The sequence below is a fragment of the Cyprinodon tularosa genome, unplaced genomic scaffold (assembly GCF_016077235.1).
Source record: "Cyprinodon tularosa strain WSP-4 unplaced genomic scaffold, ASM1607723v1 ctg38, whole genome shotgun sequence".
Classification (NCBI taxonomy): Eukaryota; Metazoa; Chordata; class Actinopteri; order Cyprinodontiformes; family Cyprinodontidae; genus Cyprinodon; species Cyprinodon tularosa.
In genome coordinates, this window is record NW_024039096.1 from 1,582,225 (window position 1) to 1,870,582 (window position 288,358).

Consider the following 288,358-nt stretch of genomic DNA (forward strand, 5'->3'; position numbering starts at 1 on the left):
GTGGTTTAGTTGAGTGACTACAACTTTCCATAGAGCCATTCTTTCCTCGGTCTAGCAAAATAAAACTTACAGCAAAAGCTATGTGTTTATTATTAAAATACCACTTTTTGGATAGATGTGTAGGAAAATATTTTGTTCGTGCTTTTCTTATTTTCTTCTTTCCTTTTAAAGGGCTGCCACATTTTTTTCTTTTTTTTTTTTAAGAATACAGTTTTTTTGTAAATAGAGGACAGCTAACTTTCATCTACGGGATGCTGATATTCTGGGAAGATTCTGTTGCAAAGGAAAAAGTTTCTATGTCAAGTGATAAAAAAAAATAGAAGTATACTGATTTATCTGTCAGCCGATCGATCAACATTGATTTCCTTAATTTTATGAGAAGTGAATAGCTAACACTTATTTATGCAACCAGCCTTATCCACCCATCTTATCTACGTATCTAGAAAAAATGTCAAATTCAGCCACTCTCAATTTGATTAAATTTTCACTTTTATTTGAGACTGTGCATTTAAAACGAGTGTTTATTGTTTCATGGGTAGGCCTATAGTGTCATTTTTTTTTTTTTTTTTTACAAAATATGAATAAAACATCTCAGGTGTATTGTTATCCTATAACAGGTGTGATATTATAAAATCGCTAACAATCAAAATCGGAACCTGCATGTCAAACTTTTCAGAGATTGGTGATCGGTCAGAAAATTGCAATCGCTCTCTCCAGTAATTGAAAACACCTTTAGGGTCAACTCAGCATGCTTAATCATTCTCCTCTAACATTTTTATATCCAAATTAAGTCAAGCAGACTTATATTTGTAGTCTGTGACATACACACACTCCTCCTTACATTAGAAATCACTTTATAAGGTGATTCCTAATTTTGTTATCATTATGTGAAAAAAAGTATTCTGCATTGATACCTTATTATATCCATTTTTGGTACTAAATGGATCCATCTGTGTAAAACCCAGGTTAAGCTGCCAAGTGAATCAATGGTTTTAATTTTATATAACAAGGAGGTCAATAGGAGCATTTATTTTGTCAGTGTCTGCTCATTAATGAAATTGTTGAGCAAACACATGGTACTCTGGTCAGAGAAAACCAAAATCAAATTTTTTGGCAAAAATGTTATACTGATCTTAGATTTGCTCCTGGAATAAAAAATGGCCTCTTCGAAACTTTATTCCTGCCTCAGATTTGGCATCAGAAAGCCTGTTTCCTCTTTTAGTGTCGCCATCTCAAAGAAAATATACATTATGACTTTGTTGGCACCCCAGTTTTTAACTTGTGTTATACAGGAAAAGTTATTCAGTTGTATAACTATTGACAAACAGCCACTCAGACAGTGTTACTAAATTGCTTGAGGAACCAAAATGCAGAGGAGGCAGCAATCACCTGCAATAGGCAACAAAAAAGGCCAAAACAAGACATTCCACAGGACCATTGCTAACAATATTACTTAGAAGGTTTCAGCAAAATTACTGGAAAGTAACTTAACAGGATGTTTTCTCCCAAACTTACCTAAAGAACTATCTGAATATAAGAAATGAATAACAAACTTACACATTACGGCAATATAAAAACTAACAAGGCCTGTTTAAAGTGACCAGCCTTTACCTTTATTATATTATTCTAACAGTGTATTACTTTCCTACAACTTAACATCGTGCACTAGTCCCTTGCACGTCTGCAGTTAGTGCAAAATGGAGCCACACAGCTTTTAACTGAAGTACGTATGGGAGCATATAACATTTGCTGTTTGCATGAAAAATGTGGAAAGATTTAAGGCCTATAAATCATTTTGCAAGCTGTTGCATATTCTAGAAACGTTTTAATGTTAATGACTTATTGACTTGCTTTTAAAACAAGGATGAAAAGAACACCTCTCTTTGTCTAGAACACAATATTTATTGCTTGAACTTCCTTTCCAAATGACAAACATTGGAATTACAAGTATTTACATCAAGTAAACTAAACTACAATAATAAATAAAACTAAATAAATAAATATGCAAAAAAATATAGCAAATATATTAAAAACCTTTCCACATTACTGAAAGCCATAATAGGAAGGAGGACCAACAGATACTGAAGGAGCTAAACAAATAAACATAAGTATAAAAAGATATTGAAAGAAAGTAAAACTGAAAAAAGTACAAAAATATGCTAATAATAATAATAAGAGGTGATAAAATAAGAATAATACTAAATAAAAAGAATAAATAAAATAAATACTATAAAAGGTATGAATACTTTGTAATACACGACAAATGTCAAAATGGCATTATAAATAGATGACTAACTTAGATAATTTCTGTAATATCTCTATGATTTTAGCTGCTGAGTACAGTAGAAACCAGGTGGTCTACTTTCATTAGATGGACTTTGATTTCCCTCCTGATCAGCTCCCAGGCTTCAGCACTGTGACCCTAAAGACACAAACATTTGATCAACATGCAGCTTTAATAAAACTTGATGAGCACAGCAGCGGATCAACAATGGAAACTGACCATTTTCTTCAGGATGTCATGCGATAGTCTCTGGAAATAAATGTGAAGCTTGGTGTTGTGCTTCTTCTTCATGTGGGCGTGGCCTTTAATCTGAAACAATCAGAGAGCCAAGTTTTAAAATAATAATTTCTACATTTTCTGTAAAATTTTTGCAACTGTTATAAATGAAATATAATCATAGGAGAATGAAAGGGAACTTACGCATGATTGAAGTTCATCAGCCTGTTTGTTGACAACATTGAGAAAGTTCTCCACTGTGGTTTCCTGCCATGATGAAGAGCTGTAGTCATCCTCAAACAGGGCAGAAATCTCCCTCAGGATGTGGACTGTGAAGGCGAGTTTACCCTCAGCCTGTAAGAAGAAGAAGAAGAGGAGGACTGTGAGATGCTGACTGCAGAAATCCTTGCTGTTCCATCTATGATCAAATGATTGATTGTTAGCAGAATGCAGCTGAGGAGGACTTACTGATGCTTTGGACACGTGGCTGTACAGATGATGAGGGAAGGCCACAGCGCTCTGCTCTTCATCCTGAGTGCTGTTAGTGCTGTTATTAACCTGCAGCACAGACACATCAGAAATTAAGCATATTTTTACAAATCAGATCAAACATAAACGAGCATTAAAATCTGATCTCTTACCATCCCATCCAGAAGATCTAATGAGTTCTGGCTGTGCTGTCTGAATTTCTGATCCATCCACCTGCAGCTCAGCGGGGAGCATGCGCAGTACAGAGCAAGAAAGACACAAGCCAAGAAAATCCTGTTCAGCATCTTGATTTTGTATTTAAGTCTAAATCTAATAATTCCTCTTTGTATGAGCTCAGATGTGTCTTGGTGTGGTTGTGTTGGAGCAGAGGAGCTTTTATCAGAGCGCGGATTCCACTTTCCGAAGTCCACGCCTTGAAAAATCACAGAGCGGCTTTCGGAGAGAAGCAGAAAACGAAGCAGGAGGTGAGATGCTGTAAATCTGTTTGAAGGAGAGAAATATTAACGCTAAAATAATGTCTTACAGTATAATAAAGATTTTTATCGCTATAAAAATAAAAGCAGCAGCGAAGACAAAAGAAATCGTGGAATCAGATGGAGATGTTTCTCAGGCTGCTGTCAATGTTTATAAAAGGAATAGGCTTAATATCTATTCCAATACGAAATTAAATTTTGTTCTTTAAATACTATAATTAAATAAGAGATTAAACAGAAAGGCGTGTGAATGAAATGGAAATAATTAAAATCTAAGTAAGTTTATTTTTCTTTAAAAAAAGAGCATTTTTTCTTGAATTAAGCAGTTAAGTGATAGGCTACACTTTGTCAATGGAATAAGGCAATTTACATATAAAATAAGAAAAAACAAACGCGTTGTCTTATTCCAAAGTATCTCATTTTAAGAGAAAATATTAATTCAATTGGCAAATCTTCTTATTTATCTGGTTAATTTAAGGTTAAATACAGACATGTTTACTTATATCTAGACTGTATTTGCAGTGTGTGGATTACGGTCATTTTTTAGGCTTTGCCGTCTTAATCAATGTAACGAAAAATTTCTGAAACGATCCTTGTTTTTTCCTAATTGCTCTTCTTTTTGTAATTTTTGGTTAGTGTCTGGGGTAGGCCTGCTAAGTATAAAAAGACGCGCAAATTATTGGAAGGAAATACATATGGTTCGAAATGCACGTTGCAAGGAACTAAATGGAAAGGTGGTTTTATTGGAGAATTTAAAAACGTTTAATTTTCATTGTTAAATAATGACACGAAATTTTATTGAGGCAGATTGCCCATATAGAGAGTATACCATGTGGTATTCGTGTATTATTACAATAATCCAACTTGAAACAATGACAAAAACTCATTATTGCGCAAATTTTCAAAATATCTGCTGAATAAATAAACATGAATTGTAATACAAAATGTGAAATTATGAATGAAGGACAACACGTTTGGGTGTTTTCCAGCTTTTCGTATATTGCATCACTGCCTCACTGTAAATGATTAGTAACTGATTGCAGCATGTTTATAATAGCAGCCAATCAGGGAGAGAAACGGAAAGCGCCTCTGACGACACAACCAATTAGGATTCCCCATGTTACAGTTGCACCAAGACTGTTGTTTTAGTCAATTTGATATTTAAGTTAGAATAAACAATAATTTAAAAAAATAGAAATAAACAACAGGTTATGCCTTCCATCTCGCAGTGATACCATATGTAAAACAATTACCTATAATATAGAAGACTAATACACTTAGATTAAAGGACAGACTCAGCTTTCAGACTTAACAAAAGGACATAGAATAGAGCATTGCTTCGAATAATTTAACACACCTCTTGTTCATTCTTTCATTTATATTTCGGTATAGCTCGAGTATAGGGATATATAACGCACTTAAAATTATTAATAGATATAACCCATTTACGGCTGGTTTTCGGACTAAGACGCTCTAAGAAAAATTAAAACAACTTTATCCAGATATTATCTCTGCTGCTGAATTCTTACTTCTCTGATCTACATTATGTGAGGCGCATTGACCAGGAGGCGCACATCCTGTCCTCACTTGGATTCTTAGGAATGGACGTCAGAGCGGCTTTCATTTTCACTTCAATAACATTATTTATGTTGCACTACTTGTTTGCAATTCTTTTTTTTTTTTTTTTTTTTTGTGGCTTTCTTTCTGTAAATCCCTCCAGGTCACATAGATGATTAATCATAGTCTAGTTTTTAGCATTTTGAAACTCAAGTAAGAGAAAATGTTTTCACGATATTTGTTATGTTATACCGCTTTAAATTCTGTTTATTTACTAAGCTAACTAGGCCTATACAGCGGCATTGAAAACGTTTAAATAATAAAAATAAAGTTGTAAAGGTTTAATTCAAATATTCCGTTGAAAAAACAGCAGTAGCCTAAATTGATGTGTAGGCTTTTATAACTCATCAAATATGGGCCATGTGACTTCTTAGGGAAACAGACAATATCAATTAAAGAATCAATAAGAGGTGTGTTTATTTATCTGAAGCCATTATCCATTTACATTCATGTGTTTAAAAAAACAACAACAATTCTTTAACTTGCAAGCTTAGGATACCTTTATTGTAGACACAATCTAGCCGTTGGTTTAGTTCTATATTTTTCAGCACATTTTGCTCCAAATTGGGACTTGCATACTGCAAAAAAAGTAGATCTAAATAAATAATTTTTTCTTAAAATGAGCGCATTTTTTCTTGAATTGATGACTTAAGTGAGACACTTTGCCAATGGAACAAGACAATTTACATTTAAAATAAGAAAAAACATTTGTATTTTTCTTATTTCAAGTGCATATTATCTAATTATTTTATTTTGAGAGTAAAATATCTCATTCCATTGGCAAATCATATTTACCTCTTCAAAGTGTAAATAGACTAAATTTAAAATAGTTTTATTTATTTATTTATTTATTTTACTTATTTCTAGATCGTTTTGCAGTGTATACCTAAAACTCACAGATGGCCTAAATCATTACCGAATTTATATGATTTTGTTTCTCGGCACGAGGCACACCTCTGATATTTTATTTCATTTTTTTTTATAAAATCCGTTCATATATTTTTAAATTGATCCTGCTTACAAACCAACAACGTTTTATGTCCTTGTATTTTTTTTCTTCAATAAAATACCAACGGTTTGCTTATTCCGCCAAATATCCCTATCTCACCACGTGAGAGAATGTTAAAAAAATAAAAATCCTTTATCCAGATTATGATGTGGATTCTCCCAAAAACATAACCTCCTCTGGCCTTAATTATGATCGATTTTAATTATGATGTAAAATGATTAAATTAAATGCCCAAAACAACAGTCTTGCTCAATGCTGCCTGCTAACAAGACTGTTGTTTTGGGCATTTGATTTAATCAGTTTACATCATAATTAAAATCGATCACAATTAGGATTCCCCATGTTAGAGCTGCACCAAGACTGTTGTGTTAGGCCTAGTTATTTTAATATTTAAGTAAAAAAAAAAAAAAGATGAAAAATACAGAAATAAACATCGGTAATGTTTTCCATCTCACTCTCATACCATTTTTTTTAAATTATTATTTATTCTAACTTAAATATCAAAATGACTAACACAACAGTCTTGGTGCAACACTAACATGGGGAATCCTAATTGGTTGTGTCGTCAGAGGCGCTTTCAGTTTCTCTCCCTCATTGGCTGCTATTATAAACATGCAGCTATCTGTTAATCATTTACAGTGAGGCAGTGATGCAATATACGAAAAGCTGGAAAACACCCAAACGTGTTGTCTTTCATTCATAATTTTACATTTCGTATTACGAAACAGATTTATTTATTCAGCAGATTTTGTAACCTGTTGCTAAATAGCGAGTCCAGTTCTGCTTATTGTTTTAAGTATAGGATTATTGTCATTTAATGTCTCTCTATATGGTCTATTTATAATGACCCACCTGCCAAGGCCCCGTCCTGTCCGTATTTAAACACACACAAACACACACAAAATAAATAATAATAATAATAATAAAAAAATAGAGTTCTTCTGTAAAATCACATTTCCATAGTTCGTTACAACGTGCAATGTGGAACTATGTTTTATTTCCTCCCAATACTTTAACCGCGTTTTTAACTTAAAACACCATATTTAGAAGGCTTAATGCAGACACTAACCAAAACACGTCAGAGCTGCTTTCATTTTCACTTCAATAACTGCACCTTGCTTGGTTTAAAACAACCACAACCAGTTATTTCAGTTTGTTCTGAATCCAATTCATTCATGATGAAATAATATTTAGGTTGCACTAGTTGTGAAAACCACGGTCTTTCAAATATTGAGGAAGCTTTGTCAAAAAAAATTCACACGAATTAGACCATAGATGTGTTTATCTATTTACAGCCATGCTCTATTCTAGATGTGGCATATGTAATTGTTTAAATTATAAGTCTGTAACTTACAAGCTTATTCTTTACCAACTTGAATTATTTGTAAGCGGATCGACTTTTTGTTTATTTCTATATTTCAATTAGGCCTGTGATTATTTATTCTAATTTGAATGTCAAAATAACTAAAACAACAGTCTTGGTGCAGCTCTAACATGGGGAATCCTAATTGGTTGTGTCGTCAGATGCGCTTTCAGTTTCTCTCCCTGATTGGCTGCTATTATAAACATGCTGCTATCAGTTAGTAATCATTTACAGTGATGCAGTGATGCAATATACAAGCTGGAAAACACCCAAACGTGTTGTCCTTCATTCATAATTTCACATTTTGTATTACAAAACAGATTTATTTATTAAGCAGAGTTTAGTTCTGCTTATTGTTTTAAGTAGAATTGTTGTCATTTAAAGTCTCTCTATATGGTCTATTTATAATGACCCACCTGTCAAGGCCACGTCCTTTCCGTATTTAAATAAAAAATAAAAAATATTTAGAGTTCTGTAAATGTAAAATCACATTTCCATCTTGTGCCTTAAAACGTGCAATGTGGAACTATGTTTTATTTCCTCCCAATACTTTAACCGTGTTTTTTAACTTAAAACACCACATTTAGAAGGCTTACTCTAGACACTAAACAAAACTGACAAAAACACGCAACAATTAAAAAACAAAAACAAAAAAAAACATGATCGTTTGAGAAAATGTTCGATATCTTAATTAAGACGACAAAGCCTAAAAAAATGACCATCATCCACATTTCATTCTCAGCTCCTGCTTTGTTTTCTCCTTCTCTCCGAAAGCCGCTCTGTGTTTTTTCCAAGTTTCGATTTCTGATCCGCGCTCTGATAAAAGCTCCTCTGCTCCAACACAACCACACCAAGACACATCTGAGCTCATACAAAGAGGAATTATTAGATTTAGACTTAAATACAAAATCAAGATGCTGAACAGGATTTTCTTGGCTTGTGTCTTTCTTGCTCTGTACTGCGCATGCTCCCCGCTGAGCTGCAGGTGGATGGATCAGAAATTCAGACAGCACAGCCAGAACTCATTAGATCTTCTGGATGGGATGGTAAGAGATCAGATTTTAATGCTCGTTTATGTTTGATCTGATTTGTAAAAATATGCTTAATTTCTGATGTGTCTGTGCTGCAGGTTAATAACAGCACTAACAGCACTAAGGATGAAAAGCAGAGCGCTGTGGCCTTCCCTCATCATCTGTACAGCCACGTGTCCAAAGCATCAGTAAGTCCTCCTCAGCTGCATTCTGCTAACAATCAATCATTTGATCATAGATGGAACAGCAAGGATTTCTGCAGTCAGCATCTCACAGTCCTCCTCTTCTTCTTCTTCTTACAGGCTGAGGGTAAACTCGCCTTCACAGTCCACATCCTGAGGGAGATTTCTGCCCTGTTTGAGGATGACTACAGCTCTTCATCATGGCATGAAACCACAGTGGAGAACTTTCTCAATGTTGTCAACAAACAGGCTGATGAACTTCACTCATGCGTAAGTTCCCTTTCATTCTCCTATGATTATATTTAATTTATAACAGTTGCAAACATTTTACAGAAAATGTAGAAATGATTATTTTGAAACTTGACTCTCTGATTCTTTCAGATTAAAGGCCACGCCCACATGAAGAAGAAGCACAACACCAAGCTTCACATGTATTTCCAGAGATTATCCCATGACATCCTGAAGAAAATGGTCAGTTTCTATTGTTGATCTGCTGCTGTGCTCATCAAGTTTTATTAAAGCTGTATGTTGTAATAATGATGATCAAATGTTTGTGTCTTTAGGGTCACAGTGCTGAAGCCTGGGAGCTGATCAGGAGGGAAATCAAAGTCCATCTAATGAAAGCAGACCACCTGGTTTCTACTGTACTCAGCAGCTAAAATCATAGAGATATTACAGAAATTATCTAGATTATTTATCTATTTATATTGCTGTAACTATTCAAACTTTTTATGGTATTTATTTTATTTATTCAGTTTACCTTTTAATTGTTATTGTTTTTTTTTGGTACTTTTTTCAGCTTTACTTTTTTAAAATATATTTTTATATTTATTTTTATTTGTTTAGCTACCTCAGTATCATTTTTCTCTCTATTATGGATTTCAATAATGTGGAAAGGTTTTTAATATATTTGCTACATTTTTTGCATATTTATTTTTAGTTATTACTGTAGTTTATTTAACTTTGATGTGGAAGTGCAAGCAAAAAATATTGTGTTCTAGACAAAGAGAGGTGTTCTTTTCATCCTTGTTGTAAAAGTTACTCTATAAGTCATTAACATAAAAAAAATATTTCTAGAATATGCAACAGCTTGCAAAATGATTCATAGGCCTTAAATCTTTCCACATTTTTCATGGTACCGCTGCAAGGATATTACAGAAATTATCTAGATTATCTATCTATTTATAATTTTTTTTAAACTTTTGTTGTGTATTAACTAATCATAGTTTTTATATTTATTTTATTTAATCACTTTATTTAGTATTATTCTTATTTTCTCACCCCTTATTATATTTCTATTATTGCCTTTTACTGTGTGTAAAACTATATTTCTATGTGTACTTTTACTGTTTATTCATTGTAACTTATTGCATTCATGGATATTCTGTCAATATTTATATTCTTATATTTGTTATAAAAAAAATAAAGGAAGTTTTTTAAGACAAGGAAATATGTTTGTTTCATTCTGGTTATAAAAACAATTCCAGAAGGAATTAATATGAAAACATTTTTTGGAATATCTAATTTAATTCAGTTTATTTCCATAGCGCCAATTCACAACACATTTAATCTCAAGGCACTTTACAGTTCACTGGACTCATACAGTCAAATTGATTCAAAGTTTTTTTTTTCTATGCATGGACTCATTGACTCTAAGGCAATCCCTCACACTAAGCATGCTTGTAGCGACAGTGGAGAGGAAAAACTCCCTTTTAACAGGAAGGAATCTCCAGCAGAACCAGAATCAACTTGAGCGGCCATCTGCTGAGGCCGACTGGGGTTCAAGGAGACAGAAGCAGAGATCCAAATAGCAGCTGTAAAAGGCGGCTCGGTCCAGGAAACACACAGCCAGGAAGACGAGCACCGAGCCAGCTCCCATATCAGAGGATGAAGAGAGCACATCCAGTTAGTCACAGTCAGAGAAACAGGACTACACTAAAAAACAGGCCCATCTTGAACATCTGTATTCCTAGATTCCTGGCCACTGGCACATTTTAGCATTTGCAGCTGCTGTAATTAACCTGGCTGGTAGTCCAACAGGGAAAAGCTCTCCAGCTTTGTCTGCATAATTTCCTTGTCAGTTTATCCATTTCATATTAGCTTAAATGGCTGCTTCAGTATGTTAATACATATATTATTAAAAAGTAGCAGACTTTAAATCTTTCTTCTTTGCGTCAAAAATAGATTATAGTGTTTTTATTGTTAAAAATAGAAATCAGAATAAGTCAACATGATGATAGCAACCATATATAGTTGCACTAAGTTTGGTCTGCAACAGCCAATGCTTTTTCATTTATTCATCCAACCAGTTATGTATCTCTGGAGCAATTGCTAACTTTATAACCCTTTAAATTATATTTATTTTTATTCTAAATGACAACTGAAATCAAACTAGCTGCCTCCAGTTTCAATCACCATCATTGAGGATTTCTAAAACACAAACGTGTAAGAGACCCAGAAGAAAGCTCCTATAGGCAATAACAGCGGAAATAAAAATACAAAGGAAAAGTAGATAAATGATAGAATTTAATGTACAAATTTGAAGTTATTAATTTCATGGTGAATCATATTCAATATCAGTTTTTAGCCATTTTGTGAATTTCAATAAAACATGATAAATACAGATTCAATACCATGTCTTGCTGGGAGTTAGCCTGGTTTCATCCTTCCTCATACTCCAGCACCTCAGAAAGTGTGTCCAATGGAGGGTTAACATTTTGCATTTCAGCCACTGGCATTTCTGTCTACTTTGGAGCTACAGCAGCAGGAAGTTGCATTTGCTGTATATTCTCCAGTGAGGGTCCAGGTGTGCAGCACAGCAACAACACAGATCAAAAATAATGAAGTAATCTTAACAGCAAAGTTTTAAATTGGGTGATTTTAAACAGGGCCCAACAGGGGCCAGTAGAACTGGTCCAAACACCTGTTATGATCCCTCTTCTGAAGATATAGTACCTAATCAGTTTTGTATGATAATATGTGATGACACAAGATCTGCACCTGATTGGTCTCTTAGATAAATATCATTTTCTAAATTTAGAACTTTACTTTAACGGTAATTGAAAAATAACGTGGTACATCTTTAGCTTCATCCATATTGAGATAAGATGACAATCTTCATCTGCTAAATCGGTGTCTCCAAAGCTTAAATGGCTTTTTGCCTCTCTTGATATATGTAATGATGAACACTTCCACTGTTGCTATCCTTTTTTTTTTTTTTTTATGTTTTATTCTTTTCCCCAATGACCCTATTTAAAAGTAAAAAACAAACAAACCTCTGGCTTTGTTATAAGAACATTGACTGCAGTGTTTTGGATCAGCTGAAGGCTTTTAACTACATTTGGTAAACCTTCTGATATCAAAGAATCTCAATAGTCCCGCCTTGAAATAACAAATGCACTAACAGTTTCTCAGCATCAACCCTGGACAAGATGTTTAGAAATGTTTGAAATATCAAAGACTTGAAAGAAGGAAATTCTAGAAACCATATAAATTGGAATTGAGTTTAATTAGAATGTAACTCACACATTATCAAATATGACACTGAATTTTATGTTATTATCAGAGACAAATTTAATGCCACAATATTAAGTGACTGACTAAGCTTCTTTTTCAAAGATGGAAAATACAGTCATGCACACACACACACTTAGACCCAGTGGCCATTAGAAAGACTACCTGTTTTACAGAATATATATTAGGAAGTCAGAGAATCCAAAAAGATCCAGCATTTCAAGATTGCAGATTTTTTTTTTTCTCAGCTTCTAACTTCTGGCCTATATTTGGTGAGGGGGGCGTGGCCTCATATGATAGGAGGGCTGGAATCATGACTGTCTGCTCTACACAGCAGCTGAACATCAGATTGCCAGCTGTTGCATTTAGGTACCATGGGAAATAGAAAAGTCTTTCAAAAATTATGGGTGTGCTTATGTGATTGGTTTTGAAAAACAAATGTAATTAAGAGAGAGAACGGGCAAAAAGAGAAAGAAAAAAAAATGTGGATAAAAAACGAAATATTGCGCTTTTTGGGATCCAAAATTAACTTGAGATTTTTTGAGGGAAAACACTTGGATTAGAAAATCTAAGAAGTATTAAAAGGCAATAATTACAAACTAATATAAATGGTGGAAAACATGTTTTAAATATATCTGAGTGGTAAGGAAATAAGAAAGAACATGAACATGTTTAGGAAAATAAAACAGCACTTGATTTACTTGAAATAAATGGCTACATAGAAAACACAGCATTTCAGTGATTAAATATTCATTGTTCGAATAAAACATTAGAATAGCAGTCCACAGATAAAATAGAGCAGGTAAAATTAAATATTTTTATTAATATATCAAAAATAACTGATCATTTTTAAAAAAATATATGTAGTTTTTATCAGTTTGTTGTACAATGGCTTGAATTTTAATTTCAAGACTTTCTTTTGCCAATGATTCATATTTATGACTCATTTATTTTTCCTTTATGTATTTTTATCATGAAAGGATTGGTCTACCATGTTGGAGACAATGACTATAGCAAACGACTTAATCCGCTTACATACAATTATAGATTCAGCTTGCAGACTTATTACTTAACATTATTTATCAAATAAATAAATAGGCCTAAACCTCTTGCTTATCCTTTAATTATTATTTCTCTATAGCTTGCATGTCTTTTGTACGAAGTAATACATGATGTATAAACTAGGGATGCACGATATTGGGATTTTGGCCGATATCCGATATGCCGATATTTTAAAACTCATGTAGCCGATAACCGATATCGATACTGATGTGAAAGCTAGACAAAAATAAGTAGTCATTGAAAATAGCAGTTTTGTTCTCCATTTCTGACACTTTGAAAAATAATATGCTCAAATATATTTTCATATGCTGATATCAAATTGATTTTTAAAAACGCGGTATCGATCTATCTTACTTTCAAAATCTCGTGAAATTTCATCATTCTGTTACAAACTCTTTTGCTACCCTCAGCCTGTAAGAAGAAGAAGAGGAGGACTGTGAGATGCTGACTGCAGAAATCCTTGCTGTTCCATCTCTGATCAAATGATTGATTGTGAGCAGAATGCAGCTGAGGAGGACTTACTGATGCTTTGGACACGTGGCTGTACAGATGATGAGGGAAGGCCACAGCGCTCTGCTTTTCATCCTTAGTGCTGTTAGTGCTGTTATTAACCTGCAGCACAGACACATCAGAAATTAAGCATATTTTTACAAATCAGATCAAACATCAACGAGCATTAAAATCTGATCTCTTACCATCCCATCCAGAAGATCTAATGAGTTCTGGCTGTGCTGTCTGAATTTCTGATCCATCCACCTGCAGCTCAGCGGGGAGCATGCGCAGTAGGCTACAGAGCAAGAAAGACACAAGCCAAGAAAATCCTGTTCAGCATCTTGATTTTGTATTTAAGTCTAAATCTAATAATTCCTCTTTGTATGAGCTCAGATGTGTCTTGGTGTGGTTGTGTTGGAGCAGAGCAGCAGAGGAGCTTTTATATCAGAGCGCGGATTTCACTTTCCGAAATCCACACCTAAAAAAAACACAGAGCGGCGGAGAGAAGCAGAAAACTAAGCAGGAGGTGAGATGCTGTAAATCTGTTTGAAGGAGAGAAATATTAACGCTAAAATAATGGCTTACAGTCTAATAAACAGTTTGATCGCTATAAAAATAAAAGCAGCAGCGAAGACAAAAGAAAACTTGGAGATAATCAGATGGAGATGTTTCTCAGGCTGCTGTCAATGTTTATAAAAGGAATAGGCTTAATATTTACTCTAATACGACATTAAATGTTGTTCTTTAAATACTATAATTAAATAAGGGATTAAATGGAAAGACGTGAGAATCAAATGTGGATGATGGTAATTTTTTTAGGCTTTGTCGTCTTAATTAAGATATCGAACATTTTCTGAAACGATCGTGTTTTTTTTGTTTTTTTTTTTTTTATTGTTGCGTGTTTTTGTCAGTTTTGTTTAGTGTCTAGAGTAAGCCTTCTAAATATGGTGTTTTAAGTTAAAAAAAAACACGGTTAAAGTATTGGGAGGAAATAAAACATAGTTCCACATTGCACGTTTTAAGGCACAAGATGGAAATGTGATTTTACAGGAGAACTCTAAATGTTTTTTATTTTTTATTTAAATACGGACAGGACGTGGCCTTGACAGGTGGGTCATTATAAATAGACCATATAGAGAGACTTTAAATGACAATAATCCTACTTAAAACAATAAGCAGAACTAAACTCTGCTGAATAAATAAATCTGTTTTGTAATACGAAATGTAAAATTATGAATGAAGGACAACATGTTTGGGTGTTTTCCAGCTGTTTGTGTATTGCATCACTGCATCACTGTAAATGATTATTAACGAATGTGTTGTACTATCGCATGACATCATGAAGAAAATGGTCAGTTTCTATTGTTGATCTGCTGCTGTGCTCATCAAGTTTTATTAAAGCTGCATGTTGTAATAATGATGATCAAATGTTTGTGTCTTTAGGGTCACAGTGCTGAAGCCTGGGAGCTGATCAGGAGGGAAATCAAAGTCCATCTAATGAAAGCAGACCACCTGGTTTCTACTGTACTCAGCAGCTAAAATCATAGAGATCTTACAGAAATTATCTAGATTATTTATCTATTTATATTGTTGTTTTGACTTTTGGTATGTATTACTAACTATTCATACTTTTTATATTTATTTTATTTATACTGTTTTTTAGTATTATTCTTAAGAAAAGTATATCTTTATATAAATTTTTATTGTTCATTCATTGTTATTTATTGTAATCATGTATGTTCTTTGAATATTTACATTCTTATATTTGTCATTGAAAAAATAAATGAAGGTTTTTTTTAGACAATGAAATTTGTTTGTTTCATCCTGGTTAGAAAAGCAACTCTACAAATCATTAACATGAAAACTTTTCTAGAATATGCAATGGCTATAGGAATATTGTCATAATTTATGAGTTTATTTTCAATGATGTTTGATATTTAGGCCATTCCTTATTCCCTGGGAAATCAACCTACTGAGTTATTTTCCTGTATTCTCTACTTCTTTTAACCATTTTTTCCCAGATAATTAGCTGATTCTTTCCCGTACCGCTTATTGAGCTGATCCGATTCCTTTGATTTTCTTCACTTAGGTATTTATTTCCAGAAATGAATTGACCACACACCAATACAACTGGGCTTATGCAGTGTGTTACTGTGTTTTATTTTTCTCCAACAAGACAAGAAAGATCCCGAACAGCATTTTCCGAATTTATTCCAGGTGTGTTTAACAAAATCATTGATATGAGCAAAAAACACAGAAAAAGACTTCAGCCTCTGACTCTTTCCCTTGCCGCATATTAGATTCCTTTGCTTTTTTTCCCCAAGGTGTTTGTTTCCAGAAATTAAAAGCGAAATTAGTATGCTGCAGTTTAAATGATCTGTTGTTGTTAAAAAAAAAAAAAAAAAAAACTAGATCAAAGTCACTGGTTAAAAAAAATTGGTGGAAAAGACATTTAGCATCAAGGTGAGAAAAACTTTTTTGGTAAAAAAAAAATGCATTTTACAGGTTGATATAAAGAATAATCGCATTTATTGAGAATTTTGTTTAAAAAAAAAACTAAAAAAAGATAAAGGGAAAAGTGTATGTTACAAGTAGCATAGTTGTTTTTTGCTAAAGGTAAGGCAATTTATATATAATAATGAACATTTCAGCGGCAGGACAATTCAAAGTGAAAATGAGAGAAAAAAGAAAACTTTCTAGATTCAATGAGGACATGAGCACCATCAACTGTGATCCACTTTCAGGCAGAACTGTAAAGAAAACTTTGCTGTAATCAATTCTCCTGCTGAACGGTGATCAGCCGATTAGTTCGGATAGTCGGTCCCTGTGACCAGCTTCCATAAGCAAGAGATAATGGATGGAAGGATACATTCTGAGCATGCATAGAATGAATATGGACTTTTTTTTGTTGTTTTTAAAAATTTATCTACAGTTACTAGAAATGTATTTTTATCATTTGGTAATTAGAATTGCAACAAAAAACAGTGATAACTCTGGTTAGTTTAGTTTGACAGCAATTATTTTGAACACATCAGTATCCTGGCTGAATTATTTATTTAGTTTTTAAAAAGACTGCTATATTAGTAAACTATTTGCAAACAATTTTATTCATATTTTTTGTGTTTACTGCAGTTATAGCTAAACTTTTTGGTTGAAAATGATCTTATCAATGAATTGCATCATCCTTGTCTCCCTGCTTCAGTTTCACCTGAGATCAAAAATAAACAAAACTCCTGAAATTTTTTAATTAAAGGCAAGAAACATAACATTCAAATCAATGTTGTGTTGATTTTACGAATATTTTTTACCTCAAATATACAAACTTCAACTGAACAGATTAAGAGTAAAATCGTCTGCTTAAACATACTAATAATATAATTAAATTAACTGTATATTATGTATGTTTTGATTCTTCTTGAGTAAATATTGATAAATTTTTTTAATCTTTATCAGAATAGGGCTTATGTGGAGAGAGCATTGCAAGGAGCAATGCAGAAGTCACTGCTGTGATGAAACACACAAAAAGAAATCTTATTTAGCAAAAGACCTACAGAAAGATCAATCATCCAGTTTTTAAGCCACTTGGCAAAACAGCAGAGATTCAAGTAAATGCAAACCTAAATTGAGTTTCATAATTTATTTAGTTTCAGTTAAAAAGCAAATATTATACCCCTGCTGTGCATTCAAGTGTAACCCTGGAAATATGTCAATTCAATTTTTTTTATTTTCTGTTGTTCTTGAACAATTTTTTTACATAGCTTAGTAGGGAGATATTCTTTTTTAACTTATCCCACGTCTTAATAATGTACCCTTATTGTTCCCTAAGCTTTTTGTTGAATCTATATGGGTCTATATGGGTCCCAATGACCTCTACCCAGTTATGACCTTTAACCATGCAAACCACATCCACAGTAAATTCCACAGTGTTAAATATGCAGTGTCAAAGTACATTGACTCCTTTTGAGTTATTACAACAACAACTGGAGTAAACTATACACTACGTAGAGATCTAATTGAACACTAATTTCGAGTGGGACCAAATGCACTCTTAAAGTGTTACTTTAACTGTCATGATCTGGCCTTTTTGCTCTCCCTTAATTAGTCATTCTTTTCACCTGTCGTTTTCCCTTCCTGCCTCAATTATAGTTTATTCCTCTCACCTGTTTCCTCTTGGTTATATTCAGTTCAGCCTGTGCGTTCAGTGCCAGATCATTACTTCTCTTTCTGTTAGCCTAGTTTTATTTCATGGTTCATGTCCTGGATCCTGGATGTTTGTCTCGTCTCCTGATCGTCCACTGTTCCTCCCCCGCGGAGTCCTTTGGGTTTTTGGTTCTGTATATGGGGAGGTTCAGAGTTTATCTCAGTAAGCCTGGCTCTGGGGAGGAGACCAGTTTAAAGTCCTGCATCAAGTTCTGGTTCCACGTCCTGTCTCGGCTACCCTCTTCCACTGAGCCTGCTCATCTGCACCTGATCCTGTCTGCTCCTGTGCATGACCACCTGCTTCTGGTCCCAGTCAGACTCTGAGCCCTCCTGGGAGCTTGTGGATGCCTGGAAGTCTGGATCTGCCACCTGTTCTGTTCCTGCCTGATCTGGATCCTGTCCCTGTCTGTTCCTGTCTGTTCTGGATCCCTGACCAGGATCGGCTTCCAGCATGACCTCTGGGACTACAGCACTTGGGGACATTCTTGGACTGGACTGTTAAACTAGAGTGTCTGTCATTGGGCAGTGCCCCGCTCCCCATCCTGCAGTATCCACGACCCAAAGCTCCACTTTAGTTTTTGTTAATTTAATAAGCCTTTTTTAACTTTCCTACTGACTGTCTCTCCTTAAAAACTGGGTCCATCTGTCCTCGGTTCTTGACATTAACACTTCAAAAATGTACTGTCTGGGCTTTTTATGGGTCCCACATGTAGCCCATCTGTAACCCAAATGGTGCCTAGCACAGCTCGCTGGCTGGGTAACAGTATTTATCTGTAAGAATGTTTACAAGTAACAACTGCTTTTTGTCATGTTTTACTTGTTACCATTTTAATAAGATCCAATGGAGATTTTTAGATGCAGATAAATCATTGAATATATTTTACTTTACTTTAACAGCAGCTTAATACTAATCTGAGAAGCTTTTAAGCCTTTTTTTTTTACTTTTGATTTAAATTATGCTGAAAATAAACAATATGTAGTACTTTTAACCCTCTGGTGCATAGTGGTCACTGTAGTGGACAGCTACTACAAAGTAAATATCTCTTTAATTCTATGGTTTTATTGTGAAACCTTACCGCCCAGCAAACACATATAGGCTCCCCATTGTAAGACCCTAACTAAGTACACTTCAGGAGACATTCAAGGCAGCAGCAGATCCTGAGAAATTTCAGTCACTTCAGTAAGCTATGAGTGTCACTGGTTTCCTTATTCGGTTCTTAACATTGTGCCTTTATAATGTAAAAAATTAAACAAAACATGTTGAAATATTTTTCAAAGCATAAAATGAATCAATGGTCTGCATTTTTTACAACAGAATACTAGATCATTATTTTTTTTAATAAATTCATAATATTTTAAATTAAGTTCTCATGTGCGCATAGTCCACTCCAGTGGACATATCTGTAACTTCATGAAACAACAATATTTTTGGGGAAAAAAAGTTAAAAAAAAAATTTTCATGTCCTAAGAATAAGAAAAAACCTTGAGAAAAAAATCTTGATCAAGGCTTTCATAATTCATGCATCAGAGGGTTAATCTGAAAGTGGAGGTGAATCAATCTATTCCAGCACTAGGGGGCGCGTGGACTCTGATGGGGTCTTTTCATGTAATTTAGATCAGTTTAGTTTAAAAAAAAAAGATGAATGTTTCATTTTTCATTTTCAAATTAGGCTTAAAGAATAACACCAAAACTAAAAGAAATGAATAAAGTTCAAGTTTTTGCAATGACTTTAAAAATGTCATGGGATCTGATGAATCAAACCAAAATAGCCTATAAGTGAACAAAGACAAACAATGCAATTTTTTTTAAATAAATCCCCGTTGCTATTTGATGTATTCTTAATAAAAAGGAGGAACCATTCCTTGAATTATGGTTTTTGTATTCTCGCTGCATGTTTCAGGAGGGATAACTTGAAATATCGCTGCACGAATTCCAAGGAAGGCGCGTCAGAGCGCATCAGAGACCTCAGTCGCTTTCATTTTCTTTACAGCAAGTTCCCATTTATGGCAACATAAGGGCCAATTATTGAGAATATACACACTTTGCAGTTTATTTCAGCCGCGCTGCATTTAACATGAAAAATGCCCCAAAACGGTTATATATATCAATAATGTGTGAACGTAATTGTACACTATAAAGCCAAATATTTGTTGTTAATAATTAAAAAAATGTTTTTGTGCATAATCTAGCTAAGTTTATTTTACTTTATTGTTTGATATCTGTTGTGAGATTATGTTCTTTGGTTATTTAGTCATGTTCCTTTATTTTTGGTTAGTTATGATTAATTTAGGTTAATTGTTTTTTTTTTTATAAATAGGCAGTCAATGGTATAACCAGCAAGAGAAACATGGAGAAAATGTTTGTCTTTTTCTGTTTGCTTGCCTGAGGAAAAAATAAACTGACAAAACTAAAGGAGTTAACTGGTACCTTTTTTCTTTTGCCTGCGTAAAATAAGTCCACGGTGCATCTTTGGCCTTTGTGGATTTCCACTTTTTTGTGTCACCAAAGCTGGGCCACAAAATACACGTTCAATATAAAATAAAAAATAAACTCACATCAGTGAAGAAACATCATATTTATGATAAAACATATATATATATATAGTTTTTTTTTTAGTTGTCAACATTGTTGTATTTTTAACCCCATTGTAAACCTTATAGAATAACTGCTGTCTGATTCTGCTCATTCTATAAATATATTGAAATTAGTCATCAATAAGCCTTCTTAACTGAATGTGAAATGATCCAAACTGATATGGTGACGCACTGACGTTCCGAGTTTAATTGCACGTACTGGAAAATGAAATATCTGCGCTCTGATTTAAATAGGCCGCATTAGGTCAGCTCCAATAGACCACCAGGAGACACCTGAAGCTGCTTCCTACAGAGAGAAAATTCATTTTTACTCATTTTTAAAATAATAAATCAAGATGTCCAGCAGGATTTTCTTCGCTTGTGTCTTTCTCTCTTTGTGTTGCGCATCCTCCCCGCTGAGCTGCAGGTGGATGGACCATAAGTTCCGACAGTACAGCCAAAGCTCTTTAAATTTGCTGGATATGCTGGTAGTTAAGTTTTATTCTTTCAAACATGGCTGTTGGTTATCTAAGTTGCTATACATTTATTTTTTGTCTTTTTTACGATGCAGACTTACCCTTACACCAACCAGGATGCTCAGGCGAGCATTTGGCCTTTCCCTCATCACCTGTACACCCAGGCCTCTAGAACATCTGTAAGTTATCTGCCCACTACAATTTTATATCAGGTGAACATTAAAGTAAACGGTGTATATATATATATATATATATATATATATATATATATATATATATATATATATATATATATATATATATATATATATATAGAGAGAGAGAGAGAGAGAGAGAGAGAGAGAGAGAGAGAGAGAGAGAGAGACTTTACCGGTTCTAAACATTAAATCAAATGTTATGATGCAACAGTTACTCAGTACTGAAATAGCCATTTTTTGAAATAACCTTTTTTTATTTCTTAAGTAATTAGTTAGACAATTTATTATTTTACTTGAACAAAAAATGTGTGCTGTCTTGATTTAATTAAAGGTCTGACCCAAAATGCAGAAGACCAAAACAGACAGACCAGGGAAAAGTTTAACAGGTTTATTAAGAATATAGTGATGAATCCAGTGCTGCTCAGAACACTGTCAAACAGGAACTGGAAGGTGAGGGGAAGACACTGCGGTTAGTTCAGGCTCAGTGGGAAATTAAATTCTTTGGCTTGAATTGGAGGAATTGGTTGCAGACTAACTTCTCCAGAAAAAGGTGTCCTTTATGGAAACCAGTCTGCGTGGAATGTTCCAGTGATTGTCTTGTTTGGTGCTGGGGGGACGGGGTTTACTCAGACTGCAGTTGTTCCTTGGTGAACGGAGAAGCTGACTGCCACTCAGATTTCCTGCGGTACTTGAACGGGCTGTGGTGCAGATGAAACCTTTGCTCAGTGTGAAGCTCAAACGACCTCTTGGGGGAAAGTGGATCCAAGCCTCCTGTTTGGAACCCCAGTTTAGTTAGAAGCTCAGTTGATCCCTCCAGAGAGAGAAGGTCCGAAAAAATCCAGTTTGCAGGATGACTTCCTGCCGAGAAGCAAAGACAAAAACAAAGTTAAGACTCTGGTTGACAAAAACTCAGTTTGGCTCAGCAAAACTCAGCTTGGCTAGAGAACCCAAAACTGGCAAAACAAAAACTCAGGTTAGACTCTGCTAAACTAAGCATAGCTAGAGTACCCTGTATTGGCAAATACTCTGGCGTCGAGGTAGTAGCAGTCAGCAGCTTAAGAGAACTCCACAGGTAATGAGGCAATGAGCTGCAGGTGTGCAGGGAGACCCAATAAGGACGGGGCACCACCTGGTGGAGGAGGAAAGGAAACACAAAAACAGACCACACAAAGTTGATTCCTGACATGCTCAAGTTGTCTTATTACTTGAGTACATTGTTTCTGTTCTCTACCAACATCTGTTTATTATTTACATGGGCTAATGCTCCTTTTTCTTCCAGGCTGAGGGTAAACTTGCCTTCACAGTTCAGATCCTGAGGGAGGTGTCCGCCCTAATTGTGGAAAACGACAGCTATTCATCATGGGGGGAGATCACAGTGGAGCATTTTCTCAATGTTGTCAACAAACAGGCTGATGAACTCCAATCTTGTGTAAGTACACTTGGTGAGGTTGGTTTATATTGCCACAATATTTACATACCTAGTTATTATATTTTTATACATTTTTTGTCACATTACTACCTCTAAAATTAATGTAAAATAATGGGATTCCATATGACACAGTAGCAAATGACATTATTGTGGAGGGAAAAAAATACAAAACAGTATATATATAAGAGCTGCAAGTCGTTTGAATCTCTATAGAAGAAAATGGCTGTTGGTTTCTCCTAAAAACATAGCCAGGACAGTCAATTTGAACAATTTTCAAGTCTTACCATTGATTCTAATATTATTTCGGTAACTAACTAACATCAGAATATATGTTCTAATTCAATGAATATGACTGTAATTCTTTTTGCTATACGGTTTTAACACATAAAAAACTTTAGATGTAAACCCTCCCATTGTACCAGCCCATTTTTCAGGCCTGTTGTCTGGTGGGAAGAAAATGACATCCAGAAATTGTGACCTCATCATTTTCTTCCAGGATTTTCTTGCATTTAGCTTAATCCATTTCAACACAATTTTACCAGTTGACCAGTTTTGCAAGGCATGCAGAAAAAAAGCACCCTGTGTTTATGGAGCAGAAGAAGCTTTGTTTTCTGTTGTAAATAACCTGTTACACAGGATTTATAGCTTTCTTTTAACAGTGGGTTCCCAGCTAATTGTCCTCCAGCTAAGCTTTGGAAAGTCACAGCTCCTCCAGAGTCACAGGCTTATCTCATATGTTAATTAGTTTACTTTCCAATGTAGCTGGTTCTACTGGATTTTGCTCAGGTAGATCAGAGTAATGGCGGTAAATGTAAATGCCCAACACACCTTTCAGATTTGTATTTTTAGAAAAGTTTGAAAAACATGCATTATTTTTTGCTTCATATTTTTGTGCCACGTTGCTCTATAAAAGAAAGTGTGATCTTAGTGTCATAAAAATCTTTATGAATCCCTGTGTGGTTTGACTTTACGATTAAATGAGCATAAGAAAATAATTATCTTTTTCTCTCAGGTTGGAGGAGAATGGAGACCAAACAGGAGGCTGCACACATACTTTAAGAGGCTTTCACATGGCATATTTAGACAAATGGTGAGCCTCATTCTCTAATTAAAGGGTCCAACTTGGAGCCTGATTTATTTTTTCAAAAATAACTGATATGATTATTTTTTTTATCACCATCAGGGCCACAGCACTGAAGCCTCGGAGCTGATCAGGAGAGAAATCAAAGTCCACCTATTCAGAGTGGACCACTTGGTTTCCTCTCTGTTCACCGCTAACTGAAAACCGCTCAGCTTTTACAAACAACTTAATTTACTTGTTTATTTAATTATTTTTTTATTAATTGATTATTTATTATCTGCATCTGAACACCATAGAATTATTCACCCTGTAAAAGAAACAATGAGATGTTTTCTTTTGTTTTTTACATATTTATTTTAAAACAAAGCAAACAAATAAAAATTACTCTTTACAGCAGCCTTGAATCTGTTTATTGATAAATGGTGAACTATAAGAGGAAGTCAGCCTCTCTGAGGCTGTGGTGAAATACAGATTCATGCTTTTGCAATTCAACAAAATGGTAAAAAACAAAAAAAAACTCAGATACAACACAATTTATACACTAATGCATCAAAGCACATGGAATCAGCTGGTGCACCAACATCAGCCAATGATAAGCAATCTCTAAAAGAGGACAAAAAATACATGATTTAGCACCAAAGTCCTGATACCTGGGACTAGGGGTCTTACTTTGGGTGTTAAAACACAAAGATGGTGGCCTGCAGAGGAACCTGATGAGTACATTTTTTTAAGAACTATTACAAAGGATAAAAAGGTAGTTATAAGTGTATGCGAGTAAAACCAAGCATTGCAAAACAACAAATGTGTAATTCATCAGAATGAGTTTTCTCTTTCCTACTGTCATCCCCAGTCAACAGGCAGAGGGGCATAGCTGGGAATGTGTTCAGAGGGAACACAGAGAAATACGGCTGTACAGCATGGGTTGCTACTGATGCTTATTTCTTTTCTATCTTATCCAAAATCCAAACAACTTTTGCTGATCAAACCTTGACATGATGGTTTAACACTAAAAATATTCCTTAAAAAAACCCTTTTATTCTAAAAACAATGGAGGCTAGCAATCCATGGATGTATGCAACAACCGCCAACGATCTAGGTCTTGTTTTATTATTTTCGTGTCTTTCTAAATTCATTTTCAGTGATGATAATATCCATCAGCAAAGTTTGGGTCCGAGTTGTTAGCTGCTTTTACTTTATGGTCCAAAAACTGGACATTCTAGGGTTAAACTGCTCTAGCAAATAACAAAAGCTGCACCTTTCTGGGCAAAACACAGATATATTCACACCCAAAAGGGGACCAACAAGTACTTGTCTGCCTTTTTCACCACACAGGCGATAATTATGAACATAAACTCCACATTTATGACTGCAGAGGGTGTTGGTTTCACTCCCACGGGGCCTCGGTTTCTTCAGTCCGAGCGTACGCAGAAAGATCTTCATACAGACCTCCCCCACATGTCTCAATGGCCAAGCCCTAAGAAGAAAGCATGGTTAAGTTAATTACCTTGGATTATATGCATATGAATCCAGTATGTCTGAAAAAAATATTTTCTTTATCTTTCATAAAATCTTTTTTTGCATGAATGACTCAGAGATCTCAAACAAAAAGTTGCTGCTGCTTAAAGTCAAATCGGCTTGCTGACATTAAGTACAAATATTTGCATAATTCTTAATCATCTTTCTGTGCCTCTGGGAAATATGAATATTTTTAAAGGGCAGAAAGAAGATAAATTACAGCAAATAAACACTACTTTAGTTGTGACCTTAAATATGCAGATTTTTCAATGGTATCTTATGACAAGAGTTTCTCTATGATTCAACTTCCTCTTAACGGTGAAAAAATAATCATTTACATTGTTAAAAGGTGGATAATAAATAAGATTAAACTAAATGTATTAAAGAAAATTTGCTAGCAAAGTGAAAAATAAAACAGCAGATAAAAAGTGTATGTATTAAAACTTAAATGTTCAGCAGGAAACAACAAAAATAAAAACCAATTGTGATCAAATCTAAAAGAGTGACTGAGGTGATTAAATAAAACACATCAGAAAATAATAGAATTAAATGATCAACAATAATCGAGTTAATTTAGAAAACACAGCAGTCCTTCTTTCTTAAAGCAAGGTGCTTTGCTGTAAATTCAGCGTCTTACAGTAGAAACTGCTCAGACGTGTCAAAAGTACTCACATTCTGTACTTAAGTAAAAGTTAAGAAATGTGCAGGTCCCACAATCTGATTAAGTCCAAATGTAAAATAAAGCATTTGCCTGAATCTATAAAAAATAACTCAAAAAATCTTCTGAAATTCTTATATTTACAAAACGGGGATTATTTTTTCTATTTTGCTCACTGTATTGTAAAAGGGAACCTTAAAATAATACTGACCTGGTCTAAAGGTGTATTAAATTAAACTTTCAGACAGAATGATACACATTTAACTAAACATAAGTTCCATGTAAGCGGTGGAATACTTTTATATCTCTGATATTTAGATCATTAAAGTTGCAAATAGCATTAAAGTAAAGCAGAACCTTAAATATAATAAACATGTGCATTCAAAATCCAATAAAGAGGGAATAAATGTGGATTGTCCTGTCTCAGAATCTGATCAATCATATTTCAATATTTCAAAACCCCCTGTCTTCATGTTTTTCAAAAAATTAACTGTGCTTCAACTGTACGGATTGTCTTTGCACATTTGATCTTCTCTGTTTTAATGTGGATGTTATGCTATGTCATTATCAGCACAAAAAACAGTAAAAACCCAGTTTTGAGAAAGTAAAGCATAAAAACATCTGAAGAATAAAAACTCAAGTAGAGTATATACACTTAAAAAAGCTACTTAAGTACTTTAGCTAAATATTTATACTTAGTTTAGATCTCTGTGAAGCTGCATATTATTCAACAGAAAGTCTGCAGATCACTATTTTTTAGTTTTAAACTAAATCCGTATGGATCCATGCTTATTTAACATACATTTTCCTATAAAATAATATTTTCCACATATCTTTAGATACATGTTGGCAGTGACTTATCTTTATTTTAACAACAATAAAATGCATTGTTCAGTCCGTTTGCTGATTAAGAAAAAAATCGTTTTTGATATTGTGATGAAACAGTTCCTGCAAAAGTGAAAGCATAAAGTAAAAAAAAAAAAGAAACTATATTTGATGCAATTAAAAAACAGCACCAACAAAGGCAGAAGAACAAACAAAACAGTTGTGGCTTAAAGCTCAACGATGCAAGAAGACCTTTCATCCTGTTGACTGGCAGGATTGCGCTTGTCCTTGTTATGTAAAAAGGCACATCTGTGCAGAGTGTTCAACATCCATTTTCTGTCACGCTTTATGCTGGTGCCTATCTCCAGCTGTCTAGGGGCGAGAGGCGGGGTACACCTTGGACAGGTCGCCAGTCCATCGCAGGGCAACACAAAGACAGGACAAACAACCACTCAGGCACACACTCACACCTACGGAGAATTTAGAGCAGCCAATTAACCTAACGGCCATGTTTTTGGACTATGGAAAGAAGCCAGAGTACCCGGAGAGAACCCTCACATGCACAGGGAGAACATGCAAACTCCATGCAGAAAGACCCAGGGGTGGTAATCGAACCTGCAACCTTCATGACATATGAAAATAGGTGAACATAGCAAATATAAAAAGACATGAATAAACTAACCTCATAGATGTGGTCAGCTTCAGGCTCTTCATATACACTGTCATTGTCTTTTATCTGAGTTAGAGAAAAAAAAGAAGCAAAGTTGAATTTTTGGAATGAAATGAATAGATTCATCCATTTGCTATTTTTTATATTCATTTAAATACATATTTCTTGGTTAGACTTAAAATTATCAGTTAAGCATTTTCATTATGTTTTCAAAGTATATTTATAAAACAGAGCAAGACATATGGGGCCTTGTTAAAGTATTTTAAAATCTTGAACTAGTGGCGGTTCTTGACAAAATTCACCAAAGGGGGCATTGAAAAAAAAACATGAAATGATAAGCAGGGAAAACCAAGATGCAGCTCCACAATCATGGAGACATAAACTGAAAAACATAAATTTCCAAGTAAATATCTAATTGCATTACCATGTATTGTCACTTTAATTTATTAGTGAATGTGAGCTCACTAGCTGACCATTTGCTGGTTGATGTAACCAGTAATGCCACATCATGGGCAAAGATACTGTTATGAAATAATAATAATAATAATAATAATAATAATAATAATAATAATAATAATAATAATAATAATAATAATAATAATAATAATAATAATAATAATAGTAATAATAATAATAAATACGATAGCCTGTGAGCTACTGGCTGCAAAAATATCACAAAGAGCAAGATAAAGAACACTAAAGCATTTGCATTTGTTAAAAGACAGTTATACATTATGTGCTACATTACTAAAATTGTAACAGCTAAAGGAAGAGCTAGGTAGAGGTTTTAAGATATAAAGCCTGTCTCTGCTGTAAATAAAGTTGGAACTGAGTGAAATATTCAGTTTTATAAAAGTGTGATGTTTATAGTGTTTTGAATAATAAATCAAGATAAAATAAAGATATTCTTTGGAATATCTTTATGTACATTCATGATTCGAGAACAGCACATGTTTTTGTTACTTATTTTAAATGAAAATGATCAGTTTTACCCAATTCAGAACTAGAACGCAAGTAAATCAGATAAAATCATAGTTAAAACAGAACTGCACTGCAAAAAATAGAAATCTCAATAAGTAATTTTTTCTTAAAATAAGTGTGTTTTTCCTTGAATTGAGGAGGTAAGTAAGACACTTTGCCAATGGAACAAGACAATTTCCTTTTAAAATAAGAAAAAACTATTTTATCGTCTTATTTCAAGTAAATATTATCTAACTATCTTATTTTATGAGTAAAAATACTCATTCCATTGGCAGATCATCTTATTTACCTGCTCAAATTAAGGGTAAATATACTTAATTTAAGAATTTTTTTACTTATTTCTGGATTGTTTTTGCAGTGTGTGAAGGTGAAAAAAACAGTTTTACAGGAATCAGTCTTAAAAGGGTACTGGCCCCTATTGGCCCTAATCTAGAACTGCCCATGCATTAAACTCTTTTTGACATACTATAGTCACAAACTTCAGTATATTTTAATGGTTTTTAATGACACAGACCGATACATGTTTGGTGCAGGGCTGCAAAGAGGGAGGAACTCAACCAAGCTCAACAGAGTCAGGATTTTTCATTCTTTGCTGCCGTTGAACATGTCTCTACTAGCTTTAAATGTCTGGAAACCTTTTTTTTTTTTTTTTTTGCCAATTCTTCTTTGGGAAATAACTGATTTAGTAAGACTGGACAGAGAGCATCGTTACAGAGTTGTTGGTTTGATTACGCCCTCTTCTTGTCCTATTTTACAAGGCATTTAACCCTTAGCTACTTTGGGCTGTGTTCAAAACAAGTAAAAAAAATGCATATTTAGCTAATTATATGCATTAAATTGCTCTTATTAGTGTGCTGGTGATAGTTCTTAGCCCACTTCCAATTAATGGGGTATATAAGTGGATAGGAAATTACTTATAGATAAACATAGAAAAAAGAATCTAAGTAAAAGCGAAAGACAGAAATATCAATTTTGCATAAAAAAAGCTTTTTAGTTGGTAGCTAAGGCTGACTAGCAGAGAGAGAGAAAGCCAGTTTCAGTTTCAAACCAGTTTTGACCAGATCACATAACTTAATTTGCAAGTTTTAGGTAGTGAAGCCTTTCTGGTGTTTTTCGTGTTATTTACTTACATGTCACCTTATTTATTTATTTATTTAACCTTTTTAAAGTATACCAAGACACATCCCTGACTCTATTATTGTGGTTTTGGCAAATATAACACTTGTTCTCCCAAATACGCAACAATGCAACAGTCATGCTGTAAGTCTTTAACGATTGTTTATATGTGTTGAAAGTTGAAATACATTAATTTCATACGTAATGAAGTTGACGTTTTAAATCACAATAAAGTTTGTGTTCCCCTATTACTTAAAGACCAATGCTTGGAGCGTAACCTTGCAGGTCTTTTTCTATACTCAAATGAGCCACAATCTGACCATAAATAAATACGTTTATTTATTTATTTGTTTGGGTATAGACATATTCCTTAAAAGTTTAAAAACAATCCACTGGACTTGGTTTCCAAGGTTTGAAGACGTTTCGCTTCCCTTCCAGGAAGCTTTCTCAATTCAAATTAAATAATTCAATTAATTCAGTAATTAATGCTCAATTCAAATTAATGAATTCAATTAATTTGAATTGAGAAAGCTTCCTGGAGGGGAAGCGAAACGTCTTCAAACCTTGGAAACCAAGTCCAGTGGATTGTTTTTAAACTTTTACAGAATGACTATGACCTGAATGACTGAGGCGCTTCATCAGGATATAGACATGTATATTTACCTGATTCCCAATCATCAGGATAATTGTGGGGAATTAGGTAAGTGTAAGTTTCTTTGAATCTTTTTAAACTCTTTATCCTTTGAGCATCCAATTTATGTCTTGAGGAACCAGACTGGGTTCAAACATACTACGTTCCAAGTCCACCCTACATGCATGTAGGATCCACCGATGCATTTTAAAATGTACCAAAATGTGTTCAACTTTCAGTCTGTCTCATTGGATTTTTTGGCAATTGCCACATTCTGCTCTGTACACTGCAAAAAATTTTAATCTTAATAAGTCAATTTTTCTTAAAATAAGTGTATTTTTTCTTGAACTGAGGAGGTAAGTGAGACACTTTGCCAATGGAACAAGACAATTTACATTTAAAATAAGAAAAAAAACAATTGCATTGTCTTATTTCAAGTGAGTTTTATCTAATTATCTTATTTTAAGAATAAAAATACTCATTCCATTGGCAAATCCTCTTACTTACCTACTCAAATTAAGAGTAAAAACACTTAATTTAAGAAATCTTTACCTATTTCTAGATTGTTTTTGCAGTGAACAAGTCTGTATATCTGACGGATGAGGGAGGGTGAGTTGTCATGGGTCTGGTCCCATACAAGTTAATTATCTAACTGAATTGGTTCTATTTAGTATCCTGCTTCCTTGTCTAAGCTCATTCATTTCTTCCAGGACTATTCAGCTAGCACTTATCATGAAAGCTGCATACACACTTTCACCTTAGCTGAGGTGCGTTTTCTATTTGAGGTATTTGGGTTGATTCAAGGTGTAAAGGGGCTAGGCTCAGGCTAAATGGTTTTATTTAACATTTTTCATTTTGAATAAGAAAGGAAAGTTTAAATAAATTCGAATTCGCCTCATCTAATTCTGACAAAGATGAAATAAATTATTTTAATCAAATATCAACTCATTATTTTGTTTGTTTTAGTTCATTGGAGGGTCCAAAACAGAGTCCAAAACATATATTTAGCTACCTTAAAATTTAGTAGTTATTTTTAAACTCTGCTGTAACTTATCTGAGATGTAAGAATAAATAGTTCTATAAAACAGCATTTGTCTGTGTGTGTTTGTACAAAAAAAAGAAAGAAAAATATTTTCCCATTTGCATATTTAACATTTCTTCTGACACAATCCCAGGAAAAGTTGTCTTTCCCCCAATGGGAAGTTGTTACAGAAAACACATAAATCACATTATTTTTCATCACAATCAACATTTTTCTTACAATACATCAATTTTTGCTGATTCTCACCAGTTTCTGTTTACGTAGCAGGTAGGCGCCGATACAAACAGCCACCAGCAGACCTTGCAGGACAATGAGACCATCCTTCATCTGGGTCCTGTACTGGGCACTGATAAGGTTAACTGGTCCTACGGACAATAAAGTGAAAAGTTACTGGAGTGTTTTTCTGCCATGTATTGTTTTGCATCTTTTAAATAAAGTCTTATTATCTTACTTATTATTTGTACTTCAGTTCCAGGTCCCCAAGTGTCGTTTATTTTGCAGTAATATATTCCGCTATCCTCTACTGTAAGTTCTTTGAAGAAAAGGAAAGCATTTTCAACTGAGCCTTGTTTTTCATACCGAATCCTTTCACTCTCGACAATCTCTTTCTCTGGAGAGTCATATTTCATAGCCTTGTACCACTCCGCAGTTTTTGCCGTATCTTGTTCTGAGGACTGGCAGTAAATAGATACATCCCTACGAGATGTCAATCCGTAAAATCTGGGCCTCTGGCTGATCTGCAGGGCAACTGAGGAGATAAAAAGAAAATAAGTTAAAAGAAATGTACAAGAAAATCTGCCATTCAACTAATTGGATCCTCAAGTTGTAAGCAACGTTTTTAACACAGGTGATTCGGGGAAATTAAAAAACTAATCTTTTTATTAGTGCCCGAACAACTTTTCAGAAAGACTTTTGATTAAAATTATAAACAAAATAGCTATTTACAAACTAATCAAGAGTGCATCTGTTCTTTAATCTTTGGATGCATCCCTGCTGCAAAAAAAAAAAAAAAAAAAACAGAATATAATGAATTTATCAACCAGGCTTTCCAAAATTTGCTAACTAACCAAATGCAAGACAGGGCGAGGCAAGTTTCTCTGTAAAGCAGAGACAATTGAAAGTGCTGTACGTTAGGAAAAAAAACCAAACAAAGGTAAAAACTAAACAGTGGTAATTTAACTTTTTAATTAAGGGAAAGAATGAACAACATTTAAAAAGGAAGCAATTAAAAAAATGTGCATACGAGGAATACAAAGGAGATGAGTTGATAAATTAGTTAGCTTACAATGGCAGGGGACATGACTGGTGAGCTGATAGTGCAGCTGAATGGGAATAGTGAGAACTGGATCCAGTAGTTGAGGGACAGTGACAGTTCGTCATTGTCCCTAAAGAAGGAAGCTTTAAAGGTGGATAAATGTGTCTTTTAAAAGATTGGTTAAAAATAAATAAATAAATAAAACAAATGTTCAGAGGCCAAAGCAGCAGCAAGCTGCAGATATCAGAAAAGTTGACTTGAATTAATAAGCACTTTTCATGTAGACTCTAAACCCCATATTAAAAAAAAAAAACAAACAAAATCTACCTGGTATAATTTATGACAACAGCTAACTATGTTGCTAACCAACAGACTGAGCTGCAGGGATGAGGGTCAACCTGGAAGGAAGGCTAGTTTTCCCCAAGAGTTGGTTTTAAAGCCAAACCAATGGATAATCTTGTTGTGCATTTTCTAAAACATGTATACAGTTTGTAATAATCATTGTCTTCTCTTCAGGATTTTGTGAGTGTCTTAGCAATTGCAGCTGGTCAAAGGGGAGCCTGTGCAAGCCGACCCCTGTGATCTAAGATTTGTCTCAAATACATCAACACAAAGACTAACTTAAAATTAACAAAAGAAAATATAAATTGGTAAATTAAATACATCAAAGTTTGTTTGTCTTTTAAAAACCCAAGAACTTAATATCAGGAATCTAACAAGTGCCCTTAAAAGCCTGTATGGAACACCAGAAGATACTGTATTTTCGCGACTATAAGGCGCATATAAATGTCTTTTTTTCCCCTCAAAATGTGCAGCGCGCCCTATAGTGCGGTGCGCCCTACAGTATGTGTGTTGTTACTGCGGACGTTTGAGACCACCATGAGAACGTTAAAGGGGGAAGTGTGGCCGTGGATTGTGTATAAAAGAACCGATATGTGCTTTATGCAGAACATTGTTGTCTTAACAACCCTGAAAATGGCAAAGAGACACGCCTATGAGTTTAGCCTGCAGTTTAAGCTGAAGGCTATCAGCTACGCAGAGCAACATGGAAATCGAGCAGCCGCAAGAGAATTCAAGATTAATGAATCGATGGTTCGCAAGTGGAGGAAGATGGAAAACGAACTCCGACAGGTGAAGAACACGCAGCTGAGTTTCCGCGGACATAAGGTCCAGCCAATTCACATCACCAACATGGACGAGGTGCCGCATTGTTGATGCTTGGGCTAACGTGTCTGCTGGCACTGTTGTTCGAGCTTTCGCAAAAGCCGGCATCTTTTCCGAGGAGCCGTTCAGCACGGAAAGTGACTCTGACAGCGAAGAAGGGGAAATTAGCATGTCTGATTTAGCGCAGCTGTTTAATTCAGAAACAGAGCATGATGACTTCGATGGGTTTGATTAATACTTTGTAATAAATACATGAATAAAGCACAAACATACACAGTTTTGCTCCCGCTTTATTTTTAAATACGCAGTAGAGGTATTTAAACGTAGTAGAGGATATTTACCGGTATATAAAACCTGCGCCCTATAATCTTGTGTGTATTAAATACAGTAATGGCACACAAAACTGAGACTGCGCTTTTTAGTACGGTGTGCCTTATGGTCATGAAAATACGGTACAAAAGCAAAAGATAATCCCCCATCCAGGGTGCTGGTTTGACCTGACAATGAATACAGAAAATGGAAGTGTTTTCAATTAAAGAGGTTTTGTTTATTCATTTTGTTTCATTTTTGTTCAAATAACAAATATTTAAAACAGTTTGATTGATTCTGTTTAGTTGAGCATTTAAAATAAACATTTGGCACATCTACAAAGGTTCTAAACAGTTACAGATACACCAATTGGTGCAGGACTCTTTAAAGAAGCATTAAAATTAGACATTGTTAGATAAATTGGTAAATCTTAGAGGTATGACCCAATCACTTTGCTGCTTGATACAGATTTATATTTTCCAAACAGACTGACATCAGTTAATAGGAAATAAACAGGTTTTCCATTGCCACCACATTTATTCCAAAGAAAATAGTATTATCATCTTAAAAAAAAACAACAAAAACAAAGAGACTTTTTTCTTTTATTTTCCAAGTCTTATATGTGGCAGAAGATGTAAGTTTTATTGAAGCGGATATAAGTAAGAAATAACAATTTTAAAATGTTAACATCACAGGAAAAATGCATTAGCCAAGTATAAAATTGTTTTATAGTGTTTGCATGTTATTTATTTCATAATTGTTCACTCTCACCTCCAATTACATCAGATGGAAACAAGAGCTGTAATCATGAAATGTTTTTCATAATTCCTGCATACTATAATGCCATTCTATAAGACAAATAATCTACATAACATCTTGCTGAGGTCAAAGACATTTGTCAAAATGTTACAACTGATTTGTAAAAGAAAAAATAAATGGATTAAATAATCTGAAGAATATATCATTTTATGTGAATTAATTTTAAGTGATAATTTCACAAAGAAAAGATAATATTCCAATAATTTTATTGGAAAAAATTCATTTAGTCAGTTTCATGCTTTATTATATTCACTTTTGTTTGATTTTGTGCTAATAATTTATTATTGATTATTATGTGATAACAAACAGAACAGCATAAGAAGTCTGAAATATAAGTGAGATTATTAATTGAAAATTTTTTGCACATTTTTTGTAACATTATTGAGTCACTATAAATGTGTTTGATTCAAAGAACTTCATCAACAAGACAGTAAAATAATAGTCTTTGTCTTAGAGAACTTCCTCTTTTTACCTCCAGATGGCCAGGAAGTAGTGGTAAAAATAACATGCAAAACTCTTGTGTGCAGTGTAGCTGTGGATAAACATACTTTAAACATACAATTAAAGGACATTTTAGCTTTAAAAAAAAACATGTTACTTGAACCCTATCAAGTTTAAACAACTAACTAACATTCATTACAGGTCCAGATATCGTTTGGTGAATATTTATATATCATATAATATATTTTCTGCACGCAAGAAGTAAAATTATCCTCTTGAAAAGAGTAAATATTTATATTTACCTGATAGACTTATCAATGCAAACCCACAGCAGCCAGCTAGAGTCCAATGCATGATGACAAGAAAAAGGAGGAGATCTGCTTTAACAGTTGGCACCGTTAGTGAATGAGAGTCTTTCTGCAGTCTGAAAAAGGTTAGGCTGTTAGTTTGCTTCAGTGGGTGTGCGCTCTGTTGGACAACATGCAGACTTTAACTTCACGCAAATGAGGGGAGGAGAACAGCAAGCAGCAAACTGAAATAACTTTGAGGCGCGCACTGAACTTCAAAGCCTCTGCAGGTTTATTTGAAACGTTATGCCTGTGAATTTAAAGAACATCTAAAAAATAAAGCCATAGCCTACTGAAGCTGACTGAATTTACACTTTTTGTCAGTTTGGCCATTGATTGTACACTTCTTCTTCATCTTTGATCTAAATGAGATAACCTGTATGAATAAAGGTGAAATTAAAAAGAGTATGGTGGAAACAGACTCTTTGCCGATCCAAGCACAAGCAAAATGTCTGGTCCTTACAGAGCTGTAACTTCTTCTTAAAGAAACTTTTATTTCTTTCACTTTTATTAATGGCACCTATTTGAGCTGGTTATCTGTATATAAAAGACACCTGAGCACAGCCTCAAACATTTAGACTTAAACTGAACCATGACCAAGACCATAGAGCTGCAGAAGGACAGCAGGAAGAAGATTGTTGAACCTGCACCAGGGTAGCCTCGTGAGACCATCCTGAACTCGCGAGCTTTCAAGGTTTCACTCGCAGATCAGTCTGGAGACTCTCCGTTAAAGAAAATTCAGAGCCGTTCACCAAACGAACGTCCAATCAGCGTTGGCTTTGAGGCGGGTTGAGGTGTGACGCAACGAGAAGCGCGACAGTTCAGTCTAAAGAACATGGCGGCTTCAGCCGATGAAACTAGAGTTAGCGTGGCTATCGAGCAAGTTTTATCGGAATTACAGAGTATTTCTTCACTGAAAAAAGAGCAAAACACTGCTATGGAGGCTTTTCTCAGAGGAAAATATGTTTCTGCCCTTTTCCCGACTGGTTTCGGCAAGAGTTTGATCTATCAATTGGCTCCTCTTCGTCGTCGCTATGTTGGTACCTCATATGCTTCGTTGATCTGATTGGTTTATTTGGCCCGTCTATCACCAACATAGGCCAATCAGCTAACCAGTATTTTCGCCCCTTCCCAAATTACTTCAATGGAAGGTTTCCAGATGGATATGCGGAGCAAATCCATCTGGCGGAGTCAGGTTAGCACCAGGGTGGGAAGAGTGAATCTACAATAGGAAGGAGGTTGGCAACTGGAAGAAAAGTAGAAGACATGCAAAACCATTGATAATCTCCCTCAGCCTGGGGCCCCACACAAGATCTAATCCCATGGGGTCAAAATGATCATTAAAGCAGGAAAGAAATCTTAGAACTACATGGAGGGACCTAATGAATGACCTGCAGAGAGGTGGGAGCAGAGGAACAACATCTACCATCAGTAACTTACTTAACTTTGGGGATGCAGTGTTTTTTTTTTTCCTCTGTTAAAAAAGTACAAACACCTTTCTCTATGTCCTGTGTCAAGCGAGGGGTCTTGATTCTGGCTAAATTTTAATGTCAATTTTATAATTTTTTAATCTAGATTTGAGTCTCTAATACCTTGTGTCTGCATGCTGTATGGCATTTAGCTTAACTGAGTTTAGTTAGGCTGGAGTCTTTTCTGAATAAAGCTGGGGAAAATTCTGACTCATCATTCACTCTTTATAGCTTGATCAGAAAAAGATCATCATAGTGCAAGACCATCCCACTCACTTTTCCAGTCTGTCACCATCACTGTTTGTCATCCTGTCACTGGATCCTGCTTGATTGTTCCATAACAAATCCTGTTAGTGGTGTTCAAGGACAGAATCTGAGAGTTTTTTATTTTGTTTTTTGTAGACCATATCATTCTAATGGCTTTGTTAACAACTTCCAACAGACTGGCGACCTGTCCAGGGTGTACCTTGCCTCTTGCCCATAGACTGTCAGATCAGCATACCCCGTCAGACCAGAATATCCATAGTAAATATGGATGCGCAAGACGTCAAATTTGCATTTATCCCTTTAGTTTTGCCCTAATGGGCGAGTATCCCTTTAGTCATGTACAAAAAACAAAACAATTTAAGGTCGGCTCGCCATACGCTCCAAAAAACACCAAAAAGTAAGTAATGAAATTGTTTTTTTGTACATGACTAAAGGGATACACGCCCGCTGAGGTAGTTTGAAGTTTAAATTTTGTACAAAACTAAAGGGATAAACGGGTATTGACTATGGGTATGCTGGTCTGACCAGGTATGTTCATCTGACAGAACACTGGAAATAGGCACCGGCCCCACCGCAAGCTTTTACAAGAATTAAGCCGGGGGTAGATAGATGGATGGATGGAATCTTTCTGACTTAAATTAGCCCTAACCTAAACTAGACTTAGAGAGACTTAGAGACTCAGACAGATTTATTTTGTCATTTTTTATACATGAGTGTAAGAAATTTCGTTTAGAACAGCTCTCTAGAAAATTAATTTTTTTTAAAGTGCAGCCTTGATAAGGTAAGCTGATCTAAGCAGCAGTGATAAAAAAAAAAAAAATTAATTATTAAAATTAAAAGAAAACAACGGCTATTGGAGTTTAACCAAAAGTCAGCTGCTAGGGTTCTAACCAAAACCAAAATATCATGGAATGTGTAGCATTAATTGTGAACAAATTAAAAATCCTTTGGTCATGAAAGATCTGTTAACTCTGAACTAAACTGGTAAGCAGCATTTATTATCTTTGCTTTAAAGCTTTCAAAGCACTAATTAGTTGTTCGCTACTTTTATGTTTACAGCATATTTTAAGTAGTTTATTTCTTTTGTAGTGTTCCTTCCAAAAACATTTCCCTTTTGCAACAATGGTGATAAAAACTGGCTAACCTTTCATTGTCTGTAAACGATTTGGCTTGTTATGCAACAGGCGTAAGCAGTCAAGAGTGAAAATCTAAAATCAGCCAAGCTGATCACATTTTCCTAATTCTCTGCTCTGCAGCACAAGCTCCGTATTTATTCACTGCATAAGCCTCTATCAGTTTTCACAATATGGCAACGACAGATAAATTTAATTCATAGGCGATCAGAACATAATCAGAAGTCGTTTACATACCGAATCTATATTTATTGCTTCGAATTATTATTTGCATCATATGCTATGTCATACTCATATAGTTGTTGTCTGAAATATCTGATAAGAGCATTTTGTTTTATTTCCCTTCTTACCTGCAACACCTTTGATATTTCTTTAGGGACTATTTTTCAGGACATCCACCATACAGTACATCCAAACCTGCAGTCCAAGATAACACCGTCAATTTAGTGTTTTTTGTCTTGGAACACAGAGTTAAACCTGTCAACTTTGTTCAGAGTGTTTAAAAGACAAAAAGATGCTGTTAAGGGGTGACATATCAGAAAGGTTATGGCCTGTATCTTGAGCAGTAAATAATAGTATATAATAGCAGCAATAAATTCATGCTAAGTTTGAATATTTACCATTTTATACCTTTGAAGTTTCAGTTCCTTTTGAGTAATATCTATATCACTCAGCTTCAATAGATAATTATACATTTCACTACGCTTGTATTTTGCTTTAAAGAACTGCTTTTGGTTCATAATTCATACATTTTATGGAATGATACAACACTGATCTCTAAAATAAGTCAGCATGTTTTAGTTTATTCTGTTATGTCTGTATTTGACTTTTCCCCCTTTTGGGGGGGGTAACCTCAGTTGCAGCTGCATCAGGCCTTTAGTTACATATAGGCAAAAAACAGGGCGGGTCCAATAGGGGTTCGTTAGTTTGCAAATCTGTTTTTATATCCTTGTAGGCTGATCTTCCAGTATATAGATATTCCCTTTCTCTCATTCTGCTTGAGTTAGGGTTTTTTGTTATTTTGTTATTGTGACTACTTTTATGAACCCAAATTCTTGATTTTTGGAGGATTTTTTTTTTTTTTTTTGCCAGTTAAATAAAACCCATTTTTATATTTAACCTTTGTTTAGTGTTTAGCCCTTTGCAGATAGTCACCACATTTAATGGACATAAATCTTGTAGCATTTTTAGGAATTTTGTCTCAGTTTCATTTACTTTTACTATCCAGGGGGTTGTTTCATAACTGACCATTTTAATTGTTTTTCTCTTAAAGACATAAGGTTCATTTAGAGGTGAATTGGTTTGCTCAACTTATCATTCTTTATTAAAAGCTGACTGACTGAGGTCAAAGATCAGAAGTAAATAGTAATAGAGTATATTCTGGAATTAATTTACTCCACAATTCCTAGGAACATGGACTGAAAACCTGAATTATTATGCATTGTTGTGTCAATTATGTAAAGCTGCAAAGTTTTTATCAAAAGGTACATCTAAATCATCATACATGATACATCCACAGAACCTTAGAGTCATTCAAAATATTCCATTTACTGAGATTGAAGAAATGGGGGGCTGCATGGTGGAGCAGTTTGTAGCACTGTCACCTTCCTCCCACAGTCCAAAAACATCTCCAGTGTTACTCCTTTGGTGTATATGGATTTGTTGATTTATAATATGGGACATTGTTTTGTAAAATATCCTACATTGTGAGGACTTACAGGTTCTTATAGGGACATTTAACTGGTTCCAATTTGGTAAAGTTTTCTACTCTGGGTTGGGGTCAGGTTTAGGATTAGTGTGCGAAAACATGTGTATACAGAAATTGGTGTACAAATTGGAAAATTAGTAAATTAAACCTCCATAAATATTTTTTCCTAATAATTTAGTAGATTTATAGATTTTCCATATTTATTCATTTAAATATGTATAAACTGACATTGAAGGCATGTAAATGATTGTTTCCAACTTTTTGTCTGTGATTGATTATGGAGATATATTGTACATGCATGCTGCATCCTCCATATTGGGTCATATTGACTAAGTGTACCATGCATCATTACGATTCATTACAAATTCTAAGTCCTTTACTCATCACTGCATTCTTTATGAGCTAGTTGGTTGGACATCACTAACAATTCGTAGAAAACAGCACTGGTATATCTTTATTTATAAAGCAATACTTGGTAAACTCCCACTGTATCCTCCTCTCTGTGAGTTCTGGTAGTTATCAGTTGCGCTCCTCTCAGCGGTTACTTTTTAATGTACCCCGAGCTTCAACTGAGTTAGGAAAAACTGCATTCTCCTACTCTGCACCTTGGGGATGGAATAACCTCCAAAAAGAGCTCAAATTAGAAACTCTGGTGTCCATTAATGAATTTAAAGTAACCATGAAGAATGTAATGATGGAGATATGTGCTTTTTTTCCTGAGATGCTTAATGTGTTTTAACATACTGCTCTGATTTTATTATGAAAAATGTAATATGTTGTAAATATGTATGAACTTCCTGTGGTTTGGCTGCTACCTTGGCCAGGTCTCTCTTGAAAAAGAGATTCTGAATCTCAATGGGACTTCCTGGTTAAATAAAGGTTAAATAAAAAAATAAATAAATCTGAATTAATAATATAACTTATATGTATAGAATCTAGATGGACATTTCTCAAGTTTTTCTTTATTTTTAAAGATCCTAAATCATTTGGGAATAGTTTCTCAGAAATGTATTAAGATCTTGGTATGATGTGTTAAATTCCCAACCAGGAGAGGGCAGCAAAGTGTTGATTTGGTTCCCCATGCAAAAAAAGAAAGAGAACTTTCTTGACAGTACAGGTCCACAGCCAACTTTAACCTAAAATAAACTGTTTATTTTAACAGTGTGGTAACACTTTTACAATAGCAAAATGACAGAAATATACAACAGAAAAAAAGGAAAAACAAAGGAGTAAAGAAGCTTCTGGTTTTAGCTGTAGGTGTAACATTCGGCAACGCTTTTTCCTCTTGGTACAAATGTAAACAGACAGAGGACACTGTGAACGTGACCGAACTAACACAGGAGTCTGAGTGACAAGCTGCGGTAGAGTTTCAATTTCAAACAGTGCTTGGGGTCATATTCCTGAACCTAAATGTTGAAGAAGCATATCAGGATCACAGATGGCCTCCCAGAGGAGAAACACTAAGCATATCTTACTCAGATTTACTGTCAAACCTGACTCTTAAGCAATCTCACTACTTCAGCAAAATGAAAATAAATAACAGAAACTAACATAAGAGAGATTGGTGCATTTTATGTCCATGTTTACACTGCAAAAACAATCTAGAAATAGGTAAAGATTTCTTAAATTAAGTGTTTTTACTCTTAATTTGAGCAGGTAAGTAAGATGATTTGCCAATAGAATTACTATTTTTATTCTTAAAATAAGATAATTAGATAAAACTCACTTGAAATAAGACAATGCAATAGTTTTCTTCTCATTTTAAATGTAAATTGTCTTGTTTCATTGGCAAAGTGTCTCACGTACCTCCTCAGTTCAGGAAAAAATACACTTATTTTAAGAAATTGACTTATTAAGATTTAAATTTTTTGCAGTGTACTCAACACTGTGAAGATTTAGGCATGTCAGACAATTTAGGGGCTATTCTTTATTGGATGTACTGATATTTTGTCAGTTAGAGCCGTATGTTTACAATTCATCAGGACAATTTTTTAAATATACAAAAATAACTTTTAGAGTTAAAGAAATGATTCAGGTTGTTGGATAATTAAAAAAAAATATTCACAGCACAAGTTTTTAAAAAGCTTTTACACAGAATTTTTTTTGTAGTAAGACATTTAAAATTCAGTTAAGACTTACATAAGTGACTTTTTTTTTACATCAGGACAGACTAGAAAAGAGAACAGATCATTTTAAATAAAAATAAAAAAAAACAGAATAACACATAAGTACAATTTCAGATTTAGATCTAATCCGATGGAAGGGCTGTTCTTCAAGTTCATGAGTTTAACTTCCTCCCACTGAAATATAGAGGTAATGCAATGTGCGCTATTCCAAGTCTGAGGAAACTTCAGACTTTGAGAAAGTCTGGAAATCCACTGATCTTGATCACTTTTGACGGTTGATAATAAAATTTGTCCTTTAAGTAAAAAAAGAAATGGAAGGTAAAGGTTTTTCCTCCGTTCTAAATTTTAGTTTTTACATGTAAAGATTAGCGTTTAGCTAAACTTCTCAACTGGTGTTTTAATTTATTACACTAGTTAAATATTTAACCAAGCTTTATGTGTTTAACGTCAAAGGTTTCAGAACCCTAAAAACATAAATTTCAAAGACAAAGTCAGCATCTGAGTCTATTTACAAATGTACAACAGATACTAAAGTACCTTTGTAGAAATATTGCTCCAAATGATAGATTAAGCTGTAAATTAGTCTCGTAAGTATCACATATAAAGGGCATTTTTAACACATTATTCTGCCATAAAATTTCTATTTGTTTTTACATAATTATGTATTAAAAAAACTTTGAAAACAATAAATAATTTGGTAAGAGAAGCCAGTTGTGGAAATTAAAGAGGCATTACTGAATTTTCTAATGATACTGCCATCTGTGGCCAAAACACAGAACTGCAGGACTCTTCTGCCAGTTCTCATAGCTCACGCTCGTACTTGACAAGGTTTTATTTATTTTTCTATGTATTTTTTTTTCACCTTATGTGGAGTTGCCTTGGGTGTCTTAGTTGAGATGGATGCTGGTCACTTCTGAGTATCCACAAAATTAAGTTCGCTAGGTTGGACCCATTTAACATGAACATTCTTGACGTTCCATCCGCCCCACAGTGGATGGGACTTCCAATCTGAAGTAAATTCAGGAACATAGGACATCCGAATGTCTGCCCTAATCACTATATAGGGCACTATCTAGGGGTTACACCATTTTAAATGAGTGTCCGAATGTCTACTGGATGAAAAAGTAGTGGACGCGAGATTTCCTTGAAAAGTAGTGATCATTCATAGTCACTAGACGAGCAGATATATCCCAGAATGCTTTGGGAGGAGAGCTCTCCTCGCAAAGGATTATGGAATTTCTGCTTCCTGACAGCGGAGACAAATATCAAAGATGGCACATGCACCGTGCAGGGGAGGCAGAGTCAAGTGACTAACGGGGAGGGAAAAACAGTGATCCGAATGGTCAGTTAACTGAGTTCAATATTTGATTTTGATATACTCTAATAATCCCAGAGGGAAATTACTTCTCTGCATTTAACCCATCCCCTTGGGGAGCAGTGAGCTGCCATTGTGAGGTGCCCAGGGAGCAGGGTGAGGTTAAGGGTCTTGCTCAGGGACCCAGAGTGGCAGTCTGTGGGAGTGGGGGGATCGAACTCACAATCTCAGGATTGAAAGCCCTATGCCCTAACCACTAGGCTGCCACTCTAAGTCCACTTTATAGTCCCTGCTCTATAAAGTGATTGAGGGATTATAAGGGTTAGGGCGGACGTTTGGACACAGCCATAGGCTGCAGTCTTATATTTGCATCAGTGCTGAACTACTGAGGTGTCGGTCTGCTCATCAGACGATGTTTTAGTTGTAAACAGTCAAACACAAATGCTGTTTTTAAGATGTTTTTGAGTACAAACTTTTATAATGTCTCTTTAAAATACACATTTAAAATATAAATTTTCACAAGTTTTGGATTAGGACAAATGCTACTTTCAACATGTAAGGATTTTGAAGAGTGCAATATGAACTAAGAATTTTGGAATTAATTTCCAATTGTGAGTAACAGTGTTAGGATACCTTTTTTCCCCTCAAAAATAGCTCTCAGTTACATTTATTTTGAAAATTAAGACATCTACTATGGGTGGGTCTCCTAACCTGAAAGGGTTCAAAGTTTCTGAGAAAGTGTAGTATTTGTTCCTTTTGCTCAGTGATAAAACCCTGTAATCCACTTTTTCTGTAGTTTAGATTGTAAAATCTACGGGTTAACTAGTAGCTGGACAGTACTGTGTTTTACCAACAGCAGACCTCTGGTTGTTAGGGTCTTTAGATGCGTGGCCATTTTAAGACAAGAAAACTTGATCCATCAACGAATAGAGACTTGGAACCTCTGAGGTTTCTGAGCCTGGAGTAAATTGTTAGATTTGAACTTGCATCGATTTAAGAACATCTTTCTTAGATTTCTGAATACGTGAATTATGAATACATTACAGTATTACTGATATTCTAGTGCCACTGGGTGTAACATTGATTAGGATCTCCTATTTGTTTATCTCACAAAACGTAAATTAGCCATGTCAGCAAATGGGTTGAAAATATATAATACCTAGATTAACTGGCCACTCAAAGTGCATTTAAACTATAAATTATAACCATATATAACCACAAGTATAACAATTTACACATCCTAAAGGACAAAGCTTGGACTTAAATTCACAACCCACGTTTTCCAATGACTCAGAGCCGCCTCAATTTGATTTGATAGGGACATTTTCCCAGTCCAGGTTCTAACTACCAAGAAAAATGGAGTGACCAAGGCAATGACTTTCACCTTGTTTGCTTTTAGACCTGACAGAACGATGTTATGGGGTGCTAAGCCCTTTATTCACATCAGTTCCAAAAGCACGGTCCTTACTGATAGAAATAGACTTTTTAAAATAGCAGGTAGGTAATATGAAAGGACCCAAAATTTTTGAAGTATTTATATATAGTAAATAAGGTTATTGTATAAGGAGCTGAAGAATAAAAACAGAATTAACCACAATGCTTTACTTACATAAACATGTCACCAGAATGATTGACAATTAGGAGGACCACTTATTTAGATGATCCACCTGGAAAAGGAACATCCTCCCCTCTACACTTAATGTTTTATGGAAAATGTTGCAAAAAGATTATATCAGCAGGCATCTGGATTATTGACAGTAACCACCACTTCCAATAGGGCAATAACTCATCATTTAGACACAACCGCTTTCTATACATTATTGAATTATTTGGTAAAGTTAAATGGGAAACTCATGGTCCAGACTTGTATTACTCTAAAAGGAGATTTTGCTGCATATTGTTGATTGCTTTTTTTGGGGAATTTTTGGATATCATTTTTAAATGATCTCATATCTTCTTTAATAATCAGTACCACGAGAAACTTTAGCTCTGATTTTAACTTTAATTAAAACGCGCCTTTAATGGCCATGCCTTTAATCTTTTTAAGTGGCTGACAGAAAAGAAAGGTTTGGACACTTTGTATGTTTAAAGTTGGAAATCTGTAAACACTTGTTGAAATATATGGGGGTTTATTTCCAGGTAAAGATATACCAAGAGGAAAAAAATATCTAAGCAGTTTATCAAACAGGTGGCGCTCTCAGATATCTAATAAATGGGGCAGAATGTTATAACACTGCATTGGTAATTTCAACAGGAACAACAATCACATTCTGCACATGAGGCTCCTGACCACACTGGACCTCTTTGCAGTTTGTGTTAAAGAGTTCTTGGCTTGCTGCAGTTTGTAAAACCTCTTGCTCCATTTCATCGGCAAGGTCTGTATTACTTCCATAGAAAATCCCCAGCCTACGTGCAAGCAACCCTTCTTTCTCAGGAGGATCCTCACCTTTGTTGTTTCTACCAATCCTTTTCAATCTGTGCATAAAAGCAGCATGGCATATGCAGCGCTTCAGAAGGTATTTGCGGTAAGCTCGTTGAAGAACGACAGCCGCATGTTGCTCTTCCTTGTGCCGTACTGTTGTGGTAATTGGTGCAAAGGAGTCCTTCGTGGGGTTGCTCAGGACGAACTTGGCCTCAATGCTTTCCCGCATTGCTGCCATCTCCACCGTATCTCCTAATACCATCTGTGTGACAGCCATCAATACATCCAAGCAGTGGATCCTGTCCCCAATAACCAGGGGCAGATCCATTTTAATCAGATGATGCCGGTTGGGCTTGGCCACCCTGAGAGGCTCCTGCAAAGTATCACAAAAATCTGAAAGCTGGCTGTACTCAATAAACATCGTTCCATCCAAGTCAAATTTCTCCCAAGTTTCGTTGAACATCTCAAAGTCCTCCTCACAAAGTGGGTCACCGCTCTCTTCTTGAGCCACATTGAAGTTCTCCAAGATGATGGCAATGTACATGTTGACCACCACCAAGAATGAAATGATGATGTAGCTGCAGAAGAACATCATCCCCATCCCCGGGTTTCCACAGTTCCCCTTTACGTCCGTCCCTGGATTCTCAAATTCAGGGTCACAGTCTGGAGGTTCCCTGTTCAATATCGGAAGCATAAGCCCATCCCAGCCTGCAGATGTCGTAATCTGAAACAAGCAGATGATGCTGCCGCCAAAAGTCTCAAAGTTAAAAATATCATCAATTCCAGCTTCTTTCTTGACATAGGCAAAATTTGACATGCCAAATATAGAGAAGATGAACATAATCAGGAAAAGAAGTAGGCCGATGTTAAACAATGCAGGAAGGGACATCATTAGGGCAAAAAGAAGCGTCCGGATACCCTTAGCTCCTTTAATAAGGCGCAGAATCCTGCCAATCCTGGCTAGTCTGATCACTCTGAAGAGCGTAGGGGAAACAAAGTACTTCTCAATTAAGTCTGACAGCATTGTACCTGAAAAGAAAGAGAATATTAATTATAACATGCTGGTTCTGGATATGTTTAGAGTGAAAGCAATTAACATATCTTGCCCACCTGCTATTGACAAGATGACCACGATGAAATCAAAAACATTCCATCCATTGGTGAAGAAGTACTGCCTCAGCGCGAAGAGCTTCAACACACACTCTCCAGTGAAGACAACGATGAAGGCAACGTTTAACTTAAAGAGGAAATCCTCTTTCTCCGGGCTTTGGTCATCTGTTTCTACCATCATGGTCACCATATTGAGGCAGATTAAAACCATGATGAAGATGTCAAAGACCTGTTGACTGATGAAATCAAACACCATGCCCTGGACCGGGTTCTGCAAAGTCAGAGAGAGACAGAGAGGGTTAGCCGGCTTGTCCAAAAACATAACTGTTAACTCTCATCTCTAAATGGTCCAGTTGTGTGTGCATGGTTGTATGTCTCTGTGTTTCCCTGGCAACCTGTCTAAGTTGTACCCAGGTAAGTTTGAGAAGATGGAGGAATATATTTGATTTACTCTGACAGCAACCTTGCTTATGGTGTTATGTGACCATACCCACTGCCAAATAAGTCTGCCAATGAGCTCACAATGACCTTCAAATGGTTAACGCTTCCTCATGGACTTAATTATTTAGAGTTATAAAGCATATTTTTATTTAACACTTCCCAACTCTTAATAAATACAAGCATAATCAACAATATTATGGGAATGGAGTTATGTACTTGTATCATTTAACTTAATGTGGCATCTTACATCTTTTTAGCCACTGATCCACATCATCATCTGTCTAAATCTACAGCTTAAATCAAAGTTGAAAGGAAACAGTCAGTAAAAAGCAGGTCAGATGATGAAAAACAAATGTTGTTCTTTTTGTTATCTAATTCAGATGGTAACATTCATCATCTTTTATATTTTCAACCAACTTAAAAAATGTCTGATTTGATCTTTTACCAAACATGTTTGTATGGGTGGTTGAAAACATTGCAGATCATCTTTGTATAGCATACAAATCTCTGTGGTATAAAAATTGCTTTAGACTGTATTTTCCTCTATCAGATCTCTGCCATCACATAGAAAAAGATCACTTGTTCACAAAAAAATACTCCTGCTTGTAAAACAAGAGATTGAAAGCCTTTTGCAATTATATCTGCTGGTTGCACCCACTAAGTTCAGTCTAAACGTTTTGGACTGCAGTTTCTTCATGTACTTTTGTTTTTAGTCTCTTAAAGCTCAATTTCCATGATGTATCCTCCTGTCAGTTGTTATCTCTTAATATTACACAGTGACACCTGCTGGCCATGCTTGGGTCTGAGATGCACATGAAAAAGAACTGAACTAACCATGGCCTGTGATATTAATTGATTGCTCATGCCTGTAAGTGGCTTACAGACATGAGCAATGACCCTGCAGCTCTTACTTGCCTTTGGTCGTGGAATTGGCTTCTGTGGCTTCTTTGAACCGAGTTTCTTCATGGCCTCGTAGTATTTTTTCTGTTCATCTGTCATAAAAATGTCTTCATCTCCAAAGTGCAGACATAGAACAAAACAATAACAGATTTTTCAAATAAATCGTACAAACTCTAGCACAAACTCCTTTAATGAAAGTACTTATCTTTTTCTTTTGTTGGTTGAAATTGTCAATGATGACACCGATGAAAAGATTTAAGGTGAAGAAAGAACCAAAAATGATGAAGATGACAAAATAGATGTACATGTAAAGGTTGATTTCATAAGATGGTTGCTCCTCAACCTATATAGAAAAAATGTAAAAGCTTAGGCCTGAAACACAAACACCTGGAAGAGTGTTATGCAGATGTAGTTTTTTCTGCTCTCTGTGTTTTGCTTGAGATCTCACCATTGTTATGTGCTTCGGGGACATTAGGATTTTTGTCTATTTCTTTTCTTTGTTTTCTTACAGACTTTAGTTGAAGGATCTTTTGTTAATATATTTTGGGATTCTTTTAGCGAGTTAATTACATTAATTTGTGGTGCTGTCGTCCGCCTATAAATAGGCTGGCTTTCAGCATGTTGGGGCGTTCCTTTCCAACTTCGCTTGGACGCCGCTTTTCCACCTGCTTCCACTTGTTCCATCGTGCGCGGTGCGCACTTGTCTTGTCGCTGCGGCCTGCAGCGGACGTTCCAGCCTGCCATGCGGTATTTTTGTTAACTGTTTCTTACTTTTTTCTTGAGGTTTTTGGCCTGGCGGGACCGGTTGTCCTGTTTTCGATTTTTCTTTTGCTTAGGTTATTTTTGGCCTTTAGTCCGGTACTAGTAGGGGCTTCGACGGCCCTGTATAGGGTTGGCCCCCTGCTGTACCGTTTTATTCTGTTTGATCGGCCTGCCAGGTCCAACTTTCTGTTGTTACTTTGGGTTTCTATTTTTACTTTTTGGGGCACGGGATTTGAGGGCCTTTAACTCTTTTTCTCTTCTCAGAAAATCAGAAGAAGGCGAGCAAAGAAAAGTTAAAGAGGAGAAGATTTATTAATAAAATATCTTTTTTTGAACCCTCATCTTTTGTCTCGTGTCCTCAAATATGTTGTGTCTTTGGACGTAACACCATAAATGACACGCATTTAATAGGCTAAATGAGTGGGTATCAATAATTCTCAATCAATTTCTAAGGTAAATGTAATAGTCTTATCTTATATGTTTTGATATGTATAGAAATGTGGTTTTTTTTAACATAAAATCAACTATAAAATAAATTATCATTCTCTCTAAGATCAAATTCATTATAATATAATAAAAAAAAATACAAATTTTGTGATTGAGGGACATATTGGCTAATTAATGTAGTGCAGGAGGGGTTCCCTCTCTGGATAATACAAACTGTACCATTCACTGAGTGGCGCTAAGCATCAAACCAACACCAAAGTTTGCAGTTATCTAACATAATAAAAATAAAAAGTCTGTGGTGCAAAGTGAGACTTATCACGGCAGAATATGGCCTGTTGATCAGGGTGGATTCTGAGTACAACATTCAAGTTTGCATTTCAGGGTAATGGATATTATATAAAATTAGAAAATTATATTTAAAGTGAGAAAATGTTGAGAAAAATAGGACTTAAACTAGGTTCAGAGATATCACATGCAGGATAAGAGTTCAGTTTGACCCTGAACTAAGGATGCATTGTTAAAAAACTGTGGTGTTTTATGTAATACCAATGTATACATAACAGTGAAGGTTAATACCTCTCTTGAGTCAACAGCAGCATACATTATGTCCATCCACCCTTTAAAAGTTGCCTGGAATCAGACAGAATAATCTTAAAATATTTGGCCCCAAAAAATCAAGACAAACATTTCCCTTTAAAAGGAAACAATACAAACAAAAAAAAAAAAAAAAAAAAACGATCCTCACCACTTGAAGCAGGGAGAGGTAGCCCGTGCCAACATTGTCATAGTTAATTTTGACGTTAACCCATCGAGCTTCTTGTGTGGCTTCTTGAAGGGCCAAGCACTCACTTCGATTGTTGACCTCAGATATAGGGAAAAGCTCCTCTGTGGTGGTGTTTATGCATCGATAGAACTTCCCCGCAAACAAATTAACCCCCATAATGCTGAAGATGAGCCAGAAAATCAGACACACCAGGAGTACATTGAAGATGGAGGGAATCGCTCCAACCAGAGCATTAACCACTACCTGCACAAAAGAAATACCTTATGTAAACTATACAGAAATGTCAACAATTAGAACAGCAACTATTGTGTTGTTAAGACAAAGAAACAAATATTTGAAGTTGTTTTGAACTAACCTCAAATTAGTTTTTACTACTACAGCAAACAGCCATGTTGTTAGTAAGCTATTAACAAGCAAAAAAAGGGGGCAACCAATCAGTGTCCTACAACAGTGCAGTCAATATAGCAAAGTTTTGTTATTTTTAGACATGCAGTCAAATGAAATGTTAACGTTGAAACTCAAAATGAAAGAGCATACCCTCATTCCTTCAAATCTTGACAGCGCTCGAAGAGGCCTTAGCGCTCTGAGGGTTCTCAGGGATTTTATCGGACCAAGATCAGAGTAGCCAATCCAGTTTGCAACTAAACTAATCAAGGAAACCTGCCAGCAAATAAAAACATTTCCTATTCAGGGGTTAGCATAGACTTAAACTGATGTAAATCTTGACTATATATATTTTTTTCTGTTACAAATTGTGTAAGCCAACTTTGGAACTTCCCAAATAGACTTACATCCACGATGAAGAAGTCTAACCAACACCAAGCGTTGGTGAAATAGGCCTTGAAGCCGTATGCGACCCATTTAAGGAGCATCTCAATGACAAACACGTAGGTGAAAACCTTGTCTGCATATTCAAGAATTATTTTAATGGTTCGTCGTCTTTCTATGTATATATCTTCAAAGGCCTGTGAGAAAAAAGAGCATCGTCTGAATGTTCTATGAAAAAATAAAGATTTCTGGATTACATAGTGGGATGACTGCTCTCACCAGAGCGCCGCTGCTGAGGAGGATCATGAAGATGATGAAGGTTTCAAACCAGTCATGCTCCACTATGTTGAAACACGTTTTTCTAAGATTCCACCATTTTTTTCCTTTGCCACTGGTTATATCCACAGTCAGACATGGCCATTTGCTCACACAGTCTAAAGAATAGGAGAAAACATGGTATTTTTCATTAAGTGGCCTGTTATGATTTTAAATTTATTGACTAAGCTATTCTTATGAGTGTTTGGTCATACTCTCAGTGAAGCACGCCTCTGGCTCCGGTGGTTCCGGTTCTTCCTCCTCCTCTTTTTCAGGCTCAGGCTCCGGCGGTTGATAGTCAGCTGTGCTGCAGACTGAAGAATCCCCGTCATCATGCTCATTTATGGTAAAAAGTAAAGAATTGCATTAGTATCTATCTGGGCCCCAGTTGAAAACAATAATAAACAGAGTTACTGATATAGACCTTCTTACTTTAGTTTTCTCAGGAACACTAGTTTCTTCTTCTAGGGTTTTCTGGAATAATTTCTAAACAAAAGATACAATAAAGATATCAGAAGACATGTCTGTAAACAAATCCCTCAAATTAAAGTGTAATTATTATTATTTGCTTGTGTCTTACTGTGTTTTCCTGATCGTCTCTCTGCAGTGGGCTCTCAGAAAGATCACTATCTTCTGTATCGTCTTCATCATCCTCATCATCGTCACTCAGATTGTCATAATCAGATTCTCCTTCAGCAATTGGCACGTTCAAAGTGAAATCTTCATCCACAGTGAATCCTGTGGGTTGGCTTTGCACTGGGTCATCTAATATCCCATCAGGGGCTTTAAAAGCCAGACTGGAATCAAAATGGTTCATTTCAACTTCCTCACTTTTATTCTTGACATCATCCATGATGTCCTTATCAGTGTCCTTGAATCGTTTCCCAAGTACATGCTGGATTCGTTGTACGATAAATCCTTTTAACCACTCAATGCCTCGTGAGATCCTCCCAATAGCAATCTGTAGATTGTTCATCTCTCCGTCGTCATCCACCGCTGAGAGGTTGTCTCCACTGAATGAACTGAGTAGCAAGGCCAAGAAGAGGTTCAACACCTGAGAAGAAAGATTGATGGGTTTAATGCTTTGAATTACAATTCTGATCATTCACACATAAACACAGGAGGATTAGATTTCATCTTCATACAGGTCTCTGTTATTAGAAACAGAATTCTGGTCTTGTTTGGAATCAGGTCACACAAAAAACCCGTTGCTAGCCTGCTAATGTAGACATACCTATATCTCGAAAGTATTCACTCTAATGATCTCTCTTCCTGTTTAGCAGGTTATTAGAGCTACATGGCTACAGAGCTACAACACAAGCACACCAGGCAAATAAGACATTTGGTAGAAGACTAAATACTAAAAATAAGAGTAAAGGGAAGTACAGATTCATTTTCATGCTCACTGTACATTGTTTAGGTATAACTGAGGCTACACAAGCTCAGTGGCAAGAATGTTCTGGGTTCGATCCCCGCCCGGGGTCTTTCTGCATGGAGTTTGCATGTTCTCCCTGTGTGTGCATGGGTTCTCTCCGGGTACTCCGGCTTCCTCCCACAGTCCAAAAACTTGACTGTTAGGTTAATTCTCTAAATTCTCCTTAGGTGTGAGTGTGTGCGTGAGTGGATGTTTGTCCTGTTTGTCTCTGTGTTGCCCTGTGATGGACTGGCGACCTGTCCAGGGTGTACCCTGCCTCTCACCCATTGACAACTGGAGATGGGTGTTAGAAAATGAATAAATGGATGGATGAGGCCACACAAGGATAGATTGGGGTGAACTCATGCATTGTGCATTGTTTCAAACACCATTTTGGAGGAATTCCATGAATAAAACAGGAAGTTCTAACCGAAAAATGGACCCAATAGAGGGTGTGATAAAGTAGCTCACTGGTGTAAGTAAATAAATCTTCAATCCAATAAGAACAATTAATGAAACTGCATGAATTCATTACTTTAGTATTTATATCCAGCCTTCATATTTCAATAGCATGTCATTAAAATATGTCATACTTTTATTCCTGTTTATGGGGAAACATGATTTATTTCTGCATCAGTTATAATCAACCCTGCTATCAAATGACTTTAGCTTTGCCCCCGGTAAGCCCCTTTGCCACCTGAGCTTTGCTCGCTCAGCTGTTGGTGTTTGCTCCTGAAGCAGTAGCCGGCTCACTTGAATCTCAGCAAATGCACAAGGTCAAGACCTCAGTTTGCAGGTTCAAGTGGTTGAATCAACATAGAAGTTCTGCCTTTATTTTAACTATTCACCTTTAATTTAATGCAGATAATTTGCATCTTGTGTTGAATGCGAAGATGTAAGGCACCCAGAAAACTGTGTTTATGTTTGCAAGACATAGTTGACCCAATACTTCAGTCAGAGCTTGACGATGAGCCATTTCCTTTTTATTTCTATGAATAACCTGAGAGGAAATTGTTTTGGCCCTCACAATAAAATATGATCCTGTAATGATGTCTGACAGTGATCCTCTACAGGGCCTTAATACCCAAAGCAAAGATAAAAGGTCAAAGCCTGAACATAGATGTTTTATTTTCAACATAAAATAAAATTTTAATCTGTGTTGAATGCGTTTCTTAAGTAATTGTTAGCTTATGTATTTTATAAACGACTCAGTTAAAATATGTAGTTCATTTTATACTTTCTTTACATAAGAAAACAGATTGATCCTTGCATACAAGCTGTTCATGCAACGGCAGCTTGGGGTTAACGATCCAACAGAAAGACAAGTTGTCCACAAAATCTTGTATTTGTGGTATTAATATAAACTAACACTGACTTTAGAGAACTATTACAAAACAATTGGGCAACTAAATATCTTTACAGGAGTCAGGGGCGGATTTAGGAAATTTGGGGCCCTAGGCAAAGACAGGTATGGGGCCCCCTGAATCGAGAAGACGACATATAAAACAGACCCATTGTACAGATACAGAAATTTTAATAGAATAGAGATACAATATTAGTTCTAGATTTTGTCCCTCTCTTTTGTTCCCTTTTCTTGTTGTTTTCCTCTCTATGTTTTGTACTCAGCTGACTTTTCATGCTGCCTCAAAAGAAATGAATTTTTTTTCCAAGCACTAAGCTCACTTAGCTAATAGTTCCTTCCTGTGTTTCCAAAAAAGACGACGGCAAAAGTAAATAACCCAGTCCATCTTTTCAGAGACACTAATATTACCGGTATAGGCATTTGGATTGCATTTTAGCAAAAGGATTTTCCTTAAAAACATAATTAATGTTCACAAATAAGGAATAGTTGTATTAACCATACATTAAACAGAGTTTCATAGGACCCCCAGTAACTGGGGGCCCTAGGCAACTGCCTAGCATTGCCTAAATCCCCCCTGACAGGAGATACAGTGGCTCATATTTTGGACCTCAGAGATACAGCTTAGTTAGTTGAAATTAACTTACAATTTCACTTCACAAATGTATTATTACTGTCAGAATAACATATCCAGAATAAATAATATATTTGTCAAACTGGCCCTCATTGCAACCAAAAAAATAATAATAATTACACCTCTACAACATAAGCGTCGTTAGACCTATTTAAGGGTGGCTTCAGTCAACCTTTCTTTGGCATTAGCCACCCTATAATTATTTTGCGATTTAAAAAAAATATATATTTTTTTTCTGTATTTATTTTTTCCTCATATTTTCCCAAAACAAATGCAGTAAAGCACCGAATAAAAGCCATAAAGAAGACAAGTTAATCTGAACAATCATAGGCGTAACTTCCTTAAGGACTGGTGTGGACATGTCCCCACCAATATTTTGTACACGTATTTTGCTTTCGGTGCTGTGTATATCTGATTAAAACCCCATTCATGCCGCTCCTCAGAAAGAAAATAAAAAAAAGTTCTCCCCGCTGCTCACCGTCCACAAACCCCGACAAAAAACTCAGAAAAAAGAATCTGTTGCCTCTCGCTTTCTCCCCATCACCCCCCTCCGCCCTCTCCCCATAACATTTGAATTGAAGATATCCGCGGGTGACGGGTCGGGTTCGGTAGTCATCCTAACGGGTTCGGGCGGGTGCGGGTTGGTAAAACTCGACCCATGCAGGTCTCTAAGCTACACTACATTCAGTATCGTTGCCATAGAAACAGACAACAGCGCCAATATATCAGAATTACTAAAACACACGCAAATAATTTCCCACATAAAAAACAGGACTTTCAGTCCATTACAGTTTTCCGTTTTTAGAGGGTTGTTTATTTTGCGTTTATTAAGTGATGGCTGTGGTATATTAGCTTTCACTGCTATAAGCTTTCGCAGCAGTGATTGATTAATTTAAACACCTGCTCTACTGATGGTCTATCGGAGTTGGTGTTTAGGTTGAACATAAAGAACACCTTTTATTTGAAGCTTCCTGTAGCTACTGTTTTAATCCCGGCTTTACTTAAAACTTTTTCCTGACTTTGATAGTGTTGCCATTCAGTAGCAAGCACTGCGCCCCTTTTTCTTTTATATGTACACGTACATTTAAGATTTAGCGTGTTATGTTGACAACTCATGAGCAAGCTGCTTTTTGCAATCTAGCAGGAAGGTAAGGATAGGATCTTGCAGGTGTGACGTCACTCTGCAGGGGGTCCAAAGATAAACGATTTAAACAATTTTGGCATTGGAATTTCAGATTTAAGGGAGTTAGAAAGTTCACTTAGTAAAAGTGCAAACAATAAATCTGATTACCGATTACTTTTAAGCTGGTTGAACATACTGCGACAGACTGGTGACCTGTCCAGGGTGATCCCACCTCTCACCCAGAACGTGGCTAGAGATATGCAGCAGCACCTCCTGATCCCACTGAGGGATAAGGTTAAAGAAAATGGATGGTTGAACATAGTCCGCTCTCCCAGATTCTATCAAATCAGTATTGATACCCTCAGGGGCGGATTTAGGAAATTTGGGGCCCTAGGCAAAGACAGGCAGGGGGCCCCCTGAGAAGTAAACCCATAAAACAGACCCATTCTACAGATAGAGAAATGTTAATAGAATAGACATCCATTATTTGTTCTAGGTTTTGTCCCTCTCTTCTTGTCCCTTTTTCCTCTCTATTTATCAGCGTTCTGATGGCATTTTAGCCAAATAATTTTTATCAAAAACATAATTAATGTGCACAAATAAGGATTAGTTGTATTAACCATACATGGAAACAGAGTTTTATGGGGCCCCCAGAACTTGGGGCCCTAGGCAACTGCCTAGTATTGCCTAATGGTAAATCCCCCCCTGGATACCCTGCTAGTGGATGTTCTTGACAGAAAGACGGAGTTGCTTAATCATATTCTGCTTAAGGCCCCATAAGATCTTGTCCGAGTCCTGGTTTAAAAGTAAATTAATTTTAAAAAGTGACCCAAAATTGACTGTCAATAAATGTTCTACAAAATTTATATATTTATTTGATTTCTTTGATTTGTACTGTCTGTTTAGATTTATGTGATATTTTTTGCACAAAATATATAAGTGAATATTGTAACAGTTATGTTTTCAACTGTAAGCATTAAATTGATAAATGTTATTCGCATTTTTTTGGCTTTATCCTTTCCAACAAAAAAAAAAAGGCGTCGCGCAGGGACCTCCCATTCCTTATGAGCCGTCCCCACCAACTTTCAACACAAAGTTACACCCTTGTCTTAGACAATGCCTTAGCAGGTGCACTGAAAAAATTCGGCGCGCGCATTATCTTCTAGGGGCTGAGCCACCTTGTCTCTTAAACCTAGAGACGCCCCTGCTCTACAATCTGCATTTTTCAGACTTAAAGCAAAATTATTTTTGGGCTGTTTAACTCACCACTAGATTTCCAATGACCATGACCATCATGAAGACGATTAAGCACATCGCAGGTCCGGCCACTTCCATGCAGTCCCACATGGTCTCGATCCACTCGCCGCACAGAACACGGAAAATGATGAGGAAAGAGTGGAAGAAGTCGTTCATGTGCCAGCGTGGCAGCTCACAGTCTTCAGAGATCTTACAAACACAGTCCTTGTAGCTCTTTCCAAAGAGCTGCATGCCCACTACTGCAAAAATAAAGACGATGATGGCCAGCACCAAGGTCAGGTTTCCCAAAGCTCCCACTGAGTTACCAATAATCTTGATAAGCATGTTGAGCGTGGGCCAAGACTTTGCCAGTTTGAAGACACGAAGCTAACGCCATCAGAAGACAGAGAAACAGAATGTTACTGGAATGACAAATTATTCCTAACTGCACAGTCGTTGAGTAGTTATGAGCTATGATTATCATTTTACTAGTAAGTAGCATTCAGATAGAGCTCATTTTGAAGAATAAGTGGCAAACCTATTGTTTTTTTTTTTTTTGTTGAAATTGGAGTTTTTAAATTGTAATTATATTCATGAACATGATTGTTAACCCACTGTATAAAGCCTGAAACTCAACAATATTTCTGATATTTTGAACTGAAAAAGCGTCCTGCATGGGAAGCGAAACGTCTTCCAACTTGGAAACAAAGTCCAGTGGATTGTTTTTTTACTTTTTTCGAATGACTATGACCTGGATGACTGAGAATCTTCACCAGCATATTCATGAACATATTAGGGAAAAATGGGTAAACGCTGCATTTGTAATTTGAAATGTACAAACAATGTACCGAAAATGAAAATCTAAAACACAATTTAGCATTTGTCACCAAATACAATTGAAATGGCTGAAAGAGCATAAATTAAATCAACTGCTGTTCTTTAACTTTTGGGAGACAATAGATTTATTTTGGCAGAATGAGGCTGAAAATTGGACGCAACACCAATGGCGTAACGACACAACAATAGTAACCTGACTCATATCCATATCCATATCCATCTGGAAACCTTCCGTTGAAGTAATTTTGGGAAGGGGCGAAAATACTGGTTAGCTGATTGGCCTATGTTGGTGATAGACGGGCCAAATAAACCAATCAGATCAACGAAGCATATGATGTACTAACAGAGCGACGACGAATACACAACCACAAGCCAGGCTACTTTTGCCGAAACTAGTCTTGAGAAGAGCAAAAACATCTTTTCCTCTGAGAAAAGCCTCCAGAGCAGTGTTTTGCTCTTCTTTCAGTGAAGAAATACTCTGTAATTCCGATGAAACTTGCTCGATAGCCAATCTAACGCTAGTTTCATCGGCTGAAGCCGCCATGTTCTTTAGACTGAACTGTCGCGCTTCTCGTTGCGTCACACCTCAACCCGCCTCAAAGCCAACGCTGATTGGACGTTCGTTTGGTGAACGGCTCCAAATTTTCTTTAACGGAGAGTCTCCAGACTGATCTGCGAGTGAAACCTTGAAAGCTCGCGAGATCAGGATGGTCTCACGAGGCTACAACAATTTTCTTTACTGGAATCCGCTTAAGTTCCTCTTTTTGGTATCCATCGTCGCTAACACATTGTACGTGACGGTTATGGTTTTAATCTACGCTCTGGATAATGCATAATTCCAAGTTGTATTGTAACAAATAAAATACTCAAATACGTTGTTCTTTTAAGATCTTTATTGCGGTTTGATACATATTATATGAGTGTATTTTTTACTAACCGTCTAACGAACTATGTTCAGTAATTAACATAGTAATTAAAAGTACCACTGTCTGCTTTGCTACTGGTGTTGTGTTTAAGCTGCTCACCATCCTGTTGAAATCTCCCATATGTTTGGATATAAATAATGTCTGGTCAGTCAATCTAGTATCAAGTGGGTTTAAAAGGATTTTTTTGCACCACTACAACTGCAAAGAGACGTCCTAGTCCACAATTGCGTAGGGGACCCACCAGGTGTCAGTGACGGGGCACCTAAGAAGTTGGGGGCCCCTAAGCAACTGCTGTCCCTGCTTACCAATAGTTACGCCATTGGGCACCACACATGTCCTGCAGGGACGCGACAGTTAACAGGTTAAGCTACTGCTTGCTTTGTGGATTTATACCGTAAGTTAATTCTATTTATTTTTGGCTTTTAATCAATAATTTTCAATTACACAATAAATGGTTAAAATTTGATGTTATACTGTTTGGCAAAATTAAGTAACATTTTCCATGTTAATTCTTTCATTATTATCCTAAAAAAATAATAATTCTGTTTTTAACAGCATTTTTTGCTTCACTTTCAGTTTATGTTCTTGATGTGTCAATAGAATTGAAAGAATGAACTATGAAGTTAGTGGTTGATCTGATCTGCACTGTCTTACCAAACGGAAAGATCTTAGGACAGACAACCCCTGGACGTTTGCCAGTCCCAACTCCACCAGGCTGAGAGTGACAATTATACTGTCAAAAATATTCCAGCCAACTTGGAAATAATAGTAGGGATCCATGGCGATAAGCTTGAAAAACATTTCAGCTGCAAAAATCCCAGTAAAAACCTAAAAGAAAGTATAGATAAACTTCAAAAGATGGAAAGGTGCTGAATTATTCCTCTATGTTTAAATGTGATAAATACATACCAGATTTCCAACTGAAAGCATATCATTAAACTCTTTTGTCATAGGGTAGTGCTCCATCGCCATGAAAAGGGTGTTGAGAACGATGCATATTGTAATAGCGAGGTCAACAAAGGGATCCATCACCACAAAGTTTACCCACTTTTTTAAAACAACCCAGGTGTCACAGCAATCCCACTTTAAGAACATGTCTGCAAATTTGTACCAGCATGGTGGGCAGGGTCTCTGAGCTTCCTCCAGCTCTAGAAAACAAACGAGAAAGAATAATCTCAAAGAAAAGAGGCTATTATGCACACTGTATTTATACTCTATCTGCACTATATGGCAGCCATATTGGCAGCTACTTTACTAGGCTAAAATAGCCCAAGCTTAACACCAGAAGGGCATGACACTAAATGCTGATTGGGATTTACGAGGGATACAGCATGATTAGCCCTCAGCGTGTAAAGCCAAAAACAACGCTGATCTTATCTTGAAATAAATAACAGTGTTAAAACGGTTTGATAATCTCAGCCAGTAGAGTGGGGTCCTAAAAACTGACATAGTTGTCTGGAGGACTGTATTCTGGGTCTTGAAACTACTAATTAGGGTCTGCAAATTATTTCAAAAAGTAAATGTAAAGAAAAAATGTAAAATACAACAAAATAAAATATGTTTGAAAATATTTAATAGTGTCTTTATTGTAATTGATCACTTGTTAACAGACCTATTAGGAAAAATATCCAGTTACAGCACCAAATGTTTTAATCTTCTTAAAGGAATAGTACACCCAAAACATGATTAGCCTTCATTTTCTACTCACCCCCATGCTGAACAACACTCTGGAGTACTTTTTTGATATCTCAAATGCATCTAGAGATCTGGGAGGCTTCTTGCTGTCTGCTGACATTCAAATAATGGAGGTCTATGGTGCCCGAGGCAGAAAGGTCCATAAAAGTCCACAAAAAACGTGTCAATATTTCTCCATACTGCTCGTCCAATGTATTCCAAGTGTCCTGAGTGGGTAGCGTCCATAATTTACTCGAAACGAAGTCATTTAGAATGTTTTTAGAGCATAAACAGCAGTGTATAGGATTTCCTAAAAGCGCGTTCACGAGTCTACGGAAACCGCGGCAGACCAAACCAGATGAAAGTGCGAATTCACCGTCTGCTCTGCCGATAATGCAAGCGTAGAAGAAGAAATGTGCTGTTTACCTGTGCAAAGAAAGAAACAACGAAAGAAAAATGTCTGAGGACTTCAGTGTTGAGGAAGAGCATGAGTTCTTTGCCGAGCTGAATGCGCACTTTAGTCTGGTTTGGTCTGCCGCGGTTTCCGTAGACTCGTGAACGCGCTTTTAGGAAATCCTATACACTACTGTTTATGCTCTAAAAACATTCTAAATGACTTTGTTTCGAGTAAATTATGGACGCTACCCACTCAGGACACTTGGAATACATTGGACGAGCAGTATGGAGGAATATTGACACGTTTTTTGTGGACTTTTATGGACCTTTCTGTCTCGGGCGCCATAGACCTCCATTATTTGAATGTCAGCAGACAGCAAGAAGCCTCCCAGATCTCCAGATGCATTTGAGATATCAAAAAAGTACTCCAGAGTGTTGTTCAGCATGGGGGTGAGTAGAAAATGAAGGCTAATCATGTTTTGGGTATACTATTCCTTTAAGCAGATGTCCCCAGAGTGAAGGGGAGTGTGCCACCCAGGAGGGGGGCAGTGTAATAGCAGGGGGCACAGTGGAAATGAATTGAAAAAATTACCCTTTTTCTTTTTAGATGTATTACTAAAAAAGGTGTATTGAGAGCAATGTAGAATTTTTTTTTTTTTATGAGATATAAGTTCTCTTATTATAATATGTAAAATTGTACTTGAGATTTGACATACCCCCCCATTAAAAAATATATATAAATTCACACTAGTAATTAAAATATCACTAAACTTAAAAAGAAAGGTAATTTAATAAAAAAAATATTTATTTTGAATTTTCTTTCCAAAAATAATTCTAAAAAAACAAACTGTCCCAGACAAATTACAATACTTTACATGAACAGTGAACCAACATACCTGTCAGGAGGTACAGAACATTCCTGAACGTTACAGAAAACACCAGATTTCAGAGATTGCCTCAAAGTGTTGCTCAACAAAATTTCATTCACCTTGTTTACCTGTTTTATCTATTATACATACACATATATGTATGCATACAGATAGATAGATAGATAGATAGATAGATAGATAGATAGATAGATAGATAGATAGATAGATAGATAGATAGATAGATAGATAGATAGATAGATAGATAGATAGATAGATAGATAGATAGATAGATAGATAGATAGATAGATAGATAGATACTTAAATAAAGGGGTAATTGAAAACATTTGTGTGAAACCTGGGGGCCTAGCAAGAAAACTGTTGGAACTGCTCTACTAAAGGAACTTTAAATACATCTGCAGACTAAAAAATATAATGTTTATGTATTATGTGGGTCTGCTGTTTGCTTCATTTTAGCACTTTACCTTCTACAGCAGAGAGCACAGTCGCAGCACTGGAAGATCTCTGTTTTAAGCCAGGTTCATTCAGATGAAGGGTGCTGTGCACCGAGCTCAGTGACTTCTCTTTGTCTTCATAACATTGAGCAGACTATGGAATATTTCAAGAAATTCTTTAAATTATGTAAAATGAACAATTATAAGATCTCACTCCGTTCTGGATTAATTTTAGAGTAACAACCAACCTCTTCCATGGTGGGAGCTCGGATCATCAAGCGAGGAATAACTCTTCCGTTGCAATCATTCACAGTCTCCCCATGTTTGAGATCCTGTTCATCTTTTTCCAGCACAGAAAATGTGTGTTGACTTAAAGACTTCTTACTGGTCAGAGTAGCTCTGCTTCCATAAAACTGCACCTGCTGATTTACATATTAAACTTTTAAGTGAACTGAAAACATTGTGATTTAATAACTTTATAAAGTATTGCCTGGCTGTAAGTGGCCATATGTAAAAAGAGCTTACACATAAAGACTGAACTCTTACCCAAAACAATTATATTTCTACTAAAAATATGCATTTCTCAACCAGATGGAGTCATACATTTTTAAAATAGATTTTATATAACTTTGAGGTATTATAAACAGTCCCAATAGCGTATAGAACATTTACCCAATGAGGCCTGCATAAACTAAAACCAGCATGTAGTGTTAAAAAGTCTGGTCAGCCTAACACATTCTGTTGAGACAAATATTCTTTTTATTTCTATCCTTACATTCTGTCAGAAAAATTCTTCTGCAAGGTTGCACTGTTGCTTTTTTTCCTTCATATCAAGAGATTTGAAATCCAATGCAATAAACTGCCTCAGAACTAACAGACTACAACATTCTTCTGGACATAAAAAAAGCAACAACTTCAAAACAAATGGTTAATAAAGAACCCAGCAGCAGACACAAATATTTGTTTCGGTAAAGGAACCACGCTGTCTGACTTTAAAAAGTGGTCTCTCTGTTCCTTTTGTATCACGTCCATATTTGCATTACAAGCTGAAAAATCAACGCTTCAGGGACTTTCCTCATTTTCATTTCTTCCTTATTTTGTGTATTTAAACTCGGAGGAAACATGAACAGTCATCTCATTTGAAACACTTAGACCTATAAAAAACATGCATTTGCACACTAGCAAGCCATTGCATATTATACATTACAAGAGTACATGGTTCTGTCTCATGTTTTCCCCTTTAAATGCCCTCTACAAAGGATGTAATAAATGGTATTATGTATTTTCATGAGCCAGCAGATCAATTTTATTCTTACTTGATGGTTAATATTCACAAGCAGTGAGAAATTAATAAAAAAAAAAACAATGCAATTTCACCCAGGCAGAAATAGATGTGTTGCTGAATGAGATGAAGTTACAGGAGTGGTGTGTCAGATAAAAGGAAGAGTTTTAATGCAGCAATACATTAACAATCTGATGTATGAAATAGTTATATTAATATTAACATTATTGTGATTAGCGCTGGCTGCGATACCCCAGACCTACTGTATGGATAATTTTACAGAATTATGTTGTGTCTAAAGAGGTTGCAGACATAGTTAAGTGTTAATTATACTTAATATTTACCTGCAGGCTAGTTCTCTCTAACAAACCCAGTTGCTTTCTGGCAAATGGGTCCACAAGTAGGTAAAGAATGTAATTTTGAAAAATTTAAACAAAAACAAAAAAACAAAAAAATTGGGCCAGGCAAATGTGTTAATTTAAGCAGGTTTTAGTCATTTTGAGTTCGTCTGTTATCATTTATATTAAGTCATAATTCTGCCAAAAGGCCAAATGCACAATAAATACTCCTTTTAGTATTCAAATCAGGATCCAACATGTTAATATCAAGGTGTTTCTGAAAAAAGTGGCTAGGTGAGAGAACTAAAGGACACAGTTTATTGAAAATATACTATGGCTCTTCATGGATCTATTTTTACCTTCTGGAAAAAATCTATAGTTAATGTTTTAGAGGAATATGTCTTGCTGCAGTTACCTGTTCTTGATTTCTGAGCTGTTCTAAAAGCTGCTGGAACTCTTTCTCTTTTTCGATGGCCTCTAGTTGAGTTGCTTGATTCTGCTCATAATAAGCCATGGCAACCACAGCCAGGATGAGGTTGATGAGGTAGAAGGAGCCCAAGAAGATAACCACCACGAAGAACAGCATGTATGTCCTACCAGCTGCTCGTAAAGTCTGTTTTTACGAGAAAAGAAGCTACAAGAACTTAACAAAATGTTCTCACTTATAAATATAATCAACTATAATCATAAGCCACAAAGAAAAACAACATGAATTAAGTTCCAACCAGTTGAAAAAGGTTCTCCCAGAAGTCCTGCGTCATGAGTCGGAACAGAGCGAGGAAGGCCCATCCAAAGGAGTCATAACTGGTGTAACCATAGTTAGGATTCCCTCCAGCCTTCATACACGTGAATCCTTCAGGGCACTTTCTATCAACAGGGAAAAAAGTTAGCCAATGACAATCAATATTTTCTTGCACATTTCTGATTTGATTTTATTAAAATAGAATTTCATTTTACAAAGTTTGACAGATTTGCCAAACATTTGCAGGAAAACAAAAGCATACCCAGCATCAGAGCTGTTGCCACAAATCAGAGCATCACGGCTGCCTTCAATAAAATACTGATTGTCTGTAGGTAAAGAGAATAATAAAGTTAACTCTATTGTGAAGCAGCATTTCCTTTGGAATAATGACTAAAACAAAAGACAAGCATACCTGGGTTTTCAATATACTCCTTAAAATCAAAAGTACTGTTAGAGTATAACGACGCATTGACATCCACAGTAAAGTTGAAGTACATTGGGTCGTTAAAAGCAGAGGTAGAGTTGAAAACTCCTAACACTGTCTCGTTTAACGGAATGGGCCATCGCACGCATTTTTGACGCAGGTTTCCCATGAAAAGCTGAAGGCCGACGAGGGCAAAAACTGCAAGGGCAAAGACGGTCAGTACCATGACGTCCCCCATTTTTTTCACAGACTGGATTAAAGCGCCGACAATCGTTTTTAGACCTAGAAAAAAAAAACACAATCACATAATGTTGCTGGATAAGAAACATCTAAATAGTTCTCAGAAATAAAGACAAGTTAAGAATTAAAGAAGTTAGTTTACCAGGTATTACGGTAATTGTTTTTAGGGCTCGAAGTACTCGAAATGTCCTGAGGGCTGACACATTGCCAAGGTCAACAAACTCAGTGACGTACCTAGAAGAGATTTAAGAAAATAGTAATAACACAACAGAATAAAATTACAAAAGGCATAATTTCCAATAATGTTTTAATAGTTTTACTTTTTGCAATATATAACAGAAATCATTGCAAAGTTAATTTTAGTAAGATACAAATTATGTAGTATGAATCTCCTACCAGAAGCAGCAATGGTTGGAAAGTTTTGACTGATGATTAGTAAAACTTGATTCAAAGAGCAATAACTTCTTCTAGTCTTCTACACTGATTTTCTTCCTTTTGTTGTGAACTTAAGTTGTATTTACAAATGTACAGGAATCATGACTAAACATATTGGTTACTTTCCCTGCATCAATTTCAAAATCCCTCTTATGCTGTCACAAAATCACCCCCTGGCTTGTTTTCCGTCCTTTATCCTCAACTCCTAGTGTTTCATTGCATCCTATCTTATTAAATTGTGTCATGTTATGTTGAATTACAATTGAAGGATTAATCATCATATCAAACCACAATTTCTGTTCATTTAAATTCCCCAGCATGTTATCACTTCATACACTACAAAGCTTACATACCCAACCATATAGTTTGGTAGTTTGACACAGATTAGATTTAACATAGAAGATACCAAACACCAGAATTCTTTGTTGGATTTCAACAAGAAATAAGAAAATCACCTAATTTTGCTTGTCAGATTTGTACCAATAGCTTTTTATTGCTGTTTTATCACTAGGCACTAGAAAATACCGCTGATTCAAAACAGCAGGGCAGATTTTCAAACAACTGCCTATAATCAATATCAGTGTTCAACATACAATAAAAGAGACTATCCAAGACCAGACAATCAGTGTGCAGAAACAATTTAAGTTTTTTTTCTTAACCCCTGAATTGGTTATTAATGTTCTCTAGGGTTAAAATATGCAGGCTGGCTTCTGACTGTTTCCTGTTTTTTTTTTCACAAATGGAGAAACCATGAAACATGTGGATAACTCTTTTCGGACTTATGGATGTAAATTACTTTATGTTTCTAGTCTGATGTGCTTTTTTGGGAGTGATTTTGTTTCTTAGAAGATGTTGCCTCCTTGATGTTTACCAATCTGTGTGTGTGTTCAAATTTGACTATAAATAATAACCTACATGTAGGCATCCTGCCGCAACCAGGATCCGTACCTGGTTCCCCTGTTTTGTATCATATGAACTGCTTTCAGTCAGATTCTATTAAAGTAATTTCTAATTCTACAGGTAAATTTTAACATGTGTTCAAAAATGCTTAATCTCTGTACATTCATGATTTAGTGAAGAGGGCTTTTATTTCTTTGCATATCGGCAAAGTTGGCCTTGATAGTTATTTTCCTCCTTTTTACAGAGATAATTGTTTTTCTAAATATGCATTTTTTTTATGTTAGTTGGTTTAATCTTTGATATTAGCATTTTATAAATGTTCTAAGATAAAAGTAAGACATTTTTTTTAGTGGATAGATAGTTTTCACATTTTCTGTGTCTAACTGGATGTCCCTGTAGACGATGCCTGTAAAATCTACTATTATTAAACTTATGTGTACCAGAATTGGTTATTTTCAGTTGGTATAGCATTAAGGCTGAAATTTCACTTTTCAACTTTTTTTTTTCTTTTTTTTTAACCAAACACAGGTTACAAACGTTGTCAAGTAAATGAAATGAAAAGGCTGCCAATATTCAGAATAATAGAGGAAAAACTCTTTTAAACTGTTGTTAAAGTCTACTTATGGTACTTACGCCATGCTGATCACCATGAAATCCAGCCAGTTCCATGGATCTCGAAGGAATGTAAAAGAACCAATACAGAAACCTCTCGACAACACTTTGACTGTTGCCTCAAAAGTATAGATTCCCGTAAAGACATACCTGAAAAAGACGACTTATCAGATATAAGAACAAGCAGCAGCCTAAGTAATCAAATACATCAATTGAATTGAATAAATCCACTTACTCAACAGTTTTACTCCATGCTGGTGGGTTACTCATCGTCATGAATACACAGTTTGACAGAATGGTAATCATGATGAACATGCTAAATAATTTAAGTAAGGATTAAGGAAATTACATCAAAGACCTTCAGCGTTTGTCAAAATGAGTGAAAAATGTCAAAATGTTAGATTATTACAGAAAAGGATATGAATGTATGAGAATTTTGATTGCTCCCCTCCTGATCACACTAAAGGGGCTGAGAATGTAACAAGCCGGCTCAGCGTTGAACCTGTAGATGGTATTCCCTTTGCTGATCACGACAAATGTCTGGAGAAAACAAACAGATTCTCTGTTAAAACAAGTCCATGTCCACCATTCTTGATATTGTTATGGACATCGTTTTTTTGGTTGGACTTAAATGGACTGAAACACACATTCTGGGCTTTGTAGAAGGGGTCCAGGTCCTCCAGAGGCGTATTTAAGAGTTCTGGAGGAGGGTCTCCATAGATTTGGGGCAGACTTTTTCCAGCTTCCAGATCACGGTGTGGACCCACTGGTTCTCCCTTGTCATGGCCTTCTGTGGATTCTTTTCTTTCCTCCGCGAGCCTCTTGATTTCCGCCAGTGACTTCTGGGTGAATGGACGGAAAACCTTAATGCCTGGAGGAGGGAGCAGGCTCGCCATCTTTGCATCGCGAAGGGAGATGACCACGCCGGGTATTCCCTAGATAGAGCTGGAAGTAAGCATGAAGAATTAAACATATTCTTGTCCAACATTTAGAGTTGCAACTATCTGTAGCAAACATATCTTTAGTTATTAAACCAAAAATACAAACACATGCTTTCATAACTCCAATTTTTAAGATTGAAACACTAAATCAACTAGATATTGTTTTCTTTATATGTACCAGCAGTTTAAAGTGAGTCAGTGTCTTCACAATTATTAGTAACAAATTGGCATACTGGGTATAAATACCATGCAACCAAAACCAGGTATTTCTAAATTGTGCTGCAGAATGGGAAAGAGAATATGCCAAATAAGGTTTATGTTCATTTCCCTAAGAAAAATAATCTGTGCTATAAACACGCCCATACCTACAAAATTTTTTCTTTCTTACAGATTTCCTGTAAGGGGAAGAATTCCCTGCTCAAATCATAGATGGTCCACAATGAACACAATTTTAATTCACTAGGAAGTCAACTGGACAACATAAACCCCTAGGCCACGGGTCAATGATTTATTTCGGCCACATGTCTGAGACTCCAGGGTGTCCCCTGATCACTACAAGGTTAGCTTGATATGCAGGAAGAGGAGGAAGCCTGACAGACTCAGCAAGACCAGGCTCTATTGTTGATGGAGCTGTGGCCGTAAGATCTGCTGTGCCTCTTGCAGCGGCAACCCCCGAACGTGGTGGTGGCCACTGGCATTAAGGGATGTTGTCAGGCTAAAGAATAAGTTATATCAAGCCTCATTAGCTAGTGTGACTCCTGAGGCAGCAAGCAAGTGAGCCAGGATTGTGTGCCAAGCAGGCTGCTGCATGGATGGTCATAGGGCCTGAAATTGATGGCTTGTCCTTTTCAAGTGTGAAGAGAATTCCTGCCTCAAGTGGAAGAAGTCAAGTACTTTAGGTCCTGTTCAGGGGTGAGAATAGAAAGGAGTTGGTGATGGACAGATGGATCTGTGCAGCTGCTACTATAATGGGGATGCTGCACTGGTCTGTTGTGGTGAAGAGAGAGCTGGTGGTATGCAGAGCCAAAGTGGCATGTGTCCTACCCTCAACTATGGTCTTGAAATCTGAATCATGACATTATGAACAAGATCCTGCATACAAGCGGCCAAAATGAGCTTGCCTTGGAGATAAGGTGAAGCGCTTGGTCATCTGGATGAGGCTTAGAGAAGACCTGCTTCTCAACCAAATCCAGAGAGGTCAGCTGTCTTAAAGAACAGCTTTCCATCTTTCCAAGACAACCATGCCATAAAATATAAAAATTACCAAAACCTAATAAAAGGAATAACTTTCCATCAAGAGTTTTTGATAATGACAATGAGTTTTTTATCTCACCATGGAGGAAATTCAGCCTATTCTGCTTTCTGCATCCTGCTACACTGAGGGTTTTCAAGCATACATTTTTTTCATTACCCCCCTTAAAGCTAATGAATCCGATTTAAAGGAGCAATAAGCATTAAGCAAAAAGCAAAAAAAAGGCTATCTTTTTAGAAGAAATATCTTCTCTCTGTGTTTTTCTCCAGTCTCTTGTTTGCAAACCTGGTCGGCTGCATGTGTGTCCATGTTAATAGCTGCCACTCAGCGCTTACCTCCTCTCTGCCCATGAAATACAACTGCCAGAGCAGTGTAGCGTGGGAGACAAATGGCAGAGAGTGCATTCAGTTGATCATGATCAAAACGTTCACCTGAAGACAGTCATTTTTAAAAATTAAGTTCTCTTGCTAACATCTAAATAAAGTTATATGTTACTTACCCCTTCTTTAGAAATTTTCCTCTGAAAGGTGATGTGGTTTTGCTGTACGTTTATCTTTTGCAATTACATGCATACTGGCATTACAAACTTTTTCTTTTATATATATATATATATATATATATATATATGAGTCCTACAAGGACACTACTTTAGTATGATGATGCAACCCTGAGGGGATCTAAGTCCAAACGTGCAGAGTTGCTCAAATGAAAATGCACTCCTACCACTTAATTGAAACCAAGGGGGAAGGACACTTAAACCAGAGTGGAGTCGGTCATTGATAGCCATGATAATGCTGCCTGACTATTAATGACAATATTTAAGAAGGAAGAAAGAGGTGAGCATTGGCCTAGTGGGTTAGAGCAGTGGGCTTGTGCTCTGAGAAGGTTGCAAGTACAGGTGCTGGTCATAAAATTAGAATATCATGAAAAAGTAGATTGATTTCAGTAATTCCATTTAAAAAGTGAAACTTGTATATTATATTCATACATTACATACAAACTCATATATTTCAGATGTTTATTTTGTTTAATTTTGATGATTACAAATGACAACAAATGAAAATCTCAAATTCATCATATCAGAAAATTAGAATATTACTGAAGACCAATAAAAACAAAGGATTTATAGAAATGTTGGCCAACTGAAAAGTATGAACATGAAAAGTATGAGCATGTACAGCACTCAGTATTTAGTTGGGCCTCCTTTGGCCTGTATTACTGCAGCAATGCGGCGTGGCATGGAGTCGATCAGTCTGTGGCACTGCTCAGGTGTTATGATAGCCCAGGTTGCTCTAATAGTGGCTTTTAGCTCTTCTGAATTGTTGGGTCTGGTGTATTGCATCTTCTTCTTCACAATACCCCATAGATTTTCTATGGGGTTAAGGTCAGGAGAGTTTGCTGGCCAATTAAGAACAGGGATACCATGGTCCTTCAACCAGGTACTGGTAGCTTTGGCACTGTGTGCAGGTGCCAAGTCCTGTTGGAAAATGAAATCTGCATCTCCAAAAAGTTGGTCAGCTGCAGGAAGCATGAAGTGCTCTAAAACTTCCTGGTATGTGGCTGCGTTGACCCTGGACCTCAGAAAACACAATGGGCCAACACCAGCAGATGACATGGCACCCCAAACCATCACTGACTGTGGAAACTTTACACTGGACTTCAAGCAACGTGGATGAAGTGCCTCTCTTCTTTTCCTCCAGACTCTGGGACCTTGATTTCCAAAGGAAATGCAAAATTTACTTTCATCAGAGAACATGACTTTGGACCACTCACCAGCAGTCCAGTCCTGTTTCTCTTTAGCCCAGGCAAGACGCTTCTGACGCTGTCTGTGGTTCAAGAGTGGCTTGACACAAGGAATGCGACAGAAGAAACCCATGTCTTTCATACGTCTGTGTGTGGTGGTTCTTGAAGCACTCACTCCAGCTGCAGTCCACTCTTTGTGAATCTCCCCCACATTTTTGAATGGGTTTTGTTTCACAATCCTCTCCAGGGTGCGGTTATCTCTCTTGCTTGTACACTTTTTTCGACCACATCTTTTCCTTCCCTTCGCCTCTCTATTAATGTGCTTGGACACTGAGCTCTGTGAACAGCCAGCCTCTTTAGCGATGACCTTTTGTGTCTTGCCCTCCTTGTGCAAGGTGTCGATGGTCATCTTTTGGACAACTGTCAAGTCAGCAGTCTTCCCCATGATTGTGTAGCCTATAGAACTAGACTGAAAGACCATTTAAAGGCTTTTGCAGGTGGTTTGAGTTAATTAGCTGATTAGAGTGTGGCACCAGGGGCCATCAATTTTGAACCTTTTCACAATATTCTAATTTTCTGATATGATGAATTTGAGATTTTCATTTGTTGTCATTTGTAATCATCAAAATTAAACAAAATAAACATCTGAAATATATGAGTTTGTATGTAATGTATGAATATAATATACAAGTTTCACTTTTTAAATGGAATTACTGAAATCAATCTACTTTTTCATGATATTCTAATTTTATGACCAGCACCTGTACATGGTTCCATTCCCACAGCCTCCACTCTGGGTTCTTGAGCAAGACCCTTAACCCCACACTGCTCCCTGGGTGCCACATAATGGCAGCCCACTGCTCCCCAAAGGGGATGGGTTAAATGCAGAGATACATTTCTCCAATGTGAGATCAATAAAGTCCAATTATTATTATCATTAGGCTGAATGCTTCCCATTGATATTCTGTTTACCAAAGGAACCTTCTACCTTAGTAACTATACAGTTGCCAACAGTTTTCTGCATAACAAGACCCCTACAGTGTAAGTACAGCCCATCCAACTGACACATGCTAATGTATACACCTTAATGAATTTTGCATTTTTTAACGGAGAGCTTCAGCCGTTTGCTACATTTGTGTAACATCTGTTTTTGTGTAGTTCTTTTCTATACGGCTATAGTCCCAATTGTGCCCCTTATCATCCAAATGCATTTAAGTCAAGTGACAATGGCCACAAAGCTGAAGGATGCAGCACAGCTGTCGATATTTTTGACCCCATAAAATGTAAAGAAAAAGCAGCTAGGCCCTATAATTTGCCCAATTAAAAATCATGATGTACGTTTCTAAAACCTAAATTGTGTTTTGCTTTTTTTCATTGAGCAACTAATATTTTATTGCATGATGCATATGCAGTCAAGTGTAACTTCACAAAACAATTACTTTACATTTTCTATCAGATTTCTTATCTCTTGGATCCATCAGTTACGTCAAGTTTTCTGACACCCTTCCACCATTCTGACGTTGGCCCTGAATTCCTTTTTCTCAAGTACTCTTTTAGTGTTAAACCTACTCACACCTCTTAAAAAAGCTAAACTTTGTCTCAAAAGTCCATAGAATATTGCACCAGGACACGTTTTAGAAATGTAACATAGGTTTGTGTGTTCTTTGTGATCGGCAGCTCATTTTGGCCTGGATCCAGCTCTCCTTTTATATCTAAGTTTCTTCTTTATTATCGACAGAGTTCCTGCAGCGCGGTAAACATCAAATTTAAGAACTTTACAGAACCAATTTCCTGCTCTTTAAACATTTCAGTGAGACATAAAAAACAGACATCATTACATTGCCACAATAACAATTTCTTTGACAGCATTTCTATGCAACGCAATCAGAGGTGCCAGTAATTCTGCATCAAATGTTGCAATTAGTTTTGTTGTTCTGATTACTAACAAAACTAATACCCTTTTAGTCTTAACCGTGGTTCCGGATAAATGTCACTCCAGGGGTCTCCAACTTCAGGGGAGCCCCTTAGTTAATGGCTGGAGTCGTTTATTTCTGCTTTAGAAAAAAGGGCCAAGAAATTAATTCATGATTTCCTTACCTTTACTCTAATTTACATTTATTTATTTTTACTCGGTAAGGAATATAAATTATTCAAGTAACAACTAATATTGTTAATGTATAGTAGCAGAAAAAAAGCACAAACTTATTTTCGCTGTTCCCTAATCTGACAGGCTGGAGGTAATATTAAGGGCAAATTTGAGATTAAGTTTTAAACTTTCAAAAATATTGATTGGAGAAATTCACACTAAATGTGTTAGAAATTTTACGTTACATATGGTTAAATCTTGTTTCCTTTAAAAAATCTCTAAAACACACCAACCTGTACAGAACGTAAATCAGCCAAAGTATCCAAGAAATATAATTGACCCTGCATCACCAGAACAAACTATTTGCATATTTAGAAAGAACACAAATCAGTCAAGATTATGAGACAGACCCACATACACCTGGTTACACACATGATTGTACTGAAACATCTCACTTAAACACAGAATCATGCATCCTGTGCAAAGACGCATACGCTGACTGCACAGCTGCTACAGGCAATCAGGATGGAGCATCGTGTTACAGAGGCCCGATGAGTCTGCTCATTCCTACCTCGCTCTGCGTCTCACATCCCTCCGATAAACAGGACAGCATGCCAGCTTAACTTACTGACTCTTCTCTACTTCCTCCTCGGTTACACAGGACCCCGAGCACACCTAGCTACTGCCTCTGTCAGCTTACCGACACTTCAGAGACCTACCCTCCGCCACATCCGACACTTACGGCTATCTTTCCAAAAATAAAGTTTTAACCCCTTTCACTCATGAAGGCTGCCTCTCATACTTACCCAGCACATATATGATCCTAGTTCCATTTACTACTGCTTTATTGTATGCAGAAAAGATCAGCTATAATAAAGACTAGTGAGTCCAAACTCCATTATTTCCTTCCCTGCACCCTTCACATCATTCACTTTCAAAACTCCCACTCTGGGGGCTGCAGGACCCACCATTCTCAATGGAAAGTAGATGTGTTTCTCTTTGGCTTAAAGGGAACATTTAGTGATTATATTACATTAAAAATGTGACTGCTGAAGCCATCAAATGTCCATATTTAACGATCTCATAACTAAAAGCGTCAAAAGTCCAATCATTTGACACTTGTCTTGTCTGCAGCCAAGGGTGGAAGTTACTTTTCTTCGTTGGAAAAGGTTTTGCCAATCATGTTAAATTTGTTCCTCAAGAAATGTTGATATCTAATATCTGTGGAGATCACACACTTTGTACTTTAGTGCCTAATGGAATTGGATATTTATAATTTGGTAATGTCCCAAGGTAAGGACATATGGTTATTTTGGAAGTAAATAAACAAAAGTCCAGTGCATGAATATGAACTGAAGAATCATATCAAGAGCTGTAAAATACCCATCATGAAAATGATGTTTCTTTGAAGATTCTTATTCATCCAGACAGGGGCGGGTTTAGGAAATTTGAGGCCCTAGGCAAAAACAGGCATGGGGCCCTCTGAATTGACCCATTATAGAGATACAGAGATGTTAATAGAATAGACATCCATTCTGCAGGTTTCGTCCCTCTCTTCTTGTCCCTTTTCTTGTTGTTTTCCTTTCCATGTTTTGTACTGAGCTCACTTTTCATGCTGTCTCAAAAGGAATGGAAGAATTTTTTCCAATCACTAAGCTCACTTAGTCGATTGCTCCTTCCTGTGTTTCCAAAGAGGCACTGTAGACAAGCAATGATCTGCTTATCTGTTCTCCATTTTTTCATGTGGATGAAATAATAGCTGCATGAATCATGACAGCAGACAAGATAGAGGAGAGCAGGAGGCGGGGTTACCAATCTACTTGCTCTGGGGAGCAGAGTTTGCTGCTTTTATATGTTGTCGCCAAAGTCTCCACTAACAGAAAAAAAGTCGCTAGATTTGGCACTAGGTGCTTTTCTGGAATAAAAGCACTATTGCTAAATATAGCAACAAAAGCACTAAATTGGCAACACTGCTCTTCGCATTGTTTGTTTTCAACTGGTTTGCTGCTGTCTGTTTGGACCTTTCTGAACATTTGCAGCAAATGGACTGATCCAATGTGGTGGACACTGAAGGGGGGCAGAGACACACTTAATATTATAGTTTGATCAAAAACATAATTAATGTGCACAAATATATATTAAAAATATATATTTTATGGGGCCCCCAGGAACTTGGGGCCCTAGGCAACTGCCTAGTATTGCCTAATGGTAAATCCCCCCCTGCATCCAGGACATGGTCAGTCCTGAAAGTTTCAGTTTAGGCAACTGGGCTTGAAGTTGTAGAAGACGTTACTCCTCTCATCAAAGAGGTCTCTTCAGTTCTAACTAGTGGTGGGGAGCACTGATATTAATATACTGTAGGTGTAACAAAGAATTAGGAGGAACAAAAGGTGGCTCTAATCCCTCCAACTGGATTAACCATGGAGGTCAGCTAGAGGGTTAATGGTTGTTAGGGGGTTCTGATGGGTCCTTAACTTCCTCGTCAGAGTGGTTTTGGTCACATGCATCATTGCAGTGTGAGTCAGGTGAGTGCAGGTGAAAGGTAATCTTTTGAGTATTGTTCCTAATAATGCTTAGTAAGTAGGTGAAAGGCTAAGACACCTCCTCTGTTAATAGATGTTTTTTTCCAGGTTAACAAAGAAGGCTTCCTTAACACCTCGCCCATCTGTCTTCCTTGGCCAGAATATGGACATGGCTTTCCTCAAACAAATGTCCTTTAGCCTTCGGCCTTAGCTGTAGATGAACAGCTGAGTCCTGTCCTGATGAATTGTCCCTCCTGTGTTGAGCCATATCACTGTGTGGCGGCTCAGAGCCACCTTTTGTTCCGCCTAATTCTTTGCCACACCTACAGTATAATAATCCCACCGCTCCCCAGTGGTGTCAAAAGTTCACACATTAGTTACTCAAGTAGAAGTATAGATACCGCAGTTTAAAAACATTCTGGTAAAATTTAAAGTATCAACTTTACCTCTTTTCTCAAGGAAAAGGGAAAAAGTATGTGCTCCAAAAACTACTTAAGTAAGTATAAAGTAAACAGCAAGATGCCACTACATGAATTGAAAGCTACATTTTTCGACTATTTCGAAAAAGTCTTTGAGATAGAACCAAGGATGAGGGTCTCCCGATACACTCTCGCCTGTGTCTGACTTTTCAGACATTTCAAAAAAAAAAATTTTTAATCCGACATTGTAGCATGGCATAGACAATTCACGTTAGCAGTTTGAAGAACACCTGCTGGCTTCTGATGATTTCCTTTAGCTAACCAAGGAGTGTTTGCGTTATGACTCATCCAATTACACTAGTTTGCACTAGAATTGGATGGTGCCAATGGTCTGCATTGGATGGCGCACATGACGGGAAATAATTATTAATAAACATTAAACTGAAGCTAAGAATAACGAGTAACATTTGTTTTAAAATGTAAGGAATAGAAAGTACAGAAACGTGTGTGAAAATGTAATGAGTAGAAGCCAGAAGTAGGAACAAAAATAAGTAATGGAGTAAAGTATAGATACCTAAACAGTGGACAAACCTCTGGTCCTCCCCAACACTAGTTAGAACTGGAGAAGCCAATTGGATGAGAGGCGAAGCGTCTTTTAGAAAGCTGAACCTTTCAAGCTTCAAAATGTTCATATTCTTTTTCTTAAAGTTTCTGGTAAGCTGTTATTGATTCAAACATGGGGCTTACCCTGATTTCTGAAAGGTGCTAGAAAATAATGCTCAATCTGTCATGATCGCATCCCCAGTAGCTGATCTGATTACTCAGTTCATTCACCTGCTGTTCCCTCCCCGCTCTCTAATTATCACTCCTCTTATTCACCTGCTCCCTCTGCTATATATACGGTTCAGCCCAGCCATAGAGCATTATTCTTAGTTTATTTGTGTTATGTTTTCGTGTCAGTTGTTCATGTTTGTTTTTGAGTTTTAGTTAAGTCCCTGGTTTCTGTTCCCATTCCTGGAGGCCAGTGGATTGAGGGTTTGGGGTTTGTCTTCCTTCTCTTTTGTCCCCTTAGGGTTTCGGCTCGGAATGCGAGGGAGGTCAGTTTTAAAGCCCCGTAAGCCTGGCTCCTAGGTGGAGACCAGTTTAAAGTTCTGCAGATTTCCTGGTATCATGTTCGTGTCTCTGTGTCTCAACCACTGAGCTTGCCTATCCCCATCGGATTGTGTCTGTCTCAGCTCACTGCTGGACTCATGGAACTCTGGACCTTTTTTAACACTGTGGATTCCTGGATCTGTCTGTTCCTGTTTGGATCGGAACTCCTGGACCCCATAACTGTCTTGTCTGATCTGTTTCCCCTGACCTGGACCGGATTCCTGCCTGCTCACTGAGGTTGCTGTATCGGGGACACTCTGCGCCGCAGCTTGTTTGGCAGTCCATAGGCTGGATCCTAGTGATTGGGTGGTGCCTCACCCCCCCCCCCAGCAGCCGCCACATCTTCGCAGATCCACAGCAGCCTGCGTTTTTGTTCTGTTCTGTTTTATTATTTTTGTCATTAAATGTTTTGAAACTTCCCTCTGTCAGAATTGCCTTGAATACTGGGACGATCTGTGTGGTTTCACGACACAATCAGAACCTTCTTCTTTTGTTTTCTAAATGTGAAAAAAACTGTAAACATGAATTTTGTGGAACTTGCAGGAACAACAAGATAATAGTATCTACTTCCTCTACATGTTTTACATGACTTGTTGATAATTTAGCTTGAAATATCATTTTTTAGATCCCAAATATTTGTGCAAGGAAAAAAAATCTACAAGAAGAATTGTTCTCTTGCTTAAAAACAAAAAACCCTTTGCTATTCAGTTCATATTCTGCTGATAGTGGAACTACCTAGAAGTGCAGCAGCTTGTCAGATGCTTTTCTGCCCCCTGCAAGTAGAAATCAATGAAAAAAATCATCTGTGTTTTTTTTTTTCTCCAATTGATTTTTATATAACAGTTCCAGTACACTTGTCATGATTCGGCTTGGTCCAAGACCCAAATTCAAAACTGAGGAGGCTGCAGCATATTAAAAAAAGATTTTTTTTAATAGGGAGAATTTAGAAAACTGGACTTGATCTGAAACAGCAGCATGTATGTAAGAGCGGATCTGACATAAGGGAACAGGTACAGGAACAGTACTGATTAAACAGGAAAACATGCAGAAACAGAAGGCTTGATGGACTAAACATGTAAACATAGAAAAACTTAAATAACAACTTTTGAATAGACTGACAAGTATAAACAAAACTCTAAGTCTGCCAGATAGTACTCCACTTTTAATATTGTACATTCTATTCGAGCTTCTTAATTCTCTTTTCACCCTCCAGCCAATTACTGAAGATTTATTGAACCCGATCTAAATATAGCCAGAGCCAAACCTCATGATGCTACCAAAAACATATCAAGATAAAAGCTTCCTCACAAAAAAGAAGAAAATAACTACACAGAAGGAGTTACGTAGTTCTGTTCCCTTTTTCTGTATGTTTAAAACTCTAAACTCCACTGGGAGGCACATAATTTCAAAAAACATAAAACCCTGTCATGCTAATTTCAGATTGCACCTTCTGCAAAAAAAAACTGTTTCAAGCTGTGGGTGATAAACCTGCAGCTTTAGATATATCAAATGATGAGTTAAAATCCAGACAACTGCCAGTTAACAACTTGCTACCAATGAAAAAAAAAAATCCATAAAAATCATTACATTATTTCTTTATCTGCTAACAGCTGCTAGTTTTTTATTTTTACCTTAAACACTAATCAGAATAAAAAGGTATTTGGTGACAATAGGTCTAATTTTGTTCTTACCACTTATAAAAAGCAATTAATGTAGAGGTCCAGGTTTCCAAAGGTCTAAAGGTTGGTAACAAAATCCCATTTCCCTTTCTGTTCACTAGATTGCTATTTTAGCTCTAACCTTGAATAGTTTCCGATTTTTGTAGCATTACAAGTAACTTCAGTGTATTGTTTGTAGATGTTATGTTATATAATCGCAAAAAACTACATATAACAGTGAAGCAGAATTTAAAAAATGCATGGTTTAAAGGAGCACTTGGATACTTTTGAAATAATGCAAGCTCAACCAAACAGCTTCAAAAGTCACCTAATTATTTGCATAGTTTAAAGGAATAGTACACCCAAAACATGATTAGCCTTCATTTTCTACTCACCCCCATGCTGAACAACACTCTGGAGTACTTTTTTGATATCTCAAATGCATCTAGAGATCTGGGAGGCTTCTTGCTGTCTGCTGACATTCAAATAATGGAGGTCTATGGTGCCCGAGGCAGAAAGGTCCATAAAAGTCCACAAAAAACGTTTCAATATTCCTACATACTGCTCGTCCAATGTATTCCAAGTGTCCTGAGTGGGTAGCATCCAGAATTTACTCGAAACGAAGTCATTTAGAATGTTTTTAGAGCATAAACTGTAGTGTATAGGATTTCCTGAAAGCGCGCACATGCGCGATCAAGACGCTACGGAAGCCGGCAGACCAAACCAGCGCATTCAGCTCGGCAAAGAACTCATGCTCTTCCTCAACACTGAAGTCCTCAGACATTTTTCTTTCGTTGTTTCTTTCTTTGCACAGGTAAACAGCACATTTCTTCTTCTACGCTTGCATTATTGGAAGAGCAGACGCTGAATGCGCACTTTCATCTGGTTTGGTCTGCCGGCTTCCGTAGCGTCGTGATTGCGCATGTGCGCGCTTTCAGGAAATCCTATACACTACTGTTTATGCTCTAAAAACATTCTAAATGACTTTGTTTCGAGTAAATTCTGGATGCTACCCACTCAGGACACTTGGAATACATTGGACGACCAGTATGGAGGAATATTGACACGTTTTTTGTGGACTTTTATGGACCTTTCTGTCTCGGGCGCCATAGACCTCCATTATTTGAATGTCAGCAGACAGCAAGAAGCCTGCCAGATCTCCAGATGCATTTGAGATATCAAAAAAGTACTTCAGGGTGTTGTTCAGCATGGGGGTGAGTAGAAAATGAAGGCTAATCATGTTTTGGGTGTACTATTCCTTTAAGGTCAGTGCAAAATGAATCACTTTTACATCACCCTGACTTTGAAACATGGTGGTGGCAGTATCATGCTGTAGGGCTGAAAGATTTGAGAAAATATTGCAATGTCAAAAATATGGGTTAAAATTGCAGTGAAAACTGTGAAAAATGTCTCTTCTGTTTTACATCTGTGTTTCCATCACTTTATTGTTGTTAGCTTTTTGGGGAATGTAATTTGTGTAAGTTGTGAGGATCTGCTGACAGAGGAGTCTTTTTAACTGGCTAGATTTAAAATAAGCACTTAAAATTAGGGTTGCACGATATAATCGGCCCCCTATCGGTATCGGCCTGTATCGGCCTTAAAACTGAATATCGGACATCAGCCACCCCACAGATATTTAACCCGATATTTGATCAGCTTCTGAGTTTCTAAAGTATTTTTTTTTTAAACTTCTTTTTTACAGACTTAAAAACTTCTAAAGATGAGGGAAAAAATATTGATACATTAAAATATCACATTATCTTCATATGCTGATATATTGCCATTTAAAAACACCATATCAATCTCTTTTACTAATGAAATATTGCTATATGTCATCATTATGCTACGAAATCCCCCGAAAATTCACTAAATTTTGCCATATTTTTATATGTTGATATATTGACGCGGTATCGATCTATTTTACTAACAAAATCTCACAAGAATTTGCAAAATGTCACGAGAGTTTGTAACAGAACGATGAAATTTCACGAGATTTTGAAAGTAAAATAGATCAATACCGCGTTTTTAAAAATCAATTTGATATCAGCATATGAAAACATATTTCAGTATATTATTTTTCAAAGTGTCAGAAATGGATAACAAAACTGCTATTTTCAATGACTACTTATTTTTGTCCAGCTTTAACATCGGTATCGATATCGGTTATCGGCTACATGAGTTTTAAAATATCGGCATATCGGATATCGGCCAAAATCCCAATATCGTGCATCCCTACTTAAAATGCAAGTTCATCACACACAGAATATATTAGACAATAATTCTTTCAGTCTAAACATTTCTTTGATAACAAAACGGCACAAACAGGTATTTCTTTGATGACATACCTGTGGTATTTTTGTATATCCTTACAGTTCTGAGAAGGAATGTGCAAAATGGTCATTATTAATGGTACAAAGGATGCGCCTAAATACAAGAAAGAAAACCGTATTAGAGGCTGCAAAAGCTTGAGATAACTTTTTTTTTTTGGTTTTAAGTAGTAAGAGGGGGGAAATATTGAAGCATGGCACAAACATCATATTGTCTTTTGTAAACAAAAGATAATTTTGCTAAACAAAGCTATTTAAACATCCAGGAGTTTGTGTTTTTACAAGAGAAATAAAACGTAAGTTTTTTAATGTTTTTGCAGGACACTGTACCTTTTAAAGTTGTTTAGGATTTTTTGAAATATGTGCATTATTTTACTTTTTTTAATTGTTTTTATATTTGATTTTAGAGCTCCATATTCTGATCTGTTTTCTGTTTGTTTTTTTCTTTGAAAGCACAGGAACTGTCTCTACAGTCCTGTCGCTACAGGGTGAGCCTAACAGAGCACTTAATTATCTTTTTTTGTCATTCTTTTGTTTTTACTCTCCTTAATCATTAATTTCTCTTCGTATAGAAATACTACTGGTTTGTCTTGATGCAGATGGCTGCTCATCCTTGTTCTGCTGGTGCACTTTTTCAGATTACGTATCAGTCAGCCAAACTGGGGATTGGTGGAAAACTGTGAAACCGAGGATGATGGAGAGAAAAGCGAGACTTCAGAAGCCTTCCCTGAGAGTAATATATATATCATCTTGCATGTCAACGAAGACCAATATGACCTGTGACATTCTAGCTGAGGATATAGACGGGGTAATGAAGACACTTCTTCGTCACATTAGCCAACAGTGGAATGTGAATGCCAATATTCGCCTCCGGAAACAAGCCCAACCAGCTTTTTGGCTTTTATCACAAGCCAGTGTCAGTTCATAGAGGTGAGATCAGGGTTTCTGGGTCTTACAAGCTGACTTACTGTACAACTAATATTCAAATATAATTTTATGCGACTATGATGCAGATCTTTGGACATGTGTAGAAAAGTTTGCCAAACTATGAGTTTTTATGTAAATCTCTGACACATGACTTAACTCAGCCACACTGTCTCAATAGAAAATATTTTTTTATTGGGATTTTTGTAGAATTTCACAACAATTATTTCTTTCAGTCTTTTTCAAGTAACTTTGTACCATTTTTGCAAGTGGAATTTTTTTTCTATCATCCAAACAACAGAGCTCCAGCTTAGTGAGATTGGGATGGAGAGCATCTGTAAAGAGTGAATCCAACAGTTGCTTCTCGGTCTGTTTGCTTGACAAAGGTTATGATAAGCTAAAGATGATGTGCAGTGCTAGTTTTCCACCTCAGGCTATTGTGTTCATGGAGCCCAGTAGGTTGAACTTTGGTCTCATCCACTTTGAACTATTTCCTCTGCATGATTGCTGTGTCTCAAGGGGTATGAATACTTTTTAAACCACTCTATGTCACAGAGTTTTGGATGTAATACACCAATACCCACAAGCCTCTATAAAAACTTCTGTCTCAAACCAACCCATTTGGCCTTTGCACTGACTGAGCGGACATTTGAGATTTGGAAGTGATATGGAGAATATTCAATCTATCTATCTTGCAAGGGACCATAGGGAGCTATTAGCTCTGGAAAAACAGACCATCAAAAATGAGCTGCTCGTGTTTGAACAAATACTTGAAAATTTGACTATGGAGTTACTTAAAAAGAAATAGATCATTTATTAAGAAAGTGTAACAGTTATGTTAACCTTATGTTTCCTCTCTTAAAATACAGGGTCCCAGCCAAGCAGTCACATGGACTCACTTGGTGAATGAAACTCAAAACCGACACCTTCTGCGTCCAAGAACATGTGATGCAAGACGCACAAACACACTCAGGCAGGAGAAGACAACAGACATGTGCACATTTACATACACTGACCTGAAGAAAAAGCTGAAAAAAGCCAATTCCTTAATATGTAAATCCAATTTAAGGATTCAACTCACATCGAGAATCTAAAGGTGTTCTTCATCCAGCCTACCGCTGGGTCCCCAGGAGCCCATCCTGTTATATAAGATCAAGATTCTCTGCTGACAGGATCTAAAATGAACTCCAGTCTCCACGTCCTCCACCACCTCCAGAGATCTGCTCTGCCTGCATGGACGCAGGTCATCTCCATGTAAAGTGGACTAATGGCAGAGAAATGGTTACTTATCATCCACGGCATCAAGGGATCTTGCCAATTTGCCATGAGAGCATAAACTAAAAATAACACTTTGCCTCTGGGAGGCATCAAAAGGGATATACAAGATTGCAAAGTCTTTTAACAATAGGCCTAAAGAGAGCTGATCATTCATCTGCTGAGTAAAGACAAAAACCTGAGTAAAATTATCTTTTTTATACATTATCTTGAAAAAAAAAAACATTTTCCACAACTCCTACATGCACATATGAGCACTGCTTTAAAAACCCTCATCCTAAAATTAGACTAAACTGATTTACAGGTGTTGGAATACCTACAAGCAGCCATATTGAGATAAAAAAAAAAACGCGCACAATCTCTTAAGGTTTTCAATTCAAAAAACAGATATAGGCCTATAATTCTAATCTTCCCAATAAAAAAACACACTTTCAGATAGAATAGTTTCTTTGCAGGAAACGGTCACTTTTGAGCTGAGAGAAAATAACAGCCCACATTTAAAACCCACTTTTACAGAAATAAACACTATTTATGCTGCTTTCTACTGTGAAACTGAGGCTTGATCATATGTGTCCAGCTTCCCCAATAATCAAAATAACTTCCAAGACAGGATTTAAAATCTGCAGCCGTTTAACCTGCAACTTCATGCACAACACCAAAAGGAGTGTGGAGTTTTACCTTTCACAAGTATTCCACAAAATCCTCAATCCCTGAGGATCATGAAAGTATCTCCTTTAGCTGCTTGGGAACCTTATTCCCCTGCTGGAGGCGGCCGCTGCGGGGCTGCGGGCCCGCTGATCCTGACGCACGCAGGCGCCCCGCAGTGAAACCGGAGGAGCAGCTCCAGATGGGACCAGATCAGATCTTTGACAACGTCCCGTTCCCACACAGCTGGTCCTTCAGGAAGGCGCAGTGCTCACTAAGCACAGACCAGAGGAGGATCTGTAGGCTGACGGCTGCAGCGCACAGTCCTTTCACCTGAATGCATGGTGATGATGCGCATGACACCTGCCATTGAAGGTGATCCTATATACCCAGGTTTGAATACCATCAAAACTTAATTCAATTCACAAAATTAAGTTAATAAATTATTTATATTCTATAAACAAATTGATAACATTTGTTTTTTAATGAAACAGTTGAATAAAGGCTCATTACGTTATAATCTACAACAGAAACCATTCTGCCTTTTGTGTTTATTAAGTAGCCTACGCCTACAAATTCTCTTGATTTACTAACGCTTAAAAGCTTACTTATACATTTTTTCGTTTTTAGGAGAGGAGCCTGATGTACGGAAGAGGATTAGGGCCACTGGAAAAAAAAAAAGTTAACTGATTTTTTAATTTTATTTCAGTTTAACATGGGAAAAAAGTCAGAATTCTGAGAAAAAAGCCAGAATTCTGAGATTAATCTCAGAATTTTGGATCTTAATGTAGATGGGCACCATGAAGGAAGAGATGTGGGAGCAATCAGCTTCACTGACAAAGATGTGAGTTGTTTGAGCTGGCCAGTGAATTAGGCAACTTTTTACGTGCCCGAGGGGTCCCCTCATTAATGGAGGAGCAGAAGGTCATTAAAACAAGAGAGCTAGTCTCTAAAACAGACATGGCTATGGCTTGATGCTAACATGTTTGGAATGCCTTTTTCCTCCATAAATCACAATCTCACAATGTTAAATAATCCTTTAAAAAATCTTGTATCTGGATGATGATTTGGATCACCACCAACATTTAGCAGGTTGTCCCTTGGGATGAGGTGCGCCTGTGGTAAAAAATGTAATAAAAAACTGTTTATAACTTTTAAAGTTATTCTGTTTGTGTGTTTGTACAGGCAAACACACAAACTCCAAAAAATCTAACCTCCTTGGTGGAGGTATAATGTTGACCTACTTGTCTACGTTTTAAAAATATAACCACTAGATGGCAGCATATCATTATTATTGACGCTTGTGAGCACAATCATAACAATCCAATTAAGATAATTAGGATCTAGGCAGAAAAAAAATACAAATACTTCTACAGATATAATAAAACCAATTTAAAAGACACAATTTAGTTTTAACTCACCCCCACAAACCAGAGGTGGGTAGTAATTAGTTATATTTACTCAGTTACATTTACTTGAGTAACAAGGGAGAAGTTTACTTCTTTCGTTTACTTGAGTAATATTCGTAAAGCACCGCTATTCCTACTTGAATAAAATCTCTAAATAGGTTCGGGTTTCTAAGTTTTATGTTGAAAAAAATGGTAGAAGTATTTGTTCTGCATGATTTTCTTCTTGATTATTTATTACATTTATTTTTAATCTTTATGCATTTGAGTCTTTAAAATGACAGAACTTGTACATAAAGTCTGTTTTATAGTCTATTTTATAAACATTAAATCTGATGTTATTATCCATCAGTTACTCAGTATTCAAGTAGCCTTTTTTCTGAATACTTTTTTACTTGAGTAAAAAATGTGAAAGTAGTTCTTGTGAACTAGTTTGGTTGAGGATCAGCAAGATGACCAAAGAAACAGTTTCAGCCACCAGTTCCAGATTTCTGTTGTCTTTTAATCAGGACTTTTCACTCTGACAACCATTTCCTGAGCTTCAAAGAGCTCAGTGCTTATATAACCAAGTGGAAACACACATGCACTTGAGTGGACCAAGCCACAATTAAACAGGTAGAAAAACAAAAACAAAGTCTAAACAGAGAAACAAGAATAAAATGAGTAATCTAAAAAACTTTTACAAACTCGTCTACATAATGAAAGAGTCTGCAAAATAAACAATGTGAAACAAGATAACTCAAAAAGCTACTTTAAAGAAAAACAAACAAAGCATTATTCCAAAGGAAACCCTCTAAATGGTAGAACCCAGCAAGGTAATCAATTACATCATTGGGGTAATTTAGCAGGAAATACTTGGACAAATAATGGTTAAAAGAGAGGAAAACAAATACCATGAATATACTTTGAAACAAAATAAAACTATTTAAACCAAATAATCCAGAAGTAATAGCTTTAACCTAAACATGTAAATAGATGGAAACTGCAACATAATGCTAACACAAACAAACCCGGGATAGTAAGTGAAGGAAAGTTGGAAACTAATGTTTAAATTTAAGCATTACAAATCAGAAAAAAGAATAAGGGGCAAGTGGTGAACACAAACTGAACCACTTTGTCACAGTTCTACTCTTATTTGAATACATTTTTTGGGTACTCTACCAAACTCTGCCACAAACAGACACAAATGAACTTATGCAGACTTATGCACTGGCACAAACACGCATATACAAACTCACGTCAATGTCTGCAAATCTGAGTTGATTTTAACAGATTATTTTAGATTAGGTTAAAAAAAAAAGTCTTCAGCATCAGACAAGATTCTCCACAGCTTAGTAGGTTTCATAGGTTTAGCAGTTTGCCGCATAAAAGCACAACAAATTAATCTAGAGGGCAAATATACACACAGTTAAAATGGGGAATGACCATTTAGAATTTAATAACTGAGAGGGAAATGAGAAAATTATTGAAAATTTCATAAGAATGTACTTTTTTTTAAGGATTTTTGTATTCTGTTTATATAGTCTGCTTATAGACTCTTTAGGAGATTCCTGAAGACAGACAGGGACGCTGCTGTTCTTTTCACGCTTGGTAGTTCATTCCACCATGTTGGAGCAACACATGATAACAGCCTGGATTGTCTTAAGCGTGGAGTAGGCACTGGTAGACGACAATCCATTGCTAACCGGAGTGACTCTGTTTTGACAAACAATATTGCAAATTTAAAATATGCAATATTGCAAATATTAGAAAAAAAAATCTTGTCAAATAGAAATATGGAAATTTATTGAGAAACACTATAGATAAATGTTTTAAATTCCTTGTAAAATCTTACAGTATATAGTTTCCAGAGAGTTTCGCTGATCTTTTGTTTTTCCAAAGAGTCTAGTCCAATAACACTAGGGCAACATTAGGGTGTGTCCCTTAGTGGTTTGGGGCCTTTTTGTCCAGGAGTAGTTTTTGCCTTGGACCTTGGTTTTTGTCCAGTCTCTGTAATTGTTAAATCCTGATCAGTCCTTAATCTTATAAGGCATGTTAGGCTGTATATGTTATTTATTCCCTGGCATTCATTGGTGGACAAGGCTATCATTGTGGATCACTACGGTCTCAAAGCCTGAGATGTGGCTCTGTAACCATTTCCAGGTAAAAAAAAAAGATTTCCCTGTCTTTGATTCTAATCTTTTCTTTGATTTCTTTTAATACATTAGTTTTGCATTTTAGATCTTTTTGCCTATTTGATGTAGTTAGGTTCTTTATAAGTAACTTTAATTGGAAAAAAACTTTTCCAAAACAACCTGTTTGATAAGACTCAGTCATGATTGGATCAAACCCCACCAACCCATTATAATGAAATCACCTCTTGAAAACCCTTGATTATCTGAAACAGTTTGAAGTGATAAGGAAGCAATCAGAAAAAAATCTGTAAAGTTTCTGTAAATACTTCTCAACGCATTGTACTAGATAAGGCTTGTGACAATTTATCTTATTTATTTTAAATCTGACATTTAGATCATCTATTTATATGTCTAGGATGCAATGATAATAAAGAAGGTTTGGGGAAATCGGAAGAGTCCACTCAACCAGGGGCAGCCTCAGCTCCACAGAGCGACGAGGTTGCACAAGAGGAGACTTTTCCTAATCAAGGAATTCAGGAAAAGAGACCCTGAAAATAATAATAATAAAATAACAAAAATAATGTTTCCTACCTTCAAGAGCAGTAAAAATATGGCTCATTTTTGTGGTAGAATATTTATTCTTGTTGTTCATCTGTAGGTATGCCAATACACAAATACAATACAAAATTAAATATTTGTAAGATGTTTATTGTTTCTGATGGCTCGGCTCCGACTGAAAGTAACCTCTCACCAGAACAAACGCTGCCGGTCTGAAATATGTCTCAAAGATTGATAACAGGTGACATATCTTGAGGTACTGGCTCTAAACTGTCGATGAATTTGCATTAAAAAATAAATAAAACATGCAAAAAAAGTTCTTTCTTGAAGTGCATCTATTAATATGATTGGTGGAGAGTTTCAAGTGAGTTAAGTTCATCAGCATCTGCTCCATCCTTAAGATGTGTTTACATATTTTTTTTGTTTGAAATTCCTGGAAATTCCTGTATTTATTTTTAGTGTATTATTTTAGTGAAATTTTGTTGTTTTTTAACATCAATGATGGATCCAGACTGATTTAAAGCAGTAAACCCTCCAGTCTCCCACAAGCTGAGCCCAAATAACCAGCTGCTACTTTACCTGCACAGCAATAGCACTTTCAGTCTGAAGAAAGGTTGATGTAGCAGAAAGTTGTTTAGATTTGTCTGTTGAGGCATTTCACAGAGCGAGGGAACTGACATCCTTTGCAGTGGCGTGCACAGACTTTTCAAAGGGCAGGGGCGGAAAGACAAAAGAGGGCAGATAACCCCCATCCTCTCCACTGTAGATGGAAATTTTGCATATGATTCCCAACAAATGGGCTATAAGGGGTGGCAGCAGTCTGTCCATTGCTCTTTCTCTGAAGAGAGAATCTAGTTGAGTTTGATGTTAAAATAAAACTAAATACAGAACAATTAAACACCTGAAAAAGATGTGTCCTCAAAAAATCATTACCAAGCCAAAAAAAATAATTTAAAAAAGCCCAGAATCTGGTAGAGACAATTACTACACATCATTCTTTAATTAATTTGGAGGAAAATAATGTAGACAATGATTTATTAAACCTTTTTCATTCTATTTTACGTCCTTATTTTTCGAAAAGTTATCATTTATTCTTGATGCCTAGAATTGTTTCATATCAATACATGAAATGGTTAAACAAGGAAAAACTAAGTTGAAAGATTTTGGTTTCCTTAGAAATATTACCAAAAATAAATAAATGATTCTCAGTTGACTCCTTTTTCTTTTATTAATTACATGAATTTTTCATTTATTTCATTAATAATTTTAATTAATGCCAGAAAACTGCCTTTAGAGATGAAGAAACTTTAATGACAAGAAAGAAACTTTGAGAAAAGTTTTAAAGGGAAAACCTCCTCCTAATACATCGGTCCATCTAACTAATGACAACATCTTATGTTTTTTAGAAAACTAAGAACCAACAAGGCAAATGAAAAACTAATTGGAAGCTGAACATGTGTTGTAAAAACCAAATTAACATTTAGGAGAAACAAGAGCACCTCAACAGCGGTGGAACTATCATAGTAGGGGGCTGCTTTGCATTAAATTATTCTCTTATCCTTCTTTCATCATCCTAGGAACTAACTGATCATCACTTTGGGACTTTTAGCTCAGGTACACCTGCACTGGAAAAAAATCGAAACCTAGATAAGTCATTTTTTCCTAAAATAAGTGCATTTGTTCTTGGATTAGAACAAGACAATTGACATTTAAAATAAGGAAAACACAATCACATTATCTTATTTCAAGTGCATGTTATGTAATTATCTTATTTGAAGAGTAAAAATACTTATTCTATTGGCAAACTATCTCATTTACCTATTGAAATTAAGGATAAATACACTTAATTTAACAAATGTATTACTTTCTTAAAGATAGTTTTTAAACTGTGGAGGAACTATTGAAAGCAAACCTGCAAGTGCGCTTTTTAAATAGGTAAAAAAAAAAAAAAAATTTTTTTTTAACTTCAATCTGATTGAGGTTCATGTTCAAAAACCCTTAAATATAGCTGAATTGGAACAGTTCTGCTAAAATAAAGGCATTAACTCCTGCACAGAGATACAGTATAAAAGACCAATAACAGTTATTACAAACAGTGGAACGCAGCTGTAAGCAAGGGTGGCGCATTTGGTCCAACTGGGTTTAGATTTTGCAACTTGAGTCAGTTTAGCAGGGGCGGAGCTAGATGGGTGGCCAGGGGCCACCCTTAGCCAATCATTGGCCACCCCTGTGGCCACCACTACCATTTTTTCCCTCTAATACAGACGGTGGCAGCAGTAATACTCTGAAGGGGAATGTTCAAACTTATTAACCATTTAAATGTTTCATATATTAACAACTACTTGACAACAGAAACACTGTTGTTAATTATGCACATCAATATACTAACATTAAAGCTACAGTGTGTAATTTTCAGCGACATCTAACATCCAGACTGCAGACCGCAGCAACATGAACATCTCCCCCCAACCGCTTCTCCCCCCCAACAGTACGGCGAGCGTTATGGGACAAAATGTCTTCCACGACGTCCGCATCACCTACCTTCTCAAGTGATGAGGTTTGTTTACATAGATAATTTTACAGACGCTTCTCAGGCATAATACTGCCATTTATTGTTCAGTACCATCTCAGTTCATCTCTCTCAACTTGCCGTAGTTACTTTCGAGCGTAATGGGCGATCACACAATCGCTAGTTTGTTGGCTCTGCGCTGCCGTAGTGCAAAGATGTCTGCCTCCATGGCTGCGAGACCCGCTCCTATGTAATTATAAATAACGAATTCCAAGGCAACGCAAATATTAAGGTTAAGAGACTGAGCTCGTAGATGATGATAAATAACATAGTTATGTATAATATATTACATTTCTGACTGTATATCCCTGTAATACACACTGTAGCTTTAAAGAAGATAGATACAGAATTTTTGCTCTTTTCAAAACCAAATTTTGAATTATTTGGGGTAAAGATAAAATAATGTGCCTCTGTAAGTCATCTAGGAGTCTTCAATGAAATCATAGATAAATAACTACTTTAATAATAAATAAAAAATTAATTACACGTGCATATTAGTAGATTTAAATTTGGTTTGTTTTTGCAGAATGATTATTGATAAAAGTAGGTAATGACAATATAAAATATGTTTGCCCCAGAACTCAAACCTGAAAGAATTTTGCCCATTATACCGTTTATTTACACAACATAGATGTTTAAATATATGCGTCTATTTCTTAGCAAAGGCTGCAGGAAAGGATAGTTTGACTTTATTTAGAAAATATGGATGTTGTGCTTGTTCCTGTTGAACAGTAGATTGACCCTGAGGTTCTGGTGCCTTTCGGCCACCCCTCAATGTACATTGGTTATTGCCCGGCCACCCCTGTTAGGATTTTCTGGCTACCTCTGCAGTTTAGCGGCCATTATTTAGATAAATTCATAATTTAAAAAAGTTTAGATAGATAGATAGATAGATAGATAGATAGATAGATAGATAGATAGATAGATAGATAGATAGATAGATAGATAGATAGATAGATAGATAGATAGATAGATAGATAGATAGATAGATAATTTTTGTTTTATAACATGTTTGGGTGTTTTTTTTTTATCTTTTTGTTTGTTTGTTTTTTAAGGGGGGTTGCTGTCACTTCTGATATTTCCAAAGAGTGACGCTGCATTTTCCAAGCTTTTCGACGACCTTTGAACTAAAAAGGATCAGCTGCGTAACGACGCCTCTTTCCTAATATAGTTTTTTTCCCCCCTCTTTCTTCTGATCAGCGCGCAGCTGCTGTTAATCAGGAACTTTGATCGCTATCTGGGTCCAACAGAAAGGGGGCTGGGTTTTTAGGCAGCTGAGGATCAGGTCGGGCTGGAGTTTAAATGCGCTTCCAGGCTGAAATCGGGCAGATGCGGCGAGGATAGAGGAGGATGGCGATGGGGCTGATCGGGGACGCAGTGGCCACCGTGGGTGGCCTCGTCACGGGAGTTCTTAATTTCTTCACGGATTTTTTTCTGACTCCACCTCTGAAAGCGACTCTGATGTTCTTGGAGGAAACGGAGCTTAAAACAATGAAAGGAGGTAAATCAGCGCCTTTAAATGTGAAACAAATGAAATTATCCTCATTATGACGCGTTTAAAGAAGCCATTGTGCTTCTGGATCACATGATCTTTAATCTGTTGCTCCACTCTTACCCTCTAACCCCATTTGTTTCCTCAGAAATAAAAACGTTCAAAGCCAAAACTCTGTGGGAGAAATCTGGAGCGGTGGTCATGGCGGTGCGGCGGCCTGGATGATTTTTGTGCAGAGAGGTAAACATAACATCTGTTCAGTATATTTACTGTTCACTCTGACATAAGCATTGCAAAATTATTTATGCAGTTTGCACTTGTATTTTCATTCATGCAACAAACACACACTCCACCAGGCCTTAGTCACACTAAATGAAGTGATAGAAAAACACAAATTCCACAAAAAGAAAAAAATTAAAACAATCCTCTGGACTTGGTTTCCAAGTTTGAAAACGTTTTGCTTCCCATCCAGGAAGTTTTTTTAATTCACTTGAAACGTCTTCAAACTTGGAAACCAAGTCCAGTGGACTGTTTTTTTTTTTTCTTTTTTAAGAACTATGACCTGGATGACTGGGAATCTCCACCAGCATACACTGCAAAAACAATCTAGAAATAGGTAAAGATTTCTTAAATTAAGTGCTGATGAAGGTTCTCAGTCATCCAGGTCATAGTCATTCCGTAAAAATTCAAAAAATATCCACTGGACTTGAAAACCAAGTCCAGTGGATATTTTTTGAATTTTTACGGAATGACTTAAATTAAGTGTTTTTATTCTTAATTTGAGTAGGTAAGAGGATTTGCCAATGGAATAAGTATTTGTATTCTTAAAATAAGATAATTAGATAAAAACTCACTTGAAATAAGACAATGCAATTGTTTTTTCTTATTTTAAATGTAAATTGTCTTGTTCAATTGGCAAATTTTATTCTTTACCTCCTTAATCCAAGATCAAATACACTTAGATTTTGATTTTTTTTTTTTTTTTCCAGTTTTGTAAAGTGGTTGGATGATTGAGTTTCCTCCTTATTGCTGGTGAAGATTCTCAGTCATCCAGGTCATAGTCATTCCAAAAGAAGTTAGAAATGTCCTTATTGTTTAAGCACAGTGAAAAAAAATAATGCAACAGCTTTTGGCATTTACTTGGTCATATTATTTACTTTAACACATTTTTTTTTATGTCCTACCCTGCTGAAACATGAAACAATTGTTTTAAAGTAACTAAATATGATTAAGTCAATGCCAAAAACGGTTGCATTATTTTTTTTCAGTGTAATAGGCTTTTTTTTCTGAAGCATTTCATTGTTGCTCTGGTTGGAAGTTGAAGCCTTTCTCTTGCTGGAAGATTAACTTCTACCCGAATGTAACCTCTTTAAGAATTGGCAAAGTATAAAATTATGTAATTTTCTATTTCAGATTTTTTAATATTTTTTTTCCCCAACAGGAGGCTGCAGAGCTGTCCTCTCTGAAACCCCAGCTGGACAAGCTGGGGGTACCTCTGTACGCTGTGGTGAAGGAGGACGTCGGGACCGAGGTCCAGAACTTCAGGCCATACTTTAAGGGGGAGATTTTCTTGGATGAAAAGGTTAAGGCACTTCTATATTATGAATTGACTCATTGTTGGGGCCCGTTTGCCTTGGAGGAATAAAAGAAAATTAGAACTCTTCCTAGACCAGATTCAGCTAGTTTTACCAGCATTCTGAAAACAGCAGGCTTATTGAGATTCTGTGATGAATCTATTTAAGTGTGCATGACTGACCAAAGCTGTTTTGATTTCAGAGGAGGTTTTATGGGCCCCGTCTCCGGAGGATGGGGCTCCTGGCGTTCATGCGTTTGGGAGTCTGGCTGAGTGGAGTGAGGGCCTTTAGAAAGGGCTTCATTGGGAATGTTCTAGGGGAAGGGTTTGTCCTTGGCGGGGTGTTTGTCATTGGACGAGGGCAGCAGGTAAATATAAATTATGAAAATTTATGTAATCAGAGATTTTCACTTTTAAACAAATTCTTTTTGTCCTGCAGGGAATATTACTGGAGCACAGAGAGAAGGAGTTTGGGGATAAAGTGGACATTTCAGAAGTCCTCAAAGCGGCAAGAAAAATACCACAGTAAAACTAGAAAGCACATTTTTACATTTGTGTCTCAGGAGCGTAAGGGTGCATTTTGTATGACTGATCACAAAGCTTCAGGTGTATTTATGATGGTCTGTTTTTAAACTCAGAAAAAGGAGCAGACCTGATGTTTCACACAAAGTTTCCTGCATGACTGTTGTACTGCAGTGCAACCTTGGCACCAGAGACTGACCTTTCAGAAAAATAAAATATCTTTATTCTCTGGTCTGTCTCTGTTCTTTTGTAAAGCTCCACAGATCCAAATATCTTGATGTGACTTTGCTGCTACTTTCTTCTCTAAGGTTGTTAAAAGTTTAGGTCTCTAATGAATGAGAATATTGTTTTTTTGTTTTTAAACGGCAGAAATGCAGCAGAAAAAATGCCTTTTGACCTTTCCATGCAAGTTTTCAGGCTTGACTGAAACTTGAGCAATTGTAACAAAAGTACTGTTCTTTTAAACAGCCTCCCTTGACTTAGTTAAAATCATGGGATTTTTTTCTCATTTATTTACAGGTGCAGTCTAAGCAATTGTCTAAGCTATGCATAAATGTTTCTGTCCTCAAACATTTCTATGTTAATGAAAAGCTTTCAAGATTAATTCTCATATGCTGGAAAGAATTTTAGTGTGATACTAAACCATTAACATCCTAATGTCACAGTATGCTCAGAATGCCATTTGTGCTAAATTGTTTTGGTTTAACTATAGGTACTTGGACTGTTTTATGTTTTTTTTTGGGGGGGGGGTCAGTAAAGTAATTCAAGGTTTTTACTCGATTAGCATTACTTAAAAATATAATACGGAAGTAAAGTTTGTAACCTTTTTTTTTTTCTTCAAAAAGGTATTCAGTTACTGAAAGAAAATACTTATTGGCTGACGTCAATAAGCAGATAATCATACTGGATTTTAAGGTTATTGAACTGAAAAAGGCTGAATACATGTGTATTTTTAAACCTCATTTTCTCCTATAGTTTTATGTAGTATTGCCTGCATCTTTTAAATAATTTCCAGCATTCCTGAAATTGGAATGCTGCTTTATTGGTGCTGATCTAATATAAAACCACATCCTAAACCGAATTTAAAAGTTTTGATTCAGTTTCCAAATGCAGTTGTGTTAATTGGACAAAGTTAAATCATTTGGTGGGGTTACATGTGCAAAGTACATATCTTGTTATAACATGCACATCTTTAAGCATTATCCCCATGCGAGTTAAATGTATTTTGTTGTAATGCGGACTAACAGGTGACGTACCTTCAGTCAATTATCCCTTCCATCCAATTAGACCTCCCTATATTCTAACGATTCAGCCAATGAAAGTCAACTGAAGGTGGCGCTTTGTTGGACAGAAAAGCCAGGTTAGTTGGAGCCTTTTTCTAACGTGAACGTGGATGTGTGAGCTATTTACAGGGTTGAGTTTCTCTATGCAACTGAGATTATTTAAAGGAACTGTCTTTTTTTTTTTAAGTTGGAGCTTGGTAAAGAACAGGAAAGAGTTCACTTGAATCGGCTTTATCCGATATATAATATCAAAGATGTGTGTTTTTATTTCATTTTCTACTTTCGTTTGTTTTCTTTAAAATGATTCTTGAGTAAATTAAATTTCTTTGGAACAGCCGTAGTTCTAGCCTGCGCTGTCCAGGGTCCTGGAGAAAGCTAAGGGAACCCCAAAGTGACGACATGTGGACAGACTTTCATCAAGGGTTAAGTTTAGTGTCACGTAACTATGGAGACAGCATGTGACTTCCTGGCTGTAGCGGATCAGGTCTGCATTAGATAACCCGATGAAATCCTATTTCTGACCTTACCTGCTGCAGTTGAAATCCTCCCTGACTCAGACTCTGTCATGGGAGGTGATCTGAGGAAGCTTGAGGACAGCAGGACTGATGGTGTGTCAGGTAAATGTTTTTTTTTTTTTTTTGTCTGTCTGGAGGTAGAGACCGGTGAGGGCGATGCGACATGGAGATGAATGGACCAAAGTGCGACTATACAACGCCAAAGAGTAAAATATGTCAGAAAACCATCTGCATGAGTTGATTCGAAATACCACAAAAACACCTAAACAGGCATTTCAGTTTTTTAAAATTTTATTTAAATTCTAAAAGTGAATGTCAAGTAACATAGTTTAGCCTCACATAATGATACATTTCAAGTGTTTATTTCTATTTTTGTGATTATGGTGAGTACTGTGGATTAGGAAAACACCAGCTGATTCAGAGTATCTCAAAATCACAATTAGAAACACATTTACAAATATAAATATTATTTTAAAAATAATGACTTTACATTTGTTCAACAAATAATACAAGCAACAAAAGGTCATCACTTTCAAATTTGGCTTTTTAGTGCACTGTTTCCAAGCATATTAAAGGAAATTCATAGAGAAAAAATAAATTGTATTATACAAAAAAAAGTGTACAGCAATGAGAGATAGCTATTGCTTTGAGAGGAATAGCAAATTATTTGACAGTTGGATTTCTTGTGTTAAGCGACTCTAGAGGTGAGAGTCTTACCTCAGCTAAAGAGAAAATGGACTGGACTATTGCTCCTGTGTTTAAAGTCCCTTTATCATATTTATCTTAATATTGTATTTTATAGGGAAATCAAAATTTGAGAGATTAAGACTGAGAAACAGAATCCAAGTCTTTTGTAGACCAGTGTGAAGTCCCATTCAGTGATGATTTTGGAAACCCTGTTTTCTGTCAATTACAGTCGCTTGAAGCGTTGTTGACACACAATAGTAGCTTTGTATACTCAGTACAGCTTATACCCGCAATACCTAATTTTCTGGCTGAGATTTGATCCAAATACATCAAATTTTACTCCAGTGTCTCGCTCTTATCTCTTCAACTTTTACGGGGTCAACAGTAAAAACCCTATCCTGCGTATGAAAGGAGCTTTCAGAGAGTCTTCAGCCTGATAGACGTCATTATGTGGCAAACACTCACATGGATGATTAGTAAAATTGGGACTACAGCCTTCTGGATAAAAACGACAAAAAAAAAAGTTTCGAAAATGTCACGAACAGCTAAAGCTCTGCATTATAAAACCTAAAACATATGAAGGCGTGTACATTAGCATGTATCAGACAGAGTACATGTCACAAAATAATGTATTTTTATCAAACTCCATGAGGTGTGGGAAACTATATAGCTCATAGTGGCAGCTTGGGATGATAGCAGGTCTCTATGCTAACTGTATTTGCACAAGAAACATAGTGTTTCCTGATCTTAGCTTCTTCCATAGCACTAACTAAGTGACTGATGCATTTCTGCCATGGCTTATGTATCCTTACAGTTTTGAGGTATTCAGATCAAACCTGATTTTAAAGAGGAAAATGTATGCAGTGATGGTGAAGGGTAGAGCCCTTCTTGCTCTTTTCTGTTGCGAAGCTCCATGAAGATTCTTTCTTTAATTACACTGTGAACTTTGAAACTTGCATAAAGATTTAAAGGGAATGACCCCTACTTTAATGACAATGGTATCTCTATGCTTGATTAGTCAGTGAACTGTCCTGACCCAAAAACATAAGGTGTATCTGTAAAGAATTTGTCAAGTAGAGTATTAGGGCCAACAATGCAGATGTGCTGAGGTAGTTATTAGAATAAGAAGGCTTTGTTAACAATTGAGAAAAGCCACATGGTTGTCACCTCCATGCGACGCTGCATTGATAAAGTAGAACTGGCTCATTTGAAAGCAAACCTAACTAAGTATTGGCTGAATATACTGTAAAGTACACTGTATTGCCAAAAGTATTCACTTGGTGCTCTAAAAAATTAAAATCTGGAGTCATACAAGCTTTAATTACTGATTTTATGGAGTGGAATTTTAGAGAAGGTTTGATCAAGTGATATTATTAAAACAATACTGAACAATAGATTTGAGAACAAAGGATCCATGTGTTATTAACCAGTGGGTTACAGAAGCTATAGACAACAAGAGTGTTTTTTTTTTTTATCAGCATGCCTATGTTGGAGATTTTAGGGTCAGGCTGATATAATCTGAGATTAGTTTTAGCTTGATGTCAGATTAATATCCAGTATCGGTATCGGATTGGGACATCCCTAGTTTGAAACATTGTAAATGACCCTTTCCTCTTCCAACATGACAAATCATTACTCATTAAGGTTGACAAAGACATGGATGGTGTTTTTGGTGTGTATGAGCTTGACTGGCCTGCACAATTTAAGTTACTTCAATCGAATAGAACAACTTTGGAATGAATAGGAGTGACTCTGAGAGCCAGGGTTCTTTTCATTTACATTAGTCAATGACTTGACACATAAGCTTCTGAAAGAATGGTCTAAGTTCCTATAAATATGCTTCTAATCTGTGTATACAGCTTCCCTGGAAAAATAAAGACAGTTTCAGCTGCAAATGGGAACACTGCCACAATAAGCCCTAGGTTTTAATAATAAGATGCCATTTAAGCTCATATCCAAGTCAAGGCAGTTGAGGGAATGCTTTTGTCAAAATATTGTGTTCAGTCATACAATCAGGCCCAGATTTTAGTCTTATTTTGTCTATGAGGTTCTCTTATTTTCTGAGAAACTGTATTTGATCATCATAAACAAAAGTAAATAATTCAGACTAAGCAATCTATCAGAGTTTCACCTATTTTCAATTTAATTACTGAGCTAAATGAAGCCACCAAATGAGTGTATGGGTTTTTTATTTTAAGACCTAGTTGAATGCCTGCTCTGTAATTGCCCTCCTTTAGACTCCTCCACCTGGAGCTGACTGCCTGGTGGAGAGCGTTTGAAAGGCCCCCATGGCTTTCTCATCAGATCCCTCCCGCAGGGAAAAGGGCCAAGCGACACAAGTTTCGCACACAGCAACACGCAATCTCCTACGAAAGAAGGAGCAGCGTCGCCGTGGAATCCGATCCTCCTCGCCTATGGGTCGGGTCATCCTCATCAACTCTCCAGTGGATGGTAGGAAGCAGCTGCAAGACACAGTCCCCTGTAAACAGAGTGCTGCCTAATTTTACATTAATAGTGTCCTGAAGTGGTAAAACCATTACTGTTATGCATAAAACCTTAGGAAAAAGTAATGTCTATATATTCGGGGCAAAATACTGGATAAGAAATATGGAAAATTAACATTTAAGATTCCTTTGCTAAATTCTTGGTCTGGATTAGTTTATTTTATTTTTAAATTAATTATTTATATAGGTTAGTCCCTTGAAACTATGTGTCTTATTTACAAGAGAGACCTGCTCAGACACACGAAATTACAAAAATATGCAACAGCAATAACAGATTTAAAAGCATCACAACATGCAAAGTAACAGAAGTACAAATTTCTAAAATAAACAAGTACTATTTCCTATAAACCCTGTCTTCAGTCCTTTTAAAGGAGAATTCCGGTTTTTAACACTTTTAGCCCATTTTCTGTAGTGTCCAGGATGAAATCGAATGATCGACACCAAAATTTTGACAATTGGTCCTGTCTCTGCTTTTTGGCTCATGCAGAATCCCCCCCTGGCTGCTTCAGAATGGCTTCCATTGTGCATGTCCGATAATGTCCTTAAAACAACCTTAAACGTTCTTTTTTTTAAATATGCTACTCACCGGGTCGTCAGCGCTGTTCAATGACGTTCCAAAAAAAGTTTCGTGAAAAAAAACGTTCCTGTCTTGTTTTATTTAGCATTTTGTAAATCCCAGAACTATTTTTTCCGATACATCACAACCGCTTATAAACTTCCGCTTCCCGTTCGAATCTGAAGCGTTGCACACTCCAGACCACTAGTTGGCGACAATGTCTCTATATACTCCTCCTCAGTATATTCCGGTTCAAAACGGTATCCTCTACCGTCAAACTCAAAGTCCAATATGTCCTCCTCAAGAATCCACCTTTCGTATTCCATTTTCAGAGTTTTTTAAAGTGTTTAACAGAGACGTTAGCACCTCGACGTCGGAGTACACAGGCTGAAGCGAAAAGACTACAACTAAGTGTAAACAGGCCCCATTTCCGTTTCCGGTGGCGGAGGGATATTGACTATTCCAACAGAACTCAATGGGATTTACAAAATGCTAAATAAAACACTACAGGAACGTTTTTTCTTTACGAAACTTTTTTTGGAACGTCATTGAACAGCGCTGACGACCCGGTGAGTAGCATATTTTAAAAAAAGAATGTGTAAGGTTGTTTTAAGGACATTATCGGACATGCACAATGGAAGCCATTCTGAAGCAGCCAGGGGGGGATTCTGCATGAGCCAAAAAGCAGAGACAGGACCAATTGTCAAAATTTTGGTGTTGATCATTCGATTTCATCCTGGACACTACAGAAAATGGGCTAAAAGTGTTAAAAACCGGAATTCTCCTTTAATAAAGGTCTACAATCTTTCTGTGTGTGAAAAGCATTCACACAGATTAACCTGCTCTATAACAAATTCTAATTCTTATTTTAAACAGCACTAGAAGCTCATTTTTATGGACAGTAGGCTGACAGGAAAGGGGATATGAGAGAGGGGTAAGGACATGCATGAAAGGACCACAAACTGGATTCGAACCCAGGTCGGCCCAGCAACGATTAAGGCCTCCATACATGGGTCATGCACGCTAACCACTGCGCCACCAAAGCATATCTCTGTTGTTTCTAACCATAAATGTGAAAGTATTTCAGTAGGATATTATGAGACATACCAACACAAAGTAGCTTATGATGTGTAAAGTAGGACGAAAGGGACGTCTTGTATGAAAAACCTTTTAACAAATCAAGATTATAAATGAGGTCTTTGTTAGTCTATTGACCAAACACATCTACAATGTTAAAATTCTAGCCTGTTTTTTTTTTTTTTTACTTGATGAGTGTCTGTAAGCATAAATTTTTAAAGTCTTTTCAAAAAGTGTTTCTTAGAATGAGGTTTGGACCTTGACTCAACCCAATTCTCCCAAAGTAATGTGCTTTGATCTATTCCTTCCCTTCTCACTGTACTACTTTGAGCGCTGTGATGCTGGAGGGCAAATCTCCTCTCATGCAGCTTCTAACAGGCTTTTATTCAGACTTTTATTCAGCATTTAAATGCATTCATCTTCCAAATACTGCTTCTGAAGAAGAACAGCATTCCCTGACTGTAGAAAAGCATGGCTCTTCCACTTCCATGTTGCAGAGATTGAATGTGATCTTCATAGAGATGTGCATTCATGCAGTAGTAGCCACTCAAAATGTCCCCACTTTCTTTGATAGGCCCTTGGCTGGTACCCTACAATTCCTTTTTCAACACCAATATTTGTACTAAAATATTCTTTCTGTCATGATTTGTGGACATTAAGATCTAAAGAGAAGCGTCATCTCCTGGTCAGACCCTGTAATTCAGTGAAAGGGTGGAGTCAACCCAGAGGCTGTAAGTTAGAGGGGATTTCCCTGGGAGTCGAACGGAAGTGGGCTGCCATTCTGCTGGCGTTTTACTGTGAAGGGTCATTTTGAATGGCTACAGCTGTAGTTTTATACCAATTTTCAAGTAGAATTAATAGTTTGCTTTGGCGCAACTTTGCTCTCTTCAGCAGGCTAGGACTAAAGAAGTCCTCTATCTTCTTCCGCTTATCCGGGGTCGGGTCGCGCGGGTAGCAGCTTCAGTATGGAGGCCCAGACGTCCCTTTCCCCGGCCACTTCGGCCAGCTCCTCCGGGGGAATCCCAAGGCGTTCCCAGGCCGGCCGAGAAACATAGTTCCTCCAGCGTGTTCTGGGTCTCCCCCTGGGCCTCCTCCCGGTGGGACATGCCTGGAACACCTCACCAGGGAGACGTCCAGGAGGCATCCTAATCAGATGCCCGAGCCACCTCAACTGGCTCCTCTCGATGTGAAGGAGCAGTGGCTCTATTGTGAGCCCCCACCGGATGACTGAGCTCCTCACCCTATCTATAAGGGAGAGCCCAGACACACTACGGAGAAAACTCATTTCAGCCGCTTGTATCCGGGATCTCATTCTTTCGGTCATGACCCAAATCTCATGACCACAGATGAGGGTAGGATAATATATACATATCTATATATATATATATATATATATATATACACCTTCTGTAATTGTCTTTTACTTAATACTAATTTACTGGTGGGAAAAATAAAATATATCTCATTCAATCCCATTTTAATACCCCTTCTTTTCTCTTTTTGTGACGCATTTTATGCATTTAGCAGACCCTTTCATCCAAAGTGACTTACAAAGTAGACAAGTTACATTTATCATCAATATGACAATAAGTTCTCCAGAGGAAAATCCCATGTCAGAATCAATGGTGAGAGCAAAGAGATAGAGGGAAGTACAGAAAGGCAACAGGCATGCATGCACATTCATGTGAATGCAACATTAGCAACATTTAGCCACTGTTCTCTTTAATAAGTTACACAAGCAGCAACACTTACCGACTGCCCGCAGGTGAATCTGATTGTTGGAATCATCCCTTTGGTTAATGTTGGCTAATGTTAGCATCCTTCCAGGAGTAACATGAGTACAGGCGGACCAGAATCACACTTTGTGAAGAAGATTTTTTGGGCTTTTTTAGTTATGGAAAAAGCTAAGTCAATTTAACACTCCAGATTTTCTGGCAGGTTTTGATTGAAGCCCAAGCCAACACACATTTTAAGAAAAGTCAAAGTGATGTCACATTTAACAGATGGGCTACTGTATGTTCCCCTTCTTAGCTTGTGACTAACTATCGACAGAAGACCTCATGTGTCCTTACAGTCTAATTTGTTGGTCTATGTAACTCAGCCTCTTACATGGATTTCTTTGTAGGTTTGCAGCTGCATGATCTCCTTTCCACTATCAGATGACTGATTTTTCCATAGCTTTTCAAAAGGGTGCCAAGAGGTTAAAGCAAAATTCCACTTTTTTATCTAACTGTCACCTCATTACGTTTTAGGCGGAGATGATTGTGAAGACCTCCACACCGTCACGGTGGATAAGAGTTTGGACGGGAAGCTTGGCTTCAGTGTGCGCGGGGGCTCTGAGCATGGCCTCAGCATCTTTGTCAGTAAAGTGGAGGACAACAGCACTGCAGGTAAGCGTGCTCTCTGGAAAATAACCGCTGCTACCCGGTTCTGTTTCCCCCTGCTGTGAGTTACGTTATTCTGTTTCTCCTTTTTGCTTATAGAGGAGGCAGGTCTGCAGGTCGGAGATAAGCTGGTAGAGGTGAACGGAATCAGCCTGGAAAGTATCACCATGAGCAGTGCCGTGAAGGTCCTGACAGGCAACAACAGGCTGAGGATGGTGGTGAGACGAGTTGGGAAAGTTCCCGGCATCCGTTACTCCAAGGAGAAGACCACCTGGTGAATTTTACTATTTCTAGTATTTTAAAAAAAATGTGCTTTCCTGATTTTTTTCTGTGGTAATAAAATCATTTGGGTGTGATGTTCATTTTAAGGGTGGATCTGATACATAGGCGGATGGTGGTGGAGGAGAGCGGAAAAACCCCTTCAGAAGCCAGTTCTGACAGCGCTCTGCAAAGGATAGTCCACCTTTACACCACGTCTGATGATTACTGCCTCGGGTTCAACATACGGGGGGGCAAGGAGTTTGGTCTGGGCATCTACGTCTCCAAGTAGGTACAAAATTCCCTGGAATAGAGGCTAAGGAGTAGTGTTTACAAGGAATTTCATGGGAAGCAAAAAATGATTGTAGACATGCCTGCCAAGGTACACATGGGTAAATACAGCATGCATGCACTTCTCAATTCAGAAAACCATCAAAAATGGGATCTATTTGAATACATTTAGAAGATTTCAAGATTTAGAAATACATAGAAGAGAGAGATATTTCTAGTGTGGGGAGTATGGCTTGCAGCAGAATTAAATTTGGTTTCTTACAAGCGTTGAAAATGGCATAAAACCAATAAAAGAAATGCTGGTACAGTATAGTGAAAAGTTATTTTTATGCATCATCTGACCTGGAAAAATTAAATTGTTTAAACTGACCCTTAAATATATTTTTATTTCTTAACTACAAAGTTCTTGACCCTTTCTAATCTCTTGTTCACTTCTGTGGTATTATCTCAGACTGGATCCAGGTGGTCTGGCCGAGCAGAATGGGATTAAGATCGGAGACCAGATCCTGGCTGCTAATGGAGTAAGCTTTCAGGAAATCAGCCATAGCAGCGCTGTGGAGGTGCTGAAGAGCCACACACACATCATGCTCACCATTAAGGTAACAAATTGTCTTTTTCTCTTTTGTTGTTTATGTATTATCATAACCCGGAACGTTCAGCTGAGCCAAGGGGGTCATTTCAATATTTTAGTTAGCATTATTTTTTTTAAGTCCTGAATTGTTTCAGGCATTCTGCGTCAGTTGTTTCATTAGATGATTCAAAAAATTTAACTGGATGTTATTGGACCTTTAGGTGTTGCATAAGTCTGATAATAACTAAAAACAATTACTATTCCTGCCAAGTTTTGTTGCCATGAATGAATTTAAAACTACCTTCATTCCTAGCTGAGACACATCACATCCTCCAGGATAGAACTTTAAGATGTAATTTATTTATTTGTTTATTTATTATTGTGACTGATGAAGATATAGAATACAAGGTCAGTCAGAGACTGACATTTCTGGCTAGTTATTTTTTTTTTATATAATTTTGTGACCCTGGTTTTGACCTGGGGTGAAAATTGTGCCTGTATGAGAGTGTGTAAAACTTTTACTAGAAGAAGAATGAAGCTGTGGTTCAAATGATGTGGTTCTATAAGCTCAAAAATATAATGAAACTGTTTGTGGTAGATATAATTTTGATGTTAACATTGATATATGCTAAAAAGAAAAAATGAAGTATGGGAACAGCAAAGTCCAGCAATGTAAAAAACGATCAAAGCTTTCTTGCTTTAAAGTTGACAAAATGTGATTCCTACCAGTATATTTAAGGGGAGACGATCACCTGTGCCGCGCTTTAAATAGCCTGTATTAAAATAAACAACAGTTTAGATTTATATGGATCTTATTGGGTCTTAATGATTAGTTTTAAATGGCTTTATGATTATTTTTATGCAGTTTGTCTGCATAGTTAGGCTTTGTTCTGTGTATGAATTTATAAAACGAAAACCAAAAAACCAACCTTAAATATACTTTGAGCTCATTAAGAAAAACGACAGAAATGCTCAACTTGAAGCTTTTTTTTTCACCTTTTATCTTCATCAAGGCCTTCTTAGATCAGAGTTTTAGACTGGACCTTAGTGTGGTTTTAAATCAGATATCAAATACTTTTTTTATATTCGTTTATATTCTTTAACTTTTACTTAAAGACTCAAGAATACTATAGAAAGACTTAGATAGACTTAGACCTAGAATGTGAGACTAAGACAACTTTTATTGAAATTTCGTTTTATAAAGCTCTCATGACATTTCCATTTCTTAAAGGCATACTATGCAACATTTTTCAGTTAATTAATGTGTTCCATTATGAAGGACTAACTCTGCCATATTTAAAAATAAATACAGAAATAAATAAATGCTCAATAAATGTATAAGCATACAATTAATTGCCAACAAAAAAGTGAGACATAAATGTATATAACTCTTAATTAGCTTCTTTATTTATTTGCCTTTGTAATATTTACCTTATTTATTTTTCTGTCCTTTATAATCTTCAACTTTATTTTTTAATTACTTATATTTTTAAGTATTTATTTATGTGCATGTTATAATATTTTTGTCTGTTTTATTCTTCCTTTGTATTTTTTTACCTTAGTTATTTCTTCGCCGCTGTTTATTTCTCTCTGCCCTTTTTACATTTCTCTCTGCCCTTTTTACATTTCTCTATGCATTTCTACCTCATTATGCAAATGAGGAGGGGGTGTGTCCAAGAGAGTCAACTTCTGCTCATTGGTTGGCTTGGCGGCCCATCTTCTTAACTCACAGAGCTCAGAGTACTAAGTTAAATGTTCTCTTTTCTGTTGCTGTTGTTCAATTAAAGTATGTTTTAAGATCATTTGAGGCGAGAACCTTATACTTTTAAGCATCACCATATTTTTTCATTTTATTTTTTTTTACCTAATACGTCTTCAGGAGTTAAAGAGGTTTTAAAGTTTTTCAGAGAGACATGATTAAGAGGAAAGGTCCTGTACTCTCTTTGGACACGTGCGGGGCCTTGCGTAACATTTGTCAGATAGGGGCCTGCATGGAAAGCTGTTTTTTTTTTTTTTACCGTAGCACTAAGTACAAGCTGAAGAAGTTGGCTTGGGTTCCTCTCTGACTCTTCGTTAACAGAAAGCGCTTGGTTCTTCCATTACCTCCAAGCCTAGCTGACTTGTGCTAACCAGGGGTGGAAAGTAACTGATTACATTTACTCACGTTACTGTAATAGTAGTACTTTTTATGAGTAGTTTTTGAAATATGCAATTTTTACTTCTACTCGAGTAAATTTTTACCTAAGTAGTTATACTTCGCTACATTTAAAACCCCCTCACGTTACTGAGTGAAGAAAAAAAAAATACTGATGGTGAAAAAATTAAATGCGGACGGAAATGTAAACCCCTGTGTCATGGAACCAACACTTAATCGCCATTAAAAACTAGAAGAAGACTTTGGACTTTTAACAGCACTTTATTTACACAATTCAAACATATAAACAATTGATGTAAAAACAAGTGTCAGTTAAAAATCACTATTAAAGTAAAACAAGTGTCACTTAAAATCATTAAATGAGGAGCTTGTTAATAAAAGTGGGATCCTGTTGCGTTTTAGTTTGATTCCTTGTAACTTTTGGGCATTTAATTTTGTGTGCATTTTGAAAACTTTCAAATGTAGTTTAAATTTCTTTATTCCTATCATGGTGTTGTCTGTTGGACAGTAGGATTGAAAATTGTTTGCACTTTATGGTTTAGGTTCTGACAGTCCTTGTGCTGTGAGGAAGTATGTTCTTTAGCCCAGCTGATCTTTTGCAAGTGTGGATGTCCACTGAAATACGCCTTGAAATTGATTAAAACACCTTGTAGTCAGTTCGATTCATGACTCATCCTTTTTTGCATTAAATAACTCAAAGTAACTAAGTAACTTTTACTCAAATTACATTTTAAATGAAGTAATTTTGTACTTTTACTTGAGTTAATGTTGAGATGGGTAATTTTACTTTGAGTCTGAGTAAAATTTATGCAAAGTAAAGATACTTTTACTCAATTACAATTTTTTAGTACTCTTTCCACCTCTGGTGCTAGCTCTTTGACCTGCAGCCCGCCTCTCCTCTTTAACTCGCTCTCTGGGAGACAGGTTTCCCTCTCTGTTGTGGTCGTTCCAGCCTGTTCTGTGTTCGAGGCAGACAGCTGGAAAGCAGACATAATATTCCTCGCTCACCTTGCTCGTTAGAGGTTGGGTTTCACACTGTGAACAAAAAAAGCAGAGAGCTGTGCATTATTCACCAAGCAGCCAGGATCAGGTGCTTATAAAAGCTTAGCGATGTGCTTTAAGAAACTTTTGATGCCTTGGTCTGAAGAAACTGAAACTCTGTTGAGTCAAAGGGCATCCCATCTATCAGAGATTACTAGAAAGTCAGGAGGGAAACTAAGGTTCTTTCTGGGGTTTCAATGTTGCTGTCCAGCAAATTTATCAGAGTTTTCATTTGAATATTTGTGCTCCTATCTTCACAGGAAGCAGGACGGTACCCTGCCTATAAAGAAATGATAGCAGAATACAGGTGGTTGAATAAATGTAAGTATTTTTATCTGTCTTATCGACACATATTTAAAACTGTTTATAAAGTAATAAAACTCTGTCATCACTAAACACCAGTCATGTTTTTACAGAAGATTTTTCTTTTCTAGATGACAACTAATTTATTAAAGTAGGTGTATTAAAGTATTAGAAAACCAACTGGAATCAATGCTGTTTTATATTGAATTCCAAAAAATATATATTCTGACTGAATAGTTTAAAATAAATTATTATCATAAGGAGAATAGTGAATAGCAGTCTTAGGGCCGGATTAATCAAGATCCAATTTTGCGTGCAGTAATTTGCACTCGCAAACTGGGATTTTGCGCGAGGGGCTGAACCATGGTTTGCGGGTGATTTAACAAGAGTGATTGCGTAACTGGTGGCAGGTGCAAAACTGTTGGAGACGCCCTATTTAAATGATGGTTTTGCACGTTTTGTGGTTTGCGGCAAAGTAGGCTAGTTTGTAGTTTGTACAAACTAGTGCATTAAGAAATTTAAATCTTACAGTGATCCCCAAAAAAAAAACAAAAAAAAAAAAACAAAAAAAAAAAAAAAAAAAATATATATATATATATATATATATATATATATATATATATATATATATATATATATATATATATATATATATATATATATATATATATTTATATTTATATTTATATATATATATATATATATACATACAAAGAAAAAACTTTGGCAACCTTTATTCCCTAAGGTGGTATGTGGCTGAATTTCTACTTCACTGCAGTAAGTAAAAAAAACAAAAAAAAAACAGGTGTTTTGTATTGGCCTGTAGAAAAATGCACATACCAAATGGCTCAAAAGAAGTGACTGTAGATGAGATTACTGCGCATATGCATTTCCCGCAGCATTGGCATGTTGCTCCACAGGTGCAGGGGGAGAACCCCGACCCCGTCAGACAGCACTTCGGACAGCACTTCTGAAAAAACGAGATTGGGAGATCCCAGCTCTCGCTGCAACCGTACGCTGTAATGACCCTGATGCAAAAAAGTGCAATGTTGCAAGGAGTTTTGTGATATCTGGTATTGCGTGGGTCCTCCTTGTGGCTGGCTCCAAATCCATTCGGAGTTCCCCCAACAGCTCCAAAATGGCAATGCTGGATAAACGATATGTTTTGATGATCGTTTCCTCCTTCCTTGCAAAAATATTCACACGGAGTGAAAAAATGCGTTCTCTGCGTCTCCTTGCTTCATTTCGATGTCTCCTTCTTGCGACAATAACCGCTGCCATGTGTGCGCAATTACGCATACAGACCATTTGCACCTTCTTTTGAAACATGTTAAATATAGAGTGAGATACCGTTAGCAAAATTGCTTTCAGGTTTAATAAATCACTTTGCGAGTGCTAAATTAGTATATTTACATGTTCTCCTCCCACAAGACGCACTTTTGCGTGTAAACGCCCCATATTGCATATTCATTGCAGAAAAAGTACTAAATGGATAAGAGGCGCTATTTAGCACTTTTTAAAGACCAAATCCTTTTAGCACGCTGGTGATAGATCAGTTTGTACATTTTTTAGCGTGCGCAGTGAAATAGCTCACGTTTTTATACACGCAAACCTTTGATAGATCCGGCCCTTAGAATCAAGAATAAATAAGGTTTCTTCTGATATTATTTAGAACAGCGGAGGAAAGACAAAGAAATATAAAATACTTATTATTCGTTTTCCTGGCTAAAATGATCCAAAATGCTGTAAAAGTAAAACAAAACAAGAAAGATAAGAGGGGGGTGGGGAGAGACACAACTATTTAAGGTTTTGGAAGAAGACCCAAGATTGATAGATTTGACCAGTAAATTACCTCCAGGTTGAACAAAGAGGGTTTACTTTTTGGCAAAAACCTAAATATATGCCATATTGTAAAAAAAAAAAAAAAAAAAAAAAAAAAAAAAAAACATTTTGATGACAATATATTTATAATTCAAAATGCATATGCTCTCCTAAAGAGAAACAGTGCAACATTTGATTGGCTGAAGAGTTTGTCAGAGAACCCCGAAACACTGATCCAAGCTACAGTTCATGGTGGCCCCAGCATCATACGAAGATGGTATCAAACATTTTGATTGCATACCAAGCTTAAGGGATCTGTTTCATTAAATACAGAAGAAATACCCTTGAAATGCATTTTTCAGCACAACAGTGACCTTAAACGGCTCAGTAAGTAAGCAGCGTCTGCAAACAGGATTAATGTTTACTAATGACCAGCCTGATGTCTGGGTCTTAGTCCAATAGGAAAGTTTGCCCGAATACCTTGGTTTCTAATGTGTAGGGATTTTAGAACGTGGTCCATCTGTCCTCTAATGAATCAACTCATTTCAATACAGATGTGAAGCAGAGCTTAGTGGTTCAATGATTTCAAGGAAATTCTTTATGTTCTGCTTAAAATCTATTTTTTTTTTTTTTTTTTTTGTTGTTCAAGCTAATTTTGTTTTACATAGAAACAAAATATGCTGCACCCTCAATGCTTTCTTTCAAACTTTTCTTTTAAACACACTGCTGTTGTTTTGAATAAAGCTGTATGCTCTCTCATACCGCCAATGGTCTCTTCTGTTCAGTGGCCAACGGTGCTCAGCCATCTTCCTACCAGGCTTCAGACTCGAACTCCTCAACCTCCTCTCTGTCATCCGGGACCCCGGTCAGCTCTCTGAGCGGCCTGTCTCAGGTCATGTTCCCTCCCAGCCTGCCGTTTGGTTCAGACATGGTGGATGTTTGCATCTCCACAGAGGACCTACGGTAATACTTGGCACATTCACTTTAACATGTTGACGAAAATCTCAAATTTTCTCTTTTTTAGCTTTTAGATTCTTTTCATTTGACAGTTTTGATTTAAAGAGTAAAGTTGTTCGCCTTTCTAGATGGAGTCCACCTGTAATCATACAGTTAACACAGATTTACTAGGAAAAGGGCTTGGTGATTTGACATAAAACATTACTCAACAAACAACATCATGAAAATCAAGGAATAATGCAAATAAGTCTGAGACAGAAGTATGTAACGTTAGAAAAGGTTTTTTAACCTCTGGAGGTCCCAAAGATCCTTAGTTCAGTTATTTAAAATGTTGTTTAAATTATAAAGAAAATAGCAACTACGTTGAGGCAGGTTCTCTGGTAAAACGACACCGAAATGGTTTTTTTTGTGGCCCCTATAAATCTAATTCAATGTGTGATGCAAAACTAACTCTCATTTTAAAAAGGCCATTTTAACTTCAAACAAAATGATCACAGCATTAGCATGTAAACACATTAGAATAAACATAGATTGGAAAGGGGTCAAGGCCGGATCCTTGCGGTAAACCAAAACTAATTTTGCTTCTTTTAATAAGATGTCAAATTGTTTTGGACCTACGTTTTTGGTAGTTTTATGTAAAACAAGTTCAGTTGTTGTTGCCATTTATTGATTTGCTCAGATCAACAGGTGTTTTTTAATTGAAAACAAATATTAAACATTTTAGATTTTAAAAGTTTACCTGTTAGGCAGAAAAACAGAAAATGAAGTATATAAAAAAATTATAATAAAAAATTAAGGAATATTATCAACTATTAGGAAGTTATCAGATAATTGACAAGGAAACTGATTGGGTTATGTAACTCTATATGCGTAGGGCAGAGTCAGAACTAACAGAGACCGCCATCCAGACGGATTTTTCCTCTCAGCGAATGGAGTCAGACACCACTCGCAGTCTGGGACCGACCACGCTTCTCAGAGACACGGCGATCCGTGGAGAGGAGAGCAGGAGGTGGAAGGAGTCTGCCAAAACAGCCGTGCTCCTGGCGCTCAGCAGACCAAGTCGACCAATCACCAGGTCGCAGAGCCAAGTCACCATAGCAGGTCAGTCTGCATTAAACAAAAAAATAAAAATAAAAACTTGAAAAGTCTACGTAGACATTTGAGGCAAATTCACAGATTATTCCAGCTTTCATGATTCTTAATGTTTTGCATCTTTTGTTACTTTACATTTTTTTCACAAATTAAATCATTTGCTTTTAGAACCACCTGGTGTCTCATTTCTGTTCAGAGACAGTTTTGAACATTATCCTTCTATAGGCCCTTTCCATGAAATTATTAAAGGGGAACACCATTTTTTTTTACATTGGCCCCTTGATTTTACGTTATTACATCATTTTCTACTCACCCATATTAGTTTTGTGTCATTTGGAGCTGTTCTGAAGATATTCCGTTTTGTTATATCCAACTAACGTCTTCCTATGTGCAACGAGCTGAAGGCACAAACTAAACTTTTCATAATTTATTCTTTATGGTACGCCAGCATTCATAACATGTAGGCGAATCACTGTCCCCCAAACATCTGCGGTTATATTTTTTATATTTATATTTTTTAAAACAAAGGTGTATGAAGTCAGCCTTTTCAGCTGTGCATTTCTTTTGCGACTCACCTCTACAGTGTTGCTTTACAAGGGAAGGTGAACCTCCCCAGACACAGGCCTGTTAGAGTCTCTGACAGGTTTTCATCCAGAATTCAGCATTCATCTTCCCACCTTCAGATTTATATTTATAATTGTTAAACTTGTGTTGATGTTGAACCGAATGTGAAAAAATGCAAAAAGTTATTTTTTATGTTCCATCATAGAGATTAATCAGAAGAAAGACAAGAAGAAGCAGAAAGAAAAGCAGTCAAAGGAGAGAAACACTCTGCAGCGCTCAAAGACCTTTGTTAACCTGCTGTTTAAAGGAGGACGCAAGAGAGACGCTTCTAGTGGACGCTCCAAATCACCATGCAGAGAAGGCAAAGGTAGACCTCATTTATTTACCCTTTTTAATGCAGCATGGAAGTTATATCTCTGCCAAGCCTTTTGAAGGTGTTGAAAGTTCACACTCTTTAGTAAGGAAGCAGTGACCTGCCTAGTTCTGTTTAGTTCATACTTTCAATTAGAGCTGTCTGGAAAAAGAGGTCAATTTTGCTTTTTTTAAGAAAACATAAGATAGAATATTGTTTCTCCATCCAGAAATAGAATTTTTACATATCAACAGATTTTAAATTATATAAAAGGATTTTTTTGTGTTTTAAACAAGAAATCAAATCATATAAATGGGTGTTGGTATATAATCTCCTTACTTTTAGAAAAATGTTCAATAAATATTGTTCTTTATATTAATTATTTATATAATTACTTTTCTGAAAAAACCTTTGTATGCAACTGGATTGAGTTACTTGGGAATGCATAAAAAAATCATTGTAGCAGTTTTGTAAAAAAAAATGCATATTTGCTTTCAGATGTCTGAGAAAACTTATCTTAATTTTTTTTATCCAAAAAAGCTACAAATGTTTTCAGAAACTCCAATAAATAATAGAAGGAAAATTTTAAAGAAGAAACATTAAAAGACAAAAGTGCAGAACAAATAAATACAAATAAAGACAGTAGAATCATGCTGGTTTGAAGTCTTTTGTCCAACATGCAGAATCACGAAGAGAACCAATGAATTTTAAAGTTTTATTTATAAAAAGCAACAGGAATTTGGAAGTGGAGAACTGCAGCAAGTCAGCTGAACTTTCTGGTTGGTTTGAGGGATGATGTTAGAGGTAGCTTGGATCTGTAGGGGTTTGATTCAGAGGGCTTTACAGACTGTACCCCAGAGGTCCAGGAGAATGTGAGCGATAGCAAGGGTGCTGGTATAGTGAGGATGGTGGTGAAACCCTTAGATGATGGTCCAGTAACGAAATCCAAGGTGATATATGACCATGGACATTTAGGGATAGGCACTGGCTGAAGACGACCTATGGGGGACACACTGCACAGGCTAAAACATAGCTTTTAACATCCTTTTATATTGAAGGCCACCAAAAAGTTCTAGAGTTCTGTTGATTCCAGAACCTTTTTTCGATCTTTGAAATACTTATATTTCATTTATTTTAGCATTACTACACTTTGCAGTGGTTACTACACTTTGCAGCATTACTACACAGTGGTTATTTAAAAAAAATGCAAAAATTATATGATACAGTAAGTTAATAAATAATTACAAACTAGTTTCTGTGTGGGCTGTTCAGTGGTGCAGTGGGTAGCACTGCTGCCTTGCAGCAAGAAGGTCTTTCTGCATGGAGTTTATTTACATGTTCTTCCTGAGCATGCGTGGGTTCTCTCCGGGGACTCCGGCTTGGGATTAAGCGTGTCAGAAAATGGATGGATTGATGGATAGTTTCTGTGTTCATCCCATCAATACCTGCAATAAATGTCCCATTTTGGACTCTAGAAATGTAGATGTTTGAAATTCTGTTTATACAGTGGACAGGTCACCACTAAGACAGCTTTAACCATTAACACTCACACTCATACAATTTAAGGACAGCTTGGAGATGCCAATTAACCTAACAGTCATGTCTTTCAAAGAAAGTCTTAGTGCCCTGAGAGAACTCACGCGTGCACGGGGAGAACATGCCAACTACTTGCAAAAAGAATGGGCCTGGGCCACAAATCGAACTCAGGACATTCTTTCTACAATGCAACAGTGCTTCATACTGCACCAGCACACAGCCCTCACTCAGTTACTAAGTCTGCAATTATGAAATCCAAGATCCCTTCAACATCAAGTAATTTATTAATGCTATTAATTTTAGTAAACATTAGCAGTTAACATTCAACGTTTCACTTAAAGTGATAACAAGAACACATTAAAGAAATTCACCTGTGAAAAAATTACAAATATGTAAGGACAATAATTTACAAACTTTATTTTTTACTATATTTTGCCAAGTTTATTTTAAACAAAATAGAAAAATGTTCCATGCACATGAGATATAAACATTAGACAATTTCAAATTTGACCACCCTGTCTCTTTCTCAGCAGGACAAGATGTCGGCGCGATGCCAAACTCAGAGATGCTCGGTGTGGTGGAGGACATCGCCCGCAGGCTGCTCAGCGAAGAGGAGGTGGCTGCTGTGATGACGGCGTGCCAAAGGGTGAGACTCTTTGAAGAAATTCTAAAGCGGTGAAAACTTTTTGATTTAAGGAAAGTTGTACCTGAATATGGAGAGAGGCAATTAGCTGTGATACAGTCAATGCAATAGATTTAGCCCATGTCCTGGATACACCTCCCTGTTTGCTTCAGTTGCAGTCCTGGTGAATCTACCATGAAATCCTCAATAGGCTTTCTCATCTTTTTTTTTCTTACATATTTTTCCCTGGCTAACAACATGCTTCTGGATTAGGCTTTAATATCTGTTCTGAGAAACTGAATTAACAGTTCTTCATAGGTTTAACCTTCACTTTAATGTTTACTTTACTTCTACAGACTGAAAGTAAATAAATGTTACAGTAACTTTGTCATATATACAAATATGAAATTGCTTAAAAAGACATGGTACTGAACCTTTGATTTTCCTCACCAAGTATGTAGCAGAGAGGTCAGTGGAGAACTTGATCCACCACCTGCTGGCTGTGCTGGATCGACCCGAAAAGCTTCTGCTTTTGAGGGAAGTCAGGTAAGGAAGAAAAACCGGAGATAAACCCTAAGCAGCAGTTGATAATAATACTAAAAGAAAACATACATTTATGTCCTAGTCTATAAAATGTCTGTGACCATTAGCAGTTAAAAGAATCATTGTGCCGTTACTTAGGGGCTCCAGAATTTTAAACAAGTTAATCTTGTTAGATATCTTGATGAGCACTAAGGGTGTGCAAAATAATCATCATGACGATGCATCGCGATTCTAATTGTTGTGATCTACTGCATCGATTCTTGAAGGCAAGAATTGATTATTAAAAAAAAATAAAAAAAATGAACAAATAAAATACATTAATGGTTGGCGCACATCAGCCAAACCAAGTGGAATACAACTTCCAGTCCAGCAGATGTCGCTGCGGATGTGTTGACGCCCGCTGCTTTGTGTCACAAGCATGTCCGGCCGCGGGATACTGCGACGAGTCATATGAAATAAAACATGGAGGACACTGAAAATTTGCCCCGTGGCTCCATCACATTTCAAGTCAGATGCTTGGATGCATTTTGGCTTTAAAAACAAAGACGGTAAAAACGAAATTGATATGACGCACGTCATTTGCAAAAGGGGAAATATACATTTGAATGTTTTCATTTCATTGGTTTAAAGGACCACTGAGGCCATGTAAACGGCACTGATTATCCTTATTTTGATATTTTAAGTTTTAGGAATCCTAAGATGTTTTTGTCAGTGTGTCCACACCAGTAATAGTAATATTTCTGTCCAGTATTTGTTTTCATGGCAACACCTCCAAAAGTCGTTTCAATAAATACAGCTATGTATGAATTCAGCTGCTTTCAGTTATTTATCAATTGAAGACACGATCCAGATCATAACCAGCCAATCAGCAACTGGTAAGGGCTGTAGCTTTTTCTTACAGTGTTCAGTGAAAATATCGCAATATTTGAAGTATCGTGATGCATCATGATAGAATCGCATCGTGGCATGGTAATCGTGATTCGAATCGAATCATGACTTCTTTGCCAATACCCACCCCTAATGAGCACACAGTAATACTTTAACGATTATCCAAAACTATCCATGCAGTAACTAGTTTTTCCTGTTTTGTTTATCAGACTCGTGCTTCCACCATCTGATCTGAGTGTTTTCAACAGCATGGTGGTCAATGTTGAAGCAGAAGCCTACGATATCCTCAAATATCGATCAGGTGTGTATTTTTAATTGACCAACAGTTGCATGTAAGCACTGTTGAGATGTTTGAGACCACGTTTCCTATAGATCAAAATTATCCCTATTATATGGGGAAAAAAGCCTACTGTAATATGAAGAGCTACCCGTGCAATTCAACTGTTGTGTAAAGGAGCCTGATTGTTTTCAGAGAACATCAGTCAACAAACAGCACATCTGACTGAAGGGTGGGGATGTATAAATATGAGGACAATATGAGGAACAAAGGTGTTGCATTATAGCTATTGCAAACCACAATGACAGTATGAATGGCGATCAAGATTTATAAATAAAAATTTCACCTCTTTCTGACTTTAAGCATGTTTAAATTTCAATCCATAAGATTATTTATAACCCTGTCAGTGACAGTTCATCCAACTGGCCAAATATATTTTATTAATAGCAATTATGCATATCTTTGTAAGTATTGTTACCTTCAGATATTACATCTGTGTCGTCTTTTTAAATTTCAGCATACTGTTATTGTGATAATATGCTGCACAGCTCTAGTTCTGTAAACAAAACCCCAAGATTGTAACATATTTTGAACCTATCAATCAAAGAAGATAAAAACATATGGAGATCCATCAAAATCAGCTTGTTGCAAAGAATGCATTACTCTAAGTAGAAGCAAAGAGGCCAGGAGGACTGTAACTCTATAGCAGCTGCACTGGAGTGTTATGCATTTCACAGATTTGGTCTTTATTGATGAACAAAAAGCAGAAAGTTAAAAAGTCGTGTTTCTGGTTTGCTGAAATGCATGAAGAATAAAAGTAATTGACCATGCAGGCCATTGTGTGGTGCAAAACATCACACGTCGAGCTGTACACACTTTTTTCAGCCATAAAGCACAGTGATGGCAGCGTCATGCTGTGGAGATGCTTCTTTTTAGCAGAGCATGAACCTGATCAGTTCTGAATGAATATGTGTTTAGTTTAATGCAGAACAATCCTGGTAGAAAACTATGAAAAGATAAAAGACGAGGTATTTCCAATCAAACGATGACCTAAAACACAGAATCAGGGTTAAATTGGATCAGATGTGCAATTATATTTTAGCTAAGAAAAAATAAACAGTCTTTTAGTTTAAATTCACACAAGTCTTTACCAGCAGTTTGCCTTTTAAGACATTTTCTTCTCGTCTCTGCTTGCATTGTAGTCAGAACTCCTCCTCTTCGCTCCCCAATATCTGGTAGAGCCCCCAAACGGCGCCTCATCACACCCATCCCAGGTCAGTACCTATACCTGCATATTTCTATCGTTTCCTTTAAACAGTGATTTCAAGTGTGATGCTCTCCAAGAAACATTAGTTTTACATTTCATCAATTGCTTATTGTTTTATAATGAACTCTTAAGAGGCTTTAAAGTCCTTGTCTGGCTTTCAACTTCCTTTTTTTAACAACATTAGAGAAAAATGAAGATTAATTTAAAAGTTGGGGTGTGATCTTTGCAATCTGTAAAGTTTTAAAACTTTCTCTCGCCAGATTATAGAGGAGGCTTTGAGCTGCACAGTGCGGAGGAGGTGGAAAAGGAGAGCCACCTGCTGGAGGAGCTGGAGAAGCTCAGCCTGACTGGCTCACAGGGATCCAGGGGTAAAACAAGGACCACCAGTCCTTTCTCACATCTGCTGGACATTCCTGTGGATGGATATAAGCCTGAGCCAAGGGAGCCCAGATCCCAATCTGCAGGTCCCTTGCTCCCTAATTGGCTGCTCACCCACAGCAGTGACTCCCCTCCACCTCCCCTCCGTACAGACATCCATACTATTCGCTCCGTCCACTTTGATGAGTCTTCTCTGCGCTCCTCATCAGACAAGAACGAGACAAACCCTGAGAGGGGAAGGACTTTCTTCAGAAACATCCATTCACAGGGCAGGACTGAGAAAAATGCAGAAAGGAGTAAGAATGGAATATTCACTCTGCAGAGTGCAAACCGTAGGATTCGACCCTCGCTGTCGCAGGTGTTTGATACGAATCAGGACCAGCAGATCAACGGCCACCGGACTTCCTCAGATGACACCGATCAGGAGCATCAACTGAAAACTGTCAGCATCTCTAAAGCTAAACAGTCTTTAGGTAAATATTATCATTCTGTCTCCGTCAAAGCTTTCTGTTCGCCATGTTTTCCTTATAACAGCTTTAAGTCAGACCTGATTGGCGGTCATTCAAGACCAGAAATATCCTGTTCATAAACAATTGTCAGGCAGATTCTTCTGCAGACCTTTTATTTCATACATTTTATATTATGGAAAAATAGAAACTTCACTTTGGACCTCAAACAATATTTTAATTAGGGTATAGAGCTTGGAAACCTCAGGTTCTGAGTTTGAGCCCCACTCCAACAGACTGACACTCTGGGTACAAACCCTTACCAAAGGGATGGGTTAAATGCAGAGGTAAATTTCTCCAATATGAGATCAATAAAGTTCATTTATTATTATTATTTCATTTGGTGAAATAAACGTGATTTTAATTTGACATTTGCGCACATTTTACAAAGTCCATATTGTGTCTGCATATATCTATGTCAGTGAAATTACCAACTTACTCCGAGATGTCTTCACATCAGTTGCTGTAAAAGTGCCTAACCTCAGCCACTAACTTCTGCAGGAATCAGCATTTCTGGAGGGATTGAGTCAAAGATTCAGCCGATGGTGAAGATCGAGAAGATCTTTCCTGGAGGAGCCGCCTCCATGTGTGACGCTCTCAAGGTAAATTAAGGGCAGCTTAAGCTGGTTTTCCATCATTTAGGACATTATCCATCCTGTGTACTTTACAGTCATGTGTGTTGGTGCACTCAAAGCTGAATTTACTAAATGTTTTTTTCTCAAATCTTATGGTATTGCAAATGATAACTGTTTTTAGTTAGGATACCAATAAATCTAGCATTGATTAACGTCACATAATTGTGAAAGTACAACTTGGTCCTTCAAAAGATTCTAAGCTGCATTTTATCTGCTAAAGATGCCCAGATTATTGTTAACTGTAAATTTATATGTTTTATTTCTTAAATTTACAGCCTCATACAAAATGAAAGACTAGATCAGGGGTCTGAAACCTTTACAATTCAAACAGCCTCATGGAAAAGTCCTTTAGAACCACAAATATTTTATAACTATTTATAACAATTTATTAGTTTTTTAGCAGTTAACATAAAAAACGTAAAATTGTATAAAAATGAAGCATACATTTTAGATTTTAAGTAAAATAAAAATGGGAAAAATCTATTTAGAGTTTTTATAAGCTATAAGTAGCTTATAAAAACATTTACTGCATAAGCTAATGATAACAAAAATAGATTAGAAACATGTTTTGTTCTTTTAATGCTATTCCATTGTGAAAATTCAATAAAATACTCAAAAGTTTCTAAGACTGGTATTTGTTATTATACTACATTTGTTGCTCCTTTACATAATTTTAGGCCAATATTAAGAACTGCAGGCTGCAGACCCTTGGACTAAATGATAAAAAATTTTTACTATAGGTTTAGTAAATTACATAAACCAAAAGCTTTATCTTGGGAACCTTTTTCAATATTTCTAGATGCATACTCACTGACTAATTAGGTAAACCTTATTCCTACTGGACTGGACCCTCTTTCAGATCAGAACTGCCTTTCAATGATTTTAGGCATCAATTCAGCTTTGCTTGCAATCAGAAGATGCTTAATGGTAAATTGCTTAAATCAGCCATCCCCAAAGTCGGTCCTCGAGGGCCCGTGTCCTGCAGGTTAGAGGTTTCTCTGCTGTAGGACAGCTGATTCTGATGATTGCAGTTCAGCAAAAGCCTGTTTATCAACTATTACCGAAATCAGCTGTGCTGGAGCAGGGAAACCTCTAAAGCCTGCAGGACAGCCGGCCCTCAAGGACCGACTTTGGGGATGCCTGGCTTAAATGATGGTTAGTCAGTAGTAAAAATATCCCCCTCATCCTTAGGTCAGTCTTAACCCTTTGTAGGGCAAGTTACTGTTTTTGATCACTTGCAAACCCCTTAGAAATGTAGCCCCCCACTTTTGTTATTTTTCTTAATATATTCGGGCAAGTTGGCATTTCTTATTACATTGACATCAATTTTTGCCATAAAAATATTCATGTTTTTTATGTGTTTAAAAATTAGTGAAAATGTCTTAAAATAAGTGTCTTTGCCCTTAATTTGAGCAGGTAAATAAGAAAATCTCCCAGTGTAAGGAGCATTTTTATGCATAAAATCTGATTATTTGATATTATGCACTTGAAATATGAGACTGCATTTTTTCCCCCTTAATTTAATTGTAAATTTTCTTATTCCATTTGCAGTGTGTCTCACTTACCTGCTCGATTCAAGAAAAAATGCACTTATTTTAAGAAAATTACGTAGTTGGATTGAATTTTTTTGCAGTGCACTCTTTGCTTGAAAATTAGAAATTTAAAGTCTTTCACTGAGTGCCCTATAAAGGGTTTATAGTTGATACGAGGCAGGATGGATTCATGTAGGCACCATTTCCAATCTGTAATTGTCCATTTATGGAGATTTTGTAAATTGTTCACTCAATTTCCCATTTTTAGTTGTAAGGTCAGCCAACTTTCCTCCAATGTCAGAATATTTATCCTCTCTGGATATTTCCTCTGATCCTTGTGCATAAACCAGGGAAATGGTTGTAACTGGAAATCCACTTTCAAGGATATTTAAAAACACTTAAATTCTGGTGATCACTTTGAACTTTAAGGCATTCTCTCAATTATCTTTAGATCAGTGTTTTTCAACCCTGGTCCTCAAGGCACACTGCCCTCCATGTTTTAGATGTTTCCCTCTTTCCACACACCTGTTATCAATTGATAGCAGATTATCAGGCTTTGCTGAACAGCAATCATCTTAATCAGGTGTGCTGAAGCTCAGAAACATCAAAAACATGCAGAGCAGGGTGCCTTGAGGACCAGAGTTGAAAAACACTCCTTTAGATGAATGCATTTGTTACCCTATGTGACTGACTGGTATAAAAAGTTGTTGCATGTAATGAAATATATGCATAGATCTGAAAACCGTTCACTTTGTTTCAGGCTGGATTTGAACTGGTGTCTGTGGACGGCGTTTCCCTTCAAGGAATGACTCACCTGCACGCCGTGGACATCATTCGCAAAGCCTTCAGCAACAAGGCCAAAGACCCCATGGTGTTTGTGGTCAAGGTTCCCAAAAACCTTTTAAAAGACAAGCCTTAAGATAAAAAAACTGAGGGTTGGGTTGCCGCTGGGTTGGGAAACAAACAACTTCAATAACAAACAACAAAAGGTGTTCAATATTGAGAGGAAAAGAATCCCTAAAACTTGTTTGGGTTTGTTCCAATTTGGACCTAAATTGATCTAAAGGATTTTAAAAAAATATTTATAGTCAAAAACAATGTGATTTCTGTTCAGTTTAAAGTAATTTAGGTGCCTTTTGTCTTTCACAACATGTCTTAGCCTTTTTGAACCCGCAGAGGGCAGATCTGAGCCATATAAACAACGCTGAGAACAAGACATGCAGCAAATATGATGTTCTCAAAGCAGAACCAGACCAGGCTGGTGACAGTTTTAAGTAAAAACTGTAAAAAAAATAAATAAATGCAGAAGCTGAATAAAAAAATAATACAATATTAAAACCTGATTTCAAATATTGTTTTAATTAAACCGTACTGGTTTTGTTCAAGAAATGTACAGCATGAAAATATACATTTAATGTCTTCATACAAATATTGAAGATTTATAAAAGTTATACTGAGGAACAAACAAATATTCACACAAAGTTTAAACCAAGCTTTGTAACTGTAGGAGGAAAATATATATGGACATTGCTTTGGTCTGTTCACAGTGGTTATATTTTCATGTATGGGAACAGGCAGACAATTATAAGTGCAGCAAGACTGCAGCCAGGCTTGTGAGCCACAAGCATTGGTGGGGTTTGTAACAGTGTTATTCAAAGTTAAAATCAATGCTGTAAAACAGCAATCAAGCTAACATCACTCCAGGGTTGAAATAATTTTAAGTTGGTAATTAATAGAAGAGAAAAGCTGGAGGCGTTTTTTAATGAAAGGTGTCAAAATTATTTACTGTAGGACAGATTTTATAATTTAATCCAGAACTTCAATATTAATTTGCTGTAGTAGATAGTGTTGTTTTTTTTCTAAAGAGGGGTTTTGTTGAACAGTTATAAGCAGCTAATCTCTTACCGTAACATCCTGAACCAGTCCTACAAAAAGTCAGGTTTTATTTGTAGATATCCTCTTTTTTAAATTTGAATAAAAAACTCACCACATATTTTAGATGGAAAACATTTATCTTGGTGAGAGCTGCTATCACCCTTTTTCAGTCCCTAGCCAGTGTGAAATATGGCTGCTTTATCAAATTGTGTTTTACTGCAGTTTATTTTTTCCTCCTAATAGTTGTTGCTCTTTCCTAACCTGACTCCGTCAGATGGATTTGCTCCGCATATCCATCTGGAAACCTTACGTTGAAGTAATTTTGGGAAGGGGCGAATGTTGGTGATAGACGGGCCAAATAAACCAATCAGATCAACGAAGCATATGACGTAACAGAGCGACGACGAAGAGGAGCCAATTGATAGATCAAACTCTTGCCGAAACCAGTTGGGAGAAGAGCAAAAACATCTTTCCCTCTGAGAAAAGCCTCCAGAGCAGTGTTTTGCTCTTCTTTCAGTGAAGAAATACTCTGTAATTCCGATAAAACTTGCTCGATAGCCATACTAACGCTAGTTTCATTGACTGAAGCCGCCATGTTCTTTAGAACTTTTAGAACTTCTCGTTGCGTCACACCTCAGCCCGCCTCAAAGCCAACGCTGATTGGACGTTCGTTTGGTGAACTGCTCCAAATTTTCTTTAACGGAGAGTCTCCAGACTGATCTGCGAGCGAAACCTTGAAAGCTCGCGAGATCAGGATGGTCTCACGAGGCTAGCTCTTTCCTGCTGCCACATACATACATAGCTACAAAGTCAGTGACTTGATGAGGGTAGCTAGGCTTTCTTAGAGCTCTTTATCAATTTGCATTAAATAAACAAACAATCTGGTTTCATTGAAGCCAGGTACAGGAAGTGGAGAGCTCTGTAGCATGGTGTGGAAACAAAACAAGGAAGATGATTGTACATTTCAGAAGAAACAGGAATGGAATCCTATTAACATAATGAAAGAAGAAGTGGAGTAAAAATACCTCTGTGTTCAACCTGACAACAGACGTGGACTGGAAGTGGGGACAGAGCAGACCGAACTTCTGAACGAAGCTTAGATCAATAGGTTTTTGCAACAGGATGTTGATTATCTTATATAAAGCTTGCTGTATACTCAATGATTTGTGAAGAAATTTGTTCTTGCGGTGCCTAGAACTATAAAAAAAAGGGAGTTTTTCCTGTGGACACTCATACGTCCCAAGAAGCTTAGAGGATAAACGTCCCATCTGCTGTAGCTTATGTCAAAACAGAAGAAAACCGCAACACAATAGCAGCATTTTAAGATCAATATGCAATTATTCATATTACTAGACGTTTTCGCATAAATACAAATGTTCCTCTTTTCTCATCTCCTCTGACAGCCGATCCTCAAACTATCTCTTACAGAACAGATAATTTCATGGATTTCAATATTTGGAAAAAAAAAAGGGGGTCAAACAGAAAATGACAGGGTAGGAAAAAATAACCCTGCCTTTCCTACTTAGCACCCTTCGAATCTGACAGAACTCACAACAGTTATCGAACACAATACAAGAAAGAAGTTCTGCCCCGATGTGTCAAGAACAAAGACAGGTCTGACATCATTCACGGCAGTATATAGCAGCCTTAAGTGTATTGTGGAGACTGTGATCTGTTGTGCCATCTAATGGGGCAGCATTGGTGAAAATAACTTAAAGAAGCTGCAAAAAATGATAAAGAAGGTCAGCTCTGTTCAGAAGATACTTCGAGCCTACAACTAATAAAGTCTTCAATAACTGGTCGGGAGAAAAAAAAGAATACCATAGAGCAGGGGTCTTCAACGTTTTCCAGGCAAAGGACCCCCAAACTGATGGCAAGATGGAGCAACGACCCCCTAGTTTGCTCAAACTGATCCTATAGTCACTCTATTACATACACAAGTAATTTCTCCCTGGGATTATTAAAGTATTTCTGATTCTGATTCCTTGTTGATGGGACAGGTGTTGTGAATGAAACGGTGCCCAGCTTGAAAGAGCTCCTGTGTGTCGCTGAATGTGTGCATTGATGACTGAAAGACATCTGCCTCCATTTATCTGTTTACTACAGAGTGTTGAATTCATGTTAATGTGGATTTAAAGACATTTCAATTAGTGGAAAAAATTGCAGGGGGGATCAAAAAAAAAAAAGTAATCAACCAAAACGTTCGCGACCCCCATGCAGTACCTCTGTGGAGCCACTGGGGGCTGCGGACCCCCTTTTGAAGACCTCTGCCCCAGAGTTTAATATCCCTTTGATATCCATTTTTTATTTAAAACTGAATTAGAATTTAAACTAAACTAGATACAACAATTAAATCTGAGGTGTATTGGATTTAAATAGGGTTAATTTGCCAACAAAATAAACCAATTAAAGTTTACCTTTTAGTGGCACACACTGGCTTTAGGAATGAAATTATCGAAAATGTAAGTCCAAATAAAGAAAATAAGATACTAACTGCTCATATCCATTGTACAAAACCCCAGTTTGAAAAATATCAACCAATAAAAAGTTTAATGAGGCAGAAAATCAGTCGTATTACAAAAACTCAACCGATTTCTTTATGAAAAGCAAAATATGGATTTATATAATAATTCCTACTCTGATTTTTTTTCAATTCAGAAGTCTGCCATCACCATTCAGAGCCTGACATTAAAAGCTGACACTGATCGACTAACTTACCATGACACCATGTATGTGTGGTATTTACTGTAGCAGTGAAACTGTGGACAGAGTGGGAGTGCAACGATAAACCCAGCAGGGATGCTGTAGCCAGAACCAGGAAGGGTGCAGAGTGGTGGTAAAGGTTAACTGAAGTTACTCACACAAACGCCTAAAGGTGTGAAAAATCACCAAGACCGACGACTCGTCAGTGCAATCACTGCTACTGATGGAGGAGCTTAGAACCGATGTACTTAATGACATTTAAAGGTTAACAATTCTCAAGTGCGACAATCGTCACACAGGAAGTGTGGAGACGCTCTTCTGGTGTTTACTCACATGAAGAACACAAGATATCACTTCGGGGGAAGGAAGTGAGTCAAATGTAGTGCAAATAAAAATAAAGGACATTTGTGAGAATCAGATTTCTGTTGCAGCAATCTCATCAAAGTTGATCTCGTTGCCGCTTCCCTCGTCCTCCTCTCTGCTCTCCAGCTCCAGACTGAGCTCCTGCAGCATCTGCTCCAGCTCTCTGTTCCTGCGATACATCTGCACGTAGTTTTCCTGGAGTTGCTTTTGGTAGCGGATTACTTTGTACTTCTCCTCCTGCCATATCCGCCGCTCCTCCTCAAAACCTCCCGCTTGCTGTTCCACCTTCTTGCGTTCAAAAGCTAACTCAGATTTCAACCCGTCCATCTGTACCTTCATGTTCTGGAGAGCGTCAGCGCCGCTCTGTCGCTGGGCCTTTGCCTCGTCGCTTTCATAAGCCAGTAGATGCTCCTCGGCTTCCTGGAATATCTGACACTGTCTGTTTCCTGCCCCCTGGTTGGCCAGGGTGTCTCTGAGATGAGCCAGCTCTCCCTCCAGGCGTCCCACCTTTTCTCTGAGCAGTTCAGACTCGCTCTTTCGACGCTGAAGCTCGTTTTCACACACTTCCAGCTCCATGGTCCGCGTGCGGACCGTGCCGTGGGCCTCCTGGAGCAGCACCTGCGTGTTTGTGAGCTCGCCACGGGTTTCTCTGAGCTGACCGCGCAGCGAGACGATCTCCCCCACACGCTGGGACAACTCACTCTGCACCTCCTTCAGCTGCTGCTTCAGCAGGGAGATCTCGCCCGACTTCTGACATACCTGAGACATGAAAACAGAGTGAAATGTTGCCTTTGGTGCAAAAACACATTTACCTGAGAAGTTTAGTCTTTCTTAGAAAGGTCAGGTTTAAAAACCAACAATCTAAAGTTTTCCTGATGATGGTGGGGTTAAAGGCTTCCACCACTTTGAGGAGAAGTTATGAAAGCAGCTGCAAAAATTAACCTTTAACCTTTTCAAATTTAAAATCTTTTTATTTTTTTAGTTGCAAAAATGTTTCAGTTTAAAAATGTATTTTTTTTTATCAGTTGCAAACTTTTTATCCTTTTTAGTTTAAACTGTTTTTCTTTTAAACAAATCTTACAGCCTCTGTTTAGCTCCAAACTTCACCCCTTGTTGGCCTGTAGGGTTCTACTGGCTTTACAATTGCTTCAGCCTGGATTCTTTAAGTAGGGTTGCGTGACCTCAAACAGGCATTAATTGGAAGGCAACAGGACTTTCGCTCAATTTTCTGAGGACGTTTTGACACCTATCCAGGAGTCTTTGTCAGTCCAGTTGGCTCACATACGAGTAAACTCCAGTAAGAGCGCAGATGCATTTAACAGGATGAAGGACTATCCTCCTACTCACATTCCAGCCTCCCTTTGTTCCGCTGGACTGTTGGAGCTGTTTTTTTGTGAATAGGCTCTGTGATTGGTCTTTTGATTTATAAGTGGAGTGCTCATTTAACTTCTTAGGAATTGGCATGCAGGTGTAGCAGTGGTTAGCGCGCACAACCCATATACGGAAGCCTTAGTCCTTGACGTGGCTGACCCTGGTTTGAATCCGACCTGTGGTCCTTTGCCGCATGTCTCTCCCTCTCTCTTATACCCCCTTTCCTGTCAGCCTACTGTCGAAAAAAACAAGCCACTAGTGCCGTAAAAAGTAAAAAAAACTTCTTGGGAATGAGTTCCATAACTGATTTGAAAATGCTTGGAAGCTGAAATAGCAATCCTCCCCCTCTGTTCAGTGATGGTTTTATGGTTTTTCTCTTCTCACAAAGAGGGTTGGTTGTTAAGGCCAATCATTGATATATTTCATGATTTCAGTCAATATGATTTAGTTTTAATATCAATTTAAACTAAATAAAAGCCCCAGAAAAGCTGCCAAAAATGCTCATAACAAAATCCTGCACAAACTTTTAACTATTATTTTACTATTTTTATCAAATTCCACCCATTTGTTTTAGGAATATTTCCTCAAAAAAAATAAAAACACAAATCTAAGTAACACTTTGAACTTTGGTCAGAGAAAAACGCTGTAGTCATTCACTGTAATCTCATTTAACAATATGAAATGTTAAAATATGACGTTATAGGACAAAAATAAAAAACATATTTTTTAAAATGCTCAAAGACAGCAGAAACTGGTATCAAGCAACAAAATCAAATGGTCCATCAGTATATAAATGGCTCAGTTACATTAATTCTATAATATAACATAAATGATGGATTTATCTAATGTTAGATAATGCTACGGCAGCTCAACAAAATCTTAGTAGTTGTAATAAATCTGAAGGTTACTAAATATAAAGTAAATCCTTTTTATCTAAATTTCTTTAACATGTGACAAAGCCAGATTAAACAAAGAGCTGACAGTGATTGTTTATTGAGATCGCCATGTGATGCTGAATATAATTTAATATTTCCTCGGTTCAATATGACTGAGACATATCTGTTTACCTCCCACTTTGTCTCCTCCAGTCGAGGCCCCAGCTGGATCTTCTCATGCTCATATGAGGTGCAGCGCTCCTCTAGCTGCTCCCTCTCCTTTAAAAGCTGAGCAAAGTCCTCCTGCAGCTTCTTCTTTTCCTGCTGGAGTTGATAAACCTAAATAACATGAAATATACCATTAAAAAAATATTTTAGGGCTAAAACAATTAAATGGGTTGATCGTGATTAATTGATTATTGAAATAATCATCAACTAATTAAGTAATCAATTAATTGTTAACTGAAGCATAGAGCCTTTAGCTAACAGAGCGACCCACCTTGAGAACAATTATACCAAAATAAAAATAAAAAATAAATCTAAATATTTTGCATTTAAGATAAAAAAAAAAAAACTTTTAATTTGTCAATATGCTCTATCCAGAAGTCCTCAATTGAAAGTTTTAGTTTTCGCTTGTTTAATTTTGTAAAACATCTTTCTTAGGGAACCTTTGGCTACTGACAGATTAATCGATTTGCAAAATAATTGTTAGTTGCAGCCCTAAATATTTTAGACAAAAAATTAATGAAATGTATAGTAAAAAGTCTTTAAATGGCTTTATAAGTTGAAGCATAGAGTAAACTAAAAATTAAAAATAAAAACAATAAAAAATAATTTAGTTTAAGGTTTTTTTTAAAGAGTTGCCTCATACCTCCCAAACTGAAACCCTTGTCTTTCCTTTAGGACGCTAAAGTTTGCATTTTTTACACACAGGGCAAATACTTATAAGCAAACCAAAATAAATGTCAATACATTCCTAGAGTAGCTCAGGTGTTCTGTCAGAACAGCATACGCTGTTAGTTCGGCATACATTGTTCTACTACGTATGCGCAACAGAGAATTATTCCCACATTCAATTTTAGCAGCAGTGTACCGTCCAGCATAAACACGCTTATTTTAACTTTAAACGAAGAAAATCAGCTTTGACTAGGCTGTTATTTCTTGGAAGCAGAAACGGCCAGACATGACTGAAGTTTGTGGGATGTTGAGAGATGAAGCCTCTATAGCTAAAACCATGTTAGTCAATGTTAATTTAAAAGAAGTTACTTTAGTATAAAAAAAAAAAAAAAAAACGTGTGTGCGGGAATTTAAATTTGGTTTGATTTTTGTTTTCATGTTTAAAATGAGAAAACATTGGCTGTGGTTTATATTGTGGCTCTGAATTGATTTAAGTTAGATAAAAACTAGTTGTATGCCAATCTGAAAGCGTATGCTCTTCTGACAGGACACTGGTACATTAAATCAGAATTAATTTAGTTTCTTTTTAGATTTACTAAGATTACTTGTCTCTAAAGTATCAATGAATGTGGATGAGCTAAAGTTTAGCAATTATAAAGCAACGGTTTGGACAGAGTTAAACACTGAAATGCAGTTAGCATCAAATGATTATTAGAAGGGAAAAAAACCTTTTTAAGAAAATTAGAACACTAGAAATTAACCTGAATAAGAATTTTTTTCCCTAGTAGCTTTACAGTTATTTTAACCAGCTTAGCTGTTGGTAAAAGGCCACCTTTGAGTTTTAACGCCAGTGTTGCTTCAAAGAAGAAGTTTAAGTAGAGTTTTGTACTTTTTTATTACATAGTTTTGTTCTCTTTTTGGGGGGGTTTGTGCTTGTAGTATAAACTACACAGAGAGAAAATCTGCGGTTTTCCACAGACATTCTGACCTGCAGCTGAAGCACCTGTTGAGCTCGCTGAGCCTTCTGAGACGCGGCCTGCATCCTGGTGGCACAGCTCTGCCTCAGCTCCTCCAATTCCAACTCAAAGTGTTTCTGTTTCTCCTCATAAACCTACATGAGAAATTATTATATTTTAATTCTTTTTCCAGGACAAAGTTTACAATCCATCACTGCAAGATGTCGGATTTATACAAACCTGACAAATTGCTGCTTCATTGTCGTCCAGGTTGTCTTTGAGTTGCTGCAGTTCCAGCTCCCTCTCCCTTAGTTTGTCTTCCAGGTCCTTCACCACACCTTCATAGCCCTCCACCAGGCCTGGAGAGTGTCCACCAGAGCCGCTGTCAGACAGCAGCTGCCCCCGGCCACTTATGGAGCCAGAGCCTGTGCTCTTACTGGAAGACGAGCGGCCGCTGTCAGAGTTGGAGTGTCCGTGTGGGGCGACCGTTGCAACACTCTTTATGGGCTCCAGGTGACCTGCAGGGACCTCAGCAGAAGCGAGACCGTAGGTGGCACCGTTGTAAGGTGGCAGGCTGGAGAGAGAGTTGCGACCAGAGTCTGACAACCAACAAGACTGGCTGCTGCCACTGCTAGCGTTCCGCCCTCCACTGTAGGAGCTGCGTTTCTCAGAGCAGGATGGCGACACCTCCCTGTTGGCAGGACTGAGCAGGTTCAGGTTGCTTTGGCCCTCAGGGACATTGGCACCATGGCGAGGGGAGAGATACTGCATGGCGGAGCGACTCTTGGGAATGACAGGTTTGAAGGCAGTGGGGCGTAAAACTGTCTTCTCCATGTTCTAGAACAGCAAACAGAAAAGGTGGAGGGAGGCAAAGATAAATACAACTCAGGAACTGAGCAAAGAATACAAGGCCTGGGCTTATTTCTGGAATCAAGGTGTGCCAAGGTTTTAAAAAGCTTCAGTTTCAACCTCAAGAAACATTTTCCATCATGCAGCATTTTGTGGGTTTTTTCTGTCTGTATAGAATAATCAAGTTCTGACCCTTTCCAATGCCTTTACAGTTTTGGTCCGGGTTTACAGTGAGACTGATGTGATTGCGAGTATTTATGAGTAGAAACAATATCTTTTTACAACAACTGAAAGAGAAGTACATGAGGGGGAAAAAAGAGAAGTACAACGCAATGGCACAGAAACAGAAAAAAAATCATTACAAAAAATAAAAGCAACACCATATAATTAGAGGATTATATATAAAAAATATACATGCAATATTAATAATATAAAATTTAATAAAAATTTACATTAATAATAATAAAAACAACTATATAAACATGCAAAATTAACGTTTTTTTTTCAAGTGAAGTAAAAAGGTAGCCTTTTATCAGCCTGCTGAATAGCAGTGTGGAGCAACAGGTGGGGGAGGGGGCAAAATGGGGAGCTCTCTGGTCTAGAAAACTCAGATCACAGGGAGATTGTTTTATTTTATCTTATTAAAGCTTTAAAGTCAAAGGTTCTCACCACTGTAACAGAAACGTTTTTATTTATTTCAATCTTGGTCAACAGATCATTACAACCTATAATATCATTCCTTACCTTTTCCAGTTTTCCTGACACTGGGATCAGTCTCGGAGGAGGTCCCCCCACATTCCCGTTTATCCCCAGGCCTACTGTTGTCTCTTCTAGCTCAGTTTCCAGGCTCGGAGGTCTAACATGGTTGTCGTTCCAGTCCCCCACATAGTCCTCATTTATATAAGTATAGTTCCCGTTCCCGCTGTCCTTCTCCAGCCCTCTGCCGGAAGCTGTGGAGCTCTGCTTCTTTGGAGGTGGTACATTATGCAGCAGTGGGTCCCTGGGCGACTCGGAGCCCAAACGGTTAGCCCCCGGCGTTGGTCGTCGTACTCGGCCCCCGAGCTCTACAGCAGAGCGGTGATCCTGGTAGGGATTGGGACGTGTGGCAGCAAGGCTGCTGACAGAGCCCATTGGATCCAGAGTGGGTGGTGGCAGGTTGATGGGGGGTGAAGGGCCAGACTGGTGTCGTCTGCGAGCTCCGCTGTGGCTGGCGGTGTGGGGCTCAGCAGATAAGGGCAGAGCCTGAACCAGGGCCATGGCGGCAGCTTGGCGAGGTCACTTGCACTAAGAGAAGAAAGATATTTGGAGGTTAGAAGAAAACAAGAAGAGCTATCAACAGTTTTTTGTTAAAGTAATGACTGTTGTTTGAGTCCAGGAACTCCAAAAAATCTCTATTCTTTCTCGAACTTTAGCTATTTAAGCTCTCGGCTAAATAACATCCAATTATAAACACAGATCTAATAGTGTATTTGTCTTTGTTTTGCTCATCAAACAGTCCTAACCCATGAAAGCATTGAGCCAGAAAGACCCTTAAAGGCAGACTGTGGATTCTGGTACCAAGAAGTTAGCAGCAAATCCTTTCAGTTCTGTACGTTGTTAGGTGGAGCCTCCATAGTTTGGATTCATTTGTTCACCATGTCCTTGAGATGCATGATTGAATAAAGTTGGGAATTTGAGAAACAGTTCCGTGACTCAAATGTTCTGTAGTGGAACCAAATCCTCGAACAATGTCAAAACTATTTGTTTGAGATGCATTATCTAGCTGAAAGGTTGAGGACCATCAGGGAGTACTGTAGTTGCATGGAAAGTGTTTGATCCCACACATTGCTCTAGTAGGTGTTGTGTCAAAGCAACATTTACATTGATGGCGTTACCTTCAGCAGACCACCTCCACTGATTTACTTTCTTCCCATAATGCACCCTGGTGGTGTGTGTTTTCAGTTAAGTGATGCATTTAAAAGAAATGATGACTCACCAGCCTGCTGTGCAAGATGGAGCCTTATATTGAACAAGCTGTTATGCACTGTGTATGCCAAGACCTTTATGTCAGAATAGAGTTGAAAAGTAATTTGAGCCTTTGCTGTATCCTGCTATATTTGCTCCTCATGTTTACCAGTGAACTTTTAGACACCTCTGACCCTGTTCTCTGTTCCTCTGTCTTTTTTTGAAGCATTTTGATTGGTTCTGACCGTGCCGGCCTGCGTGCTCCAGAAAGGCAGCGGTTCTTGAGATACTAACAGAAAAACCAGTCATCTACTCATATTGACACTTCAACACAAACTGACATAATATTTACTTTCCACCCACTGTTTCAGCCAGTTAAAGGTACACTATGCAACCGGTGTTGATTTTCCAGCGAGGCTCCCCCCAGAGGGCAAAAGTAAAAGTGCACTGTCGTAAATATGCACAGCTGTTCTCCTGGTTTCTCCGTCAAGCCAGGCGCGATTGTTTTGAGCTTAGCAGCGAATGACTAATGCTGCGTTCACACCGGACGTAGCTGGCGCGACAGAAGCAGCGAGTTTACATGCAAAGTCAATGGTTGACGCGCGTCAAGGCGCAGCAAAAGGTCCCGCGGCGCGTTTTGAGCAGCAGGCGCAGCACGTCTGAACAGCTGAAGCAGCGCGTCGGGCGTTGGGCTAATCTGACGCAGGGAGAGAGACACGGCGCTGATGATAACTCCTCTTAAACAGTTTATTGACGCCTAAATTAACTTAAAATGCAGAAATCTGCCGGCAGAATATGCAGTTTGGATTATTTAGATGAAAAACACCTACCAGCTGCCGTGGTGAACCGCGAGGAGGCAACCCGGCCAGAGGCTGCTGATGAAGGGATCCCTTCTGTCGGCGCACCGCTGGTATGTGGGGGTCTGAGCGGCTCCGACAGAAATAACATTGGGAGGCAGGATTGTAATCTGGATGAACTGACTGCACTGATTACGTTTTCAGGTGTATTTTCTCACTTAAACACATATTAAAACTACTTTATTCCCACTGATCACAGCAAATATAGCTGCAAGGCAGAGAAAGGATAGTGAAGCTCCGCCCAACGCGCGTCAGACACACTTTTGCACCGCGCAGCCAGAGCAGCAAAGCTGCTTCAGCCGCGCGTCAGAACTAACAGGTACAAGCAGCAAAAATGAAGCAGCAGACGCGATTTTGCTGCTTTTGCTGCGTGAACGTAGCATAACTGCACAAAGATTGCCACTGTGCTAGCAACGAGAATGCTTTTAACTGGGGGCGTGTAGCAGTTCTCGCCGTAAAGCAAGACTGACTCTCACGAGACTTCTGAGCCTGTGGGTGCGGGTCGGTGCTCCTGCAGTTGCAAGTGCAGTATTTCCCCCACAGACCACCAGGGCGGCCGAGAATACCTTTGTTCAACCTGAAATGACTCATTTAGTCATCCATAACGTTATGGAACACATTAATTAACTGAAAAATGTTGCATAGTGTGCCTTTAAAGGAATAGTACACCCAAAACATGATTAGCCTTCATTTTCTACTCACCCCCATGCTGAACAACACTCTGGAGTACTTTTTTGATATCTCAAATGCATCTGGAGATCTGGGAGGCTTCTTGCTGTCTACTGACATTCAAATAATGGAGGTCTATGGTGCCCGAGGCAGAAAGGTCCATAAAAGTCCACAAAAAACGTGTCAATATTCCTTTCGTCTGGTTTGGTCTGCCGCGGTTTCCGTAGACTCGTGAACGCGCTTTTAGGAAATCCTATACACTTCTGTTTATGCTCTAAAAACATTCTAAATGACTTCGTTTCGAGTAAATTATGGACGCTACCCACTCAGGACACTTGGAATACATTGGAAGAGCAGTGTGGAGGAATATTGACACGTTTTTTGTGGACTTTTATGGACCTTTCTGCCTCGGGCACCATAGACCTCCATTATTTGAATGTCAGCAGACAGCAAGAAGCCTCCCAGATCTACAGATGCATTTGAGATATCAAAAAAGTACTCCAGAGTGTTGTTCAGCATGGGGGTGAGTAGAAAATGAGGGCTAATCATGTTTTGGGTGTACTATTCCTTTAATGGTCAGAGTCTTATACATAGACTCTTTAAGATATGAAGACTTTGCTCTGAAACATGTAAAGATTATTTTTTTCCAAAAATATCTCTTGCTTATATCAAGGAAATAAAATAATTCTCCAGTAATGGACTCGTTTTCTATTACCCTAAAGGGGACACAGAAAGAGACTTTTTCTCATAGCGGTTTATTAAATGACAAAACCAAACACTATGCAGCAGAAAAGCATTTACAAATTCCTCAGGAGCACGTTGGCCCACACACATAGAACCAGGACGGGCCATTCAGTAAATTCAGCCAAGCAGCACAAACATGGCTGCAGCCACAGGCTTCTTAGACGACGTGAGGATGGGCTCGCCTGATTTCAGATGTAAAACTGGGTCCAAAAAGCAGCTACTGTCCGTAATGGCAACAGTCTACAAACATCCAACCCATCATGGGAACAGCTACAATTTCAAAGCTGTGGATAATCCCCAACTTGAGACCAACAGGTTGAACCAGCTAGAAAACTTTGACAGCTAAAATTCCTGAGTAAATCTATCTATGTGGGTTTGTGTGAAAAAAACTTGCTCAAAACGCTCATTCCTTTAACTTTGCAGGACACAAGGTAAATATAAACAGGAGATGAAAAACAAGACTTAAATGGGTGGCAAATTTTTGTGTTTGGAGAGCAATGCCCAACAGGACAACTTATGATGTCATGCTGTGTATAAAAACAACAAAAAAGCATGCGACTTAAAAACATAAACACAGTGAGTCAGAAAAAGAGGATATCCGACAGGAGGGCGTGTCATATTTGAAATTTGCAGACGATGACAGAAAGATGAGAAAAGACTTAAGCTCTTGCTTTACCAGCTCTGTAACCCTCTCAGCCTGACAAGCTACACAAATATGGACCTAAAAAAAAAAAAAACAGAAACTAGGAAGATGGTGGATAAGGTGGAGAAAAAGCTGACAGCTCGAATGCTGATCAGATATATTCCTGGAGCAGAGCAGTAAAACAATGTGCCAAGTTTACAACACGCCTATAAGCTGACTTCTATGATTTGAATTATTAATAATTATTAATAAGCACTCTTTAAACCTGGCTGATCCCTACTTTGACTTTAAAGTGTGTGGTTATGATGCATGACAGTAATTATAAGAGTGGATGTCCTGAATGCATTCCTCGTTAATGCCTTTGTTTTGTTATGTGTTTTTAGTTGAAGGTGGAGTATTTCTAAAATGTATTTGAAAAAGTATGTAACAGTTCAAAGATCAAATATGTTTTCTTAATTTGTCAACTGCAACTTTTAAAAAAAAACTAAACATTAAAACATTGTTTTCTTGAATTATATATAGAATCCATAATCAATGCAAATCTCTTAGAAATATAAAGACAGATAAAGAGGTAAAGGAAATGCTTGAACTTTTATTTCCTAGTTTTTGATTTTTTGTGTTCCAAATGGTCTACATCTAGTATATTTATCACATAAGTTGTTAACCTGACTCCGCCAGATGGATTTGCTCCGCATATCCATCTGGAAACCTTCCATTGAAGTAATTTTGGGAAGGGGCAAAAATACTGGTTAGCTGATTGGCCTATGTTGGTGATAGACGGGCCAAATAAACCAATCAGATCAACGAAGCATATGACGTACTAACAGAGCGACGACGAAAACACAACCACAAGCCAGGCTACTCTTGCCGAAACCAGTCGGGAGAATCGCAAAAACATCTTTTCCTCTGAGAAAAACCCCAGAGCAGTGTTTTGCTCTTCTTTCAGCGAAGAAATACTCTGTAATTCCGATAAAACTTGCTCGATAGCCACGCTAACGCTAGTTTCATCGGCTGAAGCCGCCATGTTCTTTAGACTGAACTGTCACGCTTCTCGTTGCGTCACACCTCAACCCGCCTCAAAGCCAACGCTAATTGGACGTTCGTTTGGTGAACTGCTCCAAATGTTCTTTAACGGAGAGTCTCCAGACTGATCTGTGAGTGAAACCTTGAAAGCTCGCGAGATCAGGATGGTCTCACGAGGCTAATAAGTTGTACCAGCTGGTTAAATTGATTATTGTTTAAAGACTGTACATGAAATAGTCATTTTTCTAACAGTTTTATATGGTTCAGGCATGCAGGTGACCAAAAAAGGCCTGAACAATAAATTAAATTGCAAATGTCATCTTTATATCAATGCTGTAATTGGAGGGACCGCTATGTGGCTATAGCGTTACAGGTGCTCTGCACTGAAACCTTGCTTCTGATAATATATTTCAGCATTATGGGCTTACAGTGTGTTTTACACTCACATCTAAAATATAGATCACAATTAACAAGATCAGAGTTTAACAAGGATGATAGTGAGGAAAATGTGGGTTAAATCCAATAGATATTTTCATCTTAATACTTAAATCATTTCAAGGTAGCAGTTTCTTGCCTCAGTTCATTATGTCTGATCAAAAAGAGTCAATCAGTTGTTCACAAAGGAAGTGAAGGAGCTCTAATCCCCAAGAAAACTATGCAGGACATCAAAAAAGCAAAGTGCAAAGCATAAGGTCTCTAACAGCGTCTAATGCCTCTGTCATGTGCACGCAATCCTGCTTTCACTTTTGTCGTCATAGAAACGAGGGCTTCAAACATCCAAAGGAGGAAAGTGAATGGAGTGGGGGGGTCAGAGGGCTGACGGTGAGACTAAGACCCTCCTTAGCACCTTATAAACATTGATGTTTTAATGGCTCTCGCAGCCCTCCGTATCAGGCAGAATGGAAAATAAACGATCATGAACAGCTAACCGGAATGCCCCCAAAAGGTTTAAAATATTACAAAAAATAAACATTTGAATTATGGTAGACTAAAAATAAGGAAATAATACACGTCACTTTAATCACTTAAAACGTCTTTAACAATTATAGTAGGAACAACAACATTGTATAGGATGTGGGGGATGTTTAAGCTCAAGTCCCGACCGTCAGCTGATTCTGACTGAGCAGACTGTTTTTGTCTGGGAAAAGCCTTTGAGGGGTTTAATTCCTTTCAGTCAGTCAGTCACTCCTCCAGCTTGAGGAATGTGTGCTGCTCCAGCTGAGGAACAATAAACCTGAGACATTACTTTAATCTACTCCCTACCACAGTTTCAGAACATCACAAATAACAAACCCTATTTCCTGTATCATTTATTAAACCATTAAGAAAAACGGATTTAGACGAACGAGATGGAACGAGCCTCTCCAGCATTCAGTGGAGCATTTAACCATTATTAGTGTCCAGCTATGCATGCTTCCCTTAATAACTAGAGATGCTTCACTGAGTCCTCAGGAGAAAAAAGTTTTAAACACCATCCAGATTCAATCCAAATCCAAGAAATATTTCTTATGGCACTTTTCTTTTGTTTCACCAAAATGTTCTAACTGCAACAAACAAGATCAGAAAACATTAGATGCAATAAAAAAGGTGGTACCTCTTGTATTTCTTTTAAAATAATCGTGCAGATATCAATAGAACATCTTGTGATGCGGTGCACATTTCATGTCAAGTGCCTTGAAAAAAGAAAGTGATCAGCCTTCTTAAGAAGTACATAAGACATGATGCAGCTTTTCTTTAATTTTTTTTTAATCATATTTGTGCCGACTTTAAAACATGAACATCGGGACTTTTAGATTAGATTAGATTCAACTTTATAGTCATTACACAGGTACAGGTACAAGGCAACGAAATGCAGTTTAGATCTAACCAGAAGTGCAAAAGCAGCAAGTACAGGATCTGTTATGTTTGTCTTGTTATGATGTGATCATAATAATGTCGACATCTTAAACAGAGATGCCAACATCTGTTTGTTCACTGCTGTTGCATCTACTCTGTCTTTCTTCAGCATGTGGCAAGTGAAACGTTCAGACTTGAGTCTGTCTTTCAGTAATAGTCTGAATGACCATGTAGAAGAAAAAACATCAGATTTATCAAAAACATTTAAAAATTGAGCAACAAGACCTGCAGTGTATTTAATAAAAACGCTTGGATAATGAAAAAATTCCTTTTTTTGGACTTTTAACGTCATAATGCTACCCCTTTATTCAAATTCATGCATTAAGAGGTGTCTTGCTTGATTCATATATGTAATCCTCTGAGTAATCCTGCTCCCAGAAAACAGTACCCCTCCCTAACCTTGCACTGCAAGCTAGAATGTCGCAACATCTGAGTTTTTAGTCTTAAAACAAATCCATCTTGAAAGACTCCCGCTAATAAGTCCGTCTCGTGGGTCGGACCAATGACATACCAGCAGTGTTCTTTGGGGTGGGACATGTAGGAATGACGACAGTCAGAAGGGCCTTGCCGGGGCATAACAAACATGGTTTACGCTGAGGACTCACCTGTCAATGCCAAAATTGACTAAGTCTTAGCTAAAATAGCAAAAATTTCTCATTTAAAAAAGGAGTAAAGAGAAGCAGCGGGTACTAGCTGGCATGTTACCCAATCAGCTCGAAGTATTGTACTAAACGTGTCAGCCTTTGACTGGGGCTTCACCTTTTGAAATCCTGATCAGGGATTTTTGTGGATTGTTAGAAAGAAGAGAGGGCGTCTCAGTTTTCTGTTTCAGTTTCTGTAGACTGCCTCCCTTCCACATTCCTACCACCCAAACTTTTAAATTTCACTCTGTTACCCCCTCTCCTTTCTCTTAATTCTTCTCCCTCTTTTCAGAAACTGGAACAGAGGGCATAAGTGTGACGATGCTATTTTGGTTCTAGAGACAACCTAGCTTTCTGCAACCAGACACCTCACAGAGCTGACAAAAAACTAGACACACCATAGAAGATGTTAATATTCCCAATTAGGGCTGCTGATGATGTTGACAAAACTGCTACACCAACTATTGCTTCCATTGTTTCATATAAATCATGTAGGATTTCACTAAATATGAAAATTTTGGGATGACCATTGAAGAAAGACAGATAATTAGTGCAGATGGAGCTCCCAATCTGGCATGATGAGGTATATTGGTGGATAAGCAGCAACTTTTTTTCACTTAAACCTTATAGAGGTGCCGTTTGCAGCTTTCTGGTTGATTATCCATCTTCAAAACAAACCCTGACTTAATTACAATTTTGAGCAAGATATAAATATAAATTTACTGTCAAGTATTATAGGATCCCAATACAATTACAAATTACAAATAGGTTTAATATATAAGTAATATCTGGTCCTGAGTGGCCAAGTCTTTCTTGTTTGACTCTAATGGCCACTAAGCCATAATGGAAGCTGCCATGGATGGAAAAGCTGACAAAAGATGTGATACTGTAAACAATTATGAAATTAAATATCTGTTAATATTCTTGAATTCATTTTTACATCTCATTGCATTTCAGTGCCAATTCAACAAACCTACGATGAATAAATGCCAAATTCTTTACCAGTCCAGTGGCACAGCATGCAGACAGAACTCGTTCAACTTAAGCTTACCAGAAGACTTTCTATCTTTGAGAGTCTATCTCATAATGCAGGTTAATTAATGGAATAATTGGTTTGTTGTTGTGAATTTTACCTCCAATATATGTTGTGCTCTTAGATAAGCTAACATTTCACTTTGGTTGCTAAGGTTGACTTTGCTTTTTAAATGCTAAAGACAAGGAAAACTGAAACGGAAAGGTGTTCAAATTAGCTCTGACCAGCTGCCTTATCTGATGTCAAAAGCATGTAAGGTTTTTCTTGGGATTTTTTTTTTTTAGTGTGAGTCAGCTTGATTAGAGAACATTTTACAAAATAGCTAAACAAACAGATTAAATCACGATGACAGATTGATAGGTAAAGAATTAATGAAACACAATGCCGTTTCTCAATATGTGTACTTGTGCGTTATCATGTGCTTGTGTACTTGTGAAACGTCATCAGCCTCAGCCCTAGTACTGTTCCAATTCACAAGAACAGCAGACCGAGATCTGAGAAAGTTCCCGGATGTTGGTTTCGCCCCTCCCTAGTATTTACAGAGTATGCATCAGAGCAGACGTGTCTGTTCTTGAGATTTACAGCTATCCCAGCATGCACAGCGGCAGCAGCATCTTTCAATAGAGCGCTCACAGAGCTTAGAGTATTAAGTTAAAGGTTCTCTTTTCTGACGCTGTAGTTCAGTAAAAGTACGTTTTAAGATCATTTGAGGTGATCATTTGACGCTTTAAAGCGTCACCATGTGGCCCATTTACCGATTTAATGCGTAATTTAAAAGCAAATTTCCGAAGTTGAGAGGACCGCGGCAACCAGCGGAGCTCCGAGGGTAATGGCAGCCAGGGCTAACCGCAGCTGATCTGCAGCTCTAATGGCGCGTTTTTTTGTTTTATTTGGCAAATGTTCATTTGATTTGTGTTTATCGGACTGTGTTAATTATTATTCCCCCACTAAATGAAAAAAGTAAGAACGTATTATTTGGAGACTATTAACAACAGGAGGTGAAATGCAGCTCTAGACGAGCCGGGCAGGAGGTGACATCATGAGTACACTTCTGTTCCAATTGACCCATATCTATGCCCGTTCTCCCAGAGTCCACACTTTCCTGTGTTCTTCTCAAGAACATACTTGGCGAGATCACAAGTCCGTGCTCGCTTTCTTGTGAAATGAGAAACGGTCACTGTTTTTTTGTTGTCGTTTTACGTAAAGCCACTTACTTTAAAAAGAAAACCAGCATTATTTCTAATAATAGATTATTTGAACATGAAAGATAGACCCGACTTTTAAGTTTTTTAAACAGAATGTTTAAGGTCATAGCTTTAATTTTTTCATTAAATTATTATTTTTTCAGAAATAATATCACCAAACATCTAGAGTGGTGCACAATAAATGATAGATTTCACTGTAGAAAAAAAAAAAAAAAACGTAGTAGATTTCCACAGGTCCAAAACGCATTACTTTTTGCCTCTGATCACCAATCATGACACGAAAGGATTCTATACAAACAGGAGTTTTAACCAGCTTCTAGCAGGTCTGTGAAGCTAAGAAATGGTGAACAACATCAAGCTTGGAAGGATGGGGGTTGTAAGAGTACTGCTTACTTACACCTTTAAAATTTGTATTAAAAGTTGTATTTTATCTTATTGATAAAAATATAAGAGCTTGCATATTTTTTTTCCTTTTCACAATATCAACTTTTATGTTAATATAAAACAAACCTGCAAAATTTACAGTCATTAGCTAGAAAGGTTAAACAGCAAACCAGTTGTTAAACATCCCATCATAAAAGTAAATAAAAGGCAACCCTCACAGCTTCTTACCCCAGTTTGTTCCTTGCATGGCTGCTTTGGTGTCTAACCAGCTCCTCTTCATTGCACAGCCTAAACTCGCTCACTGCCTCACTCACTATGCTCTGTTTCTAAAACCTTCTCTCCCACTAAAAGAAAGAAAAAAAAACTCCTGAATCACTATGCAAAAAAAAAATAAAAGAAGCAGCTCATTCTCAAGACAAATGCCACCAATGTGAATAAGAGTTAAGTCCCCTCCCCTTCCTCAGCTCTCATGCTCTCCCTCCTCCTCTTCCTCGCAGGCTGCCCACCCTCTCTCTGATACAGATACACCTCCCTTTTTTCCCTGCTTCCGTCCTCTGCTATTTCCTCTGACCAAAGAAACTCTGCAAAGCCCTGAACCTCCTTTGTTAGTAAGAAAATGAAGAGAAAGGACAAAAAGAAAAAGCTTTGGAAAAACAGCTAGAGATGAAAACTATTTAGCTATTTCCCCCCCTGTATTAGAGCAGCCCAAACACGAGGTATTGAGCCATCAAGCTATTACAAGTCAAAAATGATAAAGTATGAAGTGAATTAATACAAGGACTCTAAAAGAGATGTATTAATGCATGAAAACTGGAGCAATATCTATAAACATTTATGCAATAAAAAAAAAAATACAAAATCAGCATAACAAATAACTGCTGGCTTCAAACAAACTTCAAAACATACATCAGAGATGCATCAGTTAGAATTTGCATCTGGTGCATTTGTGGAGCTTTGACTTGAAAAGGACGTTACCTGATTCTAAATTGTATGGAGATGTAAGAACATCAGTAAAAACATCTTCCATTTCGTTAGGGGAGGATATATATACTTTTCTACAACCCTGCAGTGATAACACTTTCATGTAAGGACAGTATTACTCATAATTTCACTGAGATTCACATGTACAAATATCTGAACTATCCCTTTAATTTATAATCTACCATCTCCTCTAAATTTAGTGATAAAGATAGTGTAGTCTGTGTAACTCAGCTGATCAGCTCCAACAACAAGACTGGGGAAAGTAGGGTAGAAGAAGTAGGCTAGGCTGTGCCACAGACTTGCACACAAATCTGTCCTGCTCCTAGAAATGGGTCACACTGGAGGAACATGGTTTGTCCTTGAGCCCCGATGCCTGAGCTGGAGTTCACGGTCATTCTTCACACCATTGTCTCAATGGGAGGTCTGGGAAGCACTGAATGTACCACAAGTAAAGCCTTCGTGGAATTGCAGCCAAAGTAATAGAAACCACTCTCAGAGTCCGATACAGAAAAAACAAACTCAAGGCCACCAGTGCAGGCTGCAAATCCCCATTAATACCACCTCTATAAAGAGGGGCTAACATGGCTAAGAGGCAGTGGATATAAAGGCCGATGCAGCAAAGGAAACTGAAGATCATGTGGCTTTTTGCAGGACAATCAAACAAATAGGGCGAAAATCTGGATATGATCAAATAACTACACAGTTACCCTTCAGTGATATGGGTGAGATTGTTCTCACATGTAGAATCCAATCTGGGTTTTACCAGCCTTTCTTTCCAGCTTAGATCTTTGGATTTTCTGCTGTCCCAGGTTTTTTTTTTAACCATTTATAGGGTAGTAATTAAAATAATTGCCAAATCAAGATTGATATTAAAGGAAAGGACAAGATCTTACATTTAAAAATTATATTTTGATCACAAAAATCAAGGTCAATGTAATAAACGGTCACTTTCTCTAATATGTAAAAAAAAAAAAAAAAAGTTGAAGGGTAAGAAATTCCTGAAAAACAGTGAGTGAAAGAAACACTTTTCTTAGTTAAAACATAACCTTAGATCACTAATGCATGCACAGACATTCACATTTTTTATTTTTTTCTTTAATTTATTAAACTTTTTAAATAACTAAATACAAAGTAGTTAACATATCCTCCAAGGGCTCATCTAATTAATCAATTGCCAGACAGATGTGTACAGTCAATTAGCAGTATCTTTCCTGTATGGCTGAATTTAAATCTTGTGCTTCCAGACCTAACAGACTGATGGGGGCAGTGTTGTATAGTAACGAAGTAAAAATACTTTACTACTGTACTTAAGTATATTTTTGAGTACTTTATACTTTCCAAGAGTATACATTTTTTTGAGAACTTTCACTTTTACTTCACTACATTTACGAACTTAATTGCATACTTTTACTCTGATACATTTTCAATGTTTGGTTTAGTTACTAAGAAAAAAAAAAAAAAAGAACGAGCGAGAGAAACGCAAGTGTTTTGTACGGTGGCCCTGAAGTGCAAACTGCAACTACAAATCTAAAAGTGCAACTACATTAAGAAAAACAAAACTACATAAAGCAAAGCGCAACTACATTAAGAAAAACAAAACTACATAAAGCAAAGCGCAACTACATTAAGGAAAACACAATTACATTAACCTACCGGAAAAGGTAGGTACCAGTGGGAAACATGAGACATCGCTGATTGGACGGCGGCGCCGTTTGACCCTTGAACCGGAAGTTGCGTCGTCTGAACAGTCCAGCTTCTTTTAAGTGTGTTTTCAGTGTACGCAAACTAACTGAAATTTCTTGATTATTCTTGAGCATATCCAGTATCACCTCGTACGTATGTCCTGATTCAAAATATTCCTGGATAACGGCATCTATGTTTGGGGCGCCAACAATATCCATGTTTTCAAAAGCCGCAGCAGGCAGAATGACTTCCGGTTCAAGGGTCAAACGGCACCGTCATCCAATCAGCGATGTCTCATGTTTCCCACTGGTACCTACCTTTTCCGGTAGGTTAATGTAATTGTGTTTTTCTTAATGTAGTTGCGCTTTGCTTTATGTAGTTGCGATTTCCTTAATGTAGTTGCGCTTTTAGATTTGTATTTGCAGTTTGCACTTCAGGGCCACCGTAGTTTTGACCCCACCTACTGACTATAAAGTCAGGTCTTGCCTGGGCTTTTTCATCAACACCAATAGGATACGCCTATTTCGCAAAGCCAGTCTAAATTTATCCTACACTTGGTTATTAAATTATTTTAAGTGAATTTAACCTTCAAAGTTTAACAAAATGTAAAAAAATGTCATTCAAACTGCACTTACTTTTTACTTATAGTTTTCACTACATTACTTGAGTACATCTATTTTTACAGTAATTCTTATACTTAAGAACAAGCCATTCCAGATACTTTAAGACTTTTACTCAAGTTACATTTCAGTCAGTGACTCGGACTTTTACCAAAGTCATATTTTGGAGAGGTACTTTTACTTGACTCCGAGATTTCAGTACTTTATACAACACTGGATGGGGGGGGGCTGCATTTGCAGGTATTGTATGCAAATTACCAAAACGGTAACTTGCCCTATAAAGGGTCAAACCTTCTCCTGACTTGTAGTTTTGCACAATAAGATTCTGACTCACCAAACCCTCTTTTTAAACAGCATCATCTGAAGCAACAAGTGTCAGGAATCCAACTTAGTAAACATGATTCTCTATGTCCTAATATCGCTGCCTTTCAAAGGGTTTGTATACTTTTGAGCATCACTGTGGTACAATTTGAAAAGCTAAATTTCTAAGAATTCTGGTTGTAGTTCCTTAGATCAGAAAGTCTGCTGTCTCAAACTCTTATGCATGCAAAGCAGGTGATCATCCATCACAAGACCTGATGCCATCTCTCTGCGGTCCGTCAGCCTGTTTCCATCCATATTTTCATAACAAGGGCTCCAATGTGGGACTAAAAACTGGCAGAAAGCTAGGCCATCCATCAGCATCCGCTCTGCCTCAGCATGGGGACATCATTCCCATTGGATGCTGCAGCTAAAACTGTCACAGACCGGCCAGACCTTTGGACCGCTTGTCTCCATAATGATCTACCAATGCGCAAAGCACTACATGAATATCTCAGGATTAAAACAAGAGAGAAAAAGAAGCCTGTGTCATGGAGTGGTTCAACAGTCTCAGACCTAAATAAGAGAGATTGAAATAAGCTCTCATACTAATTCCAGTCATAAATCAACACACTAGCTGTACCCAGTTGGCAGGCACTCGATTTAACCACAGTTCTGATTTACTGTATAATGTGCCAAAGAGATTAGGGATGCGCCTTGAGCTGTCGACTTACAGCAATACCCATCCTTGATTAAGATCTGTTCTGCTGCACTCACGCAGCAGAAAACTGCTAACGGCCACACAGGATGATTGCTGCAGGTTAAAAGCAAGTAAATAAAATATAACTAGGGGCTGAGTTTTTCCATACTTTTGAAGCTGAAGTCAAATTTGAACCAAAAGTCCTCTTACCTTTGAATAACGACCTGTTTTCAGCTTTTGATAGCCTTACAAGAGCGTCTACACGTCTGTTGAGTGTAGTAGTAACTCACAATGGTGAGAAACTTCATCTTTTTCTTTGCCTTGGTGTTCTCTCAGACTGTAGGGGCAAAAGAAACAAAAATATATTCAGTTTAGGCACAGCAATGAGGTAAACATCACTGTAGAGAGCTGGAAAACCTGAAATGTGACAACTGTGTTTATAGAAGTCAGCAAGAAAGAGGAAAATCTTAGTCACAGTGGTGCAAGAAAAAAAAAGCTTCATATGCAGGAAGGTTAAAACTGAGAGGGAAATTCCATGTCCACAGCAGTGAGACCACTGCTTAAACTGTAAAACCCTGTTCACAAAACAAGTGCCTCCTGTGTGAAGTCTAAATATTACCTACACTGTTCCAATGCAGCAGGATCCAGTATAAAGCTCCATTACCAGGTTGATCACCATAATATTAGAGATGAGTTCAATATTATCAGTTAAATTTAATTCAGTTTATTTCAATAGTGCCAATTCACAACACGTCATCTCAAGGCACTTTACAGTTCACCAGATTATACAGTTAAATTGATTAAAAGTTTACTAAAAGCATGCTTGTAGCGACAGTGGAGAGGAAAAACTCCCTTTTAACAGGAAGAAACCTCCAGCAGAACCAGGCTCAGTGTGAGCACAATATTATCATCGCTCCAAACAAAAACAGCAGTGTCACAAATGTCTGGAAGTAATTTATTATAAACAAAAATTACATTAAAAAAATGTAACATGTCACAGAAGGTGACATGCAGAAATGACAGTTCCTGTTTTACTTCAATGCGGAAGCATTACAAAGCCATTATCGTTAGTTAAACAGTTCAACTAAAACTTAAAAAACAGTTTTTAATATTCTTTTTTGTTTCTGGATTTTTTATTTTATTTTAATTTTTTTTATTTTTTCCTACTTGCTTTGATTCTGTTTTATCTTCCTGTATTTTAATCATGTAAAGCACTTTGCATTGTCTTTGTACTGAATTGTGCTATACAAATAACTTTGCCTTGCCTTGCCTTACCAAGCATTACAAAATTCAATGAAATTCAGTGGAAAAATTACACAAAAATTAAAGCAAGCAATTTGCCTTTCACTTACTCCAGTTAGTGGTGTCAGCACATTTTTATTTTAGCTTCTAAATCCACTGGGGATGTTTGCAACACCAGCGTGCCATTCTTCTCTATTCCTAACTTTCATCCAGTGGTACAAGGTCCTCGGTGGAGGAAGTGGCACTAAACGCAATGTGCGGAGGGACAGGTCATCCTGCCCTCTACCCCTGTAATGAAGGAGTAACAGCATAAGGCAGGGGTCTCAAACTGGTTCCAGAAAGGGCCGAGTGGCTGCAGGTTTTCTTTCCAACCAAGCAATCGCACACCAGAGTCCAGTCATCAACTGAGTGCAATCTGAACATGATACGTTTTTTATTTAGTGTCCAATACTGCACACTAAATGCATTGCTGTGTTTCGGCCTTATTATTTAGCGTTTTGGTATTAATTTAAACAACTTAAACTTCCTTTTTATGTCATTGTCCTTAAAAATTATTAATGGAATATCACTGAAACAATATATTCAGAATAAGTTTTCTTCATTAGGTTCAAAATACAAGGCCAGAATTGACAAATAATTATCCCATGGACCAATAAGCCGAAAATGTCCCTATTTTTATTTATTTTTTTTATTTCTCAGAATAAGAAGATTGTATCTTGAAGATATTGTGGAATATTTCTACAGATTTAATTGAGAGATTAACTACACAAGGGGGGAAGAAGTTTAGGTTTAACTGTAAACGGTGCATAAAATTTGTTTCTGGTTAACTCAAAAAAAGTGCGTCTGACCACTTCATATGCATTCTATTTATATTTAATTCTATTGTTACCCTAATTTAAATTTGTAAAAATACTGTACATCTGCAAAAAAAAAAAAAAAAAAAAAAAACTATTTAAAAACAGAGAAATAGACGTTCTTATAAGAGCCTTTATGTTCTACAGAAAAAAATAAAAACCGTAAAAAAAAAGCAATTTCTCTGTTCAAAAACCACATGCATTATTAATCCCTGTTCTGTTGTTTTGGGTTTAAAGCTGTGTCAGCGGAGTAAAACAGAATGAGGTAGATAGCATCTGGTTAGTGTATTTTCTGTTTACCAGCAGGATCAGGGATGTTTGCTAAAACTAACGTGACCAACCGCCAACAGGGGATAGTGTAACCTAAGACCATCAGCTCCTCCATCTGTGGCTGACGCACCACAAATGTACGTTAGAGACAGATGGAAGTGGTAAGGACAGCGCGTCTGCCCACATGTAGTGTGGTTCAACTGAACCAAGGGCTTTTTAGTGGCTTTCTGAAAGGTGCCCAACAATAAACAAAGAGCCCTGAAAAATAATACTATGAAGAGTTCGGTTTAATCCTTTACAACTGCTTTAAAAAGGAGAAACAGGTGTTTTCTCTTAGAGGGTCACACCCCTCACCTGCTTTTCCCAACAGATTGGGATAATCCTAATTAAAAGGAAAAGCCTAACAGCAGAGTTGAATGGGTTTCCTGCAGGACATTTACTAAATCCATTCACTAGAGCAGTAGCTTCAACATCAGAAACCTCAACTTTAATCAACATGGAGATGCAGCTTACTGTAGGAAAAGGCATTTAAAGGTAAAGAAATATCTAGATCTATGCAAATCAACAGTTCTCACTAAATCACCCATAGATTGTGTTCTGCACAGCCTCCAACTCCTGTTATAATGGAGGCTCATCCCATCCAGGACCAAAATGACCTCAACTCCACTCTGAATTTTTAGGTATTAAATTTCTGAAAATGTTAAATTATCCCGAAATAAAAACAAAACTAAATAGCAGTGCGAAGAAGAGTTTCACCAATCAAGCTCTAAATCAAAGGCTTGGGATACATGGACAGAATCTGTTATAAAATCTGCCTCTTCTCATCTAAAGGGGGCAGACTGAGGAAAATGTGGCACAGATTAGAGTTTAATCTGGAGGCAAAAGGTTTAACAGTGCTCTAGTGTGTCCGCTCTACCACAGAACTGCAAATGGCACATTAGAAGGAAAAAACATGACGTAAAAATATATTAGAAATTCTTGGAAACTATTCTAATTTCTGACCTAACAGTGCTGTAAAAAGTATTGTCTAGCTTAAATGTTTTTGTTTTTCCTTTTCTAAAGCTAAAAATTGGGATTAAACTAATCCCATTATTGGAAAAAGACCACTTGGATACATCAAGTAAAAATTTCATTTATGAGAAGGGAAATAGCAATTAAAACTAACCTTGACCTATATTTAAAAAAATTTATTATCCATGTTGGGATATCATGAAGAAACAACAAGCTACGGTCCAATTGAGATAAATCTTAAACAGATGAGAAATAATCCTTGTATTAATGGAAAAGGTTACAAAGATTTTCCTCTGACTATCGTTCTGCAGCAAACCACGTTATTTAAATAAGGACAAAACAGAATTGCTCTGCATAGACACATTGAGCACATTAATATCTTATCCTGGAGGTCACAGAGAACCCAGAAAAATACTTTATGTACTGCAGGCCTCGCTTGGCTCATTGTGCATGATTCAACAAAAAGAAATACTGCATCTACTGTATATCCTGCAACATCTGGCATGAAGAAAATTGCATCTCACATTTCTGAAGCAGACTTTCTTAGGATCAAATAGATAAAAAAAAAAAAAATCACATTAAGCTGGGCTAAAATATATATTTACCGTATGTAAACTAAGGCTAAGGAATTTATTGCACTTGCAATATAATAATATTTTTAACAAAACAATTTTCAAATCGCAGATGCCCTCAATTTGTGTCACATTAAATATAACTGGAGAAGGGCACCGACTTTCGCATTCCACACCATCAGGTGGCAGAAATACACTTAAAGTTGGTTTGGAGCCACACAGAATGGAAAATATATCCTCCCCGGATTTAATTTATACACATCCTCATCCATTGTGTGTGTCTGTTACTGTTAAGTTGAATTTCATAACATAGGATTGATTTATGTAGTTTTAGTTCAGGTTAAAATCAGCTTATTGAACTCTTAATCTATATTTTTCTATGTTTTTTGTTTTTTTTTGTTAAAATTACTTTTTTTCTTACCAATGTTGATTTATCTATTAGCGCTTAAACAATTAATCAGATTAATCGTGACTAATTGATTATTAAAATAATCGTCAACTAATCTCCTGGTAATGGTGGCCATCCATTAACAATTAACTGGAGTATAGAGACTGACAGAGAAATCCACTTAGAGCAGTAATTATATCAAGATTGTAAAAAAAATATATTAACATTTTGCATTTAAGATAAATAAAAACATTTTCCCCTGTCAACATGCTCTATCCAGAAGTTTTAGATTCTCCTGGCTTAATTTTTATAAAAAATATTCTTTAAGGAACCTTAGACTATCCGATTCTTAATCGATTAAACGAAAAAATAATCAACAGAATATCAATTTGGAAAATAATCCTTTGTTGCAGCCCTAGTATCTGTAGTATGCAAATTATTCTGGGGGGGACATCTCTGATTACATTCAAGACCCCTAGATGAATTAAAGAGAAATTATTTTTTCTTAACGCCATAAAAAAAAAAAATCTAGTTCTGAAAAGAGAATTCCATATATATCATCTTTCATGTAGTACATATATCAATGTGAGTAATTAACCACAATAATTTTGTCGTAATTTTATCTTTGATAAATATAAATTGCTTGTGAATTTTGTCCACATGGGATGACTAGGGCTGGGTATTGTTCAAAAATTTTCGGTTCCGGTACCAATACCGATACCTTCACTTCGATACCGGTTCCTGAACGATACTTTTTTCGATACCAGTTTTTAATATCAATATTGAAGAAAAAGAAAATTACACAACATAAAAAAGTACAAATCTTGAGTTTTATTTTAAGCTCTGATTTTTCCATTTACATTTTTCCTCTTACATAACAAAAAAAATTCAGTGTCTAATATTCACTGTTACATTGTGAGGACCTTTTTACTTAGCAGTTTTCCTTTAGAAAAATTAACATGTCTGCTTTCTCATGGCACAAACAAGCCCGTTGAATGGGATCCTACTGACAGCGCACCGCTGGTATGTGGGGGTCTGAGCGGTTCCGACAGAAATATTGGAAGGCAGGATGAACTGACTGCACTGATTAAGTTTTCAGGTGGATTTTCCCTCTTAAAAACATAATAAAACTACTTTATTCCCACTGATCACAGCAAATATAGCTGCAAGGCAAATAAAGGATAGAGTAGCTCCGCCCAACGCGCGTCAGAGCCACTTTTCGACCGCGCAGCCAGAGCAGCAAAGCTGCTTCAGCCGCGCGTCAGAAGCTGGTACAAGCAGCAAAAAAGGAAGCAGCAGACGTGATTTTGCTGCTCCTTATGCGTCCAGTTTGAAATTGCAGCATTATTCACTCCACTCTGGCTTTGCTCTGCCCACGGGCTGCTGAGAGGAGGATGGTCGCGCCGGCTGCGGTCCGCTCTTCTTGCAGTCAAACACCGAGCAACTTTCTGCTATTAAATTGTTTCTGTGCACGATGTATTGCATTGCGCACTATTGGCATCAGTCTTAATATAGTGAAGCCGCACTTTTGACCTGGGGGGCATTTTAAAGGGGTTCCACGACGCTCGCAACCAGTTCACAACAGATACACATGAACCTTGGCTGTAGGCGTGACCACTTATGTATTTTTCCTGGATGACGCAATCACGTTAAGTGTTCCAGCCAATCACCGAAACTTGGTACCGAAAGACGAGGCATGTTTCGATACTCTGTAGAACCGAAGCATTTCGGTCGGTACCCAGCCCTAGGGATGACCTGGTAGTGGTGGCCAATAAAAGGCAACGGGTTGCCATGGTCACCCCTGGCCCCCCATCTAGCTCCGCCCCTGCAGATATAATTTATCAATTTGCTTGTGTATTTGCCTTATTATAGTATTTATAAGTCTGAAGAATCACAAAATCCCTGAGTAGGATTCTTGGTCTTTTGGGCATCTGTTAGCCACTGCCTAAACCAACCTCCTTCTAATCAATGGGTAAATGACCAAATAAATATTACGTTAATTAACTCAAATTGGAGCTAGAGACTGATGCAAATCCTTTAATTATTTGATTTTTGACATGAAAATAACCATTAGGGAACAATTCTACCAAAACTTTTATTTAAATAGTGTTAGAATTTGAGAAATAATGCGCCGAGAGTAATAGGGTGGCTTCTCATTTAACCCCCTATCCAAAAAGTGCAAGCCTGCAGCAGTAGGTTTATTATTTTTCAATATTCAGCACCGTGTCAGCTGTTCCACCCAAGTTAGCAAACTGAAAGAGAACATATGGGACCATAACACCCATGCAAAGGCTAGTTAGAAAACAGGAAAGTAGTTGAGCAAAAAAATACCACCATGCATAAGTCATTGAGAGAACATTCTTTAAATATACACATGCAGGCTTATGCAAAGGACATTATAACAGTGTGAAAATCATTGTAGATTCTACTACTACACAAATACTTGTTTGAAAGAGTATGGACTGGGCAGAGGGTGGGAAAACCGGCATGCCTGATGGTCCACATGGAAAACATTACATTCCATCTTAAATGGCTCATAATCCTCGCATTTTCCACAGACATCCTCATTTAGCACCACTCAAGCCAAACCTCAAACATCTAACAGCAATCTCAGACGCTTAAAAACTAGTTCTCTGTTCAGACTGACCTTCAGGTGATGTAGTCCATGAATTTGTTTCTTTTTAATGGTGTCAATATGCAAATAAAATTAATTCAATTTTCTATATAGTTTATTTTATCCATAAATAAATTCCTTCAAGAAAATAAACACCTAGCAGCCATTCAAAATGGTCTTTCCGAGTCAAACGCCAGCAGAATTGCAGCCCACTTCCCTGCAGCTCCCAGTAAAATCCCCTCCAACTTCCAGCCACTGGCCTTTTCCTGGGCGTGCATATTTTTTACTGCGACTCCACCTTTTCACTGAATTAAAGGGTCTGACCAGAAGGCAATGCTTCTCTTTAGATCTTTATGTCCACAAATTATGACAGATAGAACATTTTAGTACAAAGATTGAAGTTTAAAAAGGAATTGTAGAGGATCAGCCAAGGACCCATCAAGGAAAATGGGGACTTTTTGAATTGCTACTACTGTAATCAGGTGAGGTTTTTTTTATAAATCTGAAGTGATTATTAAACAGGAAGAAAAAACAAACTTTATCGCACCAACTGTCTATTCTGGGAAGAGTCTAGCCAAGCACACATTGGATTATTGAGGGTTCCTCCCATCAGAGCTCACACATAGAACCAAACGTTCCCCACGCTCATTACTTCACATCCACGTCCCGCCTGCCTACGTACGTTCTTATGCAACACTGTGACGCAGCTACCGTGCTTCCCACCACCCACCTGGCTTCTGATTCACACCACCAAACCACCTCTTCACCTTTCACTCAACCATCCACCCACCAACTGCCCAGTCTCTCCATTCAAAGAAAACACTCACTCTACTGTTAGAGGCGTAAATCTGTTGGTACCTCCTTATGTACAGTCCTCTTTCATTTGTTTTTTTGTTAATAAACTTGTTGAATAAAGTGGAGCTAGATGTTGTCATATTTCCTCTCAGCTGGAGAAGAATCAGGCCAGCATTCACACTGACACAGAGGAGAAATGTATTTAAAAATATCCAAAACAACCAACCTCAGGGAGGATTCGTCCCACTTACATGATAAAAGTCCAGTTGAACACCCTGTTCCCCGCTGTTAGGAGAGACTAAATATAAAGGAGTGGTGGTACATGCCATTTTAAAAATTCTTTTAAGGGCTTTTTTTTTTTTTAACGACCTAAGGCAATTTGGAAAAACCCAGTCAAGATGAGAAGTGAGTGAAAAGTAATGCAACACTGTTGAGAGAAATAAAGTGTAGAGAATCCCAAAGGAATGAAGGTATGGATTAAAATGTTAGTTTTACTGATTTCTTTGGGATTGCATCATACACTATATTGCCAAAAGTATTTGCTCACCCATCCAAATTATTGGAATCAGGTGTTCCAATCACTTCCATGGCCACAGGTGTATAAATTCAAGCACCTAGGCATGCAGACTGTTTTTACAAACATTTGTGAAAGAATGGGTCGCTCTCAGGAGCTCAGTGAATTCCAGCGTGGAACTGTGATAGGATGCCACCTGTGCAACAAATCCAGTCGTGAAATTTCCTCGCTCCTAAATATTCCACAGTCAACTGTCAGCTGTATTATAAGAAAATGGAAGTGTTTGGGAACGACAGCAACTCAGCCACGAAGTGGTAGGCCACGTAAACTGACGGAGCGGGGTCAGCGGATGCTGACGCGCATAGTGCGAAGAGGTCGCCAACTTTCTGCAGAGTCAATCACTACAGACCTCCAAACTTCATGTGGCCTTCAGATTAGCTCAAGAACAGTGCGCAGAGAGCTTCATGGAATGGGTTTCCATGGTCGAGCAGCTGCATCCAAGCCATACATCACCAAGTGCAATGCAAAGCGTCGGATGCGGTGGTGTAAAGCACGCCGCCACTGGACTCTAGAGCAGTGGAGACGCGTTCTCTGGAGTGACGAATCGCGCTTCTCCATCTGGCAATCTGATGGACGGGTCTGGGTTTGGCGGTTGCCAGGAGAACGGTACTTGTCTGACTGCATTGTGCCAAGTGTAAAGTTTGGTGGAGGGGGGATTATGGTGTGGGGTTGTTTTTCAGGAGCTGGGCTTGGCCCCTTAGTTCCAGTGAAAGGAACTCTGAATGCTTCAGCATACCAAGACATTTTGGACAATTCCATGCTCCCAACTTTGTGGGAACAGTTTGGAGCTGGCCCCTTCCTCTTCCAACATGACTGTGCACCAGTGCACAAAGCAAGGTCCATAAAGACATGGATGACAGAGTCTGGTGTGGATGAACTTGACTGGCCTGCACAGAGTCCTGACCTCAACCCGATAGAACACCTTTGGGATGAATTAGAGCGGAGACTGAGAGCCAGGCCTTCTCGTCCAACATCAGTGTGCGACCTCACAAATGCGCTTCTGGAAGAATGGTCAAAAATTCCCATAAACACACTCCTAAACCTTGTGGACAGCCTTCCCAGAAGAGTTGAAGCTGTTCTAGCTGCAAAGGGTGGACCGACGTCATATTGAACCCTATGGATTAGGAACGGGATGTCACTTAAGCTCATATGTGAGTCAAGGCAGGTGAGCAAATACTTTTGGCAATATAGTGTACCTGCAGCGGAAAATAGCTGGAGTGAACAGGACCGACCCTATTACATGTACAACACCGCCCCCACACACACACACCTATTGCTGTGCACTGTTGGTAAGCTGGCGAACAGAAGGCTTCTGCACTTTCCCTTAAAAGAAAAACAAAACAGTCAAGAGAAACATCCAACTTATTATTAAAGTAAAGATATAAAAAGCTGTTTTTTTTTCTCTTTTTTATTCCTTTTTTTTATTATTCATTATTATCTCAATATTTTCATCCTTTATTGCACTGTTCTTTTATTGAGATCCCATGTTTTAAGTTGATCCGCTTGACACAATGTCTCCAGAATTGTTTGTTGTCCTCTCTGACTCTAACCTGGATTTGCTCCGCATATCCATCTGGAAACCTTCGGTTGAAGTAATTTTAGAAGGGGCGAAAATACTGGTTAGCTGATTGGCCTATGTTGGTGATAGACGGGCGAAATAAACCAATCAGATCAACGAAGCATATGACGTACTAACAGAGCGACGATGAAGAGGAGCCAATTGATAGATCAAACTCAAAGAGCAAAAACATCTTTTCTTCTGAGAAAAGCCTCCAGAGCAGTGTTTTGCTCTTCTTTCAGTGAAGAAATACTCTGTAATTCCGATAAAACTTGCTCGATAGCCACGTTAACGCTAGTTTCATCGGCTGAAGCCACCATGTTCTTTAGACTGAACTGTCGCGCTTCTCGTTGCGTCACACCTCAACCCGCCTCAAAGCCAACGCTGATTGGACGTTCGTTTGGTGAACGGCTCCAAATTTTCTTCAACGGAGAGTCTCCAGACTGATTAGCGAGCTAAATCTTGAAAGCTCGCGAGATCAGGATGGTCTCACGAGGCTACTCTGACTCTGCCTCAAGCTTTAATATGCTCTACAGCAGGGGTCACCAACATGGTGCCCGTGGGCACCATGGGGCCTTCAAGGAATGAAAATGTCTAAAAGAAAATTAGAAATTTAAAGAAACGATAAAGATTGACCCTTGCAATACATAGGTCAGTATTGGTAGCTCTTCCTGTGACTCAGTGCCCCTGCATTAGCCCTAAACTGTAAAAAGGTTGTTGACCACTGCTCTACAGTTTGATCAGTACATCTTTTATCCTTTTATCAGTTCTCCAGTTTGCTGACACTGTTTTGTCTTGTTTTTTTGTTTTTGCTGTACTTGTTTACTGTTTTCCTGTATTTTTTTTCTCTCTTTTGTCTTGTCTGTTTAACTCTGAAAAAGCATAAACAAAATAGAAAAAAAAAAGATATAAAAATCAGAAATCCACCCAGATAAATTTGTTTAAACTAGGGATGCACGATATTGGGATTTTGGCCGATATCCGATATGCCGATATTTTAAAACTCATGTAGCCGATAACATATATCAATACCGATGTTAAAGCTGGACAAAAATTTGTAGTCATTGAAAATATTATCCATTTCTGACACTTTGAAAAATAATATACTCAAATATATTTTCATATGCTGATATCAAATTGATTTTTAAAAACGCGGTATCGATCTATTTTACTCTCAAAATCTCGTGAAATTTCATCGTTCTGTTACAAACTCTCGTGATATTTTGCAAATTCTTGTGAGATTTTGTTAGTAAAATAGATCGATACCGTGTCGATATATCAACATATAAAAATATGGCAAAATTTCGTGAATTTTCGGGGTATTTCGTAGCATAACGATGAAATATAGCAATATTTCATTAGTAAAAGAGATTGATATGGTGTTTTTAAATGGCAATATATCAGCATATGAAGATATTGTGATGTTTTAATGTATCAATATTTTTTTTCCTCGTCTTTAGAAGTTTTTAAATCTGTAAAACAGAAGTTTTTGAGGAAGAAGAAGTAGTATTTTTTTATTTTATTTTTTTTTAGACTTTAGAAACTAAGAAGCTGATCAAATATCGGGTTAAATATCGGTGGGGTGGCCGATGTCCGATATTCAGTTTTAAGGCCGATACAGGCCGATACCGATAGGGGGCCGATTATATCATGCATCCTTAGTTGAAACACTACAGACAGCCAGCATGTCTGACTATCTGGCTGCGCCACAGTAAACAGCCCGACTAATAAACCAGTATAATTGTGTTGTACTCTAAGTTACTCAATTCTTTAAGAACTCTAAATAATAATCAAATACATTAGCAGCAGGAAATAAAGAAAAAATCCTTTACTATTAATTTGTGTTCATGTGTAAATACCAAGACACCAGTGTAATTCTACCAGCTCATGTCATAAAATCAATGCCCCATTATACTGTAGCCCCCCCAGCTTCTTCTAAGAAAGCAATATGTAAAAAAGTGAGCTGGAACATTTTAATAATCCTGTTAGACAACATTGGGATTTGGTTTTGTGGCTCATGGAGAGGAACTCCAGCAGAGAAAAATCCTTGAGATACTTAAAATGTTTTTCTTCTTTTATTTGGGTGTTTTTTTTGGCCCACTCAAAATGAAAATTACTACATTGGTATACACTAACTTTGATTTATCCAAGACTATAATTATAATAACAAGATCAGTTTTTTTTTTTAAATAAGTGATTTATTATTTTGTTTCTCATGTTCTGGGCCTTAATCAGAGACATGATGGGCTGCACTGTAGTCAAGAGGTTGCAGATGGATTACAGAGGGATGCCAAGCAGCTGACACAACCGAAGCGTAAACAAGAGATGACACTGATGGTCATGATTGAAGAGCTAAATTGTGAGAAAAACAGGGCATCAACCAACAAGAGCAGGAAGTGAGAGATCCAGCTGGACCGCGCTGCTCATGAGCACATTTGGGCCTCCCTGCAGCAGCTGTGTATGTCATGATCACACCAACTACACCTCCAATCACAGCTGCTCATGGGAAATGGCTCTGTTGTTTATGCTTTTCTTTTTTTTTTTTTCTCAGGGCAGATAATTATTCACAGATGATGCAACAAAGTCTGTGTGGAATACCTTCCTGACAGGTCTAACAGATCGGTGTAATCTCAGGTGTGGGCACCCTTCCAAGTGTAAAAACACTGGGCCGGATCTATCAAAGGTTTGCGTGTATAAAAACGTGAGCTATTTCACTGCGCACGCTAAAAAATGTACAAACTGATCTATCAACAGCGTGCTAAAAGGATTTGGTCTTTAAAACGTGCTAAATAGCGCGTCTTATCCATTTAGTACTTTTTCTGCAATGAATATGCAATATGGGGCGTTTACACGCAAAAGTGCGTCTTGTGGGAGGAGAACATGTAAATATATTAATTTAGCACTCGCAAAGTGATTTATCAAACCTGAAAGCAATTTTGCTAACGGTATCTGACTCAATATTTAACACGTTTCAAAAGAAGGTGCAAATGGTCTGTATGCGTAATTGCGCACACATGGCAGCGGTTATTGTCGCAAGAAGGAGACATCGAAATGAAGCAAGGAGACGCAGAGAACGCATTTTTTCACTCCGTGTGAATACTTTTGGAATGAACGAGGACACGATCATCAAAACATTTCGTTTATCCAGCATTGCCATTTTGGAGCTGCAATTCCAGTGATTTGCTCCTCACAGAGCGTCAGCTGTACTTGTTCCTCAATGCTGGTCAGAGGCATCTCATCTGCTGTGCCCCCTCCTGTTTTGTTCGCAGATGTTTTGTTATATGCCAGTTTTTCTTTGGTTCGCCTTCTAATATCCTGGTATCTTCTTTTTACTTCATCCACTGTTCGCAAGGTTTCACCAACAGCGTTTACTTTATTACAGATTTGTTCACATATAGCGTTCCTCTGTGTGCAAATGTTTGTTGGCTTCATCCACCAACACCTCCATTTCCATGGGGTCGAATTTCCTTTTGCGCCTTCTGCTGTCCAAACTCGCCATGCCCCAAACCACAAAACGCGCATAACCATCATTTAAATAGGGCGTCTCCAACAGTTTTGCACCTGCCACCAGTTACGCAATCGCTCTTGTTAAATCACCTGCAAACCATGGTTCAGCCACTCGCGCAAAATTCCAGTTTGCGAGCGCAAATTACTGCACGCAAAATTGATTCTTGATAAATCCGGCCCACTGTGGCTAAATTATCCAACACCCCCGAAGATCGGACTAATTAAATCCAACCGGCTATGATGAACTCTACAAAATCTGTTAGGCTTTAAGAAAATAAAACAAATACAACGATATCTGCATGAAGCAATGACAAAAAAGCAAATATCATGACAGATATCACAAAAAAAACTATTGAAATCTATCAGCCTTCATTTGCTTGGAAATTTCATCCACAAATGTTTAACATTTTATAGCACAACAGCAACCATGAACCTCATTACGTTTTAGTGGTTTTTTTTAAGCACATGTCTGGCAAGTTATGTAAAATGATGAATAATATTTAAGACTTTCTACAAATAAAACTCACTGCAAATATGTGTGTTCAAAAGTAATCTAATTACTAAGAAGAGTCCAACTCTGCATTGAAGACTCCAGAGGGTTGTGAGAGAACATCTGTCGAAGAACAACATCAAGAATTCAAGCAGAAAGGTAAGATAGCAGGTAGTGATAAAGTTGAGGAGAAGCTTAAAGCAAATTAAGGTTATATAACAATGTCCACCACCTTAAAATGTTCTATATCCATCTGTCAATGTCCATTTAACATATAACTAAGCTTTTATCTAGTATTTGGATCAATACTTGCAATATTGGAGAGTTATAACATGTCAGTTCTTATACTTCTATATTGGTTGGAGAAAATTGGTAACGGTGCATCCTTACATGCAATCATTTTAAAAGATGAGGGGGCGAGTAGAAAGCCATAGCTAAAAAAAAAAAAAAAAGTCATATCAAGTCCGGTTCACAGTTTTTCTCTATATAAACAGAAAAACTGCACTCTGTTCCAATATGACCAAAGCTAAAGTTTTGGGCTACGGGTAAACTGTTATTTATGGTGGACAAACTAACTGTGCATCATCTGGTGGAAAAAAGCCTCATGTTAAAGCACTGTAGTGGAAGTGTTGGATACATCTTCCATTGAACATAAAATAAAAATGGGCAATGTATCCAGCTTAGTTAACAATAGGAGAAAATCTGTTGGAGGTCCCAAAAGCATTGTGACTGGGACAGTGGTTCACCTTCCTGCAGGGCGACATGCAGGAAGGACATGCAGGGTTTGGATTAAAGCAGGTTTGAAAATGGCCCAATAAAATTTTAGACCTGAATCCAATAGAGATTCTGTGACCTGGAGTTATTTTGCAACAAAAAAAAAAAATTGGCCAATTTTATTCAGTTTGTAGATTTGCAATGCCTGAAGAAAGACACCCTGTAGCCTATAAAATACTTTGCCAAAGGCCTCTGTCTACTTTTATATCTAAATGTGTCTGCAGTGGCAGTGGATGCCATCCATCAGTGCATGAATTAGTGTATGTTTAGTGTAAAGAAGCAGCTGTAACTAATAATTATTTTGCTGATTAATCTGTTTATTAGCTTTTCAATTAAGAATTAGATAGCAAAAGGTGCCTTAAAAGAAAATTTTATACATAATTTTAAAAAAGTGATGGTAAAGCTATGCCTCAAGAAACAACACCGTGTCAGCTAACAGATCAGCTTCTCACAAACCACCTTTATAGATGTAAAAGTGTTTTTGTTTTTTATCTTAAATGCATGGGCAAAATTACTACTCTCTCAGCTAACTGCATGTGTTAAGAGTTTACTATTAATTGATTACTAAAAAAAATATTTCAATGGTTTAAAGTCCCTTTGGACTCTCCAGACACTGAAAAGTAGAAATGACATAAAGTGTGGAAATATCCTTTTATTCTACAGGGTTCATTTTGTTTATTAATCTGGTGGGTTGACTCAGTAATTATGGTAATATGATGCATTCTGAAAGATTTAGTCTAGTCCAAAAGCTTCAAAGGAAAGATTGAGGGGGGAACGAAGACAAATGCTTGTATCCTGTCCGACCACTCTGAAATAATCCATCATAATAAATACCAATAAAACCAATCATTCTTAAATCAACAGTAGAAATAATCAAAAGCAATTAATATTTTTTAAAGACGCTGTAAGTTTCTTGTTTAATATGTAATCGTTATCTTTAACAACAGGGAATAGAGCTACCACAGAGTTGAAGGCAAATACCAAGGTTATGTCAGAATGACCTTCCTGCCAATGAGACTTTACCCAAACTAAGGGATTTCTATCACGCCGACTTCACTGTGACCAGAGGCCTTGCATCTTATCTGAGCTGTTTACAAAACTGTTAATCTCATCATGACTGCAGCAGCTCTGTGAGACTCATTCACAAAGTGGCTGCAGGAAAAGAGCTACAGACACGGGTCAAGTCAAAGGGAGAGGGGGAGGAAACATTTGGGAGTCATTAAGTAAATGAATGGGGCTACAGTGGAGCGAAGATTGAGTACAGAATGGCGACACAGCTTCTCGCTCATATTCAACCTCGGATGTAGATCCCTCATTATTATCCATCTTTATCAGGACATTTCCTTTAAAAATCAGAGTTTTTATTCCTGGAGAGTTTTAGTTATTTAAAATCTGTTTGATGAATACCCATATTTCTATGCCAAAAAGTGTACATCAAATTAGAGATAAGTAAAATCCAGACCTTATCATCTAAATTAAATTACAACAAAAAAGAAACTCAAATTCATTTCAATACAATTCCATCTATGACTATACTGCAGTACGGAGAATTTCAGTTGATAATGTCATGTTGATTTATTATGGATACTCTATCCAAGGTGGCAAAACTAAGTTCAACATCTAATTGATTTAATATTTTTAAACAGGCATTAGATACAAACAGAGCCAGCCTCAGTGTGTTGCTTCTCACCCGTTATAAAATTCTGGGGAATTGTTAAGACTTTAATATACAGGGTTCCTACAGCATAAGGCAAGTTAAATTCAAGACTTTTTAAGACTTTTTAATGCCACTTGAAATAAAAATTTAAGACCAAATTCAGAAAAACCCTCTTGCGACAACTTAACCCAAAGGTTTATTTTAACATAAACCACTGCACTAATGTTTCAAATTCTGAAAAACTTCCCATACAGGAACTAAGCTAAAAACACACAAATGACAGATATATTTTAACAATTATGTAATTGAAATCACAAACTTTGTTTTAGCAGGGAACAAAACAAATCAGTTTTAAAGCCACAACATAACCAGTGCTAAGTCTTTTTTGCAGCTATTTTTCTTTGTATGGTTTTCTTAGTATGTTTGATTTGGTGATAAGTGGAGGCGTTGCAGAGACAAGGGTGGAACTAAACTGAGAAATACCGGCTGTTTATCAGTAACTCGTTTTTGCCGCTTTGTGTTTCGTTGTTCGCATGTGCGACTCCACTGCCTTTATTCCCATCGTTCCGAGCTTGAATGACTTCTTGCACTAAATCCACTGAGCCTCATATATGTTCCCTGGTTTTAGCCATGGAGAAAACTCTTGGCTGGAGCCAATTTTCGTTACATTTACACTTGCTCATATTTTCCAGACAAAAAGTTAATGGTGCATCTCCCAAATGTCCCGGCCGTAACAACGCTTTTATTGGTTCCGCTATCGGGACGGAACCAATAATGGCGAGCCGTTATTTTTTTTAATAAAAAAAAAAAAAAATGTCAATTTTAACGTTTTATTTAGATTAAAAAAATAGATCAAAATAAAAATAATACTATTTATGATGTTTTAAAAATTAAGACCTACGAAAGACTGATTTAAGACATTTTAATACCAATTAAGGCCTTAGTTTTATTTTGAAGAATTCAATGCCTTTTAAGACTTTTTAAGGACCCGCGGGAACCCTGATATAGCGGTATCTTAAACTTCAGTTGAGGGAAAGATGATTTGTTTTTTTAAAGCGAACAAAAAAACAAAAAAAAAAGATGTATGTCACAGAGAAAACATGACAGTCCTGACCTGACCTGATCCAACTAAACCAGGTCAGGACAGGACAGGACAGGACATGAACAAAAATGTGTGACTTGTTTCCTGACTCAGGATTTAAAATCCATCAAACCTTTTGCCCCAAACAGCTGTACAGTCCAGCTGGGGGGGGGGGGGGGGACTCAAAAGCTTGATAAGAGTGCCAATCCAAATGCTGGGGAGGGATCACAACTGTTGTGCCTCGATTAAGAGAAAAACCTTTTAAATCCTGACTGCCACCAGCTGACAGGTCTATTTTTAAACTTAAGTGCACTGTCGCTAAAAAGTAACATCTTTAATCATTTCAATCCAAGCTTTATTTCTCAGGATTTATAGGTTTTTAGTTTTATTTTCTTAACGTTTCATATTCCAGCTCTACCTGTTTTTGCACAACTACAGAGAAAAACTTAAGCAAACATCGACTCCCATCTTTCGGCTGGCTTTCATCCACCGCTGTAAAAGCAACAAGACATGTGGCATCATGCCAGCACATAATGGCTGTTGGACTGTATAAACAGGAATGTCAAGAATACGGATGATTCCAGGTTGTGTCTTTATGTTTAATTAAACTCAAACCACAAAGGGTACCGGTTAAATATTAACAGTCAAGTCAACATTTGCCTCCCCCACAAAGGATAATGTTTAAACAGTTTTTAATCCATCAAGTGTTGTTCAACTTATTTCAAGCTGAGAGGAGTGTAAAAAAAAAAATAAGGACAATAGGACAATCTATTTTGTCATGTATACTGAAAACCAGGGCAATAAAAGAAAATCACTAATGTCTCCTTAGCTGACAGCAGCTGGTCACCTCTGGGAGACGTGAATTATATTATTGACCATTTTAGCACAGATTTGCTTTAACTTTTAATTCCTCAGAGTAAACACTGGAAAAATAAAAATTTCAGCACTTCAAAAAATTCCTTCCTTCAATTGTTTGGTATAAATAAATGCAACATGTCTATGGGCGAGAGAAGGGGTATACCCCGCCAGTCCATCGCAGGGCAACATAGAGACAACCATTCATGCACACACTCACACCTAAGGGGACTTTAGAGAAGCCAATTAACCTTTTTGGACTGTGGGAGGAAGCCGGAGTACCCAGAGAGAACCCACACATGCTCAGGGAGAACATGCAAACCCCATGCAGAAAGATTTCGAACCCAGGACCTTCTTGCTGCAAGGCAGCAGTTCTACCCACTGCCCCACTGAGCAGCCCCAACATATTTTACATCCTTTTCATTAATCAGTGTAAAGAAAAACATAAAAGCATGAGGAGCGTGTTTTATTAGGGGAGAAGGAGGGGTTCATCCAGTAACCGGTGGGTTGCTGCTCCGTTAATCTGTATTCCTGGCCAAGACACCTCATCCAGCCGCCTACTGTTGTTCATCAGACGGCAGGGTGTCACCGACTCTACGGCAGCCTCTTTTCTGTCAGTCTGCCCCAGTGTGGCGACAACGTAGCGTACCACCATCAGTGTGTGAATATGTGGATGAATGGGCGACAGGTACTGTAAAGCATTTGGGGCTCATTGGACTTAAGGCTGGTTTATGCTCAGAAGGTCGTCCACTTATGTGTCTCAGTTAACGCAGATATGCCCCCGCCCCTTCCACAAACACTCTGGTACACCTCCCGCTTGTTTTGCTTGTATGACCGCCGTTTTGGAAAACGACTCGTAAAGTTGGATCAGCTAGAAGAGCGAGGTGCGCAAGAATGCTGGAACCCCCTGATCTTTTTCGCCCTCATGTCCCTTCGTTTTCGCACAAACTTGCCCCCCACTTCCCTACCACCTCAGCTGTATCCAGACCCACAGTTAGTTCATGATTGTCCCTCTTGTGTTGTAGCGCAGACCATGCCTCAAAATTGGGCATGAATCAAAAATATCTGTGTCACACCCGCGACAAGCTCACTGCAACACAATGTTGCAGGAGTTTAACCAGCCCTTTAAAGTGCGATACAGGTGTAGGCCATTTAACCTTGTTTTAAACTGTTAGAATGCAAAGATAAATGGAGATTCTACAGTATAAAGGAGTATAATAATTATAAAAGACACATATCTATCTTCAATTAAAGCAATATGTCGTGTTTGTTTCGTATACAGGTGCTGGTCATAAAATTAGAATATCATGAAAAAGTAGATTGATTTCAGTAATTCCATTTAAAAAGTGAAACTTGTATATTATATTCATACATTACATACAAACTCATATATTTCAGATGTTTATTTTGTTTAATTTTGATGATTACAAATGACAACAAATGAAAATCTCAAATTCATCATATCAGAAAATTAGAATATTACTGAAGACCAATAAAAACAAAGGATTTATAGAAATGTTGGCCAACTGAAAAGTATGAACATGAAAAGTATGAGCATGTACAGCACTCAGTATTTAGTTGGGCCTCCTTTGGCCTGTATTACTGCAGCAATGCGGCGTGGCATGGAGTCGATCAGTCTGTGGCACTGCTCAGGTGTTATGATAGCCCAGGTTGCTCTAATAGTGGCTTTTAGCTCTTCTGAATTGTTGGGTCTGGTGTATTGCATCTTCTTCTTCACAATACCCCATAGATTTTCTATGGGGTTAAGGTCAGGAGAGTTTGCTGGCCAATTAAGAACAGGGATACCATGGTCCTTCAACCAGGTACTGGTAGCTTTGGCACTGTGTGCAGGTGCCAAGTCCTGTTGGAAAATGAAATCTGCATCTCCAAAAAGTTGGTCAGCTGCAGGAAGCATGAAGTGCTCTAAAACTTCCTGGTATGTGGCTGCGTTGACCCTGGACCTCAGAAAACACAATGGACCAACACCAGCAGATGACATGGCACCCCAAACCATCACTGACTGTGGAAACTTTACACTGGACTTCAAGCAACGTGGATGAAGTGCCTCTCTTCTTTTCCTCCAGACTCTGGGACCTTGATTTCCAAAGGAAATGCAAAATTTACTTTCATCAGAGAACATGACTTTGGACCACTCACCAGCAGTCCAGTCCTGTTTCTCTTTAGCCCAGGCAAGACGCTTCTGACGCTGTCTGTGGTTCAAGAGTGGCTTGACACAAGGAATGCGACAGCAGAAACCCATGTCTTTCATACGTCTGTGTGTGGTGGTTCTTGAAGCACTCACTCCAGCTGCAGTCCACTCTTTGTGAATCTCCCCCACATTTTTGAATGGGTTTTGTTTCACAATCCTCTCCAGGGTGCGGTTATCTCTCTTGCTTGTACACTTTTTTCGACCACATCTTTTCCTTCCCTTCGCCTCTCTATTAATGTGCTTGGACACTGAGCTCTGTGAACAGCCAGCCTCTTTAGCGGTGACCTTTTGTGTCTTGCCCTCCTTGTGCAAGGTGTCGATGGTCGTCTTTTGGACAACTGTCAAGTCAGCAGTCTTCCCCATGATTGTGTAGCCTATAGAACTAGACTGAAAGACCATTTAAAGGCTTTTGCAGGTGGTTTGAGTTAATTAGCTGATTAGAGTGTGGCACCAGGGGCCATCAATTTTGAACCTTTTCACAATATTCTAATTTTCTGATATGATGAATTTGAGATTTTCATTTGTTGTCATTTGTAATCATCAAAATTAAACAAAATAAACATCTGAAATATATGAGTTTGTATGTAATGTATGAATATAATATACAAGTTTCACTTTTTAAATGGAATTACTGAAATCAATCTACTTTTTCATGATATTCTAATTTTATGACCAGCACCTGTAGGCTTTAGTCCTTTTGTGAGCTGCATCCAAAAGACATGTGCACGATCACCCAGCAGCTTATATAACCAAGTTGGAAACTTCGAAAATGGCAAATATCACCACTCAGCACCTTAGTTTGCATCACCAATCTTTGGCTTTTCCTGTTATTCTGCCTAACATGCAAAACAGGTTTTTAAGTCTCTTGCAGCAGTTTTAAATTTTCAGCCATGGCTTAACATTTTGAGTCTCCATCAGCAGGAAAGCTGATAGAAGGTAATGGGTCTAAATAGGTGCGTCACAATTTGAGTTAGAAGTGAGGAGATGCATGTTTTGCTTTATGTTGCTTCATATTTTGTTAAACTCCCACCAATGAAAAACTGATTAAGGCAGGGGTCTTTTCCAAGGACCCCCAAACTGATGGTGAGATGGAGCGGGGACCCGCTAATTACATATATTGTATAAAATTGTTATATATATTATATATATAAAACTGGTCCTATATCACTCTATTACACATGGAGTCATGTAACAAAAGTCATTTCTCCCTGGGATTATTAAAGTACAGGTGCTGGTCATAAAATTAGAATATCATGAAAAAGTAGATTGATTTCAGTAATTCCATTTAAAAAGTGAAACTTGTATATTATATTCATACATTACATACAAACTCATATATTTCAGATGTTTATTTTGTTTAATTTTGATGATTACAAATGACAACAAATGAAAATCTCAAATTCATCATATCAGAAAATTAGAATATTGTGAAAAGGTTCAAAATTGATGGCCCCTGGTGCCACACTCTAATCAGCTAATTAACTCAAACCACCTGCAAAAGCCTTTAAATGGTCTTTCAGTCTAGTTCTATAGGCTACACAATCATGGGGAAGACTGCTGACTTGACAGTTGTCCAAAAGACGACCATCGACACCTTGCACAAGGAGGGCAAGACACAAAAGGTCACCGCTAAAGAGGCTGGCTGTTCACAGAGCTCAGTGTCCAAGCACATTAATAGAGAGGCGAAGGGAAGGAAAAGATGTGGTCGAAAAAAGTGTACAAGCAAGAGAGATAACCGCACCCTGGAGAGGATTGTGAAACAAAACCCATTCAAAAATGTGGGGGAGATTCACAAAGAGTGGACTGCAGCTGGAGTGAGTGCTTCAAGAACCACCACACACAGACGTATGAAAGACATGGGTTTCTGCTGTCGCATTCCTTGTGTCAAGCCACTCTTGAACCACAGACAGCGTCAGAAGCGTCTTGCCTGGGCTAAAGAGAAACAGGACTGGACTGCTGGTGAGTGGTCCAAAGTCATGTTCTCTGATGAAAGTAAATTTTGCATTTCCTTTGGAAATCAAGGTCCCAGAGTCTGGAGGAAAAGAAGAGAGGCACTTCATCCACGTTGCTTGAAGTCCAGTGTAAAGTTTCCACAGTCAGTGATGGTTTGGGGTGCCATGTCATCTGCTGGTGTTGGTCCATTGTGTTTTCTGAGGTCCAGGGTCAACGCAGCCACATACCAGGAAGTTTTAGAGCACTTCATGCTTCCTGCAGCTGACCAACTTTTTGGAGATGCAGATTTCATTTTCCAACAGGACTTGGCACCTGCACACAGTGCCAAAGCTACCAGTACCTGGTTGAAGGACCATGGTATCCCTGTTCTTAATTGGCCAGCAAACTCTCCTGACCTTAACCCCATAGAAAATCTATGGGGTATTGTGAAGAAGAAGATGCAATACACCAGACCCAACAATTCAGAAGAGCTAAAAGCCACTATTAGAGCAACCTGGGCTATCATAACACCTGAGCAGTGCCACAGACTGATCGACTCCATGCCACGCCGCATTGCTGCAGTAATACAGGCCAAAGGAGGCCCAACTAAATACTGAGTGCTGTACACGCTCATACTTTTCATGTTCATACTTTTCAGTTGGCCAACATTTCTATAAATCCTTTGTTTTTATTGGTCTTCAGTAATATTCTAATTTTCTGATATGATGAATTTGAGATTTTCATTTGTTGTCATTTGTAATCATCAAAATTAAACAAAATAAACATCTGAAATATATGAGTTTGTATGTAATGTATGAATATAATATACAAGTTTCACTTTTTAAATGGAATTACTGAAATCAATCTACTTTTTCATGATATTCTAATTTTATGACCAGCACCTGTATTTCTGATTCCTGGTTGATGGGACAGGTGTTGTGAATGAAACGGTTGCCAGCTTGAAAGAGCCCCTGTGTCGCTGAATGTGTGCATTGAGGACTGAAAGACATCTTCTGCCTCCATTTATCTGTTTACTAGAGTGTGTTGAATTTAGGACTGCAACAACGAATCGATAAAAATCGACTTTTAAAAGCGTTGGCAACGAATTTCATCATCGATTAGTTGTGTCGCGCGATTAATGCGTCCTCCCGCAGGAGTCCCTCTCAGCGCTGAAGTCAGAGCCGCAGGATTGCAAATTAAGCGCGCATGCGCCGGGATTGACGGCGCAAATTGATCACAATAATTAAAATAGCCTGCGCTTTGTAAAGCGAAAAAAGTCGTAACATGCAACTTTTGTAAAAACAAATGAACATGGCACGGAAGCACCACTGTTATGACGCAGCACCTGAAAAGAAAACATGCTGGAGCCTTGGATGGCAGTGAAGAGAGCTGATCAGCAGGATGAGCGACAATGTTTGTTTGGTTTTAAAGTGGGGAAACGTAACGTTAGTTTCTCAGGTATCTGATGCTTTCCTTACCTTGTTAGTAGGTTACAGACAGTGATAAGGTTGGCTACTTATTTTACTTTTAATTTCATTTGAATTAGCTTAAGCAGCGTTTATATTTTCTTTATAAATAAATTAACTTGCAAATTATGAGGGCAAGGCTTTTAAAGTTTAAATCTTCTGGCAAAGATAAAGTAAAGAAGTTCCTGCAATTTATGGAAGTAAAGCAGAACAAATATATATATATATATATATATTAGTGCTGTAAATTGATTAAATTTTTTTTATCACGATTAATCGCATCAATGCCTAAGTTAACTCGCGATTAATCGCATTTTAATCACACATTTTTTTTCTGATTGAAAATCATTTAAATACTCTCGATGACATACAAAAAAATACATACAGGCTAGGTTTGTGCCAATGTTCTTTTTTTTAATGAAAACAGGTCACAGACACTGATTTATGCCATAGAAACATATGGCAAGAAGATGGGGAGGCATGTAGCAAAAAATAACAAATATGTAGCCAAAAAAAAAGGCCCTGAAAAAAAAGGCTGATGTAAAAGACAGTCTTTACAGCTAATACAGTCTTTTGAACAAAGACAAGCATTTTAACCTACTGCTATAAAATGCAGTAGAGTTAACATTAGATGTTAATTAACCAAGATAATAATGAACAATTCTCAATCAATACATCAAAATCAATAGACCGACATCACTAGATGGAGGTAGTCTATGCTCTAGAAAGTTACTTTTCAGCCTCTTAACAAAAATGAGAACACACACACACCCACACATGATACTGACCTGTGGCGTACACAGACAGCAAGAGTGCCGTAAGAGATTCCATTTCACCTCAGTAATCTGTTTTCTCAGCGTATTTCAGGTTGCTACTACTGTAGTTACCAGACACTCAACTTGTTTGTTGGGGGTGGGGCTTAAAGAAACGGCACTAGCGCCACCCAGTGTATGAGCGTCTTTTTTCCTTGAGGAGCTCTCCGCTCTCGAAGCCTATGGAAAATGCATAGACTGGGGGAAAATTGCCTCGCCTTCCCGCAGGCTGCAGCGGGATGCACTTGGAAAATTGTACCATAAAACCACATAGCGTTAATCTCACGTTAAAAAAATTCTCGCCATTAAAATGGCCTCTCGTTTACGCGATAATAATGCGATAATTTTGACAGCACTAATATATATATATATATATATATTTGGAAAAAAACATAATGAGTCTTTGTAAAAGCTGTAAATAGTGCACTTTTGCGAAATCACTAATTGCAAAGAACAGCCATCAACAACAGAGTAATCTCCACACAATGAGGGTCAGCATAAACAAAGGAAGCCTGTAAATTCTCTAACAGTGTTGCTCTTGATGTGACGGTCCCAGAGGAAAGCTTAAATACAGCCTTCATGTTGTCTGACAGCTCTTACTGTGCCCCCATTGTTGACTTGTCTCCTAAAGTTTGGCTCTCCCCATTTGTTCCAGAGGAAGGTTTGTGCAGCTTAACAGAAAGAACAGAGGAACTTGACCCTCTGTTTAAACGGCTCAAGGACAAAATTCAGAGCAGCCAAACAGAAGGAGCCTTCCCGCATGAGAATACATGTAGTATTCTCATGCAAAACGCAAATGTTTCCAACCAATAAGAAGGGTAAGCTCATGTAGGTTGATGCAAAAAAAACAACTACCGGTAAAAGGCAAATGAGGATGTCAGGATGTCTCTCTTTAAAGGGAATCGATAGTAACAGATTAGAAATTAATTGAGCCGATTTTGAGATTTAAAATCATGTTTTTTAATAGGAAAAAGGAGGTATATCTAAAACTAGTGTTATGCAACCGAAATGCTGACGAAACAGATCTCCTACGAGGAAGAGAAAAATCCCCAAGAACTGATCAATGCAAATAAATGCAAACATCCCACAGACAAATCTCCACCTCCTCAAAGAAAACCTTTCAGGTGAGACCTTGACCTCACTGTGTTGCTTCAGGTGCAGAAATCTAAAGGTACGTAAATCCAACATCCTGCAGAGGAGGAGCAGTGTTCTCATCATCTCAACTATTTGCCAATACTTTACAGATGAGGCAGCTGCTTCCAAAAATAGACTGGATGTTTTTTTTTTAGATCTTATTAATTACAGAAAATGAGCACCCCTGGGATTTTTTTATTTTTTTTTCATGTAAACACCACCAGGGCTGCTGTGCACTTGTGCATGACGAACGCTGGTAAACAAAAGGACCACGTTGTTACAAAGTTCACGTTTTGGAAAACACGGCTTGTTTTGTGTTTCTGGAGTTCTTGCTCGACACTAGTCAAAGGAAGGAGTGGCAGTACATGGCACTACAAGGGAAATGCCATTCCTCTTAGGAATTCAAATATGCTACTCTTGAGCCTATAGGCATGGGCGGTTCTAGAAAGGGACAGCAAAAAAATTAAATAGTAGGTTAGTTTTTATAAAAGTATGTATATTTTTTGCCTTGACTTAAAGAGGTAATATAGTTTGGAGATGGAATAAGAGGATTTACCTTTTAAACAGGACATCTCTATTATCTTATTTCAAGTCCATAATAGGTAATCATCTTATTCTAAGAGCTGAAATACTGATTCCCTTCCCAGATAATTTTATTTATTCATTATATTATGTATTATTTTATTTACCTGCTTAAATTAAGAGCAACATGAACTTATATTGAAACATTTTAGATCAGTTTCTGCGATTTAATATGTTGCCTGGACAATTAACTTTGGCAATTATTTCAAACTTAGACTCAGACTGAGATAGGATACTAGGGATGCACGATATTGGGATTTTGGCCGATATCCGATATGCCGATATTTTAAAACTCATGTAGCCGATAACCGATACTGATGTTAAAGCTGGACAAAAATAAGTAGTCATTGAAAATAGCAGTTTTTTTTATCCATTTCTGACACTTTGAAAAATAATATACTCAAATATATTTTCATATGCTGATATCAAATTGATTTTTAAAAACGCGGTATCGATCTATTTTACTTTCAAAATCTCATGAAATTTCATCGTTCTGTTACAAACTCTTGTGATATTTTGCAAATTCTTGTGAGATTTTGTTAGTAAAATAGATCGATACCGCGTCAATATATCAACATATTAAAATATGGCAAAATTTCGTGAATTTTCGGGGGGTTTCGTAGCATAACGATGACTTATAGCAATATTTAATTAGTAAAAGAGATTGTTTTTAAATGGCAATATATCAGCATATGAAGATATTGAAGTTTTTAAGTCTGTAAAAAAGAAGTTTTTGAGGAAGAAGAAGAAGAAGTAGTATTTTTTTAATTTTATTTTTTACACTTTAGAAACTCAGAAGCTGATCAAATATCGGGTTAAATATCGGTGGGGTGGCCGATGTCCGATATTCAGTTTTAAGGCCGATACAGGCTGATACCGATAGGGGGCCGATTATATCGTGCATCCCTATAGGATACCATTTTGTTTTAAGATCAGAAGTACGCAACCTTGGCTTTCTGGCACATTTAATATAATTAATATACTAAACAATGTGGTCTTGATCTAATTTTATATGTGTGTTATTATTTTGATGTGTGCCGCCATGAATAAACATAGCCTCCATCTGTCAAATTTAGTAAATTTGACAGAATTGATGTTGAAAACGTTTGTTACTTTTGTTTGTTTGTTTTATTATTTCCCTTTGGTTAATAGTGATCTAGATGATAAAATTAAATAAAATTAAAAAAATTGCAGCAAAAGGCCAGAGGTCTACAAGTTATTCATTCTGTTCCTCTTTGCCTCCATGTATCTGGGGGAGGAGATGTTGGAAGTGACTCACATACACCATGTTTACAGCTTCATGACACACAGCCTCCAAGGGAGATATTTTTCTCGGTCTACATTAAACGATCAGATGGTTGAAAATCATTACTCACTTAACTACATCTGATTTCAGCCAATTTAAAATCTGATATTTCATCAGAATTCTGTCTGGATTTTTTTCCCCCAAACACACCAAGCACAACATTTTCTATTTTTTTTTTTTCCTTAATACCGTGAATTCACCACTATGATTTAACAGACATGCAAAATCTTAGTAAACCATTTATGGCAATCTAATAATAAGCAGACAATGCAATGAAGATACCAGCTGTGATAAATCACTTCTTACAGTGGTTTTTGATGTTGGTTTTAGCTTTTCTAAGTTTTCATTTTCACCTTATTGAAAGGACCATATGACGATCTATCCATTAAAAGGGAGATAAGAGAAATTTGCAAAACTATTCAAAACCCTGGATTGAAGCTGCAGAGAACAACAGCTTGGATTGGACAATACTTTTAACAGACAAGTGCTACAGACTTCTGACTAGTTAACCTTACTTAAAAAAAGCACGCAAACCGATTGATTTTAAAACCTAAGTACAGTGGAATAGGCATTAAAGGGGAATGCCGCACGCACGGGCGACGTCATACACACTTTGTTTTTAAAACATATAAATATAAAAAATATAACCGCGAATGTCTGGGGGACAGTGATGCCTACATGTTATGAATGCTGGCGTACCATAACGAATAAATTATGAACAGTTTAGTTTGTGCCTTCAAGTCGACTACCCATAGGAAGACTTTACCTGGATATAACCTAACGGAATATCTCCAGAACGGCTCCAAACGACACAAAACTTATATTGGTGAGTAGAACATGATGTAATAGCTTAAAATCAAACAGCGTTCCCCTTTAAGTGTTGTATTGGCAAATCCTTGTTTAGTACAGTTAACTTAATCTTGAGTTTAAGTAACTAAAAAATGTGTGCGGTGTACTTGACAATTTACTTCAGATCTACTCCTTAGACTTAGTATGAACTACAGTAGGATTACTATTTCAAACAACGAAGTAGTGCCATGTGAACTTTATTTTGTATCTACTATAAACACAATCATTTAAGTTGGGCTAACTAATGTGACAATCCCTGCAACTTAGAATCTCTTGTTTTTACTTACTTGAAGAGTGATACTGATTTATTTATTAAAACCGTGCAAACCGATAAAAAGACCAAGTACCAGTTACTTATGCAATACTTCAAACTTTCATTTTACCTTATTCCATTATGGACATTTAGCCTTTAATGCAGAAAAGCAAGAAGAAAGCAAACATGAAAAGAAAGCCAAAAAAAGTAATGGGACACAATAAAAAAAATGGACCAGGATGCTCTGGTAAGATGAGGAAAAAAATTTAGATTTGAGCATAAATTTACAGATTACAACATTTTGAAAACCTTATTAATCACATGTTTGGAATAACTTTGTAGTATATTATCTCATACAATATGTTGGAGTTTGTGGGTGTGAACAAAAAATTTAAAATACACATAATTTAAACATTCAAGGTGAACAGATAGCTGTATATGCCTCCAACCAGGACCCAAGGAAACAGTGCTGCATTATGCATGCATCCATTAGTCACCCAACACAGCCGCACAGCAGAAAATATCCACATTTTCAAACGGATAAGATAAAAAAAAGAAATTAAGTCTGAGAAGATGGAGGGAAATACTGAAAATCCATGATAAGGATAATTGCTGAGGTAGATCCCTGGACAGGAGCCTGAGCAGGAAATTAGTGTGATTACTCTACAGGAACTAGTTTATTTCTGCATCCACCCAACCTGTCATAACTCACTCATACGTCCATTAAAAATATTGTTTAAAAAAAGAAAAACAAATATATGTAAAATCCAATAAGAATGTTTTCTTCTTATAACTAAAAGTTTGTATTTTGATTATTTTTTGTTAATTTTAGCAGAGACTCACACCTGTCCGCAGGTGATTAACACACCAAAACTTTACAAACATGAAACAAAACAACTCAAACAACCTTTCAACCATTTCCGTAAACATTTAAAGCCTTTACATATTTGTTGCATTTTATGTTGGAATCTTTTTAAGTAGAAAACTCGATAAAGACCTACCGTGCAGAGCTTCCCACGGGTTCCTTTAGTTTAAAAGAGTTTTGAGGGAAAATCTGCTTTTGACGCTGTTTTCCTTCTCTAAGCTTCTCCTCCACAAACACGGAACATGGTCAGGGTTTGTGTTGACAAAGCGGAGAGTTACATGCTCTCCCCGCAGCTCTGCGGGTTTGTCTGGTTGGACTGAAGCTGCTGGAGTTTGAGGGAAACCAGCTGGAGCGACTACCAGCTGCTTCCGTCTGACTCTTTCAAAATAAAAGCTCCTGCAGTGTAAGTTTAGTTCGTAGTCAGCAGCAGGGGATGATCTAGGATTCTCGGAGACCAGGGGCTTAGCCCTGAGAGTAAAGATGAGAGTGTAGACTTTCTGGTAAATACTGTTTTAATGTATAATATGACAGATTACGAGATTAAAGAAACTGTTAATCTGTGATACCGCCCGAAATACCTACCTGTAACAGTATGGTAAATAATTCACTGAGCTCAAGAAGAAATACTATATTAACTACCTAAATTATGCATGCAGTATATATACCCTTCCTTGTCATGACCATCCTTGTGACGGTTAGCATATGGTGTAATTTTCTATTTCTTCAAACTGTAAAATTCTCGCAAAAAACTAAATTATAATAAAACTAAAATGCTTTCTTTAAACCAAACTAAGATGTTCCTCTTATATTTGGCGAATTTATGTTTGAATATTTTGCAAAAATATGTTCTGGTGCATGATGGGTTTTTTGCATCTAAAGGCTTATGTTTCCCATCTTACGTGCAACAACGTACATTACGTTGTTGCCAGGTTGGGATGTTTCCCAATCTGGCAGTTTAGGATGGCCGTCTATGAGTGAAAAAAATGTTTCTTTAGATTTATGGCCTAAGAGATCAATAGACTTTGGTTCAAATCGGGTGAGATTTTGTATATCCAGGCGGTTTATGAACATTTTTTGGGCTGGAAGATGTAAGTCTTGGGGAAACTTTTGGGCCTGTAGCCCAAGTAGCCGCCCCCTAGATCCGCCACTGGTCTGCAGGCTGTAAGATGTTTTGTGGGTTTTTTTGTTTTTTTTTGCATTTAATGCTTGAGAGCATCACAAAAAACTATGTTTTTTATGTTTATTTTTTTTTTTTTTATATTAACCCGAAAAAGGACTGCATGTATTTTTGCTTGAATCAATATTTTAGAATACAATGCAATAGAATAGAAGATAAGAATAGCACAATAGTGAAGAGTTAAAAAATAAACATATGAAATAATAGGGGTGTAAATAATAATCGTTTAGTATCGATGCATCGATCCAACAGCCGACGATTCGATGCATCGACACGTCCGCAAGTGTATCGATTAATTTTTTTCCTCCGGTCTATTTTTATCCATTTGCTCCTGGAAGTAATTCTGACTCACGTGCTGCGGTGGCGCTAAAACTATTTTGCCCTCCTACCGCGCTTCCTTTAGCCACTATACTCTTTTACACTTGCACAGACACACTCGCGTAAACACAGAGGCATTATTATTTTTCAGTGAAAGGGGAATACAACTTTGCTACTTCTGTTATTTGCTGTTGTTTCTCAAATAAACTGCATAAGGACATTACAGCTTTCATTGATTTATTTCAAATTTGAAACATTGTCTAGTCTCTAAGGTAAAAAAAAAAGTAACCAATTAATCGAATCGTATCGTATTGTATTCTTGAATATCGAAAATAATTGAATCATTGGGTAATCAATCAGGAAATTGATACTGAATCGAATTGCCATGATGGGTGCGATTTACACCCCTATGAAATACTGCACTTTAAAGTGTTTTAATAATATAAAAACTATGCACCTGGAGAATAAACAACCCACATACAGCTATGGACCTTTTTACAGTAATGGATATTTGGAAAAAATGACAGCAACATCAGAGATGTGCAAAATGACATCAGCATGTTATTTAACTGACTAAGATAGAAACTGTGCAAAATCAGCATGAATGTAACAAGTTATTGAGGTTGTTGGGAACAATGTTGGTTATAGAGTCTTCCATCTGCTGGGAGGAAGGATCTGTGCTAACACTTCCTGGTGCATTTATCTCTTATTTAAGTAAAATCATTGGTTACTCTTCCTACCAAGAGCAACGATTCTAAGATCAGGTGAAAATTAAGTAAGCAGACAAGTATGCAATACTAATAATAATAATAATTTATTTAAATATGTTTATATCTAATAATGTATTTAAAAAAAAATATATATATATATATATATATATATATATATATATATATATATATATATATATATATATATATATATATATATTGTTGTTTTTTCCGATGATTAAAGTACAGAATGTGCACATTACTCATTGTCCGATCACTTTATTTTATTCATTAAATCAGGTGTAATGGTCCAAAAATGACTCAGTGCTTGCATAGCCTTATTACTTTGTACTCTGTTTTTTTTACTCTTACTTGAGTAATTTCTTGTACGACTTCATACGTTTACTTTGAGTATATCAAACAGAGGTAAAATGTAAAAGCAATGCTACTTCTGCTGGAGTAAAATGTTATGGTACTTAACCCACCTCTGTGTATGTTATAATATGTTCATCTCAGTCCTACGCCGAAAACAAAAGAGTGAACACTAAGTGTGCTTTTATTTTGAAGGGTAAATTACATTTTTCCATTATTTCCCTTTAAATCAGGGTGGGTTTGTCTGTCTCTCTTACTCACACAAGGACACACACACAATCAAGCAATGTTTTACTTTCTCACTGGACATTTCCCTTTGACCCTTCCTGCAAACCAAATGCCCTTTTAGAATAAAATAAGACATCTTTTGCAGTAATAAACACAGAAGGCACAACCTTTAAACCTCCTATGGATTCATTTTAAAAGCCCATCATTTATGTATGAAGCTGAATCTTTAGATAAAGCAATAGGTAAATTAATCAAACTGTCAAATAACTGCATGTAGCCATATCCGTTAAAACATGTCTATAAGTAAAGGTGCAATACGTAATATATAATGCTTTGCGAGATACCATACATTCAAAGTATACTCCTGAACAAGCTGTAAAAATGTAAAATGAGGTCATATCTATGTAACCTCAGACAAGCTTCCTTAGAAGCTCAAAAAAACATTATAAAAAAACATGAAATCATAAGTTATCTGTGAAAAACTGCCCTTTTAGAACCGTAGCCCTAATCCTGGAAATAGGTCCTGATTTCTAAAACCTATGTGTGCTATAAGCTGCACATTGAGTAGTAATGCCCTAGAGCACAGCTCATTATCTGCTCTGACAAATGTTGCATATTAAGTAAATACTATATGCTAGTTTCCATATATATTTGTCCTCTTAAGATGTTTTTATTTTCAAAAAATGTTAAATTTTTTCTTAAAAGACTTTAGCGCTTTAAATGTTTAGTGTTTTTATTTCATTTTAATTATGCTTATTTTTCCATAAAAGTGTTATACAAAACATTTCTTTTTGAGTCCTTTATGTGCATTTTGAACCAAATATCTCAACAAATTTCCATTATGATCTCCTAATAACAGAGATTTTTGATTGATGGATTTTTGATCTCCGAAAACTTTTCCAACCAATGTAAACAACGTACAATTTCTACTTGCTCTCTGAATGGTATTTTCTTACTGTAAACACATTTTCATGTAATGCCCTCTGCTTTGGACCTGAGCCCATCTCAAGAACAGACGGATGGATTTGAGTTGCCATCCCTGCACACTAAACATTGAAACAATAAAATAATTGAAGGAACTGTAGATGATACCTTGGTATGACAAATGTGAGAGATTCTGACTTCAGCTTAGAATGATACAAACTGCAAAAACGATCTAGAAATAAGTAAAACTTTCTTAAATTAAATGTATTTAACCTTAATTTGAGAAGGTAAATGAGCTGATTTGCCAATGGATTTAGTGTTTTTACTCTTAAAATAAGATATTTAGATAATATGCACTTGAAATAAGACAATGCAATTGTGTTTTCTTATTTTAAATGTAAATTGTCTTGTTCCATTGGCAAGATGATTATTTAACCTCCTCAATTCAAGAACAAATGCACTAATTTTAAGAAAAAATTACTTATCTAGATTTAGATATTTTCCAGTGCAAATACAGTGAGATGTTCTGAGTTCTACAAAGACTGTTACTTTCAAATAGTGAAATTGTAAACAACCGTTATACTTAGTGGAAACCAAGTAAACATGCACTCATTTTAAAGCTTTTTTTCTGATTGTCAAAGTGCATTCTTTGTACTCTTACATGTAATCTCAGAAACCTTTAATAGGGTTTAATCATTCAGGAATGCAGACTGTCCAGCTCTACTCTGACCATGAAAGAGAGCAGTTACAGTAATGGATAATTGCATGTGGGATAAAAACTGCATGCCTGTAGACTCCCAAAATCAAACCTCTGAGTCGACTCTGCTACTCAAGCGTAAGGACTTTGTATTCCTCCTCCCAGCAGGGCTGGGTTACATGCATGCTGAGGATGCTTATCACCAAACAAATCAGCAGCCGTTCAGCAATTATGTCGTGTTGGTTGATAATAATGGGCCCCAGGGCCCCTGCTTTGAGCTTATTTTACTCAAATATTCCACATGGGCACGAGTTGTGAAGAAGTACCTGATAAGTGACGCTGCAGCTCATTTCACTCTGATGGGGCCCCCAGATCTCTGCTGTTTGAGAGCCCACTTCCTGAATCTGAAACAGAAGAAGTTTCCATTATGAGATATTCGGCCTGTGCAAGAGAGGAAGTCTGGAAAAGGCTTCTAATGCTCTTTCCAGGTGCAGCATAAGGGCTTTCATGCACATTTATTACTCCCATTATAGTTGTCGGGATCTAATTCAAACAATGTGACTTTCAGCCATAAATTTTTCTTATCATTATTAGTTCATGTTTGTATTTAAGAGATAAGGGGAACAATAAAGCATCCTTGCATCCGCTATAGGAAAGGAAGAGTGGAAAAGATAAATAGAGACTCAAAACTCCAATAATGAGTTGGATACTAAGAAAAAAAAAGAAACTCACCGAGGAGGACTGCAGTTAAAATTTATGACCACTGGAGTGATGACATGTCAGCCTGATTTACATTTATCTTGTTACAAGCTTGGGAGCGTCAAAGAAGAAAAATGCCATGTAAAACCAAACTGTTGTTCTTTTTCCACTACTTTGATTCACTGGTTACTCAAATTGTTTCTTTAATCAGAGCAAAGTTGTAAATAAGGCTTTACACTAGAAAGAGTTCAAATGGATACAAAAAAAGAGCATTTTGCATTGAATGTATGTGCTGGATTAATGTAAATAAGATGAAAGCATCATTTTGGTTTCTTGGAAATAGGCTAATACTAGTGCTACAAAGACTGTGAGGGATGAGGCTTTATGGAAATAAATAATCCTGATCTTCTAAAGCACTTTACGAGGCGCACAAGTACCAGAGCTTTTATGTTTAACTTTTAAGAGCAAGAGTTTATGGTAGGACTCTCTAAAACCAAGCACTTTAAAACATAACACTTTGCATTAAATTCCAAATAAACCTTAGATCAAAGGAAATACACTACCTGGCAAAAAAAAGTCGCCACCAAAGAAAAAGGTTACTCACTCTAATACTTTGTTGGACCGCCTTTAGCTTTGATTACGGCATTCACTCTGGCATTTGTTTCGATAAGCTTCTGCAATGTCAGAAGATTTATTTCCATCCAGTGTTGCATTCATTTTTCACCAAGATCTTGCAATGATGATGGTAGAGTCTGACCGCTTGAGCCCGATGAATCCTGGCATTGTCATCTTGGAATATGCCTGTGCCATCAGGGAAGAAAATTCCATTGATAGAATAACCTGGTCATTCAGTATATTCAGGTAGTCAGTTGACCTCATTCTTTGAGCACATACTGTTGCTGAACCTAGACCTGAGCAACTGCAGCAACCCCAGATCATAACACCGCCCCCACAGGCTTGTACAGTAGGCATGGTGGGTGCATCACTTCACCTGCCTCTCTTCTTACCCTGATTCGCCCATAGCAAATTGAAGCTTTTTTTTTCCCGGTTAGCCTCACTGATTAGTGGTTTTCTTACAGTCCCAATCCCTTGAGTTCCCTTCGCATTGTGCGTGTGGAAATGCTCTTACTTTCAGTGTTAAACATAGCCCTAAGTTATACTGTTGTTTTTCTTCGATTTGATCTCGCCACACCTTTAAGTGATCGCCGATCACCATCATTCAGGATTTTTTTCCTGCCACATTTCTTCCTTGTAGATGATGGGTCCCCACTATCCTTCCAGTTTTCAATAATGCGTTGGACAGTTCTTAACCCAATTTTAGTTTCTGCAATCTCCTTAAATGTTTTCTCTGCTTGATGCATGCCAATGATTTGAACCTTCTCAAACAGACTGACACCTTTTCCACGACCATGGGATCTGTCTTTCGACATGGCTGTTTAGGAAATGAGAAGCACGTCATTGCACCAGTTGGGGTTAAATAAGTTGTTACCAGCTGAAAGATAATCGCCCATGCAGTAATTATCCAATAGGAGGCTCGTGCCTATTTGCTTAGTTGAATCCAGGTGGCTTTTTTTTTTGGCCAGGCAGTGCATATTGGCAGTTGTGGCTGTTTTGTCTTGTCCTTATACTTCCATTTAGAAATGCTTGCATAATAAACTAATAGATTAGGTAATATATGCTTCTTTGCATATTCTTTGTGTGTGTTAAAAGCTAAAAAAGCTAAAAAAGTACTGTAAATATTGATCAAGAGGGGGCTTTGGGTTTGAATTATGGAGTAAAACACAAGCCGTTCTTTTTCTTTTTAACATTTATATAACTTATTTATTTTAAGGAAATCCAAAGACCTCCAGTTTCTTCATTTTAAACTGCAAACATTAAGGTCTGCAAGCTAATTTCCATAGCTGGTTCAACTGATGATAAAAAAAACAAATTTGGTCACACTGCAACTTGTGAGCAAGTCAAAGTTAAATCCAGTGGGGTAATAACATTCCAAGATGTTGCACATCTGTTTTAAAATCAAGCTTAATGCCGCTGTGGTATTGTAAAAAGATTAGCAGAAAAAAATCATCCTGCAGTGCATTGCAAGTATCATGGATCAGTTTCTGGTCCGTTTATCAGCTACGATTTAGCTGATAAAGAGGATCCGCTCTGTTTTAGGAACTTCTCTAGAAGCTCTGGAGATGATTTCACAAAGAAAACACTTTCATGAAATGAAGAACATTATGGACGGCAATCAAAATCTACAACTTGTGAAAAATATATATGTATGAGTCAGTACACCATCTAATTTCCTTTTGGAATGAATGACATTTATTAAAATCCACTTTGTGTACAATGCTAGGAAAAATTAAAATTTTCTTTCTTTTTTTTTAAAGAAATTCTGAAAATGTGCAGCAAGCATTACTTAAAAATGATGGTAGCAGCATTATGCTGTGGATATGGAAAAAAGAAGCCATTTGCAGTTGATGGGAAAGTGGATGGATTTTGTATATCGCAAAACTGAAAGAAAACACAACAAAGGCTGCAGAAGTCAGGTGGAGAAGATAATTTTTTTGTAAAATAAACTTTAAAAGGCAACACTTGTTTTCCCTCCACCTTTTACCGCTTTGTATTTAAGTATTCCATCAAATCCCTGTAAAATACATTTACATTTGTATATGCCAAAATTACTTATACACAAAGTTTATCCATCAATTTTAACCACTTTAAAATGCAGAAGTGAAAAGGAGAAGTCACCTGAAAAAGTTCTGGGTTCTGCATTATTTTTATTTGATTGAAAAAGACATTGTGACATTTGGGTAAACAGACGTGTTAGAGAAGAGGAACATCCATTGATAGCAAAGTGCATTTTTCCATCAAAACCCATTGCTGCCATTCCCCTTTTCTTCAGTGACTGGACAGAGGCCAACAGTACAGCCATTGTTCTCTCTCTCTGCATATTTTGAAAGCAGAGGAATTTGACCATGCACAACAGTGTTTACAAAAACGTGAGAAGACTCCAGGAAAGACAGAAACAAAATTCGAAACAAGTAAAAAAAAAAAACTGAACTAGGAGATTCAGCTTAAATATTTTGAATGCTTTCTATGACACAACTGCTTAACCTTACATAACTTTTCTTGTTTCAGTTAAATTGTCTAATAAATGTGGGCTGCAGCTTGGCTACATACTTATTTTCTCATGTGAAAACATGTTTTGTTCTGTCCAGGTTATAATTCAGTCAATTCAACTGTATGGCTCCAAACCACATTCAAAGTCAAGTGTAATTAAATTATATGGAAGAACATATTTGAATAAACCAAAACGAATTGCAATTTGCCACATGTGTTAAATATTACAACCAATAGATGCAGAGTTGTAGCAATGAAAGAATTGAACAGAAAATCATATTAGCTAAATAAATCAATAAAGGGCAATATGTAGCTGTAAGAATGGGAAATGATAAATAAATAGATATCTCACTCTGGCTGAGAAATAAAAAAATTAGTTTTCATAATGGTTTCAAGGGTGGTGTGTTCTGCTAAGGCTAGCTGCAGCAATAATCTTAATCTTCCTCAGGCTATTTCTAGATTTTCTGATAATGCAAACTGCCTTGAATATGGATTTTCATCCCTTGAACCTTTACTTATCACATGGTTATGCAAAATTGTGGCATGAAAGAGAGAAGCAATTGCTTCCAAGAATTTGCACACCAAAAACCTGTAAAGACTGGTGTCCATTCCTAAGCAGCCCCTTTTACCCTGTAGCCACCCAGTAGGAACAGAACAGGTACTGTCAATCACACATCATCTCTTGAGAAATATGGTGGTGGCAGGATTATGCTGTAAGTTGGCTTTTTTTTTTCCTTCAGGGACAGGGAAGCTTCTCTGATGGGTGGCTCTGAAACCCGTAATGGCCAATACCAATACCATACTGATACCATCTGTTTGAAAGTGATGTCTGTGTGTATATATGAAAAACTGCATACTACTTGGATGTAAAATAATTGCCATCATGGCTTTGTCAAGTTGCTGCCTACCTTTGTGAAGCAGGAAAAAGACTAATACAAAGTAAATCCAGTAGAACTTTTTGCCTACCTGGAATGGGTGACAATAGTTAAAAAAATTTTGGCTCTCAAAATGGTATCTGTGCCCTATTCGTTGGTACTCGCCGATACTGGTATTGGTATCGGTGTCAAGAGTTTGGTTGAGGTTTGAGGACCCAAATGCAGAGGCAGAGAGCCTGAGGTGATTTCTTGCAGTTTAATTGGTGAAAAAAGTAAACAAAGGCAGGAATCCAAAAATGCAACTTAAAATGTAAAACAAACCAGAACCATGGAGACATAAGGGGAAGCCGAACACCAGGAGCCAGAGAGAGACGAGGTAAGAAGACAACAGCAATGAGAAACCAGCAACGACAAGGAACCAGCAAAGAGTGACAGCAGAGGAGATGGCTGACTGAACAAAGGCAGGGCTAACGAGCAGATAAGGAGCAGGTGTGAGAGGGGACAACGAGGAAGCCAAGGGAAAAGGAACACACACACACACAAGAGGGTAACAGAGGACAACAAAGAAAAACCTGAGAACTAAAATATATCCAGAAAATACAACAACATAGGAAAACTAGAAAACATGGAGCAAAGTAAAACATTACAGAATCAAGACAGTGAAAATCGGTGCAACCCTAGTAATGACGAACCCCCTTTATGTCTGTCCCTGGCTCAGTAGAGCTTTTCTTGAAAAAGAAAAACAAATTAGATGGCGGGAAGGTTCCGATAATGGTTCTTGGAGAAAGATTTTGTTTGTTGTTTTTCAACCATGAAATGTTTTTAAGTGAATTCTGAATTGAACTGGGATCGTTTGCAAATAAGATGTGGTCTTGGTTGCTTGAGTCTCAACTTGCAGAGTTACGCACAAGCTGGGGAGGAACAGGTGTAAAGGCCCATTCATACCTCACGTAAAAGACGGATACGGATACGTGTGGAATGTTTCATACGTTCTAACCGTCGATTTCCGTACTTTGACACGAAAAGGGAGCTTACGCTTACGGACGAAACGGATCAATACGGAGCAATACTACCGGAAACGGTGGGGGCGCTATTGAGTTTTTAGTACAAAATGTCAACAAAATCACAAAGAAGGTTAGAATTCTGGGCTTTAAACAATGGCGGGATTCTGCCACCTAGAGGAAATACGGGTTATTGCGCACCTCAACGGACAGAGGTATGAAGGAGTCAACGGATAGAACGTACGGACAGAAATACGGACGTGCAGGCCAAACGTGAGGTATGAATGGGCCTTAAGTGTCATATTGTTCTGTTCACTTCAGTTTATTTATTAGTATTTTTTAAAAGACAATCAGGTTCAATATTTAACTATACAAAACCTAGTTCCATTTAATATTGTCCAATAAGAATAACTATACTTCAAAGTTACACTTTTCCTTGCTGTAAAGTCATGTATTTCCATGGGTTCTAAATCTATGTTTAATGAAAAAGAGTATCTGAGTTTTCTAAAATCACTTTAGCTGGACTGAATTATATTTCAGTGGAAGCTTCAGAGTCAAATGCCACATTTTTATATCATCTAATAAAGAACAAATGTTTTTTATGCATACACTTATGGAGCATAATTCTTATATGAATCTAATATGTATTGCAAACATCCAAACAATATCGCCTAACATCCCACCCCTTATCTGTTGCTTTTTCTACTGTTTGAAAAACAGATGTTGCAAATGAGTGATTTATTATTAACTCCTGCCAACTACAATTTATTAATCAGTCTCTGCCCTTTAGATAAATGTATTTGGCAGGGTTTATTTTTTCCTCTGTCTAACTCTTTTCACTCATAATTCAGCTGCTGTTGTCTGAACATTTGAGATGCCAAGGATGATCTCAGCTGTCCAATACAGAATAGTGCAATTTGCATGATCAAACAATGTACTTTTGTAATTCGCTGCAAAATCTGCACAGATTTTAGGCATTTCCTATCTGATCTAGAGAGGAATATTTTCCTGTTGATTATTAGGGCAGCAAACTAAACTTCTACATGGCCTGGGCGCAGCCTTATGTGGCTTGATGGAGGCTAGCTCTCTGATAATCAGCTTAACTAACCGTGCAGCTTATTCTGATAATTCTTCAGTTAACTGCCGTGGTTTTTCAGCTTTCAGAAGCTTGTGAAGCAGACAGTTGGTGTGTGCACACAGTCTGTGCAGATTAGACAGAGAGGGGCCTCGTTTGAAGGTGTCTCTGTTGACGGCTAATTTGAGAGTGAATAGCCGTTTTCTTTGGCCGGGGTTTGAAGTATATGCCTGGTTAGCAGTACCCATCTCATGTTCTCTCTCGCCTTCAGAGTGAATTAAAGAGGGCTCGATGTGAAGAGCTGGGTCCCTGCCAGGTGCTTCACTTGTCCCAGCCGCATGGGACACTAATTCTAACCACCAGCTTAGAAAAAAGTGAGGCCTACTATTCAAATAAAGCTTTCCCCATTGAAAACCCAACATTCTCACCTCTCCCCCCATAATTAAGCTCTAATTATTAACCTGACTGCCCTCACATTCAACCTCCAAAGGTTTCCAGCTCATGAAAGTGTCCATGAAAGGACTCCAATGTCTGACTCTTTCCAATTCCCTCAGGGCTCTTAAACAGCCTCCACACCCCTGGTGCCAGAGAAGATTAAGCATCTTTGCTCTCTCGCTGGCCAGATTTCAGAGTTATATAAACCTCAGATACGATGATGTCCCTCAAAATATTTTCCGGGCAGGACACGCCTAGCTGGGTTAGCATAGATGGCAGGTGTTTGAGGCACAGCTGTGTGGCTTGGGGGACTCAGGCTCCATGTCTAAAGCAGCATGACAGTTTAGCATATGAGAAATGATGTCCGTAGAGTGGCTGAATGGGCAGAGAACTTTATAAGAGGACTACAATGGAAACTACAAGAATGGTATTTGCAGCTCTGGTGGTGAAACTCACTGGAGATCAATCTCTCTTTAGATTTTCCAGGCAGATTTTTTTTATACCTCTCACTTTTTTCAAAGAGAAGAAGAGAAATAAGTAGTTTAAAACGCAACGAGTACCCAAATAATGCCACCATCCAATTATATATTCAGGAAAAGAAAGCAACCTAAAACAGAAACACTGAGCCAGGGGTACTTTCTGTATGAGGGTAAACTGTAGAGAGTTAATGGAAAGAAATAATTCAGATAATGGCTCAGTCCAGATAGCAGACACTTTTTTTTCATCACCGCAGGAGGATTCACTGATCATGTCTAACTCAATCTGACAGTGTAGCATATGAGACATAAGGACGTGGCGTCCTCAGAGTAGTTGCAGGGACACAGATGGATTGGGAGGGCTTCTAACCTGGAAAGGAAAGGGGTCCCAAAAGAAATTCATTAGTAGCATTTTTGTTTTACCGTTAGCTGTATTTAGCATAAGTTTCATGTCTGTTTATTTCTATTTGGCTGCAAGCATTACTGTGCCTGCCAAAAGCTGAATGCTAATTCTTCTTAGTCTAAACCTACCGATTTTCTTACTTCACTTCCACTTCAAGTTTCTGGATTTCTTATCCGCATACTAGAGCTCAGTGACTAATCACAAACTGGCTTCATAAAAAGTTTACTATTTCCCAGTGATGTTTTTTTATTTTTGTAGCTTTAAACGTTTGGATTATCCTTGCCAACCTCTGAATAACCATGGGCATCTTTCTATCACTCTTTCACTTTAGCCTTTAAACACAATCTTAAGAAAAATATTGTAAAAATAAAACAAAGGTGCTGACCTTGAAGCTAATTTGTTCAAGACAAGCAACTTTCCCAGCACTTTATTTATTAATAAACCTCTTAAAATAAAAAATGTCTCCACCTTAAGAGGCATGTAATCAAAAGCAATGGTTTCTGATTATATAAAACATGTAGTCTACAGAAACACCGATTTCACCTTTAAAATATCTTAACTAGTTTTCTCCTAGTCTCTCAAATCACTCTGAAAAGACAATATCTGGATTTTAAGTTTCTCCAAGATAGCTTTGTTTCCTATGCACCTCTAGAGTCAAAGAATTTTACTTTTGCTCTATGGTTGTTATACAGTTTGTCTGAATTCCTGCTAATATAGTTACTAACAAATATTATTAATCATATTTCTTACTTAGGGCGGAAAAAATTTGAAACAAGCTGTGATTAGTGAGCTTTAAAGGTTTTTTCCATAAAGTAGTCGAAACTCATTTTTTATTTAATAAAATTATGACATGCCTGAAGCCTTTAACATTAGAACAACTTCAGTCGTGAAATAGCACTTAACCTGTAATTATAGATTATTAAATTGATTGGTGTTCTTTTAGTATAAAGAATGTGGTGGAAACGATAACAAAATCCAAATATATATTAGCTTTCTACTGTGATGTATAATCATGTTTTCCCAACCCTTAGCAAAAAGTAGTTTATACTTAAAATCAGGCAGTGCACTTAGAGTTTACTTATTCTAAACTATATTTCATATACTTAACAATAGTATAGTCAAGTGTACTTGACTATACTATTGTTTACTTTATTGTTTACTAAAGTATACTTTAAGTATACTTTAGTAAACTTAAATATGTCCCAGTTTAGTTCGAAGTAGTATTACTTTAGTAATGCTTCAAGTACACTAAAAGTACATTGTTCGGTATACTTTCTAAACTTATATTTAAGTATTCTTAATAGAATTTACTTCAAGTATACTACTTTTTGCTAAGGGAAGTCATGTTTCCATTGGTTGATGAGGAAATTATGATTCCTTCCCTTGAAGGATGATGTTGACTCAGGAGGAAGAGTTTTCCCTTTAACCTGTGGGTTTCTGATTTTGCCCCCCACTCCGTCCTTCTAAGTTTTGTCCTTGGGCAAGATCTGCCCCAATGTGGGCTCCTTCCTGCCTGCTATAGGTGGTCAGAGGGCAGGGGGTGGCCGTCAGTCTGTAGCAGCTGTGACTACAATGCAGTTTACTGCCATGAGTGTGAATAGGGGAAGCGCTTTGGATTTGATCAAGTGCTATAAAAGTACAGTCCATTTAAAGCTCTGACTCTAAATCAGCTGCTGGGTTTCAGGCATCCAACCAGAGAACAAAGAACAAGAGACCCCAGCAGGAAGCCGACTAGGCTCTAAACCTGCCAAGATCACCCCGTTTAGATACGATGGTGATTAATATTTTGTTGCCTAGCCAAGTTTTTTTTTAAGCTTCTGTAAGTTTCCCATGTAATCTTTTAGCCTGTTTGTTTTCTCTATTAGACAGACAGATCTTTCAGCCAGTCCCAAATCCCAAAACAGGATCCCGCTTGCTGCACATCCTAAATGGACTTTTTGTTGGAACAGTAGCTGTTGTAGGAGCTGCTTTGGCAAGAACTCAAAGTAAGTTCTGTAAAAGAAGCCCAGTCACAATTATTTATTTGCTGGCAACACTGGTGTGGAAAGTTAATGTGCAAAAATAGTTCTTAAACCTTAAACTCCTCCTCTTTTTCCTTTTTCCCAGAAGCTGTGCTCTGTAGTTAGTATTTTAGGTTTTACCTTTTCGTTTGTTTTTAAATCACTAATGAGTTGGGCACAGTGTGACTAATCATAAATATATTCCTTGGCTGTATCAAATATTAAGTAATTTAATAACTACCTTTGATTAATGCCAAATTAATCTTAGTCTAGGAAATAAACAGTTTCTTTAAGTTTCTGATATAAATTGTTTGATTGGATGGAAATAACCAATTAAACAGTAACTTTAAAAGATAACAAGATGAATTCTTTCAATTAATTTATTTGGTTTGGCTTGTCAATGCTTATGCTACTCAGTATTTGTTTTTTTTTTAGATATAATCACGGAGAGGTGAACAAACCTGTTCATTGTGACACACTGTTTGTTAAAACATTGCTGTATTTAACTTGATTAAAATGATTTATTTGTTAAGAATATTCTCAAATAACCACTTTCAAAAACCTTCTTAAAATTAGAGACTGATTGATCTTAATCCATTTATGAGATTTATGAGATTATGTGATATCAACTTGGGATTAGAAATTAAGAACTTAGGAGTGCTTCAAGACTTTGAACCATGCTGCTTCACAGATTATCACTTCAGCAACTAAGATTTTATTTTCATTATGATGTTGATAATAAGCTCTAATTTTGCTGAGAGATTACATTAGTGTATCTAGTAGCAGAATAATCCTGTGGTTAATTTGCTCTTCTCATGTTCTTTTTTTAATTACCAACATTAGTGTTTTATTTTCCCATAATGAGCTGAAACTTGAGCTGTGTCCTGGTCTGAGTGCACACAGAGGAGTATGGGGTTATTAATACACACTGCAGAAGGCATAATGTGGGTCAAACGTGCCAGGTGCAACGTGAGTGAGACAGAGCAAAAATCTAACCTCCCTCATGTCCTGACATTAGAGGGAGTAGCAGGCCAACTTGAATCAGCTGTGAGTCTGAAAAAGGGCTTCGGGAAAGTCTCCAAGCAACATGAGCCCTCAGCAAACTGCTGCAGAGCCACACAAAAATAAAGCTCAACATGCATATGATTGCAATGTGAATGATTTAGTCAGAGAAAACATACAAGTATGCATGTATTTTTCTCTTTTTCAATCTCACTATCAGGATCATTTTTAGCGGGTTTGAACTTTGGTGCTTAAGGTGGTTGCACTTTAGAAAAGCTCTGCCATTTTTATTCTGATATTCCTCTTAAACTAACGTAACTTTTTCTCAGATGTTTCTTTCATCTGATATTGGATGCTATGCAACTGAAAGGATTTTTATTAATATATTTTTATGTTTGAACATTTGCTAAGATGTGGTAATCCGATGGTAATCTATTATTTTTTGTTTACCCCTGGGGACTACTCATTAACATCTTAAAGCTGAAATAATATTTCAACTACCTCTGTAAGTCTGTTTTTAGTTGAAAAGGAGATCAGAAAAAAGAAAAAGAGAGAGCAGGAGAAATTAAAGCCATCTCTTTAGTCACAAATTGTTGGCAATGTGACATTCTTAGGAAATAAGCCCTACAAGCCCTAATAAGGACCAAACCCGAATATTGGGAATGCAGTATAACCGGTATATGTTTTACTGAAACATGGCTGCAGGATCATATCCTTTACTCCAATGCCTCTCTGACCATACAAGAGAACAGAGGTTTAACGAAGGAAGGAAGAACCAAGAGAGGTGGGTACTTAGTTTTGGATAAAATTGAATTTTTACATATATTTGTTTTTGAACAATGTGGAGAATCATATGCAGTGGATAGGCATATGTAATATAATTTATAGATCTATGTATGTGGGCCTTGCAGCAAGAAGGTTCTGGGTTCGATTCTTGGCCCAGGGTCTTTCTGCATGGAGTTTGCATGTTCTCCCTGAGCATGTGTGGGTTCTCTCTGGGTATTCCTCCCACAGTCCAAAAACATGACTGTTAGGTTAATTGGCTTCTCTAAATTATCCTTAGGTGTGTGTGTGTGTGTAAATGGCTGTGTGTCTCTGTGATGGACTGGCGACCTGTCCAGGGTGTACCCTGCCTCTCGCCCATTGACTGCTGGAGATAGGAACCAGCACCCCTCGTGACCCCACCTTGGACAAGCATGTCAGATAATGGATGAATGGATCTATGTATGTATTATATCCTGTTTTGCTGTGTGTTCTTTTTTACATAGGAATCCACTGAAGAGCATAGAGATGGCTGGAGGTTTAATTTAACAGTCTTTCTAGCTATACCCAAACAACCACTGTCTCACCTCCAAAACTGTTCTTTTTACTTATGTACTCAAAGCTTGCTCTCTTTTTTTAACTTCAGTGCAGCTTTTTTGTTTATAACCTCATATAAATATCTTTCATACCAGAATGCTGCTGCACATATCCTCACTAAAACTAAGACAGTGGAGCACATTACCCCAGTTCTGAGGTCCATCCACTGGCTCCAAGCAAACCAGAGAATAGACTTTATTATACATCAGCTAGTCTATAAATCAGTTAAGAAACAAAATACTTTCAATGGATCAACTATTCAGACCTCTTGGGTCTTCTGGCTCAGATCTAATCTACATACCCTAAACCAAACACAGAGAATAAGCTATCAGTTTTTATGCTCCACTAATCTAGAATAAACTCCTTGAAAATATAAAAGCGCTGAAACCCTCAATTGCTTTAAATACAGATTAAAAATGTATTCGTTTAGAGTATCCTTTGACTTTTCTATATAAAAGTTATTACATAAGTTTTCTGTTCAACTTTCCTTTCATTTTCTTATCAATTATTTTATCAGTTTTTTATAACAATTTCAAGGATTTATCTTTATTCTCTTTAATTATCCAGTTCACCTTTGTGCCACTGTAATGTACCTTTTCTAGTTTTCCTAGTTTATCACATATATAATAAAATTCTGCTTGTAGAAAATCACCAAGTTGACTGACTCTGATTGCAGGTCCCTAAATTACCTCCAGACTTTGTCAAAAATAGCCTGCTAAATGAAGGGTGGCTAATGAAGCTGAGAGCTATGCATGCATGGATCCAACCATCCTACCATCAATACAGCACAGACCATATAAGGCTTACATTTATGTGAAATCACTGTTTTTTTAATTCCCTCACCCCCTCCATACCAGCCCAACACACAACTAATGTGTTAAAAAACATGATTGTTATGTTTTGACATGTTTTCTAGCTGATTTATGAGCAGCTGAAACATCTTTTCTCTAGTTTATTTCTCCCACGTTGTGAGGGATTTGATAAAGTGGAATTCTTTTGGTCTCTGCGCTATTTGTTTCCACCATGATTGTAAAGCTGCATTTGTTGTTTCATCTCCTTCTTTTTCCAGATGGGAGCTATTTGAATAGGCATGCAAAGCACAGATCAGACCAAACTCCCCGGTGCTTTAATCAAAAAGACTTTTAAGGAAAACTTTACTTCACAATGAATAATGAGTAGATAGTGGCTACTTAGTAGAACTTGCACTGTATTTTTTTTTTTTTTTTTGTCTCCTTAGGAGCAAGCAGGGGACAGTGCTGCCATCGACTGAATGCTGTTATGCCTGAAAACACAATGAGGCCTATTGAGAGACCCATGAAGAAATATCCCACGCCCACAGAGTCAAGAAGACACACAGGCCCATCCAGCACAAGAACAAAAGGCAGTGCTTACACTGTAGTAAAAATCAACAACAAAGGAATCAACATACCTGTGCAGAATTGGAAACATACTCATGATTTTTTTTTCTTATTCATTCTCTAAACAATGTTTTTTGCAAGATTCATCCAGTTCAATTTCAGAAAATGCTAAAAACCAAATTAGAAACTTAGTCCAACGGGCTGCGAAAAATTATTTGCTGCCTCATAGATTTGTTTTGTTTTTGTTCTAAATGAAAAGTTTAAGTTTATAAAATAGATTTAATATAAAAAGCTTGCAAGAGCATGTTGCAATTAATGTTTCGGTGATCTGAGCACATTTCGAGTTCTGTGCCAGGGGCTTCCCTGGACCCGCCGAGGAAGGCAGAGCCAGCAGAGAAATTAGAAGCAGACATAGAGGCCTCAACAGGTCCAACACGGCAAACAGCACTGCAGAACATTCAGGGTTACTCGCTGCAAGTTGTCTAACAAGCCTGTAGAACGGATCGATTCTTTTACATGACTGTTAAAGTCTGCATTCAGCCTCTGTCTGTTCATGTTATCCCAAACATTAGAGGCTCCTGTTGATTGCTGACAATTATTTACTCTCACACCTTTCAGAATAGGACATAAATCTGTATTCAAACAACTAATTAATTAAGTTATTTTAAAATCAGGACAATTATGTCACACTTTTCTGTACTTAACTGTACAGGTGCATCACATAACAAAGTAGCAAGTCCTAGTTTATGCCTTAATGCCTGGAAAGGTCTTTGTGTCATGAAAATTTTACACTTAGTGAGACCAAGTCAAAAGATGGCAAAGCTGTGAAGAAAAAAATAAAATATTCTATTTTCTACAAATAACCTCAAAGTGAGGGTTTCATTTGTATTCAGACCTCCTTACTCAACATCAGAGATGGCAAAAGTACTCACTTTCCGTACTTGAGTAAAAGTACAGATACTTGTGTTCAAAAATACTCTGGTAAAAGTGGAAGTACTGATTAAACTTCTTTACTCAAGTAAAAGTAACAAAGTACAGGCTTGTAAATTTACTTAAAGTATAAAAGTAAAAGTAGAAACCACTTTTTTCATGCCGTTGCCTACATTTTAAATGGATGTCTGCCAATAGGACTAGATCTCCGTTGTGTTCATTTTCAATCATCTCGTCGTCCATACTATGCTAACGCCACCGCCACCAAGCTGCAATAATTTGCCGCGAATGAATACCGCCGAATCTGTCGATTCATCTTGTAGTGGTGCGTCAAATGCAACGTAGATTCCCATCCAATTAGATTGAATTTGGTATTGATGATGTGAAAAATAATAACGGTAACTCCATTGAAATGATTCAAAACTAAAGTAACGAGCCAATTTTTAAAAATGTAAGGAGTAGAAAGTACAGATATTTGTGTAAAAATGTAAGGAGTAGAAGTAAAAAGTCGCCATAGAAATAAGTAGTAAAGTAAAAATATCAGAAAAATCTACTTGAGTACAGTAACGAAGTATTTGTACTTCGTTACTTCCCATCTCTGCTCAACATTGAAGCTAGGTTAGGTTATAGAAAAAATATAAATATAAGTCAAACTGAAATCATTATGCCTTCAGTGCAACACGGTGGCGGCAGGGTCATGCTTTGGGGGTGCTAGTAAGAGTTGATGGGATTACAAAGGGAGCTAAAAGAAATGAAATGTTCTTAATGTTGTCTGAATTAGCTAAATTTGTTTTGTAAAAAAGGGGAAAATATGTTTCTATTTGCAAAGCTGGCAAATACATACCCCAAAAGCAGTAATTAATGCAGCAAACATGTAGTTCCCCTAATGGGGGCTGAATAAAAATGCACTGCTCTATACAAAAGTACTTTAAATTTCAGACATGATGTTGAAATTGCTGCTTGGAGAATAAAGAAAAGGACTAAGACGACAGTGAAGGTTCATGGATGTAGCAATGAAGGACTTATGAAGGAGGTGAATGATAGGTTGCCTCTGCAGGTCCGAATATAAAAGAGAGGATTTCCTTTGTTTGCGCTATGAGACCACCGTGAAACACAATTATAAACTATCAGGAGCTGAATTTTGCAATAGGTTTTGTTTCCGCCAGATTCTGAAGTGGAACAGGAAAGGTCTCATTTCCTTTTAGGATTCTGATAATCACATTTCTTAAAGCTACAGTGTGTAATAATTACAGGCATATAAATTCAGAAATTTAATATATTATACATAACTATGTTATTTATCATCACCTATGAGCTCAGCCTTTTAACCATAACATTTGCGTTGCCTTAGAATTCGTTATTTATAATTACATAGGAGCGGGTCTCGCAGCCATGGAGGCTGACATCTTTGCGCTACGGCAGCGCAGAGGCAACAAACTAGCGATTGCGAGATCTCCCATGACGCTCGAAAATAACTACGGCAAGTTGAGAGAGATGAACTGAGACGGTACTGAACAGTAGATGGCAGTATTATGCCTGAGAAGCGTTTAGTCTGCCTGAAACCAAAGAAGAAGAAGAAGCAGGTATACTGCGCCTCGGTAACAAGAAAGGTAAACAAGGCGGCAGGCGTGAGTGACTTTGCAAACTGTTTGGCACTGTGTGGCCAAACATCAGACGAATGGAGGATCATGCCTACTCTGTATCACAACGAAAAGCGGCGGACACCGAACCCCCGTCATCTAAGAAGCGGAAACACGACGAGAATAAACGCAAGAGTGACAAGAAACGACAAAAAACACGGATCAACATTGGCACGGCATTTACACGATGGAAGTCACTGATGGAGGAAAAAGGTTTTCAAAGTGACGCTCAAGTTGCCAGTTTTCTCTTGGACAGGTAATTAATCCTATACACACAATTGTCTAATATCACTGCAGTTTTTGGAGTACAGGATGCTCAGACCTGTCTAAAACAATAACATGCTGCGTGATGATGCTGTTACTCTCCAGTATACTTATTCAGCAACGTCCCTGACGTTTCACAGGTAATGATTCAGTAATTTTCTGTAAAATAATTTTCTGGATATATACCTCGGTTACTTCTCTCCGGCTCCTTTGGAGATCTTCAAGCCTTTCCTCCTCTGCTCTCACCCCGCTGGCTCCCCTCTCTCGCCTGGCCCCAGCTGCACGCTCACCCCGGCCTCTCTGCCCTCTTCCTCTACCTCTTCCTTGCCTTGTAACCCCCGTGCCACAAACAAGACTTGGACTCTGTAAACGGGGAATATATATTCTTCCAGCGAACACAATCTCGCTGTTAAACTAATGACTACAATTCCTTCGTCTGTTTATATCACCATGCAAAGCAGCTCACCAAAACGTCACAACGACGTAGAAAAAATAACGGGTATATTTATTATCTTAAGTCTACATGAAATCTATACCCTACACAGACTAATGAAATACTATCTGTAAAATTATCTATGTAAACAAACCTCATCACTTGAGAAGGTAGGTGATGCGGACGTCGTGGAAGACATTTTGTCCCGTAACGCTCGCCGTACTGTTGGGGGGGAGAAGCGGTGGGGGGGAGACGTTCATGTTGCTGCAGTCTGCAGTCTGACCGCTAGATGTCGCTGAAAATTACACACTGTAGCTTTAAAGAACAAACATCTTCTAATGCTACTTTGAAAAAATCTCTGTTGTTCTTTGCTTTCACAGCAGAAATAAAGAATGTATTTTAGATTTTTCTTAGCCTGTGAGGTGAGTCGTCTCCATGTAAAGCCCACACCAACAAAGCAAAGGTAGGGAAGGTAATTTTACCCATCAAATATTCATGGAAAGACGTTTTGAAATGCAGTAAATCAGTCTGAATAATAGATAAAGTAACATGATGCAGGAAGACTTTGACGCTAAACGACAGGCGTGCTAAACCCTATAGATTTGGATCTTTATCATACAGAAGCTGTAATTTCATCAAATTTGCATCTCAATGTTGGAGGCTTAAGAGAAAAAAACAGTTTTACCAACTGCTAATTCAGACGGTTTCTCAAAGTGAAACGTCATAACTGTGAAATCCCTGTACTGGCATTAAACATCACGTCTGTGCTTCGTCACGCTGACATTTATAAAACACACACCTAGGGATAATTCTTCCATTGTAGAAACTTTTGCTGCAGCATAATAAGGAGTTAGGAGTCTCTTTTTAATTATTCCACACCGCCCCCTATTGATCAAGAATAGAAAGCACACAAACACCAGGCATTTCTGTAGTAAAAAGCTTATTTTTAATAAATCTTGATACATATCAAATGTAAAACAGGAGAGAGAGAAAACATTGTGATATACAGATAGTTACAAATTTAAATTGAAAGTCAGTGGATCATAGTTTCACAGGATAACACCAGAAAATCTGGGATTTTTGAGGAAAATACTTGGATATGCCTTAAACACCTAATTGAAGGTAAGTTGTCAAAAACAACCAACTTCAGTCCAACATTCACAGTCTGAACTCTATCTTTTCTTGGTGCGCTTTCATTTCTAAAAGGGATTCATATAAGTTTAAGGACATCTAGAATGCTGCATTACTGCAAGTGGCAGCTCAGATGACTGTGTCCTCTGACCAATTCAGCTGGCAAAATTTGACCATAAATGGGCTTCAGGTAATAACTCTCCGCAGATGGTCAGCAGTAACCTGACTCCGCCAGATGGATTTGCTCTGCATATCCATCTGGAAGCCTTCCGTTGAAGTAATTTTGGGAAGGGGCGAAAATACTGGTTAGCTGATTGGCCTATGTTGGTGATAGACGGGCCAAATAAACCAATCAGATCAACGAAGCATATGACGTACTAACAGAGCGACGACGAAGAGGAGCCAATTGATAGATCAAACTCTTGCCGAAACCAGTCGGGAGAAGAGCAAAAACATCTTTTCCTCTGAGAAAAGCCTCCAGAGCAGTGTTTTGCTCTTCTTTCAGTGAAGAAATACTCTGTAATTCCAATAAAACTTGCTCGATATCCACGCTAACGCTAGTTTCATCGGCTGAAGCCGCCATGTTCTTTAGACTGAACTGTCGCGTTTCTCGTTGCGTCACACCTCAACTCGCCACAAAGCCAACGCTGATTGGACGTTCGTTTGGTGAACGGCTTCAAATTTTCTTTAACGGTAAGTAGCCAGACTGATCTGCGAGTGAAACCTTGAAAGATCGCGAGATCAGGATGGTCTCACAAGGCTAGATCAGTCGATCATTAAGCAAGAAAAAAGTAAAACATTTGATGGCAAAAGTAACAGATGATGTTATAACTGTTAAGATAACTTACAACTTGATGTTTCCCAAGATGCATTTTCTTTTATATATAATGGACACACATAAAAAATGTTAATCAAAACCAAAATAATAAAGGTAACTCATAGAACTTCCTTTGTTTATTCTGAAGGTTGTTTTTTTTCCATAGAAAAATATTGACACATTTGTTCAGTAACACCTGCTCTGTTTTTGGAGCAGAGTAGAAGGACGTTTATCATCTTACAAGCAAAAACATGGAATATGATGACGAGATGAGTCAAGATGTGTGTATTTACAAAGAGCTTAATCAGACTGTGAGAACTTTAAATATCTTGGGTAAACTCCATTGTTTACAGTCTGTTTTTCACATCTTCACTTTGCTTTCTCGCTTCCACTCAAAGGGCTTTTTACCTCTTGTGAAGTCTTTACTGTTTTTGTGGCTTTCTCCTTCTTCCCCTCATCCTTCTTTAAAGGACCATCGCTCCCCTTCTCCTGGACCTCCGCCTCACTCTCAGGCTTGGGGGCAACCTTCCTCAGCTTCTGCTTACCCTTGATGGGGGTTGAAAAGGTGAGTGAGGACTTGATGAAGTCCAGAGGGAAGATGCCCACGTCTCCATCGAAACGGTTTTTGGTGACCTGCAGGGATCGACGGCCGGGACTCGTCACCAGCTTCTTCTCCTGCAGAATGAGGACGTTGTCAGCTTCTTGGCTTGCCTGGAGGGGGATCAAAAGGGTTAGGATCTGTATGCTGGATAAGGCTGCTTTTCCTAAAAAAGCACACATATTTAATCCTTTATACTTCTTTTTTTTTTTTTTTTTTGCAAGATTCATCCAGTTCGATTTGAGAAAATGCTAAAAACCTGATTAGAAACTTAGTCCAGGGCTGTGAAAAATTATTTGCTGCCTCATAGATTTGTTTTGTTTTTGTCACAATGAAAAGTTTAAGTTTAGATTTAATAGAAAAGTTCGCAATAGCATGCAGGAGCCCATTTCTCCTCATGCACGCCCTGTTTAAAATGTGCAGTTCTCATAGCTCATACAATCTTACAGTGTCCACATACTGCCGGGACTATATGGTCAACTTTATACCAAACTCAGTTAACTGACCATTTGGACAGATGATCACTGCTTTTTGCTTTTGCCTTTTCTTTTGCAGTGCCTGCGCCATCTTTGTTATTAGTCGCTGCTGTCGGGTAGAAACAGACTATGATGACAGCGGGTCGCTATGACAGCAAATCCCATAAGGCTTTGTGAGGAGAGCTCTCCGCACAAAGCATTCTGGGACATATCTACCACCTCTGAGGCCTTTCTTTTAACATGAACATGCTTAATGTCGCATCCGTCGAGCAGCGCGAAAACTTAGGATCCGAAGCAAATTAAAGGAAAATAGGGGTGTAAATAATAATCGTTTTGCATCGATGCATCAATCCAACAGCCGACGATCCGATGAATCGACACGTCCGCAAGAGAATCGATTCATGTTTTTTTTTATCCCCCTCTGGTCTATTTTTATCCATTTGCTCCTGGGCGTAATTCTCCCTCCTGCGCTGCGGTGGCGCTAAACCTATTTTACCCTCCTACCTCGCTTCCTGGTTATACTCTTACAGCAGCGTGTTGCTGTGAGCTTGACACAGACATTTTTTGATTTATGCTCAATATTGTAGCGTAGTCTGTGCTACACGCTGTGGGTCTAGATACGGCCGAGGCGGCGAGGAAGTGGGAGCGAGTCCGACAACGGAGGGACATGAGGGCCAAAAAGAGTGGGGATTCAGGAGGAAAAAGGGTCCCAGCAATTTCGGTCATAAAAACAAAACAAGCTGGCCTCCTGTCTGCAGTCAGCTACAATTTGGGAGAGGTGCAGCGGAGCGTCTGTGGAGGGGACGGGGACGTCTGGAGCCGAGGTATTACATTGCACTCATTGCACTGATTTTATGCAGTTTATGCAGTTTTTAATGCATTTTTCAGTGAATAAAGTTTTAATAGGAATAAATGGAGTGCAACTTTTCTACTTCTGTTATTTGCTGTTGTTTCTCAAAAAAAAATGCATACAGTATTTTCACGACTATAAGGCGCACTTAAACGTCTTTTTTCCCTCAAAATGTGCGGTGCGCCCTATGGTGCGGTGCGTCTTATGTGTGTTGTAACTGCGACTTTTGAGACCACCTCATTGAGGAGATGATGAAAGAGTGGCTGAATGTAAGGAGACCAGGTGTTTTTTTTTCCACTCATCACCATCGCTGTTAATATGTAACTCCATGCGTGCCCATCTCACAGCTGATGTGAAAAACATGGGGAAACAAATTAAGGCTGTGCTCGCTGTTCAACCGCTCGACATCGGTGTGAACCGGACCCAGCAGGTGCAGCAGAAGCAGCGAGTTTACATGCAAAGTCAATGGTTGACGCGCGTATAGGTGCAGCAAAAAGCGCGTTTTGAGCAGCAGCCGCAGCGCCTCGGGAGCGTTTAAGTATCTGACGCACCGCCAACGCGCTGCTGCTGCTCGAGATGGAAAAATTGAAGTTTTGCTGCTGGTCGCGCCGCATCAATCAATCAGAGAAGCTGATCTGGGAGCTGACAGCGAGACAGACACAGCGCTCTGATGACATTAACGCAAATGAAAAAGGCTGGAGATGATGAAAGGCAGGTGTATGTGAGGAGACCAGGTGCTTTTTTCCACGCATCACCATCGCTGCGTGCCCATCTCACAGCCGATGTGAAAAAAAAGGTGAATCAAATGGATGCTGTGCTCGCCGTTATCCCAGGGGATCTGACAAAGGAACTTCCACCGCTCAACACTCAGTGTGAAGCGGCCGTTCAAAGTAAGGCTGCGAGCGGCGTGGGAGCGATGGATGACCGACGGAGACCACAGTTTCAGGATAAGTGGAAGGCAGCGCCGGGCAAGTTACGCCACCGTTTGCGGATGGATTGTAGATGCTTGGACTAACGTGTCTGCTGGCTCTATTGTTCAAGCTTTTGCAAAAGCCGGCATTATTTCTGAGGAGCCGCGCTGCACGGAAAGTGACTCTGACAGCGAAGAAGGGGAAATTGGCAAGTCTGATTTAGCGCAGCTGTTTAATTCAGAAACAGAGGAGGATGACTTTGATGGGTTTGATTAATACTTTGTAATAAATACATGAATAAAGCACAAACATACTCAGTTTTGCTCCCGCTCTATTTTTCTACCTGAAAACTTAATTCAACAGCAGCCTCTGGGCGGGTCTCCTCCTCTTCACCGCGGCGGCTGGCAGGTGTTTTTTCATCTAAATAATCTAAATCTTGCAGCTATATTTGCTGTGATCAGGGGGAATAAAGTAGTTTTAATATGTTTTTAAGTGAGAAAGGCCACCTGAAAACTTAATTGCAGTCAGTTCATCCAGATTATCTATTTCTGTCGGAGGCGCTCAGACCCCCACATACCAGCGGATCACCGACAGCAGAAATCCCTTCAACAGCAGCCTCACACGGTGGCTGGCAGGTGTTTTTCATCTAAATAATTTAAACTGCAGGCACCAGGATACCGGCAATAAAAGCGAACATATTCCGTCGGCAGGTTTCAGGATTTTAAGTTAATTTAGGAGTCATCACAGCTCTGTCATCTGCGATGTGTCTGTCTCATGGCCAGCTCGCAGGTTTGATTAATACTTTGTAATAAATACATGAATAAAGCACAGTCATACTCAGTTTTGCCCCCGCTGTATTTTTAAAATACGCAGTAGAGGTATTTAAACGTAGTAGAGGACATGTACCTGTATATAAAAAATGCGCCCTATAGTCCGGTGCGCCTTATGTGTGTGTTAAATACAGAAATGGCACACATAACTGAGACTGCGCCTTTTAGTACGGTGCGCCTTATGGTCGTGAAAATACGGTAACTATTTTACTGTTTTCATTGATTTATTTCAAATTTGAAGCATTGTCTAGCCTGTAAGATGTAAAAAAAAACAACAACAAAAAACAAAACAATCGAATCGCATCGTGGTGTTTTTTTTTTAAGTATCAAAAACAATCGGATCGTTGGATCAAGAAATCGATACTGAATAGAATCGCCATGATGGATGTGATTTACACCCCTAGAAAAAAGGCTACAGGCTCATAGATGCATCAGTGCTGAACTACTGAGATGTCAATCTGCTCATTAGACAATGTTTTAGTCATAAAGGGTAAAATAAAAAGGCAAATTATACGAATATTTTTAAGTAAAGACTTACAAAAGGTCTCTTTACAGAATTACATTTTGAGGTCATGTGAGAAGTTTGACATTTAACTGTAAACTAGTTTAATGCAACAACGTTTGGGCTAAAACCTCTTTAGTGGTGCCCTCTATGGGTTGAAACATGACTACTGCAAATCAATTTCTCTAATGGTCAAAATGAAAAAACCAGAGGCCCACATTCCTAAATTATGGTGCGTTCAATTTACCTCAGACCTTGAAACTAAGAACTCAGAGAAACAACAAACGTTCCAATTTTAATTTCCTAAAGGAAATGCAGTAAGGGAATTACAGGAGAAAATTTTCTCAGGTGTTTCCAAGAAGGCCAAAATGGCTCGGTAAAGATTGTTCTTTACTACCCTGGTTTGGGTCATATAATCTAAATTACAATGACCCATACAGCTAAACTAGATAAAAAGTTGAGGTAATAACTGAAAAATAAGGAATTCCCTCTATGACCAAACTAAAACCCAATCTAGAAAGAAAATAAAACGGGGTAAAATTTTTGATTATGCAAAACAAGACCCTGCAGAAAATGTTTTAAGGCAATAACAAGAAAAAATAAAGAACTTAGTTTTGATACCTTAGCAGAACCAAAGATGGATGCAGTCTGCAGTTCTCTGTCGTCCTCCTCTTTCCTCGGGTGAATAATCAGAGTGACGTGGCAGCTGCTGTTGGTGGAAAACTTCCTCAGCATCCCGATGATGTGGTCCTGAACAGCAAACCTGGACAATAATTACATTTACATATTTTATTTAAAACGCATTAACCATAAGAGCCAAACCAAAAACCTATTTTAAAATCTAGTTTGTAAGGAGAATAATAATTCTATTATGCATCATAATTATTATTTAAGTAAAAAACTTGAATATTAATTTTTTACCCTTTTTCCAGGATCTTGGAACGTGACTTTATTTTTTTCAGGATATCTATAGTATCCCGTCTTTTTCATTAAAACAACTGATTAAAATCAACAGAATAATGCAGACAAAAATCAATAGATGAAACTTGGAAAACACCTACATGTTGCAAGCAACCTTCCCAGGAAACTGGAGGGTAAATGGAGTCTTTTTATATATATTTTTTTTTATTTTAGGCTCCGTCCACACGAAGACGAACCCTGGCCTAAACGCACAAATTTTTCACCAAACCAGCCTCTCATCCACACGAAGCTGGCGTTTCGGGGGTCTGTAAACGATCTTTTTTTTATTCAGCCTTCAGAGTGGGAAGATTCCGAAACGCCGTTTTCGCGTTTCCATCTTTACGCTCTAACCGCATATTTTTTTTTACAAGCATGCGTCATAGCGTCGCCTCTAAACACGCATGCGCGACCAGTATCACAACAACAATGGCGCCGTTGCTGCTAATGCTACTCACCCTGCTGTCGGGCTTCCAACAGAATCTTCTTCTTCTGGAATATCTCCAGGAAAAACAGAGCAATATCGACGACATAGTTCAGCACCTGAATTTGACTTAACCACGAAAATGGACCCGCAGGGCAACCATGTATAAATATTAGTGCGCATGCCCAACATGTCGTCGCTTATTTTTGCTTTGGCACCACAGCGCCACTTACAGGCCTGGCATACATTTTGCAGCGTTTTCATGCATTCGTGTGGACGCTCACATTTATTTTACGTCTCCGTCTTTACGGCAAACGTTTTGGAAAATATCAGCGTTTCGTGTTCGTTTTGACTTCGTGTGGACGGGGCCTTAATGTTTTTTTTATTGTGAATATCATGAAACATGCTTATTTTGTGCATTTATTGTTCTTTAACCATTTACGCTGCCCTTTTGAAACCGTGCCGAGATCAGTCCGAGATAACTGTTAAGTGTAAATGTCACACAAAATTGAACCCAACCGCTTCAGACAGAACCATACCGCGCTAAACTGGTACTAGTTCATCAGTAGGGCTCTCAGATAACAAAGACTGCATGAGCAGACCGCTTCATCTCCTTACAGTCAGTCTCTGTCATCGTGAAATATCAGACATTCATAAAAATACTAGCTTCCCTTCCTTGCCACGATTTTCAGTGATGATTCTGCTTAGTAGTGTGATGAACCTCAACGTCTGTCGTTGTTTCCTCCATCTGTAAGCCCTGATCAGACTATTGTTTGTTGTATCCACTTCCTGAAAGCCGACTCTTTGTCAAGTAAATTCATCCTTCTGCCTTCTTCACCTGACCCTCCGCAAACAACGAAATATCACAATTATACCCAAACTTCCACAATGTTACGGGCGCCGCCATGTTGATGTGCTTGTTTCCCTCTAGAGAGCAGTAGTACCGTAGATCGTCACTAGGAGGCGGGGAACCGTGCTGTTTTTTTGAGAAACTACAGAAAATAACAGTAGAGAAGTTGCACTCCACCTATTCCTATTAAAACCTCATTCACTGAAAAATAATATCCCTGCGTAATAGATTCTGCAAGACTTTGCATCAGAAAATACTGCACAAAATCAGTGCATAGAGTGCAATGAATTACCTCGGCTCCAGACGTCCCTGCCCCCTCCACAGATGCTCCGCTGCTCCTCTCCCAAATTGTAGCTGACCGCAGACAGTGCCGCAGACAGGAGGCCTGCTTGTTTTGTTTTTATGACCGAAATTGCGGAAAATAACTCGTGAAGTTAGACCCTCTAGAAGAGCGAGGTGCGCGAGAACGCTGGGACCCTTTTTCCACCTGGATCTCTGCTCTTTTTGGCCCTCATGTCCCTCCGTCGTCGGACTAAACTCGCCCCCGCTTCCTCGCCGCCTCGGCCGTATCTAGACCCACAGCGTGTAGCTCAGACCACGCTTCAATATTGAGCATAATTTAAAAATGTCTGCGTCAAGCTCACAGCAACACACTGCTGTAAGAGTATAACCAGGAAGCGAGGTAGGAGGACAAAATAGGTTTAGCGCCACCGCAGCGCAGGAGGAGATTTACACCCGGGAGCAAATGGATAAAATTAGACCTCTTGCGGGCGTATCGAAGCATCGGATCGTCGGCTGTTGGATCGATGCATCGATACAAAACGATTATTATTTACACCCTAGCTAGCATGGTGTGTCAACTTAGACAAACTTTATTGTCATGTTGTATACACAGAGTGTGCAGCTCTCATGACATTTCCATTTCTTAAAGGGCAGCAGTTATCAAATGCAAACATTGGGAGGAGGAAAAAAAAAACAGTCGTAAGGAACCGAGCTCGGGACGGTTAACTAATCCAAGCTCGGTCCGACTTCGGCACGGATCGGTTTCAGAGGTGCAGTGTAAATTGGGGTAATGAGTCGATATAATCAGCTGGTTTTCCTTAGAAAACCTCAAACCAATCTGGCTACAACTCTTATTATATACACTGTACTTAATCTGTATTATTTTTGCATTTGTATTTTTTTCTTAGCTTAATTTTAACTTAATACTTTTTTGCCCTGTAAGCTGCTGGTAACCTTAATTTCCGGTGGGAGTCATCCCAAGTGATCAATAAAGTCTAAGACTACATGGGAATTTTCCTTATGAAGCTTTGAGATGACATGTTGTGAATTTGGGCTATATAAATAAACTGAATTGAATCCTAAGGCACCATGAAGTTTAACTCTAAATTATATTTAGCAACAAACATTTTAAAAATATAAAAGTCTGTGTGATATTAGCTATGAAATCTATGGCCATATTAATTTAAAGGATGATCATAAAACTTCTGACTTCAGCTGTGGTTTATAACTAATTGTTCTTGACCTCATCCCTGACTGCTGGTTTGGGACATTTAGCTGTTTTTATGTTTTTTTGTACATTGATTTTCAAATTAATTCATAAGATTTTACACTGCAAAAAACGATGTAAAAATTTGTACAAATGTCTTAAATTAAGTGTATTTACCCTGAATTTGAGGAGGTAAATAAGTCCATTTGCCAATGGAATGAGTATTTTTACTCCTAAAATTAGATAATTAGATAATATACACTAAGGAATATACACTATAAGGAAAAATGCACTTATTTTAAGAAAAAAAATCACTTGCTGAGATATGAATTTTTAGCAGTGTAGCATTTTGTACATTTTCTTCTGAGAATGCAGAAGCTTGATTTCTGCTTAAGATGGGACACATTTTAAAATCTTTACTCACTTATCTACTGAGAGGCTCTCCTGACCCATCATGAACTGCAGGTTATCAATGATGACATGGTTGATGTCATAGAGGTAGACGGCGTGCTGCATGGTGTCCAATACTGTCCTGAAAACAAACGTTCGGGGATTATTTGATACCTAAAATGATAAACACTAAAAATGAAGGGGAAGGTAGGCGAGAGGCGACATTCCTGATCAAACGTACTTGATGTTTTGCTGTCCGTGGAAGGTCATGAAATAAAGTGGAAGTTCCTCGAATTTGTCCGCCCAGAAGTCGTACTGCTCCAGGTTTTCCTCCAGCCTCTGCATGGCGAACTGCGTCAGCATGGTCTTAGCAAGACGCACGTTGTTAATCTCAAAGCTGCCCCATAACGTGTTGACGCCCTGCATGCAAAGGTCAAGGGCGAACTCGCTGATGAAGGTGGTCTTCCCACTTCCAGTAGGACCTGGAGATAAAACACATGGGTAGGAAACTGGACTTAAAGCGTCAATTCAACCCTCTGCCAGCTTAAAAATCCACATTTAATCCTTTCCTTCTTCTGTTTCAAAGATTTAATCTAATCATTTGTACCAAGGTACCAAACCATCAGTTTGTTTTTTACTTAAGTTTCATGATTAGTGCTAAAATACCGATATTTTATGCATGATTTCCTTTAAAAAATTATAAGTCCCTGAAAACATTAAATTACAAGATAATCCAAGACAAAGGAGGTGCTTGTGGACTTCAGGAGAAAGACTGATCTGCAGCCCCTCTGTGGAGAGCGTGCCCAGCTTCAAATCGCTGGTTATGCAGGTAGTTGCAGACTTTAAATGGAAATCCAACATCTCTGCAGTTGTAAAGAAGCCCCAACAGCAGCTGCACTTCCAGATGATCCTCAGGAGGATCAAATTGAAGAGGGAGCCGCTGTCGTTCTTTTACCGTTGCTCCACTGAGAATGTGGTGACACACTACATCTGTGTGGTTCACCAGCTGCACCGTGGAAAGGAAGGCCCTACTTAGGGTTATTAACACCACCCAGAGGATCATTGGCCATCCTTTGCCATGCCTACAGCACCTCTACAGCACCCACTGTCTCAGGAGAGCATGCAGTATTCTGGATCATACACACCCAGGGAAGTTTCAGCTGCTGCCCTCTGGTGGACGCATCAGGAGGCTCAAAACACAAACAGCCTCAGAGAGTTTCTACAACAGGACCATTGCCCTGTTAAACTCGACACCATCAGGTGTTGCTCAACCACAGATCTGATGCATTAAAAGTGATCTTATGTTCAATAGAATTGCAAGAACTATACACATCTGTAGTTAGTGTCACATTCTCTGGATAAATTTATGCCTTTTCTACTTACTTAATTCAGTTACTTGTTATCTATGTAAGACTGTGCACTGAGGAGGAAGCTGTGCGAATTCCGTTGAGCTGGTGTACAATGTACCACTGAAGATTTCTGAGTTGAGTAAAATCACTTCACTTTAAGTTAGGGTTGTCACAATACTAAACTTTTCAACTCGATACCGATACTAAGGAAAATATTCGATACTCGATACCATTTTTGATACCACAAGAATAAAAACTCCAAATTTCAACAGAAATATTTTGATTAATAATTAAAATACCTCAAATAAATACAATAAACTATAAGAATAATATTTTGAGGTTGTATGCTGTGCACAGTATTAAGCAAGCTTGATAAAAAAACTTACAAAATTAAAATTAAGTTTTCCTTACTTGGCTATGCTTTGCACACATAACAATGACACTAGCCAAACCGGTTAAGAAACAAAAATAATTCTCAGCAGCTGCAACTGTTACAAAAAAAGTCTGAAACTGAAAAGTGCGCAGAATTATTCAATCACAGTGTTCAGAAAGTGCATTTTCCTCTATTTTGCACTTTAGATTAATGACTGTTTAGGTGCCACTGGTGGTGGCACTGTATCGATACTTTTTAAAATGAGTATTGTATCCGGATACAACTTTTCAGTATCGATACTTTTTTGAGTATCGATACTTTTGACAACCCTACTTAAAGTCCAAATGTATTTGGCTAAGAACATTTTTTTTTATATATACACATCAGATTCCACCCCCTAATCAGAATGTTCTGCTAGAATCTGGAAGACAAACGTTCCACACCGATACATCGGTCTCCAATCATCCCTCCTGTAGCGATTGTAGCATGAAAGCCACACGGCTAAGGAGTAGCAAGCCAAAAAAAAGGCTAATAGAAGTTTGGAAAAAAGGGATGGATTTGGCTTCAAAGCTGAATACGAAAGCTGCAATCGGGAGCCTTTTGGATTCAAATATGCAAAACTATTCTGTTATTCTGAAATACTGAGAGTATGTGTTTGAAAATTAAAGATAAAAGTTCTTTCTCCAACTTTTTTTTGTTTTTTTTATCTTTGTTTGACTCCCTCAAGGGGTCTGGAGCACTTTCACCTTATGGAGGGTGCTTGCTGCTATTTTATATATTCTCTCTGATTTCTGCATTTTGTTTTTGCTTGCAGTTTTTTGCAGCATTTTTTGTTTGCATTTGTTTTTTTATTGTAAGTTTTTGCTTCTATTTTTAGTTATTTCTGCAATTTTTTGCGTTTGTTTATTGAGCTTATATATTTTAGAGTTTGCATCATATGTACGTTTGTAGATCCTTTTTGTCGTTTACTGCACCTTTGCACCTGCCAGCCATCTTACCAAACCTCTGATAACTGCAGCATGACAGATTAGTACCTGTGAAAACTGTGAGTTCTCCCTTTCTGTGTCCCTTTAAGATCCGGTTGAGCTCTGGAAATCTGGTCCATTTAACTCCAGCCACCTGGTCTGTGTTCATCAGCTCAACGAACACGTCGTCTCTGAGCTGCTTGAAAGACACAATGGACTTATGTGCTGCTGGGATGGAGGCTTTGACAATGCGAGACAGGTTTTTCCCTTGAGAGAGAGCCTCCAGCGGACATGGCTGGAACTCCCCCGGCCGCACCAGGGTGCACCGCCGCAGACCCAGCTTACGCGAGAAGATCTTTGATGCCTCCCAGGAGCGAATGTCGCCCCCCAACCATAGCGTCACCCTCTTGAACTGCTCCAGGTAGGGCAGCAGCGCTGGAGGAAGGCAGCTGACCCCACGGGGGAGAGCCACACTGGGGAGCCCAGTGCTCTGGCTTACAGCCAAGGCGTCCAACTCGGAGCCGGTCACCACCACCTCCGAGTCCATGCGGTTCACAAGAGCAAGGCCAAACAAGTTGAAATAGGAGTTGCACTTTGGAACCGTGGCTTCATTATAGACGACTTTGTCTGCATCCACGCTTTGGGCGGAGAGAAGTTTGATCCCCTTTAGAGAGGAGTCTGGACCTCCAAACCAGGGGAAAACCAGACTCTTGGTGGGCTTAAAGAGCCTCACTCCAAACTTTTTCAGGGTTGCATTAGAGATCTTGGTGATCTGAAAAAACACAAAAATAATATAAATCATAAAAAGTAATTAAATAAAACCAATAATAATCAGCATTCTGCAAAGATTAAACAATCCTTTAGAGGAATGATAACCACTGGATTATTGCTCGCAAAACACAGTCGACAAATTTTCTAAATCCAACAATCATGTCATGTGAAGTTTTTACTTTTTAACATTTCCTTTTATATATAAACAAAAAACAATCAGGTCCTTTATAGGGATTTAATGTGAATAATCATGCGTCATTTTAAAACAGAATGGAAACAATGCAGGATTCACCATTTTATACAAATACAAATCAGAAAAAGTTTAATGGGCTTTCATAGTTAGCCCCCATTACTCTGATACCACCAAATAAAAACAATGATTTGGGGGTATCAACCAATTTAATTCAAATGACTTTCAACAAAAACCTGTGTTTTTAAGCAAATCAAATTTGAGGTACTTTACAAAACAAAAACATCCTATAAATGTCTTTGATGCTCTCCTTTCCTTGTTTCTTTAGTTGTGCATCAATCAGTTTTATTTACAACTCATGTTTTTAGGAATGACAGCATGTAGTGTCTGAATGTAAACAGGAAGAGGTATTAGACAATGTTTTGTTTCAGAGAGCAGTGTAAAGATGTGATGTAAAGAAAAAAAACACACCTGGAACATGGTTTTAATCAGCTGAGCTTCGTCCTCCAGGACATCTGTGAAGGGCACCGACCTAGACCAGATCCCCTGCACTTCTCTCAGCTCCCTCTCCCTCTCCTCCTGCTCCTCTGGGCTCTCTGGAAACCCCAGCAGCACATGAGGGCTGAGGGAGCTCTGCTCCTCCTTCTGCATCACCTCCAGACAGTCTTGGAGGTCCTCCCAGCTACCCTCCACCAACGTGTCCTTGCACAGAAACTGCCCAGTGGTTTTATTGATGAACAGGGAGAAGCTGTCCTTCCTCGTGGACGGGTCGATGAAAATGCTGGGGATGTGGAGGCAGCTGTAGCCATCGTGGAAGGGGATTTCTTTGGAGCGTAAATACTGCTTGATGTCTGTGACTGTGATGGGACTGAGTGGGAACTCTACAGTGGACTTAGCATCTTTTTTATAACTCCTGATCAGATTGTTAAATAGGAAGAAGTCTGTTTGCTTAATCCTAGGGATGCATGGAGTCCCAGGAAGCTTGTGGAGGGACCTGTTGGTGAGGAGGCTAAAACACTGGGAGGAGAAATGCCTCTGATGGAGAAATCTCTGGGCTGACACCTGCAGGAGACAGGCGGTGCCCTTAAGCAGCAGGCCTCTCCACATTGGCTATGACGTCAGCTCATCTAACCTGCAAAAGCACACAGAGAGGTGGAAATGCATGCAAAATATTATTCAGTGCATTCAATCACAAAAGCAACTTTTATGCGACAGTAGAGTAGTAAGAAATCGTTTTTGCTGTTGTCTTTTTAAATTAAACACCATTTTAAGCTAGAATATAGTCAAAGACGGGTATGGTAAAATTAGCTTAGAGGTATAATGCGTTTATTAGAACACACAATTTCATAAAGTACATTTTTTACCTGCTGTACGTCTGACCTCATTGTACCCCATGCTCCCTCACAGCCCGGGGTTTTCGGTACGCTTTAAAATCCTTCCGTCTGAAACAGCATGAAATGAAAAGAGACGCCCGCTTGTGCGTTTGGTTCAAGCGTCAGTGCCGTCGCCATATTATGAGTGGCTTTTTTTTGTTTTCTTTTTGCAAATTACACTAATGAGGAAATGAGGAAACCAAAAAAAAAAAAAAAAAAAAGGAAAGAAAAGAAAAGAAACTGTTCGCAGTTCCTTCTATGGAAATCCGTTTCCGCCACTCTGTTAAAAAAGATATTAAAATAAAAAATTCCTATTATTTTTGAGTTATTATCTCATATATATTTTTTTTTTTCTCAAAATAATGAGATAGTATCTCATTATGATGCGATACTATCTCATTATAATGAGAATGTATCTCAAAATAATGAAATAGTATCTCACTATAATTAGATAGTAACTAAAAAATAATGAGATAGTATCTAATTATAGTGAGATAATTTGTTTAATTTTCAATACCAGAGTGGTGGAGACTGGCTTCCATACTTTTCTTATAGGCAATTTAGAGCAGGTTTAAGTACATTAAACAAAAAATTTTGTTATCACTATTTTTTTTATTATCGCTCAGTTTTTTTTGTTTTTTTTTATCATTACTATTATTTTGTAGATGCTGTTTAGGTTGTATTTAGGTCTCTATAGTTTTTTATATTGAGCAAGTTCTCATGAAAATATTAAAGACATATTTATTTAAACAAATTGTTTAAATTTATTTATTACATTTATTTAAATGTAACATTTCTATATTTGCTTTTGCTTGATGCCAAAGAAACCCTGCCACACACAACATGTTGACGGCCAAATCTAGGTAGACTATGAAAGTTCCGCGTATGTTTCACACCGGAGCAGAAAACTGACGGACCGTCGTGTGTGCGTAGCCAGGAGGTTGTCCTCTACGAGTTTTTCCGGACCACTGGTTTCATAAATTGCAATCTTTTGGCTTGCTGTGTCTTTTCGCTTTTAAATTAAGCCAAAGGTTGAAGGATGACATCCAGAGGGACGCCGAGCCGCTTCCTGAAGAGCGTTCTTCAGAACGGTGTGGGTCGGTATGTCTGTCAGCTCAAGCGGGTCTCCATCATTTTCTCTAAGAAAGCCCAGAGCTCACTGGGAGTCAGGTAATGTTTAAAAACATTCAAATATGGTGGTATCTAAAAAAAAAAAAAAAACTTTTCCCTTTTTTATTATTTACTTTTCTGTCTAAATCTGTTAGAGGGCGTCAGAAAAATGCACCATTATTTAAACTGGTTTCTTTTTTCTCCTACACTATTTCTCTCTGATCACTGCTGCACTTTGCATTAGTATTGTTTATCTACTGCAACTGCAGTAATATTACACTGTTATAAGCTGTATGCAATGAAATTTCATTTTGTATACAGTCTGTGCATAAAACTGACAATAAGGTTTGATTAAGTTCAAACAAGAGTAAATCCATTATTTAAAAAAGCCATAAGAAGAAGAGTGTTGGAGGCAACTTCCAAAAGATGATGTTCTGGTCAGATGAGACCAAAAGTTTTAGATCTAAAAACAAAAATGCTGTATGTGGAGAATGCTGTCTGTTCATAAAAGCTTTTATGGAAAGACTCTGGGTAGTTGGGACCATTCGTCTATTTAACATCTATAATTGCTGTTCTGTTTAATCCTTTTAGTTAGTTTTAAATCCTTATCTCTTGCAGGGACTTCATTGAAGAGGGAGTGGTGGATTATGCCAAGAAGAACCCTGGAACTGTGGTCTATGTGTCTCCCCAGGCTTGTAAAGTCCCTAAAATAGTTGCAGAGTACTGTAAGTACATTGCTAGCTGTATTTTAATTTTAGAATCAGGCTTGTGGATTTTAAAAATGCACCATATCACCAAAGATATTCGCTCACCTGCCTTGACTCACATAGGAGGTTCAGTCACATCCCTTCCTAATCCATCGGGGTTCAATGTGTCCATCATTTGGGAAAGCTGTCCACAAGGTTTAGTAGTGTTTATGGGAATTTTTGACCCCTCTTTCAGAAGCAAGGTCACACACTGATGTTAGACAAGAAGGCCTCGCTCTCAGTCTCCCCTCTTATTCATCCCAAAGGTGTTCTTTTGTGTTGAGGTCAGGACTGTGCAGGCCAGCCCAGTTCATCCACACCAAATTCTGCTATCCATGTCGTTATGGACATTTGGAACATGGGATTTTCCAAAATTTTTAATATGCTCAAGAACTCTGAGTTTTTTTCACTGGAACTGAAGGGCCAAATCCAGCTCCTGAAAAACAACCCACCCCACACCAGGGTCGACAAACTAAAATTTCCAATGCGATTTCAGTACCCAGGAATATTCAATACTTGAAACCATTTTAGATACCATGGGAATAAAAAAACGGCAAACAATTAAAGGCATAAAATCTTATTTATTAAAATTAAAGACGGACCGTTATCAATCTCAAAATGGCACATCGTTTCTTAGCCGAATCAGAGATTTAATTTTTTGAATAAGAGTTGGGTTTAAACACTCAAACACTTTTCAAATAACCTGGGGAAGAAGGACAGGAGACGGCAGAGATGTCCTCAGTTACAATCTCCTACCACTCTCTGAAGCTCCTCTGCTGTCTTCCTCGCTCTTTATTGTAAAAAGCGAGTCCCTAGTTACAGTAGATCATGGTGTAACTCTAAAGGAAAATGTGGGGATTAAGCTGCAGCACGATATAGTGATGCACATACCGTAATATTCGGACTATAAGCCGCGACTTTTTCCCCATTTTTCGACCTTGCGGCTTATATAACAATCCGGCTTATCTATGGACTTTTACAGCTAACGGCCACTAGCGTAATACGGTACCTAAATCTATGGATTTTACCATCCACCATGTTGACGTCACATTTGCTTCAACACACAAGTACGGTAGCCGCGCACGCGGGAATAAGGACGTCCTCCGGAAGCAGACTTCTACTGCGAGTGGTACGAGACAGAACGACAGCGAGAAAGACGGACATTGCGAGCGCAAGACAGTTTGGGTGCAAACATAAAAAACCTGCGGCTTATAGTCCGGTGCGGCTTGTATATGTACAAATCATGCAATTTAGCTTCTGCGGCTTATATTCAGGTGTGGCTTATAGTCAGAAAATTACGGTACATTTCTTCATGCAGACAGGAACCTTGAGTTATACACATGAAAAATACTCAGTTCCTGGCACCAGCAAATACTTACTTTGCTCCAACTATAAGTGTACAAATAAATGTAAAAGGAATAACCCAAATTAGGGTTGCACGATATTGGGATTTTGGCCGATATCCGATATGCCGATATTTTAAAACTCATGTAGCCGATAACCGATATCGATACCGATGTTAAAGCTGGACAAAAATAAGTAGTCATTGAAAATAGCAGTTTTGTTATCCATTTCTGACACCTTGAAAAATAATATACTCAAATATATTTTCATATGCTGATATCAAATTGATTTTTAAAAACGCGGTATTGATCTATTTTACTTTCAAAATCTCGTGAAATTTCATCATTCTGTTACAAACTCTCGTGATATTTTGCAAATTCTTGTGAGATTTTGTTAGTAAAATAGATCGATACCGCGTCAATATATCAACATATAAAAATATCGCAACATTTCGTGAATTTTCGGGGGATTTCGTAGCATAACGATGACATATAGCAATATTTCATTAGTAAAAGAGATTGATATGGTGTTTTTAAATGGCAATATATCAGCATATGAAGATATTGGGATATTTTAATGTATCAATATTTTTTCCCTCGTCTTTAGAAGTTTTTAAGTCTGTAAAAAATATGTTTTTGAAGAAGAAGTAGTATTTTTTTTTTTTTTTTTTAGACTGATCAAATATCGGGTTAAATATCGGTGGGGTGGCCGATGTCCGATATTCAGTTTTAAGGCCGATACAGGCCGATACCGATAGGGGGCCGATTATATCATGCATCCATAACCCAAATAAAACATAATCAATTATTTAATTTAAGGTATTATTTTTTAATGAGCAAAAAATCTAGAAATAAAAAGCAGGGATATGCAAACAACACATATTTAGTATTGATACTATGCCAAATTAGGATTGTATTCAGATACAGCCTTTGACTACCAATACTTTTCAGAATATTGATACTTTTGACAACCCTACGCCATAATCCCCCTCCACCAAACTGTACACCTGGCACAGTGCTGTCAGATGAGTACTGTTCTCCATCAGATTTCCGGATGGAGAGGTGTGATTCGTCACCCCAGAGAAGACGTGCACTGCTCTGGAGTCCAGTGGCGGCGTGCTTTACACCACTGCATGCGGCATTTTGCATTGATGATGCATCAGTTTGATGCAGCTGCTCCCATTCATGAAGCTCTCTGTTCTTGAGCTAATCATGAAGGCCACATGAAGTTTTTGAGGTGTGTAGTGGCAGATTCTGGAGAAGGTGGGTGACTTCTGTGCACTATGAGCTTCAGCAACCTCTGACCCCACTCCACTCGGCCAGTTTACATGGCCTAACACTTCATGACTGAGTTGCTGTTGTTCCCAAACACTTCCATTTTCTGATGATACAGCTGGCAGTTAACTGGGGAATAATCAGGAAGGAGGAAATTTCACGATTAGGTTAGTGCTCAGGTGGCATCCGTTCACCGAGTTCCTGAGAGCAAGGGATTCTTTCTAAAATGTGATTGGAGCGCCTGATTCCATTCATTTGGATGGGTGAGCAAATACTTTCAGCACTATAGTGTAAGTCTACTAGGGCTGAAACATTCAGATTAATCGTGATTATTTTCAATAATCATCAACTAATTCGGTAATCGTTTAATCGTTAACTGGAGTATAGAGACCGTAAAACGTGCCTTTAGCTGACGAGAAACCCGTTAAGAGCAGTGATTATATCAATATTATAAAAAATTATTTAAACATTTTGCATTTAAAATGGGGAAAAAATGTCTGTCAATATGCTCTATCCATTACTCTACAAGTGGAACATTTTTAGTTTCACCTGGTTTAATTTCCTTTAAAGTCGTCTTTAAGGAACCTTTGTCTATGCGATTACTAATTGATTAATCGGAAAAAAAATTGGCCGGATTAATCGATTTGCAAAATAGTTGTTAGTTGCAACTGCTCGTTTATTAATTATCTTAAAATGAACACTACACAGTGCATTATTTGGCGCTTATCACTTGTAAAGTTAGCCTCTATGACAAACTTTGATAGATTCATACAAATAAGCTGTAAATGCAACATCTGGTTCTTACCATGCACTTCTGATTGAGTTTACGTCCTCTAATAGTGGGGTTGAAGGTCATATTGTAGAGTTGCTTAAACTGTTAGATCTCCATAAGAAAAGGTGCCTTTTTATATTGCCTCCTAAATATGTAAGTGAGAGTTAAATCTAAATTTATGTAACTTAAATTTGGCAAATTCAGTTACATAAATGATCAATGCAGAAACAAATCTAATAAAGAAATAAGTTCAGCAGTAGTCAAAAAGAAAAATGCAAAATATTCTTGATTGCTTCATAAATATATTTAAAAAACATACATGTTGTTTTATCCTGGAAGATTAATGCATGGATTTAAAGAAATAACTGGAAAATGACTTTCTGAGCATGGTAATGTAATGCTCTTAATGTACTGTAGGGGGCAGTGTGATGTCACTCAACTCTCTGAAGCTAAACTAATTTTTATATAGACTATTTCACAGCTACATGCTTCTGTTGATCTCATTCAGTCTTTTAACCAATTACGCATATTTTTCTCTCTGTTTTCCCACCTTGCAGTAAATGGTAACACGAAGGAGGAGCTGGTGGACAACAAAACGTCGCAGCAGATTCTGGAGGCCCTCACCAAGCTGACCAACCAGTCTGGCCTGGACATTATCCGTATCCGCAAGCCGTTTCACACAGACAGTCCCAGCATCCAGGGCCAGTGGCACCCGTTCACAAACCGCCCCCCCTCTGTCGGCCTCATCAGACCACAGAACCAACATGCAGAATAAAGACTTATTACTGAAACAGCTGGATCTTTTCAGAAAGGTTATTTCCCAAGGTTCCTGCAGACAAACCCCCACTTCTGATGAGTGATCTTATCATGTCCAGCTTCCTGTTATCTGGTAGCGATGAAGCTGCATGCTGAAGCATCCATGCAGGATTCAGGGAGACTTTGAGAGCTGCCATGCTGAGCAGCAGTTCAATGTTTATGCTTTTTTAGGTATCTTATCATCTGAAACATTTATATACTCAATGCATTGTGTAAAAATAATAAACAAAAAGCTAAATTAAATTACATATAGGTGTTTATTTAATTTTTATTTTAAACACAAAAATGTGTTTTATATCATAGATCTGCACAAAGTGAAGCATCAGTGGAGGATTTTGATGGTTTTAAACATTCTTAAAGAGTTTCAAGCTGTTTACACATTAACCAAACAATAAAACATTATATTTGGGGGACTTACTAGTTAAGTGAGTTGTGAATTTATATATTTTTTATATGCTTTATTTTAGGGCATTGCTGTAAAATGTGCTTTAAATGTTTTTTTTTTTTCAAAACGTTATGCTTTTGCTCCACCTTCACAGGTCTGCTCTATTTTCTCTTTGTCACATGAAATCCCTGTAGAATAAAGTCTAGCTGTAAGTTTTTAAATGCCACCGTGGGCAGCTCACTCTGACGGCATACGGAACGACCCTGCAGCCTAACAGGATGTGAAGGTGTCCTCTTTGCACGTGCTTAAATGCCCCAAAGCCTGGAGGAAAATGACAGATGGTTGCATGATGGCTGCAGGGACAACAGCTTTGCGTCGTCAGATTGAGCTGTCCTCTGTAAAATGACCTCTAACAGGAACCAGATTCTCACTGCACAAGCATGAGTTTTATGGGGAGTTTTTCAAACTTAACGAGGCATATATACAGGCTACAATGACCGATCCAGTTCTCTCTGCTAATCCGAACCCCCCAATTCATCATTTCTGACAGTAAACGCCATCAGTGACCTCAGAGATGTATGCAGACAGCTACAATTTGAAGCTGATAACTGCAAGAGGAATACTAATAAGCAAATATTTCTAGATGGAGGAGAGTTATAGAACCATTAAAGCTTTAGTTTAATTTTTCAATATGTTACAAATGTTTTAATGTTTTTTTGTGTTGCTTCAAAGCAACCAATCTTTTCTAAATAGTTTAATAACTTATATCCTCTTATATCCTCTAACTCTTATATCCTCTAGATTATCACTGAATGTGACCTCAGCCTCTCTTTCTTCATCAGCTGTGATCTTGGTTTCCCAATCAAATGCAACATTTGCTGTCAACCTAAAATGAGACTTTTGTTCTTGGAGCTAAAGTTTTTTTTTTCTCGCTCAGAAATGAAACAACCCAAAGAAGGTGAAGCTTTAGGCTACAGCTTGGCCAAATCCAAGTATACACTGGAAAAGATTGAAATCTGAATAAGTACATTTTTCTTAAAATTAGGGCATTTTTTCCTTAAAATGAGGTAAGCGCTAGCCTCGTGAGACCATCCTGATCTCGCGAACTTTCAAGGTTTCACTCGCAGATCAGTCTGGAGACTCTCCGTTAAAGAAAATTTGGAGCCGTTCACCAAACGAACGTCCAATCAGCGTTGGCTTTGAGGCGGGTTGAGGTGTGACGCAACGGGAAGCGCGACAGTTCAGTCTAAAGAACATGGCGGCTTCAGCCGATGAAACTAGCGTTAGCGTGGCTATCCAGCAAGTTTTATCGGAATTACAGAGTATTTCTTCACTGAAAGAAGAGCAAAACACTGCTCTGGAGGCTTTTCTCAGAGGAAAAGATGTTTTTGCTCTTCTCCAGACTGCTTTCGGCAAGAGTAGCCTGGCTTGTGGTTGTGTTTTCGTTGTCGCTCTATTTAGTACGTCATATGCTTCGTTGATCTGATTGGTTTATTTGGCCCGTCTATCACCAACATAGGCCAATCAGCTAACCAGTATTTTCGCCCCTTCCCAAAATTACTTCAACGGAAGGTTTCAAGATGGATATGCGGAGCAAATCCATTTGGCGGAGTCAGGTTAGGTAAGAGACCCTTTGCCAATAGAATTAGACTGTTTACATTTATAATAATAATAATTATTTAAAGTGCATATTATCTAATTATCTCATTTTAAGAGTAAAAAAATACACATTTGATTGGCAAAACATCTTATTTACCTACTTGAATTAAGGGTAAATACACTTAATCTAAGACATTTTTACTTATTTCTGGATCGTTTTTGCAGTGTAGTATATATATTCTCAAACTCCTCAGCTGTGCTTTGCATTCCTGAGACTGTCAAGGTGCAATTACAGCTGTAACCTGTGCACCTTTATCTTCAAGTTATCCTTCCACTTAACTTTCCAAACAGCCAGCTTTTTGAGCAATGACCTTTTGTGATTTAACCTTGCAGCAGAGGGCATGAGTACCATTTGTTGGACAAGCTGTTCAACCATGCTTAGTAACATACATATATATATATATATTTTTTTTTTTCGTTTACTGTTTCGCAAAAAAAAGTACACTTTTCTTAAATGCTTTTTACATGTTTTTACATGTTCACTAGGGGTGCCTCTAGGCCCTGAGGACTGTGAATGTAGAGTAGAGAACTTTACCAACTGGAGTCGAACATTGGAGCTGGAGGCAGATCTACTTCCTCCCTCAGACCTGTAGTTTATGTGATCATGAGCACGTAGAACTCGAATCCCACTAGATGATTCAGAAAAGAAGAGGCCCTGCTAATGCTTCCAGCTGTTTTGGAACAAAAAAGGCTTGGAAATTGAAGAGGTGAAAATTACTTTTTGATTCATTTTCACCTCGTTCCCTTTAATTCGACTGTGGCACCAATTAAAGACATCACATCCGCTGCTCGCCCCGAGGCGAGCTGGCACAGCTTGACCCATGCAAGGACATTAAAGGCTCTAAATAAAGTTGCTGTTGCTAAGCTACTGCTCTGAGAAATGGTAATCTTACTCCCCCCCACCCCTCTCCTTCACTGTGCTTATGTTTTACCTCTGCCCTGACAAATTCATGTAGAAATGTAAATGACTGTGGGATTTATTTCCCAACGGAAGACGCCGACCTCTCCTCTTGCCACGAGCTGAAAACAAACAAGCCGTCTTGAGAGCAGCAATCGGTTTGAACACGTCTTACATGTTATTTCATGATTTCTCCCTTCAGGCTGATGACACACATTTCCTGTTTCTTTCTTTTTCCAAGCTGAAGTTTTTTATTATTATTATTATTCTCAGAAATGTCAGAGGAAGTTTAATGAACTGAAATAAAACAGATATGAGCCTTAATAAATAAATAAAATGCTCCCAATGCCTTTGGGTTATCCTATTATTTTTACTATAACAGCCGATATAAATTTATTTTGAAGGCAACTACAGACCTATATCAAAGAGGAGGAAAATGGATGAAGAGGGTCACAGTTGATGTATTTTATATAATTTTTAAAAGATTGTATATATTAATAAACAGCAAAGGATAAAAACAAAATTTGTTTGGACAATAAATAAGGGAATGTAGTACTTAAACATAAAGCAGAGATAAATTACACATATTGAAGCCAAAAATACACATCTTGTTGTAGTTCTTTGTGCAGCGTGCATATTTCCGTAACTGGATGTTCTCAGGAGATTCAATTAGCAAAAAAAAAAAAAGGGTATTTCTTTGTCATTTCAAATTACTACATATAACATAAAATATTAATACTAATAAAAACTTTTTTGTATTTCAGATTCATATTGCATTTCATACAGAATATCCGTCTACCAAAATATGCATGAATTGTACAGTATTGGCTTCTTTACTCAAACTTGTACTTGACAAACTGAGGAAGCAGAGGCTTAGTATTCAGACTGAACATGCATAAGTTACTTTTTATCTAACACAAGAGAAAGCATTGTCATTTATTCATTTTACAGGTGCTACAAAATACAACCCTCTATACATTTACAGCTTTGATTTAAATAAAACTGAAGCCTATAAATATATGGCATTAATATAAGTATAAAAATATCCTTAACTATGTGCTAAGCCGTGACATAAAAATCCTGACTTTATTCCAATGTCTGCAAAAACACAAACGTGAGCAGTGTCTTAAATCTGTCACAAATTATTCAGCAACCATTTACTGTATGAACTCAACAGACTCCTTTAGAGAGAAATGTGAATGGAGGGACTAATGGATCAAACTAATGGATTAAACTTTAATGTAGAGGTAATGGGATGAGGAATCTGTGGAGGCAGCAGAGACCAAATTAGAGAACACACAAAACCGGTGCAGGAAAAGGGTGAATTGATAGAAAAGGAGGATTAGAAGCAGGAAATCTGCTTTGGTGGATGTGTTTTTTCTGCAGAACCAAAAGAACCTAAGCTTCAGAAAAAAAATAAAAATTGCAGCTTAATGTTTAGGCCTTTTTAAAGTTGATCAGTTATTTTTAAATATGGTGCATTCAATTCACCCTGGTAATGAGATGTCACAGTTAATTTTAGCACGTTGTAGGTGTTAGGCGGTAAACCTACAATAATTGCTAAATGTTTTGGTGCTAAGTATTATTAGCAGTTCCAACTGATGCAACAATTCAAATACTTTAGGAAGAGGTTCACAAATAAAGGCTGTACTCTTGTGCAGGGGCTCAGGGTTTAATATAATACAACTGCAGAGGGAAATAAAATGTTTTTAAATCTAATTCCTACTAGTTTAGCATGTGCAGCAGCGATTAGTGTCTTTATCAACCTGTAGAGATTGCACAACTGTAAGATCCTTTCTCTTTTTGAACCACAGAATTCAGCTTACAGGTTTTCTGACTTTCAACTGGGAGGAACAAAACAAGGACATTTCCACACCCAGTGAGGCAACGTTCATGGTAACATTTATGTTGGACAACATTTCAGTAACAAGTTTTTGAGCAAGAGGCCTTTCCGATGCTGCATTTACGAAAGAGCGTTGAAGCTACTGAAAAAAAATAAATAAAAATTTTAAAAAAGGCAGAATTTCAAAAGAAAAATCTGAGATTTCAGTCATAATTCTGAGATTAAAGTCAGAATTCTGACATTTTTTTTTTTCAAAAAAAAAAAATAATAAGTTTGCATTTCTGTTTTCTCAAGTGGCCATAATCTTCTTCTGTTTGCATTAGATTATATTTGGAGTTTAAGGAATTTTGGAGTTTAATTTGGAGTTTACAGTATAATTGAAACTCTTATTTTGAAGGTAGGAGTTGATCTGAATTCAGGGTTTGGGTGCACATGAGAGAGAAAAATATGTTGTTGTCCTCTTATATCATCAACAGGAGTGAAACCTCCTTCATAGTTCTGTGATTTGTGGCAAATCAAACATGAACACCAAGACCGAAAACATCTGACCATCAGACAATGTGGTAAAAACAATCAAAGGATAAATTAAACTGTGTAAAAAAATAACAAAATGGAGAGGGGAAAAAATCTAATAATTTTTTAAAAATCATCTATATATATTTTTTTAAATTTCAAACGAAATGTCAAAAGATGTCAAAAGATTTATATCCACTCTAAACATATCTAGGACCATCTCACTCTCAATGGTTAAAGTTTCATTGCTGCATCAGCCTGGCAGAGATTGCAGAAAGTAAAACACAGAAAACCTAACTGTTCCTGCCCTTTCTTTCTGGAGGTTAGCCAAGGTATGCTGCTCTGACTTATGTCCCGATAGCCACCAGAGGGGCCAAGAGCTGATTCAACACTTTGCAGAGAAGACAGATTTTTATTAGCAAATGGTTGGGACACGTTTACAAACTGCTCACAGATTCAAGCTCTATTTGATCACAGGGATGCTCACCTTGCCATTGAAATACAGGGAGCTTTGCAGTTTTTGGTTGCTTCTGGCATCACACAGCACGCCCGGTCAGAGATCTGCTACCTGCAGCTTTTTTTTTTTTTTTTTTTTACTGGAGAGGACAAACCTAACTAACTTCTGGATCTGTACTGGTTTTATAAGAGAAAAAAATTTAGTTATTACAATTAGAGAATAGATAAAAGAAAAGATTCTCCTTGTGTTAACATATAACTGCACCTGCTTCTGTGTCTATATGCTTTTTGCAACTATATATGCTGATATGTAAAGGAGGATAGACGAGAAGACAAACACGCAGGTAGACTGAAAGGAGCTACGCTGCTAAAGAAACCCATTTGCCACATTTTTATGTTTTCTTCAGCTTGTGCTTTTTAAGAGCCGGTAAGATTGACTTTAGATGAATCAGTAAATCCAGCCAAAGGCTGACTGCTCCTTTAAACACAGGGTGCATTTTCTTTCATGCTGTTTTTTCATCTCTTCCCACATACAGGTGCTGGTCATAAAATTAGAATATCATGAAAAAGTAGATTGATTTCAGTAATTCCATTTAAAAAGTGAAACTTGTATATTATATTCATACATTACATACAAACTCATATATTTCAGATGTTTATTTTGTTTAATTTTGATGATTACAAATGACAACAAATGAAAATCTCAAATTCATCATATCAGAAAATTAGAATATTGTGAAAAGGTTCAAAATTGATGGCCCCTGGTGCCACACTCTAATCAGCTAATTAACTCAAACCACCTGCAAAAGCCTTTAAATGGTCTTTCAGTCTAGTTCTATAGGCTACACAATCATGGGGAAGACTGCTGACTTGACAGTTGTCCAAAAGACGACCATCGACACCTTGCACAAGGAGGGCAAGACACAAAAGGTCATCGCTAAAGAGGCTGGCTGTTCACAGAGCTCAGTGTCCAAGCACATTAATAGAGAGGCGAAGGGAAGGAAAAGATGTGGTCGAAAAAAGTGTACAAGCAAGAGAGATAACCGCACCCTGGAGAGGATTGTGAAACAAAACCCATTCAAAAATGTGGGGGAGATTCACAAAGAGTGGACTGCAGCTGGAGTGAGTGCTTCAAGAACCACCACACACAGACGTATGAAAGACATGGGTTTCTGCTGTCGCATTCCTTGTGTCAAGCCACTCTTGAACCACAGACAGCGTCAGAAGCGTCTTGCCTGGGCTAAAGAGAAACAGGACTGGACTGCTGGTGAGTGGTCCAAAGTCATGTTCTCTGATGAAAGTAAATTTTGCATTTCCTTTGGAAATCAAGGTCCCAGAGTCTGGAGGAAAAGAAGAGAGGCACTTCATCCACGTTGCTTGAAGTCCAGTGTAAAGTTTCCACAGTCAGTGATGGTTTGGGGTGCCATGTCATCTGCTGGTGTTGGTCCATTGTGTTTTCTGAGGTCCAGGGTCAACGCAGCCACATACCAGGAAGTTTTAGAGCACTTCATGCTTCCTGCAGCTGACCAACTTTTTGGAGATGCAGATTTCATTTTCCAACAGGACTTGGCACCTGCACACAGTGCCAAAGCTACCAGTACCTGGTTGAAGGACCATGGTATCCCTGTTCTTAATTGGCCAGCAAACTCTCCTGACCTTAACCCCATAGAAAATCTATGGGGTATTGTGAAGAAGAAGATGCAATACACCAGACCCAACAATTCAGAAGAGCTAAAAGCCACTATTAGAGCAACCTGGGCTATCATAACACCTGAGCAGTGCCACAGACTGATCGACTCCATGCCACGCCGCATTGCTGCAGTAATACAGGCCAAAGGAGGCCCAACTAAATACTGAGTGCTGTACATGCTCATACTTTTCATGTTCATACTTTTCAGTTGGCCAACATTTCTATAAATCCTTTGTTTTTATTGGTCTTCAGTAATATTCAAATTTTCTGATATGATGAATTTGAGATTTTATTTTGTTGTCATTTGTAATCATCAAAATTAAACAAAATAAACATCTGAAATATATGAGTTTGTATGTAATGTATGAATATAATATACAAGTTTCACTTTTTAAATGGAATTACTGAAATCAATCTACTTTTTCATGATATTCTAATTTTATGACCAGCACCTGTAAATGGTAAAAAAAAAAAAAAAACAGAAACAAATAAGCCAGTCGCATTTCTTTTTTTCAACGGATTTTGAGTTTGTAAATTAAAGCAATTGTTGCTACAATATTTACACAAGAGAAACAACATAATTTATGTTTTAAATCAAGACACTGAAGGATATGTCATTAGAGGATTCCTCAAATGATACTCCAACCAAAATTCATCATCCATTAAGGTTGTGTTTGGCATTTATGCACAAGAGGTTTCATTCTACAAAGTTTTCTTTCTTCCTCTGTCCTTTAGTCAAAGAAAACAGAGATCCAACACTTTCTGACAAAAGCAGTAAAATCAGAATGAATCAATGTTTGCTGCAGAAAACCATCTTTGAAATAATCACTTGAATTAAAACTACCAACAGTGACAGAGCTTGAAATTAATGTTTTATTGATTATATATATCCATATATTATTTTAAGAAGTTTAAATGTGATCTGTGAGAGGAGGGCATGCACAAAAGAGAGTCTGGGGAAAAAAAGTGAAAATTGAAATCTAATGAGTGCATTTTTTTATTGAATTAAGGAGGTAAGTGAGACACTTTTCATTAGGAACAAAAAAATGTACATTTAAAATAAGAAAAACGTAATTGCATTGTCTTATTTCAAGCGCATATTTTTTAATTATGCACTTATTATTTTATAACCCTAACCCATAAATATAATTGCATTTAATTGTTTTTTTCCGTGGAGGAAAATTTCTTCAGTCTTTAACATCTTTTTAGAATAAAGCGGCATTAGGGTGGTGTATTTCGTCCCATTTACTTGAACGCTTCTTTTTCTAATCTATTTCTCCTGCATTAAAAGTTGACTGAAGCCTTTTCGGTCCAGCATATTGTTGACAGCATCATAATGTTTCGATGCTTTTACTCAGCTGGGGAAGTTGATGGAAAAGTGGACTAAAGCTGTAAGAGTGTGAAAAACTCTTGAGTTTGGGGCAAAGGTTCATCTTCCAGAAAGAAAACAACCGTAAACATGAATCCAGAGCTACGATAGGATGATGTGAATTAAAGCAGATAAAATGTTAGAACATAAATATTTGAGGATGTGCAGCAAAATATGAAGCTTTATGTTTAAAGACACCCTTCATCCAAACTAATTGGGCTTGAGCTGTTTATTAGTCACACCTAATAAACCTGTATTGCTTTCCTTCCACTTCACAGTAACACACTTTGGTCCATATTGTGGCGTTTCAACCTATTGTTTTGGTCTTTAACAAAAATCCTTGTGGGATACAGTAGTTTGTGCTTGTACTGTAACAGATACGCTTCATGACTTCTCAAAGGGGTAAAAATCAACAAAATAAACCATCTTAAAACTGCTGCTTCTTGTCTAAAGCCTTACTTCCCACCATCCAGAGGGACAAGTCTACAGAGAGATCTGGGAAAGAAAAGAAAAGGTCTAGAACTTATGAATGCTACAGGTAAGAGATAATTTTCCTTAAGATGTATATAGGGTAGAGTATCACTTTGATTTACACATAGAATAAATATTACATGATGTTTCAGTCTCCCAGGAACCTCAATCATAAAAAACGTCCAGTGATTCTCTGCAACATGCCTCTCGTTGTTACTTAACATCCAGTTTAATGAGGTGACATCACCCCGTTTCGTTATTTTAGTGCAAATTCTTCACAGCAGCTGAACTTCTTCCAGTCCCTTTGCTGAATTTGGTCCATCCGTTAGTGAACTCGTGAGGAACTCAGTGCTCTCCAGACACAGCAGTTTCCTTTTTTTTTTTTTTTTATCAAGCTGCAGCTAGAACTGCAGCCTGAATAATAAAGACAAAGCTTCAGCTTTTTTCCACAACAGCGCATCGCTATTCAGTAATAAATAACTTGGGTTCCTGTATTGACTGGGGGATCCTAGATGGAGCTCTCATCAGGGTGCATGTCGAGCTGTGTGTGTTTCCTCTTCTCCAGGATCCGATTGAGCTCCTCCGTGAATGAGTGGTACAGCGGCGACATGCCTTCTGGGTCGGCCTGCCTCAACAGCACGTAGCTATTCCCGTTCATCTTCCTCAGCACGCTGGGCAGCGTGGCCGACAGCCCGTTGGCATAGTCCATGTTCGGAAGTGGAGGAGGATTAGGAAGAGGAGGAGCTGGTGGCGGCGTTTTGGCCGGAGAGATCTGGTCCTCGTCAGGAATAATCTGGAGGAAACTGTCGTTAAAGTCTCCGAAGGTAGGCACTGAGATGGAGCGCCGACCCTGGCGACCGTTGCAGTGGCTGGTGATGGTTTTCAGCTCTAGATTGGAGCTCCTCTTTCTATCAGAGGCCCCAAGAACATGAAGGTTTTGATGGGAGAACTTGCGACTCTGGTTCGTCCGTCTGGTGCAGAAGCTTACATAGAGCAGCACCACAGTCAGCACTAAGCAAAGCCCTCCAAGAACTGCCACCAGTGATATGTAGATGGCCTCCATGTGCCTGAAGGTCTGGAAATTGGGTCCTGGAGGCAGGGGAGCTGGCGGCGAGGGTAGAGGCTGCTCAGTGGGGCCGATGGTGGAGAAAACCACCGGCCTGGAGGCAGTTGTGGGTTCGGTAGTGACTGTGGGCTCCCTCGGCAAATATGGATCGGTGTGAATCTTCACTGTGTAGAGATAAACCAGCACTGAGACACCGTTCTCCACTGCAAAGCAGCGATACGAGCCTCCCTGCTGGGTGCGAGCTCCAATTATGAGGAGCCCATCTGTGCCAACACGGTAGCCTGAATTCAGTCCGTATCCCTGGAGCTCCTTGCCGTTTAGCGTCCAGCGTGGCGTCGCCAAGTTAGAGCGCAGTTCACACTGGAGCAACACATCATCCCCCAACATCACAGCCCGTCTGCGATGGATCACTGCATAACAGGAAGGGACATGAACGGATAAAGAATGTGACGGAGACAGAAATCGAACAAGATGTCAGGTCACAGAGGTTACACTTTTAAAAGTACAGTCGAGCCGCAGCATCACTTTCTATCACATCTCACATCCTTCTTTAAATATAGAGAGCCCCGCAGTGCAGCAGCAGGACCGCCTGACCTCCAGCAAGAGAGGAGCTGATTAAAATGTGTACACTGGGACCTGGGGGATGGGTGAGGAGCATGCAGCTAATGAAATCCCTCCACAAATGCTAACTGCTTGAGTTTTCACACGCAGAGTAAGAAGGACTCTTTTAACCCTTTAATCTGACTCTAAAAAATTCAGGAAAACTCATTAAAAAGGAGCTGGAGCCAAATGAAGTTCAACCTTTTTAAAAATGAAAACGGGGTCTTCTGAATAATGAAGTGATAATAACTGCATGTGTGTGAGTCTAAGTGTGATGGGAGACATACCGTTCCCTGATTTCGCCTTACAGCCTCTGACTCCTCTAGAGATGTCCTGCGTTAAGTTTGCTCTATAAAAAAAAAATCATAAAAATATGGATTGAACATCACACTAGAGTCATAATGTCAAAGATTAAAGGTTAAAAAAGCTTTTCCAAATATAATCCTGTCAAATTAAGCAACAACAAAACAAACTTCAAATAAAAATAACATTGATATGTTTGGAAGTATTCTGATAAAGGTGAATGTATTCTGTATTCCAAATAATTACTCCTACATGTAAAACTTTTTCCCATTTTTTATTTATTTGATGTATTTGTATTTCTAGGTTAGGCTGTATTTGTTTGCAAAACTTATTTTCTCTGATATCCTTGAAAAATGACAACATATAGGATCCACCTGCATTCAGAAATAAGTTAACTAGTGAAAAGCTGTTCTGTAGGTTCGCAAACAAACAGCAACATGAACACAAAAGACCACAGAAAGACAGAAAAAAAAAGTCAAAGAGAATAATGTGGAATATATATATATATATATTAATATAGTAATATATATATATATTAATATACTAATATATATATATATATAATATATATATATATATATATAATATATATATATATATATATATAATATATATATATATATATATATATATATATATATATATATATATATATATATATATATATATATATATATATATATATATATACAGAGATGGCAAAAGTACTCACTTTCCGTACTTGAGTAAAAGTACAGATACTTGTGTTAAAAAATACACTGGTAAAAGTGGAAGTACTGATTAAACTTCTTTACTCAAGTAAAAGTAACAAAGTACAGGCTTGTAAATTTACTTAAAGTATAAAAGTAAAAGTAGAAACCACTTTTTTCATGCCGTTGCCTACATTTTAAATGGATGTCTGCCAATAGGACTAGATCTCCGTATATATATATATATATATATATATATATATATATATATATATATATGAAATCCATCATCTAAAAAACTATCTTTACGCAGAAGAAGCCTCTCCTCAGCATGATGATGCCACCAACGTGTTTGACCATGGGAGGGGTGTGTTAAAACTGATGTCTACTGATGGGTTTTTTTCAGTATTGCTTTGCATGTAGGTCAAAAAATATAAGAGTTTGGCTCATCTGACCTCAATATTCTCTGTCACACCTGCATTGTCTGTTGTATGAGAATGTTAATGTTTTTCTTTCAGAAATATCTAACTTTTTATCATCATTTCAATAAGGCCAGATTTGTAAGAAGTATGAATAGTAATCCTCTCACTGAAGCTCAGATTCTCAGTAGCCCCTTCAAAAAAATTTTACATATTTCTTGTAGTTATATGAAGAATAAATTACACAGAGAGGGACTCTTACAAGCTAAGAACTGAAGATGTTCTGAGGCACTTTTTGATTATTTAGTGGTAATGAAGCAAAAGGAGTAAAATACAAATGCATTACACACCTTTCAAAGATAACACAATAAATTATTCCCCTTCGTAGTTATATACTTATTTATGTTGCTGTAAAAAGAATAAAAAAATATATTATTTTTGCGTTTGCAAGGTCACTAAATTTGAATGAAAAAAAAAAACTTTTGAAAATAAAACTTCAGAGAGGGAAAAAAGGTTTTGAAAAACAGTTTAAGACACTATTTCTATGCCACAGTAACATGGGGAAACAAGAGAAGATACTGATTTGAGGAACATCTGCTCCTCTTTTATAGCAATCTGTCGTTAATTTGATTTGTGGAGTAATTTTAGAAGGTGGAATGATCATGATAAGTTAGCTGTTTGTTTTCTGCTTGTGTAAAATTCAAAAAGCAAAGTGCTTTATGCAAAATGATAAAAAAAAAAAAACTAATTATGGAATGAAAGCTGTTTGCAGTTATTTAGCATGCATTAACCTAAAGAAAAATAGTTTGCAGATTATAAATCCCATTTTCAACAATCTTTAACTACTAATACCTTTACCATGACAAAGATCCCTTGCACTCATTTAGACTCATGTTCTAAAACAAAGCGTCTGCAGATATATTTTGCAGGTTTTGCACATCTTGCAGTGCCTGAGCTAACTGCAATCTCCTGGCAGAGGGAGCCTAAACACTTGGACGTTTTACTTGTTTTAATATAGCATAGTGGGTGAGTAAATCTCTTCGAGCACCATCTCTACTCTCCAAGAACAGGCTGTTCAGTCCACTTTATCAAAGACTCACAGAAAAAAAATGCTTTAGAAATCGTGTTCACTGGGATCTGTAAGATGTTTCATTAATATTCAGCTCTCTGCTGTTTTTTTTCATTTATTTTTTCCAGCAGCCATCATGATTAAAATAAATACACATGAGAGGGAGAAGTGTCTGCTGCAGTAATGGAGATTAAGATGTCTGCTGCTCAGCCATGCAGAGTGAATGAAGAGAGGCAGTCCCTGATGGAGGACTAAGCATGCTTTAGGTCTGTTTGTTTTGGAGGGCTTTACACTTCATGGTTCTGCTGGTTTGTGGTTGGCTCTGCGTAGGTGCCACGTTTTCGAAACCTGGCCTGGGCTTATTTTGCATGGACTTTAGATGTTCTCTGTGTGCATGTGTGGGTTCTCTCTGGGTACTCTTCTCACAGCCCCCCCCCAAAAAACCATAGCTGGCTGGAACTGGCCTAAGATATAAGCCTATGAAAGTGTGGGGCAGGGTGTAGCCCTCTCCCAACACCTACGGCTCTACAGGCAGGTATTTGTGATGAGTGGATGGTTGGTTAATGCTGAGTCACTGTGCTGTTACATCAAAACAATAAAGGTTAAACTATTAGAGAGGCACTAGGAAATTAGTAGTCTGGCCGGCTATGAAGTCTCAAGACTCTTTGCCTACGGTGGCCCAGAGGTGTCAAAACTAATACAAAAGCTTCAACACAACTACAAACAATAATTACAAAGGCTGCCACAAAACGTGTTCCAACTTTTGTATTTGTGTTGCGGTTTTTGTATTAGTATTGACACCTCTGGGCCACCATACTGGTCTAATACAGACTGAACCAATCACGTAGAAGGCGGGTCCATAATCAAAGTCACTTTTCTGTAACCATAACAATCAAGATTGCAGGAGCACAGAGCAATGTTTTAATGAGTACTTTTATTATATTCCTAATTAGCTCAATATAACTTAAGTTAAACAACTGTCTGCTGTGAGAGATTTTCTTTAAACATTTTTGCTAAACATTGGTGGTTATCTACAGAAGAGGATTGGGAAAAAAAAAAAGTTTGCTAATTTTTAAATTTTATTTCAGTTTAACATGGGGAAAAAAGTCAGAATTCTGAGATTAAAGTCAGAATTCTGAGAAAAAAGTCAGAATTCTGACTTTTTTCCCATACTAAACTAAAATAAAATTTAAAAATCAGTTAACTTTTTTTTTTTTTTTTTCCACTGGCCCTAATCCTCTTCCGTACCGTAGTTATCTGATATGTTCTAATGTGTTTTCTCTAACTGTTTGCCCCGCCTTTAAATTAGGCTCTACATGCTCCTTTCCAGACTAGCAAGCTTGGCTAGCTTAAAAAAAAACTATGACAGCCAACATAAATAGTATTGCATACTTTTGATAAACTGCTTAACCCAGGTTCACATAAAAGAAAATAAAAAAAATACTTAAGTTTGATCAACTTTTTTCTCACATTATTTCTTTCTTTTACAAGTTTTAAAAGGTGAACATAATATTTCAAATAAACCAGATAAAAAATAACCTAAAACAGCTTCAGTCGAACTAATGTTTAAGATTTCAATCATTATGCCAAAGCAATTTTTTTATTTTTACTGAAATATGCTAAAGAGAACTTTATAGTTATGCTGCTATAGGCTTAGAGTGCTGAAGGGCATAAGGACAACTTTTCATCATTTTGCTTCATTCTATCTCTTTTCTCCAATTCCACAGTATTTGTTAGTTCAACTCTATATTCTTTCTGCTTTTCCCATCATAGTACTTTCTTCGGGTCAGCTCCTGTTTGGCTGTAATTCCATTCTCAGGAGAAATATCAGCCGGGCTGCTGCCATTAACACCTTAGCTTATAGATGATTTCCTGTTTTCAGTGCTTAGTCCTGTTTCTCTCGAGGCATACATAATTATGGGCTCAGATTTTACTGTGACTAATGTGCTCTCTTTCATCCTTTTGACATGAAAACTGGCTCAGAGTGCATCTGCTCAACTTTTTCTTTCCCAGAAGGAACCAACTGTAAAGCTGGTTCACAATTACCTTTTCTAACATAGAAACTATTTATTGACCAGTGCTTCTATGTTTCTCTCATATTTCTTCTTCTGTCTCCTTGAACCAGAGTCGGCCTCGGCGGATTGCTGCTCACAGTTAGCCTAGTTCTGCTGGAGGTTTCTTCCTTCTAAAAGGAAGTTTTTTTTCTCTCTCCACTGTAGCTACATGCATGCTTGTTGTGAGGAATTGCTAAGGAGTCAGAGTTGATGCAGTCAGCTGGTTTCCCTTAGATAGAAAAATTTTTACCAATCTGACTGTATGATCTGGTTGAATAGTCCCTGTAAAGTGCCAGTTGACGTGTTGTGAATTGGCTCTATATAAATACACTGAGTTGAATAGACCCGAATAAAGTTGCCTTGCCTCGCTCCACCCACTTTATTATGACCTATGTATATTTTCTTTTCTGGGGATTTATTTTGCCCCCAAACTTCCAACTTCATTTCTCCTGAAGCTCCTGCTGAGTTATGCAGGGCTGATGAGAAACAAAATCCAGGTCAGCCACACTATCTAAGACTTGCTTTCTCAGAAATTACAGTATGTTGAAGGAGGAGAGGCTGTATAAATAATTAGTCATGCTTCCATGTTGCTGTTGAGATAAAGGGAGGACATAAACAAAGACTAAAGCGCAGTAAAAGTGATGAATGTGTTTAAAAGTTCAGTGCATAAAACTTGACCAAATGTTGTTCTTGCTGTTTATGTTGAAAACCAAAAATTACTTAGAGGAAGAAATGTGGAGCTGGGTTAACAGGTGTGAACGTAAAAGCTGGTCATGGAACATAAATGATCTAATATCTAAAACAAATCTGGTTTATTTTAGGAGTTTGACCTTTTTCTTTATGTATCTGTCTGCTTTCTCTGTAAACAAAACTGCACATCTATTGGTATTTTAGTGTCCTTGTTGGCTCACCTCTGCGCTCGTGATGATATTTCCACACAAACTCTCCCATCCCAGCCGCAGAAGGGGTCTCTTGCGAATACGCAATCATAACAGGAAGTATATCTCTGGCAGGTAGACATTGGTACCTGGATCAGACCAGAGTGGGAGCCGATGTAGATGCTCCTCTAACAAACAAAAAAGAAAAAAAGTTGAAGTATGGAACCGTATGTTGAATCTGTGTGTTTCATGCTTGCATTTATCTAATTTTATTCTAAGCAGTGGTGTGTTTAGGGTCAGTGCTGATTTTCTGCCACATGTAGTATTTTGCATTTAGACCAAATAGTAACATTTTACTGTTATCTAAGCAGAACCTTCTCCCACATAGAATAGAACTTAACTTTATTGTCATTACACTGTCATAAGTACAAGCAATGAAATTAACTCTCTGCATGTAACCCATCCCCCTGGGGAGCAGTCGGTTGCCATAGTGCGACGCCCGGGGAGCAGTGTGGGGTTAAGGGTCTTGCCCAGAGACCCAGAGTGGCAGTTTGTGGGAGTGGGGCTTGAACTCAGAACCTCAGGGACCCAAGCGCAATGCCACCACTCCCCCCGGTAGATCATGTCCTTAAGGAATCTTCTCCTAGACCTGGATTAAAGCATCTACCAACTCTTGGACCGCCTGTGGTGCAACGTGACCCTGGTGGACGGATCGAGACATGGGCCGTTTCTCAATATGCGTTCTTGAGCGTTCTCGTGTGCTCGTGTACTCGTGACACGTCATCAGCCTCAGCCCGAGTACCGTTCCAATTCTCAAGAACGCCAGATCGAGAACGCACCAAATCCCCGGATGTTGCTCTCGACCCGCCCTCTTTATCGAGCATGCATCAGAGCAGACTTGTGCGTTCTTCAGACTGACCGCTTCCCCAGAATGCCCCGCGGCCGCAGCTTGATTCGAGACAGCGCTCACAGTGGTAAGTTAAACATTCCCTTTTCTGCTGCTGTTGTTCTTCAAAAGTACGTTTTGAAATCGTTTGAGGCGATATTTACACGATATTGTGCAATGCAGGTTTAGAGATTAATTAAAAGACCTCTTATTTAATTCTGTTAGGAACAAAGGGATTACTCAAGACTGATGCACGTTCTATCTGTAAATACCTGGACTGTAGATATCACCATGCTCTCTATTGGCTGTGGTTTAGCAAATATCTGCAGCTCCTCTATGATATGCATCTCTCCATCCACTGACACAGCTCTGTGCAACCACCCATCATCTACAGGCCAAGACAAGACGGGTATTAAACCAAGATGGTGGAGAATTAAAATCAGTTCCTGATGGGACATGCATGAACCTCACCTGTTCCCAGAAACAAGACAGTGTAAAGGTTTCCATCCAGTGCCAGCTCTTTGTGGACGGCTATCTTGACGTAGTTGACGCTCCTCTTGAACATGAGCGGCACCAGGCCAATCGGATGCACCTGCTTAGCCATCAGTGGGTGCCTCCTGGCAAATGTGAGGACGCTGTCTGGGAGGTCTCGAGAGGAGTTTATGCCCTGGGATCTATGTAGGTCTGTTATACACTGCAGGGAAAAACGTAGAATTTACCTACAGAGGGTGGTTTAATCTTTCATAGGTAGAATTGGAGGATGAAACTTACTGATCCAGGTCTTGGCTCCGGAACCTTCCCTGTGTATTCCCGCCATTTTGAATCCTGCACCTCCATGTATGGTCCTTCAAACACTCTGCGCACATCTGAGAAGGCGTATTGGCAGATGGCAGATGCTTTGATATTCTTCCTGAAATATAATCCAACACCCCAAAGACATGTCAAGAGGACAGTTGTCAGCATTGATGATTTAGACTTGGAAAAAAAAAAAACCTGAAAGATCTAAGAAGGAGCTGCCGCCCACAAGATCCACTTTCAGACACAGTACAGATCATCAGTGACAAGTCAAAGGTTAGCAAGGAGTTATCATGCTTAGACTTCCAGCCACAATAAAAGCTAAGATTTTATGAAAACGGAGAGAAGATAAAAGTAGTTTGTCACCAGTATCGAGTCCCATCATCCCTTTATTCTTCAAACCAAATTTGCTAAACTAAAAAAACAATCTCCTTTGAGTCATGATCAACACCTATCCATTGTGGGAGTGGGTTTCAGCGCTACACCTTTGAAAGGACTAGAGCAAAATCTGGTAACCTCAAACCAGGTGACTCTGTGCAGTCTGATGCCCTGAAGGTGAGATTAGTAAACTGAGGGAGTTAGAGGAGGGAATAAAGATCCTTAAACCCATTATGTGGCCACGTCAGCCATCAGAAGCATTTTGTGAGGAAAAATGAGAACAAAGTGAAACCGGAGTCAGTCTTCAAACATCAAAACCAGTGAACAGTGTTTGCTTCAGGGGCTTACTCATTCTTCCACACTTGAGCTGATGTTCAGCTTACTGGGGGGCGGGTGAATAAATAATTTCCACTTTAATTAATACCATTAAATCTCATTCAATTAGAGATAACTCCTTTTCTGATGGAAAACAAAGGTTCATTGATTTTATCCAAAATTATCTAGCAGAAATAGGAAGATACCAATCCCCATTGGCTTTTACAAATGGCTGCTTTTGCCTTATAATCAGTGCAAATCTTCAAACTATTCTGCTAAAATTTGAAAACCTAATTCTTCAAGAATGATTTTCTTGATTGTATGATGGACAGGTACACTGGAAAAAATGGAAATCTAGATAAGTTTTTTTTTTTTTCCTAAAATAAGTGCATTTGCTCCTTGATTGAAGAGGTAAAAGAGATTTTTTGCCAATGGAACAAGACAAATTACATTTAAAATAAGAAAACACAATTGCATTGTCTTGTTTTAAGTGCATTTTATCTAAATAACTTCTTTTAAGAGTAATAATACTCATTCCATTGGCAAAGCATTTCATTTACCCACTCAAATTAAGAGTAAATACACTTAACTTAAGAAATGTTTATTTATTTCTAGATCATTTTTACAGTGTAAAAGATTTGTAAAACTTAGGAAGGTGATTTGGTCACTGAAGTCAGAGGGAGGGGTTTAGAAGTTTCAATTCTGATAATAAATAATATTGTTGTAGCTTAATATTGGATAACAATAAATAAATAGTTATCATGGGACACTAGAATTAGCAAGATCCAGGATTTAAAAGGGTTAGTAGAAATTTCTATGTAAGGTGACCAGGTTCTTGTTAACAATTTATTTATGGTCCTTTATTCTTGTGTTCAATTTTCAACTCTCCTATATAGCACTAGACTTGTTTAAATCCTATTTGGACAGGGACATTTTTATTTCTACAGGTAAAAGTTCATCAGAGACCATAAAATATCATGTGACGTTGCCCAAGGATCCATCTAAGGTCCCCTCCACTTCAATATCTACATGGTCCCCCTAACTCAGATCTTAATACAACATCAGTTTCTAAGTATGCAGATGACACACAGCTGTATATTACAACCTCTCTGGTGACAATTAACTCATTCAGCATTTGGTAAATGCAAAAAAAAGCAGATAACACATAGATGTGCCAACAAATTCTTCAGTTTAATCAAAGTAAAAGTGAAGTAATATTTTTTTAACCAAAAGAGGAGCATTCAGAAGTTAGCACACAGCTTGAGCTGATCCAGCTAGAAACCACCAATTGGGCTCACTGCAACTCTGTCTTCACAGGTAGAAGACTGGATCAGACAGATGTAGTTGATCTAAAATGCTAATTTCACTACAACTAAAAAAATGGAGAACATCAGCGCCGTTCCAAAGTCATTCCACTGGCTCCCAATATCTCAGAGAAAAGACTCTAAATCCTTCTGTTAGTCTATAAATCACTGAAAGGCTTAGCTCTAAAATATGTTCCAGTCTTTTTACCAGTGCACCTATTGCCCAGACCTCTCAGGTCTTTTGGATCAGATCCACTCTGCATACAAAGACCCAGAACGTTTTCTGTTTTTCTCATGTACGCCATTTTGAATTGTTTTGCCACTTACATAAATAAATTTGGAAGGTCACATGTTTTTTGGTGCTGCTATGTGATACGCAGGTAGGTCTTCCCTGTGTGTGGGGATGCTGATGGCTGTTGTTGCTCATCTGCAAATGTTTTGGTATCGTTACGGTAAATGTTTTGACCTTCATGGGATGTTGGGATCTATACTCTAGAAAGACACATTCTCTCTGGATGGGGAGGCAGTTTTTCTAGGTGGAGCTAGTCTGGTGTAATGATCTGGGATGTTAAATGGTAAAATGGTAAATGGCATGTACTTAAATAGCGCCTTTATTCAAGTCAGGAGACTTTACACTACAATGCTCACACCTTATTTGCCACAGTCAACAGGTCGACAAAACCTACTATCTCTGTGGCCAATGAACTCCACTCTAAAAGGCTAATTTCCAAGCAGGATCTTGAAAAAACTCACTCATACATTTATCTTTACTAGAATTTATCACTGCAACAGTGTCTTCACTGCCTGAAAAGTCCATCATACAGCTGCAGCTAATCCAAAACACTGCTGCCCATGTTCTCACTAGAACTAAGAAAGTAGAGCACATCAGCCCATTTCGGAAGTCCTTCCATTGGCTCCCTGTAGCTCAAAAAATAGACTTTAAAAACCTTGTGTTAGTCATTAATCACTGAAGGAATCAGCACCAAATGCATAACAGATTTGTTGTCAGTGTATCAACGTTTGGTTCTAGGTCTGGGTGGACAGAGTAGGCTTAAATAATTACCACAGGTCCTATTTTTTTTAGCAGTTATTATTTTGAATAGTGAAACTTTAAAAACAACAAATAAAAGGCAGTCAAAAAAACTATTTATGTTTCTTTTATTTTAGGTACTAGGATGACTTAAACTTTTAAGTAAAAATATAAATTCTTACCATTCCAAACCAAAGATACCATAAAATACGCTGCTTTGAACATCCCTCCCTTGCAGGACAAACACGTCACGGAGGATATTGAGATGCAGCTCATATTCTGGGACTGAACACACCATTCTAGCCTTAAGAAAGGTGGTCCACTTCCGCTGCAGTGTCCTCTGGCCACCCCAGTCATTCTGCAAACACAGGAGACAGTAGATGAATTAGAGAAAAGACTGGGTGGGTAAAAGTATTTATATGCACTGTAACTACATATATCCAATTAAACACTAAAACTTCCAATCTATTAATTCACTACACACCATTAAAGTTCTAAAACAAACGATTACTGCTAAAGAAACTGTATGAATGTAGTCTATTAGAACTATTATATTTTTTCTCTGTGATGGTTCTTTCCCATATCTTGCACTTCTAGCTTTTTTGTGTCTTTGTCTACTCTTTTTCTGGTTATACTTTTTTCAGTGCATCATCTGACTTTTATTCTGGATCTGTTCCCCACCCTTATAACATAATGGGAAGTTTGGTGGAAGAAAAAGTGTTGTACAGGTACATCTGGAATGCCTTTTCAGGCTTGATTATACTTGTGAAGCAAAGCTCATTCAAAAACATGAAGATTAAAAAAAGACTACAAAGACTGTTGCTCAGTTGTCTGAAATACTCTTCAGATATAAATACTATTTTGCATTTTATGAAGAAAAAGAAAGTCTCAGAGTGTAGGAAGAACAAAATCATAACCACTTCGATGGTTATGAAGGCATTCTCACTTTTAGTAGTGATTTAAAGAGCCGTGTCCTCTGGTGGGGTTGGCACACAGAGCTTTATTAAGGACAAAGTCAACGCAGCTTTCTACACAGCAAAAAATGTTAATCCTAATAAGTCACTTTTTCCTAAAATAAGTGCATTTTTTCTTGAATTGAAAAGATAAGTGAGACACTTTGCCAATGGAACAAGACAATTTACAATTTACAATTTTTGGTTTATTTCAAGTGCATATTATCAAATTATCTTATTTTCAGAGTAAAAATACTAATTACGTTGGCAGATCATCTAATTTACCTACTCAAATTAAGAGTAAATACACTTAATTTTAGAAGTTTTGACTTATTTCTGGATTTTTTTTTGCAGTGTATCAACCCTTCATGCTTCATTCTACTGACAAAATATGGAAATTCTGATTTCTTTTTCTAGCAGGACTTGCTTCTACTGTCAAAAGTACATAAATACATATTCAGTCAAGCTGATAGATGTCAAAACTACCACTTAAATGTGTTAACATTTCTAGGTATATAAAACTTAATTCTTACTAATATAATTTAGTTGTTTTACTTTCTGAAATTCAGTTTCTGCTAAAAAAAAAAAATGTAATATAGAAAGTATATTATTACAGTTAAGTCAAGGAATGTGATTTTGATCAGGAAAAATATTATTTTAGTGAACTACAAATGGAACAACAGAGAGGAGAGTGCACTTAATAAATGTGAAAACGGACTGCCTTAGAGACTTTATATAAAACTACGCATTAACTCGAGCAGTAATCTTCTCTTGCACCAACTTCCTCTTCTTTGCCGTTGTAGCGCTGTTTCTCTGTCTTTTCAACACATTCTCCATTTTTTTTTTCATTCCTTCATTAAAATCTATAGTTCCAGCAGTGTGAAATAGGCCCTTCCTGTTGCCTGTTGTCATGGTGACTCATCGAATCGGGGCTCCACTGATAATGTCTTATCAACCCCTCCTATTTAAAATCTACAATCTTGGTGTCATGATGGACTCAGACCTGAACCTTCAGAGGCTCATAAAGGCAGTTACCAGGTTAGCTTTTTGTCACCTACACCTTACCAACACCTTTTTTCACACCAAGGTGGTTCTGTGCCTGATTAGCAAATAAACACAGAGAATCTAAGGAGTATTTTCAACATGAAGATAAGACAACAGAGTCAGCAATACATGCGAGCTGAAAGCTGCTTATACACTACGCAGGGCTACCTGATAACTTCAGCAGAGGCACAGGCTGAAAGGCAACCTGCCATCAACCTCCCTCATAGCCAGTGGTGCCTACAGAAATGTTTCATAGGGGTGGCCAGATGGGGCCATTAAAAATCTTGGGGTGGCCTGAAACTAAAAGCCATAATTTTAGATTTTGAATCTACTATTGTAATAAAACCTGCCTGTAGAAATCATAAAGAAGTAAACACCTACTGATATCTTGGTTTATTGTGTGATTTTTATTGTTACATCGCTGCCTGTGCATACTGGGGTGAAATGCTAAACTGATGGTACTACAATTTAACCTGGTGAGTGGGGTCGCCCGTGGGGTGGCCAGGGCATTGCACACCCTGCTGCCGTCCGGGAGGAGGCTGCAGAATCTCTGGGCCAGAACCAGTAGGCTCAGAGACAGCTTCTTCCACCAGGCAGTGAGGATGCTCAATTCCCTCCCTGCCCTGCCCCCTTTCGCCCCCCCCCCCCGAACCCCCAATACCCCCGTCCCCCACTACAGTACTTCTCCCACATCAAGACCGCTACTCTATACACTATTTGCACCATTCGCACTACTGTTTGCATATTTAAATATTTTAATAATTATTTTTATATCTTAGGTTTTTATTTCTATTTTTATTTTATGCTATGGTTCATTATATTTTATATTTTATTATGCACCGTGGGGTTGAGAGGATTGCAATTTCATCTGTGTTGTATGTTTACCATGTAGCACATTTGACAATAAAGTTGAGTTGAGTTGAGTTGAGGTTGGACATGGCCATCCTTGGCCACCACCTGGTGGCGCCACTGCTCATAGCGTAGTTTGAAATCTTTGCATTTGAACTTTTCACTAGTCTTATTTGTTGTAAATTACAGACAAACAGAATTTCGGCAACACTCTTTAACTCTATAATTCAGAGCTTTCAAAAACACCACCATAAATATGGCTGCACATGCATAAAGAGAGGAGAAATAACTTTTGAGCCTTGCAAAACTCCATGTAAATTTTGTCATTGTGACAGCTGCTTTTTCACTAATTACATTTCATCCACAGAGTAAAGAGGTATTGCAGTAAAATAGTCATTTAGAGCACTATGTTTAGAGTTGAACAAAGAGATGGAGGCTCATTTTTCTGTTTGCCCAGGACTTACAGCCCAATCTTGTGTTTGAGTTGTTGGGGAACATCTGCTGTTAATCAAACCGCACTGCCTGCCTCAGCCTCCTACACTAAGTTTTGAAAATCCTCCTAACACACACAATTACCCCCCCACACACACACGCCTAAAATATTAACAAACTTCCATCAGAGCTAGCTGTATCCTCTGCAGTAAAAAGGGGAAAAGATTAATTCTGCTGAGCTTTGGTTCTAAAGAAATGTCCCAAGATGCTAACAAAGGTTGATTGTGGATAATCTAGAGAAAATAAGCATTTCATACAACGATGATTCTAGGTTATTATTGTGTACAAAGCTTAAAGGTTGCACTGGCAGATTACAATTTCTGTCAATCAAAAAACAAGAACTAAGAGAGAGAAGAGTCAAAAATTGCAGCATAAAAATGTAATATATGCCTGTGGCAAAGATGATATGCTCTGCACTATGGAGAAAAGACACTGAAGAAAGCTTTTTACATCTTGCTGATTGTATATACTTCATCCAAATGACTGGGGTACCATAATGACGTTTTTATGGCAGTGATTTCTGCCCCCCTTTTTCAGTGGAAACAGGCAATGGTTGCTAAAGAACTTGATGGAAACAGGGAACACTAGTTAGACAGCTCAGAAAAATCAACCCTTCAGTGGTTACAGGCCAGAGGCAAATTCTTTATCTGTAGATCTTCCTGCAACCAGTGTCTTGTCTGGCTTGGGGACTGGCTCTACATCTGCATGTGCTGCTGTGGCCTAGTTCAGACTGAGTTATTACTTTCTCTGCTGCTCTGATGAAGCAACATGAAGAGAGGAGTCTGAGCTTTGTTATTAAATATAACTCATTTTGGATTGACTGACCACTAAAAAATTAGCCCTTTTCAAAAATCCTGTTAAAACCTCAAAACAATGCCAGCATTTGCATAATCAGCCAACCTATATGAATAGATGATTAAGAGGCTTCTGCAGCGCTTAATGGTTGCTGCAATCATTTCAAGCAGGTGTGAAACAGAGAGACATCCAAAACATTAAGAGCAGTGGGACTTGAGGACCAGGATTGAGAACCACTGATAGTGTATTGGAAGTATGGTTTGCTTGGATCGTTTTCTCTGTTTCTCTTAAAAGAATACGATAGTAAGACTACCGTAGCATTAAAACTCAACTTGAAAATGACCTTGTGGTATCCTTCACTTTATTTTAACAAAAAGGATAACAGAATCATTAATGAAGAATTTCATAAGCACCAAATTATATAAATAGTATCCCAATTTCCACACCAAAAATAAAGTATTATAGCTGTTTTAAGTTTTAGGTATTCAAAACCGGTGGGAGGGTAGCGCTGCAACCACAGGTGGGCATGAGCATCTGAAGCAAAGTCCGAAAGCCTGACTCACCTCCAGCGCCGAATATGCCCACCCTGATGCCCTACATATGTGTGTATAGGAAATGTTATAAATGATGCTAAGTTTGACTGAACATATATTCCTGATATCTGAAAAAAAACAACTTTTTTTGTCAAAATGATCATTTCAAACAAAAAGACGTTCTTCACATCTGGAATTAATATTCTGGATTTCTAAAAATTAATTTCAGATCTCCATACTCCTTTTGTTACCGATCAACATTTGTATTATTTTGCTATGAAAAAATGTTTTTCAGATATCCTAAATACATATTCAGTCAAGCTGATAGATGTCAAAACTGCCACTTAAATGTGTTAACATTTCTAAGTATATAAAACTTAATTCTTACTAATATAATTTAATAATTTTGCCTTCTGAAATTCAGTTTCTGCTAAAAAAAAATGTAATATAGAAAGTATATTATTACAGTTAAGTCTAGGAATGTGATTTTGATAAGGAAGAATATTATTTTAGTGAACTACTAATGGAACAACAGAGAGGAGAGTGCCATAAATAAATGTGAAAATGGCCTGCCATAGAGACTTCATATAAAAATGCGCATTAACTCGGCCAGTAATCTTCTCTTGCGCCAACATCCGCTTCTTTGCCGCTGTAGCACTGTTTCTCTGTCTTTTCAACACATTCTCCATTTTTTTTTTTTCATTCCTTCATTAAAATCTGTAGTTCCAGCAGTGTGAAATAGGCACTTCCTGTTTCTTGTTGTCATGGTGACTCATCGAATCGGGGCTCCACTGATAATGGCTTATCATACTTGTTACGCACGTGCTCAAGTTTGAGTGGTTCTACTTAGAGTTGATTTAATTTATCCATAGCAGCCATTTTGAAACCGAAAACTTAGAGTTCCCCACCTTAGGCTAGATCAATTTAGAGTTGCCCATTTGAATCTGAGTTTGTTAAACCTGCTTCTTGAAATGGATCCTTGGACTTTAAATAAAACACAAAACAAACTAAGAAACTCAGACTATTTGCCAAAACTTTTGGGTAAAAAATTCGGTGAGACAAAAAAAGGTAAAGTGAATGAAAGCTGCTGTGTCAGGCTACATCTGGCATAAAGTCGATACATACATACTTCATGAAAAGAGCATTACACCTGCGGCAAACATGGCGGTGAAATAAATTTGCTGCTTCAAGACCCGTAAAACTCAAGGCATTCAGTTACTTGGTATCAGACATAATTGATTTGGATCACTAAATTTAAAAAAATCATTTACCTTTTTTTTTTTTTTTTTTTTTTACGGCACTAGTGGCTCGATTTTTTTTAACAGTAGGCTTACAAGTAAGGGGGTATGAGAGAGGGGGAGAGATATGCAGCAAAGGACCACGAGTCGGATCCAAACCTGGGTCGGCCACATCAGGGCCTCCATACATGGGTCGTGCGCGCTAACCACTGCGCCATTTGCACACCATCATTTATCTTTTTTTTCACATAATTGTTTTTTTCTGTTTAATGGTAGAAAGCCAAGCAAAATATGAAGAACTGAGAGACAGCCTATTTGGTTAATGCTCATGAATAACTGCAACTGGTTGCAAGATTGTAACTTAAACTTCCCATCAACAGGATTTATTCTGGTTTTCTCTACTGAAAAGTCTTGCATTGGTATAAACTAACCTGGCTCACCAAAGTGGCCATTAAATTTGTGTTTTTATATGTTTTCCTTTGTACAGATTTTCACAATAGGGAACCAAGCTCCATCACCAGCTAAGTCTCTTAGTCACTTCTTTGATCAGAGAAGCTGCAATTTTAACATAAAAGCACTCTGACTGTACTTTCACCAGCATGGAGAGGAACAAAACAAAGAGAGTGCAGACAGAGAAAAAAAAAAAGATGTCTTGAAAAAGGTGGTGGAAGGAAGTCTAGCAGGGTATCACAAGTTGAGAGGAGTGAGAGGAGGGCATGTAGCGACAAACATGGTATACATGTCCCTGGTTATAAAAAAAAGGAGATTGTTTGCTTTTAGAGGCAGAAGTTTGTTGGATTGAGGTTTGCTTTAAAAGCAGCATAGAAAGAGCTGCTGAATTTTAAGGCGTGCTGCTGCTTCAATCAGTGCTTCACTCACCCTGAATCACCAACATTACAGTAAAAAATTATTTAAATTTTGCTCTAGCTAGCGTCTTTTATTATGCTTAATGTCTTTCTTTGACCCTGGTAATAAAACAGCTTTTGTTAATCATTGCAGGAAAAAAAGACTAGTGTAACATGAGTAACTACTCATGATTTGGCCAATGTGCTGTCTGACCTTGCAGACCCGGGCGACCCGAGACACTTTGGACTGGCTCGGATAAGCGATCTGCTCCTGGCTTCTCTCGGTGAAGAAGAAGTAAATCTTGTCGTCGTCGCCTATGGAGCTGTTGATGCTCTCCTTCAGCAGCACAGAGCCAACGAAATCTGCCTCTGTGCACACAGACCCACATGTCCAAACACAAAACTGTTAGCAGTCTGGGAAGTGTCTCCTTGGAAACTGAAGATGAAGGAAGTTTAAGTATGACTGGATCACAATAAGAACATGATAGCAAAACATCTTTTATGTCATGTTTTTTTTTTCCCCAGGTAGGAATTTCTGTTAACTTTTAATTAACCAGTTTTTAACAGAACGACTTTCCTTTTCTTTCCCTTTTTTTTGCAAGATAACGCCAAGCATTTCATCTTTGTGATAAAAATTGATGCATGCTTCTCAGTAATATAACCCTGAAATGCTTGGCAACCATGTTTTACTACAGCTGCTAATATTTTAGTTATGTCTTCTATCTTAAGAGATCTTGACACTGACATCTTTGCCCTTCTTCTTTATATAACAGCTTTAGCTCCATCAGACTGAATGAAGAGTGTCTGCAATCACCTACTTAACTTGGGACTTTGTCTAGGCCACTTTAACACATTCATGTGCTTTGATTTAAACCTGCCACATTTCTCCCTGTTTGTTTACAGTCATTGTCTCCCTGAACAGTAAACTATCCCCTTAGGCTTAAGTCTTTTTTTTTTTTTTTTGCACCCACTAGATGATGCTGTGTGTAACATACTGGGGTGTGAAGGTAAATAAACACTTTAAGGGTTATTATAGCTGAATAAAACTGAAATTGAAATGGAGAAAACATTTTCATTATTTGAAATAAATAAAACCTGCAATCAGAGATAAGGTTTGTAATATTTACAGGGATTTACTGGCATAAATGTAAAATATTATACATAAGTAAGTTATATTTCTTTATGTACAGGTCCTTCTCAAAATATTTGCATATTGTGATAAACTTCTTTATTTTCGATAATGTAATGATAAAACTTGAACATTCATATATTTTAGATTCATTGCACACCAACTGAAATATTTCAGGTCTTTTATTGTCTTAATATGGATGCTTTTTGCATACAGCTCATGAAAACCCAAATGCCTATCTCACAAAATTAGCATATCATGAAGAAGGTCTCTAAACTAGCTACAGTATGCACCTAATCATCTGAATCAATAAATTAACTCTAAAAACCTGCAAAAGATTCCTGAGGCCTTTAAAACTCCCAGCCTGCTTCATCGCTCAAAACCCCGATCATGGGAAAGACTGCTGACCTGACTGCTGTCCAGAAGGTCATCATTGACTCCCTTAAGCAAGAGGGTATGACACAGAAAGATGTTTCTGAATGAATATGCTGTTCTCATAGTGCTGTATCAAGGCACCTCAGTGGGAAGTCTGTGGGAAGGAAAAAGTGCGACAGAAAACGCTGCACAACGAGAAGAGGTGACCAGACCCTGAGATTGTGGAGAAGGGCCAATTCCAGACCTTGGGGGACCTGCAGATACAGAGTGGAAACATCCAGCGTGCACAGGCAGGTGCAGGAAATGGGCTACAGGTGCTGTATTCCCCAGGTCAAGCCACTTTTGAACCAGAAACAGCAGCAGAGGTGCCTGACCTGTGCTAATAAAGTTCATTATTATGGAAAATAATGGACTTTATCACAATAAGCTAATATTTTGAGAAGGACCTGTATGTGTTGCCTTAGAAATTGATATTATATTATAATTATATAGGATATACATATTATAATTATATAGGAGAAGATCTTGCATTTATCGAAACATCTTTGCTCTATGGCAGCAAAGAGCTGACAAACTAGTGAAGAGATCACCATTACACTCAAATGTTACTGTGGGAGGTTAGGCCCATATATATATCTATACCATACACAGACTAATACAATACTATTGATAAACAAACCTCATTATCATCTGATAACAAAGGTGATGCGGACGTTTCAGCATTTGTACCATTACAGCCTCAGTATTGTTGGACCATTAAATGTAACTAAAAATGACGTACTGTAGCTTTAAAAAAGAAAAACTATGAATATCTGAAATGGTGTTATGTTTGTTAAACTAACTAAAACCTGCAATTACGGCAAATATCTATGGTTAATTTTTGTGTTTATCAGTTTTCTATAAGCCTTGCAAACTAATAGGACACGCTTTGTAGTTTGTTTCCCCGCAGGACTCAGTTTAAGTCTGTAATTGAACCAGGGGTTTAAATATGTTAACTTTTTATTACTCATATGCACAATTTCATACATGTAATACTCTGAATTTATCAATCTTGTGCCTAAAAAGTATGAAGGTAGATTTGTTTCTTTATTATTCAATCAAAAAAAGGTTGCTTCAATCAAAAAATATATTTTCAATTAAAAAAAGTATTTGAATGCAAAAATATATTTGAGACTCAAAAAATAAATTTGAACGCTGCTTTTCTTTGATTGAAAATGTTTTATTTGAAAGAAGTGCAGTCTGTGATTTTTTCTTTGATTGATTTTTTATTTTTTTTATTGAAACAACTTGAAACAAATTGAATGATTAAGACACAAATGTCCTACCCATGTATGGCCCAAACACAAAATAGATCCCTTTAACAAAAGACAACATTTTCAACAATAAAAAAAAGTGTTCAAATGCAATTTTTTGGAGTCTCAAATATTTTATTTGCATTCAAAAACTATTTTCTATGATTGAAAACGTTTATCTTTTCATTGAAGTTACTTTTTTATTGATTCTGTTGTTTGTTTGTTTAGACCAACTTCTTTTTGATTAAATAATAAAGACAGATATGTCCTACCCATTATATGGTCCAATAAAAAAAAAAATGTTACTTTAATTTAAAAAGTTGCTTTAAACAAAAAGACTGGACTTCTATCAAATAAAACATTTTCAATCAAAGAAAAGCAGTGTTCAAATGTATTTTTTTGAGTCTCAAATATATTTTTGCATTCAAATACTTTTTTTCTTTGATTAAAAAGTTTTTGTTTCATTGAGGTGAAGATTTTTTTTATTGAAAATATATCTTTTGATTGAAGCAACCTTTTTTTTTATTGAATAATAAAGAAACAAATCTACCTTCCTAAAAAAGTACATAAAGAAATCAAATTAGTTTCAGAACTAAGGAAAATAAAACTAAAAGTAAACATTAGAATAATAGTAACTAAGAAAAACTAGCAAACCAAAACTGAAAACTAAATAAAATTAGAATAAAACAATCTTAGATTGTTAAAATCTTGTTTTCTACGTTGTTAACTTTAATCGAAAACCTTGATTTTTTTTCTCGATCCATTTAACTATTATGATAAATAAATTTAAGGGGTGTGAAACTTTTTAAAAGGAACCTTGTCATAAATATTCAGGACTCGATAATAATACGTAGTATAGTTATAAATTATTGTTTAGTTACCAAGAAGCCAGCGGGTGGGGGCCTCCTCCGTCCTCAGAGTGGGGAAGGGGAAATTTCTGCGGATGTCTGGTGAGCTGCGAAACTCATACTGGGAAGCCGAGAACATTTCCCCATCTGAGAAACCCATCAGAAAATATGTTGGATAAAGACAGATTAAGATAGAAGGGATTTAAGATTTTAACTATTAATATCAAGTGGAAAAAATGACAGATGGATTAAAGTCCAAAAATCTCTCTTGTTTTAATGCATACAGCTATCAGCTTCTTACTAGTACACTTATTGTTTATTGCTAGAAATGAAATGTCTACAAGACATGAAAATGTTCAAACTTTTTTTATCTATTTTTATAAAATGAGAGGGGAAAAAAATCCCTAAAGAAAATAGTCCTCTTTAAAAGCACCTTACCCCTATTTCTGGTATCCCTGTTCTATGCCTCCAACAACTGAAGTCAGATCTCACACCTATTTGCCATCAGGTCATTTTAGAAGCAACATTTATAAAACTGATAAGCAACAAGTTGTGGAGTCGTACCAATGAGCAGGCCGGTGTATCCCTTTGCTGGGTCATATGGACATCTATCTCTTCCCTCCTCAAAACCAGATGAGAAGTTAAACCTCTCTGTATCCTTACAGGAGATAAGACAAAAAACAACACAAGTTTAAACTTTTCTTTTGCATCCAAGGAGCCATATGTTCTTTTATTCTTTGAACTTTCAGTCATCCCAGTGCTAAACCCTTTTCAGATGGTTTTGGGTTGTAAATACTCAGCAGATCATTAATTTGATCTTTGCTGATCTGGTTTTCCTATGTTGCAAAATAAATTTCAGATACTGTTGATATAAACCTCCTGAGGTCTGAACTGGGTGTGCATCTTAATGCACCTACAGAATATTTCTAAATAACATCTAATTCAAGAATTCCTCACAGAAATTGAAAGTCATGCTTTTTATTAATCCAAGGTGCAACAGATAATCTAACTATTTAAAATGTAAGCTCTGTTGATTTGTTAGCTCTGTTGTTTTTTAGGACTACTGCTTAAATTTCTCAGAATAGTTGGATATAACAATAGAGAGAGATAAAACACAAAATATGATGTAATGGTTCCCAAAGTCATGGAGAAGAAAGCTGACTTTAAAGCTGTCCTGAAGTCAATGAAAGTTTCCATATTTGCACAATTAGCAATTGGTGAAAACGCTGCTAAGAGCAATATGCAAAAATATAAATGGAAAGTTGAGTGGAAGGAAAAAATACTAGCGACTCCCTTCTGATTTTCTAGAAAACGAAATCTCTCATGGTTTATTCAGGTGTTGAAAGTTTTTATATTTCAAGATCACATAATTTTAAGTACATCTGTATGCTTGTTGTGTTTAGTAATAAGTGATTTTAAATATGCAAAGCATTGTACACTGCAGTAAAGTCCAGTAAGTCTTACTATATAAGCACAGAGAGGTCTGAAGGCATTTGTTCCACAGACGTACAGGTGAGTTTCATTGTATCGTTGCAGAAAGCGGATGTGGTTGTAACATTCTGTCTGCAAAGAACAGAGAAAATCTGGTTGGTTATGCTTTTCAACAAAAAGTCCACTTAATTTTGTTTTTTTTTAGCTGAAAAGATCAGACTGACATAATCAGTTAAAAAAATAGATTGAAGTAACTTTAAAAAAAACAAGATAAATAACTTATTTAGGCAGAAAATGAAAATAGTTTAATTAAGACTGTAAGTGTGTACCTGATTGTTTCTGCCTTTGTTTAAACACTGCTTCTTCTGTTCAGGGGTGACATTCCAGTCAAGCTGTAAACAATGTGGGATAATATAGATGACTCTCTTCAACCATTAAATAAAAGGCACTGACATTGATTAATAGACTCTAGAGATGGACAGGAAGGGTAGTGAGATACATAATGGAAAAAGAGGGTGTGAATGTCTGAGATAAATAGGAAAACAGAGAAGCACAACACACACTATTTTCTGACTGCTTTACTAAGTTCTAAATCCAGTAAAGCTTTAAATAAATTCTTGGTACATTTAAGCCAATATCCGTAAAAGCCAGAGGAACACAACAGGATTTACTCCGTCTGTCTGCTTAAGGCTATTATTAGATTTTCCTCTTTCAGACTTTTTTTTTTAATTCTCTCATTAAATTAGTTTTGCAGATTTTTTTTTTTTTTTTTTTCAAACAAAGAAAATAAGTGGGCTTTATTTTTGGCTTGCAGCAAACACTTACAGTGAGGCTTGCAGATGTGGAGATGTTGGAGGTGTTCAGTGCATATAAAGCTCCTCTGCCTCCCACATACAGACGCCCAGCCTCCTCCTCCAGCAGCAGGGTGCTGTAGTTCTGGGATGAGCCTGTGAAACCATTGCTGCCCAGCATTCCTGTCAATAAAACACAAAGGTTGTGACAAGAAGTCCCAACACAGTCCAAATCTGCATGATAAGAGCAGGTCACTACATCATTGATTAGTCCACTTACCAAGCAAAGGTAATGTTAAATAAAAAAACTTATCTAATTAGAACATTTCTAAATTTAGATAAGTATTTTTTAACAAACCTTGCTTACTTAAAATAAAAAAAAATCCCATAATGACTAATTAAAATGAGAAATAGTGTAGAGTCAAACTATTACTTTAAGGAATACACTAAATAAAAAAATGAATTTCTTTAAAAATGCAAATCCGGGTGTCCCAGCCGCTACTGTGCATTGTGATTCAGTTTATCTTTAAATGTTTTGGTCCGGGCTGTTCGGTGGTACAGTTTGTAGCGCTGCTGCCTTGCAGTGGGAAGGTCCCTCGTTTGATTCCCAGCCTGGGAACCCTTTGCAAGGAGTTTGCATGTTCTCCCTGTACGTTTACAGTAATTTCTACTTGGATTCCTCCTATAATCCAAAAACATTGATACTAGGTTAATTGTTATGAGTGTGGAAGTGGTAGAAGATGGATTGATTGATGTTTTGGTTAAAATACTGAATAGTGGGTAGTTTACTAAAACAGCGGTCCCCAACCTTTTTTGCACCACAGACCACTATATGTCAGACAATATTTTCACGGACCAGCCGGGGGGGTAAATACGATCAAGTAAAATTATACGACTAGCATAAAATAAAATACTAATAGCATAAAAATAAAACAACAAGCCGGTCCCATCTAGGCGTAATCGGAGACAATGACACACAAAGTGTGCTCCTGATGTCCAGTCTGCTCCGTAGCTTTGTTTTGGTCGCTGTAACCGCAGAAAATCCCGCTTTACAAAGATACCATGTTATAGATAGGATGAGTCTTGAACTGAATTAACCTGTGTCAAGAGGCACAGATGCACCGACTGATGTATTTGGGAGATAATACCGCAATTTTTTATATTTTTCAAAATAAAACATCACTCAGACTCTCATCGTCGATAAATTATATATATATACTTTTTTCTGTGCAGCCCGGTACCAAATGAACGACGGACCGGTATCGGTCCGCGGCCCGGTGGTTTGGGACCGCTGCTTTAAAAGATAAAAGCAATTTGCCATCCTGGGTTAAAAACAACCCCTAAAAAGTAGTTAAACAGCATCAGGCTGTAAAAGTAAATAAATAAATAAACTTCTACTTATAGTTACTTGTTAATTCTCCTTAAAAGCAACTGAGTTGTTAATTCAGTTAGAAATCCAATGAACCTCTAACTAGTCAATGTAACTATGCAATTGCATTTTCTGACACTTTTTTATAATAAAATGTTGATGAATTTAGATGACTTTCCTGTTATCAGAACTTTAAACATTCTAGTTCAACTATCAAATATTAAATGATAAATACTGAATAAATTAAACAATAAATGAAAATGACTACATACCTATAAACAATATATAGTAATCTACACCATTTTTAATGTCTGTGGTGGGAGAAGTCAGTCAAGACAATCGACTGAAAATTCTTTACATAAATTGATATTTATGCAAGCTTAAACTGGCCACTAAATAGAGCTAATGTTGGAAACTATGTTTATCAAGCGATTTGATAGAACATTAAACATAAGACACAACATTTTAGAAAAAAATGAAAGTAAACTATGCAAGTGAATTTAGTAAAACACTGAAGAATTAAAGACCGATGTGTCGGAAAAGCAGCTTTATCAGTCAGTTTTATCAACCAGTAAGACAGTAAAAGGGATTTCTCTTAATTGACATTAATAGTCTTTGTTTTTTAGGATAGTGTGATTCAATCATAGGAATATCTAGTTCTGACTTTAGCAAGCGCTTCCAGTTGAGGAACACTATCACTACATCTGTGGGGCTTTAATTATTTTAGTTGCTGTCACACTAAGGTAGAGTCCTTACTGCTACACATAAAGTAATTAGATTACTCCATTAATGAAAAATTAATGCAGTTATTTAGAATGTGTAATGGCAGATATTACTAACACAGTGGTTAAATGGCAAAGTTCTACACATGAAGAAAAACATGAATATATGCATATTACTACTGTAGGTTTTAACAAGACTGCAGCAGATTTTAAAGCTTTTTTTATTGATGGAGGATAGTTTGGCTTTTACTTCAAATTAGACGAATTTTTACCATGATTTTTTTTCCATGATGCAACTGCGTGAGTATTAACTGAAACACTGCAACTTCTTTATAATATTCAGCTTTGCACCAAAATGTTTTACTATTTCGTTCCTAACACAAACACAGCTGATGCTTCACACCAAAATAAGAAAACAACAGATGCAGAGCTCACTGGCTCTGCTACAATTATTATAAATTCCCTGCATCAAATGTTATATTATTTTGGTGATTTTCCATATCTCAGGACTTTACTGAAGGGTCACAATGCAGCTGGAACAGGAAATCCGAGGTTTGTGACACTAGAGCACAGGTGTCAAACTGGTTCCAGAAAGGGCCATGTGGCTGCAGGTTTTCTTTCCAACCAAGCTATGGCACACCAGCCTCCATTCATCTCATCAAGTCATCTTGTTAAGACTGGACTCACTTGATGACATGAAAGCAGTCCGGTGTGCTATTGCTTGGTTGGAAAGAAAACCTGCAGCCACACGGCCCTTTCTGGAACCAGTTTGACACCCCTGGACTAGGGGATCTACATTACAGCAGAAAATGCTTCAACCTGTTTATGCATCTCCTGCTCTATCAGAGATTATTGAACTCCTCTGCTTAAGGCTAACTGACCCAAATGACAAAACGGTAAAGATACCAAGCAAAAAAACTTTAAAAAACAAGGATGAGAGAAGAAGGTCACCAGAAGACACCGCCCTCTCCAGAACTCCACCTTCAGACCCTGTCTGTGGGGCAGCACTGGTGGGATAATCTGAGAGTGTAGAAATAGCCTTTTGCTTGGATTTACTAGAACTGGACGGACCTTAAAACAAAGCGAGGGACTCTATGCTTCCACAGGAACCCACTACAAAGTATCTAGAGGAGTATCTAACCAGCAATTATGTTTTCTCCAAAATATAAGAACAAATATGGGCACCAGCCTAACGACAAAAACCGCCTCAGCGAGTCCAAAAGGACAGAAATCTGCTCTACTGTTCACCAGCCAGGACAAAAACCCACAGCTCTTCCTGAGACTGAAATATCTGTAAATCTTCCTGTTATGTAAGGGAACATTTGAATATTTATCAATTGAACTGAAGGGGTTTGGACCTCTTTAAGTCTATGCAAGTACTCCTGTTATCTAAATACTGCAAATAAGATTGCTTGTTGTGATGGCAGTAGAGGGGTGCTTGACTGCTGGGAGAGGACACACAATGTGGGGATGGGGGCTCGGGCAAAACAACATTTCAGGGCATTCAGCAGGAATCATGCCCTAGTACTGCCAAATCACATCAGCAGCGCTGCCAAGCCATCATGATTTCTGTGCTTGGGGAAGTGTGTGAATGAGGGTGAGGGGTACGATTCAAATAGTAAGTAGGGCAAATAAGGGTTATTGCACAGCCACGGAGCTGTGCTGCTGCATGCTTTTTTATTTTCAAAACAAATTTTCATCCGTTGCACAGCAATTGGCCTGATGCACAAAGCTAAATATTTGAATGTGCCCTAGTGCTGCACCCTCGAAACGGGGGCAGGTTGAAACTACTGCTGCGAGACAGAGAAAAAGGAGGACATGTTTTTTTTTTCTCCTCTGGGTACAGACGATCTCCCTCTGTGCAGAAATAGGTTTACAAAGCTTTGATTTGCACTCAAAGTTAGCGACTAATGTCTGACAAAGTAAATCTGACATTCAGCAGGATAAATCTCCACATGCAGAAAGAACGGCTGTCATTAGAGAACAAGAGAGTAAGTGAAGGTATCAACCTTGTTACGCTGAGGGATCAGAAACTACAGAGTGCAGATGGGCACATTAATCTCAGCAGCTTCTCTCCATCACCTCCACTTCTTCTTTTAGAAACAGTGGTATGTCTTTGGTAAATAAGCCAATTGATTCATTCTTCTCATAGTTAATTTCTTCAAAGACACTAAGTCATTTGCAGCACCAGGGGAGGGATCCTTCTTTAACTGCAGAAAATGCAGTGGATCCGCAGTGAGGGCTGCAGTTTTGATCATTTGTCTTAGGTAATACATTTTCGGTGCTTAATTAAATCCGGATCATTGGTATCTTGGAGCTACATAACATCTGGAATAGTTGTTTGTGGAAAAGATTGAGGACAAATTAGGCTAAGCAGGTTGTTCTACTAAAGGTAGGCCTACATCTTTATTTAGGTCCTCCTAGATGATGTTCGCAATCATGTAGCAAGAAAATATATTTTTATAATTTTTGAAATCTTTTTCTAAATTCATTTTTCAACTGCATTTATGTCCTACCTCGCTGAGTTGCACTTTACTTATATAGAATGTATGTAAAGATGCTAATCTTTTTGCCTGATCTTCTTAGCAAAACAGGTCAAGTGTGCTCATATTAAAGGAGGCATCAGTTTTTAAGTATTACCCTGTTTTCTTAAAAAGATTAAAGTTTGAACTTTGATGGCCATTACAACCCACAAGGAATAGATACATCCAGTACTCGAGTTAAGGGGTGTCACAGTCTTGGTTTTCCATTTGTTGTCCTCTGCTGCCCTCTTGTGTCCTCTTTCCCTAGCTCTGTTTTCTGCTCTGTCCTCACCTGTTTTCAATCCTCCCGTTAGCCCTCTCTTTGTCTCTGTCCCCTTTAAAAGCCTCCCTCTTCAGTTCCTGTTTGCTGGATCCTCGTCAAACACCTGCAAACGGCCCCACGGCCGGCCTCCAGAGTGTCTGCCTCGCCTCCGGCCCCACGGCCGGCCTCCAGAGACTCTTCCTTGTCTGCCTCCAGAGACTTTTTGTTGCCCTCGCCCACCCTGGGTGGGTTGTTTTTTGGACTGTGTTTTGCTTTTGTGTCTGTCTGTTTACCTCGTCTTTCCCTGGCTCCTAGAGTTTGGTTTCCCCTGATGTCTCCTTGGTTCTGGTTCATTGTTATTTTTGTTGGATCTTTGATTCCTGCCTCCGTACCTGTAAACTTCATTAAACCCACCAGAATTCACCTCTGCCAACTTGCCTCTGCTTTTGGGTCCTCAACCCAACACCAAACCCTGACAAGGGGGGTGGGGGTCGAGATCATGGCATCCCCCATCTTAAAAAAATCTTAAAAATCATCCCCCTTCTTAAATGACCATCCCCCCATACCAAGTAGCCTGAACAAATTAAATAAAATCTAAGAAGTGGCCTATAAGCTGATCCCAGTGGATAATTTGTCCTCTGCATTAGTCAATGACAGGGGTCTGCAACCTATGGCTCCGGAGCCACATGTGGCTCTTTGGACCCACTGCAGCGGCTCTTAATAGTGGCTAAAATGTATATAAAGAGCTAAATAATGGGCTATGAAATAAATACCAGTCTTAAAAGCTTTAATGGTTTTTATACGATGGATAAGGATGAAATTAAAATAACCAGAAATATGTTTTATGCCATTTTCTTTTAATTAGCTTGGAATTTATGTGTTTTAATACTATTTTAAAAGCTAAAAATTCAAACACTGTTAGTTGTTTAAGATGACGACTAATTTCCTATAACAGATAATAACAAAAAAAACAAATAGGTTTTTTTTTTTTTTAAAGTCATACCTTGTGCACTGTAAAAAAAGTCAGTAAATTTACGGTAAAAAAAGGTAAAAAACCAACAGTTTTTGACCGTCGTATCCAAAAACATTGCATTACCGTAGAAATTACACGGAACTACCGTAAGTCGAAACTGCAAAGAAAGTCAGTAAATTTACGGTAAGAAATGGTAAAAGACCAACAGTTTTTGACCGTCGTACCCAAAAACGTTGCATTACCGTAGAATTACATGGAACTACCGTAAGTCGAAACTGCAAAGAAAGTCAGTAAATTTACGGTAAAAAAAGGTAAAAAACCAACAGTTTTTGACCGTCGTATCCAAAAACATTGCATTACCGTAGAAATTACATGGAACTACCGTAAGTCGAAACTGCAAAGAAAGTCAGTAAATTTACGGTAAGAAATGGTAAAAGACCAACAGTTTTTGACAGTCGTACCCAAAAACGTTGCATTACCGTAGAATTACATGGAACTACCGTAAGTCGAAACTGCAAAGAAAGTCAGTAAATTTACGGTAAGAAATGGTAAAAGACCAACAGTTTTTGACCGTCGTATCCAAAAACATTGCATTACCGTAGAAATTACATGGAACTACCGTAAGTCGAAACTGCAAAGAAAGTCAGTAAATTTACGGTAGGAAATGGTAAAAGACCAACAGTTTTTGACCGTCGTATCCAAAAACATTGCATTACCGTAGAAATTACATGGAACTACCGTAAGTCAATACACATATATATCATGAATTTTTGACAGTCATGAGCAATAAAAAAAAGGATTGTAAAAATAATAGAAATGGTAAAATCCATAGAAAAATTGTATTCTTTACCAGTAATTAATAATCAATGGTACTAATTTCCCAAATTACAAAGTTTGTTGAAGTTAATCAGCAAAATGTTGCATAGAACTACATTACAATAATTGATTTCTACAAATACATCTTAAAATATATTACTCTCTTCTATTGACTTGTAGTGCAGGGGTTCTCAAAATGTTCTGCTTATAAATCTATATATTGTATTTAGTAAATAGTTATAGGGTGACTCAATCATAAGCATTTTAAAACAATGCAACACAGTTGCTTAGCAAAATAATTGCTTTCATTATTTAATCATTTATTGGGAAATATTAATATATTTATTCATAGCTATTCATTCAAGCTTTCTCTTTTTACTCATAAGGTTCTCCATACCCAGTGGCGCAACTGCACATTATTCAGGTGGATGCTGCGCCCCTATGCGTTGCATACGCTGCATACCCACTTTTTGCGCCACTGTCCATACCTTTCAGGGGTCACATCACAATGATTTTCAAAATTATCTTTCGACTCCCTACCTCGGGAATCCTGTTCTAGTCAACATTTCTAAGATAAATAGAAGCTCTAGTGACCGTTCATTGAACGTGGTCTGATAGGACCAGTAAATGGTAATGAGGGAGGGTGAAGACATGCATCTTGGGTGGTGAGACCTAAACTCGAACCTGTGACTACCGCGTCAAGAACCTTCTCTGTTCATGAGTTGTGTGTTACTTCTGAGCCACCGCAAGGGTACTGCATGTTTAGGCTAACAGCCTAACATTACATTTTACCCTGTTGTGAAATCACGGACCTCTTTTCAAAAAATTGCATAAAATCAGCCTTTTATCCAAATGAGCTAAAACTTTCAAAATACGTTCTTTACAAAGCCTGCTGTAAGCTGGTTACAATAGCAAAGCGCTTCTTTAAAGTCTGTCACTCTGATTTTTCAAACGTTTGCGTTCTTGCCTAATAGTTGGTCAAGTGGACAGATAATGCCAGGATATAATTTTCAACTGCCGCAGTATAAGGCATTCACATTTAAAGATTTTTCTTTCTTTGAATTATTTATTAAATCATCTAAAAAAGAATCTAGGACATGCAAGATGTGTTCCTTGACATTTGTGATTTTTTGGGGGATTTTATTGCAAACTATGGATTTTTTAATGATTTTTTTTGTTTTGAGTAGGGTGTAATACCGCTAACCGTGGGTTTTGGCAGTGCTGTTTCTCCATCTTTTGAATATATACTTTTGACCCACCAACTGAGATTGCTACAGCAAATATCTGACAGATGAGATTCATTCCCAGATATTATCTTTTATCCCTAGTTTAACCCTTCCTGACCAAAGCTGTGTTTGTCTCCGGCTGGTCCAGAGGTGAAGCGTGGCGCTTTTTCCGCTGGCTGGGAAGGAGCAAGGGGGCAGCGGTCGCTCACCTCCCGCGGTCGCGATAGGCCGAGCGGAGAAAGAGGAGGATGAAGAGGAGCAGCACAGGGTGATGAAGTGGATGAGGGGAAGCAGCAGCAGGCATAGGCTGAAGAGCAGGAGAATAGGCTGGGAAGGAGCGTGGAGCCGGCGGTCGCTTGGTTCCCGCGGTTGCGACATACCAGGCGGTGCGAGCTGCGAGGGCCGTCAATACCGCTCGCGGTTTTAATTGTAATTTGCTTTTATCGTCTTGATCAAAATATGTTAACCCTCCTGTTGTCCTCGGGTCAAAATGACCCGCCACTGTGTTAACCCCCCCCCCCCCCAAAATCCCCTAAATGTAATTTTTTTAACTTGAGATTTTAAGACTTTTCCTAGATTGGCCCAGACAATAGAAAAAGTTCAGTGTTGCTTTTAGTCTCATTTCCATGTAAGCTGTACAAAAAAAGGTACAAAGATGGTCTTCAGGTCAAAATGACCCGTGAGGCAAATGGAGTTGAAATCAAGGTCACAGAGTTATTTACAAATCATAAAATGTTACAAAGTTTTAGTTGTGTCTCAGATCAATCAGTAGCAGAAGTAAGCAGAGAGTGGAAGGCCAATTTTCCGAGCCACAATGCCACTCAAACTCTTTCACACCTACTCAAGACTGATGCGATTTGATGACCGTGAATCAAGACCAGCAAGATGTATGACAGACAAACTTGCAGCCATAAGAGAGGTATGGGACAAGTGGGTGGAGCGGTTACCCTACCTCTACAATCCAGAGCCTGATGTAACAGTGGATGAGCAACTGGTTCCATTTAGAGGTAATCTGTTTTCATATTTGTAATAAAAGTGATTTTCACTATTGATTTCTTTGACTGTTTTCTGTGACACTGATACTAATCACTGATGCTAATGTCTTTTGTCCAAAGGTTGTTGTCCTTTCCAGCAGTATATGCCCAGCAAGCCAGCAAAATATGGGATCAAGTCATGGGTGGCTTCCGAATCAAGCTATGCTTGGAAAATGCAAGTCTATACTGGGAAGTCAACCAGTGGATGCCCAGAGAAGAACCAGGGGTTGCGAGTTGTGCTTGATGTGACAGAGGGACTGAGGGGTCACAATGTGACATGTGACAATTTCTTCAACTCTTATGAACTCGGACAGCAGCTCCTGAAGAGGAAGATCACCATGGTTGGTACAGTTCGAAAGAACAAGCCTGAGCTCCCACCTGCACTGCTTGGGTCAAAGGAGAGAGAGGTCTTCTCCTCAAAGTTTGCCTTCACACCCACCACCACTCTAGTTTCCTACCTCCCAAAGAAAAACAAGAATGTAGTTCTTCTGAGCACACTGCACAAAGACGGCGACACTAGTGACCGTGAGGACAGGAAGCCAATCATTATCCTGGAATTCAACCGAAACAAAGGAGGTGTGGACAACCTAGATAAGGTGATTGGAGCATATAGCTGCAGAAGAATGACTGCCCGCTGGCCCCTGGTCATCTTCCACAACATCATTGATGTGTCCTCCTACAATGCCTTTGTGATTTGGATAGAGATCAACCCAACCTGGATGTCTCATAAGCACAACAAGAGGAGGGTGTTCCTGGAGCAGCTAGGAAAGGCACTTGTAACTCCACTCATTGAAAGAAGGAAGCATGTCCCCCGCACAGAAGCCTCAGCAGCAGTTGTGAAAGCTATTCAGAGTGCAGCAGCTCCTGATCAACCTGAGGATCCATCTACCACAGCCACTTCCCCAGCTAAGCCAAGTAAGAGGAAGAGATGTCAGTTCTGCCCTCAGACTGTAAAACACATACTGTGTGCTGCAGGTGTAAGAAATATATCTGCAAAGACTGTGCACTTGCATACTGCCCTACATGTGCCAATTAGTTGAATGGGTTATATTATTTTTCATATTTTTGTATTGTACATCCTCTTGTTCACTGGAGAAAAGTAAAAGAAAATTAGTCACTGTGATGAATAAAAATGCATTCGAAACTCATTTTGCACATTTTTTTTCTTAAGCTATAGAAATTCAAGTGGAGAGGGAAAACTCAAGTATTCACACATTTTGTGGTGAGTGACAATATACAAGATAGAATTTGGTGTTTAAAATTCAATTAAGCTGCTTCTATTGGGGGTTTAGTGAAGACGGGTCATTTTGACCCGGAGGATAAAGGGTGTATACAGAAAATGAGGACAACAGGACAACAACGTGTCTGTGTTGAATTCTCAACTTCCAAAATAGCATCAGTTCATTGTGTAAGTCTTAACATGCATAAGTCTTAAAGTTGTCATAATGTGAATCATATATTAATTAATTTATATTCTATTATTTTCTAAATCTGTCCTGAATTGGTAAATTGCTCCCAAGTGAGTCCTGAGTTTCTCTAACAGGTCAGTGTATGAACCATTAGCTCAACCAACGATCAACCAGTTTTCTGAAACAGATTGGAGGTGCATCTTGTGAACCATCAGTTGGCAACATTATGCTCTATATAGTCAGAACACAACACAATGTTACATGTCTGAGAACTGATGAACAAGTATCTGGACAGAGTGAACAGCCAGAGAGAAGAAGAGGAGTGAGGCTGAGGAGGAAATAGTTGGGAGGAAAGCAGAAGAAGAGTCAGAAGAGGCTGAGGACATCTGCCAGTTTCCATCAGTCCAACATCAGGACATGGCTGAGACCCACAACATGACGCTGATGGAGGTCCTCCCACCCTACTGTTCATTCCTTAACCCCACTGAGGAAAAAAGATCCTCAGTGGAGTTAAGGAACAAAGTGACTATGGAAATTAAAATGTAATGTAATTTCTACAGCACTGTACAGTTTTCCTTGAGGAGATTGTCCTGTGGCTCCTTTTCTACTTTTTTTGTTCTCTGCATTTCTGTCTTTTTCTTTCTGAATCACCAAGGCATGGTCCATGAATAAATTATAGCAAAAGCGTAAATCAGTGTTTCTCAATCCTGGTCTTCAGCGTCACCCTGTCCTGCAGGCTTAGGTATTTCCCTTCTGCCACACACCTGAATTGTATCTCTGGATGATTAACAAGCTTCTGCAGTACTTGATTGTCATCCAATCATTTGAATCAGCTGTTCTGGAGTAGAGGCACATCTAAAACATGCAGAGCAGGGGGTGGTGAGGAGCAGGGTTGAGAAACACTGGCGTAAATGATCCTTTTGTAGTCTCTTCTCATGACTAATCAATTTGACTGTCTTATCTGTACATAGAGAGACTATAACTTATTATTTTGAGTCACTGATATGTTAACAGATAGAATTTTAAGAGCTGAACTAAAGATTTTGAAAGCAAACAAATGCTATTTTTCCTGTTTCTACAAATTGTTTTGAGAAATGCGCTTACTGTTTTGTAAATGCCAACAATGACTTGAGAAATGCACCAAAAGTGACTGAGAAAAACTAACCTAGCATAAATTGTCTCAGCTGTATCAATTTGTTTGCCTGTATGAAAAGTGTTCACATTTACAGCTTTGTTTCTGCTAGCTTGCAGGAAATGTAACTTACATAAATGGTTGAAGACAACCTATTGGCCTTCATGAGACTCAGATAAATGGTGAGTATCTATTTCATAAATTGCCTAAAACAGTTATATTTGTTTTTATTAGTTTTTTGTTTGTGTATTTTGTCTGGTTGCAGACCAGAGGATCACACCTGTTGACAACAAACAAAGGTTTAACTACTGAATTTTCAGTCAGAAATGATCGCACCACCTGGTTGAAGTACCTGTGTCCATATGCAAGTCAACAAAGGTGAAACAAACATTTAAGCGAATAAGATGTTCATGTAGTGCATCTTTCTAACTTTTTCTTTTTGTTTTCCAGCAGAGAGGAAACACCCGATTGACAACATGCGAGTCTCAATTTCAACCTGTGACTGGGAAGACTACAACCATCCTGAGCAACGTCTGATCTCAGCGACTTGTGACTCTCAACCCAGAACAAGAATCCTTTTATCACCATTTTGTCTTCTACAATATGTTATCTCTTATGTGGACACATACTGTTTGTTTTGTTTCTGTTTTCCAGATCTCAGTAATACCGTGAGGAAACTGGACAGAAAATAGAATCAGTTCTTTTTTTAACTTGACTTTTTAAATAGAAATTGTTTCTTTAAGTGGATTACTCGTAATCTGTACTTTTTGGTTAATTAGAAATTATTTTCTTTATAACTTTCTGTATAGAAATGCTTGACAAGTTACACTTCCTTGTGTGTTGTACTATAATTTGTATGGTAAAATTCTGGTAGGAACAGAGACCAGTAATTTACCATAAGTTTTTTTTGGGGGGGAGGGTTTACAATAAAATGTCAATATATCATCCAGTCTGGATGTGTTTTTCACTCATGGAGATATTATGCCTCAGTCAGCATGACCGTATTTACTACGGCAAAACCACATTTTATTTTTTTTTAAATATTTTAGGAAGTACGGTATTTTACCGTATTTTAAAAATACGGTAGAATCCTGCATTTACAAAATACGGTAATAAACTGGCAGCTGTGGTTGCCAGAATTTTACCGTATATTAAAAATACGGTAAAATCCTGCATTTAGCAAATACGGTAAAAAACTGGCAGCTGTGGTTGCCAGAATTTTACCGTATTTTAAAAATACGGTAAAATCCTGCATTTAGCAAATACGGTAAAAAACTGGCAGCTGTGGTTGCCAGAATTTTACCGTATTTTAAAAATACGGTAAAATCCTGCATTTCGCAAATACGGTAAAAAACTGGCAGCTGTGGTTGCCAGAATTTTACCGTAGCCTATATTAAAAATACGGTAAAATCCTGCATTTAGCAAATACGGTAAAAAACTGGCAGCTGTGGTTGCCAGAATTTTACCGTATATTAAAAATACGGTAAAATCCTGCATTTAGCAAATACGGTAAAAAACTGGCAGCTGTGGTTGCCAGAATTTTACCGTATTTTAAAAATACGGTAAAATCCTGCATTTAGCAAATACGGTAAAAAACTGGCAGCTGTGGTTGCCAGAATTTTACCGTATATTAAAAATACGGTAAAATCCTGCATTTAGCAAATACGGTAAAAAACTGGCAGCTGTGGTTGCCAGAATTTTACCGTATTTTAAAAATACGGTAAAATCCTGCATTTAGCAAATACGGTAAAAAACTGGCAGCTGTGGTTGCCAGAATTTTACCGTATATTAAAAATACGGTAAAATCCTGCGTTTAGCAAATACGGTAAAAAACTGGCAGCTGTGGTTGCCAGAATTTTACCGTATTTTAGAAATACGGTAAAAAACTGGCAGTTTTGGTTGCCAGAATTTTACCGTATAAAGACGGTAAACTTCTGGCAACTCAGCTGCCAGTTTTTTACCGTAAAATGAGGCCGTTTTTTTTTACAGTGTGTCTCCAAACAACTTTTACTTGGTCAGACCTCAGGAAAAATGGCTCTTTGGTTATGAAAGGTTGCAGACCCCTGGTCCATAACTATGTAGGGGCAGTGATAGCCATGCCAGTCCAGGGACTGACTGCAGTTCTACTGTAAGGTGCCTTGGTCAATGTTAATGACCTGACATGTAACAACCATACCATGCATATTGATTTAGGTTAATAAACTATACTGTAGCATCATTAATCATCCACAAAATGACGTTGCCGCTCTGGTCCCTAACAAGAATCTCTACCCTGCTTCAACAATGACTAAGCTGCACTAACTCCAACCCTCATAAAGTGTTTCAAGCAGTTAGTTATGCAGAGCATCAACCCCCTCCTCCACACCTCCCTACATACATTTCAGTTTGCATAACGGTTGATGCCTTCTTAACTGCTCTCCACTCATCCCTCACACACCTGGGCACTGAGGACTCCCACGTTCAGCTGCTGCTAATCAACACAGCAGCTCATTCACAAACTGCCAGTTGGATTTTTTTATGTTAAATCTTCAGGTATGATCTTGGGCAGTTAAGCTATCCAGCAGCACCTTCAGCACATTCACTCTGAAAGTAGAACCTCCTCTCCTGCTGAGCATTCTCCTCTTCAAACCAAAACACAGCCTGAACCTCTTTTATCAAGTCTTGGGATGACATGACTGGGTTTGGTAACATTAACAACAGGAAAAAAAACTACCTAAAGGAGCAAATTGACCAATGTGGCCACATAGTGTGAGGAAAACCATCTCCACCTGAATGTGGAAGAGAAAAAGGTGATTGTCGTGGACTTCATGATGGCCTACTGCTGTTGTAATGTTGGTGAGCAGTAGCAAACCTCTGTATATCCACATCTCTGAAGAGATATAACGGTGCATCAACATTACTGACTAGTAAAGCTCGTCAGTGTCTGTATTTCCTCTGGGAACCAAAGAGGGAGAGATCTTCAGCTCACATGGCAGACATACAAGTAACCATCTTGCCTCTGTGTGGTATGATACCAGTACCACATCCTGCTGCAGGATCATGCAGTGGATAGTCTGAGCAGCAGATAAAATCCTTGGAGGCTCTCTTTACACTGTGCTTTGAGGCTCATCATTTCAATTCAACAGTATGTCTTTCAAATTTGCCAAATCGACTATAAAAACATTGAAACCGGTGATTTGCCTCCTTTATCAAAGACCTCTATGACTTTAATAGGCAGTAGTCGTGATAAGGAGCAGGTATGCCCTGTCATGATGAAACTTTAATGAACACAGTTCTAGTTTTCCACAGCATGACATGGTGGGAGTTTTCTGGGTCACATGACAGTCAGCTTGTCTAAATGTCACACGACAGAGGTGATGAAATGAGCTGAGGAAGTCCTGACGCTGAGTCAGACTGTACGTTACTTGACCATTAACTTCCAGTTGTTCATCATATACCGAATATCGAAAGCCACGAGAGCTTCCTCATGGGTCAATCCATGGGTTATTATCACACTGGGCTCTGTCACGCCTACATAACGGAGAGGAGAAGGATTCTGCAAATTCTGTTCTGTTTAACTTTCAAAAACCCTGTTGGCATTTGTTTTGTCAATCAACAAAACTTTTTGTCAAGTGAAGAAAGGTTTAGGACACCATATCCCTGAATAGTTCTACCGGTTTCCAATTTATCTACAGCTTCAGACATCTGTCAGAGGAACATTTGCTGCACATGGTGGTGGAGTTTTTTTCTTTCTTCTGCGTACAACTCTTTGAAAATTCACCCAACAGACTCTATTCAAAGAATCTGTATTTTTGCAGGGTCCAGCTCTGCTTCAGGTTATTTTTTTATGCATATTTTAATTTTTCTTTTCTTAAAGCATCATCTCATGTAAGATAATGCTTTTGCATCATGCTTATAGATGCAACGTCGCTGAACTAATGAGGTGTCAGTCTGCTCATCAAACAACGTTTCAGTCGTAAAGGGTCATTTTAAAAGGATAAAGATATTTTTCAATGAAGTAAAAGTTATGAGCTTATTTAACAGTGGGTATTCTTATTCATCTTTATTTGAAATATTTCAAATAAAAAAGTAAAAAAAAAATACTTCTCAGTTTTATTGTAAACTATTTTGTTTTAATGTGTGATCCAAATTGACTAAACAGTTCAGTTCAAGAAAGTTAACTGACTTTTTCCCCATTTCATTTGATGCTTTTCTCCAACTTCAATGAATCAAGAGCAGCTCCTTTGACAGACTGAAAGGTCAGGAAATGTTTTCAACTGAAAGATGGATGGTGGGATGAAGAAGATGACTAACACCGCAGGGTGTCCCCTCCACCATACAGAAGTAAATATTCACTGCAGACGTACATAAGATAAAACTGTGGAAGTGTAAGTAGATGTATGTGTACTTCCCCATAATAACGCTCCCTATTTTCAGCTAAAATCATGTCCGAAAGCAGCAGTTGTGCAACCCAAGGCAACACGAAGAGCACGTTACTGGTGCGTCATCCCTGCATGTGCAAAAGCCTTGGATTCTCTCTTGTGAAAATAGTGGCAGTATAAAACAACAAGCACAGCGTGGAGGGGGAGGACTGCACTGACACAAAGCAGCGCTGGCCTCCAGGCAGCAGAGGAACGCTGTCCTTGGTCCCAGATATCGGCACAAGTGTGTGTTGTTTTGCCCCTCCTAAGTGACAATAACAGGATGCTCAATAATTTTTGGATGGGACTAAATTATAGTCTTATCCCAATTTAAACATTACAGTCATTTTATAACTGATTTAAGATTTTAGTCATCAGTACAGTTAATTAATTAATGAATAAAAAAAACTAAAAGACAAGCTACAGAAAAAGATAAATATGTACAAAATATCATCACTCTATCACCAATTATGTGTCCTTTCCTTTTATAGTTCTCCTAAAAAACAAACAGAAAACAACTTTTAAGTACTTTTACAGAGTATCTTTATAAGTAGTTGGATTGCTTTACGGCATGACTTTGTCATTTCCTTCTTGAAAGCATCATCTGTCTTTGTAAAAAAATACTTTGTTGATGTCAGGCAAAAAGCCTCTGAGATTTCATTTTTTGTGAAAATCAATTGAATTAACCAATTTTCTGTTTCCAATATGCAGTTTTTACCCATGTTCTATATCAACTTGTTGTTATTCTGCTTCTACTTTAGTCTTTTTTATTGTTAAATTCATGTAAAGCACTTTGAAATGTCTTTTTGATTTGAACTATATAAATAAACTTGCCTTGCCTTAGCTTGTCACTGGTTTGATAAATTTTCGCCCTCTATTCATATATTTAAAATTGCATTTTGTGTTTATTTTCTTTGCCTGATGATTTTGAACCAGAAGAAGCTTAAAAGATCTCTTCACATTGTAAGAGATAGGGTAAGTTGGAGGTTATGGAAAACCCTAAAGGGACCTGCTGAAAGAAGCAGATCATATTAGTACCAGACCCTCACAGAAGTTGACCCGCTGGTCTCTGAAGCGTTTAATAATGAAACAGACACACATTGAACTTTGTGCTTTACCACAAAATCAATGTGGAAAGTCAACAGAGCACTGAGGGGAGCCAGGAGACGTTCAGCTTCATTGGCTGGTTTCTACCACTGCTGTCCTCTCATCTGTATTAGCTTTCGGTGCTTCTGGTGTTTGTGTTTCTGGGCATGGTGAGAGAATGGGATAAAACATCTGTCTTTGTTTTTGTTTTTCTCCTTCTCACACATACATACTTCCTACTTCTTTCAACCCTACTTTTAATAAATCACTTCAGTCAGTGACTCAGAGGATCTGAGGCGTGCGTACTGTTGTTTTTCGACACCAAATGGAGGATTTTAAACATTCTGAGCACATTCTGGCTTCACCACCTGTTTCAGCTCAGGGACCTGGATGATAGTAAATCCACTCTATGTTTGTTCAGTCACTGTGGCTGTGTGACTTCCTGTGTGACTCAGTGCCTACAGGACCCACAGTGCTGAGCATGTGACGCAAACGCAATCACACACATGTCCCTCAGACATTGAGGGCTAAAATGCTTTAAGGGAATACTGATTTGATTTCATGGGACGCTGTCAGAACTGTCAGTTGTCAAATTCAACCACGCTTCGTAAGCAACTCGTTATTTCTTGTCAAAGCTCAGGAGTTTGTAGACATAACTTATTTTCTGTTATGTAAGCAAATATGCAAAACTGACCCCATATAAGAAGAACTACTGTCTTTTGGATGCTATCTGGTGAAGTCAGATTAAAGTTAGATTTCTTTTTTTATTTGCTCAAAGTCTTAAATTAAAAGGCATCCAAATGTTCACTTTCGATTGACTAAACTCTGGTTTGTTTTAACCAAACTATATTTTGGGGAGGGTTGGGCCATTAATTGCATCTACAACATAATCGCAATTTAACAAAACGCAATTTTCAAAACACAGAGTTATGGAGCCCCTCTGATGACATGGTCAAAAAAAATGTTTAATTGTGGCCACGAAGTAGTATTTCGCGGCCACGCAATAAGTTTAACGTGCGCACGAAATACTACTTCGTGGCCACGCAATAAGTTTAAAGTGCGCACGAAATACTACTTCGTGGCCACGCAATAAGTTTAACGTGCGCACGAAATACTTATTAATAATATCAATAAATCCGCCCCTGTTTTCAGGCTTATGTTAACTGTAATGACTTATCTTGGACAGGCTGCTATGTAAACGGGCTAGTCCTTCGTTTAGCTATGCTGCGGTTGTTTACACTACGCCTTTTCCACCTAAAATGGCGTCTTAGCAACAAATGTCACGTGACTGGCGGAGACCGACTGGGTAAGCAAATCGAGCACGCCTTAGACCTTAGAGAAGGCACGCTCGATTTGCTTACCCAGTTGTCCAGGAATGATATTAATATTATTAATAAGTATTTCGTGCGCACGTTAAACTTATTGCGTGGCCACCAAGTAATATTTCGTGCGCACGATAAACTTATTGCGTGGCCACGAAGTAGTATTTCGTGCGCACAAAGTAGTATTTCTTGGCCACGCAATAAGTATAACGTTATTACCATTATTAGGTGGTAGTAAAATGCCTATAATGGGTTTGCCATCACAGAGAAGGTAAGAGAGAGAGTTGCTGCTACCATGCAGATCCATACATGCGAGTATGAGTAAGAAGTTGTTAGGTTTATTCAATGATGATTATAAAATTAATGTATGTACATATAAACATTGAAGCAAGGAGATGCTTCACTCTGCCTTGGGAGTCAGTCAGTAAAGCATCATGTCTTATGACCTGATCAATTGTCCTTTCAGAACAATACTCTGTTTTGTTACCATGTGTTATGTTCTGTTATTAAATAAGGCACTGCAAGGAGGGGGGTCGGAGAGAGAGAGAGTTTGACTGTTGGATTTGGCTCTTTCCCCTTCTGCAGAAGCTGTTTGAGAATCCCTTTCTGTGTGAACTCAGTCCTTCTTTTACGAACCTAACAGAAGTTTTCCACACCATAACGGTAATGTCCTGCAACAATGTCAAGCACGCTGTAATAAAACAATTCAATCCCGGAGTGAAAAATCGACATACCTGTGGTTGGTGCAGAGGAAAATCAAAATAAAATCGTAATCGCAATATTGGTTGAAATAAATTTAAATAAATAAATCTCTGGCTCAATCATTCAGCCCTAATCTGAGGTTTGATTTTTGTTTTCATATGCGAACATATTGTGACTTAAAAGTATAAATCAGGCAATAAACACTCAGAGAAACAACCAAAACATCCATGGAAACTCTGGAGGAGGTGCAGAAATATACATTTAACACTAAATGTTTCCACATACACTACATCCTCACTGCTTCATGATTAGGGCTGGGTAAAATAAAATCAATTTAACCGATTTTGAATCGTTTCCTTTAAATGTTTGCAAAATCGATGTGTAGGGATTGAGATCGATTAGTTTTATAGTGACGCGCGTGACGTTCACATTCAAATGAGCATTCATGTGCAAATGTCGACACAAGTAACACACCGCTCAGCAAGCTGTCCCAACTGAAGTCTGATGTCTGGAACCATTTTTGATTTAAAACAGCTAAAGATAATAAGCTGGATATGTGACATTAAGGTGACTTCTCACTACATTGATAATAAGTGGCGCCTCGCATCTCGTGCTTCACCAAGATTACTTCAAGCCAGACAGCTGTAAATATAGCCAATAGGTTGACTGATGACATTAACAAATGGGGGCTGACCAGCAAACACCCTGTAGTTGTTACAGACAATGCTGCAAATATGGTTTGTGCAGTGAAGATAATGCAGCTCATGCATGTCTGCTGTGTACCCGCTGTGTAACGTCTGCTCGCTCGATTGAGGCTTCAACTTTTCACTTTTCACAAACAATTTTGCACTTTTGAGACAGTTGAGTTCACATCTCAGGTTTAAACCGATTTACAAGTTTGCACTTTGTGTTTAATATGACAGGAAAAATTAAAATACATGAGTATTTTGAAACACAGTTGAACCACTTTCGTTATGGTAAAAACAGATTGAATCTAAATTAATCGATTTAGAACTGTATGAATCAAAATCGAATCAGTTCAGGACTTTGGCAAAAATACCCAGCCCTATTCATGATATAGCAGTCGTCCTCAATCCTGGTTCTCATTAACCACTGCCCTACGTTTCAGACCTGTCTCTACATGCTGCAGTCAAATGTTTGTATTAACCCCATTAGCAGGCATCTGGGATGCAGAAAACTGTTAATTATTCAACGCCTGAACCATGCAGGGCTGTGGTCCCTGAGGACAACGTATAAGAACTACTGTGCTATAGGGACGTCAACAAGGAAGCTGGTCTGAGTTGATGGGAAGATGGATAAAGCCAGAAATTGAGACAACCCTGTAAGGAAATCATTTAGAGGTTGGAAACTTAGGGGTTTACAGTTGCTCCCCATCCATCCATCCATCTATCCATCGTCCATCCATCCATCTATCCATCAATCCATCCATCACCCAATCATCTATCTATCCATCCATCATCCAATCATCCATCTATCCATCCATCATCGGTTCATCCACCCATCCATCCATCCATCCATTCATCCATCCATCCACCCAACCACCCATCCATCCATCCATCCATCCATCATCCAATCATCCATCTATCCATCCATCATCCAATCATCCATCTATCCATCCATCATCGGTTCATCCACCCATCCATCCATCATCCATTCATCCATCTATCAATCCATCCATTCATCAATCAATCCATCCATCCATCCACCCATCCATCCATCCATCCATCATCCATTTATCCATCCATCCATCCATCCACCCATCCATCCATCCATCCACCCATCCATCCACCCATCCATCCATCCATCATCCATTTATCCATCCATCCATCCATCCACCCATCCATCCATCCATCCATCCACCCATCCATCCATCCATCCATCCATCAATCCATCCATCCATCCATCAATCCATCCATCCATTCATTAATCAATTCATCCATCTATCAATCCATCCATTCATCAATCAATCCATCCATCCACCTATCCATCCATCCATCCATCATCCATTTATCCATCCATCCATCCATCCACCCATCCATCCATCCATCCATCCATCCACCCATCCATCCACCCATCCATCCATCCATCCATCATCCATTTATCCATCCATCCATCCATCCATCCATCCACCCATCCATCCATCCATCCATCCATCCACCCATCCATCCATCCATCCATCCATCCATCAATCCATCCATCCATTCATTAATCAATTCATCCATTCATCAATCCACCCATCCATCCATCCATCCATCCATCATCCATTTATCCATCCATTTATCCATCCATTTATCCATCCATCCATCCATCCATCCATCCATCCACCCATCCATCCATCCATCCATCCATCCACCCATCCATCCATCCATCCATCCATCCATCCTCCATTTATCCATCCATCCATCCACCCATCCATCCATCCATCCATCCATCCACCCATCCATCCATCCATCCATCCATCCATCCATCAATCCATCCATCCATCCATCAATCCATCCATCCATTCATTAATCAATTCATCCATCTATCAATCCATCCATTCATCAATCAATCCATCCATCCACCCATCCATCCATCCATCCATCATCCATTTATCCATCCATCCATCCATCCACCCATCCATCCATCCATCCATCCATCCATCCACCCATCCATCCATCCACCCATCCATCCATCCATCCTCCATTTATCCATCCATCCATCCATCCATCCATCCACCCATCCATCCATCCATCCATCCATCCATCCACCCATCCATCCATCCATCCATCCATCCATCCATCAATCCATCCATCCATCCATCCATCCATCAATCCATCCATCCATTCATTAATCAATTCATCCATTCATCAATCCACCCATCCATCCATCCATCCATCCATCATCCATTTATCCATCCATTTATCCATCCATTTATCCATCCATCCATCCATCCATCCATCCACTCATCCATCCATCCATCCATCCACCCATCCATCCATCCATCCATCCATCCATCCATCATCCATTTATCCATCCATCCATCCATCCATCCATCCATCCATCCATCCATCCATCCATCCATCCATCCATCAGATCTCTGGTTTGTTTCAAGTCTTTTTATTCAGAAGCTTTACATTCTGATATCAAAGGATTGTAGTCTTATTATTATTATTTATTATAAATTCAAAATGCAAATCTGTGTCAGGGAGATACTGCTCTGTATCATGTCAACCTGTTGCACCAAGTTAAAAATGAAACAAACACAACATCTTTATTTTTAGAGCTTTTGTCAGAGCTGGTCTTTTCCAGCAGTCCTTCAGCCTGGGAGACTGCAGAAAGAGATGAAAGACAGCCAAGTCTTTCATCTCAGACTCCAAAAGCAAACGTAACCCATTTGTACATAGCACAAATAGTTTTGGTATACTATTATGTCATTCTACATGCAATCAGTGAATCATCAGCTAAAATTGGCCAAGCAGGAAATCAAAGAAAGGCCGATGTCCCAGAGGAGGTTAAAGACAAAAGCATAAAATGTTACTACAGGCATAAAAAGCCAAATGGTGAAAATTAAAGGCCAAGCACACTTAACAGAAATGCTTATGGGAATTAAATATTATTGTTTTAATAGCAGTAGGTGCAGCTAACACTGCACTTCTGCGAAAATTAGATAGTTCATCATCAAGAATCTGTCAACACAATAATCATGCAGGAGCTAACTCCCTGGGGACCTATTGCTTCGACGTCTTCAGCCATCTCAGCATGCAAACAAATTAATTCTGTGTTTTATAATAGTTTTAGAGAAATTATATAATATCAAGTTTCCAAAGCCCAAAATATAAAGTATGATATATAAACTGAATTATAAAACATTATATAAAAAACAAGCATCTTCAAATCAGACCAGTTTTAAATTGTAGAAGGCTACGATAAGTGCTTTGCAAAAGTTAAATGTTCCATCTTAAATGAGTTAGACTAAGACAAGGGATCTTCTTCAGCTAAAAAACTCAGCTTTGTTTTTTTTATATAGTTTATTGAAAACTTTCTTATCCACACTGCAAAAAACATCTAGAAATAAGTAAAAAATGTCTTAAATTAAGTGTATTTATCCTTAATTTGAGCAAGTAAATAAGATGATCTGCCAATGGAATGAGTATTTTTACTCCAAAAATAAGATGATTAGATAATATACACTTGAAATAAGACAAAGCAATTGTTTTTTTTCTTATTTTAAATGTAAATTGTCTTGTTCCATTGGCAAAGTGTCTCACTTACCTCCTCAATTCAAGAAAAAATGCACTTAATTTGAGCAAAAAGGACTTTAGAATTCCATTTTTTGTAGTGCAGATATTAAAAATAGACCCCTCTCTCTCTTACTCTCTCTCTTACTCTTATTGCTCAGACTGCAATGCTTCTTTCTTTATTTTATTTCTTTTAATGTAGGATTATTTGCCCTTATTTCAATGATGGATTTTAAAGTTAAGAGTGTGAAATGACACAAAGAGAAAGAACAAAAATTATAAACTTTAAGCCATAAAAATGATTGATAAAGCTACCATGATCTGCAGAGCCATCAGTGATTTATATCTGTTTAAGTCTGTCATAAAAAGATCCTCAAAAATTTCTATTATTGTAATACCATGGTGTGGGTTGTCTAGTTTGTTTATTTCTCTAAATGTATTTTCCATAAAGTCATCTTCTGAGCTTCTGCAATAGATATATCTGAGCTCCCACTGATACAGCATGTTCCTGTCCTCCCACTGATGCAGGCCACCAGTAAAGCACACTGTAAATTAACGAGTGCCCCCTCAAAGCAGCTCAGAATCATAATAAATGTCCTCCCACAGATGATCCCTTCCATATAGACACCCACATTTCACATATAGAAGAAAAAAGTTGTCTCCCGTCATCCAACAGTAGATGCAAACAGTCGGATAATACTACATGTATTTTCAAGTACCATCAGACCCTCAGATGACATACTCTAACAGTGATGAAAGACATGCCCAGCCTGCAGTTCTCTGCGCCTTCCTCTAATGATTAAAAAGAGGTCAAGGGCAAATTTCTACAAGTTCAGACAAAAAAATAAGATTCATAAAGACTGACAGGCTCAGGCTGCAGAGAAAAGCTCACAGAAAAGAGATTGCTCCATAATCCAACACAGGGACAGATATGTGAAAGTGACGATATAATATTCTGGAGGGATAAAATACAATATTTTATCTTTAATGCTGGATTGAAATCAAAGGTGTATTTTTATACACCTTTGATTTCAAAAGAAATTTTAAAAAGGAAAATTGAAGTATGATGAAAATATACTTAGATGGGGACTTTTTACAGAACAACAATCATTATCTCACACTCAGGATAAGTCAAAGTTCAGAAAACTAGAGAGGAGGGAAGTGGGGAAAGGTTGAGCAGTACTTCAGTTTAAGTGGGCTGGATTCACAGCTGCAGTATTGGCCTCTACCCCAGTGATAGGAATGGGGAGAGAAAAGGGGAAGGTGGGGTGCTGGCAAGTAAGAAAGGGTGAATTGCAAGTGCTGATGATCTTTATAAATACCATCTCATCAACCAAGATTCCCTTATTCAGCAGCATTTGCTCACTAACTAATCTGGTCCATGGAGCTCAGGTTCTCTTTTATGGAGGCCTCCTGTCTGTTGTTTCATTAGAAGTGTTTGCTGAGCTGTGTGATCTAGGACAGCGCTTGAGAGAGGCGATTAATAACCCTGAGCATGTAGGAATCATCTTCCTGGCCAACTTTAAAAACTGTGCCACTTCTTTAACAGGAAGGGGAGGTGGAGCAGCAGTAACAATAAGGACAGTCAGGTTGTATCTTTTGTTTGCTTTGTGCATTTCATCTCTGAAATCTTAAAAATTCTTTGGTTTAATCATTCCAACAAGCAGTCTTCAGAAAACTAGTCAGTAAACAGGTGTATTTGTTGGTAAGATTGATGAAAAGATGTCTAAACTGTAAAAAAGGATTTTAAATCTTCGTTTTTGTGAGGAAAACAATAGCTATGAGTGTCCTTTAATGGGAACCAGTCCTAAAACAGTAACGGGATGGAATAAAAGACAGAGAATTGAATGCAAAATATCATCCTTTTAGAATAGCTCTAAACTAACATTTAAATGCCCAGAGCCTTGGGCAAAATTTGTTGCACATTTCATTGTATTTCACTGAGATTCTATGAGATAAAGCAGCAAAAAGTATAATAAATAAAGTATAATAATGAAGAGGATGGAAGATTGTACATTTTTTGCATCACTTATATTCAAAGCTAAACAATTCAACTAGAGATCCATCGGTTACGGCATAAAACCTTTGGGTGTATGTCTCTATCTGCTTTGCTGATTATTGTTGTTTGCAATATTCCTCAAGTTTAGTCCGATTTAAAGTAGAGCGAAGGTCTACGTCAGCTGTTGCGTCTTTAAATTGATTTCTGGTTGGATTAAAGTCTGGATTTTGTCTGTTTCTTGTTGTTTTGATCGAAAGTCATAAATTATAGCTCTGACTGTATGTTGAAGGTCACTGTGTAGCAACTCCACCCCAGTCCCAAGTCTTTTACCTCTGACAGGTATATTTAGCTCCATTTGACCAGCTTCAATGTTTCTGCTGAGAAAGAAAACCCCACTGAATGATATATTCCGCCACCACTATGCAATACCATGCTGGGCTTTTTTCTTTTCATACATAGCATTTTGCTAAACCTTCAAATTTGTTCTCATTGGACCAAAGCACAATCTTTCCCATCCAAACAACAAACGTGTGGTTTCTTTTGACAATCTTTTAGGATTTTGCTCTCTTGAAGGCGAGACTTGTGAAGACTAAAGTTGTCTTATCAAAACTTCCTCTTATAGTACCTGAGCTGTGGATCTCCTTATGATTTGACCAGCCTGTCAGCTAAAGTAGTAGCCTTATGTTGGTCCATACCTTTTATATTCTCAGATGAGGAGCTGAGCAACTCTCTATGCTCGAAACCTTTGGATTTGGGATTATAAACTGCCCTTTTTTCTAACATTCTCCCTGTTTTGTCTGCTATTCTTCTTATGTTCAATGATCGTGTTGACATGGGTCAAATGTTTTTACTTATTAGGAAATTTTAGCTACTAGTTGCACTGGGTTTTGTTTAGGATACAATAACAAATCTGACAAATCTGTAGGCAGTGAGTCACACAAATAATCAAATCTAAAATTATAATTAATCATAATCTTCCAAAGCAATTTATATACTGAAGTCAGTTCCGTATGCCTCTCGAAATTCAATTCAATAATACTTTATTCATTCTAAAGGGACATTTAATAAAATCAAACATGGCAAATACTCAAAAATTGACAGAAAATTATATTTGACCCCCACCTTTGTAGAAGACAGTTGTCCTGGGAGTGACTTCCAGGTCCAGCGACGGGCTGAAGGGAAATGCCCACAGCTGAACCAGCCTGTTGAGGAGCATCAGGAACAGCAGCAGCTTCAGGAGGGGCTGAATTGATTTCTGGTCCGCCATGCTCAACGAACTGACCCTGGTCCAGTTCAGTTAATTTCTTTTAGATAAGAAAATGCAAGAGTTTGCAAATTGTGTATCTTTTTTTACTTCAGACACAAACTCTGGTTATACTCCAGTCAGTCCATCTGAAAAGGGAAAGGAAAGACTTAATGAATATATTCAAATTCTGTATTCATCTAGCATATTTAATTTGTTTTATTGTGGTATTTAGGACATAAATTATTAGCTGCATTTAACTTTTGATTTTTAAATGCATGACTTAATTGTATAATTTTAAGATTATAGTGCATTTAGGGGTATATAAAGTTCAGCATTCCGAGAGACTTTACATAAAGACAAACAAATGAACAGCTTTTTGTTTGTTTTTTGTTGGTTTTGTTGCAGCTTTTATTTGTAGTTTAGTAAAAGTGCATTTTTAATTTGCAATATGTATGTTTTATGTTCGGTTTCACTTTATGCACAAACACTTTAAACACAATTTTTGTTGTTGTTTTTAATAACTAATTTAACCTTAGATATCTAAGCAGTTTTTGATTGAAACATCCTAACCGACGGCTGAGTAAACACACATCACATTAAACTTATTTTGGAAATGGATTAATGGGTAAACAGAGGCTTCTAAACTGTGTTGAAAATGAATGGCACCAATAAAATAGATAATACTACAAGGAGTGGTAAACCTCCAAAACACAATTATGTCTTCTCTGAAAAAAGGAAAATGAAATGTGTTGAAATTTTAGTTGAGGGGTATTTCTATTTATTTTTGGAGCACAAGCCAGATGATTTAATGAAAAAAATATTCAAAATTAGTTACCTCAGTTCTTCTCTTTAATAAATGATGCCTGATGTATAATTGTTCAACAAGGAAATTATTAAAAGCTCTACATCAATCTGACATTATGTATGTATTTAATCAGTTTGATCAGTTCTTTTTTTCCCTGTATATGTAATGAAATGTTGAAAAAACAGTGCTGTAAACATAAGGCAAATAACATTGAAGTAATCTAAAATTTAAAATCAAAATATTTGAGTAAATTTTTTCTTTGGGCAAAACATGAGTAAAAATACAGAAAAGAGCTGAGAAAGGAAGATGCACCATCCCTTCTCTATTCACAGTCTATACCTAATAGTCTATGATAATCACCTTGTTAGTGCTAAAATATAATCAACTCTGCTAAATTGTGTTATTTTCTCTATTTTTGTTAAGATTAAATATAAAAAATAAGGACCAAATGGTCACTTTTTTGCAGAATGGTTGTAGCAAAATCATCAAAGTTTCACAAATAAATTGGTTCTGTGCAAAATGAAAAGTTGCTTCTCAACACAATGGGAACATTCCTCTGAAAATGATCAGATGCTGAATAAAAAAGTAAAGAAAAGCGAAAAAGAAAAGGAAAAAGTAGCATAAGCTTTTAAAAAAACTACAGAACAAGTGATCAAAACCACTTTCAAAAGGATAGAAAAAGCCTGACAGCATAAAAATAAAAAATAGAATTAGATTTGACCAAAACCTTTGGACGGAGCCGTCAGTTGAAAAGCAACACAAGTAGGCAGAAAGAAGCTTTGAAAATAAAGCTATAACTATGCTGCAAATGCAGAGATAACAGAGTTTTAAACCTACAGAATGAACTCTATAGAAAAATGCCGTCATAAACATTCTTATAAACAAGTTTCATAGCCTAAACTATAAAGGGCCACACAGCCAGCTTTGTCTCTATGTAAGTCTAGATAAGCATCAGAGCTTTTCGGGTTGTTCCAGCTTTCCATCCTTGGTCTCAACAAAGTACAAAAAATATTTTGTTTATTGTAACATTAGGCCATTTTTTTCATATCATTCTTCTAGTTAAAGATATATTTTGTAAATTTTTACTGAAAAATATCTTCATGATAGCCTTTTCATTTGACCCTATATGACTAAAACATTGTCTGAGGATCAGACCAACAGTAGTTCAGTGCCGATGCATCAATAAGCCTGTAGCATATTCTCCTGAACGTACACATCTGCTTCGTTTCTGCAAATGTGACTTAAGCATCACCATGTTAAATATCTAGCAAACAGTCGAAGCGTTATATTCAAGATGGATTTTGTGAATAATTAGTGGCAACTGTTATCCAGCTGAGGGCTGCACAGTTAGGCAGTGGGTAGCAATGCTGCTTTGCAGCAAGTTTGCATGTTCTCTCTATGCATGTGTGTGTTCTCTCCGGGTACTCCTGCTTCTTCCACAGTCCAAAAACATGACTGTTAGGTTAATTAGCTTTTTCTTAATTCTTCTTAAGTATGAGTGTGTGTGTCAATGGTTGTTTGTCCTGTGTACCCCACCTCTTGCTCATAGAAAGCTGGCTGGATGGATGAATGGATGGATGGATGGATGGATGGATGGATGGATGGATGGACGGACGGACGGACGGACGGATGGATGGATGATATCCACCTCAACTCATACAGCAATAGAAAAAAACACATATCAAGTACCAGCGTGAGCTACAACAACAGACAGAAGAGTGCTGCAGTTCTCTGTTTTGGACACAGGTGGCAGTGTGATTAAAATACGCTGCCATGCTTCTTTAAATATCATAGCAGGATGAGAACTTATTAAAGCCCCTTTTTTAAAGAGAACTGATCCCCTTTACAGCCAATCTTATCCAATGTAAATTAAATTATTAAATAAATGCTGAAATGATTAAAGCGAATAGGAGCAGCAGAATCAGCTCGGTGGTGGAAGTAAACCAGAAATGCCTGTGAAACTTGTCTATAAGTCACAGCATGAACTCATAGACCTTTGCTGATATGCATCATTACTCTCTGATTACATCCAATTAACCAAAGGTGCTTTTATGATTTAAAAGAAGGGGATAATTGAATAATGCTCTGCGGGAAACGTGATGCTGAAAAGCAAAGCTTCATCTTTTAATTAGCTGTGTGTGCGGTGAAGCAGCAAAGTTAATCTGAAGATTAGGCTCCAAGCCATCACCAAAATCACCTCCTGGCAGCTTTTCTCCATTTCTGATCAAAGGGTCAACCGTGTGAATCTTGTTCTGCGCAGTGGGGAGGGACACTGGCGACCGCCCAGATCAGTGTACCACGGCCGCCGCTGCTGCTAATCTCTCCCAGCATGGAGTACAATGAGGCTGATGACCTTCCTTTTAGCAGCCTGCATGCTAAGCTCTGAGACTAACCGGAGAAATGACAGTTGCCAGATGAGAAAGTGATGGGTTTAACCAAGCATAGCGAGCCGTGACAAATTCACAGAAAAAGTCTCTATGCAGAAGAATTGCAACCATCACATGTAACCAGGGTAACTTCTGTTCACCTTGGTCCTTAACCTGTGTATTTACAGTAATGGATTCTACTAAGTGTAAACATCTTCAGGAAACATTTCCAAAAGTTTCCCTAAGCTTTGTCGAAAGGTTAAAGCCATTTTCTGGGAAGATTTCCTATATTTTGCAGCCTGTAGACCCTTGACTTATTCTCAAACATACATATTTCCTGTTTTTTTTTTTTTTTTATAAAAACTTTAAGGAGCGCTCCATAAAGGCTCCCCAAAGGTTAGCCTCAACAGCTACATGAACAACGTCATGGCAACATCACGCAACATATCTAAGGGTTTCACAGCATATAAAAGAGAACATATTTTATAGGCTTTAGGGAACGATACCTGAAAGTTCTTATCGCTTACATGGTCTGAGAAATACTCTGCAAGATTTCCATGAAATTCAGTCATAACACTGACAGTTACATTTGCAGAAAATGTAAGATTATCTTAAAGAAACATTCCCCAAAGGTTTCATAAAGGGAAGCTACAGATAAGAGATTGTTAGATCAACATTGTCTTTAAGGGTTCAGATTTTCTGCATATTGGATAATCTTCAGGGAAAGTGCTCTAAAGGTTCCCTGAAGTTACTTTTAATGCTGTCCGTGCAGAATTCTGGACACTAACAGGACATTTTGCATACAGTTTAGGATAAGCTGCATGTTGAAACCTTGAGAAACCTTCACAGTAATACTGAAAGAGATTTTTCTCTCAGTATGAGAACAGCTTTATTTCCCTGTCTGTGTCTGTGCCATTGCTGGTGTGTCAAATCAGGAAAAATATTTATTAGCCAATTTAAACATTTTGCAATATATCCATCACACATATATTCTGTTAACGTGTGATTGCAAACAGAAAAGGCTTGTATTACTACAGCAAAAGCAGAAGGGATTACCAATAAAGGACTGTTAGGGAATATTTTCTTCTAAAAGTTTTTTGTACCCTTGGCTGGATGATTAAAAAATATTCGATTACTCTGGACCATAATGATGGTCAGAAAACATTCAGTAAGATATGAAATCTTGTTGTTCTAGAGGCATTTTTTATATTTTATTTATGTTTTGCTGAACAAACTTTGACTAATAAAGCATCATATTCACTTTCACTTTATTTTTTAGCAAATAATCCAACATTAAACAACAAGATAACAATATCAAAACAAAACAAAACCAACAATTTACCAAAAAAAAAGGAATAGGCTGAAGCAAAGCTTATTATTGCCTACCCTGTTTTATAATTACAACCTAACAGGTTCTTTACTGCGAATAAAAATATTCAAATCTACATAACATAGGATTTTATCATTTTACATTTTGAAGCCCTTTTAAAATTCACCAAAAAAATGACATAACTTTAAATCATCATTCAATTCATTCAACATTTTTACACCAATAACTGAAACACATCTAGACTTTATCTGGCTCTTCTCTTTTGCACATTCAAATATAAAAAAACTTCGCAAATTACATTTATTCTCTCTTAACTTAAATAATTTCTGAATACCAGAAGGAAGACTTTTGTTCACTGCTTTATGCATTATTTCCAGTATTTTTATATAAACAATGTCTTTGAATTTCAATGTTTTGCTTTGAATGAAGAGTTTATCAGTTGGTTCACGGTATCCCACCTAATTAATAAGCCTTATAGCTTTTTTTTGCAACTTAACTAACTTATCAATAATTGTTTTATTTGCATTTCCCCATACTTCTAAACAATAAGACAAATAATTCCTTCATAACTGCATGTAAAGGGAGACCAGCAGAACATCGTGACCCAGCTAAACCTTCAACACAGTCTGGGTAAACTGTGGTAACCTAACAATGACGAGTGGCTATTTTCCTGTGGTTTTACCATCAGCTGCTTCAGCACACAACAAACACGGCAATATCTCAACACTTCTGCATGGGCATTGTTTGCTCCTTCGGTAAAGCTCCTGACAGCAGTGTTTTTTGCACGATAATTCCATGAGTAGAAAGGTAAACACATCTGCCTTGGAAATCACACAAACAATGTGACACCCGTGGCGGCAGAAAAGAGGAATCAAAACAAAAGCAGCAGAAGATGGCCCCAACATCTTTTTCTCAGTTTCTTCCTGTTTGCCAATTTGCGGAGCTGAACAGATCTGCTGGGACACTTTGACCTAATTTCATTGATAGTTGGTCCCTGATGCCTTTAGAGTTTCAAGAGTTAGAAATGTAATGGTTTGGTAAAATCTCTCTTCAAAATCCAGAGTAAGACTTCTGCAAAAACATCTTACTTTCCCATATGAGATTAACAAAAAAGGCTTTTCTTTCACCTGCAGACCTTTGTACTTATATTCAGTTATGTAACTTATTGTGTGTTAAACCACACTAATGGGATTACTCGCACAATCTCAGAATAAAAAGGTGGATTTGCTCTGTTAATTATATCATTAGCTTTTGACAGATGAATCTCAGTAACTTAAAATCAACAAGTTTGTTTATGTTAGGAATTAAATTCAAAAGATGTCACTCAAAATGTTTGTTAAAAAGGAGCTAAAAAGGCATGCTCATGTACTCAAAACTTGGTTGGTGTTTAGTTTGCAGGTTTAACTGATTCTACGTAACTAATAGCATTGAGTGGAGGTGATCAGCCTTAGGCAGATGCTTTGAGAAAACAATTAAGTCATCATGGCAACATAATTTAAGGTGGATAAAGTTGTAAAATTTAATTGTCCTCCAGTTAAGGAAGAAACAAAAGGACTTGCTTCTATTTTCCACTTTGTTTAACTAATTAAACTGAGAGGTAAAAAAAAAAATGATTTGTCAACAAAAAATTTAAACTCACTCTGTATTCCTCTCTGTGCCCAACATTAAGTACTTACTATATAAAGACTTTTTTGCTATTAATTAATGATATTTAGGTAATCAATGCATCAAACACATCAGGGATTCTCTTTAATTTGAGTTTTTACATGTTTTGGTGTATTCTAAGTACTTATTATTAACTGTAACCAAAAACAAAATGTTATTTAAATGAATATGAGTTTTTTGTTTAACTTTACAATCATTTTATACTTTGGTTGTTAATAAATTCTTGATGTTGCATCAGAACACAGTCCCTCCATACGTCATTGAATGAATCAGTTTCTTACATTTTGTCATGCTACAACCACAGACTTCTGTTTTTGGGGTTTCATGTGATAGAGCAACAAAAAAAATACATAACTAAGAAGTAGAGAAGAAAACACTAAGTTTTTAAAATATATATTTAAAAGAAAATCTGAAATATGAAGTAGGACTTTGTATTTAAGCCCTCTGTATTGTAGAACCATTCTTTTCTGCAATTACACCATTAAATCATTTGAGGTATCTTCTTCCAGCTTTCAATGTTTAGGAGCTTAGATTTCTACTCGAAATGTTTTGCATTGCGGATTAAGTTAAGTCAGATCATTTTAAAGTCTCTTAAAGATTTTCGGTTGCATGCATATCTGGATTTTGACCAGGCCAATCTAGTACAATGATATATTGAACTAAACCCATATTTAAGGTCATTGGAGTAAACTTCTAATCCAGCTTTGGTCTTTTTAGCTTCTAATTGGTTTTCTTTCTAAAAATCTCCCATATTTATCCCATACTTGAGCTCTGACCAGCTCTCCTGTCCACATTCCAGTAAAATATCCCCTCATCACGAAGCTGCAACCCCCCAGTTTCCTAATACAATTGTATTTAGGGTTACTCTCACTGTTTGTTCACTCTCAAAGCAATTTGCAAACATATACTCAATAAATACAATTTGCTCTGATCTCAGTATATGCAGCTTTCTTCCTGACCTGAATTCTATAAGGACAAAATTAGTGGAAGAAACTTAGCTGTCCTACTGGGAGATTTTTAAATGGTTGCACTTCCTAATCATCCAGTATCTATTGGTCAATCACAAAGTACAGTGGTGTTGATCCTAACTTGACAAACTGTGCAGAGTATAATCACTAATCCATGGGACTGTATGTTTCAGGCTGTTTAAACAGTTGTTAAGCATATCTGTTTTTTTGGGGTCTAAACTTTATTTAAAAAAAAAGAAGGTTTTATTTTCAGTACAAATGAATCATATATTAGAAACACCATGCTTATGTGTGATTGAATCCTGATTTCTTTATAAACAAAATAAATATAACAGATACATTTATTTTGGTTTATATTAAGTTATTATTTAGTCACTATTCTATTCCCTGTAATACAACAAAATACACTAAATTAACACAACATGAATATATTATAAATTAGTACTGCATTAACATATTTTATTATATGCTCTGAATGTTTCTGCAGCTGAACATAACCTAAAGCCTGAGATTAAAAGCAGATGTAAATAATAATTTACCTGTTTGCCAGTATTTTCCTTGAATCGCCTCGGCAGTAGTTTCCGTTAACAACTAAACACCGGTTTCATAAATAAGACTTTAAACCAGAGCTGCGTGTCAGCCTCAGTGAGACCCGAACTGCGGCACCAACAGAGGGAGAATCACAGCGCGCGCGGGTTATTCACCTTCACCTGAGCGAGTCTACAGAGCTGCACCTCTGACGCAACCACACCACACTTTGGAGGACTCGTGGACGCAATTAGGACGCGCTCACCTGCATTTAATGTCCTTGACTCGGTCCAACAAAACAGAACAGAATCCTGATTTTTCCTCTTTGCGGTGAATCATGAAACTGCTGCTGCTGCTGTTGCTGCTGCAGTCTCCAACTGCTCAAATATTACCACACACTCTCTCTCTCTCTCCGTCTATATCTCTCCATCTCTCTCTCTCTCACACACACACACACAACAGCTCTTTCCACTCATCAGTAGTGATATAATATGATATGGCAGTTGCCCAGGGCAGTATATAGAAAGTGGGGCGCACCACTAGGAGATAGAAAAACATAACTTGGTGATATGACTTCTCAGTTACTCTATTAATTTTTAATAGCTTGTATTCAAGTGTTGTTCATGAGAAGATGTGCCCGTTTGCTGGTGAGAATGGGGAGTATATGCTAAGAGGTTTTGCATGGCACTGCTTTGAATTTTAAAACACTTTGACTGTTAGAACTGACAATGTTTGCAAAACCCATCCATCCATTTTCTTTTGCTGATCCCAAGGTGCTGGTGTATATCTCCAGCTGTCAACGGGTGAGAGGTGGGGTAAAACATGAACAGGACACTATTTCATTCCATCAACTCAGAGACAAACAGGACAAACACACTCTCACATTGGCTTTAGAGAAGCCAATTAACCTAAGGAGAACATGCAAATTCCATGCAGAAAGACCCCGGACCGGGAATCGAACCCAGAACCTTCTTGCTGCAAAGCAGCAGTGCTACCCACTGAGCAGCCGCCTGTTTGCAAAACCCACTTTTATAAAAAGGGATGGTGATATGATACAGTACGGCTCCTATTCATATTTGTTGACACTTTATTTGGATAGTGGGTATTTTATTCTACTGAGAAAGGACACAGTCCTTTAAGAAGTTGACCAACAGTGAGCTTATCTTCTCCTCTTTTTTCATAAATGCAATATGACTGAATATATTCCCTAAAATGTCAGGCTTATAACAGTGCATGAATCATTAACATAAATTGTATTGTATGCTTATTACAGAGGAATGATTAATATGTATACGTTTTTGATAGTGGTGTTTCTCACTGTTTCAAATAATAATATTCACTAAAAACTATTTTGGTTTTAGAGAATGTTAACTAGAGCTTGTGTAATGTTTCCTTGTGTTGATTTCTTAAAGGTATTGTGGAGGATTTTTTTAAAGACCCGCCTTCTCCACTTGAAAAAAAATATGCATGCAAGAGCACAAGCACATTTCTCCTCATGCATTCCCTGTTTAAAATGTACTGTTTTCATAGCTCATACAACCTTACTGTGTCCACATACAGCGGGGACTATATAGTGGACAATATACCGATTTCAGTTAACTGACCATTCAGATAGATGACCACTGCTTTTTGCTCCATGGTGACGTAACTCCTCCTCCACCTGCTCCATCTCTGTTAGTCACGGGCCACTGTGACACCAAATCCTGTAATGTTTCGCGATGAGAGCTCTCCGCGCAAAGCGTTCCGGGGTATATCTGCCTCTTCTGAGGCCTTTCTTTTCTTCTCATATACTTCATAAACA

The 288,358-nt window shown here is 37.6% G+C and overlaps 13 protein-coding genes and 1 long non-coding RNA gene across 22 annotated transcripts; 7 read left to right on the top strand and 7 right to left on the bottom strand.

Moving 5' to 3' along the window:
- Positions 1-2,326: 2,326 nt before the first annotated feature.
- LOC119791039 (interferon a3-like) lies at positions 2,327-3,273 on the bottom strand. Its single transcript, XM_038296875.1, has 5 exons — positions 3,142-3,273; positions 2,969-3,058; positions 2,705-2,854; positions 2,504-2,593; positions 2,327-2,422 (listed from the first exon to the last, which is right to left on the bottom strand). The coding sequence occupies exons 1-5, from the start codon at positions 3,271-3,273 to the stop codon at positions 2,327-2,329; spliced, it is 558 nt and encodes a 185-aa protein (XP_038152803.1).
- Positions 3,274-8,365: 5,092 nt separating this feature from the next.
- On the top strand, positions 8,366-9,334 carry LOC119791038 (interferon a3-like). Its single transcript, XM_038296873.1, has 5 exons — positions 8,366-8,497; positions 8,581-8,670; positions 8,785-8,934; positions 9,046-9,135; positions 9,228-9,334. The coding sequence occupies exons 1-5, from the start codon at positions 8,366-8,368 to the stop codon at positions 9,321-9,323; spliced, it is 558 nt and encodes a 185-aa protein (XP_038152801.1). The 3' UTR covers positions 9,324-9,334.
- An 11,527-nt stretch (positions 9,335-20,861) lies between these two features.
- LOC119791047 (interferon a3-like) lies at positions 20,862-23,889 on the top strand. Its single transcript, XM_038296883.1, has 5 exons — positions 20,862-20,993; positions 21,077-21,160; positions 22,458-22,607; positions 23,620-23,697; positions 23,791-23,889. Exons 1-5 carry the CDS (start codon positions 20,862-20,864, stop codon positions 23,887-23,889), a joined length of 543 nt encoding a protein of 180 aa, XP_038152811.1.
- Positions 23,890-24,022: 133 nt separating this feature from the next.
- cd79b (CD79b molecule, immunoglobulin-associated beta) lies at positions 24,023-35,561 on the bottom strand. Its single transcript, XM_038296977.1, has 5 exons — positions 35,417-35,561; positions 31,578-31,874; positions 31,373-31,491; positions 27,369-27,422; positions 24,023-25,162 (listed from the first exon to the last, which is right to left on the bottom strand). The coding sequence occupies exons 1-5, from the start codon at positions 35,466-35,468 to the stop codon at positions 25,073-25,075; spliced, it is 612 nt and encodes a 203-aa protein (XP_038152905.1). The 5' UTR covers positions 35,469-35,561; the 3' UTR covers positions 24,023-25,072.
- An 8,948-nt stretch (positions 35,562-44,509) lies between these two features.
- On the bottom strand, positions 44,510-62,768 carry scn4aa (sodium channel, voltage-gated, type IV, alpha, a). The gene is made up of 17 exons (XM_038296969.1): positions 62,598-62,768; positions 62,380-62,503; positions 59,868-60,106; positions 59,613-59,786; positions 57,226-57,582; positions 52,009-52,482; positions 51,861-51,914; positions 51,644-51,764; positions 51,393-51,547; positions 51,137-51,310; positions 50,883-51,005; positions 50,307-50,588; positions 50,138-50,191; positions 48,558-48,695; positions 48,368-48,472; positions 47,012-47,282; positions 44,510-46,930 (listed from the first exon to the last, which is right to left on the bottom strand). The coding sequence occupies exons 1-17, from the start codon at positions 62,622-62,624 to the stop codon at positions 45,705-45,707; spliced, it is 4,098 nt and encodes a 1,365-aa protein (XP_038152897.1). The 5' UTR covers positions 62,625-62,768; the 3' UTR covers positions 44,510-45,704.
- A 1,674-nt stretch (positions 62,769-64,442) lies between these two features.
- LOC119791103 (sodium channel protein type 4 subunit alpha A-like) lies at positions 64,443-84,542 on the bottom strand. The gene is made up of 10 exons (XM_038296971.1): positions 84,300-84,542; positions 67,970-68,267; positions 67,744-67,862; positions 67,558-67,647; positions 67,344-67,472; positions 65,518-65,609; positions 65,124-65,417; positions 64,974-65,037; positions 64,695-64,832; positions 64,443-64,582 (listed from the first exon to the last, which is right to left on the bottom strand). The coding sequence occupies exons 2-9, from the start codon at positions 68,216-68,218 to the stop codon at positions 64,808-64,810; spliced, it is 1,062 nt and encodes a 353-aa protein (XP_038152899.1). The 5' UTR covers positions 68,219-68,267; positions 84,300-84,542; the 3' UTR covers positions 64,443-64,582; positions 64,695-64,807.
- A 7,668-nt stretch (positions 84,543-92,210) lies between these two features.
- Positions 92,211-94,731, top strand: LOC119791085 (peroxiredoxin-like 2A). The gene is made up of 5 exons (XM_038296936.1): positions 92,211-92,414; positions 92,554-92,645; positions 93,847-93,987; positions 94,182-94,346; positions 94,418-94,731. The coding sequence occupies exons 1-5, from the start codon at positions 92,264-92,266 to the stop codon at positions 94,505-94,507; spliced, it is 639 nt and encodes a 212-aa protein (XP_038152864.1). The 5' UTR covers positions 92,211-92,263; the 3' UTR covers positions 94,508-94,731.
- Positions 94,732-96,195: 1,464 nt separating this feature from the next.
- LOC119791101 (PDZ domain-containing protein 7-like) lies at positions 96,196-122,065 on the top strand. The gene is made up of 17 exons (XM_038296968.1): positions 96,196-96,400; positions 99,223-99,436; positions 103,375-103,512; positions 103,606-103,780; positions 103,876-104,052; positions 104,507-104,654; positions 108,083-108,143; positions 110,732-110,909; positions 111,778-112,004; positions 112,765-112,926; positions 114,978-115,093; positions 115,524-115,615; positions 116,710-116,801; positions 117,980-118,051; positions 118,305-118,895; positions 119,430-119,530; positions 121,856-122,065. The coding sequence occupies exons 2-17, from the start codon at positions 99,274-99,276 to the stop codon at positions 122,012-122,014; spliced, it is 2,652 nt and encodes an 883-aa protein (XP_038152896.1). The 5' UTR covers positions 96,196-96,400; positions 99,223-99,273; the 3' UTR covers positions 122,015-122,065.
- Positions 122,066-125,628: 3,563 nt separating this feature from the next.
- LOC119791104 (leucine zipper putative tumor suppressor 2 homolog) lies at positions 125,629-176,281 on the bottom strand. Of its 3 annotated transcripts, none has more exons than XM_038296974.1 (7): positions 176,094-176,281; positions 146,518-146,644; positions 131,729-132,268; positions 130,376-130,972; positions 130,183-130,290; positions 128,475-128,621; positions 125,629-126,795 (listed from the first exon to the last, which is right to left on the bottom strand). In XM_038296974.1, exons 3-7 carry the CDS (start codon positions 132,239-132,241, stop codon positions 126,088-126,090), a joined length of 2,073 nt encoding a protein of 690 aa, XP_038152902.1. In that variant the 5' UTR covers positions 132,242-132,268; positions 146,518-146,644; positions 176,094-176,281; the 3' UTR covers positions 125,629-126,087. The 3 variants fall into 3 exon arrangements, with proteins under 3 accessions (XP_038152902.1, XP_038152900.1, XP_038152901.1); XM_038296972.1 differs by having other exon boundaries at positions 130,168-130,290; XM_038296973.1 differs by lacking the exons at positions 146,518-146,644; positions 176,094-176,281 and adding an exon at positions 142,252-142,375 and having other exon boundaries at positions 130,168-130,290.
- A 13,855-nt stretch (positions 176,282-190,136) lies between these two features.
- LOC119791065 lies at positions 190,137-194,948 on the top strand. The gene is made up of 3 exons (XR_005281805.1): positions 190,137-190,229; positions 190,321-190,440; positions 194,054-194,948. It is a non-coding gene; the product is annotated as an uncharacterized LOC119791065 (long non-coding RNA).
- Positions 194,949-199,492: 4,544 nt separating this feature from the next.
- Positions 199,493-212,750, bottom strand: twnk (twinkle mtDNA helicase). Its single transcript, XM_038296975.1, has 7 exons — positions 212,679-212,750; positions 211,786-212,446; positions 210,423-211,125; positions 207,908-208,148; positions 207,701-207,808; positions 204,178-204,319; positions 199,493-200,100 (listed from the first exon to the last, which is right to left on the bottom strand). Exons 2-7 carry the CDS (start codon positions 212,419-212,421, stop codon positions 199,759-199,761), a joined length of 2,172 nt encoding a protein of 723 aa, XP_038152903.1. The 5' UTR covers positions 212,422-212,446; positions 212,679-212,750; the 3' UTR covers positions 199,493-199,758.
- An 841-nt stretch (positions 212,751-213,591) lies between these two features.
- On the top strand, positions 213,592-218,997 carry mrpl43 (mitochondrial ribosomal protein L43). Its single transcript, XM_038296890.1, has 3 exons — positions 213,592-213,857; positions 214,416-214,522; positions 218,491-218,997. The coding sequence occupies exons 1-3, from the start codon at positions 213,727-213,729 to the stop codon at positions 218,706-218,708; spliced, it is 456 nt and encodes a 151-aa protein (XP_038152818.1). The 5' UTR covers positions 213,592-213,726; the 3' UTR covers positions 218,709-218,997.
- An 8,206-nt stretch (positions 218,998-227,203) lies between these two features.
- Positions 227,204-286,935, bottom strand: sema4gb (sema domain, immunoglobulin domain (Ig), transmembrane domain (TM) and short cytoplasmic domain, (semaphorin) 4Gb). Its single transcript, XM_038296944.1, has 15 exons — positions 286,823-286,935; positions 278,772-279,041; positions 252,469-252,617; positions 251,973-252,035; positions 251,677-251,775; positions 250,777-250,870; positions 250,246-250,359; positions 246,783-246,937; positions 240,002-240,177; positions 236,769-236,907; positions 236,469-236,691; positions 236,270-236,385; positions 235,145-235,299; positions 229,987-230,048; positions 227,204-229,509 (listed from the first exon to the last, which is right to left on the bottom strand). The coding sequence occupies exons 2-15, from the start codon at positions 278,914-278,916 to the stop codon at positions 228,542-228,544; spliced, it is 2,658 nt and encodes an 885-aa protein (XP_038152872.1). The 5' UTR covers positions 278,917-279,041; positions 286,823-286,935; the 3' UTR covers positions 227,204-228,541.
- Positions 260,818-264,654, top strand: LOC119791092 (piggyBac transposable element-derived protein 3-like). 7 transcript variants are annotated; one of them, XM_038296946.1, is made up of 6 exons: positions 260,818-261,331; positions 261,440-262,273; positions 262,530-262,580; positions 264,012-264,081; positions 264,165-264,277; positions 264,350-264,654. In XM_038296946.1, exons 1-4 carry the CDS (start codon positions 261,139-261,141, stop codon positions 264,065-264,067), a joined length of 1,134 nt encoding a protein of 377 aa, XP_038152874.1. In that variant the 5' UTR covers positions 260,818-261,138; the 3' UTR covers positions 264,068-264,081; positions 264,165-264,277; positions 264,350-264,654. The 7 variants fall into 7 exon arrangements, with proteins under 7 accessions (XP_038152874.1, XP_038152875.1, XP_038152876.1 ...); XM_038296947.1 differs by having other exon boundaries at positions 264,353-264,654; XM_038296948.1 differs by having other exon boundaries at positions 264,220-264,277.
- Positions 286,936-288,358: the final 1,423 nt, after the last annotated feature.

Bases quoted from the DNA above. Each gene is read 5' to 3' on its own strand.
- scn4aa (XM_038296969.1), bottom strand. From the start codon at position 62,624: ATGATCCGAGCTCCCACCATGGAAGAG. The intron at 62,504-62,597 runs GTTGGTTGTTAC...AATATTCCATAG, and splicing joins GAGCTCCCACCATGGAAGAG to TCTGCTCAATGTTATGAAGA. The intron at 47,283-48,367 runs GCAAGTAAGAGC...CTGACTTTGCAG, and splicing joins AGCCAATTCCACGACCAAAG to AACCCGGTCCAGGGCATGGT.
- LOC119791103 (XM_038296971.1), bottom strand. From the start codon at position 68,218: ATGGCGAGCCTGCTCCCTCCTCCAGGCATTAAGGTTTTCCGTCCATTC. The intron at 67,863-67,969 runs GTGTGTTTCAGT...TGTTTTCTCCAG, and splicing joins CCTTCTACAAAGCCCAGAAT to ACATTTGTCGTGATCAGCAA. The intron at 65,610-67,343 runs GTAAGTACCATA...AATCTCTTCTAG, and splicing joins TTCATGGTGATCAGCATGGC to GTACGTCACTGAGTTTGTTG.
- LOC119791039 (XM_038296875.1), bottom strand. From the start codon at position 3,273: ATGCTGAACAGGATTTTCTTGGCTTGTGTCTTTCTTGCTCTGTACTGC. The intron at 3,059-3,141 runs GTAAGAGATCAG...TCTGTGCTGCAG, and splicing joins TAGATCTTCTGGATGGGATG to GTTAATAACAGCACTAACAG. The intron at 2,594-2,704 runs GTAAGTTCCCTT...TGATTGTTTCAG, and splicing joins CTGATGAACTTCAATCATGC to ATTAAAGGCCACGCCCACAT.
- mrpl43 (XM_038296890.1), top strand. From the start codon at position 213,727: ATGACATCCAGAGGGACGCCGAGCCGCTTCCTGAAGAGCGTTCTTCAG. The intron at 213,858-214,415 runs GTAATGTTTAAA...TATCTCTTGCAG, and splicing joins CAGAGCTCACTGGGAGTCAG to GGACTTCATTGAAGAGGGAG. The intron at 214,523-218,490 runs GTAAGTACATTG...CCCACCTTGCAG, and splicing joins TAAAATAGTTGCAGAGTACT to TAAATGGTAACACGAAGGAG.
- LOC119791038 (XM_038296873.1), top strand. From the start codon at position 8,366: ATGCTGAACAGGATTTTCTTGGCTTGTGTCTTTCTTGCTCTGTACTGC. The intron at 8,935-9,045 runs GTAAGTTCCCTT...TGATTCTTTCAG, and splicing joins CTGATGAACTTCACTCATGC to ATTAAAGGCCACGCCCACAT. The intron at 9,136-9,227 runs GTCAGTTTCTAT...TTGTGTCTTTAG, and splicing joins ATGACATCCTGAAGAAAATG to GGTCACAGTGCTGAAGCCTG.
- LOC119791104 (XM_038296972.1), bottom strand. From the start codon at position 132,241: ATGGCCCTGGTTCAGGCTCTGCCCTTATCTGCTGAGCCCCACACCGCC. The intron at 130,291-130,375 runs GTTTGTATAAAT...TTTCTCATGTAG, and splicing joins ATGAAGCAGCAATTTGTCAG to GTTTATGAGGAGAAACAGAA. The intron at 128,622-130,167 runs GTCAGAATGTCT...CATGTTATTTAG, and splicing joins AACAGGTGCTTCAGCTGCAG to GTTTATCAACTCCAGCAGGA.
- sema4gb (XM_038296944.1), bottom strand. From the start codon at position 278,916: ATGGCGGACCAGAAATCAATTCAGCCCCTCCTGAAGCTGCTGCTGTTC. The intron at 240,178-246,782 runs GTCAGACAGCAC...CTGTGTTTGCAG, and splicing joins GGGTCGCCCGGGTCTGCAAG to AATGACTGGGGTGGCCAGAG. The intron at 236,692-236,768 runs GTAAGTTTCATC...TTTTCCCTGCAG, and splicing joins CGGAGCCAAGACCTGGATCA to TGTATAACAGACCTACATAG.
- twnk (XM_038296975.1), bottom strand. From the start codon at position 212,421: ATGTGGAGAGGCCTGCTGCTTAAGGGCACCGCCTGTCTCCTGCAGGTG. The intron at 207,809-207,907 runs GTACGTTTGATC...GTTTGTTTTCAG, and splicing joins CACGGACAGCAAAACATCAA to GACAGTATTGGACACCATGC. The intron at 204,320-207,700 runs GTGAGTAAAGAT...ATTATTGTCCAG, and splicing joins GAGAGCCTCTCAGTAGATAA to GTTTGCTGTTCAGGACCACA.
- LOC119791101 (XM_038296968.1), top strand. From the start codon at position 99,274: ATGGCTTTCTCATCAGATCCCTCCCGCAGGGAAAAGGGCCAAGCGACA. The intron at 112,927-114,977 runs GTAGACCTCATT...TCTCTTTCTCAG, and splicing joins ACCATGCAGAGAAGGCAAAG to CAGGACAAGATGTCGGCGCG. The intron at 118,052-118,304 runs GTCAGTACCTAT...TTCTCTCGCCAG, and splicing joins CCTCATCACACCCATCCCAG to ATTATAGAGGAGGCTTTGAG.
- LOC119791047 (XM_038296883.1), top strand. From the start codon at position 20,862: ATGTCCAGCAGGATTTTCTTCGCTTGTGTCTTTCTCTCTTTGTGTTGC. The intron at 20,994-21,076 runs GTAGTTAAGTTT...TTTACGATGCAG, and splicing joins TAAATTTGCTGGATATGCTG to ACTTACCCTTACACCAACCA. The intron at 22,608-23,619 runs GTAAGTACACTT...TTTTTCTCTCAG, and splicing joins CTGATGAACTCCAATCTTGT to GTTGGAGGAGAATGGAGACC.
- cd79b (XM_038296977.1), bottom strand. From the start codon at position 35,468: ATGCATTGGACTCTAGCTGGCTGCTGTGGGTTTGCATTGATAAGTCTA. The intron at 31,492-31,577 runs GTAAGATAATAA...TATTGTCCGTAG, and splicing joins AACTGAAGTACAAATAATAA to GACCAGTTAACCTTATCAGT. The intron at 25,163-27,368 runs GTTAGTTTATTC...CTTTCTTCTTAG, and splicing joins AAGCTGACCACATCTATGAG to GGCTTGGCCATTGAGACATG.
- LOC119791092 (XM_038296945.1), top strand. From the start codon at position 261,139: ATGCCACTCAAACTCTTTCACACCTACTCAAGACTGATGCGATTTGAT. The intron at 261,332-261,439 runs GTAATCTGTTTT...TTTTGTCCAAAG, and splicing joins GCAACTGGTTCCATTTAGAG to GTTGTTGTCCTTTCCAGCAG.